Genomic DNA, 207,595 nt, shown 5'->3' with positions numbered 1-207,595 from the left:
GTGTGGGCTGGGCTGGACTATAGAGTAATGTCTTCACTCAAAAATACAAGACAACAAAACAAAGCAAAATGAACCCCGTGGTCTGGGTCATGACTTGGGAAAGGCAGCCCATCTTTAAATACATTGTCAGTTTCTGTACCCCCTCCTTCCCTCCAAGCTCCCCAGTTTCCGAGCCTGCTCTGACTGACACCGCCAGCTGGTCCCGGGTTTCACAACTGGGTCTCTGTCAAAATACGGACTGGATAACGCCTTCCTGAGAGAAGAGGACTGTAGGAGCTAAGAGCTTCCGTGGATGAAGTGGATTGGAAGGTTAGGGCGGGGCTAATGACTTGAGGGCGGGCTCTAAATTCTGAGGGCGGGGCTAACTCTACTAGAGAGTCTGGTCCAAGGTTCCAGTCCTGGGACGTTCAGGGGGTGTGGCTATTTGCGCTAGGGGCGGGATTAGAACTTTTGTTGTTTCTAGATTTAGGGGGTGGAGCTAAGAGCCCCGGGGGCGTGTCTAGCTCTAATAAACAAGGAGCGGGGATCAGGCTAGGATACAGGCGCAGGTTATAGAATAACCTGTCATATTTAAGGTTTCTATGTCAAGTTCTGGTCGTGCGAGGGGACTTATGGGAAATCAGATAAAAGATTTAGAGGAGGCTTTCGGGAATAGGAGTGTCTTCTTTCACCCCATCCTCCTTCCAGAGCTGAGGGGCGACGCTTCAGGATGAAAAGCAGGAAGGACCCTGCCCCTTCAAACCCGTCCGCATCCTTATTGGCGGAGGAGCCTGCGCGACAGACTCTCATTGGTTCCTAACAGGAGAGGAGGGGGTGTAGAGAGAATACACTCAGGTTTGTGGGAGGGACCAGACAGTACCTAGGGGGACCCCGACGCAGCCAATCCTGACCTGAAGACTGTTGCGGGGGTTGGGGGAACGGACAGAGCAGTCTCTCGACACCCTTACAGGGCATCCTAGGGGATGACCCCTGTGCCAGGCTCAGAGCCGGCCGCCTGATGCTGGGTGGGCCGTGCTGGGGATGCTGGAACGAAGGGCGTTGCTATGGCAACGGGAGGCAGGGCCTGGGGGGGGGACCGGGCCCGAGCTGGGGCTGCGGGGGCCGGCGGTGGCTGTGGTGGGGCAATGGCGGAGCGCGGCCCGGCCTTCTGCGGCCTCTACGACACGTCCTCTCTGCTGCAATACTGCAACGGTGAGAGCCCCCTTCCCAGTTCAGACCCTGGCCCCGCCCAGGGTGGACCTGCCCCAACCCTTTTCTTCCAAGTCCTCATCTCCTCCCTTGTGAGAGATTCTTCCTTTCTCCTCATCAACAGGATCCTGACCCCAGAACAAGGTCCTTTATCCCCAAAGTCATGATCCTGCTCCCCCTATCCCAACAAACACCTGCTCCGAAGGTGGCCAGACAGAGGGAAGGGTAAAGATCACAGAGGAGCCGTGAGGGAGAGGGCAGACCTGGGGTTGGGGCAGGGAGTCAGTTCCATGTGGAACTCTTTCTGCCCCCTACCTCCTCAGCCCCTTCCCCAGGACCCTTTGGCAGAGCAAGGGGAAATGCCGAATTGAGGATTAGGCTTGGGACTAGCAAAACAGCAGAAGACTTTCTGTACACTGCGCTGTCTTCAGCCCTGTCTCTGCCCCCTTCCCCCACCCTAGGTAGAATCCTCTTTTCCCCTAGACAAATGTGCATGGCACCAGTAGGGCCATTTTGGTATGAGGGGAGCAGGGCTGGAGGAGTGGGGAGGTAAGAGATGCGGAAAGTGGGCACTGGTCTCTAGGCCAGGAAAACGTCCAGGAGGAAGCCAAGAGCTTGAGTCATGGGGTGGGACCATCAGGCCAAGCAAGGCCTCAGATGAAAGCTGACGACCGTTCAGGGTCAGTGTGCCCCCATGTCAATCAGGGGGCCTTGCCAAAGGATCATCTCAGAGTTTGGAGGTCACTCCCTTGGGCACACAAACACTTTGCTAGGGACCCCTAGAGTTGGCAAAGGAACTAGAATGTTATTTAATCCCCCTCTACCTTCTAAAGGTTAAGGACCACAGGGTGTCTCAGGCTAGGGCAAGTATGGGTTCTGGTCCTGAAAGAAAAGCTGTGTCCTAATCAAGTGACTGGGATCGTCTGGGTGACAGTCCTTGCTGAGGCCTCTACAGCCATCAGAGTAGAGGGTGGGAGTGGGATAGCTACCATATTTATTGGTTCATCTTATTTTGGATTTGCTAAGCTCATATCATGATGTGGGAAACATGTTAAGTGTGGGGCCTAGCTCTTGTATTTCCAACGGTAACATTATTTACGGGAGGTAGAAAAGGGCTCAAAATAAGGTGGGTTGCTGGCTCCCCTCTCCCCTACTGGCTATGTAGTCCTTGGCTTATCTCTAAACTCCCTGACACGGTCTTCTTCACAGGACTCTGGGACTTCCCGATAGGGGTCTCAAGTCTCTGCAATCTTCTCCCTCCGACCTCGAGAGCCCCCCTCCCCCCTCCTTCTGCAGGTCCAGACACCGAACCTGCGGAGCACTGGGTGGGTGGGGGTAGAGGACGGGGTGGCAGGACTAGGCAGGCGATTGGATCACGGAGGGAGAGGGAGGGGTTGGAACAGGAGGCTGCAGTGCGTGAGTCCAGCGGGCAGGCGCGGCTGGCTTAGTGACGGACACAGGACTCGGGATGGCAAGTGAGACCTCCGAGCCTGCTAGCTGTTCCTGCTACCATCTTTACTTGACACGGGCTGGAAGCCAGGGTCTCCTAGATTGTCTCAGCAATGAGTCTGGGTAGGAGTGGTCTGGAAGGGAGGTGGAGGAGGGACACTTAGAATCCCCCACCCCCGTGGGAGGAAGGACGGGAAGGGAAAATGATGAGGGAGTCATTTAAAACTGAATCAATAGACGGAAGAGAAGGAAAAGAGCTAAATCTGAGGTGGGGCTATAGAGACAACATAAAGTGGGACCAGAGGACAGAAACTCCCTGTGGGGAAAAGAGATCGGGTGTCATCTCTGTCCTGTAATCCCCATGTCGGCCGCCAGGGGTCATAGAAGCTCTGTCCTTAGGGCTTCTTGGCGGGGCGAACCGGTTGGAGAGGAGAACGAGGGGAAGGGATGAACAGGACTGGACCTTTTGGGCTTGAAAAGTCTTGGATACAGCGAGAGAATGTTGGTACCCGTGACAGAATATTGTCGTTCATCAGAGGACGTTGGGAGTGCGTTCTAGAACGTTGTCACTGTGAATAGCTTGATGTCATCTTTAAAATGCTGATATGACTTAAAGGATATTTAGCATCTTAGTCACAGAATCTTAAAACCAAAGTGAGGCCTCGGAATTGGTGGAATCTGCATGAAAAAAAGGGACTTCCCCCAAGGTCGCATGGTCAGGACACTGTGGCAGAGAGAGGAGGTGGGGATTTCCTTCCTCTTTGCTGGAACCCTCCTCTTCGGCCCATCTCCGCGCATCCTCATCGGCCCCAGGTTGCAGGAAAAGCAGAGTGGGGCTGGTCCCCGACAGACCCCGAAAAGCCAGAGAGACTCTCCTGGTCTTTGGAGCGCTCCCCCGCCCCCTCCCGTCCCGTCCCGTCCCCTCACCCCCTCCCTCGTGGTCCCCTGCAGCCCACATCTCCTTGGCTTTCTAGATGATAATCTGTCCGGCACCAGTGGCATGGAGGTGGACGACCGCGTGTCGGCGCTGGAGCAGCGGCTGCAGCTGCAAGAAGATGAGCTGGCGGTCCTAAAGGCGGCGCTGGCGGACGCGCTGCGTCGCCTGCGGGCATGCGAAGAGCAAGGCGCGGCGCTGCGCGCGAGAAGCACCCCTAAGGGCCGGGCGCCCCCGCGTCTGGGCACCACCGCCTCGGGTATTTTGGTCGGGGTGGAGGGTGTGAGGACGAGGCACAGAGGCATGACCTCATGTTCATATCTAACCCCATTGCTCCAGTGTGTCAGCTCCTGAAAGGCCTTCCCACCAGGACGCCCCTCAATGGCTCCGGACCCCCGCGACGCGTGGGCGGCTATGCCACTTCCCCATCTTCCCCCAAGAAAGAGGCGAGCTCTGGCCGTAGGTAAGGCAAGAAAAGCGGGACCCCAGGCTCCTTTCGGACCTTGCTGAAGAACACGGCTATACCGTTGCGGTATGCCTTCATCACTCTGGTCTTTCTGCAGCAGCCGTCGCTACTTATCACCTGAGCGCCTGGCCTCTGTGCGTCGCGAGGACCCCCGTAGCCGTACCACATCTTCCAGTAGTAATTGTAGCGCCAAAAAAGAAGGGTAAGTTCGCGGGTGGGGCCCCAACCCTAGACAGGCAAGGGAATGTATGGGGAATTAAAGCCAGACCCCTGGCCACGAGGTTATATCCTAGAGTGACTCTGGTGGAGTCAGAACGCAACAGTCAAGAGTCTCTGTAGGGAATGTAAGAATCAGGGGTAGGGTTGTGGTCAGAATTTGGGGTTGTAACTGGAATTAACTTGGTAGAACCAGAACCTAGGGCGGGGAACCTATTATTTCAGGAACCCTACTTCAAAAGAGGTTGCTTGGTATAGTGGGTGTGGCTTAAGATTGGGCGTGGCTTGGGTGTCAGATCTTACAGGATAGCTTGGAAAACGTTGGGACCCTGTCTGGTGAAATTGGATAGAGTCAGATTGCTTAATACGACCCAAGAAAAGAGGTGGATTGGTTATTAAGAGGGAAGCCAGGAGTGACCATGGCTCAAGCCTGTAACAACGGCGGCTGAGGCAAGAGGATGCCAGGAGTTTGAAGCCAGACTGGGTTACATGATTACACTTTAAGTTTCAGTCCAGCCTTGATTACAGTGAAACCCTGTCTCAGATTTATACATACATACATACATACATACATACATACATACATGCGGTGCATGGGGGTTCACAGCTCTGATCCCTGGACTTGGTAAGTGGAGAGAAGAAGATCAGGGATTCAAGGTTGAAGACAGCCTGGCTACTTGACACTCTGTCTTAAGAGACAGAGACAAACACAGACAAGAAGACAGAGCCAGTCCAGTACTAAGTTAGAAAGAGGGCGTGGGTGTGTGCAGTGGTGGACGTGGTCAAGTATCTAGAGGCAGGGCTCAATGTGTAAGGGTGGAACTATACTGAAGTAGAAGGAGCAAGGACCTAAGAGTAGGCTATGGTAAGTCTAAAGACAAAACCCAAGTCTCCTGAAATAATAACAGTCACGTTCTTAGTCAGATGATTGCCCGCATTAGCAGCTATCAACCTCACAATCATGCTAGGAAGTGTAGCTATTCTATTCAGTTTTTGAAATGAGGAAACCGAGGTAGAAGTTGGGCAACTTGTTCATACTTCTAAAAAGAGGTAGAACTGGGAAGATCTGATCTCAGGCAAGCACACTTCTGAGTCTGTGCTATCAACCGTCATCCACCCCTCACCCTATACAAAGAGTCTTGTGTCTGGATTCCGTGGTCCGGGCAATGGGACTCGGTGACACCTGACGCCTGCAGGGGTCAGCCGCGGGGGGCGGGGCAGGGGCGGTGGCGCGGGCTACTCCCAGGGCCGGAAGCGGCGGAGCCCGTCCGGGCTCCACCCCGGACCCGAAGCTCCGCCAGCAGCCGCCATGAGTAGTTTTGGAACTGGGTGAGACCCTCTTTCAGCACCCCTCCTCCCTCCTCCTGCCCTTCTCGCCTCAGGAAGAGAAGGTGGAGACACGCCCCTTCCTCTGAACTTTTCGTCGTCTTCCTGGCTGCTTGAAGTTTGGGGTGTTGCTGGGTAGGGAGGGAAGGAACGCCGGGGAGCGTTTTGTTGCTGTTGCCTAGGAGGGAGGGTCCCTGGTGACTCCGGTCTTCCAGGATCGCGTGCCTGCCACATCGTGCTGTGTGACCCTTTGGCGATCTCTGCCTCTCTGGGCCTGTGTCTTAGGCTCTTCAAGATCTAACGAGCAAAGCACAGGGCCTGCAGAGAGGTAGCGCTCTGCTCCTTACTCGCCTGATTATTCGTTCCAGACCTGCAGAGCCCCGGGGTTAGGGGGAAGTATTCCTTGTCCTATCTCATATGCTTGCTAAAACACTTATTTTCTTCTTCTCCCCTCCCCCTCTTTCTCTCCCCTGCATCTTTTCCTGACAGGAAAACCAAAGAAGTTATCTTCAGCATGGGTAAGTGTGGAGGATGGGCGTGAGTTCAATGATTGTAGCCTGCTGAAGACTTGGGGTCCTGGCTTCTGGGCTTTTGGTTGTCTGTCTTCAGTTTATGCACCTGTTCAGAAAGGAAGATGGAGGGGAACAGGGAGGAAGAGAAGCAAAGAAGAGAGAAGGAAAGGGGAGGGAAGAAAGGATAGATGGAAGGAGATTTGGTCTAACCTAGTAACCCAGCATTTGGGAGCGTGAGACATTTTGGAAGCTGAAGGAAGGCTAGCCTGGGCTATATAAAGAGATTCTATCTCTATATAATTAGCTGGCTGTGTGGCTCACCCTTGTAATCCCAGCACTTGGGAGTCTGAGGCAGAAGAATCACCTTGAGTTCCATGCCAGCTTGGACTACAGAGTGAATTCCAAGCCGGTCTTAAATTCCAGGCTAGCTGTCTCAAATAATAATAATGACGTTAGTAATAATAATAACGAGAGGAGTGCAAACAAGCCTAGGGGCTGGTGTGGAAACTGACCTCCGAGGGTGTCTTGGCAGAGGAGGGATCCGTAAAGATGTTTCTGCGGGGACGCCCTGTGCCCATGCTGATTCCGGACGAACTGGCGCCCACCTATAGCCTGGACACTCGTTCTGAGCTGCCCTCCAGCCGGCTAAAGCTAGACTGGGTGTATCCTTTGACTAGCTCCCTTTCTGCCCTCTTGGAAGAGAGGGAGGCGCAGGGCGGGGCTACAGCTGGGCTTTCTCAGGCCACAGTGGGGGAAGTGGGGGGTCCGGAGGTGCAGGGAGTCCAGAGGGAAGCAGAGTAGCTGAAATGACTCACCTGCTGTGACTCGTTCTTTGGGGAATGTTTGAAGCAGAATGTTTAACTCAAGGATGATCTTGAGAACTTGGTCTTCCTGCCTGCACCTTCAAGGGCTTGGATTGCGGGGCAGGATTTTGTGCACCACCACATTTGGCTCTCATGGATATCAGTCAGATAGTGTAAGCTCTGTGATCTGTTTATCTCTGGAAGGTCTTCACAGGGCTAAGCTCAGGAGTGAAGAATTGCAGGGTGGGACACATTGGTTAACACACACATACACACATATATACATTCATATACACATACATACATATATATACACTCACATAAATACACACACATACATACATATACACATACATATATATTGGTTTTTCAAGACAGGGTCTCTGTGTAGCCCTGGCTGTCCTGGAACTCTGTAGACCAGGCTGGCCTCAAACTCATAAAGATCCCCCTGCCTCTGCCTCTGCCTCCTGAACACGGGGACTAAAGGCGTGCGCCACCACCACCCAGCTACAATAATAGTTTTATTAATAAGACAGTCTCAGTGGGGGTGTATCACACTGGGGAATGCTAGTGTTTCTCAAAAAGAGGCACTGGGACCAGCAAGCAAGGATTAAAGGAAAACACTCCAGACTAAGAAAGAATGACTGGCCCCGGTGAGTTGGAGCTACTTGGGAAACTGGAAACAGTCATAAGGGGATAAATTGGAGCCTCGAGTTTTAAACCCAGCTCTGCCTCTGGTTGTGGCCAAGGAAAACTCACCGCCCTTCCTCCCTGTGCCTCAGTTGGTTGTTGCCTCTGAAAAATGGATTTCCTGCTGGGTAAAGGTGCTGGGTTCAGGCCCTGGGAGATAGAGCACTGGCTACGCAAGCATGGAGAGTTTCGATCCTCAGCACACACATAAATGCTGGGTGGGCATGGGGCAGCCTGTGATTAGGAGGTGGAGACGGGGTCCCCGGGGCAAGTTGCCTAGCTAAGCTAGCTGGGACTGAGCTCCAGGTTCAGTGAGACAGCCTGCCTGAGTAAGGTGGAGAGTGACTGAGGAAGGAAGACACCCGCAGTTAATTCCAGACGTGATGTTCATACATGTACACACACATTCATGCATGCCAGCATACTTACATGTAAGCATGTACACACACATGCACAGGCCTTGTATGTGCTAGGTAAGTGCTCTACCACTGAGCCATGCCCCCAGCCCCTCACTGGGGGATTCTAGGCAGGGTCTCTACCACTGAGCCACGCCCCCAGCCCCTCACTGGGGGATTCTAGGCAGGGGCTCTACCACTAAGCCACTCCCCCAGCCCCTCACTGGGGGATTCTAGGCAGGGGCTCCACCATTGAGCCACTCCCCCAGCCCCTCACTGGCAATTCTACATGGAGGCTCTACCACTGAGCCACACCTCCTAGTCCCTCACTCTTGGAGTCTAGGTAAGATAGTCTATTTCTAGGTAAGTCTATCTCCTGCTTTGGCCTTCCAAGTGCTGGAATAACAGATGTGCACCCCACAGTCGACTCTTTTGTCTCTCATAAAGATACTTGTCACCAGGTTTAGGGCCTATGCATATCATGTAGGGTGACTTTATCCTGAGATCCTAATTACATTTGTAAAAATCCATAGTCCCTCTAGCAAAGCATGATGACTCTGGCCTGTCATTGCAGCACTAAGGATGTCTAGGCATCAAGAGTACTACCAGTTGAAGGCCAGCCTGGGCTACATTGAAATATAGTGTCTAAAAACAGGGTTGTAGAGAGAGCTCAGTTATCAAAGTGCTTTCTGTGCAAGCATGAAGACCTTACACACACATACACACACACACACACACACACACACACACACACACACACACACACACAGGAGCCAAGCTTCTTGTGGCTGCAGTCCCAGCCCTGGGTGGGGCGGAGAAAGGAAGATTCCCCGAGGCTTGCTAGCCAGCCAGTCTAGCTGAATCTGTGAACTCCAGGTTCAGTGAGAGACATTGTGTCAAAATGTAGGTGGAAAAAAATACGTTGTGGAGCAATGGGGGTACACCCAACATTTACCTCAGGCCTCTGCTCTTGATACATGCATGCACATACACAAACACACAGACACACAAACAAAGTATTTATAGTTTTGGACCGCCTAGGTTCAACACCCCCTGCAAGGCCAGGGACAGAGACAAGAAAACATTCCAGCAGCCTTAGGACTCCCTCCCGTTCAGCCAGGAGAGACTCAACAGGCTCCTTAACCAGCCCTGGGCGTCTCCAGCTATGGCTATCGAGGCCGGGACTGCAGGGCCAACCTTTACCTCCTGCCCACTGGGGAGGTGGTGTACTTTGTGGCCTCTGTGGCCGTACTGTACAGCGTGGAGGAGCAGAGACAACGACACTACCTGGGGCACAACGATGACATCAAATGGTGAGCCTTGGTGGTTTGGGGGATGGGAGAACTCAGGCTTGGGCATTGAGCCAAATTGTGCCTCCTGGGCCTCTTTCCACATGACTGCCACCATGGAGTTTGGGGCTGTTGCCAAACCTCTGCCTCCACCTATGAGACCACCAGATCCCAGGGGGAAACTAGTGGAAAAATGAGATTGTTTATTTGAGCATTGATAAATACATAGTGTATCTTTTTTTCCTTTTATGTGTATTGATGTTTTGCCTGCATGTGTGTCTGAGTTAGGGTGTCTGATCATCTGGAACTGGAATTACAGACAGTTGTGAGCCACCATGTGGGTGCTGGGAATTGAATCCCTATCCTTAACCACTGAGCCCTTTCTCTAGCACCCTAACTTTTGTTTTTCCTATTGTAGCAGGGTCTCTCTACAGTAAACCCAGGCTGCCCTGGACCTTAACTATCCTTGGCCTTGAACTCAGCCCCCGGAGGCAGGGGAGGCAGGGATTATAGACATTCACCACTGTACCTGACAGTTATCAGCCCCCCACCCCCCACTGGGCCCCCAGAGTCCCAGGTATTTCCATATTGGAATTTAATCTGTTTCCATGGCCACTGTTTTTAGAACATCCCTGAGCCAGGTGGGTATTTTGAATTAGAAATCCAGGCTTTCCTCAAATCACCTGTCGTTGCTATCAAAGGACTAAGCACTGTGTGTGGGTTGCCTTGCCTGACATGCACAAAGCTTTGGGTTCGATTCCCAGCAGCCCATAAGCAAGGAATAATGGTGCATGCCTTAATATCAGCACTCAGGAGGTCAGAAGCTCAGTGCCGTTCTCCGCTGCAAAGCCAGCTGGAGACCTGGGCTACATGAGACATTGTTTCAATAAGAAAAGGAAAGAAAAATTTTTGTTATTGTTTTTGGAGACAGAGTTTCTCTGGGTAGCTCTGGCTGTCCTGGAACTCACTCTGTAGACCAGGCTGGCCTGCCTCCCGAGTGCTTGGATTAAAGGTGTGCTACCACACTCGGCTTTTTAAAAGTTCATGTTTATTGAGTGAACAGCTGTGCATTTCGACTCTAACCTGCCAAGGAAGAGTCCCTAGTCCCTGTGAGTTCTTCCTTCCCCACAGCTGAATTCTGTCCCTCTCTCCTCAGTCTGGCTGTCCATCCGGATATGGTCACAATCGCCACAGGACAGGTGGCAGGCACCACAAAGGAAGGCAAGGTATATATGGCCAGTGGGCAGGGCGTAGAGGGACTAACAGAAGCTGGGACCCCTTCTCACTAAAGTAACTGCACCTCTCTTCTCTTCAGCCTCTGCCACCCCATGTGCGTGTGTGGGACTCGGTTTCCCTTTCCACCTTACACGTCCTGGGCCTGGGGGTGTTTGACAGAGCTGTGTGCTGTGTGGCCTTCTCCAAATCCGTAAGTCTTTGTCCCAATGCCTCCAGAAAGCACCTTTCTATGGGGTGGTAGAGCTGTGGTCACTATGATGTCACAAGTCATGCACTTCTTCAATCTCGGGCCTCAGGGCCTCAGGGACCTGTGACCCGGACCTTAGCAAAGGGCACAGAACACATGGAATTGCAGCACACAGATGGAACCACCATACCCTTCTTTCTCTGGTGGGTTATTCTCGCCTGAGCATTCTAGAAGGTTCCTTATCTCTCAAGGCATTTCAACCCTAGCTCGGAGTGCCTCGTGCGTGCCTGCCATCCAATCCCTGATCAAAACAAAAGCTAAAATAATCTTTCTGGAATTTGTGGAGCAATGTAGTTTTGATGCAGACACCCTCCCTTTCCACTCCCATGATGGCTTGTTTTTTTATGATAATTTTATTTGAAAGTGTTGGTCTGCAGTTGATTGGGGGGGGGGGTAAAAAACTCCCCAAAGGTAGTTTAAGAAACAAACTTGTGCCAGGCGGTGGTGGCTCACACCTTTAATCCCAGCACTTGGGAGGCAGAGGCAGGTGGATTTCTGAGTTCAAGGCCAGCCTGGTCTACAAAGTGAGTTCCAGGACCGCCAGGGCTATACAGAGAAACCCTGTCTTGAGAAAAAGAAAAAAGAAAAAGAAACAAACAAACAAACTTGTGGGGGTGGGGGGCACATGCTTGGGTTCCACACAGTAGGGAGACAAGTCAGGAAATTCAGGTGTTTTAGGCCAGCCTTGGCTATGTGAGACCTTGTCTCAAAAGCATTCAGTCTTAGCATTTGCCTTTAATACTGGCAGTGTTTTTTTATTTTTGTTTTGTCTTGTCTTTCAAAGAAGGGTTTCTCTATGTAGCCCTGGCAGTCCTGAAAATCACATACACCAGGCCATCCTTGAGGATCTGCCTGCCTCTGCCTCCCGAAAGCTAGCACTAAAGGCATGCACCACCACTATCTGGCTAGCAGAAGGATCAATCACTGTGTGGTGGGGGCCAACCTGATCTATACATCCAGTTTTAGAATAGCCATGGCTATATAGTGAAACTCTTTCTCAAAATAACAACAAACAACATCAGGCTGACTTTCTTTTCTTTTCTTTTCTTTAAGATTTATTTATTATTACACATAAGTTCACTGTAGCTGTCTTCAGACACACCAGAAGAGGCTATCAGATCTCATTACGGGTGGTTGTGAGCCACCATGTTGTTGCTGGGAATTGAACTCAGGACCTCTGGAAGAGCAGTCGGTGCTCTTAACCTCTGAGCCATCTCTCCATCCCCTTGGTGCTGCTATTGTCATTATCTAGGTCCCTATCCTTTGCTCGTGTTCATCACCAGTGCCCGATGCTGTCCTCTCCCTACGGACTTTATATCATCTTTAAGGATTTATTGATTGTGGGTGTGTTTGCACCTGTATGTACACACAGGGCACCAGCGCTCCTGTGGAGGTCAAGAACAACTGCTTGCTGTGACTTCTCTCCTTCTGCCATGTGGGTGGTCCTAGGATCAGGACTCAGGTCTTCAGGATTGGCAGCAAGCACCATTACCCACTGAACCATCTTGCCAGCCCAAGTCCAATGTTGATAATGGCTGGATTTCATGTACATAAAAAGCCATTCCAGAGATGGAGGCATGGTCCAGTAGTGGAGCGCTTGCCAAGACTGCACACTGCCCTGAATTCCATCTCCAACACTAAATGGGGAGGGGGAAAAATGAAAAAGAAAACACTCACTGAGGAGGCAGAGGCAGGGGGTTCACTGCAGGTTGAGGCTAGCCTGTGTTACATAGCAAATTGGAGTAAGGCAGGAATCAGCACCCCCCCCCCCATTCCATACGATAATACTGCAGAGTAGACGCGAGCAACAAGAACTCTCAACTGTGAGCTAGGCCTGCATGGTGCACGCCTTTAGAGGCCAGCCTGGTCTCTACAGTAAGTTCCAGGACAGCCAGGACTACACAGAGAGATGTTGTCTCAGAAGAATAAAAAGAAAAAAAAAAATTCCTAACTGTGGAGGCTAGAGAGATGGCTCAGCAATTAAGAACACTGTCTGCTCTTTCAGAGGATTCCAGTTTGAATCCCAGCACCCACTGGTGGTTCATGGATGTCCATAACTCCAGTTCCAGGGGACCCAATGCTGTCTTTTAGCTTCCATGGACTCTGCATACATATACTGTACAGACACACTTGCAGGCAAAACAGCCATACACATCAAGTAATAAAATAAAAGTAGGAGAGTTTAAAAAAAAAAAAAGTCCCCAGCTGTGTAGACAGTAATTTTCTTAAGAATTGGGTCATTGTAAAACTCTTTAAGAGGAGGAGCATGGTAGTGTACACCAAATTTCCTGGGTGCTGATGAGGCTGAAGACAAAATAAGTTCAAGGCCAGCCTGGGCAGTTTAACTAAGAAACTTTAACATTTGTTTATTCACTTTGTGTTTGTGCGCGGACATGTGCACCGTATGTGTGATCCGAAGACAAGTCACAGGGGTCAGTTCTCTCTTTCCTCCATAGGAATTCTGGGGACTGAACTCAAATCCTCAGGTTTGGCACCAAACACACTTATTGGGGCCATCTCACCGGCTCATATCCTGGGCAATCAAATTTGGCCCTTTCTCAACCAAAGACAAGCTAGAGATTGGTGGTGTGGCTCTGTGGTGGAGCCTCTGCCTAGCATATGACAGTTTCGATCCCCAATATCACACACACAAAAGGATTTTTTTTTTCCGAGACAGGGTTTCTCTGTGTAGCCCTGGCTGTCCTGGAACTCACTCTGTAGACCAGGCTGGCCTCGAACTCAGAAATCCACCTGCCTCTGCCTCCTAAGTGCTGGGATTAAAGGCGTGCGCTGCCGCCGCCACCACCACCCGGCTAGGATTTCTTACATAGGAGAAAAAATTTTAAACCAATGCTGGCTTTTCTTTTTTTCTTCCCTTCCCTTCCCTTCCCTTCCCTTCCCTTCCCTTCCCTTCCCTTCCCTTCCCTTCCCTTCCCTTCCCTTCCCTTTTCTTTTTTAAAGGAACATTTGTTTATTTTTATGTATGAATACATTGTTGCTGTCTTCAGACACACCAGAAGAGGGCATCAGATCCCATTACAGATAGTTGTGAGCCACCATGTGGTTGCTGGGAATTGAACTCAGGACCTCTGGAAGAGCAGTCAGTGCTCTTATCCACTAACCCATTTCTCCAGCCCCTATTCTTTTCGTTTTTCAAGACAGGGTTTGTTCGTGTAACCCTGGTTGCCCTGGAATTTGCTCTGTAGACCATGCTGGACCCAAACTTACAGAGCTCTGCCTGCCTCTGCTTCCCAAGCGCTGGGATCAAAGGTGTGCACCACCGCCTGACTTACTTTCATCTCATATTTTTATTAAAGATTTATTTATTTATTTATTTATTTATTTATTTATTTATTTATTTATTATACAGTGTTCTGCCTGCATGTATGCTTGCAGGTTAGAAGAGTGCCCCAGACTTCACCGTAGACGGCTATGAGCCACCATGTGGTTGCTGGGAATTGAACTCAGGACCTCTGCAAGAGCATGCAGTGCTCTTAGCCTCTGAGCCATCTCTCCAGCCCCTTTTATTTCTTGATGCTATGATATAATAACCTGAAAAAAGTAACTTAAAAAACAATGGAAAGCCAAGGAGATTGAAGCACCTAGTACATTACTTCCACAGTCAGGAGTGGAGAGCAATGAATTAAAGCATGGGCATATGCTAGCTCTCAGTTAACTTTTCCTATCTTTGCACAGTTCACATTCCCTGCCTAGGGGATGGTGCTGCCCACAGTCCACTGCCTAGGGGATGGTACTGCCCACAGTCCCTCATTGACACCTGCTTGCCTAGGGGATGGTGCTGCCCACAATCCACTGCCTAGAGGATGGTACTGTCCATAGTCCCCTGCTGAAGGGATGGTGCTGCTCACAGTCCCTCATTGACACTTGCTTGCCTAGGGGATGGTGCTGCCCACGGTACCTCGATTCCTAGATGATTCTAGGTTGTGACCAAGCTGGCAATCAGTACTGACCCATCAAATGTGCTTCATATGTCTTGCTTGTGAATAGGCAGGTGTGGTGAATAGGTTAGAGTGGGATGTGGGGAAACATATCCTAACCCACCTCTCTGTGTTCCACAGAATGGGGGCAACCTGCTATGTGCAGTGGACGAATCCAACGATCATGTGCTCTCTGTGTGGGACTGGGCCAAGGAGAGCAAAGTGGTGGATAGCAAGGTAGGTTGGCTTGCTGCCCTACAGGTGTCCTCCCGGGGCATGCTGCACTGTATGGTTAGGAATCTGCAGCCAGACTTGAACTTAAATGCGGGCTTTGGCATTATCTGCTGGATGTCTGGGCAAATGGCTTCCATGCTGTGAGCCTCAATTGCCTCCTGATGGAAATGAGATCAGTAATGGTGTCTTCCTCACGGGAGGTGGAGAGGTTGGGTATAATGTGGGTGGACCAGGCTCAGCACAATTAGGTGTAGTCTTGTCTACATAGTGAGTTCCGGCACAGTCAGGCTGCTTAGTAAGAGTCATCAGGGGTTGGATGGGGAAGGAGGCATGATCGATCCTGAGATAAGTGGTTTGCCCAAGATCACATGCCCAAGCTGAGAGCAAGAAACTTGATTCTAGATCAGGGGCCCCTCTTAAGAAAAGGATAAGAGGACAGGAGCTGTCCTGGAATTAAATGTTTGTGAACTTGATCCTGGACACAGGTGTTAAATAGCTGTGTAGCTTCAGGCAAGTGTTTTCCTTCTCTGAACCTCATCTATGATAGAAAGCACTAATGGACCTTAGTATCTCCCAGTGGGCAATGGGGATTCGATGAGTTTTCTAAAGTGCTCGGCACAGTGAATAACACAGACTAGGAACTCCCAAAGGGGCCCGCCGGTATCCTCCCTGCTCCTGCAAGCAGGCTGTTTGGGGTGGTCTTGTGTGGGGTGGGTTGGCTATGGTAGTCCTGGTGACTTTGAGATCCTCATTCAGTGTCTGTCCTGACTCCCTCAAAGTGCTCTAATGAGGCAGTGCTGGTGGCCACCTTCCACCCCACCGATCCCAGCCTGCTGATAACCTGTGGCAAATCCCACATCTACTTCTGGAGCCTGGAGGGAGGCAGTCTGAGCAAGCGGCAGGGCCTGTTCGAGGTGAGTGCCAGAGATCTGTGGACAGACTGACCTTGAGGGCCAAAGAGGGACACCCGGTGGGGGTGGGCAGTCCAGAGGGCTCCAGGGCTTTGGAGGTATGGGAATACCGAGCTGTTAATGCCGGGCCTGTTTCCTCATCTGTATGAAGGAAGATTCTGCTGAACTCTGACCTGTGAGGATCCAGGGGGTGAGAGAACACGGGAGCTCCAGGCAGATGGGGAATGCTCAGTGACCAGCATTGCCCGAATGATATGGAGATTCACAGAGACAGGCCGCAGGGAGAGGCGGGCCAGGGAGATGGCTCTAAATAAGGAACTTCCCTGCATGCATGAGGACTGGAGTTCCAATCACCAACCAAGGGAGCGTGGTGGGACACTGTAACCCTCTGTAAACTCCAGGTCCAACGAGAGAGCCTGCCTTAGTCAAAATATGTGAAGAACATTCAAGGAAGACATCTGATATCCACTGCACATGTGCATGCATGCACACATATGAACACAGTAGCACACCCCCATGCACATGAACACACATAACACACAACACACTTAGCACGCATACATGCTCACACATGAACACAATAGCACACCCCCATATACAACAAACACACATAGCATATACAACAAACACACAAACACTTTTAGCATACATACATACATGCTTATGAACACAATAACACATAACACACAACAAACACACATAGCATGCATACACACAAACAAACATACTTAGCATGCATACATGCTCACACATGAACACGATAGCACACCCATCCGTACACATGAACACACATAACACACCCACATAAACACACTTAGCATATACACAATAGCACATACATGAACACACAGCACACACACTTACTACAAGCCAGGGAACAGGACATGTGCTTATCATGCCAGCACTGGGGAGATGGAGACAGACAGATCCTTGGCCTGTTGGCCTGCCAACCGAGCCTACTTGGCAGCCCCAAATCCTAGTGAGACCTTGTCTCAAAAGCGAGATGAGGAGAGCCAGAGATGATGAACCCAAGTTCAGTTCCCAACACCCACATCAGGCAGCACCCAGGATCCCAAACCCACTTCTAGCTTCTGCAGGCACCTGTACTCACAGACACACACACACACACAGACACAGACACACACACACACACAGACACACATGCACACAGACACACACACACACACACACATGCACACAGACACACACAGACACAGACACACACACACACAGACACACACACACACACGCACACGGACACACACACACATGCACACAGACACACACACACACATGCACACAGACACACACATGCACACACTTTTTTAAAAATGAAAGTAAAAACAAACAATATTTAGGTAAGCAGAATGGCTCAGCAGTTAAAAGTGCCTGCCACCAAGGCGGAGGACCTGAGTTCAATCCCTGGGACACACACAGGAAGGAGAGAACTGACTCCCACAACTGTCCACACATACACGTATAACACATAAGTGTACAGAATAAATAAGAAGTGTAACAAATTTAAAAAAAACAAAGCAAATCAACATACCAGGCATTGTGATGCACACGTGGCCCACACCCAGCACTTGGGAGGTCAAGGCAGCAAATCTCTGTGACTTCAAGGCCAGCCTGGGATACATAATAAGACTCCTGTGTCAGAGAGAGAGAGAGAGAGAGAGAGAGAGAGAGCCCAAGGTGGATTTCTTCCATGAAATGCCACCATGGTTGTCCTCTGGCCTCCATGTAAGTGCACATGTGTGTGCACCCAGACATGCACATTCACATGGAGCCAGAACAGGAGGTAAAGGACCCAGGAGGGTGGGCACATGCCCACTTTAGGGACGGTTCTCTACTCTTCTCAGCTCAAAGGGCAGCATTGAGGGCTTGAGGCACAGAGGGAGATGTAGCCTAAACTCTGGAAACCATGTGCCTTAGGCAGGGAGAAGCAAAGAGAACTGAAGACAGAACTGGCAGAGAAGTGGGGGCACAAAGAGGAGGGGCAAGAGGTTTGTCCCAGGTGGCCTGAGTCTTTCAGGAGGGGGGTTGGGAGGGGAAAGGCAGATATTCCTTATGGGGTCTCCCCCCCCAAACCACAGGGGTGTCCCTGGACCAAAAGCCCTGGATGCCTATGATTTGCACAAGGCTACCTGCTTCAGTGTCACTCTCTGACACCTTCCTTCCTCTCTCTTTCTGTACTATAGAAACACGAGAAACCAAAGTACGTGCTGTGTGTGACCTTCCTGGAAGGTGGCGACGTGGTCACTGGAGACTCTGGGGGGAACCTCTATGTCTGGGGCAAAGGTTAGTGTCAGTACATTAGTTTGGACTCTGACCTCCATCTTTTCAAACACCTTGGCTGTCCAAGTCTCTTCCTTCCTGTAACCATGCTCAGGTGGAATCCATGTCACTGTAGGACAAATTTCTCCTCTCTTTCGTGTGTGTGTGTGTGTGTGCGCACACTCCTGTCTGTGTGTCTGTGTGAAGGTTGGGAGTGACTGTCAAGTGGCTCACAGTTACTGCTCCACCTTATTCACTGTGGCAGGCCTCTCAATCAAACCCAGAGCTTACCGATATAATTAGCCCACACCAGCCAGCTTACTCTAAGGACCCTGTCTCTGCCCTCCAAGGCTGGGCGTTTACGTATGCTCTGGGGATCCAAATTCTGATGATCATACTTGCTTGTCAAGCACTGTAACCACTGAGCTTCTGGCATCATGGTAGGGTAAATTTTTTTCCTGTTTCTTCCTTTTTTTAACATTTGGAGAGATGGGTAGGTGGCTAAGAGAACATTCTGCTCTTCCAGAGGACGAGAGTTTGCTACCCAGCAACTGTGTCAGATGACTTGCAGCTCCTGCTCCAGGGCATTTAACTCCTCTGGCTTCTGCAGTCACCTGCACTCATGTACACACGCCCAAACATACACATGCACATGTCCACATAGTTTTAAGAAAAGGAAATCTAAAAGTATTTATTTACTTTTATGCGTATGAGTGTTGTGCCTGCATGTATGTGTGTGCACCGTGTGCATGCAGTGCTCACACAGGCCAGAAGAGGGCACCAGATCCAGTGGGACTGGAGAGCTACATGGTTGTGAGCAACCTTGTTAGTGTTAGGGTCTGAACCCAGGTCCTCTGCCAGAGCAACAAGTGCTCTTAACACTGCGCCCTTAAGATAAATTCTTATTCTGCAGTTCCAGCACCTTGAGAAGCCTCAGCTCAGGCATCTCTGACTCTGTAGTCATTCTTGGTTCCCGCAGCCTTTGTCCTCCGTTAGCTTCACACCAGAAACTGAGGCCCCAGTATAAATGTGTGAAATGACTCAACTGTAGCCAGTGTGTTGTGTGAATAACTGGGTAGAAGAATGGGTGGATTTATGTATGAATGGGAGAGTGGGTAAAAGGATGGATAAATAAATGCGTGGATTTGTGAATGGGTGGATGGATAGACGGAGCACTGCATGAATGGATGGGAAATGAGTGAATGTCTGTATGAGTGGATTAGGGGAGAGGGATGGAGGGATGGCTGGAGATGGATAGATGGAACACTGGCAAGATGGATTGCTGGACCAACGGATGAATGGGTGGGTGGGTGAGGTGGTAGGGTAGATTAATTTAAGGATCAATTGGTAGATGAACAGATGAATGAATGGGGAGGTGAAAGGAAGGATTCTTAAATAGATCATTAAATAGAAAAATGTAGATGGATGTATGGGAGGCAGGTGGACAGAAGGAAGTGGGAAAGAACCGACTGATAGACTATTAGATGGCTGAATGAGTCGATGGATGAGAGATGGATACATGGATCGGTAGAAAGATGAGCAGATAAATAAAGAGATGGCAGGAGAACTGACGAGTGGTAAATGGGGAGATGGATGGGTGAGTGGAAGAAGCCATGGAGACGTGCATAAGTGGATTAGTCAAAGGACAAGTGGGTCGGTATGAGTTCAGACGACTCAGTGGAGAGGGGATAAAGGGATGTGGAGAGGGGATGTGTCCATGGATGCTGGGCGATGGATGGGTAGTGTGTTCAAGACCAAGAGAGACATAGAAAGGTGAATGAACAGGTGGATGTGGCTTTAGGTCCTCACAGGGTTCAGTAAAGGGAACAGCCTCCCCACGCCAACTCCCACCCCTGATCTCCTTGCAGGTGGAAACCGCATCACCCAGGAAGTTCAAGGAGCCCATGATGGTGGCGTGTTTGCTCTCTGCGCCCTGCGGGACGGGACGCTGGTGTCTGGAGGGGGCCGCGATCGTAGGGTGGTCCTCTGGGGTTCGGACTACAGCAAGGTGCAGGAGGTGGAGGTGAGGACTGGGAATGTGGGATGGCCCTGTAGAATCCTGACCAAGCTGCTACTCTACAGGGCTCCTAACTCTGGCCTTTCCCCGACCACGCGTCATCCCACCCCCCTCACATGTATCCTACACACACCTCTACCCACTCAGGTCCCAGAGGACTTCGGCCCAGTACGCACCGTGGCAGAGGGCCGGGGAGACACACTGTACGTGGGGACCACCCGTAACTCCATCTTGCTAGGCTCAGTGCACACAGGTTTTTCGCTGCTTGTCCAGGTGAGTACTGCCCCCCCCCGCCCAGTTCTCATTCCACCCCTAAATGTACCGCTTTCTCCTCATCACCACCACCATCACCACTGTCATCCCTGTTACCACGCCTCCATTTCTTTCTCTTCCTGTTTACATCCCTGCCTTTCTTCCTGGCCTGGGAAACCCCACATCCTTCCCGTTATCTGTCTTCACTTCGGACCTCCCAAGTTGCCTGAAACTCCCCGAAAGGGTTACTGCCTACTAAAGTGAGTCCCCAGCACCCCTGCACCCAAATAGACTGCCCCCTGCTGATCTCATTGGGGATAGCATCCTCATATTTTGCTGGTAAGTGTCCTTGCAAATTGTCAGTCTCCCGCAAGTTCTACACCCCAACTCCACGGATCTTAGAAGGCCTTATGGGCTTGGCTGACTTTATTACTTTGCTCCTCTCTTGCCCATCCTTTTCCGAATTTTCGTTTTTCTTTCTTTTTCTTTTTTTACTCTTTGAGATTTGGATCTCATGTAACCCAGGCTGCTCCTGAAACCCACAAGGGAGCCAAGCCTGGCCATGAACTCCTGATCCTCCTGTCTCTACCTCCCAAGCACTTGGATTACAGATGGACACTGCCACACTTGGCTCTGATTTCTCCTTGCAACTAAAATGTCCAGTCCTCCCTCACCAGTGTGCCATATTCAGTTAAAAACCAAGCTAGCTGGGGGCAGTGTAGCATAGTAGTTTGGAACTTGGAGTTTGAGACTTGGCTAGCTTTTTGGAAATCTCAACCCTGTGGCTCCTTAGCTGTGTGATACTGGGCAAGTGAGTTACCTCTCTGTGTCCATGAGACAGGGAGAGTGACTGCGTTAGGTTTTGTGAGGATTTGAGTCATTTCATCATAGCATACCATTGAGACTGGTGTCTGAGGCTGGGGAGTAGCTCCCAGTGTCTTGGTCCTCCCGCTCAATGGTCACCTTTCTTTATCTGATCCTTGCTTTTCTCCCTCTGCAAGTCTAGCTAAAATCTGTGCTGTTGCATTTAGCTGCCACTCTGGCCTTGGTGTCTTTAAGAAGACAGAGGAAAGATGGGGCTGGGGCGGTCACTCAGTCGGTAAAGCATTTGCCTAGCAGACATTTGCCTGAGCTTACAGTGCAGAACCAATGTTGACCGCTGGGTGTGTGATGTGTACCTGTAATCCCAGCATGGAGGAGACAGAGACACAAGAAGCCCTTCTCAAATGAATACCTGAGGGTGACCACACCCCAAAAGATAGAGGAGGGCTGGAGAGATGGCTCAGCGGTTAAGAGCACTGACTGCTCTTCCAGAGGTCCTGAGTTCAAATCCTAGCAACCACATCATGGCTCACAACCGTCTGTAATGGAATCAAATGCCCTCTTCTGGGATGTCTAAAAATAGCTTCAGTGTACTGACATAAATAAAATAAGTAGATAAATCTTTTTTAAAAGTTTAAAAGATAGAGGAAAGCAAGACCAGCAGAATTGATTATTTTTTTTAAAGATTTATTTATTTATTATATGTAAGTACACTGTAACTGTCTTCAGACACTGCAGAAAAGGGCGCCAGATCTCGTTACGGATGGTTGTTAGCCACCATGTGGTTGCTGGGATTTGAACTCTGGACCTTTGGAAGAGCAGTCGGGTGCTCTTACCCACTGAGCCATCTCACCAGCCCAGAATTGATTATTATTATTATTAAATTAATGTGTGGGTGTTTTGCCTGTGAACCACACATGTGCAATGCCTATATTGGCCAGAAGAGGGCGTCAGATCCCTTGGAGCTGGAGCTCCCGGTGATTGTGAGAGCCACCCTACAGGAATACAACCAGGGGCCTTTGAAAGAGTACCCTGTGCTCTTTTGATTCTTGGTTTGTTTGTTTGTTTGGGTTTCCGAGACAAGATTTCTCTGTGTAGCCCAGGTTGTCCTGGAACTCGCTCTGTAGACCAGACTGGCCTGGAACTCAGAGGTCTGCCTGCTTTTGCCTCCTGAGTACTGGGATTAAAGACGTGCGCCACCACCACCAATGCAATCGATGCTCTTACCCACCAAGCCTTCCTGCCAGCCCCAAGCTTTCTCTTCAGTCATTTATTGGTTTTTGTTTGGTTCCTTGAGACGGAGTCTCATGTGTATCTGTGGCTAGGCTAGTACTTGCTGTATAGCAAGCGTAGCTTTGAGCGTGTGGCAGAGTCTCCTGCGGGACTCATAGCTCTGTGGCGCCACATCTGGCTTGGCTAGCAGGACTTGAGAGAACCTTAATAACCTCTATGAATATTTATTTATTTATTTTTGTTGCTTTGAGGCAGGATCTTTCTAGATAGTCCAAGCTGGCTTTCAAATTCACAATCCTGCCCTACTCTTTCCTAGCGCTCAGCCATGAGCCACCATACCTAGCTGTATTATTATACTAGTGATATATGTAGCACACATATAACCGAATATCAATCATAATATAAATTACTGCCTGTAACTGTAGTTATTGATGAACAACACAGTACTATTTTCAGGGCCAATGATTCCTAGTGACTGTCATTCTCTGAGAACCTTCTTTAAGCTGGCCTGTGTTTGCCATTCACTGCTTTCCTTTTTTCTTTTTTTGGCTTTTAAAAACAAGGTTTCTCTATGTAGTCCTGGCAGGCTGGCCTCAAACTCACAGAGATCCTCCTGCCTCTGTGCTGGGATTAAGGGAGGGTGTGCACCACCACTGACCAGTTTGTTCATTCATTGGTTTAATGCTGAGAATTGAGCCACGCCCCCAGGCCCTCACTAGGGGATTCTAGGCAGGGACTCTACCATTGAACCACGCCCCAGCCCCTCACTGGGGGATTCTAGACAGGGCTCTACCACTGAGCCACACCTCCAGCCCCTCACTGGGGGATTCTAGGCAGGGGCTCTACCATTGAGCTATTTTTGCAACCTTTTTAGTCCTTTTTTTTTTTTTTTTTTTTTGGCCTTTGAGACAGGTATTATGTCGCTCAGGCTGGCCCTGAACTAGCTGTCTAAGGATAACTTTGAAATCCTCATCCTCCTGCCTCCACATCCTGAGAGCTGGGTTTGTGCCCCTGTGCCTGCCTTTTTGTTTAGCACTTCCCATTCATGTCTGATGGAGCACCACAATGCTCTGAGGAACATGTGGTATTTGGCCCCATTTTATAAACACAAAACTGAGGCTCCAAGCAGGACATGGTGGTATACCTGTAATCTTAGCAGTCAGGACACTGAAGCAGGAATATTTCTATGAGTTCCAGTCTAACCTTAACAAGGAAGGGAAGCTATATCCCAAAATAATCAAGGCTAGGAACATGGCTCAACAGGTAAAGCTCTTCCTGTAGAAACATAAGGCCCTGGGCTTGATTTCCCAGAACCCATGTGTAAGAGCTGGACATGTGTGGCAGCATCCCTGGAACCCCAAACTGGAGAGGCTGAGACAGGCTTGCAGCCTGCCTGTCTACCCAAGTTGGTGTGTTCTAGGTGTAGGGAGAGACCCTGTCTCATAACAATAATAGAGCAGGGACCAGTGAGATGGCTCGGGGTAAAGGTGCTTGCCACCAAGCCTAATGGCAGGGTTCAACTCCTGGAAACTACACGGTGGAAGGAGAGACCTAACTCTCAAGTTGTCATTTGATGTCCACATTGAAGTCCTTGACAATGCACCCACACAGCCAGACACCCACAGAATAAGTGTAAATAAAAAAGGGAACACGGGCCAGGCAGTGGTGGCGCACGCCTTTAATCCCAGCACTTGGGAGGCAAAGGCAGGTGGATTTCTGAGTTTGAGGCCAGCCTGGTCTACAGAGTGAGTTCCGGGACAGCCAGGGCTACACAGAGAAACCTTGTCTTGAAAAACCAAAAAAAGGGGGGAGGGGGGACAAGGGGGAGAAATAATGAACACTGACCTCTTACTACTGTGCTCAGGTGTGTGTGCAAACACATACACACACACACTCACGCACATACATACACACTCACACATACACACGCACTCAAATACACAACATTCACACACATATATACACATACATGCCCAGGTGCTTGCCTGGGTTGCTACAGAGTGTGTCCTTCCCATCACCTTCCTTCTCTCCTTCCTGCAGGGACATGTGGAAGAGCTGTGGGGCCTGGCCACACATCCTAGCAGGGCGCAGTTTGTGACCTGTGGGCAGGATAAGCTGGTGCATCTGTGGAGTTCGGAGACCCACCAGCCAGTGTGGAGCAGGAGCATCGAGGTATGGGCTGCGATGCAGGTGCAGGCTTCTGAGAAATGGCTGCACTTCACACCTCAGGCCTCAGCACAGCAGGTGGAAGCTGCACGTGCTCTCTTGGGGCTGGGGAGAGCACTGACTGCTCTTCCAGAGGTCCGTAGTTCAATTCCCAGCAGAATAAGATTCTCTTAGGTTAGCATACCCAAGAAATGGGAATGGCTTCTGGTGGTTTCTGTAAGGCATCGGAGAGGACCTCAGGCCATGCTAGGAACTGGTTCTGACCTGGGGAGTACCTAGTTGGACTTGGGACCCCAGCTCTTTTCCTTTCCTTCCCAGGACCCTGCCCGTTCGGCTGGCTTCCACCCGAGTGGCTCCGTCCTAGCGGTGGGCACAGTGACCGGCAGGTACTACTCTCCTAATCTCTCACTGCCCTTTGAGGCCCCAGCATTTCTAAACCTGCTGCTTCAATCCTAAAGGCCACCCCACCCCTTGTATTCAAAGACCTTCCCCCCTACCCCCCCCCCCCCCGTGGGTCTTTGCCAACCTGTTTATTGCCATAGGCTTCTAAGCGGGATGAGGTGAGAGATGAAGCGGGCTGGGAGTGGAGGGTAGGTGGTGTTCATCTCAGCCTGTCACACAGCCTGGCCTCACTCCTTCCTCACTGTGTGGCTCCACCTTGGTAGTCTGGCTCCACCCTCTCAATCCTGCATTTGGAAGGCACTCCTTCAGGCACCGCATCAACAGCAGTTCATCCTTCCCTCCCATTATGCCTTCTCCTTTAAGGTGGCTGCTACTGGACACAGACACCCGTGACCTGGTGGCTATCCACACAGATGGCAATGAGCAGATCTCCGTGGTCAGCTTTTCACCAGGTAGGCCTGGGGTCCTGAGGAGGCAGGGCCTTGGGGACTGAGGTTCAGCAGTACAGGCTGGGGGGTGAGGGGCTACAGGCCCCCCCATGGGGGGGGTCTAGTCATGGAGGGAGGCGGGGACTGTGGGGGAGGGGCGGGGTCTGGGTGCTTCCTCATAGCCCCTCCCCCTCCCCAGACGGGGCGTACCTGGCTGTGGGCTCCCACGACAACTTGGTGTACGTGTACACGGTGGACCAGGGTGGCCGCAAGGTCAGCCGCCTGGGCAAGTGCTCGGTGAGTGGGCAGTGGTCCCCAGCCCGCGCCACCACCCCGCCCAGTGAGGTGCAAAATTAACTTTTTCTACCACAAGGGAGCCAGCCACAGCTTTAGAATGCAGCTGATTTTTTTTTCTTGCCCTGACTATGTCAAGGCGTCTCAGTCGGCCCCCATCCTCATCCCTTACTGTGTTCTAAGCCACCCCTTCGTGTAGCCTCAACCTTCACCTTCCAAGCCCCGTCCCCATTTGTAGCCCCGGCCCTGCATTCTAAACCTAACCCTCCCATCCCAAGAGCACCTCTGTGTAGCCCCGCCCCTCGCATTCAAAACTCGCCCCTTGTGTGGAGTTCTGCCCACTTGTTCTAAATTGCCTTTGTCTTCTAAACTCTTTTGTCGGCCCCGCCCATCACAGTCTGCCACACCCCCACCCGCCCTTGGTAGTCTGGCCCCGCCCCCACCCTCCGAAGGCCTGTGTATCCTTCCCTCTAGTCCAATGTGTTCCCACTCTGTGTATTTTGCCTCCTAATCTTGATTTAATCCATCCCCTTTCCCTGGCTCAGCCTTCTCCTATGCTCTAAGTGACCCTTGCATCCCCTGCAGGGCCATTCCAGTTTTATCACCCACCTGGATTGGGCCCAGGACAGCACCTGCTTTGTCACCAACTCTGGAGACTACGAGATTCTGTACTGTGAGTTCTCTGACACTAGCCAGTTTCCTTTCTTCTGTCGCTTATTTGCATGTGATTTGCATACAGCTCTCTGTTCCTTGAGCTAGTCCAAACTGATCTGATTTGAAACTGCAATCTCTAGCTATGTGATTGCTTTCCTGGCGCACCCTATTAGTTCCCTTTGGCTTTGATGAATGGACAGCAGGGCTTTTATGCAAATATACCCAGCTCAGGTTTTAGCCTGTCAGCACCCAAAATCTAGCCTTCAGCTGGTCCAGGGAGACAGAAATAAGTCAGGGACCTTCAACCCCTCTGTCTTGAATGTCTTGAACCTCAGTGCTGGGAAATAGATTGGCTAGTTAGGTAGTCCCTCAGGCCCTTAACATCTCTCCTGATTGTCTGCCCCAGGGGACCCCGTCACCTGTAAGCAGATCACCAGTGCAGACACCGTGAGAAATGTGGAATGGGCGACCGCTACTTGTGTGTTGGGTTTTGGAGTGTTTGGTAAGTTCTGGGATGGGGAAGGTTCCACTGAGGACCGGAACTCTTGAGAAATAACCTTGACTTGTGATTTCCATAGTCTTATATTGGTGGCTTCCAGGCCGGGAATGCACTCTATAATTGTTTGGATGGTACTAGCAGGAGAGGAAGGACAGAGGGAAATTACCTCTAAAGTCCCTCAGAGCTTAAAATGAAACTAAATTCATGGGAGGCACCTGACTCAGAGAGCTCCACGCAAAGCCCCTCCAAGTTACCTGTTCCCTCAGGTCCCCAAGCCATTGTCACTAGCTGCATGAGCACCATTGGCCTAGGCGGTGCTGGAATATAGTGGTGATCATGATAGTCTCGGGTCTGCTTTTCTGGAGCTCAAATGAGGACAGTAACCTCTCTCCAAACAGTGTGACCCACATAGGGAGTAGCTGACAAAGGTGAAGTAGCCCTAGAGAAGGGGTGTTGGGACAACTCTTTGAAGAAATTAGGGAGGACCTCCTAGAATGAGAGCCATTTAAGCTGGGGTGTGGAGGATCAAGCCACATCCCCAGCCCCTCACTGGGGGATTCTAGGCAGAGGCTCTACCACTGAGCCACGCCCCAGCCCCTCACTGGGGGATTCTAGGCAGGGGCTCTACCACTGAGCCACGCCCCCAGCCTCTCACTGGGGGATTCTAGGCAGGGACTCTACCATTGAGCCACGCCCCCAGCCTCTCACTGGGGGATTCTAGGCAAGGACTCCACCATTGAACTATAACTCCTGCTTTTTCCTTCCTTCCTTCCTTCCTTCCTTCCTTCCTTCCTTCCTTCCTTCCTTCCTTCCTGTCTCTTTCTCTCTTTCTTTCTTTCTTTCTTTCTTTCTTTCTTTCTTTCTTTCTTTCTTTCTTTCTTTCTTTCAACTTTTTGAGACACACCTCCATAAGTTACCCAGGGAGGTCTTCAACTTTTTTCTTTTCCTTCCACTATGCCTGGCTTCCAAGCACATTTTTATCATTTCTCTTGTCATGTATACAGGGATCTGGCCCGAGGGAGCAGATGGCACAGACATCAATGCTGTGGCCCGCTCTCATGATGGGAAGTTGCTGGTTTCTGCTGACGACTTTGGCAAAGTGCACCTGTTCAGCTACCCCTGCTGTCAGCCTAGAGTGAGTCTCTCTGGAGAGCCTAAGGGTGTGGGATTGGAGGCCTATTCACTCCTTTGTGGGGATATATGTTTTATTTTTGGAAGAGGGTCTCAAATAGTGCAGGTTTGCTTCAAAGTCCTGCTATAGCCAAGGATGTTCAATTCCCACCAACCCCCTGCCTCTGCCTCCCCAGAGCTAGGATTATAGATGTGCGCCATCAGCCCACGTTTATGTGTTGCCAGCGATGGAGCCCAGTGCTTTTCTGCCCTCTCAGCTGCCTTCCTAGCCTTTTGCTGTTGTTCATCTTACTTACTCTTCTCAGAACTGTAGTTTCCCCACAGCTATAGGATGTCTTCATGGCACGGGGTCTTTCCCAGGGTTCAGAGATGAAACCCATAGCTCTGGGGTTATTGCATACTCCCCTTTTACAAGCATTAAATGAGCACTTACTGTGTGCTTGGACAAATAAGATCTGAGAGGCCACTGTCCTCACTAAGCTGGGTGTATGACTATAGGGCTCAGGGTTTGCATTCCCAGCACCCAGGATTCCCCTATGGGCCCAGAACAAAGGCCAATTTTTTACAGAGCCAGGTGGCTATTGAGAGGAGTTGCCCCAGGCTGGAAGAGTCTGCTCCTTGCCACACCCAACGTGGCTAGGATTTAATGAAGATTTTATGCATATGAGTACACCATTGCTCTCTTCAGACCCACCAGAAGAGGGCATCAGACCCCTTACAGATGGTTGTGAGCTACCATGTTGTTGCTAGGAATTGAACTCAAGACCTCTGTCAGAGCAGTCGATGTTCTTAACCTGTAACTTAAGCATGAGGGTTAAGGGAGAGGCACTCAAAAGAAAGACTGTAGAGTCTAAGTTTGGCCTTCAAGAAAAAGAAGAGGAAAGTAAGCCATACTGAGTGTGGGCACAGTCTCCCCATGGGAGAATCGCCACAGCCCACTTTTAATTGGTAACCTGTTCAGTGAAGCCAGGTCTTACAAGTTTTATCTGTCCTTTATCTTCAGCGCTGAAGACGGAATAGAGTCTTTGTGCACTAGGCAAAGACTCTATTCCTGAGCCACGCCCCCAGCCCCTCACTGGGGGATTCTGGGCAGGGGCTCTACCCCTGAGCCACGCCCCCAGCCCCTCACTGGGGGATTCTAGGCAGGGGCTCTACCACTGAGCCACGCCCCCAGACCCTCACTGGGGGATCCTAGGCAGGGGCTCTACCACTGAGCCACGCCCCCAGCTCCTCACGGGGGGGGGGGGGGTATTCTAGGCAGGGGCTCTATCCTGAGCCACGCCCCCAGCCCCTCACTGGGGGATTCTAGGCAGGGGCTCTACCACTGAGCCACGCCCCCAGCTCCTCACTGGGGAATTCTAGGCAGGGGCTCTACCACTGAGCCACGCCCCCAGCCCCTCACTCGGGGATTCTAGGCTGGGGCTCTACCACTGAGCCATGCCCCCAACCTCTCACTGGGGGATTCTAGGCAGGGGCTCTACCACTGAGCCATGCCCCCAGTCCCTCACTGGGGGATTCTAGGCAGGGGCTCTATCACTGAGCCATATCTTCAGCAGGTAAATGTGCTCACTGCCAAACCTAACGGCTGAAATTCAATCCTCAAAATCTTCATAGCAGAGGGAGGGAGAGAACCAACCCTTATGCGTTGTCTTCTGACCTCCACATTTGCTCTGTGGTACTTGCGCATCCATGTACACACACGCCTACACAAGAAGGGAGGGGTGTCTGGAGAGATGGCTCAGCAGTTAAGAGAATGCACTGTTCATCTAGAGGACCTGAGTTCAAGTCCCAGCATCCACATCACGGGGCTGACTTATATTCAGCTCCGGGAGATCCAACACCTTCTTCTGGCCTCCATGGGCAACTGTACAAGCCTATACTCTGACACACATATATACATGTAATTAAAAATTAAAATCAAGTCAGATCGTAGTGGCGCATGCCTTCAATCTCAGCACTCAGGAAGCAGAGGCAGGCAGATCTTTGTAAGTTCAAAGCCAGCCTGCTATACAAAGGGAGTTCTAGGATACCCAGCCAATGCTGCATAGGGAGACCCTGTCTCCAAAAACCAAAACCATAAATAAACAAACAAATTAATTAAATCAAAATGAAGCAAGGGCTTCGTGAGCTTTAGGATAACCTGGACTATACAGCGCACACACACATGCACACACGCACAAACACATACACAACATACACTCACACACGCACACACACACGTTTATGTGTGGCACTAAAGAAGAAAACAGCAGTGGTCTCCAGGTAGTATTTTTTTTCTTCTGACCTCTTTTTCCCTCTTCTTCCCTTCTAACAGGCCCTCAGCCACAAATACGGTGGACACAGCAGCCATGTGACTAATGTGGCCTTCTTGTGGGATGACAGCATGGCCCTAACCACTGGGGGCAAAGACACGAGCGTGCTGCAGTGGCGGGTGGCCTGAAGCAGGGGTGTGGGGCCAGGGTAGCGTCCTGTGGCAGGGTTGAGATCTATTTTTGGGAGATGTCTATTGCGGAGTACAGTAATATATACCCAGAGTATGTCTATAGCAGAGGGGGTTATGGGGCGGGCGGGAGCAGACAGAGGTCTCTATTTATTGGGGTGGGACGAATGGGCCACCATGCCTTGTGGGAGCCATTGGTGTTTGGTTTGGGGTATTTTTTTTAAGTTTATTCTTTTATATCATTCAGAAATACAGACTTATGCACTGAGCTGTCCGGAGTCTGGTCTATTTATTTGGGGTGTGTGTGTGTGTGTGTGTGTGTGTGTGTGTGTGTGGTTGTGTGTGTGTTATGGAGGCCAGAGGTCAAAATCAGGTGTCTTCCTCAATTGCTCTCTGCTATATTTTTTAAAAAGAGATTTTAATTTACAGTAACATTTAATTGATTTTATTGTAATTTTAAAAAATACATTATGTAGGAGTGTGTGTGTCTATGACTACACATGTGTTCAGCTGCCCTTGGAAGCCAGAAGAGGGCTCTAGGTCTCTTGGATTTAGAGTTGTAAACAGTTGTGAGCTGCCCAGGGTAAGTGCTGGGAACAGAACTGAGTTCTCTGCTGGAGCAGCAAGTGCTCTGAACCCCAGAGCCAGCCGTCCTTCCAGCCCCATCTACTTTGGTCTTTAAGACAGTCTCTCTTACTTTCTTTTGTTTTGTTGTTTGTTCGGTTTTGGGTTTTGAGACAAGGTCTCCCTGTGTAGCCCTCGCTGTCCTGGAACTCTATGTTCCAGGCTGGCCTCAAATTCCAAGATTCACCTCCCTCTGCCTCCTGAGTGCTGGGATTAAAAGTGTTCACAGCCATGTCTGGCAAGTAAATGTAGTTAAAAAATAAGTTGGAGAGGGTTTGTGAGGCAGCTCGGTAGCTAACGATGCCTTGCAGGGCAAGCTTGTTGGCTTGAGGACCCATGCAAGGGAGGATTGAATAAGTCTACAATGTTCCTCTAGCCTTCTCACACTGCAGAGGCGCTCGTGTGTGCGCGCATGCGTGTGCACACACACACACACACACTAAAGAAAGGAAGCCACCAAACTTCCAACCTACTGGCCTGAAGGCATTGTCCTATCAATGTCTGGCCAGGATACAAATGTTCCTTCCACTACTCAAACAAGTAAACAAATTTGGAAGCAGCATTCCTATGTGGTGTGCATGTGTGTATGTGTGTGTATATGAGTGTTCATGTATGAGTATATATGTGTGTATGTGCATGTGTGCATATTTGTTCATGTGTGTATGCCTGTGTATATGTGTATGCCTGTGTACATGTGTATGTGTGTGTATGCACAAGTGTGTATGTGTGTTTGTATGTGTGCATAGACATGTGTGTGTAAGTGTGTGTGTGAATGTGTGTGCATGGTTTTGGGTACAGTGAAAACCAAGACAACCTCAACACTACCTCATGGAAAGGCAGACCTGCCTCAGAAGATGCTGAGACCAAAGTGGTATCATGGAAGGGGCAACAGAAAGACCTTAACACAGAAGGGTGAAGAAGGAGCCATTCCAGGTGGAAGTTCTGGCCTGTGTCATCGCCTCCCAATAACGTCAAATAAAGCCCCTTGTGGCTCCAGCTATCTCCCGGCCCCTGTCACAGGCCTTGACAACTCTGGGTGTTACCTGTTGGGGACAGATCTGTGTCTCTTTCACTTTCTCTGGACCATGGGTAGGAAGGGCCAGGATTCTTGGTCATTTCCATGCTGTCTCCTAGCCCAGTTCAGTCAGAGGCAGGAACTTGGCCACTGTTTATCGAGTGGCAATTAGAGTGTGTTTGAATAGCTGAGTGTGTCTTATCCAAAGACTACTGAATTCAACTTCCTCAAAGGGCTTGGGCAAAGAGTGCAGTCTGTTAAAGTGCTTGCTGCAGTAGTGACTGTCCTCTGAGACAAGTGGCTGCCATCTTGGGGACTTCACCTGTGTTCCCTTGCAAAAGAAACATCCCATCTGGGCTTTTAAACTTTTAATTTTTTTTTTAATTGGGTATATGAGTACACTGTCACTCTCTTCAGGCACGTTAGAAGAGGGCATTGGATTCCACTCCAGATGGTTGTGAGCCACCATGTGGTTGCTGGGAATTGAACTCAGGACCTCTGGAAGAGCTCTTAACCGCTGAGCCACCTCTTCATCCTGCTGTGCTGGGCTTTAAAACTGTTTACACCCCCTTGGGACACAAGACCCTCCTCTGACCCTCCTCTGAGTATTCAGCCACTCCCTAGCCTCTGTGGTATGCAGTGATGTCCAAGCTGCAAGTGGATGCACAGAGGGGTAGGGTGGGGTGGGGTGGGGTGGGGCTCCATCTATGCATATATGAGCCCCGTCATCATCCCCTCTGGGTAAAGGCCTTTCTGGTGTAGCCTGTTGGGAGGAGCACTCATACCCCCGTCGGGGATCCCTCACCTGTGCTGGCTAGGGAAGACCCCTCAGAGGAAACCCTCATTCCTTCCCCATGTGCACTTGAGTAGCATGTGCCTCGGTTTGTCTTGGGCTCTTGGGAGGAGGGCTAGACTATGCCTAGGTCTCCTCCCAGAAATAAATCGGCAACACCTTACAAGCATGAGGTCCTGAGTTCAGATCCCCTGCACCCATGTAAAGAGCCGGGTACAGTGTGCCAATCCCAGTGTGGCTGGGGGTTGAACCTGAGCCTCCTGCTTCTGCCATCTGAGTTCTGGGATCACAGGTGTGTGCCACCATTCCAAGACATCGCCTAAGTTGTTTGTTGTTGTTTTGTTTTGTTGAGACAAAGTCTCCCTAGGCTTTTAAAGGCCTGTTTTCTGACATTGTTGACTCAAGCCTTCTTTCCTGCTTCCCCCTCCTCCCAGCCCCCCAATGGATTCCAACAATCCAAGTTCTGGGAAGGGGACCCAGACTATAGATAGAGAAACAAATGCTTGTTAGCTCTTAATGTTTTGCCGTCCCCTTGTGGTCATCTTTGGATCTGCATGGAAAATTATCCCTTAAAAGGCCAGTTGAAAAAATTGCTGGTGATTCTCCATCCACCCTGTCCCCTCAGTGTCCCCTGAGCTGGGTCGTGAGAAACTGCCTTGTGCATAGCCTGCACCCAACCAGAGTTCCTTGTCCCCTCCAGTCTGAGAGTAGGGATGAGAAAGAGTTTTTGTTCCTCGGTCTGTGTTTGCACCCTGAAGGCTTGGGTGGCGATGGTCTCATAGCTGTAGGTCCTCTCCAGTGTCTCTCTGTCCTTCTGCAAACCGTCAGCGCCAGCCTTTGTGAATGTTCCCAGTGATCCTCAGAGAGGAGATGTGTTTTTCCTGCCACGACTTGGAATACACTGAGGTAACTTAGGGTTCGCTAGAGGAGAGGGCGATTCCCCCCCACACACACACACACAAACCACTGGGCACTCTGACTTGCTTTTCAGAACCAGGCCATGGTGGCTCACACTTGTAACTCGAACAATCTGGAATGGAGGAGGGAGGATCAGGAGTTCAAGGTCAACCTCAGCTGCCTGTGAAGTTCAAGGCCCTCCTGGGCTGGGTAAAACCATGTCTCATCTCTTGGGATTTACATGTAAGGTTTCCATGACACTTGCCTTGGCTCTGCCCTTTAACTCTCTGATGCTGTGAGTGTCCCTGCTTTGTGGTTAACTAGCTCATTTCCTATGCCTATTAAGTTCCCTGGAAGAAGAGAATTCACTGGTTCAGAGAAGTGAGGTCACCTACCCAAGACCACACAGCAGTGCTACAACAGCTCCCCTTTCATCCTAAATTGTTGGATTGGTGTGAAGCTGTAGACTGGGTGGAAACTAATCTGCGATGTTAAAAGAAAGAACAGCCGTGTGGCGGTGGTGCACGCCTTTAATTCCAGCACTTGGGAGGCAGAGGCAGGCTGATTTCTGAGTTCGAGGCCAGCCTGGTCTACAAACTGAGTTCCAGGACAGCCAGGGCTATACAGAGAAACCCTGTCTCGAAAAACCAAAAAAAAAAAAAAAAAAAAAAAGAAAAAGAAAAAAAAGAAAGAACAGGGTACTGACAACATGGCTGATGACGGCTATCAGTAAAGTGCTTGCCATCCAAGCATGAGGACATGGATGTGGGGCTGGAGAGATGGCTCAGCTGTTAAGAACGCTGACTGCCCTTCCAATGGACCCAGGTTCCGTTCCCAGTACCTACATGGCAGCTCACAAGCATCTGTAGCTCCAGTTCCAGAGGACTCGACTCCCTCTTCTGGCTCCTACAGGTACTGCAGGCACAGAGTGCACAGACATACTTGTGAACAAACATATACAAGACACTCATCCCACATGTGTGCCAAGACACTCATCCCACATGTGTGCCAAGACACTCATCCAGCTCCCCCATGTCCCTACACAGAGTAATGATAAACAAGGATTTAAAAAAAAACTTATTTATTTATTTTATGCATATGAGTACACTATAGCTATCTTCAGACACACCAGAAGAGGCCATCAGATCCCACTACAGATGGTTGTGAGCCACCATGTGGTTGCTGGGAATTGAACTCAGGACTAGTTAGTCAGTGCTCTTAACTGCTGAGTCATCTCTCCAGCCCCCAAACAAGGATTTTAATTAGATGAGTTGGCACACACCTTTAATTCCAGCCCTTGGAAGGCAGAAGCAGACAGATTTCTGAGTTCAAGATCAGCCTGTTCTTAGAGTGAGTTCCAAGACAGCCAGGGCTACATAGAGAAACCCTGTCTTGAAAAGCCAAAACCAAAACTAAACCAAAATCTTAGACAAAAAAATCTAAGAGGAACTACCTAAAAGGGCTTCTATGTGCATATACACACACATACATGCACACACAAATCCTCACAGCCATATGTGTACATGTTCACACAAGGGCATTGATGTTACTATACACAAACAAACAAAGAAAGAGTTGGGTATGGTGAACCAAGCACTAAGGAGACAGAATAAAGTGGATCTCTCTGAATCTCTGATCAGCCAGGGTTACATAATAAAATCTTGTCTGAAACAACAAACACAATACTGAGCGGTATACTCAATAACAGAGCCCTTCCTAGAATCCTCCAATGAGGTGCTGAGGCCATGGCTCAGTGGTAGAGCCCCTGCCTAGAATCCCCCAGTGAGGGGCTGGGGGCGTGGCTCAGTGGTAGAGCCCCTGCCTAAGATCCCCCAGTGAGGGGTTGGGGCGTGGCTCTGTGGTAGAGCCCCTGCCTAGAATCCCCCAGTGAGGGGCTGGGGGCGTGGCTCAGTGGTAGAGCCCCTGCCTAGAATCCCCCAGTGAGGGGCTGGGGGCGTGGCTCAGTGGTAGAGCCCCTGCCTAAGATCCCCCAGTGAGGGGTTGGGGCGTGGCTCAGTGGTAGAGCCCCTGCCTAGAATCCCCCAGTGAGGGGCTGGGGGCGTGGCTCAGTGGTAGAGCCCCTGCCTAAGATCCCCCAGTGAGGGGTTGGGGCGTGGCTCAGTGGTAGAGCCCCTGCCTAGAATCCCCCAGTGAGGGGTTGGGGGCATGGCTCAGTGGTAGAGCCCCTGCCTAGAATCCCCCAGTGAGGGGCTGGGGGCGTGGCTCAGTGGTAGAGCCCCTGCCTAGAATCCCCCAGTGAGGACTGGGGTGGGGCTCTTGCCTAGTGTGTGTAAGATCATAGGTTCTATCTTCTCAGCCAAGATAAAATAACTGTGTAAACTAGAATTGTGAACACCATCACTGCTGTTGTTTTTGGAGGACTGTATTCCTGTTGGATCAGAAGTCCCTGAGTCTATAAATGACCTCTCAGGACTAATTTGTGCAGGAAGTGACCGACCGAGATAAAAAGAGGGCAATGCGGCTCTTTGGAACCTTTGCACACTTCCTGAAAACAATGGGAATTTCACTTCCAGGCAACAGACACACAAGAGTAATCAACCTGAACTTGAGGATGGCCCTCCCGCTAGCAGGGAGGCTGATCATCAGGAAAAGATAGAAACGTACAGTCCTGGCAAAGTGAGGTGTTGAAGCGATCTGTGGGTACATCAGGCTTTTAGAGGGCAGACTAGGGTGTCCTGGACAGCCAAGTCGAAACGTTTTAAAGATAGAACTTCATTAGCCCACTTTGCCCTCAGAACTCTCAGCTACCCTCCTGTCCCAGCCTCTCAAGCGCTGAGAGAGTGCAGGCATGCACAGGTACCCCAGAACGATACTTTATTTTTATTTTTTTTATAGATTTTACATTATGCTCTCTGTAAAGTGGCAAGAGACAGGTTGAGAAAAGGACTGTGTCTTACTACTTTGACTGTGGAAGAAACAGAGGCAAGGCCTAAACTCTGACCCCCAAGGCTCCTTCCACTTGAGGTTCTGATACCTGAGGCAGATACTTAAGAGGCCGCCATTTAACATGGCTACTTTTACATTTATCTATCTGAGGTGTGTGGCACCGGACAATGCGGAGGTCAGAGGACAACTTGCACAATCCCATTCTCTCCTTCCATCGTGTGGGTCCTGGCGATTGAGTTCAGCATCAGTAGCAATCACCTGTCTGCTGAGACAAACCCCTTTGTTCTGGGTCCCTTAGAGGGATAGAGGGATATGGAGAAGGTTATTAACAGTGACCTGCAGGGAAGGGGCTCTTCAAAGAAGGAAGCAACAGGAAGAAAGATCCCAAGCTAAGCGCCCCTTCCCAGAAGAAGGCTTAAATCGGAAGTGTGGAATTGGAGAGAGGGTAAGGAAGGAGTTAATGGATTGTACCCCTGAAGCAGCAGGTGAGATTTCCAGGCTTGAGTTCCTGGGTGTGTGGGGGGGGGGACGCGGTGGGGTGCAGGGGAGCGGCAGAGGAGGGGTTAATGCGGGCGGGCCTGGCTGGGGCGGGGCCTGGGTTCCGACTCCAGCCCCGGGCCAGGGGTTGTCGCTGCTGTCCTGCCCCGCGGGGGCGCCCGCCGGGTCCCTGCGCTGTGCAGAGTCGGGACCAAGTCAGAGACGCCGGTCGCCCAGCCCAGCCGCGGAGCAGGTGGGTGCTATCCCTCCGTTCCCATTCTACCCCTTCTCAGGTCCAAGACTCTGGGTGGCCGCTCCGCTGCCTCAGTCTCCCCGCAGCGTCCCCTCTCCGCCACGCGGCTCTGAGGAACTCATCTTTTCTGCTTCTCCCTCCTGAGACTGGGGTCCCTAAGATCCCCTGCCTCCGGGTCTCTCTCTCTCTCTCTCTCTCTCTCTCTCTCTCTCTCTCTCTCTCTCTCTCTCTCTCTCTGTGTGTGTGTCTGTCTCTCTCTCTCTCTCTCTCTCTCTCTCTGTGTCTGTCTGTCTGTCTGTCTGTCTGTCTGTCTGTCTCTCTCTCTCTCTCTCTCTCTCTCTCTCTCTCTCGCACACACACACACACACACACACACATACACACTCGATCTCACTGCATACCATAAACTATCTTTGAACACACATTGGCCTAACATTCACCGCAATCCTAACTGCCTCAGTTTCCTAGAGTCTACCGGGATTACATGTATATGTCACCACACCCGACTCTCCACCCTCTGGCGTTTTATAGACAGATTCTGTTTGTACAGCCCAGGTTTACCTTAAACTGGCCATCCTCCTGCCTCGGCCCTTAAATGTTGTAGGTGTTCTTCAGCAACAAACCCAATGGGCTCTATTTCTTTATCTTTTGGGGTCCCCTACCTGCTCTTCCCATCTGCCTCTAGATCCCTTCTACCTCATCCTTGGCCTCCATTCCCTTGTTTATGTGAGACCCCCTCCTTTTTTTCTTTGTATGTCACCAACTCGGTATCCATCTCAGTGTGTCTTCCCCCACCCGCTCTTCTCTGGTTCTCTGGCTCTTGGCGCTCAGCCCCCATCACTCTCCCTAGGTCCTGAGACGTCCCGGAACCTTTTCCTCCAGGTTGTGGGGCTGCTTAGGACTGGGGTAGGGGACAGTGGGATTGCAATCCAGAGCAAATGGACTTTGAGTGACACCATGACCCTAGTACCTACTTTGTAGCCACCCATGGCTTCTGAGGTCACACCTACCCCACCCTCCTGTCTCAGGAATTCCTGGCTGGGGGTGGGGGTGGGGGGGAATGGACTTCCTTCCTCCCTTCCAGAATTTTGGCTGGGTCTCTGTTAACTCCTTCCTGCTTTGTCTTACTCCCCTTCCCTGGAACTGAACTCCTGGGCAGCATTTCTCAACCGGGCTAAGACAAGGCTCCAGAATTCCCAAAGCTTTGGTGGCGGCGGCGGTGGTGCTGGTGGTGGTGGTGGTGGGGTGGTGTGTGTGTGTGTGTCCCAAGCTGGATTCGTACTGGGGACACTAGTGTAAATGATGGGAAACACCTTGGCGCTCCTTCTAGACCCTCCGACTAGCTACACCCCCTGAAATCTACCAAAAGGGCTTTCCAGCATGTCTCTAAGGTTGAACTTGATCAATTTGGGGTTTGGGGTTCTCCTAGGAATGGCTACTGAGTCAGATGGGCAAGGGTTCCCAAAGGCAGACCACCTGGGAGCCCTGGAGGCTGGCATGCTGGTACCTGATATCCCAGCACTAGGAAGGTGAAAGGCAGGAGGGTTAGGAGTTGCAGGCCAGCCTGGGCTACATGACACCCTGTCTCAAAAGACGCTTGTAGTGGCTCAGGCCTGTAGCTCAGGCTGAGGCAGGAGAATATTAGTCTGAGGCCAGCCTGGGCCAATGTCTGTCTTTGAATGATAGATAGGACCTGGGATGCTGAGACCCTGTTAGACAAGCACAGGGAACCAAGGCCCCTTTGATGTTCTGACCCTTCAATCTGTGCATATGCGTGCTGATATCTTCAAGGTTTATGCTACCCACAGCTACAAAACACCTGTGGGAACCACACAGGCCACGCCCCTTCCATTTTACACACAGGGAAACTGAGGTCTTAGAGCAGAAGTAAGTTATCGCCAGCCTCAGGGCTTAGGACTCTTGCCCAACTGCAGCCCATATCCGGAGACCTAGGTTCCCTTGACCATGTCTGGAGACCTGAATTCTTGCACTACCACTAAGTCGGATTAATTCGGGCAATGAGGTCCGCTAAGTGAGTAGGGAGCTGTGCCAGACTTGGGTATGAATGGCTGGAGGCCAGAAGGGAGGGTTTGCAGAGCGAAGCAGAAAAGATATTTCTGAGGGCTTGCTGGTGGAGAGAGAAAGGGACCAGAGATGGCCTGGCCTGAGGGGTTAAGGGGGAGGAGTTTCAGACAGACAGACAGACAGACAGAAGCCAAGTGAATTAACTCCACCCCTGTCTCCTGACCCTCCCCTCAAAGCCCACTGCTCCCCCGGGACAGGGCCTATAATTTGGTTTGTGTCTAGACAAATAATAACTCAGCTGGTGTGAACAGGGAGGGACGAGGCCAGACCGCTGAGCAAGGGGTCAGAAGCAGCCTGGGTTTCTAGGGTTCGTCCTTTCTGAGGTGGGGAGAATATAATTTGGGGGGGCCAGGTGATCAGCTATCCTGATCCCCCAACTCTGTGAACCTTCAGCACCTCAGAATATTTTAAGTCAGAGCAGGAATGTGGGGGGAAAGAGGAAGTAGGGTTCACCTATTTACAAAGCGTTCTCATTTCGGCAAAGAGCGAAAAGGGAAACGTGTATTCATTTGCTGGGAAAAGATAAAAATCACCCAGGGTTTAATAATAGATTATGAAAGTCATAGCATGTTTTATTTTATTTTATTTTTTCTTTTTTTTCTGAAATCATAGAGGGTTCTAACAATAGAACTTCAGAATCTTGGGCCGGGAGACGCCTGGAATATTGGAAACTGACAAGGGTGTGCGTGCTGGCAAAGGCGAGGATAATAATAACAGAAAGCAGAGAATCAAGGCTCTAGAGTGTTAGAACATTCGACCACAAACAGGGCTGGCCATAGAATCTCGGGACTTGAGAACTGCCGGATCCTAGAATGTCAGCAGGGTAGCTCTAAGAATTCCACAGTCCTGCTGGGTGGTGTGGGTGTAGAGGCCAGGGGTGGGGGTGGGTGGGGGTGGGTGGGGGACAGAGATGCTCCTTAATAGAAATGGGGAAACTGAGGCCCAGCCAGGTGGCCTGACTGCACCCCCCTCGCCATTTCCGCTTGCTGCCAAGGCACCAGGTGGGCAGCGAGAAACACTGATCACATTTCAGCCCTAATGAGCAGACCGGAGCTGGCTGCTCCCTGAGGCCTCCAGAATGGGGGAGACTGGGAGCCCATGGTGGAGTGAAACAGGGGGAGCTAGCCTGGTGGCTTCGGAAATGAGGGTGGTGAGTGTGCTAAGGGTTGATGAGGACAGGGGGGGCGAGGGGGGCGGCTCCTATCACTGCTTTCTCTTGGCTTTTCAACCTCCATGTCATTGAATTTTGCTGTATTGGGAGCTGGGGGAGGTAGGCTTCTGGGACTAGGCATTTTTCAGGCTTTAGTTGCTGTGGCCAACTGGGGCTTGGGGTACAGGCTATCCTTCCCCATCCCCCCAAAAGTTGTGCCATACTTTAACTTATCTTTTCCTACAGGGGTGTAAAATTTGTGCTTCTATGCACTTCCCAAAAGACTCATGTAGGGTTAAGATAACACTGACCAAGCCATGATGGGTCAGTGTGTGTGTGTGATATGCATGTCAGGCATGTGCTCACCTCTTCCCAGGGTCACTTTTGTGTGCTTCTTTTTTTAAGATTTATTTATATGAGTTCACTGGTAACTGTGTTCAGAAACGCCAGAACAACGCATTGGATGTTTGTGAGCCACCATGTGGTTGCTGGGAATTGAACTTGGGACCTCTGGAAGAGCAGTCATTGCTCTTAACCACTGAGCCACCTCTCTAGCCCTGAATGTATGTCCTTTAAAAATCCCTATTAACTAGGTATGGTGACACACGTCTTTAATCCCGGCACTCAGGAGGCAGAAGCAGGTGGATCACAGAATCCATAGTCAGCCTGATCTACAGGGTGAGTTCCAGGTCAGTCAGGACTACAAAGAAAAACTCTGTCTTGAAAAATACATAAATAACAGTTCCTGATTTTTAGCAGACTCTCAAAGGGGTTTGAAGCCCCTAGAAAGACATTAGGACAGGAATGAAAGGAAAGAAACACCAGGAAAGGAGACACTGTTCATCTCAGATAGTGAATAACAGCCTTTCCTCTCTGGACCTCAGATTCCCTATATGGCCTGGGAAAAATAGCTCCCTGTTCCCACACTATGTAAACCTGTATCATGGAATTCTAAGAATCCGAGGTTCTGTGACGGCTGGGGCTGGGGTGGGGGTTTTGTGGTGGTAGTCAAATGTCAGGTGGGGAAGAAGAAAGGTCAGTTTGATGTCCTGTCTGCCTGTCTGTCATTGCCTCTCTGCCCCACGTCTAGCATCCTCATGACTCAGGTAGGCTGAGGACAGGGTAGATGCCAGACTCTGTTCCCTGAGAGGAAATTGGCAGTGGGAAGTTCATTTCCGTTGGCTGCAGGAATGTCTTTGCTGCCTGTGTACCTGTTCCAGTCTCCGCAGGGACCGGGGGCCACGGAAGGGGGCTCCAGGGGACAGCCAGCTCTCCCTCATAGGTTTATATGTGGGTGCTGAGGATCTGAAGGCAGGTGCTCCCTCACCTTGCACAGCAGTCGCTTACACGCTGAGTCATATCCTCAGCCCATTACACCCTTTCTTTCTTTCTTTCTTTCTTTCTTTCTTTCTTTCTTTCTTTCTTTCTTTCTTTCTTTCTTTCTTCCTTTCTTCCTTTCTTCCTTTCTTCCTTTCTTCCTTTCTTCCTTTCTTCCTTTCTTCCTTTCTTCCTTTCTTCCTTCCTTTCTTCCTTTCTTCCTTCCTTTCTTCCTTCCTTTCTTCCTTCCTTCCTTTCTTTCTTTCTTTCTTTTTTTTTTTTTTTTAAAGATTTATTTATTATATGTAAGTACACTGTAGCTGTCTTCAGACACTCCAGAAGAGGGCGCCAGATCTCGTTACAGATGGTTGTGAGCCACCATGTGGTTGCTGGGATTTGAACTCTGGACCTTCGGAAGAGCAGTCGGGTGCTCTTACCCACTGAGCCATCTCACCAGCCCTCTTTCTTTCTTTCTTTCTTTCTTTCTTTCTTTCTTTCTTTCTTTCTTTCTTTCTTTCTTTCTCTTTACATTTTGAGACAGGGTCTCATTTATCCCAGGCTGACCTGTTGGGATCATAGGCCTGGGCCAATGCGACTGATTTATGAAGTGTTGGGGAACAACCCAGGGCTCCGTGCTTGTTAAGCGAATACTTCATGAACTGAGCTATGTGTCTGGCACTCTATTTAGCCTTCTGTTCCCTTTTTGTGGTAACAGAGATTGAACTCAGGACCTTGTGCCTGCTAGAGAAGCACTCTTCTGCCGAGCCACACCCCAGCAGCCACGGTTAGACTCTAGGTAAGCATTCTATTCCCTGGGCCCCAATACTGAAATGTGACTGAAGATGCTTCATTTTCATGTGTGATGGGATTAGGGTAGAGACAATGCCCTTCTTTTGCAGAAGTTAAGGCTTCTGAAGGAAAGGAGAGGGGAGGAAGAGGGGGCGGGAGACAGAGAGAGAGCAGAGAGCAAGCCAGCAGAGAGGGGGTGGGCAAAGAGGAAACAGACACTGGGGGAAAGACTTGGTCTGGATGGGGGGTTTTGATTGATGGTAGGCTGGGTTGGCTCCCATTGGTCTACCCAGGAACAAGTCCCTCCTATTCCATCTCCAAGGGATCCAGAAGTTTCCAGCTCTGGGGTGGGACCGGTAGGTGTCTAAAGACTCCCCACAGGGTGCTGGCCTTAGGGATCGGGACAGGCCTGACCTTTCCAAGTCAATCAGGAAGCAGATGGGTCCTGCCCTTTAATCTCCTAGCAGCTTGCAGCCTCTTCCCCCAGGCTCCCCAGGGCTTGTTGATGCCTGGGGTAGAGTCTGGGAGGAGGCAAGGGACAGCCAGTGGGAGAAGCACTGGGCGGGGTGTTCTAGTCTCCCAGCCTCTAGGCTTCTGGAATGACTTCTATACCCAGGCACTTGTTAAGTACCTACTGTATGCAAGGACTGTCCCTCACATGAGTAATATGACAGCCCACTTGACACTCAAGGTTCCTGTCCCCGAAGAAGTTCCAGACTGACAGAAGGCAACAGGCTACAAACACAGTGCTGTGAGGAGATGGTTGTAGGAGTGGTGGGTAGGAGTGAGAAAGGACATGGAAGAGGAGCTGAAGACACCATAGGCCAGTCAGGGAGAGAGTGTGGAGGAATGAGTACTGAAAGAAGCTGACTGGATTGGAGATTGCTGAAAGGAGGAGTAGGCAATCAGCACAGGCTAGCTAGGAAGAGGCCTGGGACCTGTCACCAGGCACCAGGAGCTTTCATTTTCTGGCAAGTCTATTCATTTTGTTTTGCAATAATGCAGAAAGAACCTAGGGCCTGCACATAGTAATCAAGGGCTCTACTACCGAGCCACACCCCCAGCCCCTCACTGGGGGATTCTAGGCAAGGCTCTACCACTGAGCCACACACCCAACCCCTCACTGGAGGATTCTAGGCAGGGCCTCTACCACTGAGCCACACCCCCAGCCCCTCACTGGGAGATTCTAGGTAGGGGGACTCTTGGAAGCCTTTGGAAGTTCAAGAAGAAAAGAACAAGAGCAGATTCCCCTAGAAGGTCATCCTGATTGCTCTGTTTGTAGTTAATTGAGGGAGGCAGAATGATAGAACAGATGCTGTCCCAGCCCCTGAGCAGTGATGGTAACATACAGCAAGAGAGGGATTAGTGACACAGGGTCTATCTGAAGATAAAGCAGGAAGGACTTTCCTTGGGAAGAAGAAAGACTTGAGTTTCGTAGGCTTACTGTGTGACTCCAGGTTTATCCCTTCCCCTTTCTGGACTATAATTTCCTCATTTGTCTAGTATGCTTTAACCAGTCTGTCTGTCTCCCTCTCTCGCTTTTCTCTCTCTCTTTTTTTTTCTTTTCTTTTCTTTTTTTTTTTTTTTTGGCTTTTCGAGACAGGGTTTCTCTGTATAGCCCTGGCTGTCCTGGAACTCACTTTGTAGACCAGGCTGGCCTCGAACTCAGAAATCCACCTGCATCTGCCTCCCGAGTGCTGGGATTAAAGGCGTGCGCCACCACGCCCGGCTCTCTCTCTTAAATTACATTTATTTATTTATTTATTTATTTATTTATTTATTTATTGCCATGCATGTGTGTGGAGAACAACTTCTGGGAGTGAGTTTCCTCCTTTTGGCATGTGGTATTGGGAATAAAACCAGGGCGTGATGCTTAGCAGCAAGCAACCTCTTGGGTTTTTAAGTGAGTTCAATTTTAAGAGGTGGCTTCCCAGTTCTCTGTGCTTCCTTGAATGCATGGGACCCAGGATAACAATCGAAGCTCTGTGTAAACTGTGTATGGTGGAGCACTCCTGGGATCCCAATACTCACAAGGCTGAAGCATTGAGGTCATCCTCAATTACATGCCAGGTTCAAAGCCAGCCTGGACTACATGAGAGAGGGAGTGAGATTGGTTTACATCCGAGTAAACTAAATATATACAGACTGAAAACTAACTATATCCATCTATATACAAACTAAATATATACATCCGAGTAAACTAAATATATATAGAATATAAACTAAATAATCATCAGGTGAGGGGTTGGGGCATGATTGTTCTCTACCTTTTTTTAAAGATGTATTTTATGTATATGAGTGTACTGTAGCTGACTTCAGACACATTGGAAGAGGGCATCAGGTCCCATTACAGATGGTTGTGAGCCACCATGTGGTTGCTAGGATTTGAACTCAGGTCCTCTGGAAGAACAGTCAGTGCTCTTAACCGCTGAGCCATCTCTCCAGCCCTCCTCTGTCTTTTCGGGTGTGTTTTTTGCTTTAAACTTGTAGATCTTCCCAGAATAAAGGTTCTGGGTCCTCACTGGACAGTGGGAAAGGAGAGGGAAGCCTGTGAGGGCTTCTCCCACTGCTGGCACCAACCCCAGGCTCCTTGACCATGACCTTTTCAGAGTCTAACAGCTCCTGCTCTGTCCCACTGTCAACCCCGAGGAGGCCCTTTTATGGCGTGGGGCTCTGGGAAATGGGCTGGTTGGGAAAGGGGACTGAGGGCAGAGATTTCCCACCGTGGGCATCAGGACCTTGGACAGATCTGAGTGGTCCACTGCTTCAGTTTGTTAAATCTCTGTATCTGCTGTTTCTGTCTTTCTGTATATGAATGTATGAGTGTGGTGTGTATGTGCACGCGTGCGTACATGTGAGCGCTTCTGCTTGCTATGTTATACATGCAGGAGTTAGGGGACAACCTATAGAATTAGTTCTTTTCTTCCATGGCGTGAACTCCTGGAATCAAACTCAGGTTGTAAAGCTTGGCTGCAAGCTCCTTTCCCCACTGAGCCATCTCCACACCGCTCACCATCCATTGCTTACTTAGAAACAGGTTTTCACAGCTTCCAACCCAAGGTGCACTGGAGGATGATTTTGATTCTCCAGCCTCCACCTTCTGGATTCAAAGACACGTGTCAACCTGTTGGGTTTTTTGTTGTTGTTGTTTTTAAGATTTATTTATTTATTTTATGTATACCAGTACACTATAGCTGTACAGATGGTTGTGAGCCACCATGTGTTTGCTGGGATTTGAACTCAGGACCTTCAGAAGAGCAGTCAGTCAGTGCTCTTAATGGCTGAGCCATTTCTCCAGCCCCCGTTGGGTCTTTAACTTATATTTGGAAAGCCCTTCTATTGCCTGGCACCCTCAACCCCATGCTCTTAGACATCTCTTCCTTGGGGTGATACTCAAGCAGGCTTTGTTGGGGTGTTCCTTCTGTCTTCCACAGTAATAACGGGAAGGTACTGGGGAGGCCAGTATGGACGTCCATGCCAGTTTCTCTAATGTGTTTTCTCCCCTCAGGCCTAGCAATCTCAGCTCTCAATGTAGTCGTGAGTGGAACAACTTCATCTCCACTCCTCAGTCTCCACCAGGATCAACTCCGAGTCTCCTGGAACCCCCTTCGGAGTCCCCCTCGTACCCACAATCCTCCTGTGCTCCACCACTTACTCACCTTCCTGTTTGCTAGCATCCCTTCCCGCAGTCACCAGCCTTTACAAGTCCTTCCTCTTTGTCTATCCCCAGAGGACACCTCATTTTTTTTCCTGCTTTGGTGACTTTACATAGTTCTCTTTCCACTGGTGTCCTAGCAGATGCCAGCACTCTTAAATTGCATCTTGCCAACTCTGTGACTTCTCTCCATGCTCCCATGTCTTCCCTTAGTCTTCTAGAACATTCCACCCCATTGGTACTTCACCATGTCCATTTTGACTTCCTAGGATTTCAATAAGCATGACACCACTGGTGTCTTCATCTCCTCCATAAACACTACCTTGCCCTATTTTTTTCTGGTGCCCCCATCTTTGTGCTCTGGTTGTGTGTACAGATAGCCCATTGACATTAGTTCCACCTCTTATCCTTACCTTCATCATCCCTTGACACTCTTCCTCTCAAGTCCTCCCTTTGCTTAGCCTGCCACAAAGCAAACCCAGACCTCAGTCCTCGTGAACTGTCTCCTGTGATGTTCCCCTGAGCCTCCAAAGAGGGGGCTCAGGGGGCCTGATGGCCTCCCGCCCCCCGTGGCCCTGTAGCCCCAGTGGGCCAGGGGAAGCTCCTGGGAAGCCCTATCGCCCAGGATGGACAACAGCACGGGCACAGGGGAGGGCTGCCATGTGGACTCTCGAGTGGACCACCTCTTCCCACCATCCCTCTACATCTTCGTCATCGGGGTGGGGCTGCCCACCAACTGCCTGGCCCTGTGGGCTGCCTACCGGCAGGTGCGCCAACGCAATGAGCTGGGCGTCTACCTGATGAACTTGAGCATTGCAGACCTGCTGTACATCTGCACTTTGCCACTGTGGGTCGACTACTTCCTCCACCACGACAACTGGATCCACGGCCCTGGCTCCTGCAAGCTCTTTGGCTTTATCTTCTACAGCAACATCTACATCAGCATCGCTTTCCTGTGTTGCATCTCCGTGGACCGCTACCTGGCTGTGGCTCATCCTCTGCGCTTTGCACGCCTGCGCCGGGTCAAGACAGCAGTGGCTGTGAGCTCTGTGGTCTGGGCCACGGAGCTGGGCGCCAATTCTGCACCGCTCTTCCATGATGAGCTCTTTCGTGATCGCTACAACCACACCTTCTGCTTTGAGAAGTTCCCCATGGAGCGTTGGGTGGCCTGGATGAATCTGTACCGCGTCTTTGTGGGCTTCCTCTTCCCCTGGGCACTCATGTTGCTGAGCTACCGTGGCATCCTGAGGGCAGTGCAGAGCAGTGTGTCCACTGAGCGCCAGGAGAAAGTCAAGATCAAACGTCTGGCCCTGAGCCTCATCGCCATTGTGCTGGTGTGCTTTGCACCTTACCATGCTCTCCTGCTGTCTCGCAGCGCCGTCTACCTGGGCCGGCCCTGGGACTGTGGCTTCGAGGAGCGAGTCTTTTCTGCCTACCACAGCTCCCTGGCCTTCACCAGCCTCAATTGCGTGGCTGACCCCATCCTCTACTGCCTGGTCAACGAGGGTGCCCGCAGTGATGTGGCCAAGGCCCTGCACAACCTCCTCCGCTTCCTGGCCAGCAACAAGCCCCAGGAGATGGCCAATGCTTCCCTCACCCTGGAGACACCCTTGACCTCCAAGAGGAGCGCCACCGGCAAGTCGTCCGGGGCTGTCTGGGCAGTGCCTCCGACTGCCCAGGGGGACCAGGTGCCACTGAAGGTGCTGCTGCCCCCGGCACAGTGAGCCCCATGCCCAACTCTCATCCTGCACCCTTCCGGTTGTATGCAAATGTGTGTAAATATGTCCATGTGAATATTCATAAGAATACAAGAAAAAAATGAGGTTTTTGTGTCTCTCTCAGTCATCTTCTTCCACTATGATACCCAATGATTCACTTAATCCCAGCAGGGTCTGAAGGGGAACGACACAGCCAGGAGTTTGTCATCATGGGCTCCCAGATGGGGAGCCAGCCATGGAGAGTTTGGGATGAGGGGATAATTAAGCCAACTGCTTGGTTTCTGGCAGATAAGGACAGATGAGTCTGATCGGATGCTACAAGTGTGTGATTCCAGCTACTTGGGAGGCCGAGGAAAGATTTGGAAGTTCAAGACCACAAAGTGAAGCCCTGTCTCAAAATATTAAATACAACAAAGCCCGGGGATGTAATCTAGCAGTTTTTATCTAAAATTCCCAGTGAGGGGCTGGGGGCATGGCTCAGTGGGAGAGCCCCTGCCTAGAATGCACTCTGGTAATACCTAGCATGCTGGTAATTCCTTCTTGTTTGTATTTTGGAAAGAGTGTAGCTATTTACCGCAGTCTGGCTTTGAGGTAATGGTCTTCCTTCCTCAGCTTCCCAAGTGCTAGGCTTACAGATGTTAACTGCTATGTCAAGCAGAGGTATTCTGAGATTCTACACAAACAGCATTCTCTCAGTCTCAGATGGTGAAGGAGGACAGGGACTGTCAAGAGCAGGTAAGAGTCAATCTGGGCAGCCTGCCTGAAGGAATCGTAAGCAGGGCTGGTTTAGAAAGGACGCCCAGGACAGGAAGAGCATCCATTCATGCACCTGTCCAATCACATCTTGCCTCAGAGATTAGGTTGGTCTGTGAAGACCAGATCCTGCTATCAGGGAAGTAGGACTAACAATAAAAAATAAACATAGCAGGACAACTCCCCTATCCCTTTTTAATTTAGGGTTTTTGTTTTCCTGAGACAGGGTTTTCTGTGTGTATAGACCAGGCTGGTCTCGATGCAGAGATCCATCAGCCTCTGCCTCCCTCCTTGGTGGTGGGATTGAGGGGCACCACACCCAGGGACAACTCCTTTTAAAATTATATTTATTTACTTACTGTGGGGTTGGTGTTCTGCCACATCACTGCTGTGGCGGTCAGAGGACAGCTTAGGGAATCAGTTCTCTCCATCCACCATGAGGGGTCCAGGGAGTCACTCAGGTCTCCAGGCCTGGGGAACTTGACCTGCTCAGCCATCTTACTGGCCCATCCATTGACCCTCATTTGTTTTTGTACTAGAAGCTGATTCTGGGGTCTGCCCACACACCCATTTCCCTCTTAGTCTTGGTTAGTTGCCAAGGCTGGTTCAGAACTCTTTGTAGTTCATACAGGCCTCTAACTTGTCATCTCCCTGCCTCAGTCTCTTGAATACCTGCGATGATGGGCCTATGCCATCAGGACCAGGTTGATTTTTTTGGACAGGTCTCATTGTGTAACCCTGGCTGGCTTAGAACCCAGACACCCCTTTTCTTCTGCCTCTTGAGTACTGGGATTAAAGGCATGCCACCATGCCAGTGGGACCAGTTTGGTTTTTTTTGTTTTTGTTTTGTTTTTCGAGAAGGGACCAGTTTTTAGGACTTATTTTGAAGGAAGACTTAGTAGAAGAAACAGAGAGCCTGAGGGATTGTGTAACTCGAGTCCCTGGTCCATTCTGGGAAAAGGGTGCCCAAGGGGCCTCTGGGAACCAGCCCACGCCCTGGTCCAGGATAGTCACTGAAGAGGCTGCAGGGCAAAGGGTGGAAGGTCTTACAGTGCTGGGGCCTCCCTGTTCCTCCCCTATCTGTGTCTATTCCCACGCCCAGGGTGGCCAGGGCTGCCTGCCTGACGTAGCTAATGATATCCCTTCCTCTTTGTGTCTTAATGAGTGATCCAGATGCTGTAGTGGCTCCTTTCACCAAATAGGAGGGGAGAGGAAGTGCCTAGCTCTGGCTAGCCTGCTCCACCCCTGGAGTCAAGAAATGGCAGATGTCTCTATGGTGTAGAAACAGGCCGCTGAGATGGGAAAATCTCTCTCTCTCTCTCTCACACACACACACACACACACACACACACAGAGTGTCTCTCTGTCATCTGAAAAGTCCCATGGAACCCTTCTCAGAGAACTGAAGAGAAGGCGTGAAGAGGACTGGGGGCTACAAAAGCACTTAGTAAAGAAGCAGGTTTGTGGGTAAGGGAAAGGGGAGTGGAGTGGAGGGGCTTCAGAAAGCACTGACTTGGGAAGGAGAAGGAGATGGAGGCATCTCTGCATGGTGGTGCAGCCCTGTACCCCAGAACCCTCAAGACCAGTGCAAGAGGACCATAAGTTTGAGGCTAAACTGGGTTGTATAACAAGATTCTGTCTTTGCAACAAAGCAAGACAAACAAAACGTATTGAACACCTACTGTGTGCTGGAAGCTGTTCTGAGAACTAAGGACACAATCAGAAAGGAAGACTTACATACCAGTTTAGAGGTTTCTTAAAGCCTTCCCAGGGATCCTAGACTCCCTAGGAGGTCCTTTGGCCACAAGGGTTAGAAGATGACCCTGGACTGCAACTCAAGAAGTGTCATCTCCACCCTGAGTCATGTGGAAGCTTGAGCCTCAGTTGGGATGTCTGTAGCATGGGAAGTGGAGGCTCTGGAGGCATGGCTCCGTGGCTAAGAGATGGACTGCTCTCCCAGAGGGCCTGAGTTCTGATCCCAGCACTATGTCAGGTGGCTCACAAATACCTGTGATTCCAGCTCTAGGGGTTCCAGCGTCCTCTTCTGTCCTCTGTGGGCAGTACTCACGTGCACATACCCCACACACAGGTACACACATATGCACATAACTCAAAATGAAAAGTGAAGGGGAAGGTGCTATCCAAAGAGACCATGGAGCTCACCAGACACACGTCTTCAGAAGGACTCCTGCAAGAGTGGTTCTCAACACTCGGGACATTCGGGGCTGGAGAGATCGCTCAGCCCTTCAGAGCACTAGCTGCTCTTCCAGAGGTCCTGAGTTCAATTCCCAGCAACCATATAGTGGCTCACAACCATCTGTAATGGAATCTATTGATCTCTTCTGGTGTGTCTGAAAACAGCGACAATGTATTCACACATAAAATAAATAAATAAACAAATAAATCTTAAAAAAAAAGATTCTGGACATTCTTCATAATTTAGATGTCAAGGTCACACACGCTCTTCCTGATTTCTTTTTTTTAAAGATTTATTTATTATTACATGTAAGTACACTGTAGCTGTCTTCAGACACACCAGAAGGGGGCATCAGATCTCATTATGGGTGGTTGTGAGCCACCATGTGGTTACTGGGATTTGAACTCAGGACCTTCAGAAGAGCAGTCAGTGCTCTTAACCACTGAGCCATATCTCCAGCCCTCCTGATTTCTTCCCAGTAGTGGACATCGAACCCAGGGTCTTATAAAAGCTAGGCAAGAGCTTTTACCAAACACAGCTACACCTCGCCCCTTTGATGGACATCTTATTTTATTTTTGTACATTTTATTTTGAGTCAGGACTCAAGTTGCCCAGGCTGACCTTGAATTCATTATGTAGACCAGGCTGACCTAGAACATTCCATCCTCCTGCTTCAGCTTCTTGAGTGCTTCCATGACAGCTGTGTGACACCAGGCCCAGCTGCCACCAATATAAATGAAGCACAGGTCCCCTGATGTGAGTTGACCAAAGACACGATGGGAAAGTCCGGGGTCCCCTGGCTATGTGTCACCAGTTTTTCCTCTTGATAGCCATGACCCCTCTGCTCTTTTGCCTTCCTGTCCCTTCCCGTCCCCAACTACCCATCCTCACGCCACCATCCAGGAATTTCTCTCAACTAAGTCTTGACTTTGTTTATATGATTTTGCTCCCTGCTGGGTAAGGGAGGACAGTCTGGGATGTGTCCTTAAAGCTCCTTCCTGAGCCAGCTCCCTGGGGACCCTTACCCTCCAAAGGAGGAAGTGAGGCTGCTTGAGAACCAGTGATATTAGGCAATGTGGTGGCTGAGAAGCTCCGTGTCACCCCGTTCTTATGGGCCCCTCAGTCTTTCACTCAGTGACTTGGGAAAAGGATGGATTAGCTGTAGTGCACATTTGGGCTTCTGCGGGACATGCTCTACATGTAGTTACTTCCTGTGTTTTACATTCAGGATTCACACATAAAGCTGACTAATAGAGCCACTCAGTGAGGGGTTTGGAGCATGGCTCAGCAATAGAGTCACCGCCTAACCGCCCCCCGACCCCGGGAGGAGCTGGAGTCTTGCTCAGTGGTGGAGCCCCCGTCCTAAGATGGGAAATGCCTTGGGGTTCAGAGATACAAGCCTCACAACACAGAAAACACAAGACAGGTACTGTTATGTGTGACATCGATGCTGGGCCGCGTAGCGCAGGACTGTGATCCCAGCACCGCACTGCGGCACAGACACAGGAGGATCAGGAGTTCCAAGGACAGCGTAGGCTACACACTGAGTTCGGAGCCAGGCTGGGTTACACGAGACCGGCTTTTAAAAACAATTAGGGGGAAAAAAAAAAAACCAACAAAAAAAAAAAAAGAACGAACCGACTTCCTGAAGGGTTGAGTCACTCCTCCAACTTCAGAGAGTGAGTAAAGCAGCAGGTCTGTATGACTACGCGCTGACTCGCTCCCCTCCCCGGCGAGGGCGCTAACCGCGGGGAAGGCGGTTAAAATCTTTAGATTTAATTGGGACTCACCAGGCGCCTCCTATGGGCAGGGAAGTCGACTCAGTACGTGACATCACGCAAGACGCGGTGACGTCAGTACGTCGGGACTAGGGCTCCGGCCACGCTCCCACGAGCGGCCGTTTAACGGCACCGCCCTCTGACGCTTCACTTCCGCCGTACATTTGCATACCCAACGTACGGACGTCGAGGCGTCGACGCGGTGACGTCACGAGCGCCCCCCCCAACAGACAAACACCCTCCCCACCACCCCCGCCGCGAGCGTGCAAACGCACGCTCCTACGTAGGCACGTAGGCAAGTCCTTCCTTACGCAAGCACGCACGGCCCACGGGCGGGCGGGGGAGGAACGGCGAGGTCGGCGGCGCCCCGCCCAGTCAGCAAGGTTGCGCGTGCCCCAGGGCGGCCGCCGAGATGGTGGTGGGCGCGTTCCCCATGGCGAAGCTGTTCTACTTGGGCATCCGGCAGGTTAGCAAGCCGCTGGCCAACCGTATCAAGGATGCCGCCCGCCGCAGCGAGTTCTTCAAGACCTACATCTGCCTACCGCCAGCCCAGCGTGAGTCTCACCCCAAGGCCTCTAGCCCTTCCATTCCCGATCTTTCTGGTTCAGGGGAACGGCGTCTGTGCTTGACCAATCCCGGCGCGAACCGGCAAAACGCTATAGCCAATGAGGATGGCTTCTGCTAGAGGGGCGTGTCACTCACCCAATAGGGAAGAAGGGAGAGCAGTCAGGGGCGTCACCGCGCGAGTTTGGAATGCAAGCCAATAGAGAAGAGGGCTTCTGGCGGTTGACGTCTACACCAGCCAATAGGATGAGGTGTGAGAAACACTAGGGTGGAGCTTATTGTCAGAAGTTAGGGGCGGGACCGAGAAGAAGCCCCCTTAGCGTTCCGTTACGGAGGCATCCTTAAGAGAGACACTTGACTACAGAAACCCCAGCTTGTCCTTCAGTTTCCCTCCGGCCCTGTGGGTGATTTGCGTATCACCCTGGGTTTAGAGCACGGAGCTTGTGCGTTAGTTTTACACTGAGTTAGGGTCGTGATGGTGTTGGAATCTTGCGACCTGGCAAAAGGATGAACCCAGAATGGGCGTCCTTCCGTTTATTTATGAGTTTCCTCACACCGATCCTTTTCGTTCATTAGCCGCACCGTGCAGGCTTCTTAGCCCGACACTGGGAGATACGGTCCTAATATGTCCGCGTTACCTCAGAACTGTCAGGAACTGTAGGCAGTCTCGAGTTTAGAGCAGCCGGGTGAGCCAAGGGAGTCTCCTGAGCAGAGACCTCACTTGCTTCGCAAACGCACTAGATGTGTGCTCCTAGAAAAGACTGATCTATCTCTGTAAAGCAGAGACGAGGGGGAAGTCTTTGTAATTTGCCAAGAACTACTGTTCATGTTTATCCAACGCCCCATGTAGCTTATAAATGATATGATGAGTGTTTGTTTTGAGCTGACCCTGCTTATGAAACAACAGGGTCTATGCCAGTACCAGTCTGTCGAACCAAGACTCATACATACAGTGACAATCTAGATGGGATGGTAGAGCCCACTAGGTACCTGACCAGACATGGAGTACAAAGAGCACTTCCCGGTAGAGGGAATATTCCAACTGAGACTGAAGGGTGAGGAGAATCTCACCAGACCACTGAGGGACATTGTTGGCTCCAAGGGTGGAACATGGGCACTAAGGGGACCCTTGACTTTTCTCCTCCACATGTGTGTTTAATAAGATTCTTGGTCATTTTGGGTTTTGGTGGAGCTTCTGCCAGGGCCAAAGGTCTTGCAGGGGAAATTTTTGGATTTTTGAAGCAAGGTGTGATGGTATAGACTCACACCCCAGTGTTTGGGAGGTTGAGACAATAGGAACAGGAGGTCAGATACCTTGAGATACCTGATTGAGTTCAGTCTGGGCTACATGAGACCTTGTCTCAAAACCGAAGATAAATAAGTAAATAACTAAATAACCAAACAGACAAACCAGCCTGGCATGGTGGTGTATGCCTTTAATCCCAGCACTTGGGAAGCAGAGGCAGGTAGATTTCAGATCTCTGAGTTCAAGGCCAGCCTGGTCCACAGAGTGAGTTATAGGACAGCTAGGGCTATTACACAGAGAAACCCTGGCTACAAAACAAAACAAACAAACAAACAAACTGGTCCCATATGTTCGTCAATCTCAGCACTTGGAAGGCAGAGGCAGGAGAGTCAGTGCAAGTTATGAACTAGCTTTACTTATAAAGTGAGTTCCAAGATCTGCAGGACACAAGCCAGGGATGACAACTTAAATTTATAGAAGAAAAAAAGTAAGCCATCGCAGGCAGGAATTTGGTCACTCTCCAAGATCACACTCCATTACAGTCAGTTCATCGTGGTAGAGGCTTGTGCCAGAGCCTAGCCGTGGACTCTGGACCTCCGGGCTTGTTCAGCTTCCTGCTTTTCTTCCAAGTCCTGGGACTAGTTTTAGCTTTGTGGTTTAGGGAACGGCTTTACCCTACCCCTTAAATGATGGCTTTGGGCAGGGGAACATAACCCACCTGAGCCTCTGTTTCCAGTTCTGTACAGAGGCTATTGAAAGACAGGAGCAGTTAGTGCCTGCCTACTGCGGTCCAGGCTGTATTCTCCCAGCCTAGTCCTTAGTGGTTGCAGTAGCCTTGCTCTCCCCCTGTATGGATGTCCTCTGTGCATTTATGCAGCCTGAAATGCTGTCTTACTGTGAGGAATATGAAGATGTAAAGAAATCCAGGCCTCAGGGATTCCTATCATCGAAGATAGGCCACAACCAGAATCAATGCCTAAAATATAAAATAGGAAGTCTAGCCAGGCATGGGGGCACATTCCAGCACTTGGGACACGGAGGCAGGAGGAGTACCTCGAGTTTGAGGCCAGCCTGGGCTGTAACTTAAGCCTCAGTTTCAAAACCAAAAAATAAAAGCCTGTTAGGTAGCAACAACTTCTGTGGAAGAAAAGAAATGAGGTGAAAGGAGCTCTGTAAGCAGGGGTTCTTCAAAGGTCGCCCTGCCTCCGCACATGGAATGGAGGAGACCAAGGCAATGGGGGGAGCGCTCACGTGAGGACAGAGCCTGACCACTGGAAACACCTGGGCTTTTTTCCTGAGGGGGCAGGGCTCATTAGAAGGTTCTGATCCTTAAGGGGTATAGGATCTGATCCTATGCCTGAGTGTGCATGTGCATTTGCATGTGTGTATGGTGAGTGTGTGTTGACAGTGTGTGTGTGTGTGTGTGTGTGTGGCCTTGAAGATGGAACACAGGGTCTTGTGTGCACTGGGTAAGAACTTTACCACTGAATCACAGCTCAGCCTCAAGGCATAATTTACTAACTTTTTGTGACTGGCTCTCATGTAGCCCAGCGGGCCTCACACTTGCCATGTACTAGAGGATGACCTCAGGCTTTTGATCCCCGTCTCTCCCTGCCACATGCAGGTGTACAGGCATGGAAATCTATACATCTTACTGTATGGCTTCAACAATTTCACTGTTTTGTGTTCCCCTGTGAGCCTTATCCTCACAGCTGGGAAGGCCATTGTGGCTGCTACAGCTGAGAGAATACAGGGAAGAAGTCCCCGGCACTGCAGTAGTCATGAAGCAGAAGCCCGCCCTGTAGTTCCTGCCTGTCTCAGGTGATCCACACTCCTGGAAGGCAATCGTCTTGTTTTGTTTTTCTGGCTTTTGAAGAGAAAGTGTTGTACAGTTCTGGGTGCTGGCCTGGAACTTGTGGCCATCCTCTTGCTGCGGAGGTCTTTTGAGTGCTAGGATTTAGACATGTGCTGCAAGTTCAGAGTGCTCTTTTCCCTGGGCCTCCATTACAACGTGTGTCACACGTGCTTCCAAGGAGCTGAGGGGGACTTTGGGCAGGAAGACCCTGGTTCACTTGTGTTTCTTTCTTTCTAGTGTGCTGCTCATTTTCCTAGTTTGCCACATGCAGTAAGCAAGACTGTGGTCCTTCAGAGATGCCCACTTTTGTATTAGTTGTATTTTCATCACTGTAACCAAATACCTGAGGCAGACTAATTGTATAAAGAAAAGAGGTTTATTTAGCTCAGAGCCTGGGTATCATTTGCATAGGCTCAGCTCTTTTCATGGCCTACTTGCTGTTAGAGTTCTGGGACATCACTGTGTTTGTGGCTCGTCTCTGTTTATAATGCCATCAGGAGTCTGGAATTCTGTCCTTGACTTCCATCCTAGTGATCTTAGGGCCTAGAGGCTCCACTTTTGAGTCTTCACCGTCTAAGTCTGTACTCTCTTAACCACTAGCAGAAACTTCTGGGGACTACACTCCTGCTGGAGCTCTAGGGGGAAAAAACACTCGAAGGCTAGGCATGGTGTCTCACACTTGCAACCCACTAACTCCTTTTCCTTCTTTTTTTTTTTATTTGTATTTTTTTATTTTTGTTTTTGTTTTTTGAGACAGGGTTTCTCTGTATAGCCTTCGCTGTCTTGTCCTGGAACTCACTTTGTAGACCAGGCTGGCCTTGAACTCAGAAATCCGCCTGCCTCTGCCTCCTGAGTGCTGGGATTAAAGGCTTGCGCCACCACGCCCGGCCTTTTCTTTCTTGTTTAAATTAAGAAAAAAACAAGGTATATTTTTATTTATGTGTATGGGTGTGTGCCACATGTGTGCAGGTACCCTAGGAGACCAGAAGAGGGAGTCAGATCCCTTGGAGCTGGGGTACAGATGGTTGTGAGTGACAGGGTGCTGGGAGCCCAGCTCAGGTCCTCTGCAAGAGGAGGAAATGCTCTTAACCTCAGAGCCAGCTCCAGCTCTGGAAGGTTCTTTTTTTGGGGGGAGGGGGGTGTTTGAGACAGATTTACACAGTGAGATCAGGCTGGTCTCAATCAAATGCATGTGAATTTCCTGCCTTAGCCTCCACAACAATAAGATTACAGGTATTTACCACCACACCTGACAGCAGTGACCCACCCTTTGTTTCTTTTTCCTTTTTTTTTTTTTTAGATTATTTATGTATTTATTTATTTTATGTATGTAAGTACACTGTTGCTCTCTTCAGACACACCAAAAGAGGGCATCAGATCACATTGTAGATGTCTGTGAGCCACCATATGGTGGCTGGGAATTCAACTCAGGATCTTTGGAAGAGCAGTCAGTGCTCTTAACCACTGAGCCATCTCTCCAGCCTGACGACCCCTTTGTTTCTTTAGTCTGTGGCTGGCTGGGCTCTGTTGGGGTGCAGGAGCTGAGTGACAGGTGGCAGGTGCCACCGTGGAGTAGTACCGCTAGGTCCCATGGCTTCTCCCTGTAGTCCTCTCCACCAGGCTCCCAGCCCACTCATCACAGTCCCGTTCAGCAGGAAGTGAGTGCTGTGGGCCATTAAGGGTAGGGCCTGGATGTGCACAGTGTTATCCCTATGGCTCTGTCAGTCGGAGCAGCCCTGAGTGCCGGCCACAGACAGTGCAGGAAACATAAACTGGCATACTTGACCACAGTGCAGGCACCCTTGGATTTGAATCCTGGTATCACCACTGATTGGCTGTGTGATATTCAGAGCAGGTTGCCCTCTCTGAGCATTTATTCTGTATTTCAAAACCAGGCAAACATCTGGCCTTTGTTGTGCATGTCTGTAATGCCAGCCCTGGGAGTCTGAGGACAGGAGGAAGTATGTTCAAGGTTCATCTTGGTTACTAGCCAGTTTGAGGTCAGCCTGGGCTACATGAGATTCTGTCAAAACAACAAAAGGAGGTAGTCATAAAACTTACCCCCGAGATTCCTGTATGATAGTGGAAGACTCTGACCTAGAGCCTGTGGACTGGTTGTTTTCAGTGGCTGGGAGGGCATGGAGTCTGTTGTCATGTGAGAATAGGGCTTGGCACACTGATAAGGGCTGTCTGCCCTTGTGTCTCTGCTTTGTGATTTCCTCTGGGTGTCCTGGGCACACCACTGCCTTTCTGCAGAGTTGAGTACTTATGACTGATGACCAGTGCCCTCAGCATGCTCTGAGGCCACTGATAGCATAGCATGGCCCACAGCCAGCCTAAGGAACCTGGGCAAGTTAGTTAACCTTCCTGGGCCCTGGTTTTGTACTCTGTTTTTGAGTGTCCTGACACTTTTATAAGTTATTATGACAAAGGAAAAATATTTTTTTCTTTATAAAATTAAGGATTGAACTCAGAGCCTCAAGCATGCTAGGCAGGAGATCTACCACTGAGCCACACCCCTCAGGCCCTCACTGGGGGATTCTAGGCAGGGGCTCTACCACTGAGCCACGCCCCCAGCCCCTCACTGGGGGATTCTAGGCAGGGGCTCTACCACTGAGCCAAGCCCCCAGTCCCTCACTGGGGGATTCTAGGCAGGGGCTCTACCACTGAGCCACACCCCCAGCCCCTCACTGGGGGATTCTAGGCAGAGGCTCTACCACTGAGCCACGCCCCCAGCCCCTCACTGGGGGATTCTAGGCAGGGGCTCTACCACTGAGCCACACCCTAGCCCTGGCCTAATCCCTACGTGCTCTTGTGAATGTTAGTTGAAATATGTTGCCCGCCGCTTTTGTTCCCCCTGGTAAGAACACACTCAGGGCAACCGGAATCTTCTGCGGCACAAGCTTTATTGCTTACCCCATCAGGAGCCAGTGGAGAAGAGAGCCAGAGAGAGAGAGATGGCGGAGCCCCCTCCCTTTTATGGAGGACTGTCCTCCGCCTCGGACGTGTCACTCCCTGATTGGCTGCAGCCCATCAGCCAGAGTTGTCATCACGGGAAAGGCAGAGCACATGGGGTGGGAAACTACCCCAGCGCATGTGCAGATGGTTTGTTTATTACTTAGAACACAGGTGTCAGTGCCATCTTATAATGGCGAATGTGAGGACGGCTCCTTACAGAAATACATAAAAATTTGGTGCCAGCTTTCTTTTTATTGTCACCATCATGATAATATCAGCTCTTGTGCTGTTAGCACCTGTTCTGTCTCACACTTAGGACTTGCAGCTTGCATGGGTTGTGAGCCCTACATTGCAGTTGGCCCTCGTAGGCTTACTACTTACGCAAGTCTGGGCCTCCTCTCTCCAATTCTAGCATGCTGGCAGTGGCTATTTGATCAGAAGCTTCAGTTAGAGCCAAGCTTGGTGCCACACGCCTGTAATCCCAGCAAATGGGAGGCTGATGCATGAGGTACCTGCATCGCACTGGGCTCCAGTGTGAGGTCCTGCCTCAGAAAACCAACAAGAGTGGGCAGGCGGCACACACCTGTAACGTCTGCACTAGGGAGGCAGAGGCAAGAGATCCGGAGTTCATGGGCATTCGTCCTCAGCTCTGGACTGTGATAGGTCAGCCAGCCTAGGACTCATGAGGCCCTTTCTCAAAACAAAGCACTTCAGCAGCAGAGGCACACAACAAGGGGAAATAGAAGCTTATATTGGGAAAATAGCTGTGAATAAAGACAAGTGAGAAAGTCAAACTCACAAGGTGGCTGTGAGGGGCGGGGCCACCTGTGAAAGCACCCAGTGCCCCCAGTTTGCCTGCAAATGCTCCATGCTGAACCACACCTTCTTATAAACTGACGGTTTGAGTTTTCCAGAAAGAGAGGCTAGGTCTCCTACAGCGAGGGAAGGGCTGGGCCCAGGCCACCACATTGTCTGGGACCTTTCCAGCTCCTAATGGCCTGGGGGATGGGAGCCATGCTGCAGGGAAGCTGGGCAGGATGCTGCCTGTCAAGACACCCTGGAAAGACCACAGCCTCGGCTCTCAGTGGAGTTGGCAGGCTCCTTGTTACTGTTGTCTTTAATATTATTTTGTATTGGACAAGGAACCTAAAACCCCATGTATACACCTGCTTCAGCACTGGCTGTCCCCTCAGCCTCTACATGGAGGTGTTGTCCCCTGAGCTTGTGGCCACTGGCTAGTCCTTCTGTGGGTTTACAGCCTAAATTATATTTTGCTAAAAAGGAATGTATCTGCCGTGTTTCTTGGTATGTGGTTTAGAGAAGTTCGAGTGATACTGTGGCACGCATGGGACCACAATAGAAAATGCATTCCCGAGCAGGGCGTGGTGGCACACGCCTTTAATTCCAGCACTTGGGAGGCAGAGGCAGGTGAATTTCTGAGTTCGAGTCCAGCCTGGTCTACAGAGTGAGTTCCAGGACAGCCAGGACTACACAGAGAAACCCTGTCTCAAAAAACCAAAAAAAAAAAAAAAAAGAAAAAAAAAGAAAATGTGTTCCCTATAGACAATGGGAGCACCACACTGAGTTGGAGCCTAAAGAGAGTCTGGCAAGCCGAGACCTGTAAACACTGCAAGTCACAGTATTACCAGACGTGAACTTAAAATAGCCAGGGCTAAAGCTGAGCCTGGGGCTCAGTTGGTAGACTGCTCGCCTCACATGCAGAAGCCCCGGGGTCCAGGCCCAGTGTGCATAAAGGGTGTGGCTACACCACTTTACCCAGCACCCTGCAAGTGAGGCAGGAAGATCAGAAGCTCAGGGGCATCCTTGGCTATCGTTTGAAGTCAGCCTGAGCTACATGAGATTCTTCCTCAAAAAACCAAACCAAACCAAAACAACAACAACAAAAAACAAAAATACCTAAGTGTATATGTTAAAAAGATAAAAAAGGATAATAAACACAAGTAAAACTGAAAATTGCCTGGAAACTGGAAAAATGGAACCATTAGAACATCTAGAAATGACAGCCCCAACCAGTCGCACCTCACTTGGAGAACTAGGCATAGCCAGACATGGTGGCACTTGCCTGTAATCCCAAAGCCTGGGGAGCCAGGCAGGAGATCTCAAGTTCCAGGCAAGCCTGGGCTCTACAGTGAGATCCTATCTCAAAAACCAAAGAAAGAGAGCTGGTGCAGTGGCTCACACCTGTAGCCCCAGCACCTAGGAGGTGGAGGCAGGAGGCTTAGTTGGTTCAGGCCAGCTGGGCTCCTGAAAACCATCTCAACAGACAAATATGAAGGAGAAAGAGAAGAAAGACGAGTGCTGGTGTAGCCCAGTAGTTGTGTGCTTGCTTAGCACGCACAAGGCCCTGGACCCACCCCAGCAACACATACTCGCAAATAGAAAGTACCATGCAGTGCAGTGTGTGCATCTTTTGGTTTTTTAGGTTTTGTTTTTGGTTTTGGTTTTTTGAGACAGGGTTTCTCTGTGTAGCCCTTGCTGTCCTGGAACTCACTTTGTAGACCAGGCTGGCCTTGAACTCAGAAATCTGCCTGCCTCTGCCTTCCACGTGCTGGGATTAAAGGCGTGCACCACCACTGCCTGGCAGTGTGCACATCTTTAATCCGAGCACATAGGCAGAGATAGGTGATCTCTCTCAACTGAAAGCCAGCCTGATTCAGGCTAGACAGAGCTCCATGGTGAGATCCTGTCTCCAGGAAGGAAGTTAGGGAGGGAGGGACAGGCAAATACCGGATTAAGTACAGCTGCATAATGGCTGGCCGAGCAGCAGGTAGATGACCTGTAGGCACAATGTGGCTTTGTGGGTACTTGCCTGAGATGCCCAGGGGTGCCACCTACATGGCATGGCCCAGCTGACCTGGGGAAGCACTGGCATTTTTATTCTTAATGCTCTCCAGAGAAAGTCACTGCCCTGAGGTCTATTTATAGTCTTAAGAGTGTCACATTAGCTCCTGTGTGTGGCAGCCAGGCTGTTGACCTCCAAAACTCAAGATGCTCTCCTGCTAAGGAAACACTTTCCTCTGTGTGTGTGCGTGCGTGCGCGTGTGCGTGCGTGCCCTTCATTATTACCAGTTATGTATCTTGTTAACATGATATATTTAAGTATTTAAAAAACAATTAGAAGGGATGGCATTAATTATTTTTTACTCTTTCTTTCAGTCTTTCTTTCTTCTGTTGTTGTTTTTAGAGGTAGGGTTTCTCTGTGTAGTCCTGGCTGTCTGGAACTCTGTAGACCAGGCTGGCCTCAAACTCACAGAGAAACACTGTCTCTGCCTCCTGAATGCTGAGATTGAAGGCGTGGGCCACTCTGCTTGGTCTTCATTTTAGAATTTTTTATCCATGCCACCCACCCCCCAGTGGTTTTGTGTACACAAAACAATGTCTTCCTTCAGTTGTGGTGTCTCACATCTATAATTCCAATCCTCAGAGGGCTAAGATAGGAGGATTGCTGATAATTCAAGGCCAACATGGCCCAAAGAGTGAAATCCTGCCTCAAAAAAACCATAGCGGTGCTCACTGTGACAAGTGAGCACCACTGTGACAAGGGGTCACAACTCTTGCTGCTTGACTGAGTGCTGTGTTCCTATGCCCCAGCTCCTCAGAGGCTGGTGCTGGACAGTTGTGAGTTTAGGGCCAAGCTTGGCCACTGGGCCTGTCTAAAAAGAAACAGTTTTTAGGGGGCTGGTGAGATGGCTCAGTGGATAAGAGCCATCTTCCGAAGGTCCAGAGTTCAAATCCCAGCAACCACATGGTGGCTCACAACCATCCGTAACGAGATCTGGCGCCCTCTTCTGGTGTGTCTGAAGACAGCTACAGTGTACTTACATATAATAAATAAATAAATCTTTAAAAAAACAAAACAAAACAGTTTTTAATCAACCGGGGCTAAGCTTGGTGGCACACACCTGGCATTTGAGAAGTGGAGGCAGGAGGATCAAGACTTCTAGGTTATCCTCAGCTACTTAACAAGTCTGAGGTGAGCCTGGGCTGTGTGAGATTGTCTCAGAACAACAGAGGGGGCATATAGTTAAGTGCTTAGCCTGCTTCTGTCTCCATAGCTACAAAAACAATCAACCTCTTCAGGTCCTCCCACTGTGTTTGAAGGCTGGTTGATTTATAGTGCTGTATCACAGACTCCTTACTCAGGCTGCCTGCAGTACTCTGGATGGACAGGAGAGGGCGCCTGGGTCAGTTCTTCAGCTCTGTGCCGCACCTGGGCTTGCTCTAGCTGCATGGCAGACACAGAAAGCTGACTGAATAGCTCCCCGACAGTGGGAGTTTCCAAGTCTTTGTACTCCTCTCAAGTTCATTGAAAACCAGCCAGTAAATCTTAACCAAACCTGCAGACAGACCTCCTTCTAGCTAGACAGTACAGCACCTCTCAGTGGTTTGGTGACTCTATCTTCCTCTTGCTGACTTTTTCTTTTTTTAATTCAGCCAGTTCTCATGACCTCCATAAGACTGCTAGAGCTGTGAGCACCAAGCTTCTTATTTCTTTTCTTTAACTGAACACATGCCAAGTGCCTGAGGAGTGGAGAAGCTAGTGTTGGAGCTCCTGGAACTGCAGTTGTAGACATCTATCAGCTGCTATGTGATTGCTGGGAACTGAACTCAGGTCTTTGAGAAGAGTGGTCGGTGCTCTTAGCCACTAACCATCTCAAAGCCTCACACCATGCATTTTACCCTTCAGGAGGCACCTGTGGGTGCAGCTTAGTGATAAAGTGTGCACTGAGGCCCTAGGTTCTATGCTGGGGAGTGAGGGTGAGAGCAGCTGGCCAGGCGTAGAGAAGCAAGCCTGTAAATGCAGCCCTTGAACGGCGGGGGTAGGATTGGGAGCTCAAGGTCATCCTCAGCTACCAGCAGGCTCCAGGGGAGAGAGAGCCGAGACTTGGGAAGGTGGAAAAGGCTCTTTCAAAGCCTATGGTAGACTACCACGTCCTGCTCATGTGCTGCCTGCCCTGCTGTGGGAAATGGAGGCCTGTGTCTTTGTTGACTCAGGGAGTGGCACTATTTGGAGGTGTGGCCTTGTTGGAGTAGGTGTGTCGCTGTGGGTGTGGGCTTTTAGACCCTTGTCCTAGCTTCCTGGAAGTCAGTATTCTGCTAGCAGCCTTCAGATGAAGATGTAGAACCCTCAGCTCCTCCTGCCCCAGGCCTGCCTGGATACTGCCATGCTCCCACCTTGATGACAATGGACTGAACCTCTGAACCTATAAGTCAGCCCCAATTAAATGTTGTCCTTATAAGAGTTGCCTTGGGGGCTGGTGAGATGGCTCAGTGGGTAAGAGCACCCGACTGCTCTTCCGAAGGTCCAGAGTTCAAATCCCAGCAACCACATGGTGGCTCACAACCATCCGTAACGAGATCTGGCGCCCTCTTCTGGTGTGTCTGAAGACAGCTACAGTGTACTTACATATAATAAATAAATAAATCTTTAAAAAAAAAAAAAAAGAGTTGCCTTGGTCATGGTGTCTGTTGACAACAGTAAAACCCTAAGAGAGTCTTAATATGTAGCTCAGGCTAGTCTGAAACAGTCTTAATTCTCAGCCTCCCGAGTGCTGGAATTACAGGCACTTCAGTGAACCTCTACTGTGGCCATTATAAGTCCCACAGATGAAGAAACTGAGGCCTTAGGGCAGGAGGTGGTAAATGGCTTCAAGCCAGACAGCCTGACTCCTTGGTGGCCTTAACCACAGTGCCCTAGGGCTCAACTCCAGCTCCATTCCTCAGGCAGCCCTGCTATCTCCTATCAGATTGCTACAGCCCTTGCTCACTCCTGGGATGATGAGCCGGCAAGCCTTTGAGCCATGCCTGGAGCACCCCACACTTGCACCCCCTCCTCTACCTGCTGCTCTCCACATTTGCAAAATGGGAAGCAGATGCACTGTGCCAGTCACACAGCAACTAAGCAGCAGGTGCAGGACTGGAACCCAGGACCACCCAGCCCTCAGCCGCCAGAGCTCACAGGTGTCCCTCTCCTAAGCCCGGCTGCTCTGTCCAGATCTGGGTGGGGCATAGGCAGAGGTCGTTCTCTGGCGGAGTCATTAGGAGCCTGCTTTAGTCACCACTCCTTGTATTTAGTGTCTGAGGGTGCCAGGAGCTGCTGTAAAGGAAGGACTGTGAGTCAACGGGACAGATGGTGTGTGTGTGTGTGTGTGTGTGTGTGTGTGCTCCTGTGTGCGCGCGCTGTGCATACCTGTGATCCCAGACTTCAGAGGCAGAACCAGGAGGAGTTCATGGGCAGCCTTGGCTACACAGGGTGTCTGTCTATATGTCTGTCTTGTGTGCCTGGTGTCTGTAGAGGCAAGAAGACGACGACTTGGGATCTCCTGGAACTGGACTTACAAACTGTGGGAGCCACCCTGTGGGTATTGGGAATAAAACCCGGCTCGCCTGGAAAAGCAGCCAGCGTTCTTAACTGCTAGGCCATCACTCCATCTCCCTAAATTTTGAATTTTATTTTTATTTTATGTATGTATGTGTGTACCTGCACACATATATATGCACCATGAAGGCCAGAATCAGCTGGATCTACCTGTTGTGGGTCCTCTACAAGAAGAGTTGAACTGTCTCTCCAGGCTGTTCTTTTATTTTCTTGAGGCAAGCTCTCATTACATACTAGCCTCATATTTGTTATCCCCCTGCTTCAGCCTCCTAAGTGTTAGTAGGAAAGGTCTGTGGCACTGTGGTAGGCCTCAGAGTGAGTGTTGAGCTCACTGGGACACAACCAGAGACTGCTCAGAGCCATGTGATAATTTACTTAACAGTAGCAACAGCGGTAATTTAATTATGCTATTTCTTGACAAATGATGCTAGATATCTTATTAGGAGTTTATGATGAGCCTGGCTTTGTGAATGGGGAGTGTTCCATAGAGAATCAAGTCCCTGAGGCAGCACAGGCTGAGAAATAAGTCCTTGTACCCAAACCACTTCACTGGGGTTTCATTAGTAATATTCATTCTTTTATATTTAAATTTGTTTTTATACACTTACTGGCAGGGGAGATACCATGTTCATGAAGGTGGTTTTCCCAGAGCGAGACTTATCCATTGCACTCCAAATGTGCTGAGCCTGCAGTTTCTCCAAATGCAGGAAATTCAGAATAATTTGTGGTAGTGGGGGATTGTGTTTGAGCTCTCCTGTGGAGGGTAGGGGAGAAAAGAAAAGATGTATTTTTATTACTTTATGTGTGTTATGTTTGGCCTGAGTGGATGTCTGTGCACATGCTTGCAATGGATCCTATGAGACTAGAGTTACAGAAGGTTGTGAGCTGTCGTGTGGGGGCTGGGAATCAAACCTGGGTCTTTTGGAAGAGCAGCAAGTGCTCTTAGCCACTGAGCCATCCCTCCAGCTCTTGTATGTAAATTCTGTAAATTTTTTTGTTTGTTTGCTTGCTTGCTTGTTTTGTTTTTGTTTGTTTGTATTTCAAGACAGAGTTTCTCTATGTAATAGCCCTGGCTGTCCTGGAACTTCTCTGTAGACCAGGCTGGCCTTGAACTCACAGAGATCCACCTGCTTCTGCCTCCTTAACGCTGGCATTAAAAGCCACCACGTCTGGATGAAATTATATTCTATGTTTTGTGTGTGTGTGTCCACATGCCACTACTGAGCATATGGAAATCAGAGGACAACTTAGAGGAATTGAGTTGAGGTGTCAGTCACTTTTAGGTACTGTATCATCTTGCCGTTGCCAATTCTGGATGTGTATTCTTATTGAGATACAACATGCATGTAATACTAAGGGCAGGCCTAAAGTGTACAGGAAACTGGTCATAGAGGCACAGTCCTGCAGTAGAAGCTCTTAGGAGGCTTTCTGTCCCAGGTTCAGTCCCAGCAGGATTACACAGTGACACCTTGTCTCAAAAACACAGTAAATAAGTCAAGGAAGGTGGCACGTGCCTGTGGTCTCAGGCAGAGGCAGGAAGGCGCTCATCCTTAGCTGTGTAGCATATTTGAGGCCAGTGCGTGCTACATGAGACCCTGTTACAAAACAAGGAAGCAAGAAAGCAAAGCGCATGATGGTCTACATAGTGAGTTCCAGATCAGCCAAGGCTAGTCAGTGAGACCATGTCTTAAAACAAAACAAAACAAAACCAGTTTAATAAACAATAAAAACAGCCGGGCGGTGGTGGCGCACGCCTTTAATCCCAGCACTCGGGAGGCAGAGGCAGGCGGATTTCTGAGTTCGAGGCCAGCCTGGTCTACAAAGTGAGTGCCAGGACAGCCAGGGCTATACAGAGAAACCCTGTCTCGAAAAACCTAAAAAAAATAAAAAAAAAAAAAAACAAAAAAAAACAAAAAAAAAAAAAAACAAAAAAAAACAATAAAAACTAAAATGAAGGCCGGGTGGTGGTGGCACACGCCTTTAATCCCAGCACTTGGGAGGCAGAGCAGGTGGATTTCTGAGTTCAAGTCCAGCCTGGTCTACAGAGTGAGTTCCAGGACAGCCAGGGCTACACAGAGAAACTCTGTCTCGAAAAAACAAACAAACAAACAAACTAAAATGAAGACAGGAATGGTGGCGCATGCCTGTGATGCTCACAGCTTGAGAGGCTGAGACAAGACTATTCCTACAAACTCAAGGCTTGCCTGGCTGTACATGGTGGATTCCCAGGTCAGCCAGGCATAGTGAGACCATCTCAAAGACTCAGCTGGGCAATGATGGCACACACCTTTAATCCCAGCACTTGGGAGGCAGAGGCAGATGGATCTCTTGAGTTGGAGGCCAGCCTGATCTACAGAGTGAGTTCCAGGACAGCCAGGGCTACACAGAGAAACACCGTCTTTAAAAAGGAAAAAAAGAAAAAGAAAAGAAAAGGCTCTGTTGAAAGTACATTCGGGCGCCTCCTCCATCTCCTCCCACTTAATGGGCACTCATGATGCCAAGCCAGTGAAGTCAGGCAGGGAGGCACCTCTGCTCCCCACTGAGCTTTGTCAGTTTGCACTGAGAACCTAGGATCAGAGCCTCCCTGCTCACAAAAGCTGCAACCCTCCCTCTGCATTCTGGGAAGGAAAAGAAAGGGAGTTGGTCTCTTGCCAGGGAAGTAGGCAACAGTGCCATGGAGGAAGACAGCCGGCCACTCTGTGTGGTGGCCTAAAGGGGCAGTGGGAGCTAAGTGTGCCTGATGGACGTTTACAGCTTGTGTGCTCTTAACAGTCGGGGAGCAGGTGCTTGTGACCTGTTAGGGGCATGGCTTCCCATCTGAGGACCTCTGCTCTCGTCAGGTTTCTGCTCATTGCTGCTCTCTGGAATTTTCTTGTGCTTTGAAGGATGTTTCTGGAGCTAGGCCTGATCCTTATGGTGCAGAACTACCCCAGCTACTTAAGAGGCAGAGGTAGGAGGATCATGAGTTCAAGGCCAGCTTGTGCTACATCTGGAAAAAAGTAAAAAGCAATAGGACGTAATGTTTGTCATCCAAGCACATGGGGAAGTAGAAAAACAGTCTGAGGCTGAAGGTCATCCTTGTCCACATAGGGAGCTGAAGGCCAGTGTGAGCTCCATCCATCCATCCATCCATGTATCTAAAACAAAAGATGGGGTATAGCTTAGTGGTAGCAGGTGTGTCCAGCATGCATGAAGCCCTGGGTACTGACCTTATTACTGAGGGAACAAAGCCCCCAGGTCACCCTGGGAGGAGATTCCATGTTCCCTGGGTGAAGCAAGGGACAGGTGCTTAAGGTGACTGCCCACTCCCACCTTGGTCTCTGACTTCAACTGGAACAAGAAAGTATGGGGGTGGAGCTTCGGAACACACCTGACCTCTTTCTCCCCTGCAGTGTACCACTGGGTGGAGATGCGGACGAAGATGCGCATAATGGGTTTCCGGGGCACTACCATCAAGCCGCTGAATGAGGAGGCAGCAGCAGAGCTGGGTGCTGAGCTGCTGGGTGAGGCCACCATCTTCATTGTGGGTGGAGGCTGCCTGGTCCTGGAGTACTGGCGCCACCAGACTCAGCAGCGCAATAAGGAGGAGGAACAGCGGGCAGCCTGGAACGCTCTGCAGGATGAGGTGGGCCGCCTGGCACTGGCCTTAGAGGCGCTGCAGGCTCAGGCACAAGCGATGCCCTCCTTGAGTGCCCTGGAGGAGCTGCGGGAGGAGCTGCAGGAGGTGCGTGGTCAGGTCTGCAATGCTCACTGTACTTCCAAGTGCCAGGCAGCATCTTCCAAGAAATAGCCAGCTGCCAGGGCCTGGACTTGTTTGTGACCATGTGGCCTCCAATAGGGCCTTCTCCTCACACCTCCTGGCCTAGGATGCTCTGGCCTAGCAGAAACCACGAGGACCTTGATGTAGCTGTGACATGTGGTCACCCCTTACTGACAGGATCTGGGCATTTCCCCAGGGAGCACTCAGCAGAAGCCTTCAGAGCCTATCCAGCCTCTGACTCAGAGCCCTCAGCCCCTCATTGGACTTTCAAGGTCTCAGACACCTGACTCTCCACTGCTCTGGCAAAGGCAAAAGATGGAACCAGGCTCAAGTCTGATCATGACATAGACAAGGTCACCTGGCCATCATTGGAGCGCCTCATTCCTTTGGTGAACCAGGCCACCTTGAGCCTTGCCTCAGGTCAATGTAGCTCCCATGGAGGCAGCAGAGTGCAACTGATGCTCCCGTTCTCTCCTCATTCTCCCTCTGAGGTCCCCAGGGGATCACGCCTGGATAGGTCCCCTTACCCCTCAGCCTGTGGCATTACCCCATTTCCTCCCTAGGCACAGACTGATCCTATCTGGCTCCATTCTGACCTGTCTCAGTCACAGCCCCGCTGCCTTGTCCTGAAATGTCCCTGAACCTTGTTTCGGGTGGCACACATTTCCTCCTGTCCTTCTGTGGTATTTTTCAGTTGGGTGGGTTAGATGTCACACACACACACACACACCTCCGACCCTTCATACCCCTTAGGTCTGGGTCCCTTTACCCTTTCTGTTGCCCCACCTTCCTTGCTCACTCCCCCCAGACATGACATATTGCTGGGAATGTGATGGAGGAAACAGAGTAACCTGTTCTCCCACCGTTCTGGAAGCCAGCAGCAGAGGTCAGGGTGTTTGGGTCCCACTTCCTTCTGGCTTCAGGGGCCCCAGATCTCCTAGACTCTGTGTCCTATCTTCTTGTGGCTTTCTCTTCCCCCACCTGTCTCTTGCAAGGACACCTGCCCTGAATACAAGACCCACCCTAAATCTAGGATGACCACATTGAAAGAGCCTTTATTACGTCTCTAAGACCCTTTTTCTAAATGGAGACACATAGGCCCCAGGATTCGGACATGGGGTTTTCTTTTGAAGGCCCTCTATTCAGCTTGCTGCCTTCTGCCATTCTAAGATGCAAGGCCCCTGCTATGCTGTTTGGCTCTTCCGGCAGCCTACTCATGGCTTCTGGGGTTGGGCTAACCACTATAGCTCCAGAAGGATTGTGGGTGCAGCAGTCACTGTCATGGTTGTCCAGTTCCTGATGGAGCTGCAGAATAAGGAGGCCTCCTAAGGATATATGAGGGGCATAATTAATATGGACCTTCAAACTGGGCCAGTGATCATTAACAATAGAGAAAGCCGGGCTTGGTAGCACATACCTGAAATTCCACCACTCAGAGGCTGAGGCAGGAATGAGCCTGGGTCCCATTGTGAGTTCCTGGACAGCCTGCTGAACCACAGGGAGAGACCCTGTCTTTAAAAAAAAAGAAAAAAAGACAAAAAGTAAAAAAGACAACCGAGCTGGACAGTGGTGGCACACGCCTTTAATCCCAGCACTTGGGAGGCAGAGGCAGGTGGATTTCTGATCGAGGCCAGCCTGGTCTAGAGAGTGAGTTCCAGGATAACCAGGGCTACACAGAGAAACCCTTGTCTCCAAAAACAAAAAAAAAGTAAAAGAAAAAAAGACAACCTTGGAGGAAAGCCAGAGGTTTTGGCTCTGGGGAAAAAGGAGCCGAGACTCATCCTGTGAACCCTTCCCACATTGGGAAACTAAGGCTCGGGAAAAGGGAAGCTAGGTGACTTGGCCAAGACCCCATAGCTCAGGAGGGACTAGCTACTAGGGTGGGGAGGAAGGACCAGAGGACCCAGATGATTCTGGCTGCAGGGCAAGATGAGATAAGGCCCAACCTCTTCCCAGTGGCCAGAGGCACTGGGTTTCTGCCCTCTTATCAGAAAAGCGCCAGGCCACACCCAAGATGTCTGACTCTAGGTAACAGGTTCATTCTCCCTGGCCCTTGTCCCTAGACGTGGCACTTGTAGGGCTCCCCCAAGGGGATGAAAATGACCCATCCCCAGGATTCCCCAGACTGAAACCAATGCTGAAACTGTACCTCAGTTTCTTCTAGAAGAAGCTGAAGTTGCTGTCTTTAAATTGAGGAGCAGCTGAGTTAGGTGAAAGCTGAACTAGGGACAAAGGACACACATGGCTAGGTGATGAGGGGAGGACAGAGTGAGGAGCCAGGAAAGCTGCCTGTTTGCCATGGTTACCCCTGTGGAGTCCAGCCAGGCACTAAGAGCTCCAGGGCCAGCCCTGGCCTCCTTGCCCTGGGTCAGTCTATAGCAGTTATGGCAAAGCCAAGACAGGTGAGGGCGCTGAGCTCCATCAGGTCAGTCCTTATTCCAACAGACCAGCCTCACTGTTGGTGAAGAACCCCATAGGAATATGTTCTCTGCTTGCTTGGGAGGAAACACGCACCGAGATGAAATGTCACCTTTGGGTCATGCAAGCATGAAAGTAGGCCTCGGAGCCCACTCTGACCCAGTGGAGCCTTCACATGGTCCTGGTGTATGTGGACATGGCAGCCTCTCCCATGATGACAGTGGAGGAATCCACCGTGGTGTGGTGTGTGGTTCCAGAAGCCTCTGGGGCAGGAGGCCAGAGCAGCTTTCATGGCTCTGACTCCCTACTCACTGCAATGTTACATATCCCCACAAAGGGAGGAGGAGGAGAATAAATTTATGAATGAAGCTGGTTGTCTTCAATTTTATTTGTGTGTGCTTTTAATTGAAAAAAATCAAAGGGGGATGGAGAGATGGCTCAGAGGTTAAGAGCACTGACTGCTCTTCCAGAGGACCTGAGTTCAATTCCCAGCAACCACATGGTGGCTCACAACCATCTGTAATGGGATCCAATGCCCTCTTCTGGTGTATCTGAAAACAGGGACAGTGTACCCACATATGTGAAATAAATAAATAAATAAATAAATCTTTAACAAGGAAGGAAGGAAGGAAGGAAGGGAATGAAAAATCCTATAGGCTGACAAATGGAAGCACTGGCCACCAAGCCTGATGACTTGAGTTGGATCCCCAGGATTTGATGGTAGAAGGAGAGTGCTGACTCCCTCGGTTGTTAGACCTCCGTATTTACCTTGAAATATGCACACAGCCATAAACACACTAAAAAATAAACAAAATGTGATAAGAACTTTTTTTTTTTAATTCCAGGGATGGCATAGGCCTGTAATCCCAACACTTGGTACTCCTGCTAAACAAGAAAGACTGCTAGGGGGCTGGAGAGATGGCTCAGCAGGTAAGAGCACTGACTGCTCTTCCGAATGTCCTGAGTTCAATTCCCAGCAACCACATGGTGGCTCACAACCATCTGTAATGGGATCTGACATCTCTTCTGGAGTGTCTGAAGACAGCTACAGTGTACTTAGATATAATAATAAATAAATAAAGAAGAAAGAAAAAGACTACAGGTTTGAGGGGCTATATAGCAATACCCTGTCTAAACCAACCCAGAATTGCAGCAGGCACGGTAGCACGTACCTCTGATGAATCTCAGCACTTGGGAAGTCATTATCCTTCTCAAAATGACCTTAAAGTCCATCTTAACCACAAAAGCTGCCCTGTTCTTTGCCATGCTGGGTGCCCACCCCCCATCAGCTGCAGCCCCAGCCTCATGGATTTACAACCCAGTGAGGAACAACTGCACACCCAGCATCACCCAGCATCACCCGGCATCACCCAGCATCACCCGGCATCACCCAGCATCACCCAGCATCACCCAGCATCACCCGGTTATGTGAGTAGATGGGGCTGGACCTAGACTCCTCCCTCTGAGTGATTTGGGGCTTTAGGACATTGCAGACAGAACCTTGTCATACCAGCTCACACAGCCTGAACCAGTGTTGGTGGCTCTGCCTGTCCCATCCCTGGCTGTTGGTCTCATTGGACAAGCCACCATAAGAGAATGAATCTTATACAAGCTCCAGCCGGTTCCCCTGGCCCCAAAGCCATCCCTTGGCTGGCCTGTGTGAGCACTGTGGATAGATAGACTGGCAGGAAAAGCCTGCCTAGTGGCTGGGGTGCTATCACCCACCAACTGGACACATGTGCATGGAGCAGCTACTGTGTCCAGTTTTCTCCCCGTGTCTGGAGAAGCCAGGGACAAGACAAAGCTCAGCAGAGCCACCATGGTGCTGCCGTTCCAGCATACGGGTAAAGAGCTGGCCCTGGGGAAGTGATGCAGTAGACAGGGCTCTTGTCTAGCATGCCTGAAGCTCTGAATCCAGTCCCCGGCACTACATAAACTAAATACCTGACATCCTGCTACTGTGGAGGTGCCTCAAGTTCAAAGTTGAAAACTCCATAGGATGAAGACGCAGGTAAGAACAATCAATCCTAACAATGCAAAGCTTAGCAGTTTAGGCCCCTGAGCTGAATCAGTTAATAAATGTTTATTACAACAGCTGTGCTCACTTACTTTCACATTGTCAATGGCCACTTTAGCAGAATTTGAGACTCTGAGATGCTTGAGAACAGTTACCCATTGGCTCTTTACAGGAGAAATTCACTGACCCCACACAGCAAGGGCAGACAAAGGTCACCCTCTTAGGGAGCCAAGTGTGGTGGCACACACCTTTTTTTGTTGTTGTTGTTTTGGTTTTCGAGACAGGGTTTCTCTGTGTAGCCCTGGCTGTCCTGGAACTCACTTTGTAGACCAGGCTGGCCTCGAACTCAGAAATCCGCCTGCCTCTGCCTCCCGAGTGCTAGGATTAAAGACATGAGCCAACACGCCCGGCTGGCCTCAGCATTGGAGAGGTAGAGGATGTCAGAGCTCTGTTGAGTTCTAGGTTGGCCTGATCTACATAGTTCCAGGACAGCCAGTGGCATGTAGAGTGACCCTGTCTCAAAGATGCAGAGAGGTGGTGGCACATGCCTTTAAACCCAGCAATCAGGAGGCAGAGGCAGGAGGATCTCTTTGAGTTCGAGGCCAGCCAGGCCTACAGAGTGAGTTCCAGTACAGTCAGGGCTACAGAGAAACCCTGTCTTGAAAAACAAACTAAATAAAAATGATAATCAAACTAAACCTCTGGAACAGGAGGTCACTAAGGCCTGGACCCCTGGTGTGTGTCTGTGTTCCTGATTCTCAACCCCCCAGGAGCTGCTACCAGCAGCCTCAAAAGGCCTGAGCTTGCACTGCAGTCCTTGAGAAGGAGGAGCTTATGTAATCCTGCCTGGGCACATCTTAAAGGAATTCTCTTCTCCCTGTATGTGGATAGCAGGGTTGTGTAATTCTGTGCACATCTGTATCTGTAACATGATGTGTGTGATGTTGTCTGTGTTTCTGGAGTGACAGTTTGGCGAAGTCATTACCCAGCAGGACTCGCTACTATGTCTTGTTTTGTGGTAATCTACTTCATAAAGAAGAGCTATAACTGGGCAGAGGTGGCTCAAGCCTTTAATCCCAGCACTTGAGAGGCAGAGGCAGGCCAGTCTCTGAGGTTGAGGTCAGCCTGGTCTACAGAGTGAGTTCTGGGACAGCCAAGGCTACACAGTGAGAGCCTGTCTAAAAAACCTTACTGAGGAACCAAATTGAACTCCCAGCACCCACATAGTGACAGTGGCTCACAACCATTTCTAACTCTAGTTCCAGAGAATTCAGGGCCCTCTTCCACACACGCACTTTGTACACAGACATACATGCTGTCAAAATATTCATACACATAAAATAAATCGATAAGAACTATATAAATGTTTGTATATGTACATGCATGTATGTGTTCTGTGCATTTAAGATATATATTTTTAAACAATATTATCTGAATGTGACAACACATACCTTAATCCCTGTTCTCATAAACTGAGACAGGACAGTGTCACAGATTTGAGGCCATCCTGGACTAAAATAAGACAGTAAATAAATGTAAAGCCAGGAACAGTGGCTCAGGCTTTTAACCCCAACACGTGGGAAGTGGTGGCAAGAGGTTCAGTGAGTGCAAGACCGTCATCAGCTTTGCAGTGAGTGTAAGGCTAGCCTGGGCTACATGAGAACCTGGGCCAAAAAACAAAACAACAGAGAACAGGCTTAGTGTTTGCCCAGCACTAGGGTGGGGGTGGAATTCGGACGATAAGGAAATCAAGGCTAGCCCGGGCTAAGTAGTCACTGAAGTCACTAGTGAGTTCAGTGCTAGCCTGGATTATATGAGACCCTGCTTCAGAATAAAACAAAGCAATATCAACATGACTCTAAACCCTAACAAGCATGGGTGGGGATGCCTTCACACTAGGTTACTCGGATACAGAAAGGAGGCTCACTAGAGCCTGGGAGTCACTCCTAAGCAGTCTGTGGAACAGAGCAAGAGGAACAGGGAACTCTATGTATGTACTGTAGATGCGCTCTGCACTCTGCACTAGTGTGGGCAGCCAGAGCAGAAGAGTGGATTCCTGGTTCATTTTGTGCAAGCTGTATCTTGAGTCTAATTAAAATGAAAAGTCATTATACAGTTACCTTTGCCAGCAGAAGTGCACACTACTTGCTACCTTCAGTGAGAGCCCAGATAGCCAGGTGTAGTGGTGAACTCCATTAATCCCAGAAGATAAACCCAAAATTCAGTAGGGTGTCCAGTTCAAAGCTAGTCAGGGCTACCAGGCTTTTGCCTATCTCAAAAACAAAAACAAAAACAAAACAGAACCCAGCCTTTGGTAGAGGAGGAGCAGGGTGGCCTCAGGCTACAGAATCCAGCTCTCTTTCCCTATTGCACCTGCTCCAGTGCTCCCTGTCACTGATGGCATAGATGGGTTGCTGAGGGTGTTCTCAGCAAACCCAGAGAAACACTTCTGCTTACTGGCTGCTGCTGAAGCCCCTGACTAGGCTGCAGATGAAGTGACGCCTTCATCTTAGAGTTTTATGCTCCTGAGTGTATCTGCTCCGTCTTCCAGAGTTCTCAGGCCAGGTGGCAAAAGCCAGCTGACAGAACCTGTTTCCCTTAGATTCTTCTAGACCTCTGCAGCATCCTTCCTTCCCGGGCAGGGAGCAGGGCCCCTCTGGAGTAGAGTCCTGTGACCTGTTATTGCACAAGGAACATCGTAGAATTTCTTTATGGCCAGCCAGAGGCACTAAGACATTAGAGTTTCAGTGGCCAGCATGGGGAGGTCAGCTAAAATCAGGAACTATGATTAAAAACTATAAGCCGGGCGTGGTGGCGCACGCCTTTAATCCCAGCACTTGGGAGGCAGAGGCAGGCGGATTTCTGAGTTCGAGGCTAGCCTGGTCTACAAAGTGAGTTCCAGGACAGCCAGGGCTATACAGAGAAACCCTGTCTCGAAAAACCAAAAAAAAAAAAAAAAAAAAAAAAAAAAAAAAAACCAAATGAGGGGGAGCCACATAACTGCAAGGGTACAATACCTGTCGCTAAGCCTGCAGACCTGAGTTCAGTCCCTGGATGCAGAGGGTTAAAGGAGAGAACAGACTCCCTGCAAGTTGCCCTCTGACCTCTCTACATGGACACACACACAAAATATCAAAGACAAATATAAGCTTCAGTGAGTGAGGCAGGCTGAACTGATGGCTCAGCAGGTAGAAGAGAGCTAACGCCCAAAAGTTGTCCTCTGACTTCTACATTCTCCAACTGGAACATTGGACACACACATACTAATCATAAATACATTGTAAAGATAAATAAAAGAAGCCTGGCGTTGTGGCGCACGCCTGTAATCCCAGCACTGGGGAAGCAGAGGCAGGCAGATTTCTGAGTTCGAGGCCAGCCTGGTCTACAGCGTGAGTTCCAGCACAGCCAGGGCTACACAGATCCTATCTCAAAACAAAAAATTTAAAATGTTGGGAGGCAGAGGCAGGTGGATTTCTGAGTTCGAGGCCAGCCTGGTCTACAAAGTGAGTTCCAGGACAGCCAGGGCTATACAGAGAAACCCTGTCTCGAAAAAAAAAAAAAAAATTAAAATGAAGTTAAATATAGTGGTGTAAGCCTTTAGACCAGCACTTAGAAGGCAGAGACCAGATCTCTGAGTTCGAGGCCAGCCTGTGAGATTCAGACCAGCCAGGAACACTCTATCTCAAAAAACCAAAGCCTTGACAACCCAAGAAAGGATTCAAAACATTTTACCAAACACCCTTTTTGAGAAAAGTACTTAGGGATATAGTCCAGCAAATCTAGATTCAAACTGCCTGAATATAGAACATGAGGTCAGACATTCCAGGCACCTCAAGCTTATCTCCAGGGATCTCAGAGCAAAAGCCAGGCCTCCAGATGGGTACATACGTCTTCTCATAAAAGTGACATTCCCAGGTCCTTAGGGAGAAACAAATTGAAGATGGAATCCAGCCAGGGGTGGAGAACACCTTTAATCACAGCACTTGGGAGGAAGAGCCAGGAGGATCTGAGTTCCAGGCCAACCTGGTTTATACAGTAAGACCTTAGCTCAAAAGGAAAAATTATAAAGAGTTGAGAAAAGAGGTGAGGTGGTGGGAAGACATCATGGGAACACAGGCCTGAGCCTCCGGGACAGCCAGTGTGTCCATGACCTACTGAGAAACAGCCATTGAGGAAAAACACAAGCTTCCAAGTCAGATGAGGGCCCCAGGGAACAACTGCAGTGGACAGCAAGCTCTTCCGGTATTCACCCAGCCCTGAAAGGGTTTGGCCCTCAGTCCTCCAGCATTTGGCAGGCAGAGACAGTTGGGCGTTTGTTAGTTCCAGGCCAGGGGTGCGCGGTAAGACCTTGTCTCAGCACACACAGCAAAGAACTGAAAATAGGGCTCAAGTGGGTTTGTAAATGACAACAGAGCAGAGTGGTGGTGCAGCTTAGGGAGGCCCACAGCCACTAAGGAGGGAGCACTCTTACGGGACTCTGTTCCTTTTTAGAGCTTCCTTTTATAGGGTTCAAGAGAAATTTAGTTGCTAAGTGGTTGACAGAGAGCAGTTCTCTTTATTTTGATTGATGGGTTACGTATTCATTTTTTCTACGATGCTTGTCCCATCCCATAAGGTATGATTTAATTTTTTGATTTGTGTTTATGCGCATGTGTCTGTGTGTGCCATGTGTGTTCTAGTGTCATGGAGGACAGAGGAGGGCATCAGATCCCATGGAGCTGGACTGCAGGCAGTAGTGGGACATGAGATCTGGGAACTGGACTCAGGTCCCTAGCAAAAGCAGTATGTGCTCTTAACATCTGAGCCATCTCTCCAGCCCCAGTGTCTGGTTTTAACCATGCACACCCAGTTATACACCGATAGACTAAGATAGTAAATAGAGGACTATCTCTAAAATTTACTTGAGGACACAGTTTTGTAACTTTTTTCAAAGATTAATGTATGCCAGGCAGTGTCGGTACAAATTTTTAATCCCAGCACTTGGGGTAGAGGCAGGTGAGTTCAAGTTCTGTGAGTTCAAGGTCTGTCTGGTTTACAGACTGAGTACTAGGTCAGCCAGGGCTACACAGAAAAACCCTATCTCGACACCCCCCTCAAAAGATTTGTTTTTATTTTATGTGCATGAGTGCTTGGGGGTTTTATACTCTGTGGTTACCTTGTGACCCTAACCCTGCCCCACCTTCCAACCAGGGCAGCCTTTTCACACATGCCCACTTTCCAGGATCTTCTGGACACTGGTTTTTGTTTTGTTGTTGTTATTATTATTATTATTATTATTAGTGTGTGTCAGTCAAGCTTGGGGCAAATCTAGAGTGGGCTTCTTCCAGTATTATTATTATTATTATTTTTGTTTGTTTGTTTGTTTTGTTTTTTGAGACAGGGTTTCTCTGTGTAGCCCTGGCTGTCCTGGAACTCACTTTGTAGACCAGGCTGGCCTCGAACTCAATAATTCGCCTGCCTCTGCCTCCTGAGTGCTGGGATTAAAGGCGACGCCCGGCTTCTTCCAGTATTATTATTATTATTAGTGTGTGTCAGTCAAGCTCGGGGCAAATCTAGAGTGGGCTTCTTCCAGTTCTGAGGATGGAACTTCGATAAGCAGGCTTCCATGGCAGATACCCTTACCAACTACCAAACCATTGCTGACTCTGGACATTATTTAATTCGTTTGTTTTATTTTGAGATCAGGGTCCATTACTAGCCTAGGATGACCTTTTGTTTCACTCTCCAGTACTGAAATCATGGCTGCCTCAATCACCATGACCTGCCCACAGGAGGGCTCTCGTGCTGTCCAGGCCAGTCTCCAAAAGACCGCCTGGAACTTGTTCCTGAGTGTCTGCCTCAGATAAGCCTGTACCATGGAACGTGTACCTAGGGGCCTCGCATGCTAGGCCGGCACTCTACCAAGGGAGCCACATCCCAGCCGCAGACCATTTTAAAGCCATGTATTCAGGTTCCGGCAGGCTGGAGAAGTCATTATCTTAAGTTTGCGGACTGGGTGACTGTCCTGTAGCCAGGCAATTATGGCTATGGCTGTGATCCCCAAGACATGGGGGTGAGGATGGGGGGTGGGGTAGGGGAGTGTTTGCAGTGGGGTGAGGAGCGTCCCTGGCCTAAGCAAACTCCGACTCCTCTCTTCTCCCCTGCAGTGTACCACTGGCTAGAGATGCGGACCAAGATGCGCATCATGGGCTTCCATGCTGAGGCCATCAAGCCACTGAATGAGGATGCAGCGGCCGAGCTGGGTGCGAACCTGCTGGGTGAAGCCATCATCTTTGCTGCTGCGGGCAGCTGTCTGCTGCTGGAGTTCTGGCGCCAGAAGTCATCGAAACACCGTAGGGAAGTGGCGCAGGTGGCCACGGTGCTGTCGCTGCGGGAGGATGTGGAATACCTGGAGAACATGCTGGATGAGGTGCAGGTGCAGGTGCAGGCAGCATTGCCCAGGAACGCACTGGATGAGCTGCGGGCGGAGCTGCGGGCAGAGCTGCGGGCGGAGCTGTGGGCAGAGCTTCAAGATGAGCTACAGAAGTTCAGAACCCAGATCTGTAAAGATTGCTATGAGCCGGAGCTTAAGCCTGAACTCGAGTGTCCTGAGACCCCCAAGGAGTAGAGGCCGCAGGACTCTGGCCTTGGACGTGGACTGTTGTCTGGGCTTGTCACATGACTGGCCTCTCTGCATGGGCCCACCCCCAAATGGTGCCAGCTAAGGTGCCCTGGTCTCTGGGGACAGATGGGTCCTAGGCTGAGAGAGGTGTGAGTACCCCTTCCCACGGGGTCTCTTTAACCCACTGGTGGGACGTGACAGGAACCCTTCCAGCTCCCCTAACCAAAACCACCATGCTTGAATGCTGTACTTGGAAAGGAGGGCAGTGTGGTGGAGCCATCTAACAACCTTACTGGCCTATCACACTCCCCGCCTTAGGTTCTGGAGCCCCATCTCCCTCCATCTACCTCACCTTTTAGGGAAAGAGGATGGGGTCTGGCCTGCCCTGCTCAGTCACTCTGCCTCCCCCACTCCACCCCCATAACTGGCCTTTTGTAAAGGACCCACCTGCACCCTTAACACGTGGGCCAGTGCCACCACCCACCAGTTTGTTTCGTGGTAATCTCAGGGATCACCCTCCCTTCCTGCCTTTGATCTTCCAGGTAAAAAGCCATTTAAAATAAGGCAAACAGCAGCCTCACCTTCTGTCCAAATGGAACATTCCAGAAAACCAAATAACTCCCTTCCCCACTCTTTGCTAACCCACTGGGCCACGGAGGAGTGGTTTATGAGTTTTAAATGTTTTATAATTAAAGGAGCCCCAGGTTAAAGAGTGTCTCAAACCATTATTTGCTGAGTGGGCAGGCGTGTCATTCATTTCAGTTAAGAAAGAACTAGGGGGGGGGGCTGGTGAGATGGCTTGGGGCTGGTGAGATGGCTCAGTGGGTAAGAGCACCCGACTGCTCTTCCGAAGGTCAGGAGTTCAAATCCCAGCAACCACATGGTGGCTCACAACCATCCTTAACAAGATCTGACTCCCTCTTCTGGAGTGTCTGAAGACAGCTACAGTGTACTTACATATAATAAATAAATAAATCTTAAAAAAAAAAAAAAGAAAGAACTAGGGGAGGGGACTTCTAATGGGGGGGGGGGGCATTCATCTTCTGAGACCCTTCCCAGGTAAAGAAGTCAACCCAGTGTTAAGCTGTAAGACTTAACCACACAGTCCGCAGACACTGCAGGATGGAGGAAGCAGGCTGGTGAGGACCACAGAGAGAAGGGGCGGGACTGAATGCAGCCCAGAACCAGGAATATATGTAGAACCGGAAGTGAGAAGCAGAATTCTTGCAAGGGTTGCCCACAGCTGTCAGCAATCCCCCTCTCCTGGTAGGATACCTCCCCTCTTATATAGCTGCCTTTGATGGGGCATAGCATTTAAAGTACTCCAGAGACCTTTGCATTTATAAAAACTGCAGATTTATTCAGCGAGGGCCCGTGTCCAAGAAGCTATGGTGTAGAAGTCGGAGGACCTATTTTTCCTCTTCTCCCCCTCACTTCATCTTCCCGGAGGGCAAAAATGGTCTGGACCCTGAAATCCTAACCCAAATAAAAAAAACCACAAAACTGAGGTTCCAAAAAAGTTAAAGAATCTTAATTCCTCATAGAAAAGAGGGAGGAGCCAAGGCAAAAGGGTGTCCCAGGGGTGGGGGAAATACCCCCCACCTGGTGGGATACCTCCCCTCTTATATATAGCTGCCTCCGATGGGGACAAGCCTGGGGTATAGCATTTAAAAACTCCCACACCCCATTTTATCAAAACCAAAGAGAAAAAAAATTTCCCTTTCCCGCCCCCAAACCCAAATATATATATATACTTTTTCTTAAAAAAAAATTCCAAGGCATTAAAGCGTTAAAGTGAATCCAGAACAAGAGAAGGTGAGATCCCCTCCTTCCTTCCCTCACTGTGGGGTTACTCAGTACATCCCCAGCAGAGGAACCAGCCCCAAGGGGATGGTGAAGGGAAAGGACCAAAGGAAACAAAGGGGTGGGACCTCCTTATCCAATCAGCAGCCAGCGTGGGTGTGACCATGGCACCAGGAAGCCACACCCCACGTGGAATCTTCCAAGTGGGAGCTGGCAGGGGAGAACGCAATCTTGTGTAACTCTTGGTCAAGTAGAGGCAGGGAAAGCAGGTGCCAGGCAGGAAGTACAGAAAGAAGAAATGGGTCTTCTGGGTCCCTGTAGTCAAGGAGAACCCCGCTTCCTCAGCTCCTGGACAAAGACTGGAAGGAATGAGAGGCACAAGTCAGGCCAGTCTCCACTGTCTTCCCTTCCAAGGCAGGCGCTTCCCATGAACACAAGGGCCTGCGCTACAACAGAGGTGCCTCACCTTCGATTATTTCCTCTTTCATTTTCTGCAGCTCCTTCCGCACCTCTTCCAGAAGCTCCTGGAAAGAACCAATCAAGAGGGGTCCCGAACTCACAGAAACAATGACCCCCTCTCTTACTCCAACTTAGCTAAGGTTCTTAAACATTAACACTTGCTTGTGTGCTTGTGCAGGTATGTGCATGTGAGCGTAAGGTATGTGCAATCAAGAGTGAGGTATGTACATACACTTGGCGCGGGTGGAGGTCAGAGAACAGCTTGAAAGAATTCACTTCTTCTACCATGTTGTTTTTGTGGATAGAACTCGGGTAAGAGTGGCATAGCCACCTTTACCTGCTTAGCCACCAAACAGTCTACTTTATTTCAGGGACAGGGACGGATCGTAGGGCATCTTAAATGCTACTTAAGCACACTACTGCTGAGCCACGCCCCCAGCTCCTTTCTGGAGGATTCTAGGCTTTACCACTGAGCCATGCCCCCAACCCCTCACTTGGGTGGGGAGGAGGGGAGTTCTTGGCACTCTTTTGATTAGCCAGGTTCTCTTCCCTTTCTTCTTGACTGAAGACAGAGAAAGCTGGCTCAACAACCCTTCCCTCATCCTTTGACACAGCTGCCAAGGTCACAAAATGATGGGAATGTTCTATAGGAGAGTTCTAGATCTTTGGGGCCAGCAGAACAGTATTGGAGAACATCCAGTAGCAAGCTTGCCAAATGTACATAGTCTCCTGCCAACTGTGACTAGAGATGGATAGCTGGAGCCACTGAGGATCCTGGGGACTCAGCAGGAATGAGTGATAGACTGGTACGGTCTGCTATAGCTACTGGAAAAGTGTGGGCGTCTGTCCCACCAACTCCTTCTCTCAGGCTAGAAGAGGTTTCTAAGCCTTTCCTAGAACCATTCTGGAGCCGAGTCTGTCTCTGTCTCTCCTGGCATCTTTCTAGCTATTTCCCCAAGCTACCTGCTTCACCCTCTCCAAGTCGGAGTCATCGCTGGAGCAGGGCGTCGAGGGGTGGGCCTCGGAGGTAGTCACAGAAGAGGATGACTTCATCCTGAAGAGATGGCACAGGGCAGGAGTGAGGGTCCTGTCCCAGGGGTTACATTATGTTCCTCCCCAGTATTTATGGCCTACCTTGGCAACGTTGTGCTGTTCTTCTCCCAGGGTCTTCTCACAGGCTCTGGGTGGGTGCGTGGGTCGGTGGGGCAACAAATAAAGATCAGAGACAAGCATTGCCCCCACAATACCATACCACCACTCAACTCACCAGGGCAAAGAATCTTAGAAAACTACAATCCCCAGTACTGTTTTCACAGTTTCCCCTGTAGTGCTTTCAAAGCAAGAACAATGCATCATGGGATTTATAGTTTCTGTGGATAGACAGGGCTATCTATCACTCACCACTCTGGGCAGGGAGTCGGGCCTCTGGCTCCTCCTGTTGGCAGTAAATACAAGTATCATAAACTACCCTTTCTATGCCAATATTCAGGTCCAAAGCCAGCTCAGCCCTGTAACACCTCCTCCCTGCCCTAGGGTACTAGTGTACACCATAAGGAATATAGGGCAGGAAAAGCCCCCTACTTACACTGGCTGACTCGTCTTTGGGGGGCTTCTCCCCAACCTGTGTGGCTTTTCTTCTGCAGAGGGGCAAGCAAGGACAAGCTACAGTTCACACTCTGCCACTCAACAGGACCCCTTCCCACTGCTACATTCCAGGAGAGGTTGGAAAGTTAAAGAAGGGGCCTGCAAGATAGCTCAGCAGAGCCGGGCGTGGTGGCGCACGCCTTTAGTCCCAGCACTCAGGAGGCAGAGGCAGGCGGATTTCTGAGTTCGAGGCCAGCCTGGTCTACAAAGTGAGTACCAGGATAGCCAGGGCTACACAGAGAAACCCTGTCTCGAAAAAACCAAAAAAAAAAAAAAAAAAGATAGCTCAGCAGAGAGAGGTGCTTGTACCAGCAGAACCGCCCGATTTAACCCCAAAGACCTCTGTGAAGGCTGAAGTAGAGAACTGAGTCCTGCAGATTATCCTCTAACCTCCACATGAACAAACATACACAATGAATAAATAAATGTAACAATACTTTTAAAAAGAGAGGCAGGCAGATCTCTGAGTTCAAAGCCCCCCTAGTCTACACAGCGAGTGACTGTCTCAGAGGAAAAAAAAAAAAAAAAACATGGGACAGAATGCATTACATGGCACAAGGCTGTAATCCCAGTATGTGAGAGGCAGAGGCGGAAGAGTCATCATTTTAAGTTCCAGCCTAGCCAGGGCTGAGAAGAGCAACAGCAACAATCCAGTTCAGGGCTGCTGAGATGGTTCAGTAAGGAAGGGTGCTGGCTGTTAACCCTGACAACTTGACTCCTATTCACAGAACCCACATGGTGGAAGGAGAGAGACCTCTCTTCCGGGGAGTCATGGGCACACTCATATATACGATAAATAAAAAGAAATAGCTTGAAAATTTAAGGAAAAATCCAGTCCAGAGATTGTTCCTCTAGAATCTGGAGGGGTCCCCCATAATTCCCACATCTGGAAATCTTAAGAACTCTAAGGGTGAGGAGCTCTCCTAGGTCAGCAAGCTGGGTGTCTAAGAATCTAAGCTTCCAGAATGTTCAAGTGGAATCTCTCATGGCTCAAGCACTTTCCAGTCTGTGAGACACCTCAGGGGCTGAGTGAGTCTCCAGCATCGTGTCCTGGACATGGCTGTCATCAGGCAGCATGGCCACTCAAAGACACAAAGAAGCTGAGTGCAGGTGTGTCATTCCAGTGCCCAGGAGGCTGAGGCAGGTGCATAGAGTTCAGCCTGGGCTAGACATGAGCGGGAAAGGAAGAGAGAGGACAGGAAGGGGAGGGGCCCAGTCAGCACTACAACAGCCTAACCCTGAAAATGCAGCATACAGCTGAATTCTGGGACTCAGGCTCACCTCCGGGCCAGCATGGCGTTCATCTCTTCCATAAGCCCCCCACCAGTGCTTCGACTGTTCTCAGCTTTGGGGGCCAGGGGCCCCCCAGAGGCCTCCTCCTGCTGAAAGAGTGAAAAAAGGGGAGAAGGCTTCACAGGTAGGTCAGGTGACCTTCCAGCCCTCTTGTGACACCTTTGGGGGACTCTGACCACCTCCCATTGTCCCCTCAGGGCTTCATCCCAGCCACTCCCATGTACTTCCTTACCTTGCTCACTTTCCTGAGTTTGGCTCCAGCAATGGCAGCAGCCAGGCCTGGGGCCCCGGAACCCCCACTATTGGGGCCCTGTGCTGTAGGGAGTGGGGGTGCAGGGGGTGGGGCTGCCCCTGCTCCATGACCTGCCCCAGATACCCCTGAGGAGGGCAGACCTGGGGGTGGGGGGGGACCTGGAGGAGGGGGAGGTCCTGGAGGTGGAGGAGGGCCCCCAGCTGGGGGAGCAGGTGGGCCTCCTGCAATAAACACAGAGAATGGTCCTGCTGAGAGAGAAGCCTGACTTTGTGTCCTCCCTGCCCAACCAGCTCCTCCAGGGAGGTCCCCATGACCTAGTCACAGCCATCACCTGCATTGGAGACCCGGCGTTCCATATGCTCCGGCTGCCTGTACAGGGGAGGGGGCGGAAAGGAGGCTGCTTCAATCCCCAAACCAAGCTAACTGGGGGTGGGGGGTGAGGGACCCAGGACAGAAGCCTCTGGTTCATCTCTCAGGTCACCAAGGAGGCTGGTGCCTGCCCTCCATCCAAGTCTGCCTTCCGAGGGCCCAGGGAAAGAAGGATGAGAACAAGGGGCAGGAGGCATGGATGGAGCCTGGGTGTGTTCTTTACAACTATGCAAACAGATGATTCCAAAATGGCCATAGGCTCAGAGAGGTGGAGTACGGGCACGGGGGTGCCAGCATGGTTCATTCCCTCATCAGATTCTTTTTGGAGGGGAGGGGTTGGATTTTCTCTCTTTTTCTCTATTTAGACAAGGTCTCACTGTGTAGCATAGGTTAGCCTTGAACTTTGTAGACCAGATGGGGTTCTAACTTGCAGATCCACCTGCCTCTGCTTTCTAAATGCTTGGAAAGGTATGCACCACCATGCTGATTTGTGTAACAGCTCCCCCTACTAATTTCTAAGGCCAGCCTGGAATTCACTTACATAGCCCAGGCTGGCCTCAAACTCTTGGCAACCCTCCTGCCTCAGGCTGAGATGACAGGTTGTGTGCCACCACACCCAGTTTTGCAGTTTCTTGTCTCCGAGGGCTTGGCAAACAGTGTCGGAGTGCCATCTCCTTCTAGACTCTTGGCCCTCTGACCTTTCTAGAAAGTGAGAACTGGCAGGTTCTGAACTCTGGGAGCTACGGGATGCCTCAAAGGAGTGAGGGTCCCCACCTTTTCTGTTGTTCCAGCTCCTCTGGGGAGGGACCATTCTGGGCAGACCAGGCAGGGGGTGCTGGGGCTGCGGGAGGCCCACCTCCTGGAAGGTGAAGAGAAAACCACAGTAAGACAGGAGGAGCTCCACTCCTTCGGTCTCCCCTCCCCCCATCCAGATGCCATCCCAGTGAGAAGCAGAGGCCCTGACAGCCCTCACAAGACTCAGCACCCAGAAAAGAGAACAAGGAGCTGCCTCCCTGGGCCCGAGCCCCTGTGAGATGGGGCATCCATGAGACACGGACGTCCCACTCGTCACTAAGCCATACAGGTTAGAAATCTGCGGAAAGAACCACTTCTCCAGGCCTGCACCACCGATGGCATTCTCCACGCACACAGACTGGGTAAGCTCTCCCACTAACACAAGGCCTGGTGAAGTCAACATCTCAGCCACTGGGCTGCTTTCCCCTACAGAAAGCAGAGCAGTCACCTAGGACACAGCGAGGTGGGTGGGGACATGGTTCAGTGGCAGAGCACCTGAGTAGCTTGTCCAAAGCCACCCCCCAGTCAATCACCAGCACCTCTTAAAAAAAAAAAAAAAGACAGGATTTTGGCATCATTAGGGAACTTAAAATAAAAGAAGTCTTGTCCCCTGCACTAGAGTTTCCACTTGACCCAGATCACCACATGGGCTGAATGTTTCCAAAAACAGAAATACCATGTAGCTGGGCATAGGGTGCACGCCTTTAATCCCAGGACTCAGGAGGCAGAGGCAGGCAGATCTCTGAGTTCGAGGCCAGCCTGGTCTACGGTGAGTTTCAGGACAGCCAAGGCTACCCAATGAAACCCTGTCTCCAAATAGCACATAGGGCTGGCGAGATGGCTCAGCGGGTAAGGGCACTGACTGCTCTTCTGAAGGTCCCGAATTCAAATCCCAGCAACCACAGGGTGGCTCGCAACCACCCATAATGAGACCTGACTCCCTCTTCTGGTGTGTCTGAAGTCAGCTACGGTGTACTTATGTATAATAATAAATAAATCTTTGGGCTGGAGCGAGCAGGGACTGGGCAAGCAGGGTTGACCGGAGTGAGCAGAGGTCCTAAAAATCCAATTCCCAACAACCACACAAAGGCTCACAAGCATCTGTACAGCTACAGTGCACTAACATACATAAAATAAATAAATACATCTTTAAAAAGATATAGCACACCTAGAGACTTTACTTTAAACTGAGATGGCACCAGGGTCTGGCACAGGGCAGGCAACCCTGTATCACTGACCTGCTTCCTTAGCCGCCTCTGGACTTTGCTTTACACAAATACAGCTGTGGAACCCAGAATGGCCCAGAACTCTCCATCCTCTTACCTTCTCAAAGGCTCACATTACAAGTAAATGCCACCATGACCAACACAGGGAACTCGGGGGAGGCTGGACAGACAGACGTCTTGGTGCAGCAAGTGGTTGAGGAAACCTTTTAGAGAGGGGCCTTTATACCTCGGCATACACCAGGCATTGACAGTTCCCATCAGTCTACCTCCATAGGTTAGCTGATTTCTAGGTAGGCAGACTCAGGCCCCGAAGGGCAGGACAGCAGCTTCAGGCTGCATAGCACTGCTGAGTGGGTCTTCTGCTCACCCCAAACCCCAGTCTGTTTGGCTGTTTGAGACAAGGTTTCTCTGTGTAGCCCTGGCTGTCTTGGAACTCACTGTATAGACCAGGCTGGCTTTGAACTCAAGAGATCCACCTGCCTCTGCCTCCTGAGTGCTGGGACTAAAGGCATGAACTACCACACTGGCTGTGTTTTTTGTTTTTTTTTTTAATTTTATATGTATGGGTGTTTTGCCTATATATGTATTTCTGTGTACCACATATGTGCCAAGTGCCCACAAAGGCCAGATGTCAGGGCCTTTGGTGGGGATCTCTGAGTCACCCATCCTGTGGGTGCGAGAGTCAAACCCTGGTCCTCTGGAAGAGCAGTGAATGCTCTTAAGCACTGAACCATCTCTCCTGTCCTCCAACACGTGCTTTTGAGATAGAGCTTTATGTAGCTCAGGCTGGACTCAGCACTTCCTGTGTAGCTGAGGATAGCCCTAATCTCATTATCCTCCCTCCTCTACCTGCTGAGCGCTGAGACAACAGGCATGCACCACCAGACCTAATTTATGCAGTGCTGGGGAATGAATGCAGACAGACAGACAGACAGACAGACAGACAGACAGACAGACAGACACACACACACACACACACACACGCTAAGTGAGCTCTCTACATACAGATCTATGTTCCCAGTCCCAATTTTATTTACGTATCTATGACAGAGTCTTGCTACATCATCCAGGCCTGCCTGGGACTTGTTACAATCCCCATGCTTCAGCCTCCCTATCACAGCAAGAGCCCCAACACAATCCCACCGGCCCATCTAACCTTCCAAGGCCTCTAGGGCGTTGGCCATGCCTGTTGCAAACTGTATGGCGTCCTCCTTGCTGCCGAAGTTGAGGCCCCAGACCTGGCGGGCATCTCGCCACTGATGGAAGATGGGAGTGGCCTGATTGTACTTGACACCCCGAATGATGGCACAGTTGATAACCACCTACAAGAGAGAACAGGTTGACGCGGGCACCGTGGTAGGCAGGCAGAGGGACAGAGGGACAGAGGGAGCCTGCACCTGCTGATCCGGCTGCATCTTGCGGCCAACAACTCGGAAGGAGTTAGCAGTGGGGTTGTGGTAGATCTGGACGCGGCTGAAGGCCTGGGGACCAGTGCCAGCCGGGAGCCATCGCTTGTTGCTGTCATCATAAAGCATCACAGTAGCCCGGCTGGAACAGATGACCGTCTCGCTGCCAGGGGAGAAAACAGAGGGGCCAGTCACATCTCCTTAGATCCATATAGTAGATACAGGAACGGACTGCAGCCTGTACATGAATATACAGGGGTGTGGCTGTACATGCATGACTGGGAGTGTTGCTCAGTGGTTAGAGACCCTGACTAGAAACCCCAATGAGGGGCTGGGGGTGTGGCTCAATAGTAGAGTGTTTGCCCAGCTTGCTGGCCTGGGCCCGTGGTTGAATCCACAATACTATAAAAGAAGATAGGCTGATAGATGAGCAGTACCATGTAGTGAACAGATAGGCAGGCCACACACAGGAAGAGGCAGAAAAGAGATAAAGTAGGGTCCATAAGGCTTGAGCTGGCGACTACACAGCTTGCTCGAGGTCCTGGGTTCAGCCTCTACAGCCTTAATCAAAAGTGGATACAGGCCGACTGGAAAGGACAGAGCTGCCAGGACTAGCAGTCGGCCGGGGAGTGAGCCGAGAACAGCCTCTGCCTGGCCTTCATTTCCCCATCTCTACCACCTCTCCACCCCCACCTCTGCTCCCAGCTCAGGTCAGATAAGAAGGGCAGGAGTGTGAGGGCAGATCCCAGGGCCCTGGGGATGTCTCCCCTGAGGCCACATTTATTGGCCACCTGGTCCATCTGGTTCCCCAGGGCCCAAACAGCCATTTGGCACACATTCCTGGCTGCACTGTCACACCCTGTGGCTGGGGATGGAGACACAGCGGTGGCCCAGACAGACTGCCCTGCCACCAGGGAGCAACTGGTCCAGCCAGGGGGTGTGTGTGGGGGGGGAGGTAGGCAGTGCCGAGGAGGCCACTGGCTGAAGCAGGAAAACAACAGCTCAAATATAGAGTCAGACACCACAGACCTTGGTTCAAATTCTCCACCAAACCCTTCTTCCACATGACCTGAGAGCTCCTCATGTCTCTCATCTGTCACTTAGGGAAGACATGATGGTCCCTACTTCCTGAAGGCTGTGATCTGGTTAAAGTACTAGGCACAGTACCTAGTATACACTGGGGTACTGAGGGCTTGGTCACTGTCACCACTGAGGCACCGACCGTGCACTCACCCAGTCAGTACTGAGTGCTCAGTACTATCAGTACTAAGGTTCCCTGAACATCTCCATCACACAAGACCCCCACAAACACACCTGCCCTCCTGGAAGACTCAGTTCTCCTCCAGGGCAGGCAGTAAGGCTTGCAGACAGGAAGTAACTTGGTCAAGGTCACATACAGACAGGGGAAGTGGGGGGGAGCTCAGGCCCCACCCACCCCCACCAGACAGGGGAAGTGGGGGGAGCTCACCCCATCCCCACCAGGCTTTTTCCTGAAAAGAAGAAGTTTGTGGTTTCCAGGGGAGAGAAACTTCACCCCACAATGGCGGGGCTGGGGGCTGAGGTGTGATGCCATGCTGTGAGAGTTCAGCAGGGAAAGCCCCTTGGGGGCTAGACACCCCAACTTTGCATGTATGTTGCTTTATTACCAGCTCTTTAGCTGGGCCCATGCCTCAAGCCCAGCTAGGTCACTCCTCCTGTCCCACTGTGTCCCTTCAGAGTGGATGGCACTCTACCTGGATACAGCGGAGAGGGCCCAGAGAGGTGGAGTGTCCTATCCTCAGTCACACAGGCACAGAGCAGTTGAGAGAGGCTCTGATGTCCAATGAGCTGGCTGCCAGGTCCCACTCTTAACCACAGAAGGAGCTGTGGGTCCTTCCCAAACATCAGGGGCCATGTGAAACAAGCATAGCTTCAAGGGACTGTTTCTGGCCCAGGCACCCTTGGCAGGGCAGGGCTGAAGCCTCACCCACACCTGCCACCCACACCCAGAGCTGACTCTGGCCACATGCCCAGGGTAGACTCGGCATCACTGCCCCACCCAGATGCACTTTGGCCTCTCAGGTGGTCCTGCCCTGACATGGCTCTAGTACTGAGGGAATACTGCTGTCTGCGTAACCCTGGGCTGGGTCCTAACCTCAACTAGACCTTAAAGATGACCTTATAGAAGGACCTTCTTAAGACCCAATCCCATCCGTCCCCATGTCCCTGACCCCTCCCACTCACCCCTTCACCCACTCCCCAACACCCCCAAGTCCTGTCTCCTCCCCATCCAAGGTTTGTGAGGTCCCCTGTGCTCCAGTCTCTCCTTCCCTCTTGCCTTTGCTCAGTCCGTTCCAACATCCCCTTTCCTCTTGCACATACCCCCCCCACCCCACCCCTCACCGCCACCACCGGCTCTGCCTAGATGTCCTCCCTTCCCAGAGTTCCTCCCTGACCACTTCATCTGCACACCCCCTTTCTGCTTGACAGTCTTTTGTTCCGAGACACCCTTGTAACTCAAGCCCAGGATAAAAACAAAAACCAGAACCAGCCTCAGCTGGATGGGGCCTGCGCCCAGTCATCCTAGCACTCAGGAGGCTGACGCAAGAGGATCTCACGTTTGAGGCCAGCAGGCCAGGCAGGCTGCGCAGCACAGTGAGACCCTGTCTCAAGGAAATGAAACACCAAACCAGGACAGGCAAGATGGCTCAGCAGCTGAAGGTGCCTGCCTCAGAGCCTGGGGACCTGAGCTCGAGGCTGGTGCAGGGAGAGAACAGACTCCCAGGAGCTGTCCTCTGACCTCCACACACCCGAAGTCAAAATAAACTTTTTTTTTTCCAAATCCTTAAAAAAGAAAAGGTTAAGAAATAAATGTGCAGCCGGGCGTGGTGGCGCACGCCTTTAATCCCAGCACTCGGGAGGCAGAGGCAGGCGGATTTCTGAGTTCGAGGCCAGCCTGGTCTACAAAATGAGCTCCAGGACAGCCAGAGCTATAAAGAGAAACCCTGTCTCGAAAAACCAAAAAAAAAAAAAAAAAAAAAAAAAAAAAAAAAAAAGAAATAAATGTGAATGTAGGTCAAAAGTGTGAAGCCTTGGAAGTGTGACTTCCCCAGGCCCCTGTCACCTGAGAAGCTGCGCACATCACTTGCCTATGAGTGAGTATATTTAGGCGTCCCACCTTTTTAAAGCAGCACTCCCATGATCTACACTCCTTCCTTCATACCTTGCCCTTTTAAAAATATCAACCAGACTGTTTTCTCATCTTTCAATGAACATGCGTTCAAGAGGGAGCCTCTCCGTTCGTTCGTTCGTTCGCTGTGTGATCTTTGCCCAAGTGTCTTTACCTCTCTGTGCCTGCATTTCATCATCTGTCAAGGGGCTGAGGCTTGAATCTAGCTCATCTGATTGCTGAGTACTGCGTCGGGAAATTGGAGCCCAATGCTTGGAACAGTGTCGTTGACCTTCAAAATGTCAGCAGCTACTGTTGAGTCTGCTGTTTACAACTGCTGAGTGCTGCCTAGTGCTGGGTACCACTCTAGGTTCTTGAGAGCACTGGGGAGCCAAAGGGATCCTTGGGGACCCGATGTTTTGGCAAAGGATAATAAAGGGTAGCAGTTCTGGGCTGGAGAGCCCTGTACTTGGGAGGCAAGGGCAGGACAGCCCTTGTAGGCTTGAGGCCAGCCTGGGTCACATGGTGAGACCCTGTCCCAACAAGGAGCTGGAGTGGAAAATCCCCACCAGAGGTACATACCTGTGACCCCAGCTCTTGGGAGATGGAGGCAGGAGGATCTGGAATCCATGGGAGTAGTGAAGGGCTGGCAAGATGGCTTAGTGGGCAAAGGTGCTTGCTGCTAACCCTGATAACCAGAGTTCGATCCCCAGAAACTTCACAGTGGAAGGTGAGTCTCTTCCCTCCCTGGGCAGCCGGTTCCAGACCTGCCCTCCTTCCATGTAGCTTCATGTCCCATGCCTCAGTTTCCCAGACCCAGAGTTCCCAACACTCTGAGTCCACTAGATAAAAGGGAACAACAGAGACTCAAACCCACAACCCTGCAGCTGACAGACTCCACCTTGGCAGCTGGGAACCCTAAGAGTGAGGGAGCCTCTGAGGACAGAGGTGGCCAAATACTGGTAGTCCCCTCTATTGCTACCCACCCACAACCTTACCCCACCATCTCCTTGCACCCTTAATCCTCTCTCTCTCTCTCTCTCTCTCACACACACACACACACACACACACACACACACACACCCTGAACTCTTAAGTCTCTGATGCAGGCTGGCCTAGAATTTACTCTGAAGCCCAGGCTGGCCTCCAACCTGCTATGTAGCAGAGGATGAACTTATAGGAGGTTAGTGTTAATGGTAAAAGTATGTTATTTGTACAAAAAACCAACCCCATAGATGGTTCTAGTTTTCGTTTTTTGTAATACTACTAGATTTAGACAGTCCTAGGTACAAAGTCAAACTTTTTCCACCTCTAAACTGATTTTCATATATTTTTGAGACTGGGACTCAATAGCCCAAGGGCCTCCAGCTCTTGGTCTTCCTGTAGTCACCTCCTGAGTACTGCCTTAGAGGCATGAGTCACCACATCTTACTCCCAAACCATTAAACTTTAACAGGCCATTTCCTTAACACCACTGCACCTCAGTTTTACTACCTGTAAAATGGGAGTAAGACCAGGAGCACAGGCTTGTACTAGCACTGCACTCAACTGCGGTGGAGATTTAAAACGGAACCAGACCCGTATTACCTCACCTGACAGGAAGAGTGATTGAACCCGCTACATCACTTAAAAAGAAAAGAAAAGAAGAACTGCTGCTCATGTTATTGCAAGAGGAATGGAGTGAGGCACATTCTTTCAGAATTCTGCCCAAGAGCCCTCAGACCTCTGACCCCTTCTCTGCCTTTCCCAGCTCCCGGATGCAGCAGACACTCGGCAAATATTTGTCAAACTGGGAGAAAAAGAACCATATCTTGTAATTTTCCATCTCAACCACCTCCCTTCCCACTCCCCCTAGGGCTGTCCCCAGTCAAACCAGTCCTGCCCCCTTCCCCACCACAGCATAAGACTTCTGAGGGCGCTGGAGCCAAGCTTCAAAGTCTTGGGGGCAGGGCTCAGTTTACCCAGCTGGGAATAAGGAAATAAGGAATGGATCAGGGTCTCTGTCTCTAATCCTAGCTGTCCTTGGAGAAGTGACACAGCCCAGCAAGTGACCAAGGACAAGAGAGACCCTTTCCTAAGAGGGTGGGGGATTCCTTCAACTTGTGCCTACTCTCAGGGGAGGGAGGGAGGTTTGGCACTGGCCACAGCCAGAGGGGGGCGGGCTGCAGGAGGACCAGGGCTGGGGGTGGGAGTGCAGGGGGCCGGCCTAGACGTTGCTCCTGCCCTTTTACGGTCTCAGCGAGTGAGGCGGCACTAACTCGGACATCCGCCATCCGCCTTCCACCGGGCCTGGGACCGGAAACGGGTGGGGGAGGGGCGGGGCTGGGGGCAGCGGGGGAGGGGGGCGCAGTGGAGGAACTGACCCCCTTTAGGGGGACAGAGCTCCCATGGGGGAGGGAAGGCCAGGCAGGAAGTCTCCAGGGTGTCTCGATGTCCCCCTTCTTGCTCCAAATCCCAACACTCCCACAAGCCAAGGGACAGGCATGGGAGGACCGGAGGGAGGGAGGGAGGGGTCCTAGCTCAGGGTCCTAGAGAGGAATGTCACCTAGATGTCAGAGGGCAAGACTGGAGGATGTGCACATGGGAGGTTAAGCCCAAACTGTCCCCATGAGACTCCTCCTCCAGCCAGGGGCTTTGGGGCAGGAAGTCCCAGCCAAAGTGGAGGAAGGGAGACAGTATTGTCAAGATGTGGCCCCAAGGGAGAGATTATGGGGGGGCTGGGGCTGAGAGGAGGGGAGGCCTCTGTCAGGCCTGGCTCCGCCCTCAGGTGAGCCCAGGAGTTCAGGGCAAGTCCCAGGGAAGACATATAAAAAAAAGAAAACAAAACAAAACAAAAAAAACAAAAACCTTGTGTCCCCCTCACCCACAAGATTAAATTCCTGGGAAGAGAGCTGGAAAAAGCTAGTGAGCCTGGGTCCCTGAGGGAGAAGGCTATGACCTTGACGCTTTCCAGCGCCCCCTCCTCCAATCCCACGGCCTGGGGAAGGGGGTGACACGCAGCGACACTGAGCCCAGGGGGAGGGACTGTGGTGTGGGGAAAGCAGCTGGCCACAGTGCTCACTCGGGGGCCCGCCCCCCACACCAGCTGTCTCGACAGGTGAGTCAGGAAGACAAAGGCCCCCCTCCCCCAGCTGCCGCGCCCCCTCCCTCCCCGGCCACTAGGTTGCGGGGGAGGGGGGGGAGACCAGAACTGTCCTCTAGCCCGGGGGTCCAGGAGCCGCCCTGGGCCTGGAGTGTGCTCCAGGGCCCTAGGACCCAACCTGGTTGCCTAAGGGGAGAAGAGTTCCATCCAGACCCTCTAGGCCCCGTGGGCCAGATTCCCAAGAACCCCTCCACAGGAGAACCTCGGTGTCCACCAAATTTAGGAACATCCAGAAGTACCCCTAAAGTTAAGGACCGCGATTCCACTCTGGGACTCTCATCCAGTGCCCCAGACGCAAGGATCCGGAGACCAACCACAACCCGAGACTCAAGAGTTTCTGGGCTCGGGTTCTCTAGCCAGCCTCCCACCTGGTTTTGAGTTTGGGGGCGGTAACTCTGAGCCCGCTTATACTAGATCATCCCTGCGAGGTTCTGACTATCTGCGAACTCAGAGGTGCTCCCCCCAAAAGTCTTCAAATTCTGAGTCCCGAGAGCGCCCCTAAACCTGAAAGCTATCAAGAGAACCTCAGCCGGCACCGCCCCAAGCCTTTAGGGAGTAGTGTGGAGAAACGGGGTGTCGATATTTAGAGATCGCTCCAGAAGGCACCGGCTCAGATCTGGGACGCCCAAAGCGCTGTGTCCCCTAAATCTAGCCCCAAATGCGCTGGAGGGGGGGAGGGGGACAAAGGCGGGGCGCGGAGCCGGCTCCCGGCTGGGACCCGGCTGGAGGGTTCGGGGCTCACCTCATGGCTGCGCGGAGGGCGGGCGGCGCGCCCACGGGGAGTGCTCCCGGGGCGCCCCTGATTGGAAGTGCTGGGGTGCGGGGCTGACTCCAGGTTCTGCTCAGTCTCTCTCGGGGTCCCGCCCCATAGAGTCCAGCTTCCTGGGGAGAACGTGGACCGGGCCGGGGCGGGTCTTTAGGCGCCTCCTCCCTCCGGTGTTCTGATGTGCTGGGATCCCCTGCGATGGAAAGCGGGGTGCAGCGTCCGAACCTCGCCGGCGCACCCCCTCGGCGGGCTGCACCTACGCGGTTACTCTTACTACTGTACTCTCTTTGCTACATTTCGTTCCAAAATTCCACTCCCCATACCCACAATTCCCTGCGCCTTAAAGGGGCCGTGGACGCCTCCAGGCGGGGGATGGAGAGCGTTTAAAAGGCAACGCGGAACCTTGGGCTTCCGCAATTGCACTCCTTTCCCTGTCTTGTGGCGTGGGGGTGCAACCTGGGCCTCACTCCGGAGTTGGAGGGGAAAGCTTGGTGGAAGAGAAGGGGCCTTTCTTTGATCTCTAACTGTCTCCACTATCAAATTCTTTAGTACAGATCTGGGGGTGTAGGTTCTCCACTCCAACTCGCTCCGTGGACTTCTCAGTTTATCTTTTGGGGGGTAGGGAGGTCCCCTTGGTTAAGCAAGGGATCTCATCAATTTCCACCTTTAAGTAACACTTCCGCACTTCTCCTGTTCCCCAGATCTCGCTTCTCCGGCCGAGCCCCACCCCTCGCCGCCCCCCACCCTCCCGGGGAAGGTGTGGAGGAAGTGAGCGAGGGGGCGCGGCGGGCCGCTGACTCACCGCCGCCGGGTCGTGGCTGGGGTGGGGGCGGGGGTAAGGTGAGGAATAGACTAGGAGCGAAGAGATGGTGGTGGGACCCCGATCTGCTCCCCACGCGGGCCCAGCTACAGTTTAATTTTGCCTACGGAGGGTAGTAGAATCGTCCCAACAATCCGGCAGGCTCAGAGGCCCGGAGACCCTCCCCTAGAACCCCTTCCCCGCCAACACGTCCGGGCTGAGTCGAGCCGCCAGCCCCCCCAAGCCTTCCGCAGTGGGACCCATAGGCCCCGCCCAGAGTTACATCATCATGCGGACACGCCCCTCCCGTAGAGCTCTACCTGGCCGGATGAAAGGCGGTAACTCTAAGAAAATGGCAGGTCCTGACTTACAGATCGAGAAACTGAGGCTCAGAGACAGGGAATGGGTTTAGCTTATTTGGGTCCCCCCGCCCCCAAACTCACGAGAATCAATCCACGTGGCCTTTGGCCAATCCATTTCCTGGATGCTATGCTGGCTCCCTGTTGGCCTTCACTTGCAAGAACCTCATCCTTCAGGCCAAACTCTTACAGTAATTCTGCTCTAAAAAATATCTAGTACACCAGTTGTCCTGCTCAAACCAGGAGGCTGAGGCAAGAGGATCACGAGTTTGAGGCCAACCTGGGCTACAGGGTGACTTTAATGTCATCTGAGGTTATATATTTAAGAACAAAAGTGGCCTGTGGAGGTAGGGCAGCAGTTAAAAAGGGGATGGTGGTGGAGAGATGGCTCAGCGGTTAAGAGCACTGACTGCTCTTCCAAAGGTCCTGAGTTTAAATCCCAACAACCTCATGGTGGCTTACAACCATCTATAATGAAATCTGATGTCCTCTTCTTCTTTTTGTTTAAAGATTTATTTATTATTATTATACATAAGAACATTGTAGCTGACTTCAGATGTACCAGTAGAGGGTGTCAGATCTCATTATAGGTAGTTGTGAGCCACCATATGGTTGCTGGGATTTGAACTCAGGACTTTCAGAAGAGCAGTCAATGCTCTTACCCGCTGAGCCATTTCGCCAGCCCTGATGTCCTCTTCTTGTGTGTCTGAAGACAGCTACAGTGTGCTTACATATAATAATAATTTTTTTAAAAAAACTTGCTACTTTTGCAGAGGACCCAAGTTCAATTCCCAACACTCACAGGGCTAATAACTGTAATTATAGGGTTATGTTCATATGTGCATGCCCACCACCTCCATACACATATATAATAAAAAATAATACAAGTAAATCTTAAAATGAAAACCACAAATGGGCTGGGCAGTGGTGGCACATGCCTTTAGTCCCAGCACTTGGGAGGCAGAGGCAGGCAGATTTCTGAGTTCAAGACCAGCCTGGTATACAGAGTGAGTTCCAGGACAGCTAGGGCTATACAGAGAAACCCTGTCTCGAAACAAACAAACAAACAAACAAAAAACCCAAACCACAATGTGGTAGCACAACACCTTTAACCCTAGCACTCAGGAAGCAGGGGTAAAAGTAGGTCTCGGTGAATTAGAGGCCAGCCTTGACTATTTATAATGAGTTCCAGGTCAGCCAGCCTGGTCTACATAGTGAGATCCAAGTCAGCCAGGGCTACAGAGTGGAACCCTGTCTGAAAAATAAAACCCTGGGTAATCTACCCCCACACATACATCCATCTAAGACAGTGATTGTCAACCTTCCTAACGCTGTGACCCTTTGATAAAGTTCGTGTTGTGGTGACCTCCCAACCATAAAACCTTTGCCACTTCATAACTGTAATGTTGCTACTGTTATGAATGATGTAAATATCTGTGGTTTCCTATGGTCTCAAGTGACCCCCACGGAAGGGTCCTCTGATCCCCTGAGAAGTCACCACCCACAGGTTGGTCTAGCCTAGGCTATAATTCTCCGAGCCCCCAAGGCTCTGGGTGTACCACAACAAGCTCAGATTTTTAGCAGCTTCTGTGTTCTCAACAAGGCCAAGCTAGAACAACAGTTACCCAACTGAAGGAGAACCACACTGCATGTGAGCTTCTGTGAAACAGAAAGAGTGTCGCTCCATACTGCCTTCATTAAAGCAAGAGCTAGCAATTTTTATTTTCCCTATAAAAGTCTCATTTAACAGGCCTGGAGACACAGCTTCAGACTGTGATGTGCCTGTTCTGTGATCATTAGGACTGGGTATGGGGTCCCCAGTACCCATATAAAAATACAGCTCTTAACATCACCAGTACTGGAGGCAGCGGGACACGGCAGATTGCAGTGCTTCACTGGCTACTTGCATCCCTGAGCTTCAGGTTTGCTGAGATCCTGTCTCTAAAATAAGGCAAAGAACAGTGAAGGAAAATGTTCCTGAAGCCCACCTCTAACTCCCACCACATACTCATGCACACAGGGGCACATGTGCACACAAACACGTGCACACAAATAGAAAGTCCCTGTGGAGACACTTAAAACATAGAAAGCATAAGCCTGGTCATTTGTGTTTCTCTGTGTGTATGTGTTTGTGTGCACATGTGTGTGCACAGGGTTTGTACACTAGGCAAGACTGTTCCACTCAGCTGCATACTCATCCCGAGGAACCAATTAATCTCCTCTCTGTCTCTGTCTCTCTCTCTGTCTGTCTCTGTCTCTGTCTCTGTCTCTGTCTCTCTCTCTGTCTGTCTCTCTCTCTCTCTCTCTCTCTCTCTGGTTATGTGTAGCTCTGGATGTCCTGGAACTTGCTCTATAGACAAGGCTGGTTTCAAACTCACAGAAGTCCTCCTGCCTCTGCCCCCCCCCCCCAACCCCAAGTGCTGGTATTAAAGGCGCTCGCCACCACTTCCTGCCACATCTTTTTTCTTACAACATTTTTAAAATACAAAAGCAGGACCACAGAGGTGTCTCAGTGGGCAAAGACACTTGCTCCAGAGCCTAAGGATATTAGTCCAATTCCTGGGACCAACATGGTGGAAGGACAGAATCAGCACACGCAAGTTGCCCTCTGACCCTCACCATCTGGGTTACAGGTTATCAGACTCTGTCAGTCTTCAGGGTACCAGCTGAGCATTCTACTCAGCCCAAGATTTTGAAAAATAATAATAATAATAATAATAATGTCAAGTGAACCTATTGCTCATTTTCTTCCCCTTTTCTCCCCTGCATTTTTTCCTATGACATTATTTATTATTTATTGCTCCCCTTGTTTGCTGTCTCCTCAAACACAGTTGTCATCTGCACTGGGCCTCCAGGATCTCACAGCTGGCCCACAGCTATGAAGAGGGCTTGATGACAGGGCAGTGGCTCCCTGCACATTTGCTGACCACGGAATATGCAAATCGCTCTTTTGTTTTGTTTTGTTTTCTCTCTACTTAGGCCTGGCTGTGCTGGAACTTATGTAGACCAGGGTGACCTCAAAATCACAGAGATCTACCTGCCTCTGCATTCTGAGTCTGTTTTCAAAGGCATGGGTCACCATGCCCAGCACAACTAATTTTTTTTTTAAAGATTTATTTATTTATTATATGTAAGTACACTGTAGCTGTCTTCAGACACTCCAGAAGAGGGAGTCAGATCTCGTTACAGATGGTTGTGAGCCACCATGTGGTTGCTGGGATTTGAACTCCGGACCTTCGGGAGAGCAGTCGGGTGCTCTTACCCACTGAGCCATCTCACCAGCCCCACAACTAATTTCTAATTTAACTGATGAATGGAGTGTGTGTACAGGAGTGTATGCTGGTGGGTGCATCAGCACACTTGTGGAGGCCAGGGAGGGTGTCAGATCCCTTGCAGCTGGGATTTCAGGCCTTTGCACGATGTCTGCTTGCATGGATTTGAACTCAGATCCTTATAATTGTGCAGCAAGCACTCTTAACCAGAGAGCCTTTCCAGCCCTGATATTTGTGTGTGTGTGTGTGTGAGACTGTCCAAATCCTGATCATTGATCATCTTTGTCCCAGTCCCAGGTGTGTTGGACTCACAAGCTGGTGCCTGAATATCTGGGGCAACAAACCACTTTTAATAGAAAAATGTACGTATGGGTCCAGATGAAGTGGCACATGCCTGTGATCTCAGCACACGAGCAGTGGAGGCAGGAAGGCTTCCATTTCATTGCCTTCCTGGGCTCTATGAGCAAAACAAGAATTAAAGGGGTGCTGGAGGGAGATGGCTCGGCATTTCAGAGAACTTACTACTCTTGCAGAATTTGGTTTGGTTCCCAGCATCCGGGAAGAAGTTCACGACTCTCTGTAAACCCAGTATGAAGGGATCTGATGCCCTCTTCTGGCCTGTGCAGGCAACAGGCACACATGCAATGCACATGGATAAATTGCAGGCAAAAGATTCATATACATATAAATAAATAAACAAACAAACAAATAGGAAGCACAGAGGGGGGTGGAAAGAAAAGAAGAAAAGAAACTGGCCCAACAATATGGCCCAGCAGGTAATGGAGCTTGTTACCAATCCTGAGAACCCTGCAACAGTCTCCTGAGCACTGCCCTCCAGCTTTCACATGTAAGCCACAGCATACACACTCAAAGTAAATAGTAACAACAACAACAACAACAACGAAGAAACGGAATGCATTTGGAGTTACGTTTATTAAATAAAATTTCATAATCATGTCTATTACCACCTCCTTGTAGCATAGGTTAAAAAAATATATAAAAGCTGTTACTTGCTGATCACTTAAGATCTGTTTGGCTTTAAATATTAAGGGAGAGAAAAAGAAGGGGGTTTAGTTGGGTTTTCTGCTGTTGGGAGATGGCGGAATTCCCCCTCATGAGACTGGTGAGGGAGAAGCAGAAGAGGAAACAAGGAGTTGAAGTTCCTCCTCAGCTGGCTTTCCTTCCCCTGGCTCTCCGGGTAGGGAAGCACAGATTTCCCCTGAGATGTGCATATGGTCCCCGGTCCCCTGAGGATGGCCGCTGTCAGGCTGAGTTCAAGGCCCATGGCTTCCGCCCCATCTCACCACTCCTGAAACACAAAACGTGGGGGAGAGAGAGAGAGAGAGAAAGAGAGAGAGAGAGAGACAGAGAGACAGAGAGACAGAGAGACAGAGAGAGAAGCAACCCACTTCAGCCTTCTGAAGCCTCCCTCCTTCTGTTTTCTCTTTCTTTCTTTCTTTCTTTCTTTCTTTCTTTCTTTCTTTCTTTCTTTCTTTCTTTCTTTCTTTCTTTCTTTCTTTCTCTCTTTCTTTCTTCTTCTTCTTCTTCTTCTTCTTCTTCTTCTTCTTTTTTTTGTTTTTTGTTTTTTGTTTTTTTTTGTTTTTTTGTTTTTCGAGACAGGGTTTCTCTATATAGCCCTGGCTGTCCTGGAACTCACTTTGTAGACCAGGCTGGCCTCGAACTCAGAAATCCGCCTGCCTCTGCCTCCTGAGTGCAGGGATTAAAGACGTGCGCCACCACGCCCGGCTTTCTTTTTGTTTTTATTTTTTATTAAGACTTATTTATGGTATGTACATGCGTGCACTGTTGCTGTCTTCAGGCATGACAGAAGAGAACATAGGCTCCCACTACAGAGGGCAGGCAGTGCTCTTAACCACTGAGCCATTTCTCCTGCCCCCTGGTGTTTCTTTCTTTCTTTTTAAATTTAATTAAAAAATTTAAGTGTATGGGTGTTTTGCTTGCATGTATGTATACGTACACTACACGTGTGCAGAGGCCAGATGAGGGTGGTAGATCCCTTGGGACTAGAGTTGTCAGCCATATGGATTCTGGGAAATAAACATGAGTTCTCTACAAGAGCAACAAATGCTCTTAACTACTGAGCCATCTCTCCCATACCTTCCCCTATTTCTCTCTCTCTCCCTATTTTTTTTCCTTTTTTGTTTTTGTTGTTGTTTTTAAACAGAGTCACATGTAGTCCAGAGTAGCCTTCAACTGCCTTGCCTAAGTTCCTCACTCCGGAGCAGAGCACTGGAATTGCAGGGGTGAGGCGAGTGGGCAAAGGTGTAGGGTTGCCTTACCTCTTGACATTCCCTTGGGGTCTGATGCAGCTTAGAGTAAGCTTCAGCAATGACAGTGGCCCTAGAGAGCAAAGGGAAGCCTTCAGGAAACCTGGTCCTGTCGTCACCCTACCCCATCCTACCTCACCCCTGCTCACTTGCTGTGTAGCCCTCCTCCAGGAGGCAAGCCCGGGATGTCCTCTGAGGCCAGGGTCCTGAAAACCGTGTTTAGGCCTGGAGGTTCCTGAGCAGAGGCATACAGCTCTGAGGAGAAGGAGGAGGAGGTGAGCCAAGAGTCCACACTGGCCAGCCACCCCTCCCAATGGCCATTTGACCTGCTCACCAGCAACTTTGTGGCTCAGGGCTTTGTCTAAAGCCATCTCCTTGCTGATTGCCTCCTCACAAGGCCTGGGGGCTCCAGGGAAGCAGACCACCATGCAGGTCATATTATCCAGACTTCCCTGGATAAAGTGAAGGAAAAAAAAAAAAAAAGACCCCCTGGTGGGCGGGGCAAACGATCGGTCCTAGGATTCCATGCCTTGGATTCCATGCCTTTGAGGGCGTGGCTTGTCAGAAATTCTAGCCAATCCGTCCCTATCTAATCCAAGCTCTCTCCCTTTTGGACTCATCTCTCGGAGGACCATGCCCTTTGCCGTGCCTAACCACCATACTGCATTAACGAAAACAGACACAATCCAGCAAGATGACTCATGGGCAAAGTCTCTTGCCTGACACCAAGCTTGACAACCTGAGTTCCATCCCTGGGACTCATTGATGGAAGGAGAGAATTGGTTATCATAAGATGTTCTCTGAGTTACACATGCATGATGTGGTAAACCACACACACACACACACACACACACACACACACACAACATTAAAATGTAATACAATTTAAATAAAATAGACAGCCAAATCTTTTTAAATTCTTCCTATTTAAGGTCTCTTCCTGTTTCAGACACACTTCAAGACTAGCATGAAGTCCTAGCACAAATCCCATTCCTCGAGGCCATGCTCCTTCTGTTAAATCCCTCCCACTTACCTATCTGCTAGTTCTAGTCTCCATCAGGGTTCAAAGCATCCTTCTTGCTCTGCCCAAGAAGTGCCCAAGTCACTCACACCCTCTAGCTCAGCCCCACCCTTTATCTATGAAACCCCTCCTTCCCAAATGCAGTGGCCCCAGGACCTTGCACAGACATGTGTCCAACAGCTGCGCACAGAGTAGCTCCAGGTCCAGGCCCAGACGCAGGCGCGACGTCACTAGCCCCGCCAGATCAGCACCAGACAGAGCGTCCCACACGCCATCAGAAGCCAGGAGAACGAACTCGTCCTCATCCTGGCGTGCCAGCGCAGCCACCTCGGGCTCAGCGGACACGAGCTGCAGCTCAGGAGGCCTCCCCGGTGCCTGCTTGTAGGCGAAGTCACCTAGGGCTCTCGACACGGCCAGGGAGCCCTCCACGCGCCGGCGACAGACTGTGCCACCGGCGTCGTGGATGCGCTCGCGTTCCCGAGGCCGGTGGGGACGGTGGTCCTCGGTGCAGAAGGCCACAGAGCCCGAGCGACTCAGCAGCGCGCGCGAGTCCCCGCAGTGTGCCAGGTAGAGGAATCGCGGGGACACGAGCAGAGCCACAGCGGTTGAACCACCGGGGTCGCCGCGGGGCCAGAGAACGCTCAGCTGTGCGTCTGCTTGGAGGAAGGCGCTACGAAGAGCCTGGCGCACGCCGTCGGGCTCCTGGGGCGCAGGACCTAGTTCCCCCAGCACGTGACCTGGGAGGTGGCGAGCTCCGAAGCGCGCGGCCCGAGCTCCTCCATGGCCATCCAGGACGGCGAAAAAAGCCCATCCTGATGGCAGCCCGGGCAAAGCCAGCCGAACGCAGTGCGCGTCCTCCATGCGTGCGCGCCAGCCCTGAACGGCGCTCGCCCCGAAGCGCAGGCCGGATGTGGCCGCCTCACCCCCGTGCAGCCTCTGCCAACACCGGGGCGCAGCCAGGAGACTCCCAGACGCGCCAGGCACGCTGCACTCCTCCTCCACCTCTTGCTCCACCACCTGCTGAGCTCGAGCGGCCCATCCGAGTCGCTCCAGCAAGCGGACAAAGGCCGCCATTCTCTGGCCTGGAGATCAGGAAGGTTCCCTCATTGTCCCCACCTTCCCTAATCTCTTTTCTGTGAGACTTAAAACCAAGTAAATCTCTTTCCTATCCCTTGACCTGCCCTGAAGTCGGGTCACTAAGAGGTAGTGACCCGACTTTTTTTTTTTTTTTTTCCTTTCCCTACACTTTCTGGGTCAGGGGCTGGTTGAGCTTGGCGAATAAAAGCAAGTTATTTGCAATCTTTTTTTTACAGGTATAACACATTATTTAAAAGTTTATTACACTCATTTAATGCGTGTGGAGATCGGAGGGCAATTTGTGAGAGTCAGTTTTCCTATTCTACCTGTGTGTTCCGGGGCTCGAACTCAGATCGGGTTTGGTAGCAATTGCCTTTACCCACTGAGCTCTATCTTAGGTCACGCAGACCCTATTTTACATGGATAATAATAGTAATACTGTTGTTGTTGTTGTTGTCGGTTTTTGAGACATTGTCTCACTATGTAGCCTTGGTTGGCTAGGAAATCCCTTTGTAAACCAGGCTCTCAAACTCAGAGATCTGCCTATCCACCCTAACTGGCTTTTTTTCTTATAGGTTATTTTTAGATTTATTTATTTTATGTGTATGGGTGTTCCGCCTTCATGCATATGTACCATATGTGTGCTTGGAGGTCAGAAAACGGTGTCAGATCTCCTGGGACTTGTGTTGTAAAACAGTTGTGAGCTGCTTCGTGGGTGCTGGGAATTGAACCCGGGTTCTCTGTAAAATCAAGTGCTTTTAACCACCAAGCTGACTCTCCACCCCCACCCCCACCCCCACTCCTGGCCTTTATGTGATCAATTTAGAAAAGAAGAAACTGAGTTACAGAAAAAGAAAGCTATGTGGCAGAGACTTCAACTCTAGAACCCATGTCTTGGACTAAAGGATCTCCTCTGACCATAGATTGCCTAAACCAAAGCTCTACCACCTATGTGGGCTGAGCGCCACCCCCCAAGCCCTTTTGTTTGGTTGTGGTTTGTTTGAGACAGATCCTCATGTAGCCCAGGCTGGACACAAACTCTATTGTATCCAAGGCTGGCCTAGAACTCCTTGATCTTCCTGCTTCTGCCTTTTGGGTGTTTTCTAGTCAAAGATGGCCTCCAAGCCAGACATGGTATTACAGGCCTGTAATCTCAGCACTTGGGAGGTGGAAGAAAGAGGATCAGGAGTTCAAAGCCATTTTAGGCTGCATAAAGCCCTGTCTTAAAATACAAAACAAGCCGGGCGTGGTGGCGCACGCCTTTAATCCCAGCACTTAGGAGGCAGAGGCAGGCGGATTTCTGAGTTCGAGGCCAGCCTGGTCTACAGAGTGAGTGCCAGGACAGCCAGGGCTACACGGAGAAACCCTGTCTCGAAAAAACCAAAAAAAAAAAAAAAAAACAAAAAACAAAAAAAACAAAACAAAGCAACAACAACAAAAACCAACTTAACTATAATAACAATGGCTTAAAAATCAAAGCTGTCCTATCTCCTGCTCATGGTCATTTTACCAACCTCACACGCCGCCTTTCACCTCTTCCTGTTCTCTCCAGACCACATCTGTAGCTCAGATCCCATCTATTACATCATTCTATGCTGTTGCCTCAACCCCACCCATGTCTAAGCTCCTCTCTGAGCCTTAAAAGTTTTGAGTGCTTTGGGTTGGGCAAGGAGGCTCAATGGAGTAACAGCCCTTTGCCTGATGACCTGAATTGGATCCCCCAAACCCACATGGTAGAAAGAGGGAATTCTGGGACCTGGTGCTGGCCACAACTGCTCATAAGAGGTGTTGGTGATATGGCAGAGGCAGGATAGAATAGGAGTTTTGTCCTGTCTTACCACACATGCTCTGTAGACGACTATTGAAAGGATGAATGAACGGAAACTTCCCAAGGCTCCTACTCTGAAGAGCAAGCTTCGCGGGTATGAACGTGTGACTGGAGCAGAGTGACCCGCTTACATGCTCCACAGGATACACACACACACACACACACACACACACGCACAAGCACACACACGCGCACGCGTACACGCACACACGCACACAAATAATTGTAAAACTAAATGTTAGGGCTGGAGAGATGGTCCTGAGTTCAATTTCCAGAAATCACATGGTGGCTCACAATCATCTACAATGAGAGGATCTGGCGCCCTCTTCTGGCATGCAGGCATATATACAGGCAGGACACTGTACATAATAAACAAACAAATCTTTAAAGAAAATAAGTTGGGGAGGGGGGTGGATAGACAGCTCAGTGGTTAAGAGCACTGTCTGCTCTTCCAGAGGTCTAGAGTTCAATTCCCAGCAACCACATGGTGGCTCACAACCATCTGTAATGGGATCTGGCGCCCTCTTCTGGTGTGTCTGAAGACAGCTACAGTGTACTCACATACATAAAATAAATAAACAAACCCTTTTTTTAAAAAAGAAAAAAAAGATTTGTTTATTTGTTTGTTTTGAGACAGGGTTTCTGGCTGTCCTGGAACTCGCTCTGTCGACCAGGCTGGTCTTGAACTCACAGAGATCTGTCTGCCTCTGCCTCCCAAGCGCCGGTAAAGGTGTACACCACCATAGCCTGGCAGAAAATAAGTTTTAAGTTTAAGTACTTTTCCCCACCCCCTTTTTCCACGCCATCTCCAAGTCTAGCCTCAGACTCTACTCCAGAATATCATATCCCACCCTCTCTCAGTACCATCTCTAAAACTGCCCCAACACCCTTACATCGGAGTTTGCATATTCTGGGCACTCTCTCCAGCTCTGCACTCCGCTCAAGCCCCGCCCCATCCCTAAAGGCCCCCGCTCTCCGAAACCCAGACCCCTCCCATTAAAACGGAGGTCCCTCCCTCCATGTCCTCAAGCCCCGCCTTCAATTCTAGGCCCCGCCCCGGGCCCCCGCGCTGCAGTGCCTGCTCTTCCGCGGCCCCGCCCTCCCCCGCGGAGTGGAGCAGAGGGCGGCGGCGGCGGCGGCGGCGGTGGCGGCGGCGGCTGCTAGAGCAGCCCGGGAGGATGGCGGCGGCGTCGTGGACGCGGCGGAGATGAGCGCCCGTGGCCCCAGGCCCAGGGCGGCGCGGCCGGAGTGGGCGGGGGTCCCGATGCAGGCCCGAGGGGGGCCATGGGGCAGGTCCTGCCGGTCTTCGCCCACTGCAGTGAGTATGGAGAGGCTCCGGCCTGGTGTGGGGCACAGAAAACCGCGTGGGGTCCTCCTAGGGTCTCCATCTTCCGCGCGCGGACTCGAGGGAGAGCCGGGAAGCCGGGAAGGAGACAAAGGAATCCTTCCCCTCCCCCCGCGCTTTGGAGGCAACTGGGGCATCCTGACCCGGAGGACCCGGTGCAATGGGGTGGAGGTGGGGGGGGGTCATCGAGATCGCGTGTTGGGGGGTGCGCGCTGGGCGCTGGATTGGGTCGCCCCGCCCAGTGTGAGAAGGAGCAAGCTCGTGGGGAGCTGTCCCCGGCCCTGGTGCTGGCCTCAGCTGACGGGTTGAGTCAGGATGGAATAGAAGGATCCGACTCCCCTCAGCACACACACATTTTGCATCTCACCCTCATGATCTGCCCGGAAGGCACTCCCAATATCACCCTGGGTGTCCGACCCCTGTCCTAAGAAAACAGTCCTCCCTGGCTTCGTTCCAAGTCTGAGTCTTTAGCGGGCTTTTCCACTCAGTAGTAGTGTGATATTCTGCAGAATATCACACTCCTCTTCAGGCCTCTGGTTGCCCAGGTGAGGAAATGAGACGGAGGGTGCGGGGTAGGGTTTCCATTTTCGAAGGCTGTCGAGGTTCTCTTGTGTGAAGAGCCCCTAAGCTAGCTCGAGGGCCTGGCTTCCTGGTTCCAAGCCTCTTGTGTTATCCTGCTCCACTCAGACATCGGCTCTGGCAGTCGGTGTTTACCCGTGCGTCCCACACAGGGTTGTTCTGACAGCTGGGGATGCCGACGCTAGCAGATCTAGCCACTTGCACTTCTTGGGTATCCAGATGCCCAAGTTCTGAGAATGTGCCACTTGGACATTTTTAGTTTCATTCCCCTCCTCCCAGCGCCCAAAGATCTCGTCTTCAGCTGAAATCACCAGGGAGAGACCCTGCAGGCCTGTCCCCAGCCAGCCCCACCTCTCTTGTCCTCATCTATAATATGCCCACTTCCTCCATTCACACCTTCACACCCCTCTGTTCTCATCCTAATCACAGTGCCTACCTCAGAAACTTTGTACTGCCCTTCCCCTCTGTCTGGAAGGCAGAACCCGAGGCGTCTGAGGTCTGATGCCATCAGAAAAGCCTTGGGGACTATTCTGTGTCAAGAGGAACTCCATCTCCCTTACCTTGTCTGACTTGATGTTTTATGGACTCTTCACAGAGTATAACTTTATGAAGTCCGGAGTTTTGTCTAATTTGCTCATAATGTAACCTCTGGGACCTAGAACAGTGCCTGCCACATAACCTGTGCTCAGTGAATGAATGAATGAATGAATGAATGGACTGAAACTTCCCAAGGTGCCTACTTGAAAGACCTTGAGATAAAGCTTTCTGTAGTCCAGGTTGGCTGGGATTGGGATTGTGTGTACTGTATATGTAGCAATCTGAAGTTACCTCCGCCGATCTCCCATGTTGGGTCTACAAGCGTGCACCAACACACCCTGTTTATTTCATGCTCGGGGTCAAACCTGCGGCTTTGTGTATTGTGAGAACCACTTCCTTAGTCCTGGTTCAGAACTTCTAAGTCTCCTCTGCTTCTCTATTCCTCCCACTCTCCTCTTCCTCTTCTGTTTCTTTAATTAATTTTATTTATCTTTAAGAGTAATTTATTTTATGTATATAAGAACTCTGCATGTATACCTGCATGACAGAAGTGGGGCACCAGATCTCATTACAGATGGTTGTGAGCCACCGTGTGGGTGCTGGGAATTGAACTCAGGACCTCTGGAAGAGCAACAAGTGGCTCTTAGCTGCTGAGCCATCTCTCCATTTTTATTTTATATGTGTATGATTATGATGTTTTGCCTTCATATATGTCTGTGCCCCACATGCATGCAGTACCCACTGATACCAGAAGAGGGCATCTGATCCCTAACAGTGGTTCCCAACCTTCCTAATGCTGCAATCTTTTTTTTTTTTTTTTTTTTTTTTTTTTTTTTTTGGTTTTTCGAGACAGGGTTTCTCTGTATAGCTCTGGCTGTCCTGGAACTCACTTTGTAGACCAGGCTGGCCTCGAACTCAGAAATCCGCCTGCCTCTGCCTCCCGAGTGCTGGGATTAAATGCGTGCGCCACCACGCCCGGCTGCAATCTTTTAATATAGTTCTTCATGTTGTGGTGACCCGCAACTGTAAATTATCTTCGTTGTAACATTGTAATTGCAACTTTGCAACTGTTATGAATTATAATGTAAATATCTAATATCCAGATAGTCTTGACCACCACCCCTGTGAAAGGGTCGTTAGACCTCCTCCAAAGAGGTCGAAACTCAGAGGTTGAGAACCTGCTACCTTAAAACTAGAGCTACAGGGCTGGTGAGATGGCTCAGTGGGTAAGAGCACCCGACTGCTCTTCTGAAGGTCTAGAGTTCAAATCCCAGTAACCACATGGTGGCTCACAACCATCCGTAACTAGATCTGGCGCCCTCTTCTGGAATGTCTGAAGACAGCTACAGTGTACTTACATGTAATAAATAAATAAATCTTTAAAAAAAAAAAAAAAACTAGAGCTACAGATGTTTGTGAGCCACCCTGTTGGTGCTAGGAATCAAACCTGGGTTCTCAGCAAGAGCAACAGGTGCTTTTAATGAAAACCTTCTCTCCAGCTTCTCTCTTCTTTTCCTTTTTCCCCTCCCCCTCCTTCCCTTTCTCCTCTCAACTGTGTTTGCATGGACTGACTGCCTCCAGAGCTTCCTGCAAGCTTGTTAAGTGTTCCACTCCCAAGCATCTCAGTCCTCTTTTTTTTTTTTTGGTTTTTCGAGACAGGGTTTCTCTGTGTAGCCCTGGCTGTCCTGGCACTCACTTTGTAGACCAGGCTGGCCTCGAACTCAGAAATCCGCCTGCCTCTGCCTCCCGAGTGCTGGGATTAAAGGCATGAGCCACCACGCCCGGCCTCAGTCCTCTTTTTGCTTTTTATTTTGAAATAATCTTGCTATTGCCCAAGCAGGCCTTGAACTTGTGGTCCTCCTATTTCAATCTCCAGTAGTTGGGAATACAGGTCTGTATGATTAGACCTGCAGCTCTGAGCTTCTGGTAACGATGTCCTTACTGTTTTACACTCTATACAGAAAGCAAAATGTCCTACCATTCAAATAGCTTAAGGTTTCTTTTTTTTTTTTTTTTTTTTTGGTTTTTCGAGACAGGGTTTCTCTGTATAGCCCTAGCTGTCCTGGAACTCACTTTGTAGACCAGGCTGGCCTCGAACTCAGAAATCTGCCTGCCTCTGCCTCCCAAGTGCTGGGATCACAGGTGTGCGCCACCACTGCCCAGCAGTTTAAGATTTCTTAAAATTCCAACTATCCAGGCCTCCAGCGATAGTGCATTTCCATCATTAAAAAAATTTTTTTAGGCCGGGCGCTGGTGGTACATGCCTTTAATCCCAGTTTCGAGAGACAGAGGCAGAGGCAGAGGCAGAGGCAGAGGCAGAGGCAGAGGCAGAGGCAGAGGCAGAGGCAGAGGCAGAGGCAGGTGGAGTTCAAGGCCAGCCTGGTCTACAGAGTAAGTTTTAGGATAACCAAGGCTCCTAGACAGAGAAATCCTGTCTTGAATCCCGTCCCCCCAACCACAAAAAGAATTTTTTGTGTGCTTACGTGTGGGTGTCCATCTGTGTGTGAGTGTTTGTGTGTTTGCATGCGTGTGCGTGAGCCTGAGTGCATGCTGCATGGGCCCTGGGCCCTTTATGTCAGAGGTCAACTTTAGAGGGTCAGGTACACAGGATTGTCAGCATGCACGTGTACCTGCTGAGCCTCCAAAGCTCGTGTCTTTGACTTAGATGAATCATCTAAGCCTCTAGGTTATAGAATCCTCATTTCTTTCCCGTTGCAGAAGAAGCTCCATCTACAGCCTCTTCTACCCCCGATTCCACGGAAGGTAAGTGGAATGGTGTGTGTGTGTCAAGGTGTCGTGACTGGATAGTCTGGAGAGTCTGAGAACCCTTCTTCCACTGCAGGAGGGAATGACGACTCAGATTTTCGGGAGCTGCACACAGCCCGGGAATTCTCAGAGGATGAAGAGGAGGAGACCACATCGCAGGACTGGGGCACCCCCAGGGAGCTGACCTTTTCCTACATTGCCTTCGACGGCGTTGTGGGCTCAGGGGGCCGTAGGGACTCAGTTGTTCGTCGTCCCCGGCCCCAGGGACGTTCAGTCTCAGAACCACGGGACCCACCCCAACAGCCCGGCCTGGGTGACAGCTTGGAAAGCATCCCTAGCCTGAGCCAGTCCCCAGAGCCAGGGCGCCGCGGTGACCCTGACCCCGTGCCTCCAGCTGAGCGCCCGCTGGAGGAACTGAGGCTGCGGCTGGACCAGCTTGGCTGGGTTGTCCGGAGTGCGGGATCTGGGGAGGATTCGGCCACCAGCAGCTCCACCCCGCTGGAAAATGAGGAGCCTGATGGATTGGAGGCCAGCGAGGCTGGAGAAGGTGAGATCTCAGAGGTGTGTGGCGGGTGTGTGGCTAACCAGGATACATCCAAGAAGAAAGCAAGCTCATGGCTTTCCCTCTCTATGACACCAGAGACGAATCTGGAACTCCGACTTGCTCAGTCTCTACATTTGCAACTTGAGGTCCTGACTCCTCAACTTAGCCCTAGCTCCGGAACCCCCCAGGCGCATACTCCATCCCCACAAAGATCCCAAGATTCGAACTCCGGTCCTGATGATGAGCCTCTGCTGAATGAGGTAGAAGAGCATTGGCGGCTGCTGGAGCAGGAGCCAATCACGGCCCAGTGCCTCGATAGCACAGACCAATCAGAATTCATGTTGGAGCCGCTCCTTCTAGGTAAGCAGTTTGTGAGCAAAGGACTTGGCTACGGAGGACCATGTACAGCTATGACAGAGGTGAAGAGATTTACACTTAAATGTGACGGGACCAGCTTGGCACAGGACCCAAGAACAGTGGAGAAGGGAGTCCCCCAAAATTACCTTTACCTGGGTGTGTGGTTTGATGGGTCTCTCCAATACACATTCACACTGGTAACCTTCTCTAGGACCTACTGCACTCAAGGCACAAGCTCTACCACTGATACACACACACACACACACACACACACGTATATATATATATATGTGTGTGTGTGTGTGTGTGTGTGTGTGTGTGTGTAATTTCCGATCCCGTTCGGCTTTTATTTTGAAATAAGCCCAGGCTGCCCTTGAACTCCATTCACCTGCCTCAGCTTCCGCTGGAATTATAGACCTGCAGCCCCCAGCCCAGACCCTGCTTCTATTGGCTCTATATAGTTCCCTACCCACCCACAAGATCAAAGCTCCTTGTTGGTACCAGGATTGGGTGCTGTCAAAAAAAAAAAAAATGAACCCTCCCTTTCTCATTTGAAGTGGTCCACCTAGAAGCTGAATATGACCCTGGGACTTACGAAATGTTTTAAATGCTGAGGCCCGGAATGGTGGCATGCACCGTTACTGTCAGTATTTGGGAGGCAGGGGCAGGTGAATATTAGTGAGTGTGAGGTCAAGCTAGTCTACACAGTAAGCTCAACTCTAGCTTAGGGTATATAGTGAGACCCTGGCTCAAAAATTTTTAAATGAATTTATTGTGTGTATGTGTGTGTGTAGGTGTGTGTGTGTGTGTGTGTGTGTGTGTGTGAATACATGCACTTGCAAATCATATCAAGCCCATGGGTTTTAGTCTTTTTAATTAACTTTTAAAATATTTAGATATGTAATATTTATTTTATTTTAGGTATATAAATGTTTTGCCTGCATGTATGTCTGTGCACCATGCACATACTTGGTGCCTGTGGAGGTCTAAGAGGGACTCACATCCCCTGTAACTGCAGCTGGAATGGCTGTGACCTGTGGTGTGGTGCTGGAAACTGAACCCACGTTGCCGTCGTCGTCGTTGTCTTCTTCTTCTTCTTCTTCTTCTTCTTCTTCTTCTTCTTCTTCTTCTTCTTCTTCTTCTTCTTCTTCTTCTTCTTCTTCTTCCTCTTCTTCTTCCTCTTTTTTTCAAAGACAGTTTCTCTGTGTAGCCCTGGCTGTCCTGGAATTCTCTCTGTAGACCAGGCTGGCTTTGAACTCAGAGCTCCACCTGCCTCTGCCTATTGAGTGCTGGGACTAAAGACATGGGCAGGTATCAATACCACCGGGCTTGAACCCAGGTCTGCAAGAGCACTGAGCCATCTCTCTAGCCCTCAAAGGACTTTTGAGAGTCCATCCTCACCTTGTAAAAGTAGAGTCTCTCTTTTGCAAGGGTTGGGGTGGGGTGTGTTGATACAGGGTCTCACTATGTTGCTCTGGCTGTCCTGGAACTCACTCTGTAAACCAGGCTGGTCCCAAACTTCACAAAGACCCACAGGAAAATCTCTCTTCTTTCTGTTGCTACATTGCTTACTCCGGGCCGTTCTCCTTTCTGGTTCAGCCTCTCATCTCTCCGAAGTTGTTGGGATTACAAATTCTGACCACGTGGGCTCTAGGGATTTGCACTGCAAGTATTTTTATGCAGTGACCCCGCCCCCACCCCCAGGGCCTCTACAAAAACTTTACTCTTTGGGCTGAAGAGATGGATTCGCTCTTTAAAGCACTTAATCTTCTCAGAGAAGGCAGGATTGCTGCACCCAACTGCAGCTCTAGGGATCTGACGCCCTCTTCTGGCCACCCTTATCACCTGCACTCATGTGGGCATACTCACAAGGAGCGCTGCCTTTAATCCCAGCACTCTGGAGGCAGAGGCAGGTGGATTTCTGAGTTTGAGGCCAGCCTGGTCTACAGAGTGAGTTCCAGGAGAGCCAGGGCTACACAGAGAAACCCTGTCAAAAAAGAAAATGAGTTTGCCAAGTGTGGTTGGTGCACATCTGTAGTGCCAGCACTTGGGAAGCAGAGAAGGCAGATCAGAATGTCAAGTTCAGACATAGGATTTTAATCCTAACACTTGGGTAGACTGAGATAGGAGGACTGGTAGTTTAAGGCTGGCCTGGGCAACATGAGACACTGTGGGTTTTGTTAGCAGTTAGTTAATTTCATGACAGGGTTTCTTTGTGTAGACCAGGCTGGCTGGCCTCAAACTCCCAGATATCTGCTTGTCTCTGCCTCCCAAGTACTGGAATCAAAGGTATATGCCACCATAGGACAAGCCTGTTTGTGTTTTTAAAAACAAACAAACAAACAAACAACAAACAAACAACAAACAAACACAACCAAAAACATTTACTTGGGCCAGATGTCATTTCTATGAGTTTGAGGCAAGCCTAAGTCTACACAGTGAGTTTCAGGACAGTCAGGACTGTGTAGAGAAACTCTGTCTCAAAACAATCAATCAATCAATAAATAAATACTTTTTGAACCTTTTTAAAATTTTTATTTACTAATTTTTAAAAGATATTATTAATTATTACATCTAAATTCACTGTAGCTATCTTCAGAAACACCAGAAGAGGGTGTCAGATCTCATTATGGATGGTTGTGAGCCACTGTGTGGTTGCTGGGATTTGAACTCAGGACCTTCAGAAGAGCAGTCAGTGCTCTTAACTGCTGAGCCATCTCTCCAGCCCCTACTAATATTTTTTAAATGTAGGAGTGCTCTGTCTATATGTACACCTACGTGCAGATGGTAGTGTGCCAACATATGGTTATTGGGAATTGAACTCAGCACCTCTGGAAGTGCAGCCAATGTTTTTAACCTCTGAGCCATCTCACTAGCCCCACCCCTCTCCTCCCAAACTATTTTTTTTAGATTTTTTTATTGTATATTTTCTTTATTTACATTTCAAATATTATCCCTTTTCCTGGTTCCCCCCACCATCGGAAACTCCCTATTCCATCCTCCCTCCCCCTGCTTCTATGAGGGTGCCCCTCCACCCACCAACCCACACCCACCTCAGTTCCCCTATACTGGGGCATCTATTGAGCCTTCATAGGACCAAGGGCTCTCCTCCCATTTATGCATGACAAGGCCATCCTCTGCAACGTGTGCAGCTGGAGCCATGTGTACTCCTTGGTTGATGGCTTAGTCCCTGAGAGCTCTTGGGGAACTGGTTGGTTGATATTGTTGTTCTTCCTGTGGGGCTGCAAACCCCTTCAGCTCCTTCAGTCCTTTCTCTAACTCCTCTATTGGGGACCCCACGCTCAGTCCAATGGTTGGCTACAAGCATCCACCTCTGTATTTGTCAGGCTCTGGCAGGATCTCTCAGGAGGCAGCTATATCAGGCTCCGTTCAGCATGCAATTCTTGGCATCCACAATTGTGTCTGGAAAAAAAAAAGTTTTTTTTTTTTTAAAGGATAAAAAAGCAATGCAAACAAGCAAACAAAACCTTCACTCCAGCCAGGCATGTTGAAAAAATACACACGGGCTGGTGAGATGGCTCAGTGGGTAAGAGCACCCGACTGCTCTTCCGAAGGTCCAGAGTTCGAATCCCAGCAACCACATGGTGGCTAACAACCATCCGTAACGAGATCTGGCGCCCTCTTCTGGAGTGTCTGAAGACAGCTACAGTGTACTTACATATAATAAATAAATAAATCTAAAAAAAAAAGAAAAAATACACACATTTAATCCCAGTACTCTACAGAGAAGAGACAGGTGCGGTTTGTGTGTTTGTGTGTGTGTGTGCGCCCGCGCGCGCGCGCGAGTTCCAGCTCCTCACAGCAAGACCTTATCTCAAAAACAAAACAAAACAAAACATTCTAGTTTTCCCTAACTGTATCCTTTGGTCATTTGTAAATAGCCTCCGCCTTCGTTTTGAAAGCCTGGGCCTCCAGGAACCGCAAACACTTGGTTAAAGACAGCTCCCCGTCTATTTACTAAGTCCCAAATTGGGAATTGTCCCCACCTCTCTGGCCAGCCATTGGTTGGGTTGCAAAGGGGCCCTTTCCCTCTGCTCTTTCCCTCGGGTCCCTCTCAAGTGGGCAAAATCCCCAGGAGCCGGGCGTCTGCAACCGCTCTCTTGGAGCCAAGATGGGGAGTAAAGGTGGGCTTGTTGGACGGCTTGGAGCTGGGGTCTGGGAAAAGAGCAAAGGGGTTCAGATTAGTTCTTTCCTCCCAGCGATCAGGGGCAGGGTTTCCTCCTGGGTGTTTGGACCTGTCAGAGAGGCCTGTTGGAGCTGGGGCAGTATATCAGGGGGAGTCTCGGGAGGAGGTTGAGGGGACATGCATGGGGGTCCCCTGTACAAGCCAGAACTTTGGGGGCCGGGAGCAGGGAGGCTCCCATCCCCCAGCCTCATGTTCTGGCTACGGAGCTGTCATTCAGGGCTGGATGTGCCAGCACAGCTGCGGGAGGCCCCCTCCCCCTCGCGTGCCTAAACTTAGCCCCGCCTCAGGCGACCCGGCCCCTCCCCCACCCGCTGGTATCTGTCTGGGGAGACAGACTAGGAGGGCCCCCTCATAAGGAAAGGAGGGCTGCTCTTTAGTGTTGTCTGGGAAAATAAGTATAACGAGTACGGAAGCGAGGGGGGCAGCAGAGTGTCTGGCCAGTTGAATGGGTTGTCTTGAGAGCAATAAGGAAGGGAGCTAGAAGGAAGGATACTGAAATCAAAGTTTGGGATGCAAATGGGTGTGGCTTCTTGGGAGGACTGTAGGGTTTAAGATGAACCATTAAGGGCTGGAGGTACCCCACCAGGAGCTCAGGCCCAGCTCAGGAACTGAGCTGGACATATCTGGGAGGGGTCAGTAGTTTGTGTTTACTATTCAGATTAACAGGACTTTAACCACACACCTAGGACTTTAAAAATGCTTTGGTAACTAGGCATGATGGCACGCCCCTGTCATCATCCCAGCACTTGGGAGGCAGAGGCAGGAGGGTGGCTGTAAATTACAGGTCAGCCAAGGCTACCAAGACCCTGACACAGAAAAGGAACAATAGCAACGAACAAAAATTGTTAATTTTCCTTGTGATCGATCTGACAAAATTTACACTGTTAAACAATAGGGAATAGGCTCACCCAAGAGATGATATTCCAACTTGGGAGTGTATTTCAGGGAGTGCAGAAGTGAGATGTTACAGAAGAGGGGTACAAAACAGGAGATGACTCCCTACATTGAGTTCAGAGCTGCATAAAATGAAGAATGTCGCAGCCACAATAGAGTATTATATAGCCCCAGAGCCAGGCATGGTGTCACAGAGCTTTAATTTCAACATTCCAGTGACAAGGGCAAGTGAATCTCTGTGAGTTCAAGGCCAGCCTGTTCTGCATAGGAAGTTCCAGGACAGCCAGGACTACATAGTGAGACCATATCTCCAATAAATAAAACTTGTCAGGCATGTAGCTCATAGTATAATAATAATATATAATATAATATAATAATATATAATAAAAGATTATAGACAGATAGATGGGTGGGTGGGTGGATGGATGGATAGATGGATGGGTGTGTAGATGGACAGACTGACAGACAGACAGATAGATACGACTGGTCAGGGATGTAACTCATGATAGATAGATAGATAGATAGACAGATAGATAGATAGACAGACAGATAGATAGATAGATAGATACATACATACATACACAGTCAGACAGACAAACAGATAAGACTGGTCAGGGATGTAACTCATGATAGATAGATAGATAGATAGATAGATAGATAGATAGATAGATAGATAGATAGACAGACAGATACATACATACATACATACATACATACACACACACACACACACACACACACAGTCAGACAGACAAACAGATAAGACTGGTCAGGGAAGTAGCTCAGTTGGGTTTTACCTAGCATGCATGAAGCCCTAAATTTGATCCTCAGCACTAAAGGGTAGAGGCAGGAGTAGTTGCCTTGAGTTTGAAGCCGGTCAAACTTAACTCAGTCTAAGAAAAAGAAAGGTTGAATTAGAATAATCAGGAGTTCAAGACCAGCCAGGGCTTCCTAGTTTGAAGTGAGCCTTAGCTTCACAGTGAGACCTTATCTCTAAAAAACAAACAGTAAGGGAGTGAGCTTGGTCAGGTCGGGTCCCAACATTGTCTTCTTTTCCACAGTGGCAGACCTGTTGTACTGGAAGGACACCAGGACGTCCGGAGCCGTCTTCACGGGCCTCATGGCCTCTCTCCTCTGCCTCCTGCACTTTAGCATCGTGTCCGTGGCTGCGCACCTGGCCCTGTTGGGTCTCTGCGCCACCATCTCTCTCAGGGTTTACCGCAAAGTGCTGCAGGCCGTGCACCGGGGCGACGGCACCAACCCTTTCCAGTGAGAATGCTTGGCTCTGCCCAGCCCCGCCGACAGACCGTCCATTGTGACCCTTGACCTCACCCTCCGCATTGCCCTCTCTCATCCATTTTCATTCTGACTGTGAACCCTGCTCCCCTGTAAACCCTGACCTCTCCCTTTATCCTTGATAATTCTTGATTCCCTTTCCTAATCTTAAACTTGACCTCAGCCCTCTCTACAAAAATCTTCAGCTCTAACAATGGTCTTCTACCAAATGTCCTGTTCTTAGAAAGCTACTTGCCCAAGTTTGAGCCCCGCCCACACAGAGAACCACACCACACCCCTTTATCCCATCAGGGCCTACCTGGACATGGACCTGACCCTGACTCGGGAGCAGACAGAACGTTTGTCCCAGCAGATCGCCTCCCACGTGGTCTCCACAGCCACACAGCTACGGCATTTCTTCCTAGTAGAAGACCTGGTGGATTCTCTCAAGGTACCTCCAAAACTGCTCCGGGACTCTCAACTCTCTCCTCTGTGCCCGTGGTGGGGGGTGGGGCAACAACCTGTATGTCTTTCTGACATCGAGCCTTACCCCACAGCTGGCTCTTCTCTTCTACATCTTGACCTTTGTGGGAGCCATCTTCAACGGCTTGACTCTTGTCATCTTAGGTGAGCTGGGAAGGCGGAGGCCACGGGAGGGGGGCGGGGTGGAGGGTGAATGGGAGGTTCGGAGGGCTGGGGGGTTGGGGGGTGGAATATGGCTCCACATGGAGGGCAAAGAGAATCTTCTTGTGCACTGTGTGGAAGCATCACCTGTCAATCAAAAGCTGTTGGGCTATTAGCTTAGGGAGGAAATAGGGGGCCGGAGCTCCTGCAGGAAGAGAGGAATAGAATCAGGGTTTGCCCCAGTGCTGATGAGAGGGTCTCATGAAACTGAGAAGAGGTAACCAGCCATGTGGCACTCATAGAAGAGAATAAACGGGTTAAATCAGATAGGGGCTTGTCAGGAAACAAGCCCAAGCTAGCCTAAGCATTTGTTCATGAAATATTGAGTCTCAGAGTCGTTATTTTGGGAATTTGGTCGGGAGTGGAAAAGCCCCCAATGGAGCTGACCCTTTGCCAGGAGAACCTCACACCCCCATCCCCCATCTCTCTCTCTGCATCTGTAGGAGTGGTTGCTTTGTTTACCGTCCCCCTTCTGTACAGACAACATCAGGTGAGTATGGCAAGCTCTCCATTGCCAACATGGAAGCCAAAAATGGGTGGTGTGACTGCCTCCCTTCTATAGCCAAGGTCCCACAGACATCATGTCCCAGGCAGAGTCAGGAGCTCTGTAGACACTCAGCACTCAGAGAGTGGGGCAGGAAGATGGTATGAGTTCCAGACCAGCTGCATAGACTCCACCAGTGAGGGGCTCGCTCATGGCTCAAGGAAGGGAGGTAAACCATTTCTCATGTAAAAGCCTGTGGAAGGCCATGAGTTCAATGTCAGTGCCACCAAAAAAGTAAGGTGGATTAAAGTTCATATTAAACTACTGTTACTACATCACTCCCAACTCAGAGCACGGCCCAAGCTGCCAACCCTCAGTTCTGAGATATGTGGGTGTAGCATCAACAATCTGAGGACCCAGGAGGCTGAGGCAGGAGGATCATTGCATGTTCAAGGCCAGTTAGGGCTATGTCGCAAAGCCCTGTCTGAAAAACTAAAAACCAGGCAGAGATTGTAGCTCAGTTAATAGAGTCCTTACCTAGCATGCATCTTCATGGTTTAATCTCTTAGCAGTGCATAAAACAGGATGTGGTGGTGAACACATGTAATCCCAGCATTTGGGAACTAGAACAGAATGTTCGAACTGCAGCTACATTGCATGTTTGAGGCCACCTCAAGCTACATGAGACTCTGTTTCAAAACAAATAAGGCAGAAAGGCCGGTTATGCCAGGCAGTGGTAGTACACACCTTTAATCCCAGCACTTGGGAGGCAGAGGCAGTGGAATTCTGAGTTTGGGGCCAGCCTGGCCTACAGAGTGAGTTCCAGGACAGCCAGAACTACACAGAGAAACCCTGTCTTGAAAAAGAAAGAAAGAAAGAGAGGGAGGGAGGGAGGGAGGAAGGGAGGGAGGGAGGGAGGGAGAGAGAGAGAGAGAGAGAGAGAGAGAGAGAGAAAGGAAGGAAGGAAGGAAGGAAGGAAGGAAGGAAGGAAGGAAGGAAGGAAGGAAGGAAAGAGTCAGTTATGGTTCTCACAGTTGAAACTGGAGTGCTAGAACCTCTTCCAATGTGGGATGCTGCCTTCAAGCATCCTATATCAATTACCCAGAACCCTCTTTGTCTCTTTGGTCTCCCCAGGCCCAGATTGACCAGTATGTGGGGTTGGTGACAAATCAGTTGAGCCACATCAAAGCTAAGTAAGTACATGAGAAGATGACAGGGAGGAGAGTGGAGCCTGGGATATTTGCTGCTGCTTGTGGGTTTTCTTTTGTCTCCCCCCCACCCGCCCCCAGCTCCCCACTTCCTCTCTCAAAGCAGGTGCTATCTTCTGCACCTCCTCCATCTCAAGTCACACCTCATGGCCCCTAATTTTGCTCCCTCAGGATCCGAGCTAAGATCCCGGGGACCGGAACCCTTGCCCCAACAGCATCAGTCTCCGGATCCAAAGCCAAAGCCGAATGAGAGGGGTGTCTTTGCCCGAGGGACGCCTGTCCACACCCCAGCAGCCCTCTTCCCTTCCATTTCCCGTGCATCCACACCCTCTCCCACTCGGCCGAGCCATTTCCCAGTGGGAAGTGCCTGAGCGACCCGGACTACATTTCCTAAGAGGCTCTGCTCTAAGAGTCCAGGAAAAGGCCGCGGAGCCTGCTGGGACTTGTAGTTGAATAGTCAGGACGCTGCCCTGCACTTCCGTGACCCGCCGCTAGAGGCGCCGTGAGGGGTTGGTGCCTCTGAAGCCACCAACCCCTATGCTGGGGCTTTGCATGGGGCCCAGGCGAGCCTTGAGCTTGGATTCACACTGTAATAAAGACTCCTGTGGAAAATTCACTGCACTCTGTGTTTTAAAGTCCCTCCACTTACACCTTCCTACACTGAAAAGAATGAAAACAAACAAACAAAAACATTAAACAAAAAGAACCTCTAGCGATAATGTTATCCTTAAATCCCAGCATTCAAGAGTCAGAGGCAGGTGAATCTGCACAGTGAGTTTCAGGACAGCCAGGGCTATGTAGAAAGCCCCTGTCTCAAAACAACCACCAAGCCGGGCGTGGTGGCGTACGCCTTTAATCCCTGCACTCTGGAGGCAGAGGCAGGCTGATTTCGGAGTTCGTAGGCCAGCCTGGTCTACAAAGTGAGTTCCAGGACAGCCAGGGCTAAACAGAGAAACCCTTTTTCAGAAAAACAAGAAACAAAACAAAACAAAAAAAAAACAACAAAAAATAAATAAAATAAAATAAATAAATTATTGGGGCTGGTGAAAAGCACCTACCTTCAAGCTGGTCGCCCGCGTTCCATCTCTGGAACCACGTCGCGAGCGATCAGAAACGACTCCTTCAGGCTGTGTTTGCCCAGCCCTATATATGCATTCAAAAATAAATGTTGTTTTTTAAAAGCCTGGCATGACAGAGGGAGGTGGATTTCTGTGAGTTCGAGGCCATCTAAATAATCATACCTGACTCAAAAAAAAGAAAGGAAAATAAAAAATTAAGATCAGTGAGTCTCCCGGATAAAGGCACTTGCTACTGAGACTTGGCGGTATGAGTAGGATTGGGGGAATCGACCAAAAGATAAAGCAATGCAGGGCTGGAGAAGCTGGCTCGGTGGTTAAGAGCACCAGTTGCTCTGCCAGAGAACCAGGGTTCGATTCCCAGCACCCACAGAGTGAGTGGCTCACAGCCACTTCTAACTCCGGTCTCAGGGATGCCCCCTTTTGGTCTCTATAGGCACTGCATGCACTGTGGTATACAAACATACACACAGACAAAACATAAAATAATATTGGCAATAAAGACTGGGAGAGCTCTTTCCAGCCAGCGCCGAGCGATGTGCATCTCTCGGGACAATTGGCACAAGCGCCGCAAGACCGGGGGTAAGCGAAAACCCTACCACAAGAAGCAGAAGTATGAGCTGGGACGGCCCGCTGCCAACACTAAGATTGGCCCTCGCCTCATACACACAGTCCGAGTTCGAGGAGGCAATAAGAAGTATCGTGCCCTGAGATTGGATGTGGGGAACTTTTCCTGGGGCTCTGAGTGTTGTACTCGTAAAACAAGGATCATTGATGTTGTCTACAATGCATCCAACAATGAGCTTGTCCGCAACAAGACTCTGGTGAAGAACTGCATTGTGCTTATTGACAGCACGCTGTACCGACAGTGGTACGAGTCCCACTATGCACTGCCCCTGGGCCGCAAGAAGGGGGCCAAGCTGACTCCTGAGGAGGAAGAGATTTTAAACAAAAACGATCAAAGAAAATTCAAAAGAAATACGACGAAAGGAAAAAGAATGCCAAAATCAGCAGTCTCCTGGAGGAGCAGTTCCAGCAGGGCAAGCTTCTAGCCTGTATTGCCTCACGACCAGGCCAGTGTGGCAGAGCAGACGGCTATGTGCTCGAAGGCAAGGAGCTGGAGTTCTATCTTCAGAAGATCAAAGCCCGGAAAGGCAAATGAGCCTCATGCATAGTGTAATAAAGGTGTCTGCTGCTCTCTAAAAAAAAAAAAAAAAAGACTGGGAGACAGAGCTGTCTCTATGACGTCATCCTCTGACCTCCACATGTGTGCACACATACTCAAGATAACAATAAGAAGGTTTTCCAAGTGTGACCCAGCAGAAATGCTCAATCTGAAAAGCATCTATGGTTTTATTATTGTACTCTGTGATAGTGTTTCCCAGATGTCAGCTATTCCCTGTGAGGTCCATGCTAGGGCTGTAGTTCAGTGGATGGGCACTTGCCTAGTATATACAAGGCTTGGGTTTAATAGCCATCAACGCCTGACACAGAAATGCCTAATGGGCAGCCAGACTTGGTGGCACACATCTGTAATCCAAGCACTGAGCTCCAGGCCTGAGTTCCAGGCCAGCTACATAGTTCAAAGTCAAACTGAGCTCTAGTAAAACCGTCTTAAAAGATCAAAGGCTAGGTATGGAACTGCCTAGAATCTTCCAGAGAGGGATGGAGGTGGGGAGTGTGGCTCAGTGGTAGAACCCTTGCCTAGAATCCCCCAGTGCGGGGCTGGAGTATGGCTCAGTGGTAAACAGATAGCCTAGCTTGCCAAGGGCCCTGGGTTCAATCCTCAGCACTATAAATAAAACAGAGAAAAATAAAACAGAACAAATACCTTTTATATGTGTAAGTACACTGTAGCAGTCTTCAGACATTCCATAAGAGGGAATGGAAGCCACCATGTGATTACTGGGATTTGAACTCAGGACCTTAGGAAGAGCAGTCAGTGCTCTTACCCACTGAGCCATCTCAACAGCCCACCACTTGGCTCTTGATATACATATCATTGTAGGAGACGTTATAGACATTGCTCTACATAGTGGGAAAGTCAGGCATGAAGTGCAGCATCTAACTAATCTAACCGAGAGGGTCTGGGAGACGCCTAAGTCACTTGCAGCCAAGCCTGATGACCTGAGTTCAATCCCTGGTATCCACAAGATGGAAGAAGAGAACTAACTTCCAAAAATTGTCCTCTGCATCCAGGAGGCAGAAGTAGGCAGATCTCAGCAGAGTCACAGGCCAGTCTGGTTGAGGTAGTGAGATCCAGGCCAACCTGGGTTACATTACTTCTTTTTCAAATATTTTAGATATTTTCTTCATTTACATTTCAAATGCTATCCGGAAAGTCCCCTATACCCTCCCCCCGCCCTGCTCCCCTACCCACCCACTCCCACTTCTTGTCCCTGGCGTTCCCCTGTACTGAGCCATATAAAGTTTGCAAGACCAAGGGGCCTCTCTTCTGGGTTATGTTATTAAGTTATTAGACAACCCACCCCAACTTCAGAACTGCAGTATTTGTATCTCCAGCCGAGTTCTACTTTTTTTTTTTTTGAGACAGTGTTTCTCTGTGTAGCCCTGGCTGTCCTGGAACTCACTTTGTAGACCAGGCTGGCCTCGAACTCAGAAATCCGCCTGCCTCTGCCTCCCGAGTGCTGGGACTAAAGGCGTGCGCCACCACGCCCGGCTCCGAGTTCTACTTTTAAACTTTAGTTCACTGTTGCTGCTACTGCCACCCCCACCCCCACCCCCATGAGGCACTGGCTTAGCGAGGAAAAGGGCATAGGTCACAATCACAGAATCTCACACACCTGCACGGAGGATGGCAAGGTGGCCTGGAGGGTAAAGGTGATTCCTCCAGCGGACATGGTAGAAGGACGGAGCCCGCTCTGCAAGTTGTCCTTGCACACGCACCTACATGAAAAAATAGTTGTTGTTGTTTTTAACGTTTTCTAAAGATGCTTTCTAAGACACAGTGTTCACATCAAAGAATCAGGTGAGGGGAGAATTCTGGTGAGTAGTGGGTCCAGGAACACTAAAGCCACTGGTCTATCTCAGCACCCCAACTCAGGGCGCGCGCGCGCACACACACACACACACACACACACACAAACGCAAAGTTTCAGAATTGATGTAGCTGTCATTTAGCTCTAGCGCCTCCCAGAGGCCAGCCCAAAAGTCGACCCAAAGTGTAATTCATTGGTTCCTTGTGATTCCTCTATGCCAGGAATTCTTAACTTGTGGTGGGGACCCCTTTGGGGGTGGAATGACTCTTCCACAGGGTCATCTAAGATCACTGGGAAACACAAATACTTACATTACTATTCATAACAATAGAAAAATTACAGTTATGAAGTATCAATGAAAATAATTTTATGGTGGTGGTGGGGTCACCACAACATGAGGAAATGTATTAAAGGGTCCCAGCACATGAGGAGAACCACAGCTCTAGGGAATTCTGTGTCTCAGATGCATTATGCAGGTGGGGAAACTGAGGCTCAGAGAAAGGTTGTGACGACATCTATTCACCTACACAGTCAGGTAGTAAGTGACAAGCATGTGGTGGTTTGGTTGTCTGTTGCAGGGGAGAAAGTGACCCTTTTCTAATAGTTAAACCGGGGTCAGGTCGGGGAGGTTTTACTAGGTGGTGGTATTTTCGAGCAGGATGAGAGGCTTTGGGCCACATGGACATGGGGAGGGAAGGCAACCAGGCTGAGGAGATTAACCAAGGAGGAGTGTGCCTATGAGAGCCTGCAGCATCCCTCAAAGCAGTTCCAGGAGGGTGGGGTAGGGCTGTTTATGGAGCGAAAGAGGTTAGATTGTAAGGATCTGTGAACTAGGTAAAGGAACTCTGATTTTCTGTCTTCTTATAAGTCATCATAAGATTTAAATTGCTTGTTGTGACTCATGCCTGTAATACCATTGGGAGGCTGAGGCAGGAAGATTGCATAAGAGTGAGACTATATATATATATATATATATATATATATATGCAACTCTTATAAAAGAAAACATGGAATTGGGGCTGAGTTACAGTTTCAGAGGCACAGTTCATTATCATCATCGAAAGAAGCAAAGCATTATGCAGGCAGACATGGTGCTGGAGAAGGAGCTGAGAGTTCTACATCTTGATCCGAAGGCAGCCAGAAGGAGACCGCGTTCTGCAGACAGCCAGGATCCCACTGGCCAGACTTGAGCGTACGTACCTCAAAGCCTCGCCTCCAAGTGACACACTTCCTCTAACAAGGTACACCTCCTCTAATAAGGCCACTCCTGCCAATAGGGTCACTTCCCCTGGGCCAAGCATATTCAAACCACACTAAGTAGGTTTCATTTCCCCTAGGGAGTTGGGCTACAGGAATTCGGCTGTGGTATTGTCCATGCCTGTGCCTTAGTTTCCCTGGGCTAATCACATAGATATAAAAAACGGATGGTTTTTAGCGTCTAAACGCAAGGGGAACGAGTTGGTTGTCAACTCCATCACCTAGGGACTCAGTAGATTCCCTACATACTTGCAGTTCTACAAAGGAACAGCAGGTGTCGCTCTGCGGCCGCGTGCCATCAGACCCTACGAAAGTCTTGCTTCTCGCTTGCAGAAAATCTCGAAATCTGCTACGAGGGGCCGCGTTTTTCCATTGAAAACAAACAAACAAGCAAGCAAACAAACAAACAAAAATAAAACTGACTTTTCACTTTGCAAAATATTCTGCTCTTAGCTAGGGAAACAGGCACTTTAGGCGCTGCTTCCCAGAATGCAAGGCGCTATGCAAATGAAGCTACTTACTTTTGAGTTAGTAGGGTCATTCACGGAACACTTTACTGAGGAAACACATGTTCACAAGAAAAAGTGAAAAAAAAAAGTTCGAAATCATTGAAATTAATTATCTACTGTATACCACAAATAGTGACCATAACTGTAAAAAGTATTATTATCTGGCCTTTATATTACTAACCGAAAATAGTCCATCCCGCCCGGATGATCCTCAGTGGTCTGGGGTGCAGGCTTCAAACCTGTAGCTGTTTAGCGACAGAGTGGTTCAATTCCACCTTTCGGGCGGGAGTATCTATCCCATTTTGCCCCTTGCAACTCACATTTCTTGTACAAAAGCGACGAGGGCGGAGTTAACCTCTCTGAAGATAACCCCTATTCTCATTTATTCTCTCTTCGTTCTTACACTTTTTTTCCTCCCAGGAATTTCCGGCCAAATACATCTCAAAAATGGATTTAAATTAGTCTCTAAAATTCTAGGATGTTGCTGTCTCTCCTTAAACGATTTGCTCATCCAGTCATCTGCTCTTTTATGTATTTAGTCACGCATGCATTATTAGTCATTTTTATTCATTTGTTCACTCCGGCTCAGTCCTGTCTCTGCGTTGGAGCAGTAATGGGGATACAGTTGTGATCACACCTTTAGCCCTGGTCTTTGAGGTAACTGAGCCAGTGGAGAGAGCACGGCGGCACCAGGCAATTGTGTTTTTAATGAACTCGAGCATAGAAGGTCATCTCACAAGGAGTCCTGAGCAGGGTGGCCTTGAGACACACACTTAATGGAAGACAAGCTGACAGAAGAGCGAGAATGAGGGAACCGAGGCTCGAGCAAATGCCTTCTCTTTTCCAAGAACCCCCTAGACCACCCGACTGGTGAGCATCTCCTCCTGCAGCGAGTTATCCTTTCCAGGCTCGCTATTAAAGAAGAGATATGTGTTCTGCCTCCTCCATGCCTCTTGGATCCTTCTTCTCCTCTGCTTTCCATTCTCGATCCTTCTTGAAACCCTCAGCGTCCTCCTCAGCCTGGGATGGGCTAGAAGAGACCACCTAATGCTAACCTTCTCCTCTGCTCAAAACCTGCTGCGGCTCTCTAGTGCTTCCAAAGGAGCGTCTGAACTCTGCATCATTGCCTGTAGAATCTCCCTGAGGCTAACTCTCACTCTCCACCTGCCCTCCACTATGCTCACCACCAACTTCTGGCTCCCCTGGTGTACCAGCCCTCTCCCCATAGCAGATCTTTGCGCTTGGTATCTACCATCCACATGACACCGAACTCCTGATCCCCTTGCCTCCACCTCTCAAATGCTACGATTTACAAGTGTGCCCAGCTTTTACACCTTGCCCTTAGCTGTTGCTGAAGTCATTGCACACCCAAAGGTCCTGAATAAATTATTTTCTGATCATGAAGTCTCCCAGACCCTTCACCAAATTTGTACCTTACACTTTTCTGCCCCTTATTTTTTCAAGTAGGTGGCCCAGCCTGGGAACATGGGAAAACCTAGCAAGTATCCATTTCCTTTTAGTCCCGCTGTAGGTTCTGATTCGTTAGGCGTCCCACTAAGTGCCAGCAAGACCTTCCTAGCAATCCAAAGTCCGTTTTTCTGAAAGGAAGCCATGTAGTAGGTGCCCAGGAAAACAGACACTTTGACCTGAAGGATACAGTTTTTTAAAAGCTTTTTATTGGCGACAGTGCAGAACCAAGGGGGGGGGAGGGGAGCTGCCCAGTGCTAGACTGCCCCAGCACCCCCGGGGTCAGGTGCAAAATACAAAAAAACAAAATGAAAAAAATCACAAATACAGCCTGGGTGAGGGCTATGGAGTCAATGAATTGTGGTCGGCAGTGGCAGGCCCTTCTCCTGATCAGGCATTTCCACCCAGAAATCTCAACGATATAGATTGTAAAAAATCTACCACCCAGTCACACTTACTTACAGAAGTAAAATTGCATGTCCCCGACAAATCCAGAATTAACAGACAGACCAGAGATCAGAGTCATTGAGAGAGGAGACATGTTGGAAGTGGTCTGAGCAAGACAGACTTGAGAAAAGATAAAGGGAGAGGCCGGGACTGTCTCCAACAGCCAGAGGAGCTGAGACAACAACAAAAAATTGACAAAAAGGGACAGCCAGAAAGTCTGACTTAAATCCCCAGAAGCGATTTTGAACTCCACAGCACACTTGAAAACAAGGAAGCTCGCACGCACGCACGCACGCACACGCACACACACTCATATATAATATATTTATTTATACATAATAGATATAAGTGCTTTTTGGGAACCAGGAAAGGGATAAATAGCTGGGGGGTGGGGTTTGGGATTAGGCTTGGAACCTAGGACCCAGGACAGGGTATGGAATGTTCCATGCAGCACGGGGGACGGGCGGTAGGGCCCATCTCCCCAATATTAAAAAATAGAAATCTGACTCGTGGGATTCTCACGAGGTGAAAGCTGGAGGGAAGGGACAGTCTTTGGGACTGGAGGAATTGGATGGAGTGGGATAGTGGGAACTCAGCCCCCTCTTAAGTATGCCAGCCCAAAAATATTTGGGGGTTCAAATATCGAGGATAGGGGAGCCAAAGCCTCAGCCCTGAAAACTTCTCTGGAAATTGCCTCGACCTCTGTGAGAGGATGCGGGGCTCCCAGGGTGGGGAGAAGTTGGCGTCCTAGGCTGGGGAAGGCGGAGGACTTAAAGAGAAAAAGTCTGGGGCCTGAGCAAGAAGGCCACCGGGATGCGTCGTGGTCATCCTTTTGAGTCTAACTCCCTGTCAAGGGGAGGGAGGAAGCAAGTGGAAGTAGGGGAGGCCCAGGGAAAGCTTTGGAGGGCTGGGGGTCAATCCCATCCGGCGCACCCAGCAATCCGACCACTCATTCACAGTATAAAGCGCTCCAGCAAGATGGGCGTCGCAGCGCCCCCTGCTGCCCAAAACCAGTAAGGCCCAACGAGGACGGCCAAGGGCGCCTGGGGTGGGGGTGAGGGTGAGAGGGACATAGCATAATACTGCACAGGGGTGGAAGCGGGCCTGAGTTGGGAGGGGGCTCTGTAGCAGATGAGGAAAAAAATCCAACCTGAGCCAGTTTTCCCAGGAGGGAAAGACTGAACAGTCAGATAGGGGTTCACATTTTGGAATCAGCGGGAAGAGGGGTTAGCAGACTCCCAAAGGGGGCATCGACTTCCCTCAGTCAGGGGCTCAATTCGTCCCGGAGGAGGTTGTAACCTCTTGGAAATGTTAAGTTAATCAGCTAAGGCCCGCGGGAGCAAAACAGAGCTATCTTGGTCACCCTGCACCCTTGAGGGTGGATGGGTGGGTGGGAGAAAAGAAGGACAGGACGGTGCTGTCATTTCCTCGTTGGGTCTCTCTGGGGGTGCATGCCAGCTCGACCTCAACCCACCCTGCACCCCACACCCAGCACCCTTCCCCCTCCAGCCTCACGCAAGACGCCAAAGGTGGGCGTTGCACCCCACCCTACCCACCCAGCCAGCCATCTATCCCCAGAAGTTGGGTTGAAGTAACAGGACAAAGAGATATGCAGGAGGGGTGTCCATCCCCGCCCCACCCCCTGTCCCCAAAGTCACCAGCTCTCCGGTCTCGCCGGGGCACAGAAAACCAGAGACGGAGCACAAAACACAAAGGAGGTCCTTCCGTCATGTCCGATGGCAGAGGCGGCAGGTGGTCAGACAGGAGAGTCAAAGGGTCCACACACACACCCCCGGACTGCTTCCTCCCCTCTCCTCCTCATCTTCCTCCTCCTTGTTCCTTGCGGGTTTGTTTGTTTTGTTTGTCTAAAGAGTTTACAGAGCAAGAAGGGAGGGCGAGTTCAGGGGGTCGGACGGCTGCTCGCTGCCGCTGGTGCGTTGGGCGCCGGCGAACGCGGAGACCTCCGGGCAGGTGAGGACAAACGAGGAAGTGTACGAAGGGCTAACAACGGGGAAGGGGTCGCCGAGGACTTGAACTTCACTGTGTGTAAAGAGAGAAGCCGTCAGGTTGGGGGGTGCGTCTCGGCTGCTCTGGAAGGGCAGGGGCGGTGGTGGAGGGGGCGGCAGCAGCCAGCCGAAGCCGTCTTCCTTAGCGGATGTTGACCCTGGCAAATCTCTCACCTCGGCCAGCGGGCCTGGCCCCGGCCCCTCTTCGTAGGGGATCTTGCAGCCCGGTTTGTGGGCCACCAGGACAAACTCCAGGCGTTCCTTCTCTTTTTGCAGCTCGGCGATCTCCGACTCCAGCTCTGCCTTTTCCTCTTCAAGCTGATCAGTTTCCTAATGGAGCCCAGCAGGGCCAGGTCATAGGAGACAGAGAAAGGAGAATTGCTGGTCAGCGACCACACAGAGTAGCTTCACCCGCCCCAACCCCACACTCATACATTTCTTGCTGCTGATCCAGCGGGCTGGACAGCTCCCTCCCAACTGAGGGGAACGTCCCCTAAAAGGAAATCCTAAAAGGAACGTCCCCTAAAAAGACTATGCTACTAGGTGCCTCGGTTTCCCCACTAGACTAAGAGATGGTTGGGAAGAGGCTAGGCAGGCGTGGACGTCTCTGATAGGCAAGAACTCCAAGCCTGGTGTGATGGTGAACATTTGTAATCTCAACTTTGAGAGGCCGAGGAAAGGGTCCCCCTGTACTAAGGAGTCCTCTGCCTTAAAGGGCAGAAGGGAGCATTGTAGCTCACTGAGTCAAGGAGATTTCCAGCAAGCACCCACAACACGGGAGGAGAGCACAAACTCTGAAAATTTCCCTCTGACCTCATATGTGTGCTGTGGCGCACCAGCACTCACTCAAACATAAGCAAATAATAAATAAACAAACGAAATAATTTTTTAAGAGAGAGGAAAAAAGAAAAACACTACAGTTTGTTGAGTCCGTAGGTAATGCTTATGTGTTGTTTTTAATGAGGTCCTGTTACCCATCTCCTTCAACCTCCCGACGGGAAATCAGAGACACGCCCTGGTTTCAAGGGGCAGGCATGAGGTGTGGGTGGGTGGGTGGGGGGTTTACACTGAGGTAGAAGAGAGAAAGAAGTGGGTTTGGTGGGCGCCACCAGCTCAAGTTCGGCAGAACTGTAGATAGCTGCAGTAGCAGGTAAGGAATTGACTTAGCACAAAATAGTTTCCAGCCAGAGCCAGCCGGGATGATGGCATCTCAGCCAAGGGCTGAAACTTGAGGCTACCAAGTTGGGGGAGGAGGGCTGAACTACACAGGTAGATCCCTGGCTCAGGAAAAATAAAATGGAGGCAGGGAGGCAAAATGGATTATTATTTAGGGAAGGAAAAAAGGCGAGAGAATTGCCTCCTCCAGCTTGTCTCCTTAGGCTGAGAGAAAGCCAGGAGGGTGACATGTGGGGACATATTCAGGGAAAGTGGGGAACAGTCGAAAGTAAGTGGGCATGGGTCTGAGTATGCGTATGGAGCCACTCCATCAGCCTACACTGACCCCTGTTCCCTAAGAGGGGGTTTCCTCGTTTAGGACACAGGCACAGTGAGAAACGGGGGAAGAACAAGGCAGAGTGCTCCCAGCACAGCCTCAAGACACCCCCAGACTCCTCCTTACCGCCTGAAGTCGGTCTGTCAGCTCCCTCCGACGGTTCCTGCACTTAGCTGCAGCCAGCTTGTTCCGCTCTCTGCGAACCCTTCGCTTTTCTTCTTCTTCTGGGGTAAGCTGAGTCAGAGATAAGGACCATGAGATCTGGGGGTACCTCTATCAGCTCTAAGAAAACTCCTTCCTCCTGAACTCCAAATAACAACCCCTACTCCTCACTGGCTGGAATGGTAAAGTTCCTTCATGCTTGAGGCCTCAGAGGAACCTTCAACTATTAAGTGACAAAATTACTGTCACCTCTCTTACTTCCCTCACCACCCCCCCTCCCAGGCCAACTTTTGAAAATAATGATCTCTTGCAGTCCAGGCTGGACTCAATAAGTAGCACAGGCTGGCCTCGAACTCCTGTTCCTCCTGCCTCCACCTCCTGAGAGCTGGGGTTACAGGTCTGCATAACCACCCCTGGCTTATGCTGTGCAAGGGATCTACTTCATGCATGCCAGCAAGCACTGTACAAACTGAGCCCACATCCCTAGCTAGGCTCCTCCACCCCAACTCCCGGGGCCTCATACTTACTGTCTCTTCTCGGGGTCTTCTAGGCCTGGCTCTGGCTGGGCGGGCAGACACAGGTCCACTGGTGGTTGTGCTGGTTGAAGGCCCACCACTTCCGCTTGCCCCGCCAGTGCTGTAGGCACTCAGGCCTGGGGTTGAGTAGCTGGTTCCTGGCATGTCATAAGGGTCAACAGCTGGAGGCTGGGAGGCCAGTGGCTGCCCCTGGGACTGGGCCATGGAAGAGATGAGGGTGGGTTGCACGAGCCACTGAAGGTCCTGGCTGGTTGTGATTGCGGTGACCGTTGGCACGAAGGAGCCGGGCATTTCCCCGAGACCGGCGCACTCCTACGGGGTGAGACATACACACACAGGCGTAGACACACAAACAAAGCCACCGACACACACACGCCCAACACACATAACACACACCGACCCCTGTGAGTGAGCACAGGGTGAGCGGGTGTGGATGTGTGTGTCACAGGCAAAAAGCCACAACACCCACCCTTCCACTACACCGTGACGCAGTGGTTAATGAGAGATTCTGTTCAACTGCCTTCTACCTCCTCCTTCTTCCTCGGGGAAAGGTTGCACGGTTCCAGCGGGTGGTGAATCACACCCCGGGTTGGTGACTCTTAGGTGTGGGGGGGTGGGTGGGAGAGGAGGCTGGACAGAACCTGGTGACAAACCTCCCGGGATGTAGCCACAGACATTCACACACACATACAGCCAAAACACCCCACCCCCACCACAGAGGGAGGGAGAGGGAGAGGCCTTAGCCCAAGCCTTCCTCTCCTCCACTCACACACAAACACACCCCCCACTGCATGAGGGCTCCCGCAGGGGCGGAGATCCCAGTTCCAACGGTGTTGGGGGACCGGCCTAAGAGTTGCGAGCATCCCTTCCGAGTGTCTATCTCTTCTCCAGTGAGACTGACAGGTTTCAGTGAACTAATAGGCAGAGAAAAGTGACAGCGAGAATCTCTCAGACTGTCTTGCAGGGAATGGGGTGACATAGGATCTGCGTCCCCGAACCCAAGAAGCGTCCATCACGCCCCCCCCCCCTCCCGCAAGTGGAATCCTAGAGGCTTAACTACTCTAGGGGGCGTGGCGAGGGAAGGGCTGAATCCCTGGCCAATCAGAGCCCTGGGAACTAAGGGAAGGCGGACCTTTTAGAGACCACCTGGCTGCCTCTCCGTAAGCTAGCTCATCTAGTGTTTGAACACCTCGGAAGGACTGAGTGTCTAGAGCTCAGGGAGCACGTATATGTGTGCCTGGAGAAGGGATGAGGCCTTCAGTTCCCTCTTAGGGGCGCTAACACTCAGCCAAAAGCCTCTAGCTTATGACAACAGGACCAGGTCCACACAAGGTCCTCGCAGACCCATGGGGTGACAACGAGTCCCCCGATCGCGACAAGAATTCCCTAGCTCTCCCTCTTGGAGACCCCCAGCACGGGACGAACCACAAAAAGCAAGGAAGGGAGCTACGCTCTACAAATAGGAAGGGAACGCTGATTGGCTAAAGCTCGTGCCGCGACAGCCAATCACAAAGCCACGCTGCCCCCTCCCTTAGCAACGTGGCCTCGCCGTTCCAAAATAGAACGTGCCCGGGACGTCAGGGGCGGGGCGGGCGGAGGGGGCGCTGCGCGCTGTGCGTGCCCCGCGTCAGACGGAGGATTCCAGCGCGTCAGCCTTTACGCACGGGTCCCCCGTTACGTCTCCGCGCAGGAGGCGGAGGCAGCGTGACCGGGGTTCGAGGCCCTAACTCTTGCTGGGTGGAGGGTGACTGCGGACCTGCAGTCCGCGTTTTGAAGGAGGAGGGAAGAGGAGGAGGCTACTGGAAGCTTCTCTGGGATTTTTTGTTTTCTTTTTCTTCCCCTACTTGCCTAGCTTCGGCTTAGGGAGCCGGCTTTCGGCTAAAAGTTCTCAGCTTCTGCTAACCACCGGGTATATACTTTGCACCGGGCATCGCCAACGTTTGCCCAGCTGCATTCCTTTCCCGCGCTCCGCTCAAATAACCTTTTGCAAACATCACTCCATTCTTTGCAGTTTGCAAACAACAAAAAAACCAAAGTGCAAACCGAGCTATTGCAATCCCAGATCCCGGGTTTTGGCGCGTCTCTATTTGAGAGGATACTCAATCTACATTTTAGCCTGAAAGAACCCCCCCCCCACACACACACACACAACCACTAAAGTATCATCTTTACGATCTAGAACTTACCTGGGAGGCGGCGGCGGTGGGTGGACTGCCGAAGGAGTCCACCGAAGACAGGTACTGAGACTCGGCGGAGGGTGATGAGCTACACCGGGAGCCGGAGTCGTAGTCTCCGGGGAAAGCTTGAAACATTTCCCTGGGCACAGGGGGGCCCCTGTGACCACGCTGAGGTCGCCGGGAAGCCAAGGCTATGGCCGAGTGGAATGAGATGCGAGTCCGGAGTAGACCGGACACGGCTCCAAAGTGCGCTGCTCGGGGAAGCTTAGTCTCCGGTTCGGAGAACTGCCCAAGTTTCGATGCAAGTTCCCTCTGCAAGATCCCAGATCCCCTTCAGACCGCCGCTGTACCTCCTGAAAGTCCAGGCTCTGTCGGTTTCACTGGGGGCGACGCGGGGATCGCTCCCCGCCCAGAAACCCGCCGGGCAGTGCCGCGGTGCAGCGTGCGCTTCAGATGCAGTTCCAATCCTGTCCAAGAGTCCCAAGAAATGAGGGAGAGCAGAGGGGCGCGATCCAGAAGCCCACAGAAAGAAAGTCTAACCTCCGGACGAATCGGAAGAACGATCTAGAAAGAGTCTTGCAAAAAGGAAACCCACAAAACTTTCTCTCCAGTTTAAAAAAACATATAAATATATATATATATTTTTTTCACGGCCTCCAAGAAGAAAAAGAAAGAGTCACCAGTAGTCAAGTCCAGCAAGCCCCGGCTCCGCGTGTCCCCGGCGTAGCCGCTCCAGTCTTATGAATGAAACCCTGAGCTGCCGGGCTGAATTTATGCATCCGGGACCCGCCCCCCCGCTTGCGTCACCCGCAACTCCATGCACAAACCTCCCAAACTCTCCCTTCCCGCCGGCTGAGCTCCTTGTGGCGCCCCCCAGGGCCTCGTGCACCTGCCACCTGCCCATAGTGTGACCCTGGGGGTCTCGGGGGTCCCCAAGGCTGCGTTCTGAGGGGCTTCGCGGGAGGGGATCCCGCCCCGCCCTCCCCGGAGTTCCTGTGACGCAATTAGCCATATAAGGAGTTCGGCCAGCGCGGCCCAGTGTTTGTTTGGTATCCTAGCAATTACGTCAGAGGGAATCCCTCGCTCCCGCGCGCGCCCGCTGTTGCGCTGTGCGGAACCCGCCCGCGCCTGCGCAGTTCCACGCTGTCCCGGAGACTGAGATTGACAGGCGCCTGAACTCCCTCGGAAGGCCCCTGCTGACCCTGTTTGGAGAAGGTGCAACCCCAGATCCCAGGTCTGCTTATACCCCTGGGACCCCACCCTCCCCAAACCAGTGCAGCGCCCCCGCTGGTGAAAAAGAGCAAGGTCCCCAGTGCAGATTCTGGCGAGAGGGGTGTAATCAGTCTAGGTGGGGAAACTGAGGCTCAGGGGGAATTGGAGGGTCTGTGATATCCCCAGGTGTAGGGATGGGTAAGGATGCAGTCCCCTCCCCACTAGCTTTGTCACGGATTCTGTGTGACTCGGTGAGCTTGGAAAATATGCTCCCTCCCTGATCTAAAACTTCAGTACTCATAGCTAAGCAAAGCAAAGAATAGATGGCTTTTCCGGGTCCCTGAATCTGGGGGACCTGCAGAATTGGAGCAGGTAGGAACCCACAGGCTTGACGGTGTTGGAAGCCTTAGCTCAGGAGACAGAAAAGAAAGTGTGTGTACAATAATAATTGAACAATAATTGGTGGTGTCTGGTGGTGGTGGCAGCTGCGGCAGCAGCACACATCTTTAATCCCAGCAGAAGCAGGGGGATCTCTGTGAGTTCGAAGCCAGCTTGTTCTACAGAGTGAGTTCCAGTACAGCCAGGGCTACACAGAGAAACCCTTTCTAGAAAAATAAATAAATAAAATACTAGTGCATTAATATAATCGGTGGCATGTGTTTAGCAATCAGCAGGTACCAGCCCCAGCAAGATGGTTCACAGGTAAAGGAGCTTGCTACACATGCCTGACAACCTGAGTCCCATCCCTGGGACTCACGGTGGAAGAAGAGAAATGACTCCTAAAAATTGTTCTCTGATCTCCACATGCATGTAGAGGCAGAAAACAACCAGTACTCATATGTAATAATAATAATGATAATAATATCAATAGTAATGATTTAAATAAAAGGGGATGTGAGGGCTGGATTGTAGCTTAAAGTGGAATGAATGTCTAGCATGTGTGAAGTCCTGGGTTCTATCCACATCCAGAAGGAAAGAATATATATACACGTATTGTGAACATCCCCTCCTCCTATTGTGAACATCCTCTCCCCCTATTGTGAATGTTCCCTCCTCTTCCTCCCCCTTGCCCTCCTCCTTTCTCTGTCTGTTTTTGAGATGGGGTCTCATTATGTACCACCTTTGGCCTGGAACTCATTCTGTAGGCCAGGATGCCCTCTACCTCTTGAGTGTTGGAGTTAAAGGCACCATCCACCATGCCAGGCATATCTGATCTTATGTCCTGTTTGTTTGTTTGTTTGTTTGTTTTTAAAACAAAGACTAGAATTTACTATGTACCCAAGGATGACAATGAACATCTTGCTCTCACCTCTATATTGTCGCCAGGCCTGGTTTATTACTGGGGATGTAATCCAGGGGCCTCCTGCATGCTAGGGGAGCCCTCTGCCAACTCCGCTGCATCGCTGGCCAGGGTCCTGATTCTTAAGTACCCACTAAGAAGGATGCCACCAGCAACTGCAAAAAGCCTGGGAGACCCCAGACCAAGCCTAGGGAAAGAAAACTTTTCCAGGGGAGATGCCACACACACATGTCCATTCACCCTAGATAGGGAGCCAGCTTGGAAGAGACCAAAGTCCAATTTGCTGAACCGATGAATTTTCTATTAGGGTTACTTCAGGAGTGTGCATGGGTGAGGGGTGACTTACAGGAGGAGAAGTCACTCAAAGACAGCTGCATCACCCAAGCCCACCCCAGCATGAGTGACAGCTTACAAAGCTGGGAGCCTGGAGCACCCTGCACAGCCTGAAGACTGCTCCACAGATTGGAGGGTGCTGTCTCCAGTCTTAGTTGGTCTAAACCTCTTGCAGGCAGCTTGGCTAGGTTCTGAGTCTTCCAAGTAGCTGGTCTGTTGTCAGGGTCTCCTTTGCAGCTTGGCATCTTTCCATCTTAGGAGTGGGGAGACTCTTAGCCATAATTTATTGCTTACTTTGGCAGGGAGGGGCTTAGTAAATGTGGTCAGTTTCAGGGACTTCCTATTGTGGGTCTTTTACCTTCCTGTTTAAAGCACTTCTCTGCCAGATGCAATGTTTTAGTCTTGGAGGAAACTGTTCCATAACTCCTGGTCCAGCCCAAAATCTAAAGAAGAAAGCAAAGAGGCACTTTAGTTGTTTTTTTATTTTGTTTTGTTTTGCTTTGTTTTTAGTATTACTTATTTTATATTATCTGTATGAGGGGTTTTGTTTCGTTAGGTTTTTGTATGAGTGTGTGTGTGCACCCTGTGTGTGCCTGATGCCCACAGAGGTTTTTTTTTTAAAAAGCCATTGGATTTCCTGTAACTGAAGTTAGAGTTGGTTGTGAACCACTCTGTGGATACTGGGAACCCAATCCAGGTTCCCTGTAAGAGCAGCCAGTGCTCTTAACCACTGAACAATTTCTTTACCCCAAGAAGCACTTTAAAAATGTTAAATCTCGCCAGAAGTGATTGGTCTATGCCTTTAATCCCAGCAACTGGGAGGCAGGGCAGGCAGATCTTTTAATTCTAGGCCAGCCTGGTTTACATAGTGAGTTCCAGGACAGCCAGGGCTATATGCAGAGAGACCCTGTTTAATAACAACAACAACAACAACACCAATAACAACAATGCTCAAAGCCAGCACCATAACACCACAGACAAAGGTGTGATTTCTAACACCATAAAGAAAAGGCTTGATTCTCTACACCAATAATGGGGAAGATGGTGGGGAGCCACATAGGGATAAAGAGACTGGTGGGGGTGCTAACAGGTGATGCCAGAGATTGCCAGACAAAGGCCTGACCTCAAACCACCTCTCACCTGGTTCCCCACGCCCCCTCTGTCTGCTCCTGTCAGGAGGGAGGGACAGGTACTCAGAGATGACAAAGCAGCCACTGGCAGGCCATGACTCTGCTCAGGCATCCGACAGGGAGTGACCCCTTAGTGTTCTGCCCACCTCAGCTTCTCCTCCCCTTTCCTGTGGGTTAAAGGAGACACAAAGTCACCCACTCTGCCTGCCCCAAAGCCCTCAGACCCTGACACAGTAGCTCAGACACCCAAAATGCCACCACAGGGACACTCAGACATCTGTCCACAAGTAGCAGTCCACAGCCTTACATGACAAGTGTCTATATACACAGGGGGAGAAAGAGGCTCCCTGTGAGACAGGAACGCAAAGCACACAAAACCATGTCCTCTGAGTGTGCATGGGTGAGGGGTGACTTACAGGAGCAGAAGCCACTCAAAGCGGCACCACCCAAGCCCACCCAGTACTGTTAGTTCATTTTGAGTCAGGGAATTATTATGTAGCCCAGGCTGGCCTAGAATTCACTGGATTGCTGGCATGGGTTAGTCTTTCTGAGATAGGGCCTCACGCTGTAGCCCAGGCTAGCTCTGAACAATCGATCTATTACCCACCCACCTCCACCCCGCGCTTCCACTTTCCAACTACCTACCATGCCCGATTCTGTGCTTTTCTTTCCTGAAATGTCATCACCCTGGCCTTCATGCATACAGAGTCCTCTGGTCTTCCCTTGGCCAAACTTTTGCCACTACATTCCTCAGTTCCCACAAGTCCTCAGGCCACATCCCAGGCCTACCCCTGCAGACCCCTGTGAGCCGGGATGTCTGTGGGTATTCCCATGGTTTGACAAGAGGGCCAGCCCCATGGCAATACATGAGTGTCCTTGTCCTGTCTCCTCGCTCTGATAGACCCCCTGCTTCCACCCCCTAGGCCAGGGTTGAATTGGCTGACTCAGTTAACCTTTGCTTGCAGTCCTGGAGTCCTCCCAGAGGTGGTGCCCATGGAGATTCAGAGGGACAAGATGGTATGATGTATGGTTCCTGTCAGTGATCCTTGTCCCAGCCTCCCATCTCCCTGCTGTGCCTCAGTTCCCGAGGTTTCTGTATGCCCTTCCTACTGTCTGAAGCACACTGATTCTGGTCTACTTGGCTCCCAAAGTTGCTTTGGTCTCAGATGAGCCAGTGCCCTGCAACATGCATGTCGTCTCTCAGGTGTTCCCATCAGGGTTGGTGTGAAGCTGCCCTGTATCCCAGCACAGGACAGGCAATCTGTAGGTGCTGTCGTCATGAATTTACTATATTTTTACTTAATTATTTGTGAGGCAGAGTCTCAGAGAGCTCACACTAGCAACCAGTGTGAGGTAGCTCAGACTATGTTTTTTTTTTAGCCAAGGATGAGCCACCTAGAACTTCTCCCATCGTCTTGGCTCCAGCCCCCAGTGCTGGAATTACAGGTTCGTATCACCACACCTGGTCTGTATAATGGTGGGGTCAAATCCAGGACTACGTATATCCAAGGCAGGCATTACTGCAGAGCCACATCGCAGACCGACCATGTTTTCAAGTTTCTTTGTTCTTTTAAATTAAAAAGTATTTTTACTTCTTTGATTTTGTTTTTTGGGTTTTTTTTTTGGTTTTTCGAGACAGGGTTTCTCTGTGTAGCCCTGGCTGTCCTGGAACTCACTTTGTAGACCAGGCTGGCCTCGAACTCAGAAATCCGCCTGCCTCTGCCTCCCGAGTGCTGGGATTAAAGGCGTGCGCCACCACGCCCGGCTTTTTTACTTCTTTGAGTGTGTGTGTATGTGTGTGTGTGTGTGTGTGTGTGTGACCTTGAAGGAGTTTCTTCTTTTCTTCCATCATGCAGACGTCAGGAATTGAACTCAGTTCCTTAGACTTGCAGGCAAGCGCCTCTACCCACTGAGCAAGCAATCTTTTCAGTTCTCATTTCTCTTGTTTGAAGCAGTCTTACTCTATAGCATAGGCTGGCCTCCAGCTAACTCCCTGCAATCCTCCTGCCTCCTGAGTGCCTCCTGAGTGCTGGAATTACAGACATCAGCCTCCGTTCAGGTCTTCATTCATAAGGTCTGACAGGGCAGCACAGTTATCTGGATCTCTCTGTTCCTTCGAATGTAGCTGCTGGATCAACTGGTGGCAGGGACATTGTGTCTGAGTGTCAGACCTGACTCCAGGCATTTGGAACAACCCGCTCTACCCATGCTGCCTGCGGATGGATGGGCTTGTGTCTCAGGGTCTTCTGACTTGAAGGGGGTAGTGTATCTCACTGTATAGGCCAGACAGGCCTGGAACTCAATCTGTAGACTAGGCCGGTCTCGAACTCACAGAGATCCACCTGTGTCTGCCTCTCGAGTGCTGGGATTAAAGGTGTGCATCACCATGCCTGGCTAGCTGTGTGTATTTTTAAGGAGGGAGAATAGAATACAGAATCCAAAGAAACGTATGTATGAATGAAAAGAAAAGGAAATTAAGAAAGAAAAAGGAAGGGAACATGACTGTTCCTAGGTATGCAGAGGAGAGTTTATTATAGATATGTGGGAGAGCATAGCTGGAGGCAGGAACCTCTAGGATAGTCCAGAGTCGACTTAACCCTGAGCCGTGTGGGGAGAGAGGGAGGGGAGCCATGGGAGCCAGGGGCAGCCTTAAGGTACAAAGAGAGGGGAGAGCTAAAATAGTTAGATTACATAGGGAGGAACAGCCCAGCTCCTGGGCTGGAGAAGTTGAGCATAGCGGGTGGGGTATGCCAGCCAGGAGGGAATATAGGAGCTGAGTTATTGCAGGGAGAAATTGGGGGCCAGGTCCTCTTGATATGTTAAATAGGCACCTCAGCCATTTGTTTGAAACCTAACAATGTATAGACATATACAACTGGACAGATGTCTGCCCCAAGGTACACATACACGCTCTGACAGATACTTAGCTGTGTCTAGCTAGTCATGCCTACAATCCCTGCAGAAGGATCAGTGAGTTCAAGGCTGGGTAATAGAGTGAGCTCAAGGGTCTCTGGACATTACAGTGAGACCTTGTCTCAGAATTACATCTAAAACAGGGGTCTGGGGACAAACCATGGGCACGTGGGTCTGGGAGCAAGCTCAGTGGCAGGATGCTTGCCCAGAATGCAAGAAGCCCTGGGTTCAATCCCTAGCACAGCTAAATAGTCTACAACAGTCCCTGGCAAGAGGTACGCACTGCAAATGTGTAAGTTATTCATATCAAATGAGATCATTAAAATACCGAGAGTTGCAATCTTCACAATGAGAATTACAGATGTCACTTAATAGGGTAAAGGAAGCAAGTCTTGTGGGGACAGACTTGTGTGTGTGTGGCGAGCTGTAGCTCTGGGGTGGCTGGAGGCTAGGGCTCCCACGCTGGCTTTTGTGCGCCTGTGCCTGCGTGTGCAAGTGTAAGAGCCCATTGTCTGCTGACTCCATTGTCCTCTGAGCCTCGCTTGCAACTTCGCCATTCTGTGCGCAAACACTAAGACCCCATTCCACATCCCAGCCACAGGTCACCAGGCTACTGGCCGCAAGCCACAGCTTCCCCTTTCTCCCACAGGCACTTCCCTCTCCCTGACTGGGGCCTACCCTCTGCCTTTTCTCTCTCAACTTTCTCTTCCTGTCCTGCAGATGCTGTGGTCGGTGGTCTCTGGCAGTGGCCACCCTGTCCCTGACTCAGGCTGGCGAGCCTTTACTGACCTTGATGTGGTTTGCATGCCCACACAGCCAGACAGCCACTCGGGGGTGTCTCAGGGGGTCACTAGCGGCCACGTGCCCATGCCCAAGGTGACTGATTTCAGTCCATGATTCAGTCTCCTTGTCTCGGCCACCAGGGTTGCCCTGGTTGTGTGATGTCAGAAGTCAGGTATGTGGCTAGGGTTTCTCTAAGGTGACTCAGATGCCCGAGATACCCTATTCTTCCTTCCTCCAGACACTCTGGGCCAGAATCCAAGGCAAGCAGCCACTGAGCCTGACACTCCCTTCCCGGCCCCCTCCACACCCTTCATGGCCCAGAGCTGGGGATACAAAGGAAAGAAAGGGTTCCCAGAAGCAGGTCTTGAGCCAGCCTGTGTTAGCCACCAAGCCTTCCCCACCATCCCAAAGATCAGGGGCTGTGGATCGTACATGTCCATCTGTCTATATGTCCATCTGCCCAGTCATTCAATCAGCCATTCAGATATTTTGTTGTTTTTTGAGCCAAGGTTTCTCTGTGTAGCTCTGACTGTCCTGGAACTCACTCTGTTAACCAGGTTGGCCTCCAACTCACAAAGATCTGTGTGTCTCTGCCTCCTGAAGGCTGGGATTAAAGCCCTGGCTCACCCACTCTGCTAGCAATTCAGATATTTAATTGGCAGCCATCCCTATTCACTGAAGGCCTGGGGCACAGAAAGAAACAAGACAGGCAAAAGCATCCAGCTGGTGACATAGACCTATAATAGTTGGGAGGTTGAGGCAGGAGGATTACAAGTTCAAGACCAGCCTGTATATTGTGCCCTACATTGTGGCCATTACTTTCTAATCTCACCAACCTGCAGACTGGCTTTTGTCATTCCCCCGAGAGTTTTTCCCACAATTCCAGTTTCTCAGAGTCCTCCACCCTCAACAATCATTTGGAGCAAGTCCTTTCAGGAGTCTGCCCTTAGGCTGGCCTGCTTTAGCAGGCTCTCTTTTCTTTCTTTTCTACATCTCGGTCCCATGGAGGGACTCTAGTCTCTACTCTTAACCCCTAAACTCTACCATCCAGATGCCTTTCCCAAAATGTGAACTTCCAGAGGTTTTTGAGGTGTGTGTGTGTGTGTGTGTGTTGTTTTTGAGATAAGGTCTCAATATGTAGGCCTGACTGGAACTGTCCCTAATCTTCCTGGCTCTTCTCTTCAAGTATGAGAATCCAGGTGTGCGCCACCACCCCTGGATGTGCCAAGCACTTTGTAAACATTTTCCATACAAACTTGTTTATGGCCAACAGTCTTGTGAGTGGGTGCAATTATACACTCCCCTTCTCTAGGGGAAAGCCTGAGACAGGGTCTCATTCTAGCCTTTGCTAGCTTGGTGTTTGATATGTTTTGTGTCAGCCCTCCTTTCTCTGTATTACCTACCCCATTTGAGAAACAGCAGATACAGGGCACTGAGACCCTCCCGTTAGAGCAGAGGGAGTCACACCATTCAAGTCCATGGGTACTGGCACCATGGTGGGTGTGTCAGTCAGTGTCTTCCAGCCTGGCAAAGCAATGGGGACAGAACTCCCAGCAAACAGGTCCTCAGATGTGTTATCACAAGCAGACCCTCAGAGCCTGTCCCTCACAAGGCATAGTACACTGCAAAGGACAGGCAACTCTGGAAATTGTAGGCGCTATCATGGCCATGGCATAAGCCTATCATCCCAGCACTTGGGAGGCTGAGGCAGGAGGATGGGGAGTACAAAGCCAGCCTGGGCTATAAGAAGACCCAGTTTTTTTTTTTTTTTTTTTTTTTTTTTTTTTTTTTTTTTTTTTTTAAGGACAAGAAAAGGAACTAGACTTGTAGCTCCATGGTACAGGGCTTCTCCAGGAGGTGTGAGGCCGTGGGTTCCATCACTGATACTGTCTAAACTGGGCATGAGGGTACATGCCTGTAATCCTAGCACTCAGAAGGTGGAGGCGGAAGAATTGCCATCGATCTTCCTCCGCTATAAAGTTTGAAGCAATCCGCACAGTGTTAGACTCCGTCAAAAAAGAAACAAAAAACAAACGAGGAAGTCGAGTTCAGTGGGCAGAGAGAGTTCTGGGGTTTTTGCACCCACGGCCTTGTGCACACTAAGTAAGCTGCTCTATCAGCTGCGGCCCCAGAGCATCTTTGAGTGGATTGTCTGAGCACACATAGTTAATATACAGGAGGCAGAATGCCTCTGCCAGAGGTGAAGCCACCCACAGGCACTTTCACATTCACAAGCTTCCCAGATCACCTGGGAGGCCCTCACACAACGCTCTCTCTCTCTCTCTCTCTCTCTCTCTCTCTCTCTCTCTCTCTCTCTCTCTCTCACACACACACACACACACACACACACACACTCACTCACAAACACAAACCAAACACAACAACACACACACTCACATTCACACAACACATGCACTGCTGTCTATCGCACAACTGGGCACTGTCCCCAGAACTCACTCCACTCATGCGGTCACACCATGCTCAGAGATTCGGCCCAGCCCTGGTCACATGAAGCAGCAGCATGGGAGGCCTTGGGAGGAGGGGTGCTGGGGCCAGTGGGTAGACCCTCCCAGTTCGCGGACTGTTTCACAGACAGAGCCCGGATGCTTCAGACTGCCAGGAGTGAGACAGGTAGGCAAACCTACGGGGGATGGAGGGAACGGAGAGCAGACAAGGGCTGTGGCTCTAGGTCTGTGCGTGTGCACAGGTCATACACTGCTCAACCATCTCCAATGGTGGTGGGAATCCCCCTGACCCAGCACTACACCCAGAAACCTAAGATCTGAGGTCACAGTGACAGGCTTGAGAAGGGCCACCTCTCCTCTTTTTGTGCTCCTGTTTTTGTGTGCTATGGTTTGAGGGGAAGGAGACAGTCAGCGAGCGGGAGGCTCCGGACAGACAGGCACTCCGGGGAGGAGGGGGCGCAAACAGAAAGCAGACGGTGGTAATTTGGGGATACGGGTGTCCCCTCGCTGCCATCTCCCGGTCGAGCCGTCTGTCTGCCCTGGCCGGTCCTGGCTGCTGTGCGCGGTCGCGCCGCTTGGCCAGGGACAAACAACCTTCCCGTCGCTAGGTAACGGCGTGCCACAGGCTGCCGCGTCACTGCGTCAGCACGGGCGGCCGGGGGGAGGGCGCACGGAGTCGCTCCGGCGCTGTGGTTTGTTGACGTTGCTAGGCAACCGCCGCGGCGCTGCCCAGGCAACGCGAATCGACTGTTCTCGGTCTTAAAGTAGCAGGAGCCCTCTCTGGTTCCCGGGAGGAGACCCGGGAACTGTAGGAAGAAAACAACAACAACAACAACAACAAAAACCAGTTCCTTTCTGACTACCGGGATTCTGACTCAGTGGATTTGGAGGCTGGGTTAAGCTTACCCCCGTTCTCGAAGCGGAGACAGAATACCAGGTTGCAGCTGGCATCTGTAGATATCTTTATTTCTTTTTTCCTTCTTTTCCTTTTTTATTTTTCCCCTCGGTGTCAAAACAGGTCTCTGTGGCTCTGGTTGTCTGGAATTCACTCTATAGACCAGGCTGGCTTCGAACTCACAAGAGATCCACCTGCCTCTGCCTCTCAAGTGCTGGGATTAAAGGCGTGCACCATCATCGCCTGGTTTAGATATTTCAACTCAAGTACTTGAAATGTTGGTGTTTGTTGATTGTACTTTTGGTCAGGTTTGCTTGCAGCAGGTGCGTCGGGTATGTGCGTGGTGGTGAGAAAAAAACTGGATTCTGGTAGTTGCTCTGTGACTTTAACCTGTGAGCCCTTTCTTTACGGAGGTGGCATCGTCACATTGCTCACCGTGAGAAGTGTGAAATCGCTAAATTCTGTAAAGCGGGTAGTGGGCAGAAGCGCTTGCCACCAAGCCTGAGAAAATGACCTGAGTCCCTGGGACCCACATGATAGAAGAGCTTTCCTCTGACTTCTACATTCGCATGCTGGCACCTGTCCTCCTACCCTACACAATAAGTAAATAAATGACAATAAGAAACCGTCCTGGTTCTGTACTTCACTGATTTTAAGATAAACGAGCAAGGGAGATGATGGTTCAGTGGGCAGAGGCGCTTGGTGTTAACCTGAGTTCGATCCCTGGGACTTAAATACAGGTGAAAAGAGAGAATTGACTTGTGTAGGTTGTTTTCTGACCTCTACACACAGGACATAGCACACAATTCACCCCACACAGAACAGGTTAATAAAAATGTAAAATAAGTGGCAAGCAGGAATGAACTGTATTTAATGCACTGTGGCATACTGAATAGGCAGCTCTGTTGTATACTAGTGATTTTTTTAAATACATTTTTTATTTATTTATGTACATGAACGTGCACCACCTGAGTGTCTGGGGGTTGCAAATGTGGGTGTTGGGTGGGAATCGAACCCAGGACCTCTGCAAGAGCCACTGTTCATAACCACTGAGCCATCTCTCCAGCTACTATTAGTGATGTTTTTATTATGTTCCACCAACTGGCAGGTGGTGCTGCAACCCTGCCATTTAAATCCTGACTGTGTGACCCTAAGTCAGTGACTTGTCCTCTCTGACCCCACTTTCTCCTTTGTGAAACCCATGATCTCTGTGTCACAGAGTCATTTCCGGGTAACGGTCCTGGGTGGGGGTTTCCCTCATGGGGCTTGTCAGGTCGCTGACCTGTGTCTGTGTAGTGACTCACCATGCAATGTTATGTAAAGCTCTTAGGTTCTGCATGGAGGGCAGGTTATGTAAACGATGTCTTTGGTACATCCTACATAGGAGACCTGGAAAGGAGAACCTGGTCCCCTGAGATTGTCAGCCCATGGCAATGGCTTTGACTAGCAAGCATGGCCCGTGTGTATATACACTGTTGAAAGAACATGCACCCCTCCTGGGGTCCCCACCCCAGGGGGTCCTTCTGTCTGCCTAATTATCATTCTGCCTTCCAGTCATGGGTTTACTTGAGAACTTTATGTTTATTAGTTTATTATTTCTGTGTGAGTCTGTGTGTTTTGCCTATAAAAGCCAAGTCCTGATGGATAGGTTCTGCAAAGACACAGTGTGTGTGGGGGGGGGGGAGGCACAAACAAGAGTTCCTTCAACTGCAGCAATGTAAAGAGGTGCAAGTATGTATCCCAGCCACTCAAGAGGCTGGGGGAGGGGAAATACAGCCAGTCCAACCTCGGTAACTAGACAACACATGTGTTTCAAAATAAAAGGAGATGGGAATGTAGCTCAGTGGTAGAGCCCCAGCCTGGAATCCTCCAGTGAGGGGCTGAGGACATGGCTTATGCTTTGAGTGCTTTTCTAGCCCACAGAAAGCTCTGGATTCCATCTCTAGTGCAGACAGACAGAAGTGACAGGTAGAAAGCGTTTGTTTTCATACCATTAGAAAACACATCTCCAAGAGCCCAGGGCCACATCTCAGTAGACAGGTGTGACTAACTTACACAGGTTGTTGCAGGAAGTGTGGGGTGTGCCTGTGATTGATCGTGGAAGGCTGTGGGTCCTCCCCTTGGCATGTACCAGCCTGTCTGTAAGCTAGTGACCCAAGTCGGCACAGGGGATGTGGCCTGACAAGCCTCGCACCTGTCAAGCAACATTTTCCCCTTTGGGTCCGGACAACACCCTGCTGGATGTGGTTACCTGAGAACCTTGCCACAGAGCTGCGGGACAAGCCCACATGGAGGGGTGCAGCAAAGGCTGTAGCTCTGGAAGCTGACGATGTTTGTTATATCTTGGTGCCTGAGTCTAGGGGGTTCTGTCTTCAGAGACAGTGAATCGTACATCTGAGATGAATGACATTTTGGGGCCTTAGTTTCTGCATATAACATTTCTTATTAAAGATTTATGTTTTTAATTGTTCATGTGTATGGACAATATTCACACATGTTTTACCTGTGTGAATGCCTTTGCTCCACATACATGCCAGGTGCTTGGTGCCTTCTGAGGCCAGAATTGGCATAGGAGCCCCTGGCACTGGAGTTGCAGATGGTTGTGAGCCACCATGTGGGTACTGGGGATCAAACCCAGGTCCTCTGCAGGAACAACCACGGCTCTTACTGGCCCCTCTTTCCAAGCCCTAAGATTTATTTTTATTTCTACACGAGGTGTGTGTGTGTGTGTGTGTGTGTGTGTGTGTGTGTACACTCATGCATGTAGATGCAGATACCCAAGAAGTCAGATATCCTGAAACTGATGGTTATGAGCTGCCACAGTGTGTGCTGTGAGCGCTGAACTCAGGTCTTCTGCAAAGAGCAGCCAGTGTTGTTAGTCACAGAGCCATCTCTCCCGACCCTCTCTCTTTTATTTATTACTGCTACTGCTGCTGCTGCTGCTACTACTACTACTACTACTACTTTGGTTTCTCTGTGTAACCCTGGCTGTCCTGAAACTTACTCTGTAGACCAGGCTGATTTTCAGCTCACAGAGATCCACCTGCCTCTGCCTCCATGGTCCTAGAAGGCTTGAACCACCACCACTGGTATCCTCCTCCTTTTAAAAATGTGTTTTTAATGTATTATTAATGGGAGTGCCTTTGTGTGTGTGTGTGTGTGTGTGTGCATGTGATATGTATGTACATGTGGTAACATATGTGCATGTGCTGTGTGTATACATGTGGTGTGATCTGTGTGTGCATGTGATGTGTGTGTACATGTGGTGTGATATATGTCTGTGCATACGATGTGTGTAGATATGTGGTGTGATATATTTGTGTGCATGCGATGTGTGTGCATGTGTTGTGTGTACCTGTGTGACATGTATGTGTGTGCATGTGGTGTGAGTGGGCATGTGGTGTGTGCACATGTGTATGAAGTGTGTTTGGGGACTCTCATGCCACAGTGAATGTGTGGAGATCATACGATAGATTGTGAAATCTCCTTTCTCCCCTCACCATTATGTGGGTCCCAGAACTGACCTCAGCTTGCCAGGCTTGCCCAGTGTGTGCCTTTACCCACTAACATCTCATTGGCACTAATAATGAAGTCCACAGGGACCAGAGGGACACCATCTGACATCATGGTGGCTGCTGCTCTCTGCTAAAGACTTGTCCGGAGTGTGACCATCAACAAATTCAGCAGCTCAGCGTCCATCCGCCTTCGGGTTCTGTCTTTTCTTTCTTTTTCTCTTGTCAGTGTTTGGCAGGGTCTTTGCCATGTAGCCCTGCACGGTCTTGGGATGAACACCTCCTACCTACCCCACCCTCACCGCAGCCCTGGAATCACAGATGGTTGCCACTGTGCCTGCCAACATGGGGTTGCTGATCCGTGCTGCCTTCCAGCCCAAGTTACTATCACTGCTGTCTCCTCCCAACTGGTCCCTTTGCCTCCATCCTGCGGTCTGCTGGGCCCCTCCAAATCAAAACCAAGAGTGTTCTTCCTTTGCCTGAGACAGGGTCAGTCACACTTAGCCCTGGGTGGCCTTGAACTCTTTATGTAGCAGAGGATGACTTTGACCTCTTGATCCTCTGTCTCCACTTTCCAAGGGCTGGGAGTTTAGGTGTGTGCCACCAATTCTGGTCACATGTAGCACTTAAGTCAAAGGCTTCACTGTGACCCGCACAAAACAGGCCTGTCCTGTCTGTCACTCCCTCCTCTAGTTCCCTCTGCTACACTGACCTTGTCCTATTCTTGCAAGCTCTCTGCACTTGCTAAACTCCTGGGGTCTGTTTTAGAGCTTTCCAAATGCTACAGAAGCCACTCTTCACTGGGGGATTCTAGGCAGGGGCTCTACCACTGAGCCACGCCCCCAGCCCCTCACTGGGGGATTCTAGGCAGGGCTCTACCACTGAGCCACGCCCCCAGCCCCTCACTGGGGGATTCTAGGCAGGGGCTCTACCACTGAGCCACGCCCCCAGCCCTCACTGGGGGATTCTAGGCAGGGGCTCTACCACTGAGCCACGCCCCCAGCCCCTCACTGGGGGATTCTAGGCAGGGCTCTACCACTGAGCCACGCCCCCAGCCCCTCACTGGGGGATTCTAGGCAGGGGCTCTACCACTGAGCCACGCCCCCAGCCCTCACTGGGGGATTCTAGGCAGGGGCTCTACCACTGAGCCACGCCCCCAGCCCCTCACTGGGGGATTCTAGGCAGGGGCTCTCCCACTGAGCCACGCCCCCAGCCCTCACTGGGGGATTCTAGGCAGGGGCTCTACCACTGAGCCACGCCCCCAGCCCCTCACTGGGGGATTCTAGGCAGGGGCTCCACCACTGAGCCACACCCCAGCCCCTCACTGGGGAATTACCCCATGTTTCTAGTTTCCTCTGATTTGGGAGCGCTCAGTTCAGATGTTTCCAGGCTCCCCTCATGACTAGTTACTGAAGCATTGCCTTCTTTTTTAGGTTTTCCTTTTAAAAAATACTTTTGATTTTAAAAAATATATATTTTACCTGTGTGTGTGTGTGTGTGTGTGCATGTGCGTGTGTGTGTGTGCGCGCGTGCAGCACATGGGTCTGTGCCACTGCTCCAGTGTGAAGATCAGTGGATAACTTGCAGGAGTCAGTTCTCTCTTTTCACCTTGTTGATCGTGGGGATGGACCTCAGATCATCAGGCTTGGCAGCAGGAAGTTGTTCCTTTCCCTGCCCTTCTTCAACTCACTGACAGTTACAACCCCCAGTCTTCCCATTACCCTCTAATCTTTCGAAGAATTTAATTTGTCAAGACATGGTTGCTCTGTATACTTGTGGTATCAAGGAACTTGCTCTGTAGACCAGGCTGGCCTAGAACTCAGAGATCTGCCTGCTTCTCCCTCTGGAGTGTAGGGATTAGAGGCGTGTGCCATCACCACCACCTGGCTTTGTCTGTGTTTATCACCTATGAATTCCTTGCCTGGCTCCTTACCTACTCACAAGCGCCCACAGTACCGTCATCTTTGTCACACTCACAGCTAGGGCACGGGCTGGCCTGTAGTAGACGTTCAACAGACGCTGAATGACTCCGTTAGGAGTTCTGTGCAGGGTGATCAGTGCTTCAGTCTCTAGGTCTTCAGAATCCCTTCATCGTCACCACAGCGACATTGCCCTAAGGCCTGCGTATGAAGGTCCCCACGTTTACAGATGTGAAACCGAGATGAGGTGAGGGGGAAGTCCCAGAAACAGGGCTTGAAGTCCCTAGTGAAGGGGAAAAAAGATTATCCTGATATCAGGGGCGTCCCTGCGTGTTTAATAGCACTATCTTGGTGTCTATTCCTGGGGTTGGTTCTTGCTCTTCTAGTGGAGAGGCCTCTGTCTTATCTCTTCATCCCTGATAGTTCCTGGGGGCTGAAGACTCCAATCCCTTAAGGTTTTTATTTATTCATTTTATTTATTTACTTTTTGTTTTTGTTTTTTGTTTTGTTTTGTGTGGCTCCAGGGTCCCGAGGTATGTTTAGCCCTGTTGTGTCCCAGTGTCTGAGTCTGTGTGTACGCCAGGACTCGGGGGTGAGAGTGGGGACACTGGGGGGGGGTGGCGGTGACCCCTGTTCCTTGCGTCCTGGGCTCAGGTCCCAGTCCAGCCTGTTTGCAAGCGCCCTCCCCTGGCCCTGGCTGCGGGGTTCCCACAGGACCCGCCCCAGGGCGGGGCTTGTTGCCTTAGAGACCAATGTTTTGCAGCTGCAAATTAGGTCTCTGGGCCACCAACAGGAGCTCGGCCCTGGGAATCCCGGCTCCGCGTGGGAGCGCGTCGGGAGGGGTGCAGGGTCACCTAGTGCCGGGCTGGTACCCGGAGAGTCGTTTGACTTGGGAAAGCAGAAATAGGAGAATATATAAGGGGACTACGACAAGATAGGGCCATTGGGATTGTTTCAAGGAGACAGGAGGAACCTGGGAATAGGAGGCTAGGAGTATTTCTAAGGGTCAGTTGGAGGGAAGAGAAAGGAGTTTGGGAAAGATTCAGAAATGTTGGAGGACATTAGGAAAGGTCAAGTGGGAGGTCTGCGCAATTTGGGAGTGCTGAAAGACGGGCTAAGGATGACTGGACCAAAAAGGAATGTGGGAACTAGAAATTTAGGGGGTTCTGGAACTGCAAGAGATGTTGTAAAGGTAGGACCTGGGGGGCTTAGTAGAGGATATATATTTACAGGGTGTGTGAGGAGCTGAATTGTAGGGTATAGGATCGTAAGTGGAACTTAGGGACACCAATATCCTTTCCTGGGAAGGTTGCAAAGAGCCGGAAACGCGGGTGAATCAGAAAGGGGAGACTGGTTACTTTCAGGCGCCAGGAGGGACAGCCCCTCCCTGTCCATTGTCCCCAACCGGGCCAGGACGTCCGGCGACGTCCCGAGGGACAGGAGTACTGCTTATGTAACCCTGCCGGGCCACCGATCCCGGGTTAGTCTCCTCCTTCATCTCCAAGGAGGGGCCTAAGTCGGGATCCCCGCTGATGACTCATTACGTCACCGTGGGCGGGTCACAGCCAGGCGGGAAGGGCTTTTTCTTGCTCAAGCACCTCCCAATGGAGAATCCAGGCCCTTATCTGAGGCCCAAGTGGACCCGAGGCTTAGCGATGTCCCTCTGGGAGGTACTCATTCTCATGGCAGTGGCTATCAGTCAGGTGGGTAAACTGAGTCCCAGATCGTGAACTAATTCCCACAGAGTGCTGGGTTTTTTTTTGTTTGTTTTTTTGTTTTTGTTTTTGTTTTTTGGCCACACATTTATTTATTGTGGATTGAAGCCAGATATGGTGGTCCATGGCTTGTAACTCCAGCTCTCTGGAGGCTGAAGCAGGGAGATTGTCTCAAGTTCAAGGCCAGCCTGGAACTTCTGGAAATAATAACAAATACATTGAGTACCTAGTCTGTCCCAGTTACTGCCTACCGTGGAAGCTATCCAGCAGTTACCAAAACCCTGGCCCAGGAATCCAGAATTCCTTTGGCTAACTCTATCCTATTGTCGATGACTCCAGGTAAACCTTCTTCTCCAGACCCAGCCTCCAGCGGTAGACCTTCCCATCAGCTCTCTGAGAGACCCTTCCTTGGGGCTGGGAACAAACTACTCATCTGCCAGCCAATGTGTTCCTGGACTTCCTTCTGTCCTCCTGTGTACCCCAGGGTGTGACTATCGATGCCTGCAGGTGGCGAATCACTCTGATCTCATACAGCTGGCCTGCTGGCACCTCAGTGTGTCCCTCAGATGTCATTTAGTAACTTCATTCTCCTGCTTTAAGCATTTCTGAGTGCTCACCACAGTAGGTAAACAAAGGTTAGATAAACAAATGAGGCTGACCCACTCCCAGCTCCAGGGTTCCACCTGCTCCTACCTCCACAGTGATGGAATTTGAAGCTGGCATCAATTAATTAAGTAAGTAAGTTTTTTTGTTTGTTTGTTTTAGCCCTGGCTGTCCTGGAACTCATTCTGTAGACCAGGCTGGCCTCGAACTCAGAAATCTGCCCGCCTCTGCCTCCCGAGTGCTGGGATTAAAGGCGTGTGCCACCACGCCCAGCAAGTAAGTAAGTAAGTGTTGTTATGCATATGATTGCTTTGACTGAATATATGTATACCACATGTGTGTAGTACCGAAAGAGGCCAGAAGAGGGCATCAGATTCTCAGCCTGGAATAACAGTTCTGAGCAGTCATTTGGGGATTGTAACACAACCCTGGTCCTCTGTAAGAGTGAGAATTTTCTATCTCTGCAGCCCCCTTGCCTGGGCTGTCTTTTCGTTTGTTTGTTTGTTTCGAGACAGGGTTTCTCTGTATAGCCCTGACTGTCCTGGTCCTTTGTAGACCAGGCTGGCCTCGAACTCAGAAATCCACCTGCCTCTGCCTCCCAAGTGCTGGGATTAAAGGCGTGCGCCACCACGCCCGGCTCTGGGCTGTCTTTTATATTTAATCTTATTTTTAAAAGATTCACTCGTTTCATTTTAAGTGTGAGCTTTTTGCCTACATGTATGTATACACACGTGTGTGGTCAGTACCAGAAGAGGTTAGATGAGGCCATCAGACCTGCTAGAGCTGGAGTTACGACGGGTAGTTGGGAACTACCATGTGGGTGCTGGGAATCGAACCTGTGTTCTCTACAAGGGTGGTCAATAACCACTGAGCAGTCTCTCCAGTACGTGTCTGGCGTTTTAAAGTGTGATCTGGGGGTTGAATTCAAGGCTTCCTGCTTGTATAAAAGGCACTGTAATGACTGGGTTATTTCCACAGATTTCCCTCCCTCCCCCTTCTCCCCACTTCTGAGTCTGTGTTTGTGTGTGTATCTGTGTCTCTCTGTGTGACTGTCTGTCTGTCTGTCCATCCCTGTCTCTCTGTGTGTGTCTCTCTCTTTTGTCTCCCTGTGTCTCTGTCTGTCCATCTCTGATTCTGTCTTTCTGTCTGTCCATCTCTGTCTCTCTCTCCCTCTTCCTCCCTTTGTCGCCCTTTGTCTCTCTCTGCATGTCTCTGTCTGTCTGTCTCTGTGTTCCTTTCCCTGTATGTCTGTCTCTCTGTGTTTCTGTTTCTCTGTGTTTCTGTCTCTGTGTTTTTCTGCCTCTCTGTGTCTTTCTGTGTCTGTCTGTCTGTCTGTCTGTCTGTCTGTCTGTCTGTCTCCCCCAGCCTGCTGGTCTTTGTTGCCTCTGAGTCCTCCTGTCTCTGAGGTGACAGGTGCACGCTATTACCCCTCACTTCCACCTGAAGTTTTGGAAAACTTTCATCCCCTTAAAAGGAGGCATCCCTGTGCCTCTTCAAGCCTGAAGGTCCACACCCCCTTTTTCTTTGAGATAAGCTCTCATAGGAATGTATCCCTCAGGCTGGTCTGGAATTCCTGCATCTGATTCCTTAGGACTGAGATTACTGGCATGCTTCTATCCCTCTGTGAAGGTTCTCCCTTCATAGCAGGGCTTAGCAGTGTCACCGAGGCCACTGGCATAGGGGTCCAGCGGGTCACTGCAGTGATACTAATGGTGCAGACACTGAAGGCTGCATGGCTGCTTAGATCCTATTGACTAAGACCCACAAAGATTAGCACTGAGCAGTGACACACATGGTGTGGGGGTGCGAACCTGCCCTCCCTGCTCCCAGGAGGTGGGGCGGGAGGAAAGTTCAAGGTCATCCTAGGCTACAAAATCTGTTTAAAGCCTATGCCAGATCCTGTCATAGTAAGAAAAAGTTAAAAGTTAAAAGTGGTAGGTATGCTAATTAGCCTATGCCGGTCATTTTCCAATACAAGTGAAATTAATGAAAAGATATAGTGCCTCATGAATGTGTATAATTATGATGTCAGTCAAAAATAGTAAATAAGGACCTGCGAGGTAGTTGAGTTGGTAAAGTGCTTGACTTGCACAAGGCGGGACCTGAGTTAACCCACTTTAAAAACAAACAGAAAACGCTGGGCTTGGCCCCGGGTGCTTATAAGCACAGCTCTGAGGAGCCAGAGACAGGCAGATCCCTAGGGCTCCTTGGCTAGTTTACTGAGCAGGTTTCAGGCTAGTGGGAGACCCTGTCTCAAAAGAAAAGGCCCAGTACAGAGGGCAAAGAGCACCGGCTGCTCTTCCAGAGGACCCAGTGTCCACATGGCAGCTCACAACCAGCTTCCTCTGATCTCCAAGGGCACCGTACACACTGGTGCCACCATACAGGCAGGGCAAACACTCATCCAGAAAACATAAACATATATAAAATCTCAATAAAATACATGGGCAGGATCTGAGGAATGACACTGGAGGTTAACCTCTGGCCTGTACATATGTGTTCAGCTGTGCATGTGCACACACACACACACACACACACACACACACACACACAGAAGTTAATAAAATAAAGAAATAAGGCCTGGTGTGAGGGCACACACTTGTAATAATACAGAGAAGACTGAGGCTGAGGCAGGGGGATTGAGAGTTTAAGGCTAGCCTTGGGCTGCACAGTGAAAGCCTCGCCCACCCAAGAAAAAGGAAATGATAAAAATGTAGGGCTGGAGAGACTGCTCTGCTGCAGTCAGCCTGCTCTTTATTCTTTATTATTATTATTATATTTTCTTTATTTACATTTCAAATGTTATCCCCTTTCCTGGTTTCCCCTCCAAAAATCCCCTATCCCTTCCTCCCCTTCCCCTGGTCCCCAACCCACCCACTCCTGCTTCCTAGCCCTGGCATTCCCCTATCCTGGGACATAGAACATTCACAGGACCAAGGGCCTCTCCTCCCATTGATGACCAACAAGGCCATCCTCTGCTACATATGCATCTGAAGCCACAAGTTCCACCATGTGTTTTCTTTGATTGGTAGTTTAGTCCCTGGGAGCTCTGGGGTTACTGGTTAGTTCATATTGTTGTTCCTCCTATGGGGCTGCAGACCCCGTCAGCTCCTTGGGTTCTTTCTCTAGCTCCTCCATTGGGGACCCTGATGCTCACTGCTCTTGTAGAGGTTACTATGTTTGGTTCCTAATTCTCTGGGTGGCTCACAACCCCTTGTAACTCCAATTCTAGGGGATATGACACCATTTTCAGGTCTCCAGAGGATCCTACAAGCATGCAATGCACACAAGCTCATTCAGGCATGCACACTTCTATAAAAATAACTGCTCATGCCTTTAATCCCAGCACTCAGGAGGCAGAGGCAAGCAGATCTCTGTGAGTTCAAGGTCAGCCTGGGCTACAAAGAGAAACTCTGTCTCTAAAAACAAAGTAACAACATCAATAATAAACTCATCATTTAAAAAATAGAAATTAAAGTTGGGGGTGGTGGTGCACGTCTTTTAATTCCAGCACTCTGGAGGCAGAGGCAGGTGAATTTCTGAGTTCGAGGCCAGCCTGGTCTACAGAGTGAGTTCCCGGACAGCCTAGGCTATACAGAGAAACCCTGTCTCAAAAAGACAAACAAACAAAAAACCAAAAAACCAGAAATTAAGCTGGCAAATATCAAGCCAGTCAGGACTACATAGCAAGACGCCCCCCAAAATGCGTGGAGTAGGAGACCAGGAGATGACTCTACAGTTAACCACAACAATCCCAAGCGTCCAGGTACAAAGCTGGGTGTGGTTGCACACGGTGTTAGCTGCAAAGGCAGAGACCAGAGGATTCCTTGGGCTCTGTGGTCAGCCAGTGTGGCCAGTGAGTGAGCTAGCCCCAGGCTTACTGAGATCCCTTGACTCAGAGTATGGAAAGCAACTGAAGACAGTACCTTCACCTCTCGCCTCCACAGACATACATAGTAAATAAATAAATACATAAATAATAAACAAAGCATATATTTAAGATATTTTAAAGCAATAAATGAATAGCCATGCATGCTACACTTTTAATCCCAGCACTCAGGAAGCAGAGTCAGATATCTCTGAGTTGAATCATAGCCTGGTCTACATAGTGAATTCCAGGCCAGCCAGAGCTACATATTGAGACTCTATCTAAAAATAAATGAACAATATATATATTTTTAAAAATAACACAAAAGGACCAGATGTGGTCCCTGCCTTCAATCTCAGCACTCAGTAGGTGGCAACAAGCATATATGTCTGTGAGTTTGAAGCCAGCCTGGTCTACAGAGCAAGTTCCAGAACTGCCAGGCTACATTGCAAGACCCTGCCTCAAAAACAAACAAATAAACAAAACCAAGTAAGGGACCAGAGGTCAGACGCCAGGTCCCAATTCCAGCCACCTCTGGGGACTCACACCAACACCCAGCCCAGCTGCCTCCCGGGACCCCGTGGTCCCCACAGGGGTGAGATGGACAGACAGATACAGAGGTCGGATGGACAGACCGATGCAGGACCTGACGGGGCCAGGCGGGATGGGGGTGCAGATCCGGGCAGGGCTGGCCGCGGTGACCGCGGGGCCGCCTCCCGGGTGCCTTCCGCTCCCCGGAAGCGCTGAGTCGTCGCTGCCTTATCTGGCGGCCGCTATTTCGGGCTTCGCTTCGCAGCAGCGCGGTGACTATTTTTAGCGGCGTTCGGGTAAAAATGGACCCAGCGCGCGCGCGGGTGGCCGAGGCCGTGCGCGCCTGGGGAGCCGGGGACGCGCCTGAGTCACCGCCGCACAGAACCTTCCAGGAGCCCCAGGCGCAGTTAGGAGGGGGGGGCATCGCGGAATAAGGAAACCGAGGCACGCAGACACCCCCGCCCCCGGGGGGAGATTGCAACAAGGGCTCTTGAGCTGACTGCAAGGTAGCATGCCGCAACTTCAGCTTGGATCTCTCCCCTCCCCCAACTCCTCCTGTCTCTTTCTGCCTCTCTATATGTAGATAACCTCTCTCTCTCTCTCTCTCTCTCTCTCTCTCTCTCTCTCTTTTTCTCTCTCTCTCTCTTCCCTCTTTGAATCTCCCTCTCTCTTCTCTCTTCTCTTTGAGACAGGGTCTCACTGAGATCTGCTTGTCTGAGCCCTTCCCCCCCCCCCCACCTATGTCTGTCTGCCTCTGTCCTCTGTCTCTCTTAGTCTTCCTCTGTCTGTCCTGTCTCTCTCTGTCTTTCTGTCTCTCTTTCTCTATCTATCTATCTATCTATCTATCTATCTATCTATAACATAGATAGATCTATCTATCTATCTATGTTATATTTTCCTCTGTCTTGAGACAGGGCCTCACTATCAAAGAACCTCTTGCCTCTGATTTCTAAATGCTGGGATGGCTTACACCATCCAAAAGTGGCTTTTACATTTTTTAAAAATCAGTGTGTGTGTGTGTGTGTGTGTGTATACACTAATGTACACGTCTTTATACGGGTTCCTCCAGGCCTTTGTGATGAGCATTTTTACCCACTGAGCCATCTCTATGGTCCCATTATACACTTGGAAAGTTTAACTGCCAAGCAGTGTGGTATATGTACTCCTTTAGTTCCAGCATTCAGGAGGAGAAGCAGGCAAGATGTCTGTCTCTAAGAAAGGCCAGCCTGGTTTACATACCCAGGGCCAGACTAGCCACAGCTAAGGCTGTGTAATGGGGCCCCCTTTTAACACACACACACACCACAGAGAGAGAGAGAGAGAGAGAAAGAGAGAGAGAGAACACCAAAGACCTACCAACCATGCCTGTGGGCTTTGGAGGTCATGTGGAGGTCATAAGACAACTTTGTGGCCTGGGTCCCCATAACTAAATTCTGTGGTCAGACTTGGTAACAAGTGCTTTTACCTGATGGACCCAACATACATTTTTTACATTTTTATGGCTCTTCTTTGTGCTAGACGTGGTGCTTGACCATGGATGCAGCTTAACCCTCATCAGTATCTCATCCACGGGGCACTGTAAGATGCTCACATCAGCCAGCGAGGACCACAGAGACTCTCAGGGCCAGGCTCTAGCTCAGTCTATGTCTGTGGACAGGGAGGTGACTGCCTGCCTTGTGAGGGGCTCTGACGAGCAGCCATTGGAGATGTGGGGCTATAATGCAAGGTGTATCATAATGCTGCCCCCAGGACTCAAAACAATGGAGGTCAGGGCTAGTTCTGGCAAGCCTTGGAGTGACACGGGGGATTAATTAATCATGAATTTTGCTGCCTTAGCTGAAAACTGGTTTACAAAAATGTATTGGCTTACCAAATAAGTAGAAACAGAGACAGTGGAAGTCGGGGGGAAAAAGAGAAAAAAATAACTATCACAGCTTCATGCACAGCTTTAATACCAGGACTGTGGTTACTGCATGCAGGTGCACAGCTGTCTGTGATTCCTTCAAGGCAGGCTCTCCACATCACTAATTAACTAATTAGCATTTGCCTGTGTGTGCCCCTCCCTTTCCCTCTCTCTCTCTCTCTCTCTTTCTTTCTCTGTGTAGCCCTGACTGTCCTAGAACTCGCTCAGTAGACCAGGCTAGCCTTGAACTCAGAAATCTGCCTGCCTCTGCCTCCCAAGTGCTGGGATTAAAAGGCGTGCACCACCACTGCCAGGTACAACCAGTGTTCTTAACCATGATCTTGAACTTCTGATCCTCTTACTTCCATCTGCCAAGTGAAGAGATGTAGTTGTTACCGTCTGTATGTAGTTGTTACTGTTTGTATGTAGTTGTTACCGTCTGTCTGTAGTTGTTACCGTCTGTATGTAGTTGTTACCGTCTGTATGTAGTTACTGTCTGTCTGTAGTTGTTACTGTCTGTCTGTAGTTGTTACCGTCTGTCTGTAGTTGTTACCGTCTGTCTGTAGTTGTTACTGTCTGTATGTAGTTGTTACCGTCTGTATGTAGTTGTTACTGTCTGTATGTAGTTGTTACCGTCTGTATGTAGTTGTTACCGTCTGTATGTAGTTACTGTCTGTCTGTAGTTGTTACTGTCTGTCTGTAGTTGTTACCGTCTGTCTGTAGTTGTTACCGTCTGTATGTAGTTGTTACCGTCTGTATGTAGTTGTTACCGTCTGTATGTAGTTGTTACCGTCTGTATGTAGTTGTTACTGTCTGTATGTAGTTGTTACCGTCTGTATGTAGTTGTTACCGTCTGTATGTAGTTGTTACCATCTGTATGTAGTTGTTACCGTCTGTATGTAGTTACTGTCTGTCTGTAGTTGTTACTGTCTGTTTGTAGTTGGTACCGTCTGTATGTAGTTGGTACCGTCTGTATGTAGTTGTTACTGTCTGTATGTAGTTGTTACCGTCTGTATGTAGTTGTTACTGTTTGAAACCTGGTGTTTTTTCACCTGGCCAATTTGTTCCCAGAAATAATGACTCTGAGACTTATATGGATTAATGCCTAGCCCAATAGTTTGGGCCTGTTCCCCAACTAGCTCATAACTTAATACCCTGTATATTCTATCCTATGAATGCCTCGTGGCTGGTTACCTGGTCCTCAGTTTGCAACTGTCTTCCTCTGTCTCTGAGGCAAAATCTCCCACCCCTGACAGTTTCCCAGAATCCTCTTTCTCTCCGTTGGATATCCCACCTTCTGAAAACTCCTGCTTCAGCTCATTGGCCACAGGCCTTTATTTTTACTTTTTTATTTTTTAGATTTTTTTTTTAAAGATTTATTTATTGATTATATGTAAGTACACTGTAGCTGTCTTCAGATACTCCAGAAGAGGGAGTCAGATCTCGTTACGGATGGTTGTGAGCCACCATGTGGTTGCTGGGATTTGAACTCCGGACCTTCGGAAGAGCAGTCGGGTGCTCTTACCCACTGAGCCATCTCACCAGCCCCTACTTTTTTATTTTTTATTGACAGGTGAAGCGTCCATACATTGCACAAAAGATTCCCTCTTCAGTGAGAGAACAAGGTTGTGTCACCAAACCCAGAGCTTCATGGTTCCTAGGCGAGGACTCACCCAATAAGCCGTTATTTCATCTAATGTTAGCACTATTTTAGGAAAGAGCTCACTGTGCCCTCCAAGCTAGCACGTAGCTGTCCAATTCTCCTGCCTCAGCCATCATTCATTGACCCCCAACAGGGTCACATGCTTGCTCCTGAATCAATCCCGGTCACTTGTGGGCAGAGGATTGGGCTGGGCCGGTCATGTGAGGTGAATTTGCCTACAAAGGTAGGATAGATGGAACTCAAGGTAACCCTGTGAGCTGAGGGTTGGGATGCGAGCCTCCCGAGCAAGGTGCACTGGCACAGATAGAACTGCAGCCTGAGCATTCTGGCCCCTGTGGCTGGGAGGAGGGGAAGGCAGGACAGGTTTCCTTCCGTGTTAAACATAAGAGAACAAACAGTACCTTCCCTTCCAGGGTGAGGGCGAGCATTTGTGGCGGAGGCATTCAGCCCACAGTTTGGCAGGGAGCGGCTGCTGGGTGACAGGCGGTTGCTACTTTAAAACAGTCACCATTATTACCACCGCTGCTGCAGAGAGGTGTCTAGGAGCTGGGATGTTGTGATCTCCCCGGCTCCGGAGGGAACCAAGCCGAGGCTGAGCAAATCTGAGATGGAAACTCATGCTCTCCACTTTCTGAAAGCAGTCTGCCCCTGAGCCCCCTCGGAGTCTACCCCGGATGGATGGGATGAAGGAAGCCAGAGGTATCAGCCTGTCACTGTTCTTTGTCACAGATCTCAAGGTCTACTCTCACCAACGCTTTCTATAATCGCCACCCTCCCCCAAAACCCAAACAACCCGGGGTTTCTCTGTGTAGCTCTGGCTATCTTGAAACCCACCCTGTAGCCCAGGCTGGCCTCAAACTCAGAGATCCACCTGCCTCTGCCTCCTGAGTGCTGGGACTAAGGGCGTGCACTGCACCCAGCCTATTTTCTTTTTGTTATGGTGCTTGGGGCAGAACTCAGAGCTTCTAAAGAGATGGGTGAGCACTGCATGGTTGACCCAACCTCCAAGGCCCTCTCTAGTGATTTGATTTGTTTGCTAGCCTGTTTCTTAAACTGCAGCATAGACTCAGCCTGCCCAAGCGCCCCCCATTGAAGCGAGACTCCTCCTTTGAGTTTTCTTTGGCCACAGAGAGCATCTGCGCCTCCTCCACTGTTGCACCCCTAAAGGGTACCACAGCTCAGCAAAGCTCCTAAAGTTCATTCATTCATTCATTCATTCATTCGGGACAGGGTCTCTTGTAGGCCAGACTGGCCTTGACTCTTGGTCCTCCTACCTCACAGCCTCAAGTGCTGGGATGGCTGGTGTAGATGACATCAAGTCTGGCTGTGTTCTGTTTGGTTTTGCAACAGGAGTTTTTTTTTGGAGGAACCAACAGGGGAGGGGAGGGGAGGGGTAGGGGAGGGGACTCTAAGCAGAGGCCTTCCCACTGAGCCACACCTCCCAGGCTCTCCGCTTTGCTGGTTTCTGTAACATTCTCAACAGAGTTACATTTGTCTACAGTTTATGAAGAGAACTCTCTACCTAGTTCTCCAGAGCTTGAGAGATGACTGTTAGCTGTTCCTGCCCAACCTGGGCTACAGGGCAAGAAGACCCTGTTTTGGGGGTGGGGAGGGGAGAAAGCAAAGCAATTTAAAACCTCAGATTCTGGCTGGGAGATAACTCAGCAGGGAAAAGGGTAAAGGTGCGAGCCGGGAAAGCCTGAAAACCTGAGACAGATCCTGGAACCCATGTAAATATGGGCGAGAGCTGCCTCTCTCCACGGTGTGCCAAGGCATGCCCATGCCCCACTCTCTCTAACACAGTAAAATTGTCAAGGAAACCCAACACTTTAGCCAAGGATGGTGGCTCCCACTATGACCTCACCACTTGGGAAGCTGATGAAGGAGTTTTGCTGGTATTTGGGGAGGGTTTGGTTTCTTCCTGGGCCAGCCGCCGGGCCTCTATGGCAAAGTCCTGTTGCAAAATGAAACAGAACACAGCCAGACTTGATGTCATCTACACCAGTCATCCCAGCACTTGAGGCTGTGAGGTAGGAGGACCAAGAGTCAAGGCCAGCCTGGCCTACAAGAGACCCTGTCCCGAATGAATGAATGAATGAATGAATGAATTAAATACAAAGAAGTCACCAGGTGCCAGGCAGTGGTATCATTCACTTTTAATCCCAGCACTTGGGAGGCAGAGGCAAGCAGATTTCTGTGAGTTTGAGGCAAGCCTGGTCTACAGAGTGAGTTCCAGGACAGCCAGGGCTACACAGAGAAACCCTGTCTCAAAAAACAAAACATAACAAAATGAAATGAAATAAAAGTCACCAGGCCAGCAGGATGGCTCAGTGGATAAAGACACTTGATACCAAGCATGGTGCTTAGTCTGGGTTCAACCTCCAGGTCCTGTGTCGTGGAAGGAAGGAGGGAGAAAAACACTCGTAAGAGCATTGTTCTTGGGGCTGGTGAGATGGCTCAGTGGGTAAGAGCACCCGACTGCTCTTCCGAAGGTCCAGAGTTCTAATCCCAGCAACCACATGGTGGCTCACAACCATCCGTAACGAGATCTGGCGCCCTCTTCTGGAGTGTCTGAAGACAGCTACAGTGTACTTACATATAATAAATAAATCTTAAAAAAAAAAACATTGTTCTTTGTACTGCATGTGAGTGCTGTGCACATGTCCCCTCACAAATAAACGTAAAAAATAACAGCTAGTATTATAAAACAATAAAACAGCCACATCTGTAGAATGTCCTCCATCTGAGACAGGACATCAGAGACAGTGGCCTGACGTTCTGAGTGACAGGAGGCCACAGTCTGGAAGATTGCTCTGGTTCTGATGCTAGCCCTGGAGCTGCCCCCTTCCTCCCGAGTCCCAGTTTATTTATTTACAGAATCAGAAGCCCCAGGCTGGGCATGAGGCTCAGTGGACGCAGTGCTCACCTAGCCTGGGTGAAACTTCCTGCCTCCTGCGTGGCATAACCAATGTGGTTGAACTTGTCATCCCAGTACTGGAGAGGAGAGGCAGCAGATTGGGAATTGAAAGTTGTCTCTAGCTACGTAGCTACAGAGAGTTTGAGGTTAGTCTGGTGTGTGTTAGACACGGGGCGGGGGTGGGGGGGAGAGGAGAGGAGAGAGAAACAGAGGAAGAAAAGAGAGAGACGGGGGGGGGGTGGTGGAGAAGGATAGAGACAAAGAGACAGAGACAGAGAGGCAGAGAGGGTGACATGGTGGGGAGAAGAGTTGGGCTGGAAAAATGGTTCGCTGGCAGATGTTTGCCATCCAAACCAGGCAACTCATGTAAAGATGAAAGAGGGGAGCTGATTCCATAAACTTGATCTCTGACCTCCATCCTTTGTTATTTGCATTCACATACACACACACACACACACACACACACACACACACACACATACAAACTTACAATAAAGAAAAAGAGTAGTAGTAGTAATAATAATAATAATAAATAATAAAAAGTCTGGGCAGTTATGGTGGTGCTCATTTTTAATCCTAGCACTTGGGAAGCAGAGGCAGGCGGATCTCTGTAAGCTCAAGGCTAACCTGAGTTACATAAGGAGTTCCAGCTAGCTTGGACTACATAGAGAGACTCTGTCTCAAATACATACATATGTATACATACATACATACATATGAAAGAAAAAGGATAAATCCAAGAGACATGCAACAATTCATTAAAGTAATAAATTTCACGTTACCCGACATTGTACAGTTTACTAAAAGGCCACATGCCTCAGAACTCAGTCAGAAGTGTCACTGTTTTTGCTGTTTTTAGCATGCTGTAGATCTAACCAAGAGTGCAGTACTATTTACCTGTTTGGTTCCATACTTAACTTTTTTTTTTTTTTTTTTTTTTTTTGAGGCAGACTGTTTTATGCAGCCTTTTCTGAATGGCCAGTTTATGCAGTGATGGAGATTGAACCCATGACGTTGTCGACGTGAGGCAAATGCTCTGCCAACAGAGCTATTCTAAGGCCATTATTTGACTTTATGAAGACAGGGTCTTGTTGAGTAGCCCAAGTTGGTCTGTACCCTTTCGTCCTCTGGCCTCAGCCCCTGGGGAGGGCTCGCATCTGAGTCCCTGCCTCCACATCCAGTTTAGACTTGTTAAGTCTTTGCAAGACACTATCCTTGGGCTTCAATGAGCCATCACCCTTCTCTCTCCCGTTTATGTCTGTGTCTGGTCTGCTGTGATTCCCTGCAGGCTCCATAAACTCAGCAAAGAAGCACAATAAAGTCTGCTTTGTGTCTACACGTGATTGTGTCCTTAAGGGGGGCGGGGCTGAGGGCGCCTTGGGTTGTACTTTGGTAATCACACCTCTCCCGGACTCCCTAAGGCCCCAATGCTAGGACCCCCATGACCTGAGGACCAGGTGGCCCAGGTGTAGGCGACAGTCAGCACTAACCATGGTTTGCAGTGCGCCCCTCCTGGGGTTAAAACGAGGCTCCCGGGCCACACCTGCCTGTGGCACCTGCTGCCGGGACAGAAAGCAAGCTGCTGTTGGATCCATTTTTCCTTCTTGCCATCACTTTTCAATCCATGCTAATCGACTAGATTAAATTTATCTTTAGCTCTGTCTCGTGTTGCCCTGGGCACCGCTCATTTATCCCAGGCCACTAGGTCAGAGGGACAGTGCTCTAAAGTAAGCGTATGAGTTCTCAAGTCTGGAGGCAGGGATAAGCACTCCAGGCAGGAGGAACATTCCAGGGGGTGGGGGTGGGGCAGTACAGAAGACACGTTATGGAACTTTGGCTGTCTGTGGTCAATGTGTCTGTGCCGCCATGTCTAAAACATTTCAGTACTCCTCCTAGTGAGAAGCACGTGTGCCTACCTGGTCCAATTTCTTTGGTGGAAGTTCTTCCCCTAATCCAACCGCAGTGCCTCATGCTACAAACATCTTTTGCTGTGTATCTATTCATCCACGGACATATTGTCCCAGTGGACACATTGAGGTGCACTAGTAGAAGAGGTGTCCGTGAAAGGCGCGGGGGTCGGGTCCGGTGCGCTCCACTGTCCCCCCATCCGGGGGCCTCCACTCCGGGCCGGGTGAGTCAGCCCCGGGCGGCTCCCGCGTCATCCAGGCCGCTCTGCTCCACGCTATTTCGGGCTCCGGGCACTATAAATAGAAGCTCTCACAGCCGAGGCGAGCCAGCCCCCCTCTCTGCTCGGGCCCCCTGTGTCCCCGGCCCGCCGCGATCGCCGTCACCGCGGCTAAGTTTAGAGGCGGGTGGGGACGCCGGCCTGGTCATTGCGGTCCCCCACCCTCGCCGCCTCAGGCGGAACCTTTGAGGGTCTCCAGCTGTCCAGCTCCTTTTTAGTCCAAGCCCCCAGTTCTCCATCCCTTCTGGAGTGCAGAGGGGAACGGAACCCTAGTTGATACAGGAGGAAGAAACGCAGGAGGAAAGCTTGACCGGGATGCTAAGAGAGATCATTTGAACTCAAAGTGGGATCATTTGAACTCAAAACCCCAACGAGTGTGAGGACCTCGATCTGGATATGCAAGGCTCCGTGCAGAAATTGAACACAGAAAGCAAACTTAGGGATGCTGAAGAACTAGGAGGAACTTTTCCCGCCCTTGACTAATGCAAACGACTCAAAGTCACAGCCGTGGGCGGTCGGGACGCAGGTTGGCTGCGGTAGGGATGCTCGCCGCCTTCCCGCTGGGTCCTGAGCATCCCGCGTGGTCCTTCCCAACCCATCCGAGAATCCTATAATAGCGGGGCGCAGGCGACCCCTGGCGGTAGAGACGAGAGTTGCAGGTTCAAGACTTGGGATACCTTTGCCCTGTGGGAGAAACTGAGTTAGGATTCTACTTAGCTTGATATCTCACACACGCTCGCTCTCTGACATTTCAGAGATTCAGAGACACGCGTCCTTGTATTTTACTTTTTAAATGGCATGTAATTCTATTTTGTTTTATGTGTATGAGTGTTCTGTGTACTTGGTACTTTAGGAGGTCTGAAAAGGGCGTCAGATCCCCTGGAACTGGAGTCACAGATGGTTGTGAATGCTGTGAATCCAGTCCTCAGCAAGAGTAGTCAGTATTCTTAACTTCTGAGCCATTTCTCCAGTCTTTTTTCATGGGGAGGGGGTAGTGGGAGAATCTTCCTATGTATCCCTGGCTGATATGGAAGTCACTGTATAGACCAGGCTGCCCTTGAACTCACATAGATCGCCAGCTTCTGCTTCTCCAGTGTTGGGGTTGACACCAATACATCCAGAGGTTTTGGTTTTTTGTTTATTTTGTTCAGGGTCTTGCTTTGTGGCACAGGCTGGGCTGGAAGTCACTAAGTAGGACACAAGCTAGTTTGGAACTTGCCCCAGTCCTCCTGCCTCAGCGTTCTCGGTGCTGGGTTTACATGTGTGCTGGTGGTTGCCACCACTCACTGCTGTCTTACTGCACCCTTTTAACCTCAGCAAATGATTCCAGGTAGAGAAACTAAGGCATTCAGTGGGTACTTGCCTCTGTCAGCGCCTCCTTCACAGAACACACGGTTCAGGCGCGCCCTCTGGTGGCTAGGCTTATGCACGGCACTCTGATTCCTTGGCTCCTTTCCTTCCTAGGATCAAGGGTTACTTACTATTAAATTTAATAAATTAACTAGTTTTGAGTCAGGGTCTTATTTTGTAGCTCTGACTGACCTGGAAATCACTCTGTAGGTCAGGCTGGCCTCGAACTCACCGAGATCCGCTTGTCTCTGCCTCCCGAGTTGTTGGGATTAAATGTGTGAGCCATCTCGCCTGGCTACTATTAATAGTTCTGTTTTGTATCATACTTCCAAAGGCCTGGGTCCATGGCTCAATAGTAGTGTCTCTGCCTAGAATTCACAGCGTAGGCATGTGCCTGTACACACACACACACACACACACACACACACACACCTCACAACTAGGAACACATTAAAAAAGATATAGAGGGATTACATATGATGACCTTAGGGCGTGCCCTCTCTCAATACACGAAGACCAAAAAGAAAATGGAGAACACGTTGGTAAATGCATGCAAAATTTTAAATGGAGAATTTTAAAAATATGAACTCGAAGGAAAGATTTGCAGCCTATTGAAGTGACTAACAGCATCAGCCCTTAAGCATCACTCCAACAAATGGGCAGTAATCAAAAGATGCTCATCTCCTTTTCCTCCCCCTTTTTAATTTTAAAAACCGTTGAATTGCTCATTTCGAAAAAATGGGCAAAGGATATGAGCCAATCTTTGTTAAAAGGAATAGGCAAAGGAAATGAGCAAGAACACAAAATATATAAAACCATTAAACTATTTCCTTAGCAATCACAGAACTACAAGTTGGAACGGGGTGAAACTGTCCTTCCAGGAAATGAGTAATACTAAGTCATCCATGGGGCCCAGGTCTCGGAGCACAGGTGTCCCTTCCTTCAGGAAGCCCGTCCTGACACCCCAGCTGGGTCAGGTGCTCCCCCTAACACGGGCTCAATGACCTCCCTCTGGGCTCTCCCTTCCCCACCCTGCCCCGCTCTGGGTTGTCCCTGTCTGACTGTCCCACTGGACTTTAAGCCACAGCTGTCGGTATCAGTCCTTGGGATGCAAATGGGGAATGGCTTAGAATGAGTGAGTCAATGTCTGTGGGCTGAGTCCACCCACGCTTACAGGGAGGGCGTCCTCTGAAATCTCGCCTCCCTCCTCCCTCTGTCTCTGTCTCTCTCTGTCTCTCTCTCTGTTTCTCTCTCTCCTTTCCCTCCCCCACCTCCTTTGATCATCACTGAGCGGGATCTGGAGTCTGGGAAGCGCTCAAGAGAGCCTTGGAACACAACTACTTGAAGTCAAAGTCTCCCAGGTACCGAGAGGCACAAGCTTCCATCCGCCCCAAACCACAGCGGTCCTCCAGGACCATAGAGAGCAGCGCGAATAGAGCTACCCGCTCTAACTCCTCCGAGGAGCAGCGAGACGAGCGAAGGGTCAGAGCGGCCGGAAGTGAGTCTAGCAGGGGTTGTGCTGGCCGTGCTGGCATTGTGTTTCCCCCCGTGGTATTTCCTTCTAGGCATCGGGAAAGACCAGGTGAGTTTTGGCGGTGCTTAGACGCAGAGCTAAGACCGAGAGGGACAGGGTGGAGGTGGATGGAGGCCGGGGACTGATGATTGGCAGCGGAAGAAGCCAATCAATGCGGAGGCTGAGACTAGGCCGGGACTGGGCGGGGCGAACGCATCAGGCGTGCCTCTAGGGGCGGGGCCAATTGCCTCTGAGCGAGTGTCGTGCGGGAGTAATAGCGTGTAGGCGGGTCTATAAGGCCCGTAGACCAATCCGGAGTGAGCAGGAGGAAAGGGGCGGTCTTCTGGAACCTAACGCTAGCGAACCGTGCAACCTTTTGTGGGGTGGGGTGGGGTGGGGTGGGGATACCACTGTGAGCCAGAGTTTCCCTCTGGAATATGGAAATGCCTACGACGATGTCGCTACGCCTTTCAGGCCCCAGATGGACCCTGGGAAGGACGAGGAAATTCGGCCACAGCCCTCAGGACCACCCACCAGGAGGAAGTTTGTTATCCCACTGGAGGAAGACGAGGTGCCTTCTGCAGGGGTAAGAGCGAAGACTTGGGAGCTCTTGGAAGTGAAAAGGATCCCTGGGACTACGGTGTGAGTTTAGGCTTGGGTTGCTTTGGAAAAATAACCTGCCATGCTCTGCAATCCTCGGTTTGCCCGTTGGTAAAATGGCATGACAGGGTGGTTAAGGGAGAGGCTGGTAGCTAGGCAATGGCCAGTGTTGGCTTTTGTTTGTTTAGTTGATGTGTAGCTAGGGTTGGCCTTGAATCCAGTTCCTCCCATCTCCACTTCCCAAGTGCTGGGGTTATAGCAATGGAACATCCTTTTGGGTTTTGTGTGGATGTTTTGCATGCTTGTATGTCTGTGCACTACATGCATGTAGGCCTGCAGAGGCCAGAAGAAGTCATTGGCTTCCGTAGACCTGGCATTGAATCCAGATCCTCTTGAAGAGCAGCCAGTGCTCTTAACTGCGAAGGCATCTCTCTGGCCTCTAAAACATGTCTTTATGCTGTGTGTACACACATGGATGAGTGCTGTGAAGCTCCTGTGAAGGGCAAAAGATAACCCATGGGACTTTGTTCGTGGGACTTGGTTTTATCCTTGTACTGTGTAGATCCTCAGGACTGAACTGAGGTCATGAAGCTGGGAAGTACCTTTACCCACTGAGCCATCTTGCCTGCCCCCCCCCCCACTTCCTTCTTTGTTTTCTTTCTTTTTTCTTTCTTGAGCCTTGCTATGACCTAAAACTTGCAGCAATCCTCCTGTCTCCATCTCTCAAGTGATAGGAACTTCCAGGTGCGTTTCACAACACTAAACTCAGCTATGGGTTTTGTATAACCAGTATTCTGGATTTTCAAGATATGGATTTGGATCTGACACCTTTTTCTGTTATTATTTTGCTTTGCTTTTACATTTCTTTATGTAGTGTGGGTTGGGGGTGTACTTGCGGAGGTCAATTCTCTGCCTCCACCTGGTACCTCTCAGGCTTCAAGCCTAGGTGCCAGGCAGCACTGTCCACTGAGCCGTCTCCCTGGCTCTGGCTCTGACATTTAAGAGTTGGAAACTGGCTGTTTGTCTGTCTATCTATCCATCTATCTAGGTTCTTTGATTTCTCTGTGTAGCCCTGGCTGTTCTGGATCTCACAGAGATCTGCCTCTCTCTGCTTCCCAAGTGCTAGGATCAAAGGTGTGCGGCCACCACCAAAGGCTAGAAATGGAAGTTTTTATCCTCTAAGAAAGAGAAATCGGTGTCCTAGAGAGACGGCTCAGCAGTGAAATGCATTTAGTTGCTCTTGCAGAGGACCCAGGTTCAGCAACCCACATGGTGACTCACAACCGGCTGTAATCCAGTTCCAGGGGATCCAGTGCCCTCTTGACCACTGAGGGCAACCAAGAGTGTACATGGTGCATGTCTATACACGCAGGCAAAACACTCAATGCTAAGAACATAAGGATCTGAAGGCTTTAAAAGGAAACATGGAAGCTGCTTAGATGAGGCATTCTCTAAGGTTGCTTGGGCTCTTTTTGTTTGGTTTTGGTTTTGAGGTAGGCATTAAATATATGAGCCGGGGCTGGAGAGATGGCTCAATGGTTAAGAGCACTGACTGCTCTTCCAGAGGTCATGAGTTCAAATCCCAGCAACCACATGGTGGCTCACAACCATCTATAATGGGTGGGATCTGATGCCCTCTTCTGGTGTGTCTGAAGAGAGCTACAGTGTACTTATAGATAATAAATAAATAAATCTTTAAAAAAAAATGTATGAGACATCAATGCCCATCGCTAAAGTCTTTAAAAAAAAAAAAGAAAAAGGATTTTCTGTTTTTCTAGGGAATCTAGATTTGGTTCATGCTCCCATGTCAGACAATCAATTACCTGTAAGTCCACTGCAGGGACCCAACACCTTCTCCTGGCTTCTATAGGCACACCACACATGGGCACACACACATGGCATACACACACACACACTTATACATGAATAAAAATAAGTAGATCTTAAGAAACAAGAAAGACATCTGAGTCAGGCATGTTGGCAAACACTTCAAATCCCAGCATTGGAGATGTTGAGGTAGGAGGACTATCACAAGTTCCAGGCTAGCCTGAGCTACATAGTGAGAGTCTGATTCAAAAACAAAGCACAACAGGCCATGTGTGGTGGCGCACGCCTTTAATCCCAGCACTCGGGAGGCAGAGGCAGGTGGATTTCTGAGTTCGAGGCCAGCCTGGTCTACAAAGTGAGTTCCAGGACAGCCAGGGCTACACAGAGAAACCCTGTCTCAAAAAACTAACCACCAACAAAAAAGACCCTGTACTTGTGACGTCTTCTGAAGGATTTGGCCAGGAAGAGTAATAAGGGAATGGGCCGTGGGACAACTGACTGGAGGGGAAGCCAGTCCAGAGGCTCTGAGGTGAGCAAGCCGAGGAGCCCAAGCAGATGGGTGCTGCATCCACAGGAGGGTGGGCCCAGAGGCAGAGCTATAGGGACAGCCTAGAGCATCTCGGCCTCTGCCTCCCGAGTGCTCGGATGACAGGTGTGCACCACTGTGCCTGGCTCACTGAGACACACAACCGAGCCATAGCCCCAGCCTTTGCTTATTCTTAGCCCCGGGAAGCATCTGGGAGGAGGGGGAGGACTCCAGTGTTTCTTCCTCATCCCCAGTCCTCCCTTCTCTCCACAGGTCAAGCCCTTATTCAGATCGTCACGGAATCCCACCGCCCCAGCAACCGCAGCCCACGTGGCCCCTCAGACGTATGCTGAGTACGCCATCACCCAGCCTCCAGGAGGGGCTGGGGCCACAGTGCCCACAGGCTCTGAACCTGCGACAGGAGAGAACCCCAGCCAGACCCTGAAAACAGGAGCAAAGTCTAATAGCATCATCGTGAGCCCGAGGCAGGTGAGAGTGGGGGATGGATGGGGGTTCTGATGGGAAAGTCTGTTCCAGGGATCACTGTTGGGAGTGGTGGAAGGAGAGCTGATGTTCAAACGCTCTGTTTACTCATGCCTTCCTCATGCATTTGTCACTTCATTAATTTCTGCATTCATTCATTCATATAGACACCCCTTCATTCATTCATTTATTCCTTCCTATAGATACCCTACCATTCATGCATTGGCCTATGAGCTCATGGGTTCAGGGTGCCCCAACCCTCCCTGCTAGGGCTATCACTCTGTTTAGGCAGCTTGGCTCCTGTCCCCAGGTCTGATCATTTCCTCGGAACCTATAGGGAGAACCTCTGAAGTTACTGAAATACTGTCCAAGTTGATGTCGCATGGCTGGCCTCAAACTTAGAGACCTTACCTGTGTCTGCCTCCGACTAAGGGCGTGTACCACCCCACCCAGCCTCCTACCCCGCTTTAGGACGGAGGTTTTTGATGTCTGTGGCAGCTTGAGGGAATGACTTGGTGCATCCATTCACTCCTTTATGCATTAACTCTTCCGTTCACTTCACGCCTAGGGTGTTATGGCCTGGGAAGGGGCATAGCCCGGAGCTGCCACACTCCAGCCCTCTGGGAATGCCCATGCTACAGGGAAGCTTTTGGGTTACAGTAGAATTATGACACAGGCTTGGATAGATGCCATCCCTAGCTATTGGTGAACCTTGAGCCCTTCCTCTGTGGAGGTGGGCTTGGGGCAGACAATTCCCAACCCTGAATTCTGAGCATGGGTCCTCTAGGTCTGTTCTGGGCCAAATAGGAGCACTATGAGTCACCCAGGAGAACACAAGGTGTCCCGTTCCCTCAGGAGTCCCTCGGGCCTTAGGAAGTCCATGCTAGATGCTATCTGTGAGTCAGGAAATTCCAGAAGTCTCAAGAATCCGGGTGAGGGTGCATGGAGCAGATGGTCCAGGGGTTCAGGAGAGACACATCTGGAACTGGGGGCAGAGTCCATGAGAACTGAGCCTGGCCTGGTCACTGCTGTGTCCCAGCATAGGGGACAGTGTGTGTTCTCTATGCTTCCTGGATGGATTGGAGCCTGGGCTGCCCGAGCGCTTTGGCCTTGGGCTGGGGAGGGGAACTGGAGGGCCCTCTACCTCCCGGGAACTCAGCCATGGCAGAGCCTAGATGATACCGCCCATCACTATTTACAAGGTGACCTCAGGGAGTGTGATGGTGGCCTCGGCCAGGGAGGTGCTGTGGAGAAGGTGGAGGAGGGCTGTGGACAAGGTCCAGATTCCACCAGAGAAGTAGGACTGGCCTGGGGCACTGATGTCGGACTCTCCCTGGGAGGGGCAGGTGTGATGTTGCTAAGGTTGCAGTGAGGGCTGGTGACCAGCAGACAGCAGCATGGATTGATACTAGGACAGAGGGTAAAGGGGAGTGTGGGGGGGCTGTGGTAAAGGCCTGGGGGCAGGGTGGGGGGCTAACATCCAGATTCCAGGCTGAGGAGTGTGGGAATTGAACCTGTAAAAGACCCCAGAAGATGGTGGGGTTTAGGACGGGAAGAGGTGGGGGAGGGTCCAGCCTTCACTTTAGGCCAAGGGTCACCCCGATAAGTGGCTTCTGCCTTTCTCCCTTGGACAGAGGGGCAACCCCGTGTTGAAGTTTGTGCGAAATGTGCCCTGGGAATTTGGTGAGGTGATTCCCGATTATGTGCTGGGCCAGAGCACCTGCGCCCTTTTCCTCAGGTGAGCTCCAGGGGCTCTGAAGGGGGAGGGTCCTGCCTCACTATTTTGGCATTTTGAGCATTGAGTGGAAGAAGTGGGGTTCAGTGTTGTGGGCTCTGGGCCTGTGCATGGCTTTGTGGCCTACAGTTATCCAGGACAAGAGTAGGTGGGGCTGGACCCTGGGTCTGAGGACTGGAAGATGGGGTATGGGGAGGGAGGAGCCTGGGTCTGTATTTCTGGGTCTGAGGGAGAAGAGCTGGACCATGATTTGAGGGAAGAAGCCAAGTGTCCAGTGTCCCCGAATACTCCAGCTGGCTGCCTTCCCTAGAAGTCCATCCGGGTCAGTTGACTTCCCTGGGCCTCCGGCAAGGTTGTCCCCTTTGCTGTGCTAATAAGTACCAACCTCTGGATGCCAGTAAGGTACATAAGGATGTGTGGAGCCTCGGAAACATTGGGACACTCAGCTTGTCCCCTTCCTGCCTCCACCAGCCTCCGCTACCATAACCTCCATCCAGACTACATCCATGAGCGGCTGCAGAGCCTGGGGAAGAACTTCGCCCTGCGTGTGCTGCTGGTCCAAGTGGATGTGGTAAGCAGGGCTGCCTCGTTCCTTTCATGCATGAGTCGAGTTGTGCATGGGCTGACGAATCCCTTATAAGACAAAGTGGCTCAGGACCTCAGTGCGGAATGGGTTTCACTGACACTAAAATTGCCCCAGGTCTCTCGGAAAGCTTACGTGGGCTGGGAAGTGGGAAGGAAAAGTTGTCTAGAGCCAGATAGGGTGGTGTGTTCCTGCCAGCTGATGCCAGCACTCTGGAGGCTCAGGCAAGAGTCACCAGTTCCTCAGACAGCCTGGGCTACACAGTGAGACTCTGACTCAAAAGAAATAGGAGTCCTGGGCTGGTGAGATGGCTCAGTGGGTAAGAGCACCCGACTGCTCTTCCGAAGGTCCAGAGTTCAAATCCCAGCAACCACATGGTGGCTCACAACCATCCGCAACGAGATCTGGCGCCCTCTTCTGGAGTGTCTGAAGACAGCTACAGTGTACTTACATATAATAAATAAATCTTTAAAAAAAGAAAAAAGAAAAAAAAAAGAAATAGGAGTCCTAGCTCAGCAGGAGAGCCCTGCCTAGGATCCCCCAGTGAGGGGCTGGGGGTGTGGCTCAGTGGGAGAGCCCCTGCCTAGGATCCCCCAGGGAGGGGCTGGGGGCGTGGCTCAGTGGGAGAGCCCCTGCCTAGAATCCCCCAGGGAGGGGCTGGGGGCGTGGCTCAGTGGGAGAGCCCCTGCCTAGGATTCCCCCAGTGAGGGGCTGGGGTGTGGCTCAGCAGGAGAGCCCCTGCCTAGAATCCCCCAGTGAGGGGCTGGGGCGAGGCTCAGCAGGAGAGCCCCTGCCTAGAGTCCCCCAGTGAGGGGCTGGGGGCGTGGCTCAGCAGGAGAGCCCCTGCCTAGAGTCCCCCAGTGAGGGGCTGGGGCGTGGCTCAGCAGGAGAGCCCCTGCCTAGAATCCCCCAGTGAGGGGCTGGGGGCGTGGCTCAGCAGGAGAGCCCCTGCCTAGAGTCCCCCAGTGAGGGGCTGGGGGCGTGGCTCAGTGGTAGAGCCCCTGCCTAGGATCCCCCAGTGAGGGGCTGGGGTGTGGCTCAGCAGGAGAGCCCCTGCCTAGGATCCCCCAGTGAGGGGCTGGGGGCGTGGCTCAGCAGGAGAGCCCCTGCATAGAATCCCCCAGGGAGGGGCTGGGGGCGTGGCTCAGTGGTAGAGCCCCTGCCTAGGATCCCCCAGTGAGGGGCTGGGGTGTGGCTCAGTGATAGAGCCCCTTGCCTAGGATCCCCCAGTGAGGGGCTGGGGTGTGGCTCAGTGGGAGAGCCCCTGCCTAGATGCACTCGGTTTAGTTCACAGTATTGTAAAAGTAAAAGCTTGCCTCATGACCCTTATAACAGATACCTAAATATCTGTTAGACTTTGTTCTTCATTTTTCACCACAGCCTGACATGTCAGATCTACAGTTTCTCCCTGCTTGCTGCCTTGGCTACCATACTTTGTTTATTTATGTATTTACGACAAAGTCTCACAACACAGCCCAGGGAGGCCTAGAACTTAGTGTGTAGCCCAGGCTGGCCTTGACCTCATGGCAACCTCCTGCCCTAGGCTCTTGAGTGTTAGCATTAAAGCTTGAGCCAGGGGTTGGAGAGATGGTTAAGAGCACTGAATGCACTTCCAGAGGTCCTGAGTTCAGTTCCCAGCAGCCACGTGGTGGCTCACAATCCTCTGCAATGGTTGTGACGCCCTCTTCTGGTGTAGGTGGCAGCTTTCCTCTTGCTCAAAACTCTTCCTAGCTCCCTCTGCTCCAGCAGGGAACTGTCCTCCCTTCTGTGCTGAGTGAGGACCTGCCTTCCATAGATGGCCTCCACCCTGCTGCTAGGCTATGTCTAGGCTTCTCTGTTTGGTGCTGTTTTAAAGGACTTAAGAAATACTTTACGCGGGGCTGGTGAGATGGCTCAGTGGGTAAGAGCACCCGACTGCTCTTCCGAAGGTCCAGAGTTCAAATCCCAGCAACCACATGGTGGCTCACAACCATCCATAACGAGATCTGGTGCCCTCTTCTGGAGTGTCTGAGGACAGCGTACTTACATATAATAAATAAATAAATCTTAAAAAAAAAAAAAAAAAAAAAAGAAATACTTTACGCACTCGTGTGTGTGTGTGTGTGTGTGTGTGTGTGCGTGTCTGTGTCTCTCTGTTTGTCTGTGTGTCTGTGTGTGTGCATACGAATGAGCACATACACTCAGAAGTCAGAGGGAAACTCTTGGGGGTTAGTTCTCCTCTTATGTGGATCATGAGGGTCGGATCAAGTGCTCAGGATTGCAGCCAGGCGCCTTTACCCACTGAGAGGAGAGATGCCCATGAGGCCCTGCACATCCACTCTGATTTGGGGGTGGGGGGCAGGGTTTCTCACCAGGGCCTGGGCACCACAGCCAGCTTTTTATCCATGCTGGGGACTGAACTCATATCCTTGTGGCTCTACTGACAGTGCTGTCTCTCTCCCCAGCTCAGCTGTTGGGTTTCCACACTGTAAATCCCTGTTCTTGCCCAGGTCTCTACTTCTGACTTTCTTCTCTTCCAGAAAGATCCCCAGCAGGCTCTCAAGGAGCTGGCTAAGATGTGCATCTTGGCTGACTGCACCCTGATCCTGGCCTGGAGGTGAGGACCAGCCCTCCACCCTCACCCCCATGCCCTGTACCAGCCAAGGCAGCCTGTGTAGTGGTAGTGGTTCCTAAGCCAGGCATGGTGACACAAGCCTATAATCACAACCCTGGGAAGTCCAAGGCCAGGACAGGTCAAGAGTTCAAGGCCAGCCTGGGTTAATGAGACCAGAGGCCAGATATATCCAGATTAGATTCAACATCTGAAAGAATTCTGTATCTAGTGTTCCTGGTTTGTTCTGTTCCCCCCGAGAGTCTCCATAGCAAAGGCCTGCCTCAGCCTCCCGAGTGCCAGGATTGAGTGTACCACCACATCTGTGTCCATATCTCCATCTCTAGAGGTGATTTAACTGGCTCACCAACCAAACCACAAATAGTCAATTTAGGAAAGGAAAAAAACCACATCTCTTCTTCCTCACACCATAAGTAAATTTAAATCCTGTTAAATGAATACCTTTCATCTTAGAAAGACTGCAGTAAGAGTGTTTGCAAGCACTAGGACTGGCCCCATGACAGCGCTTCCTGACACTGGAACCCTGCATTAGGCACTGCTGAAACCTGGCTTCCGTGGCTCACACCTGTAATCCCAGCACTTGGGAAATGGAGACAGGAGGATCAGAGGCCTGTGAAATCTTTAGTGCTTGTTTGTTTTGAGACATGGTTTTTCCGTGTTGCCCTGAATATCTTGGAACTCTCTCTGTAGATCAGGCTGGTCCTGGAAATCTCTCTGTAGACCAGGCTAGCTTTGAACTGCCTCTGCCTCCCAAGTGCTGGGATTAAAGGCGTGCGCCACCACTGCCAGGCTAAATAAGCAGTTTAAAGCTAGGTTGGGATTTGTGAAACCCTGTCTCAGAAAGAGAGAAATAAATCTAATTCTGTGTGTGACAGTACATCTGTAATACTAGCACTCGTAGCCGGGTGTGGTGGCACACGCCTTTAATCCCAGCACTCGGGAGGCAGAGGCAGGCGGATTTCTGAGTTCGAGGCCAGCCTGGTCTACAGAGTGAGTTCCAGGACAGCCAGGGCTACACAGAGAAACCCTGTCTCAAAAAACAAAACAAACAAACAAACAAAATCCTAGCACTTGTTAGGCTGAGGCAGGAGGATCATTACTTCAAAGCCAGGCAAGGATACAATAGAGAGACTTTGTGGTGGTAGAAGGAACTCAAGAAGAGAGACAGGGGCGTGGCTCAGTGGTAGAGCCCCTGCCTAGAATCCCCCAGTGAAGGGCTGGGGTGTGGCTCAGTGGTAGAGCCCCTGCCTAGAATCCCCCAGTGAGGGGCTGGGGTGTGGCTCAGTGGTAGAATGTCTGTCATGTACAATATCCTTGATTCCATCCCCAGCATGACCAAAACAATAAATGCATGAGAAGCCACCCCACAGGGCTCTCTGAGGAGGACAGGAGTTGGGACTGGGCTTGGCCTAGCTTTTGTTTGAAGAAGAATCTCAAATGATAGCCCTCTCACTCCAGTGTCCTGTTACCTAGTGCAGAGGAAGCAGGGCGGTACCTGGAGACCTACAAGGCGTATGAGCAGAAACCAGCCGACCTCCTTATGGAAAAGCTGGAGCAGAACTTCCTATCACGGGTGAGACTGCGCCTCTTGTCCTCCTGTACCTCCTGATCCTGCAATGGCTTCTGGGTTGAGCTTGGGCTTTTCACAGCAAGTCCATCCACAGTGAGGCATTTCTTCCCTGTCCTGTCCTCCCTCATCCCCTCCCAACAGCATTAAGGGTCTTTTAAGTACAAACCAGACCCTGCCTCCCTTAGCTCTGACCCCCTAGTCTGCCCTCAGCATCTATGATCCTGTTATCTCTGTTGGAATCTTATGTTTCCCATGCCAGCTCTGAGGCCTCTCCCTCCAGGAAGCCCTCCGTCATCCCCTTAGCTAAGTAGCCCAGAGTGCCATCCTGATCTTGCTGCCACAGTACCCAGCACCACTCAGTGGCCACTTTTGGATGTTATGATATTATTTTGTAAATGAACGGATGCTTTTCAGCAGTAAAGAGGGACTCTACATTTCTATCTTTCTGGGTGTTCTGGGCACTGGGAAGTGGACTTGGGTCCTCTGGAAGGGCTGGGTGTATTTGCAGTCGCTGAGCCATCTCTTGGGCTCCTTTGTTTCTGACCCTGAGCCTGGCTGCAGACCAGGCTGGCTTCAAACTTGTGAGGCCCCTGCTTTCTAAGTACTAGACGCACAGGCTGCACCGATGCCCAGCTCCCAAGAAAACATCCTTCCCCTTCCAGGCCACTGAGTGTCTGACCACCGTGAAATCTGTGAACAAGACCGACAGCCAGACCCTCCTGGCTACATTTGGAGTAAGAGGTCCCCTGGGCATCCCCTCCTGACCTCCCCATGGCCCACACCCTGGGGTCCCCTGCAGTTGGGACAGGTAAGGGTTTAGGGCACACTGCCCTGACCTTGAGTCTACCTCTCAGTCCCTGGAACAGCTCTTCACCGCATCAAGGGAGGATCTAGCTTTATGCCCAGGCCTGGGCCCACAGAAGGTAAGAATTTTAGGGGGATGCTACAGGGGTTGAAGTATAGGAATGAGCCCCAAATCAATGGACCTTAGACTTTGAAGTTCTATTAAGTGGCTATTGATTTTACACAGGTCTTAATATATATAGCTCTAGCTGGCCTGGATCTCACTATAGACCAGGCTGGGCCTGAACTCACCTTTGCCGCTGGCTTCTGCTAAGATTACAGGCATAAGCTACCATGCTTGTTTTAAAAGGCTCCATAATTGTTTCCCGTCTGGCCGGGAACGTAGCCGAGTTGGTAAAGTGCTTACTTAGCAAAGCCATGGCTCTGATCCCAGCACTGGCTAAACTAAGTGTGGCGAGCATGCTTACAGCAGCCATATAAGGCAGGAGGATCAAAGGTTGAGTTCAAAGCCATACTTGGCTAAACAGCTAGCCAGCCCAGCTCAGGATACTTGACCCCATGTATCAAAAGTAAGACATTTTGTTGGTTTGTTTTATTTACTTAATGTAGCTGAGGCTGGCCTTTCACTTCTGATCCTCATGCCTCAGGTTGCCAAGTGCTGGGATTAAAGGTGTGCACCACCACCCCCAGCCGATGTACTAGTTTTTGTTTTTGGTTTTTTTTTTTTGAGACAGGGTTTCTGTGTAGTCCTGGCTGTCCTGAAACTCACTTTGCAGACCAGGCTGGCCTTGAACTCAGAAATCCGCCTGCCTTTGCCTCCCAAGTGCTGGGATTAAAGGAGTGTGCCACCACGCCCGGCAGCGTACTAGTTTTTAGGTCCATTTACATCCACCTCCCAGCCAGCCTCAGGTAGAACCCAGACACCCAAAGCTCCTCAGCCAGGAGAATAAGAGGCAAAACCCCATTCCAAACAGGTAGGCAAGTGACAGCTTTAATGACAGGTTCTCTTCTCCCCTTGCCCTCAGGCCCGCAGGCTTTTTGAAGTACTACATGAACCCTTCCTCAAAGTGCCTCGATGACCTGCTGCCACCGAGGCCCAGTGTCACAATAAAGCATTTTTCATGCCCAGGCTCCTGTGGCTCTGCGTGTTTGCTTGGGGGAGGGGCAGGGAGTGTCTATACAGCTGGTTTCTGACCTCAGCCCTGCGGGTCCCTCCCTCTCCCATTCCCCAGGGTGTTGTTATGGCTCCAGTGCAAGTCTCTGCTGCTTCTCCTGTCCGTGGAAGACATGTCTCATTGGGGAATGGCGTCTTGCACCTCAGTTTCCCAATCCTTCTTTTTTTTCTTCTTGGGGGATCTTTGACTGGCCTTGGGCTCTGGTGCCTCCGATTGTCTTGGGTCAATCACCTTAGACCCGGGCTCCATTGCTTTCTGTCCTCTCTTTCTTTCTTTTTTTTTTTTTTGGTTTTTCGAGACAGGGTTTCTTTGTGTAGCCCTGGCTGTCCTCAAACTCAGAAATCTGCCTGCCTCTGCCAGCCCAGTGTTGAGATCAAAGGCGTGCGCCTCTCTCTTTTTTCTTGCTGGGTGCTAGAGCCCCCTGGGGCTCAAAGTCATCTAGAAGTGCAGCCTCTGTCTCGCCCAGCCACTTTCCCTTTTTCTTCTTTGTCTTCTTGGGGGACACAAGAGCTACTTCAGCCTGAAGATCAAGTTCTGAATGTTCGGTCACCATGAGTACTCCAGGGGGCCCCATCTCTGCCTCCATCCCCAAATTTTGTCTCTTTTCCTTTTTCCTCTTCTTTGTGGGGGACAGTAGGATGATTTCCTCCTGGGCTTCCACAATGACCTGTGGCTGAGAGTCAGCCACGGTACCGTCCACTTCCTCTGTCCCTTCAGCTTCCTTCTGCCTCTTTCTCTTTTTGGTGAGGGACAGGAAGGTCCCCTCAGGAGGCTCTGTTTGAGCCACAGGTTCTGTATGCTCCATCTGGGATGTCTCTGTCCCCTTGGACTTCTTCCTCTTCTTGCTGCTGGTGGCAGATGGGACTGGCAACTCTGCCAGCTCTGCCACGGGCTCCATTGTCTTGGCCTCCATCTCCTGCATGTAATACCTCTTTCTCTTCTTCACACCCACTCCTAGGTTACCCAAGGCTGTTTTCACTTCCATGGCCCCGTGCCTGTTCACAGCCTCCTGAGTGTCTGAGGCCTCTGCACCCTTTCTCGTACTTTTCCTCTTAGCCGAGGCTGAACCTGGCCCCGTGACTGGAGGGCTGCCTCCGAAGGCGGAGAAGCGAGGCCGCAGGCCCGTAGGGATCTGAGGTGGCAGACTTGCAGGGATCAGCTGCAGGGGGACCCGAGAGATAAGATATTCTTGAGGACCCTCCATGATCCTTAAGCTCCCACTGGGGGCCGGGGCGCAGGTGAGTCTGCCACTTGCCTCCGATGAAGACGCGAGCAAGGTGGCTTCTCCGGCCTGGGGACTGCTGGTAAATACCCGGTATCGGTGCTTCTTGCCATCCAGTTTGCCCTTAACAGTCTTGGAACCAGAAAGAGGTACACGCCGCCCATTGAGACTGAGGAGGGAAAGGGAGAATTAGTGGCTGACCTTTTCCCACCTAGGGTGCAGCTCAGAGGTAGAACCCAGGTGCAAGACCCTGAGTTCTGTTTCCTGTTTTCAACCAACCAACCAACCACCTTCTGGGGGTTTGCGGGCTGCCTAGAGCGCCTGACCAGCCCAGGGCCACCTTCCAGGTACTGGGATACACACTCTCTGTGTGTGTAAGTGAGGCTAGCTTAGTACTCCCTAGCTCATGCTGGCCTTGAAGTCTATTGTTTTCCTGCCTCAGCCTCCCAAGTGCTGACATTATATCCACCCCCCACCATTACTGGTTAAGTGATGTTTAAGGCGGGCAGGGGATAAGTCTCGGGCGGGCATGGAGTGTGTTGTCTAGCATGAACAGCCTCAGGATTTGCTCATCAGCACTGCATAAAACTGGGCATAGTGGCTGTATTTGGGGGGTAGAGGCAGGAGGATCAGAGGTTTAAATACTACATGGGATATAATGTTCTCCAAAACGGATGGAGAGTCGGCTCAGTGGTTGGGTGCACTGGCTGCTCATCCCGAGGTCCTGAGTTCCCAGCAACCAGAGTGGCTCACAACCATCTACAGTGGGATCTGACACCATCTTCTGTCTGATGCACTCTTCAATTACGAAAGCATAGAAGCACATAGACTGCTTATATACATAAATGAATAAAGACTCTCTGAAACAAATCAGAACCTGTACACCCACTTTTAATCCCAGCACTCAGGATACGGGCTGGGGAAGGCTATTCAGACGGTTTCAAAACAACCCAAAGCAGCATTTCCGGGTTGCTCAGAAATGCCATCTAGCCCAGGGGTGGCAACTCGCCTTTTCAACCCCAGCATTCCTGAGGCAGAAATCTCTCTGAGTTCGAGGTCAGCTTGCTCTACAGAACGGGCTCTAGGACAGCCAGAGCTACACAGAGAAACCCTGTCTCGAATTTTCAAAAAAGCCGTCTAACGTTCTGGTTCACGTTCTACGGTGAGTGAGTTCAGCTCCTGGAAGGTTCAGTCTCTAGGAGGCGGGGGGATATTCCCCGTAGGTGGCCTGGAAGCGACACTCACCATTGTGGGGCGAAGTCTGCAGGGGCTCGGATAAGCCACAGTTCTGTATCTGGACCTGTAAGCGCCTCCAAGGAGAAACGGGCGGGATCCGAGTCTGGAGACATCTCCGTGAAGTGGGGAGGGCAGGAGAACCGAGTGGCACCTGAGAGGAGACAGTCGGGGGGGTCCTTTTGACATGGCCAGCCTCTCAAAGTACCCGTAGGGTCCCTCACCCGCCCGGCAGCCCTCCCCAACCCCTTCTGCACCCAGACCCTCCCGGATGCCCTTCGTCTCCACCAGTTCAAGCTCCACTCACCGCAGGTCCCGGTACCCGCCATTCCAACTCTGGAAGTGCCCACGCAGGACCTGCGCGGAACGCTGCCCACCACGTGGATCCAAGGGGTGGAGCCGCACCCGGAAGCATCCAAGTCCTGTAGAAGAGCCGGGCCATGGCTCAGCGCTGTCACTATTTGCAGAACCCGGATAACCTCCACTCTTAAATTTCACACAGCATAGGAATGAATAATTTCTCAACGATGCCCTGCAGGGGGAAATCAGTTCCCTGTTCGTCAGAAACGCAAGCTAGCTCGGATCCCGGGTGTCTGTTCCCCCGACAGCTTTGCTCACGTGGTTTCTTCCAACCCGGTCTTAAAGGGGCAGTGACCCACCTAGGCCATGGCTTTTAAAGAGACAGAAGATCGCTTTGCAGCATTCTTGCAAAAGCTAGGTAAGAATTCTGGTTGTCACGATTGTACTTTTAAAGCTAGAGTGTACCTTCGGAAGTCCCTGGTGCAGCGGAAGTGGAAGATTTAACTGAACCAGGTCGGAAAATAGAGAAAAGTGGACGAACGGAGCCTTTTAATAGCAATCAGAGGCGGAGCTTCTGAAGTCTAGGGGAAGCGGGAAACCGAAGGGGAGGAGTCTGCAGAGTCATGGGAGGAGCCTCGGACCCCAGAGCCCCAGAGCCTGGCTTGAATCGGGGTGAGGGTTAGTGTCAGGGAAGACTTGTAGATGTCCTCGTGGACTTAGTGTCCCGAATGGGAAGTATTCCTCACGGTTCCGAGGCAGGTAGAGGTGCAGCTGGTCGGTCCCTGTCTGCTCCGCGGCCCAAGTAAACAGCGGCGTGTGCACGTGGGATTTGGGGGACGTGCCCACGCCCCCTCCCAGCAGGACTGCAGCGCGTGGGGTGGCGGGTGGAGCCGCGGGACGGTGGCGAGACAGGGAGACTCGACTGCATTCCTGGCCGGTGTGTCAGCGTCGCTGCCCGCCCCTTCTGCGGAGATTTTGGAGACTCCTCCAGCATTGGGATGCTCCCCCCTTCTTCTGAGGCTTTTGAGACCAGAGGTCACCAAGGCTACGAAGGAGTGTCCCCTCCGCCAAGAATCTCCAGACTATGTGTCCACCCTCGCGCGTGGGCGACAAACTCTGGGGCTCGCCCTTTGTGGGCTTCAAGACTCCAATTCCCAGATGACTGGAAGGTGGCTGGCGATGGACGTCGGTCAGGAGTCTGCTGGGGATTGTAGTTCAGCTTGTTGCTAGGCACGCCAGTAAATCGCCAATTCTGTGATGTTTTGTTTTGCTTTGCTTTGTTTTTTGAGACAGGGTCTCTTTATGTAGTCCAGGCTGGCTCGGAATTCGCTGTGTAGATTAGGATGGCCTTGAACTTTCAGAGGTGCGCCTGTCTCTGCTTCTTAAGTACTAAGATTAGAGGCCCCTTATTTTTATTTTTTTGTTTTATTTAGACAGATAACCCGGGGCTTGGAGTCCTGATTAATGTGGGTCCTTTTCTCGCCATAGTATTGGTCGTGTGAATTTCTCCATGCCTCCCAGCTCCTCCTTAAGTGTCCAAATCTTCACTCAGGCAAGGGGAAACAGCCTGGAGGAGTGGGAAAGGGCTCAGGGGTTCTTCCCTTGTACCCATAGTGAGGTGAGGATCTAAATTCTTGTGCATTTCGCCGTCCAGGACGTCCACGATCTTCTGGACCTAGCTCTGGCTGACTGTCAAATGGATCGCGTCTGACTCCAAATGGAAGTGTCCCTAGCGGCGCCTCGCCCATTCGGGACTACAAATCCCAAGGTGCTCCAGGCAACCGCAGCTCCCCCTCCTCCGAGGGACACGCCTCCCTCCAGTCAGAGTCACGTCGTCTAACCTGTTCCCAGGCGACTGCCCCGCCCCGTCCTCCGCTCCCCGCCGCTGGAGCCGGAGCCGGAGCCCGAGGAAAAGCCCCCCGGTGCCAGGATCTGCCCCGACGCGTGAGTTCCACCCCCACCCAGGGTCCAGCCACCCCAGAACCCGACACCGCGTCCCTGGGAAGACTTACTGGAAACTCAGACCTTAAGTCCAGGGGAATAGTGTGGGGAGCTCACGCCTGGATCCCTGGAAAGAAGGAACTGGGGTGCCGACTTTACTGGGCAGATGGATGGGGGCTTGGACACCTGCGATCTTAGTGGTGCTCAGAGCCCTTGGTCCTGGGGAGTTATTGGAGCTGGAATTTTTTGAATACTTTAATTGGGGACACTTGGAAGTGTCTTAGGGTGCTGTTGGGGTTTCGGGTCTCTGCATTTTGGGCAGATGTGGGAGATCAGGACGTTCTAGAATGGTCGGGCGCCCGGTCACCCTCCAGCTGCCTTCAGCATCGAACCACTAGGTCCTTGAGTAAAATTAGTGGCACTGGACTAGTGGATCCTGGTCTTCGAAAAGAGTGGGACAAGCACGAGGGGCGTGGGTTTCTCAGGAGGCTGTGTGCGCTACACCCCACCTTCTGGTTTGGGGATGGGGGCAGGGAGTGAGAAACCGGGGCAGCTCTCCAACCTCTTCTGTGCCGCCGAGCGAACCCCAACATGTCATTAGCTGGGGCGTCAGACCTGCCTAACCAGAGGAGTCACATTCGCCCAGGAGCGCCCCCTAGCGGAAGCGGGAGTCAGACCTCTTATTGCCCCCACAGGATGGGAAATAGGTGGTGTTTGGTGAAGTCATTCTAGAGCCCAGGGCAGAATAACAGGACTGCAGGGCTGGATCTGGAAGGCTTCTGTGGCCGTGTACTGCTGCGCTATGCGTTACAGGGAATGGAAGTGGTAAACAGGCTGGCGGGCCATCCAGGCAGTTGAATTGGACATCTCCTTCACTCTTGTGACAGCTGTCTGTGTGTGGAAGGAATTCCTTCCTTCACTGCCACCAGATTTTCTAATTTACCTTCTTCCTCCCGGGGTGGGGTTCCTTGTGACCCAGAGGTGAGCCATGTTGCCTCCACTTCCATCTGTCTGACCTGAGGCATTATGGGAGATAAGGGAGGGAGGGAGGCTAATTCTGGAGGTGTCTGTCTGTCCTTGAGCCAGGGAGAGGGCAGGGGCAGGCACGCACCTCCCACTGTCTCTCCACCTCTGAGCCCTTATGTAGGGGGATTACGAAGCTGGTGGGGGGGGGAAGGATCTGAAGAGGGAGGGTGTTTGCGAATGCCTGGCCTGGAGTGACAGCCTGAAATGAAGCTAAGGAATAATAGCCACAGCTGCCAGCACAGGCTGTGTGTGTCCTGCCAGGCTCAGGTCAGGATGGGTCTCTCTGTCCACACAGGCATTTGGCAATCACCCAAAGGTAGAAACAGCGAGTTCCACCTTCAGCGGAGTTCGTTGACCCCGAGAGGATGCCTCCCTAGCAACGGGGAAACTGAGGCTGGTCCTGGGAACTTTCCAGTTTCTGTCTGGAACCTTCCAGGGCCTCTCATACTGCCGTAGCCCTACATTCCTGGGGATAGTCACTGTTGCTCTCTGGTGGGAGAATTAGGGTCCTGTGGTCTAGAGGCTCAGGCGGTTGAGACCACTGGCAACAGAACCCACAGCTCTTAGAACCGCAGAAGAAAGGAGTTGATGTGTGGCTCAGCCAGTAGAGTGCTCACGTAGCATGCAGGAAGCCCAGGTTCAATCCCCAACACTGCATAAAAAAGACTGTTAGGGTACATGTCAATATTTCTAGCACTGGGATGGTGGAGGCAGGTGGAATGAGAGTTTAAGTATAGCAGAGAGAGAGAGAGAGAGAGAGCAAACAAGATAAGCTCAGTGGTGACAGTAGTCCATGCCTTTAATCCCAGCACTCAGGAGGGAGTTCCAGACAAGCCAGGGAGATATAAACCAACGACCAAGAACCCTCACAAAAAATTATACACTGGGTTTTCATCCCTCCCTCTGAACCTGCCCGCATGCGATGGATCGTTCAATACCCCAGGCCTCAGGGACTGAACTCAGGCCTTTTGCTAGCTACACAAGCACTGTACTGCTGGGAGCTAAAATTCAGCTCTTGTTCTTCTGAGGCAGTGTCACTTATGTAGCCCAGGGTGGCTTCGAACTAGAGACCCTACTGCCTCAGTGTCCCATGTGCTGGGATTGCAGACACTCATGTGTGTCGCCCTGAAGAACCTTGGAGGAGGGTTGGTAGAGTTAACAGTCCAGGATGGTTGACATTCGGGCCTTAAATTGCACTGTTGTAAGTACTGCATATTTTAGGTCCTCCAATGCCCACACCTCATCTAGGTGAAGGCATTAATCCCCCCGACGGCACACGGAAGGAACCAGGGACTGAGAAGCTACCCCAGGAGCAGGCTCAAAGCTTAGCTAGGAGAAGTCCCATGTGCATGCATTCCAGAGACTTAAAAATCAAGTCTGACCCGGCTGGAGCAAAGGATTGCATTCTGGGTGTTCCCAGTCCATCTCAACACCCTGACCTGGATCCCACTGACTCCTCCAGGAAGCCCAAACAGGATCCTTCACCTCTGGGAACCGGGCTGGAGGGCAGAGGAGGCCGGATGAGGAGACCTAAGGGTGGAGCACAGATGGCAGCCAGATGAAGGGAGAGCTAGAGTTGGAGGAGGCCCAAGGAAGAAGACCTGAGGGTGGAGGGCAGGGACAGAAAGAAGCCTGGGAACAGAGACTCTGCCACGCCCTCGCGGCCCGCTGCGCTCCCCTGCTCTGGGAGCTGTACACCTGCCCGGGCCCGCCTAGCATTCCCAGGCCCTGAGCTCAGCCGTCCAGCCCGCGGGGAGCGCGCGTCCCCTGGCGGTCAAGGCGTTTCTAACACCCACACTAGCCTCGGGAACAGCAAGGCTCTCTGAAACTAAAGAAGAGGCTTACCCATTTGATAATGGCACAGTCGCCAAAAGATCCGCTTCCCGTCATATGCTGGGAAGAACAACAAGGGCTTTTAGCTGCTGAGCCGTTTCTTAGCTCTTGTCTGTGCGCACGTGGGTGCCGGTGTCTACAGAGGCTTCAGCTGGAGCTGGTCAGTGAGCCAGCCACTCGATATGGATGCTGGGAGCCAAACTCTGGTTCTCCACACTCTAAACAGCAGAGACATCGCTTCCAGAGAGGGATCAGGTCTTTCTGTGTAGGTCTGGCTGGCCCCGAGCATATGATGTAATCAACCCTGGGGCTGTCTTCAGACATCTGCCTTTGAAAACTGGGATTACGGGCATGTGCCACCATGCCCAGGCCTTTTAAAAGCACTTGCATTTTGAGATAGGGTTGCCTAAGCTGGCCCCTTCAATGTACGCTGCTGCACCGACAGACCTGGAACTCACCCTTACTTTGTGTCAGTCTCTCACATAAGTGGGCTATAATGGATGCTCTATTTGTGAAGCTTGGATTCTCACAGCCCCGGAATCCTCTTGTACCATCTTTGCACTGTCCAGTGAGGTAACCTATTTCTATCCATTTTACAAGTTAGGCAACTGAGATACTCTTGTTAAGGGGCGTCCAGAATTTGACTCTCCACCTCGGATTGCCGGCTTGTGGTAGACTCCAGTAACATGCGATTCCGAGATAGAAAGGAAAACTAGAAATTATGGGCAAAACAAATGAAAGAGATTTAGAGTGTCAAAGAGATGAGATCTGGAACTTGGATCCTATATTTCTACTAGAGATTGAACCTAGGGACTGACTAATGATAGGCAGAGGCTCTCCCACTGAGCCACGCCCCCAGCCCCTCACTGAGGGATTCTAGGCAGGGGCTCTCCCACTGAGCCACGCCCCCAGCCCCTCACTGGGGGATTCTAGGTAGGGGCTCTATCATCTGAGCCACGCCCCCAGCCCCTCACTGGGGGATTCTAGGCAGGGGCTCTCCCACTGAGCCACGCCCCCAGCCCCTCACTGGGGGATTCTAGGCAGGGGCTCTCCCACTGAGCCACGCCCCCAGCCCCTCACTGGGGGATTCTAGGCAGGGCTCTACCACTGAGCCACGCCCCCAGCCCCTCACTGGGGGATTCTAGGTAGGGGCTGTACCACTGAGCCACGCCCCCAGCCCCTCACTGGGGGATTCTAGGCAGGGGCGCCATCACTGAGCTAGATCTCCATTTCCAGTTAAGAAGTTTCTCTCAGTAGACACTTATGCTTTTGGGTTTATTGTTTTAGAATTTTACCATCTCAGATATCCTAGCAGGTGAAGCGATGCATGTCTGTAGCCTCAGCCACAGAGGGGCAGGAGAAGCCATTAGTAAAGTTCCTGGATGGATTGGGCTGTACAGTAAGACCAAATACAACATCAGATTTCAGAATGGAGTTCTCTTTGAGATCAGAAGGGACTTTCAGAATACCTAGTTTATGTCTTCCTGCCTTGTGAGAATTGAAGGAGGAGTCAGGGAGTCTCAGGCCCTAAGGGTGGAGAGGACTCAAGGTGACACATGCTCAAATGAGCCACCAGCCCCAACAGGTTCTGTTCCTCGTGGCTTTCCAGACAGAGACTGGTGTCAACATGTCCCAACTGGCCCCACTGCCTACACCTTTAACGCCCAAAGCTAAAAGGTGACAGGGCTGGTGGGCGTGGCGGCTGCCAAGGGGATAGAGATAGCTCGTGTGACCGGTTCCCCTTTGTCCTACTGGCTGGTGACCACAGCTGCCTCCCTGGCCCTGGGCCTGGCCACCTCCCTGTTCTTCCTCTTAACAATGGGTCAGTGTGAACAGGGCTTCTTGTAGACAGTGACTTGGAGAGAAACCCTCCAAGTTTAAATGAAACATTGCAGAATGACAGCTTAGATCCTGGTGTGAAATCTAGTCTGAAGGACTTCTTGTACGTTGAATTTGAATACAGGTTTCTTGTTTTTTAATTGTATTTTGAGACAGGGTCTTACTATGTAGACCATGATAGCCTAGAACTCATAGATATCCTATTGTTGAGAGTAAAGGCATATACTATCATGCTCAGCTCTTCTTTATTTTTATTTTTTTAAAGTTTTGTTTTGAGACAGGGTCTCTGTAGCCCTGGCTGTCCTGGAACTCACTCTATAGACCAGATGTGCTCAGATAAATAAAGTAAATAACTCTTTTTTTAAAAAAAGATTTATTTATGTATTTATTTATTTAATGTATATGAGTATACTGGAGCTGTCTTCAGACACACCAGAAGAGGGCATCGGGTTCCATTACAGAGGGTTGTGAGCCACCTTGTGGTTGCTGGGAATTGAACTCAGGACCTCTGGAAGAGCAGTCAGTGCTCTTAACCATTGAGCCATCTCCCCAGCCCCACAGATGAGTCTTAACTCAAGATTCCATATTTCCCAAGTGCTGGGATTGGAGAGAGGCATCTGGCTTCAAGCGCTCTGGAATGTATTTTCTTGCTTACTGGTTTTGTGTGTGTGTGTGTGTGTGCACCTGTGTGTGGAACATGTGTGTGCCTCTGTGTGTGTTGTGTATGTTCTGTGTATTGTGTATGTTGATGTGTGTTGTATGTCAGTGTGTCCTTGCACGTGGAGGTCAGAGGTCAATGTCACATATCCCCACCACTATCTGCCTTGTGTGTGGTTGTGTTTTAAGTTTTATTTCTTTTGTAATATGTATATGTGTGTTTTACCTGCATGTATGTCTATGCACCATGTGTGTGCCTGGTGTCTGTGGAAGCCAGAAGAAGGTGTTGCACACTCTGGAACAAGAGTTACAGATGGCCGTGCGCTCCCATGTGGGTGCTGAGAAATGGATTTCTTGACCTCTGAGCCATCTCCCCAGACACCTTCATCTAGAGACAGAAAATATCTCTCTCTCTCTCTCTCTCTCTCTCTCTCTCTGTGTGTGTGTGTGTGTGTGTGTGTGTGTGTGTGTGTGTGTGTGTGTGAAGAGTTTTGGCCTGTGTAGCTGAGCAGTCATGGCCTGTGACCTGTCGCTACCTCCCCAGAGCTGGCATTCCCAGCCTGCACCTGCACTCCCAGAGTTTCAGTGGGGTGTTAAGAGCTGAGCTCAGTGCCTCACTCTTGCTCATAAAACCCGGCTGAGCCGGCTCTTCTAAAGCCTTTAACCCAGGTTAGCTTCTCAGTTGTTGATCCTCCTCCCTCCATAGCTTCACCATATCCTACTGGCATGTGACACCACAACTGGTTAGGGGGTTTTTGTTGTTGGCAGGGCTCAGGCTGGAGAGATGGCTCCGTGGTTAAGAGCCATCTACTTTTCTAGAGGATCTGAGTTCGATTCCCAGCACCCACATGGCAGCTTCTGAATCCTTCATGCAGACTTATATGCAGGCAGAACATTAATGAACAACAACAACAACAGAAAATGACAAGGCTCATTCTGTAGTCCAGGCTAGACTGAATACATCCTAGTCCAGTAGTACAGACTGGTCTGAGACTAGAAATTCTTCCACAACTGCTTCTCACGAAAGTTCTAAGTGAGTTCTAAGATGATATATAGGTGAGCCACACTTGCCTAGCTCGTAACTTGATGTCTAGAAGTGGAGGAGGAGCTGGGGGTGTGGCATGCATGTGAGCATGCATCATGCACATGCATACAGCACAGGCACCACTGTCTCCTCTCTCAGCACCATGTGGACCACGTGGTGCTCCAAGCCTATGATCTCGGAACTCAGGAGGTATGAGCAGGACGATCAGAAGTTCGGGGTCATCCTAAACGACACAAAAGCTTTAAACCATTCTCTGCTACATGAGACCCTGTCCCAAACAACAATATGGTGGAGGAAAGGGCGAGAGGTTAAGAGCACTTGCTCTTGAAGAGGACCCCGGTTCAGCTCCCAGCACTCACATGGTTGCTCACAACTGTTTCTAACTTGAGCTCTAGGGGATCCGATGCCCTGTTCTGACCATGATGGGGACCAAGCACACAGACAGGCAGATGCTTATACATATAAAGTAAGTTAAATAAATGTAAAAGTAAACAGATCAAAAACCAACAACAGTCTTAAAATGCTGACACAGGCCTGTAATCCAAGAGTCCTGGAGGCCAAGGCAGGCCAAGGATTGTGAGTTTGAGGCCTAAATAGTTTTAGGCTACATAAAGTTTTCCAGTCTATACTGGAATACATAAAAAGACCCTTTCTTAGTATGGATAGTAAAAAGAGGGCTGTAGGCATAGCTCAGGGCTAGAGCCCCTGCCTAAAATCCCCCAGTGAGGAGCTGGGGGCGTGGCTCAGTGGGAGAGCCCCTGCTTAGAATCCCCCAGTGAGGGGCTGGGGGCGTGGCTCAGTGGTAGAGCCCCTGCCTAGAATCCCCCAGTGAGGGGCTGGGGGCGTGGCTCAGTGGTAGAGCCCCTGCCTAGAATCCCCCAGTGAGGGGCTGGGGGCGTGGCTCAGTGGTAGAGCCCCTGCCTAGAATCCCCCAGTGAGGGGCCGGGGGCATGGCTCAGTGGTAGAGCCCCTGCCTAGAATCCCCCAGTGAGGAGCTGGGGGCGTGGCTCAGTGGGAGAGCCCCTGCTTAGAATCCCCCAGTGAGGGGCCGGGGGCGTGGCTCAGTGGGAGAGCCCCTGCTTAGAATCCCCCAGTGAGGGGCCGGGGGCGTGGCTCAGTGGGAGAGCCCCTGCCTAGAATCCACCAGTAAGGGGCTGGGGGCGTGGCTCAGTGGGAGAGCCCCTGCCTAGAATCCCCCAGTGAGGGGCCGGGGGCATGGCTCAGTGGTAGAGCCCCTGCCTAGAATCCCCCAGTGAGGAGCTGGGGGCGTGGCTCAGTGGGAGAGCCCCTGCTTAGAATCCCCCAGTGAGGGGCCGGGGGCGTGGCTCAGTGGGAGAGCCCCTGCTTAGAATCCCCCAGTGAGGGGCCGGGGGCGTGGCTCAGTGGGAGAGCCCCTGCCTAGAATCCACCAGTGAGGGGCTGGGGGCGTGGCTCAGTGGGAGAGCCCCTGCCTAGAATCCCCCAGTGAGGGGCTGGGGGCGTGGCTCAGTGGGAGAGCCCCTGCCTAGAATCCCCCAGTGAGGGGCTGGGGGCGTGGCTCAGTGGGAGAGCCCCTGCCTAGAATCTCTCAATGAGGGGCTGGGGGCGTGGCTCAGTGGTAGAGCCCCTGCCTAGAATCCCCCAGTGAGGGGCTGGGGGCGTGGCTCAGTGGTAGAGCCCCTGCCTAGAATCCCCCAGTGAGGGGCTGGGGGCGTGGCTCAGTGGTAGAGCCCTTGCCTAGAATCCCCCAGTGAGGGGCTGGGGGCGTGGCTCAGTGGTAGAGGCCCTGCCTAGAATCCCCCAATGAGGGGCTGGGGGCGTGGCTCAGTGGTAGAGCCCCTGCCTAGAATCCCCCAGTGAGGGGCTGGGGGCGTGGCTCAGTGGGAGAGCCCCTGCCTAGAATCCACCAGTGAGGGGCTGGGGGCGTGGCTCAGTGGGAGAGCCCCTGCCTAAACATGTATATGGCACAGTATTTAGTCCTTATTACAGCAATAAATAAAACAACAACAAAAATCAACAACAAACATCTGGTGCTGTTCCTTGGTCCCTACTAGACATTCATTAAAGTAAGTTAGCAGCCGGGCGTGGTGGCACACGCCTTTAATCCCAGCACTCGGGAGGCAGAGGCAGGCGGATTTCTGAGTTCGAGGCCAGCCTGGTCTACAAAGTGAGCTCCAGGACAGCCAGGGCTATACAGAGAAACCCTGTCTCGTAAAAGCAAAAAAACAAAAAAAAATTAAAAAAAAAAAAAAAAAGTAAGTTAGCTATTTTAGCCTCAGTTCAATAGCATATAAGTGATGGATGAGTTCTTTGTCCCGAACTTTTCTCGGACGGGTTCAGAATTCTAGGCAAGCTTCTGGACAGCCGTTCTGAAGGAACTGACATTTCCGAATGACTGTTGAGGTCCCCGCCTTCCCTGGGGAGGGGCCTGGAGGGGCGTGGCCTGAAGGGTCTAAGCCAGTTCTCACTCCAGACAGGCACCCTGCTCCGGCCGGCACCATGGACAGCGAAGCATTCCAGCATGCGAGGGACCTTCTGGACCTGAACTTCCAGTGTGAGCTGGCAGCAGGGTGGATGGGCAGGACCTGGTAAAGGGGAGCGGGTGGAGGGGGCAAGGTCTTGACCTTCTCTCCCATCTACCCACCCAGCACTGGCCATGAAGCACATGGATCTGAAGCAGATGGAACTGGACACCGCTGCCGCCAAAGTGGACGAATTAACCAAGCAGTTAGAGTCATTGTGGTCAGACTCACCAGCTCCTCCTGGAACACAGGCTGGAGTCCCCTCTAGGGTAAGCCTGGTGTTCCCACTGACCCCAAAACCAGCTTCTCTCTATGCCAGGGGAGGCCTGAATTTCTAAGGTGGTGCAGGGTGAGGGGTATGCAAAGCCATCTAGAACAAAGAGATAGTGAGGTATGGAGATCGGGCTGGTAATCCCTGCCCTAGGGAAACTGAGGCAGGAGGATGTATTTAGTGCCAACTTCTCTACTTCATAGTGAGTTCAAGGCTAGGCAGGCTACAGGAGAGACTGGTTAAGTTGGTGGAATGTTTGCCTGGCATGGATGTAGGTCTATGTTCTATCCCCTGTACCATATAAGCACAGGGCTTGTGGTGTACACGTTATACTGGAGCCATAGAAGCAGGAGGATAAGGAATTCATGGCCACATTCACTTCATGGAGACCTTCAGGCTAGCCTGCGCTTTGTGAGACTCGATCTCAAAAGTTAGTTATTGGTTTGTTTGTTTGTTTGTTTAAACCTGGTCTTAGTTTATAGCCCAGGCTGTCCTAGAACTCATGCTGTAGACCAGGCTGGCCCCAAATTCAGAGCTATACCTGCCTCTGCCACCCCCATGCCAAACTAAAATTAAATGTAAAAAAGTGAAAGCTCATATGAGAGCCTTTTTAAAAGGTTTATTTTATATGAGCACTCGCTCTATCTGCATCATGCCAGAAGAGAACATAGGATCCCATTCTAGATTATGTGAGCCACCATGTGGGAACTGGGAATTGAACTCAGGACCTCTGGAAGAACAAGCAGCCAGTGCTCTTAACTGCTGAGCCATCTCTCCAGTCCCACAAAGCTGTTTCTTATGTCATATAAAAGAATCAGTAACAAGTAGCGAGCATCACGCCCAGGCTCCGCACCTGCAAGTCATCAGGGTAATCCGATGTCTCTGACCTCCACTGACCCCACGATTGTCTCATCTGACTCTTGCCGGCTTCCCACAGATGGCCCGGTACAGCACCAGCCCGGTCCCCGAGCATTTTGGCAACAGAGGGTCACCTCAGAAGATAGCCACCGATGGCATAGAGGCCCGTTTTGGACGCTCGGAGAGTGCCCCGTCCCTGCACCCTTACAGCCCTCTGTCTCCCAAGGGCCGTCCATCTTCGCCGCGCACCCCTATCTACCTGCAGCCTGACACCTACAGCAGCCTAGATCGGGCGCCATCGCCCAGACCCCGCGCCTTCGACGGAGCGGGCAGCCCCCATGGTCGGGCACCGTCCCCGCGGCCGGGGATTGGCCCGGTGCGGCAGCCGGGTCCCTCGACCCCCTTTGACTATCTGGGCCGCGCAGGTTCCCCCCGGGGCAGCCCTCTAGCTGAGGGTCCCCAGGCCTTCTTCCCGGAGCGAGGACCTTCCCCACGTCCGCCTGCTGCAGCCTACGACACAGCGGGCACGTTCGGGAGCCCTCTGCTGGGCGCGGGTGGCAGTGCCTTCGCCCCGCCGCTTCGTGCACAAGGTGCCTGGGGACCCTCTCTTTGGGAGGCTGGTTCAGTCGGGTCTAGTCTATTCTTACACCCTCATTCATGGACCCCTTTCACCAGATGACTCGACGCTGCGCCGGAGGCCCCCGAAGGCCTGGAACGAGTCTGACTTGGATGTAGCCTACGAGAAAAAGTCTTCACAGACAGCAAGCTACGAACGTAAGTGACAGAAGGTGAGGGGACCTGGAGGACAGGAGTCTGGAGTCCATCTGAACGATCCATGGCCGTGTTTTGCAGGGCTGGACGTCTTCACACGGCCTGCCTCGCCGGGCCTGCAGCTCTTACCCTGGAGAGAGAGCAGCCTGGATGGGCTGGGGGCCAGTGGCAAGGTGAGGGGCGGGTGGGCAGCACCAGGGGTAAGGTGGAGGGTCTGCACACACTGTGTGTGCGTGTGTTTACCTTTTTCCACACTCTTCTTTGTGGCAGGAGGCTGAGGATTGAATCTAGGGCAAGGCTCACTATAGCTGAGTGGAAAGTCCTAAGTTGGGGGGTGCTAGGCAGGGGCTCTACCACTGAGCCACGCCCCCAGCCCCTCACTGGGGGATTCTAGGCAGGGGCTCTACCACTGAGCCACGCCCCTAACCCCTCACTGGGGGATTCTAGGCAGGGGCTCCACCACTGAGCCACGCCCCCAGCCCCTCACTGGGGGATTCTAGGAAGGGGCTCTACCACTGAGCCACGCCCCTAGCCCCTCACTGGGGGATTCTAGGCAGGGGCTCCACCACTGAGCCACGCCCCCAGCCCCTCACTGGGGGATTCTAGGCAGGGGCTCTACTATTAAGCTATCTCAGCAAACTTCTGCTTAAGTTTCTTAAACTGATTTGAATCCTACCTCAGCCTTCTGAGTGGAGCCTCAAGGTGTGGATTCTCTTCCTTTGTGTGTGTGTGGGTTTGTGTTTTGTTTTGTTTTCCTGTAGTGCGAAATGGCCTACAGTCAAGTCAATCCTCCTGCCTCAGCCTCTCCTGCCAGGATTACTGGCATGGGCCACCACACACACATCCTTTCTTTCCCCCTCACTCTCTTGTCCTTACCTGTCTTTATCTGCTTCTCTCACCTTCTTTCCCCTTCCCATTCTCCCTCCCATCCAGGACCACCTCACCAGCGCCACACTGCCACGCAATTACAAGGTGTCCCCTCTGGCCAGTGACAGGCGTTCTGACGTTGGCAGCTACCGCCGCTCTTTGGGCTCTGCAGGGCCCTCAGGCACTTTGCCCCGCAGCTGGCAGCCCGTCAGCCGCATCCCCATGCCCCCCTCTAGCCCACAGCCCCGCAGCACCCCACGCCAGCGCCCCATCCCCCTCAGTATGATCTTTAAACTCCAGAATGCTTTCTGGGAACATGGAGCCGGCAGGGCTGTGCTCCCGGGATCCCCCATCTTCTCCCGAGCACCCCCACCTAAGCTGCCTCCCCAGCCACCCCCTCAGCCACAGATGCAACCCCAACCCCAGCCCCAGCCCCAACCCCAACCTCAGATGCACCCCCAGTCCCAGGCCCAGCCTCAGACTCCAGCACCTCAACAGACTTGGTCTCCCATGAATGAAGGTGAGTCAGCTGAGGGGCGCCCCGGAAGCTTGGGTAAAGGGTGGCCAAATAACAGGGACCATTGTAGCTAGGGAGCCATGACAGCCAAGCCTGACTCCACAAATCATCCCTGCAGAGGGCTGGGCCAGATAAACATGGGAATGGATGTACACAGGAACCAGGGTTATAGAGTTATGTGCTGTGTGGCCTTAGGCAGGTGCTTTAACCTCTCTGGGCCTAGCTTTCCCTGAGTGTAAAAGCTGAATCGTGATAAAAATCCTATCTATTGGGACATAGTACTAAAGCCATATCAAGTCTTGAAAAATTAGGCCCTAATGCCCAGTAAGCGTGGCTTGGCCATTATGTCCCAGCTGACAGGGTCTTTAGTGCCGAATTGGAGAAGTGAAGCAGGGAGCTTCAGCTGCTCCAGACTCCTGGCCTGTGATATTAGTCAGGGCAGATCCTGTTGGTGGTGGCGCACGCCTTTAGTCCCAGTGTTGGGAGGCAGAGGCAGGCGGATTTCTGAGTTCAGGCCAGCCTGGTCTACAGAGTGAGTTCCAGGACAGCCAGGGCTACACAGAGAAACCATGTCTTGAAAAACAAACAAACAGCAAATCGGGGTAAATTCCCCAACCTCTCTCAACCCTTTTTCCTACCCATGAAAAGAAGGGAATAATGTCTACCTGTAGGCTTGTGCCAGAGGTGGGCATAAATACCAGTTAATATTTACCTGCTTCTGAGGCTCTGCAGTGGAGGGAGGGCATGTAACAGACGGATAGATCTCTGAACACCAGGCGTCTACTCGGGCGTTTTCTGCGTGTGATGTTAGAGGTAAAGTTCTTCAGATCCTAGAAAACCAAGTTTATTGTTGGTAGGAGTGCAGATTCCAGAGTCAAGCAGCTGTGTGACTTTGGGCAAATGACTTTCCCTCTCTGGTCCTCAGATTCCTGCCAGTAATATAGAGCTAGTCACCTGTTTCTACACAATATAGAAGGGTAATGGACAAGCATGTAGGGCTGGGGATGTAGTCAGTAGGTGGAATGTCTAGCGCGTGCCCTGGGTTCAATGCCGAGTACTGTAAACAAATAAACATTTAATATATTATGCTATATAAATACATCTGCTAAGATCAAGACATTATGCACATCCCAGCGTAGTCCAGTAGCCACTCTGAGGTCACAGAGCCCAGACGCTGGTTGCACTCCAGAAGCTGTGGATTTTTGGAAGCTCCTGGCTACCCTCCCTCTAATGGGGTTCTCGCTCCTACCAGGCCTCCTCAAATCCCCTGCCGAGCTGGAGCCCGAGCCTGAGCTGGAGGTGCTATTGGCTCCCGTGCTGGAGGCCGGGGATGCAGATGAAGGCACGGTCACTCGGCCCCTCAGCCCTACCAGGCTGCAGCCAGCGCTGCCACCGGAAGCACAGACTGTACCCGAGCTGGAGGAGGTGGCCCGAGTGCTGGCAGAGATTCCTCGACCCCTCAAACGCAGAGGCTCCATGGAGCAGAGCCCTGCAGTGGCCCTGCCTCCCACTCACAAGAAACAATACCAACAGATCATCAATAGACTCTTCCATCGGCACGGCGGCCCAGGGCCTGGAGGGCCTGAGCCGGAGCTGTCCACAATTACAGAGGGATCTGAAGCCAGGGCAGGGCCCCCTGCTCCCGCCCCACCAGCTCCTGTCCCACCCCCAGCCCCACCCCAGAGCAGCCCTCCGGAGCAGCCTCAGAGCATGGTAAGTCATAGGAGGAGCCTGGAGTGTATGCTCTTCTCTGATACAGTTGCTGTAACAAAAAAAAGCCTCTGCCAGATAGTGATTTAAATGAGATCTACTGTTGCAATAGACCCTGACCCCAGGCTAACCAATATTGAGATCTGCCGGGCCTCAATACCAAGATGGCACCAGCTATGCTACAAAGGAGCCTGGGAAATGTAGTCTTTTGTGTAGATAGGGCTGGGCTCAGGGAAATAGAGGCGGACCAGAGGGACCGGGCACCTTGGTTTCCTCTGCCTGTGCCTTACCCAGCATTCCTTCATGAATCTCAATTTTACACTGCAATTAGTCTGGGATTTTGGTATGACACTGGATTTACCTAGAGACCAGACAGTCTCTTTTGCTGGGCACCTACTCTGTCTTCTTGTGAAGAGAGAATCTCGGTTCCCAAAACTTTGATCATGTACACAAACAGAGTTTTTACCCTGGCCCCATGCCACTTTTTCAGCTGCGCATCCTAGGGCCCGGCATTTAGCTACTCTGTTTTCAGCCTCAGTTTTCTTGTCTGTAAAGTGGACATAAGAATACCAGTAGCTGCCTGTTTATTGTTGTTTTATTTGTTCCATCTTTTATGGATTCGATAGTATCAACTCAGGGAAAGGCATTTTTGGGCTCAGACGGAGGGTACACGCCATCACGGCAGGAACAGGAGGCAGCTTCTTACCCTGGATCCACAGTCAAGAAGCAGACAGAGCTAACTGCTGATGCCTGCCTTCGTTCTTCTTTGTATTCAATCTAAGACCCTGGCCCATGGCGTCACTCCCTCACTCCCTTGCACTTCTGGGTGGCCAGGGGTTTCTTTACAAGATTATTCTACATTTTTTTGTTGGTTTGGTTTGGTTTTTCTCTGTGTAGCCCTGGCTGTCCTGGATCTCACTCTGTAGACCAGGCTGGCCTCGAACTCACAGAGATCTATCTCTGCCTACTGAGTGCTGGGATTAAAGGCGTGCATCATCACCACCTGGCTGTTTCGTTTTATTTTTTAAATTTATTCATTTTTATGTGTGTGGATGTTTTGTTTGTATGTATGTCTGTGCACAACATGTGTGCAGTGCCCTCCGAGGCCAGAAGGGGACTCCAGATTCCATTAAACTGGAGTTACAGATGGTTGTGAGCTACCATGAGAGTGCCGGGACTTGAACTTGGGTCCTTGGCAAGAGCAGCCAGTGATCTAAACCTCAGGTGGATTCTGAATTCCGTTAAGCTGTCCGTCAAAATTAACCACCACAGTGGCTTTGTGGATTCTTGCTTGTCTCTTTAGTTGTTTTGTTTAGCTCAGCGGTTCTCACCCTTCCTAACGCTTCAACCCTTTACACAGTTCTTTGTGTTGTGGTGAACCCCCAACCATAAAATTATTTTTGTTGCAACTTCATAACTGTAATTTTGCTACGGTTATGAATCGTAATGTAAATATCTGTGTTTTCCGATGGTCTTAGGAGAACGCTGTAAAAGGGTCATTTGACCCCCACAGGTTGAGAACCACTGCTGTAGCCCAAGCTGTCCTTGAACACAGTGCAACCCTCCTGCTTCAACTACCCAAGTGCTGAGATTGTGGACAGAAATAATTGCTGTAAAGAGCACCCGGTCCATGGCTTCCTAGCTTCCTCTAAGATCTCAGGGCTCAAGATTCCAAAGCCACAGGATTCCCTGATAGTTGTAAAGGACCAATAATTCACAAGGACCAAGACAGCACTCCCCGGCTTGCATGGGTCTATTTTCTCCTCTGAGCTGGCTGGTGTCACTGAAGCCCCTCCCTGTCGTCCCCCCCTCCCCAGGAGATGCGCTCAGTACTGCGCAAAGTGGGGTCCCCGCGCAAGGCCCGGCGTGCTCGCCTCAATCCACTGGTGCTGCTGTTGGATGCAGCGCTGACTGGAGAGCTGGAAGTGGTACAGCAGGCGGTGAAGGAGGTGAGGTGTCCCTTCCACCATTCCCTCAGGTTAGGAGAGCACTTGGGGAGGGGCGGGGGAGGAACAGGCGGGGCTGAATCCTCCTCCCCCTGGTGTTCCCAGATGAACGACCCAAGCCAGCCCAACGAGGAGGGCATCACCGCCCTGCACAATGCCATCTGCGGTGCCAACTACCCCATCGTGGACTTCCTCATCGCCGCGGGCGCCAACGTCAACTCCCCTGACAGCCACGGCTGGTGAGCCCCCACCGTGCACCTGTGGGGAGGCGCGTGGGACCTTGGCTCAGGGGTAGGATGGTGCTGCTGGCTGGGACCTCCCTCTCACTTATCCTCTTGCCACCAGGACGCCACTGCATTGTGCCGCTTCCTGCAATGACACTGCCATCTGCACAGCATTGGTGCAACATGGTGCGGCCATTTTCGCCACCACTCTCAGTGACGGCGCCACCGCCATCGAAAAGTGCGACCCTTACCGCGAGGGCTATGCAGACTGCGCCACCTACCTGGCAGGTGCGAGGCTGAAGTGGGGGTGAGGGGTAGGGGCTGGCAGATGCACGCAGGTGGGTGGGGACAGGGAGCCCAGTCATTGAGAGTGTACAACTCACCTGCATTCTGCCTGAGGGACAGGTGGTAGGGATATACCAAATAAACTGTCCAGCTATAACCCCTGCACACTTGTAATCCTAGAGAGACCCCGTCTCAAGAACAAAAGCAAACAAAAGGAAGGGTAGTATGGCACACGACCAGTCTGCAGGGAAGCTACTTAGAGGCTGGAACATTTGAGGCTGTGCCTGAGTTCTTGTCAGGTCTCTCCAGGCCACAGACTAAACTGCCTCAATGGGACAGCCAAGATGCGTTGCATCAGAGGCTTGCCCATAGTCTCTGCTGAACTTACAGAGAGGCAGATTGCATTGCATCATACGTTGACATTAGGGGTCATGGAGCAGGATTTAACACTGTATAGGTGGGGATGGGGCCTGAGGAGCAGGCCCATTCTTGAGGTTGGATCATGAGTCAGAGACCAGCGGGAGTGATGTATAAAGAACCTGTCTTCAAAAAAGGCCGTGGGGTAGATAGAGCTCAGCAGTAGAGTGCTTGCTTAGCATGACTTAGGCCCCGAGTTCTATCCCCAGCTCTGCAGAAATAGGGTGTGGTGGCACACCCCTGTAATACCACAGCCTGAGAGATGGAGCCAGAAAGACCAGAAGTTCAGGGCTATCCTTGACTATGTACCTATTTTGAGGCCAGCCTGATATACATTAGGCCCTACCTATCTTTACAAATATGTGTGTGTGTGTGTGTGTATTTCAAAGAGAGAGATGGGGGCCAAACGAGATCATTCAGCAGTGAAAAGCCCTGGCTGCTCTTCTAGAGGCCCTGAGTTCATTTCTCAGCACGGACATGGTGGCTCACAGCTATTTATAACTGGTTCCATGGGATCCAGTGCCCTCTTCTGGTGTGCAGATAAAAATTCATGCAAATAAAACACTTATCTACATAAAATACATAAATAAGCAAACCATTTTGTTTGTTTGTTTGTTTTTGTTTTCCAAAACAGGGTTTTTCTGTGTAGCCTTGGCTGTCCTGAAACTCACTTTGTAGACCAGGCTGGCCTTGAACTCAGAGATCCTCCTGTCTCAGCCTCTGAGGTCTGGGGTTAAAGTTGTGCACCACCACACCTGGCTAATAAGCAAATCATTAAAAAAACCAAAAAACAAACAAACAAAAAAACAAAACAAAAACAAAACAAGAGGGGCTGGGTAGTAGTGGTGGACAGCTTTTGATGCCAGCACTTGGGAGGCAAAGGCAGGTGGGTCTCTGAGTTCCAGGCCAGAGCTAGTTCCAGAATAGCCAGGGCTACATGGAGAAACCCTATCTTGAAAAACCAACCTCCAGCCCCCAAACAGGGAGATGATAGCCAGCCATTGAGTGAAGGTAGGTTGCCCATTTTGACACACCAACAGTCCTCAAATGTTAGAGAGAGCCGGTATCAACATCTCACTGCTATCCACTGGCAGAGGCAAAGACGGCTTTCCCGGTGTCTCATTTCTGTGCTGGAGCAGGGGCCGCACCTGACCCCATCCTTCCTGTGGCTGCGTTCCTGGGCCCGGTCCTGACTACCATATTTTTTTTTTTTCTGTGTTTTCAGACGTGGAACAAAGCATGGGACTGATGCACAATGGCGTTGTGTATGCACTCTGGGACTACAGCGCAGAGTTTGGCGATGAGCTGTCTTTCCGGGAGGGCGACTCAGTCACTGTGCTGCGGAGAGACGGGCCAGAGGAGACTGATTGGTGGTGGGCCTCGCTGCACGGCCAGGAAGGCTATGTGCCGCGCAACTACTTCGGGGTGAGCCCAGAGGCTACCTGGCGGGAGTCCCCTATTAATGGGTTGGGCCAGGCTGATCTGTTATCCTAGCACTTTGGAGGCTGAGGCAGGGGAGTTGCCGAGAGTTCAAGGCATGACCGCCACCTACAGGTTCCCCCACATCTTTGTGCTCCTTGCCTGGCTGGTGCTTGTTCAGATGTTTTGATTGGTTCTAGGTGGGGCTGGTGGTTAGATGGTAGCCCCCCTCTTAGGGGTGGGATAGGCGCTGCTGGGCTCCTGGTGTCTGATAGTCCTCTTTCCTTAGCTCTTCCCTAGAGTGAAGTCTCAGCGGAGCAAAATCTAGTAGGCATGAAGGATGATTGCAAAGGAGAAAAGTACAAGCCAGCCTGCCTTCCACCCGGACCTGCCCGATCCAGCTAGCTAATCTGCGCCGCTGTTCTCCAGAGGGCTTCTGCCTACACCGGAAATTCTCTGCTCCCTGAGAGGCTCGAGGGAGGGCAGCCCCAGACTGAAGATTATGAAGCTGCCTTAAGCATTGGGGTGAGGTGGGGCTGGGGACCCTTGCGGGCAAGATCTCCCACCCTGCCCCCAACATACACACATGCCCAGTCAGATCTGGTTTTAAGTGCCTCCTACTGGCAGCAAGCCACTGCACTATCCCAGCTGAGCCTGGGAGGCTACCCACTCCTTCATTTCTCTCTGAGTCCTTTCCTCCTCTCTCCCAGAAGTGCCCATTCTGCTCAGCAGCCCCCATTCTTCCCAGAAGCTTAGGACCTGTGTGAGGACCCCATGTCCCCAACCAAGTGCCTTCACACCATGTGGCTTAATGTTTATAATGACAGGAAGCATTTCCTTTATAAATAAAGGTTGTTTACCCAGAAATGAACATCATTTTGATTCTGTTCAGACAACATGACTGCTGTTCGTGTTAGTTTTCGTCAACTTGACACAAACCTAGACAGAAACCTAGACAGAATAGTTCTCACAGATTTGTCTCACACATGAGTCCAATACTTTAATTTTCTTGTTAATTTTTTGAGTCAGCGTCTTGTTATGTAGATCGTGACCTGGAACCTGCTTTTTCCTCTCAAGTGCTGGCACTGAAGATGAATACCACCATGTCCAATCTTTTTGATTTAGAAACAGGATATTATGTTTGGTTTAGGTGAGCTTTTATTTTTAAAAAGATTTATTTATTTATTTATTTAATGTATATGAGTACACTAGGGCATTGGATTCCATTACAGATGGCTGTGAGCCACCATGTGGTTGCTGGGAATTGAACTTAGGACCTCTGGAAGAGCAGCCAGTTCTCTTAACATCTGAGCCATCTCTCCAGCCCATTAGGCAAGCTTTAAACCTGTAATCCTGTGTCTCTGACCCTGTAGGAGCTTGAAGTGACGAATAGGTGCTACCATGATCAGCTACTATTAATTATTAATTAATTTAGCAAAAACCAAAGAAAGCCATCT

General features: G+C 50.8%; 10 protein-coding genes, 2 long non-coding RNA genes, 2 other non-coding genes and 2 pseudogenes across 29 annotated transcripts; 11 read left to right on the top strand and 5 right to left on the bottom strand.

The window, feature by feature from the left end:
• The first annotated feature begins 1,028 nt into the window (after positions 1-1,028).
• Positions 1,029-30,717, top strand: Eml2 (EMAP like 2). 7 transcript variants are annotated; one of them, XM_029479884.2, is made up of 22 exons: positions 1,029-1,191; positions 3,612-3,830; positions 3,911-4,034; positions 4,138-4,239; positions 6,069-6,097; positions 6,624-6,753; positions 9,143-9,292; positions 10,425-10,494; positions 10,584-10,694; positions 14,831-14,926; positions 15,703-15,837; positions 18,036-18,135; positions 19,980-20,134; positions 20,276-20,401; positions 24,476-24,607; positions 24,920-24,987; positions 25,367-25,455; positions 25,631-25,728; positions 26,311-26,398; positions 26,786-26,881; positions 27,883-28,013; positions 30,324-30,717. In XM_029479884.2, exons 1-22 carry the CDS (start codon positions 1,044-1,046, stop codon positions 30,447-30,449), a joined length of 2,523 nt encoding a protein of 840 aa, XP_029335744.2. In that variant the 5' UTR covers positions 1,029-1,043; the 3' UTR covers positions 30,450-30,717. The 7 variants fall into 7 exon arrangements, with proteins under 7 accessions (XP_029335744.2, XP_021022022.2, XP_029335745.1 ...); XM_021166363.2 differs by having other exon boundaries at positions 1,067-1,191; positions 4,135-4,239; XM_029479885.2 differs by lacking the exon at positions 1,029-1,191 and adding an exon at positions 2,654-2,760 and having other exon boundaries at positions 4,135-4,239.
• Positions 30,718-37,328: 6,611 nt separating this feature from the next.
• On the top strand, positions 37,329-48,408 carry Gpr4 (G protein-coupled receptor 4). 2 transcript variants are annotated; one of them, XM_021167955.2, is made up of 3 exons: positions 37,329-37,415; positions 42,683-42,763; positions 46,265-48,408. In XM_021167955.2, the coding sequence occupies exon 3, from the start codon at positions 47,038-47,040 to the stop codon at positions 48,133-48,135; it is 1,098 nt and encodes a 365-aa protein (XP_021023614.1). In that variant the 5' UTR covers positions 37,329-37,415; positions 42,683-42,763; positions 46,265-47,037; the 3' UTR covers positions 48,136-48,408. The 2 variants fall into 2 exon arrangements, with proteins under 2 accessions (XP_021023614.1, XP_021023615.1); XM_021167956.2 differs by lacking the exon at positions 37,329-37,415 and adding an exon at positions 40,444-40,501.
• Positions 48,409-53,175: 4,767 nt separating this feature from the next.
• LOC110298879 (outer mitochondrial membrane lipid metabolism regulator OPA3) lies at positions 53,176-72,426 on the top strand. Its single transcript, XM_021168404.3, has 2 exons — positions 53,176-53,411; positions 69,273-72,426. Exons 1-2 carry the CDS (start codon positions 53,270-53,272, stop codon positions 69,668-69,670), a joined length of 540 nt encoding a protein of 179 aa, XP_021024063.1. The 5' UTR covers positions 53,176-53,269; the 3' UTR covers positions 69,671-72,426.
• LOC115031597 (U1 spliceosomal RNA) lies at positions 66,481-66,639 on the top strand. The gene has a single exon (XR_003837272.1). It is a non-coding gene; the product is annotated as a U1 spliceosomal RNA (small nuclear RNA).
• Positions 72,427-80,189: 7,763 nt separating the features above from the next.
• LOC115029057 (optic atrophy 3 protein homolog pseudogene) lies at positions 80,190-81,427 on the top strand (annotated as a pseudogene).
• Positions 81,428-82,009: 582 nt separating this feature from the next.
• Vasp (vasodilator stimulated phosphoprotein) lies at positions 82,010-97,315 on the bottom strand. 3 transcript variants are annotated; one of them, XR_015048010.1, is made up of 14 exons: positions 96,957-97,314; positions 89,916-90,087; positions 89,675-89,840; positions 87,272-87,356; positions 86,460-86,497; positions 86,108-86,349; positions 85,864-85,964; positions 84,524-84,575; positions 84,340-84,373; positions 84,073-84,118; positions 83,902-83,992; positions 82,946-83,003; positions 82,608-82,838; positions 82,010-82,152 (listed from the first exon to the last, which is right to left on the bottom strand). XR_015048010.1 is itself a non-coding variant. In XM_029480096.2 (13 exons), the coding sequence occupies exons 1-13, from the start codon at positions 96,959-96,961 to the stop codon at positions 82,801-82,803; spliced, it is 1,125 nt and encodes a 374-aa protein (XP_029335956.1). In that variant the 5' UTR covers positions 96,962-97,315; the 3' UTR covers positions 82,010-82,800. The 3 variants fall into 3 exon arrangements, 2 of the variants coding, with proteins under 2 accessions (XP_029335956.1, XP_021022608.1); XM_029480096.2 differs by having other exon boundaries at positions 82,010-82,838; positions 85,864-85,961; positions 96,957-97,315; XM_021166949.2 differs by having other exon boundaries at positions 82,010-82,838.
• Positions 97,316-102,388: 5,073 nt separating this feature from the next.
• On the bottom strand, positions 102,389-105,793 carry Ppm1n (protein phosphatase, Mg2+/Mn2+ dependent 1N (putative)). The gene is made up of 5 exons (XM_021166144.2): positions 104,876-105,793; positions 104,033-104,150; positions 103,848-103,953; positions 103,711-103,771; positions 102,389-102,719 (listed from the first exon to the last, which is right to left on the bottom strand). Exons 1-5 carry the CDS (start codon positions 105,791-105,793, stop codon positions 102,711-102,713), a joined length of 1,212 nt encoding a protein of 403 aa, XP_021021803.2. The 3' UTR covers positions 102,389-102,710.
• Positions 105,794-108,721: 2,928 nt separating this feature from the next.
• Positions 108,722-123,226, top strand: Rtn2 (reticulon 2). 4 transcript variants are annotated; one of them, XM_021168507.3, is made up of 13 exons: positions 108,722-108,942; positions 112,804-112,848; positions 112,928-113,398; positions 113,492-113,766; positions 114,176-114,212; positions 117,504-117,509; positions 117,736-117,897; positions 119,915-120,122; positions 120,441-120,579; positions 120,686-120,755; positions 121,256-121,302; positions 122,431-122,489; positions 122,676-123,226. In XM_021168507.3, the coding sequence occupies exons 1-13, from the start codon at positions 108,909-108,911 to the stop codon at positions 122,752-122,754; spliced, it is 1,632 nt and encodes a 543-aa protein (XP_021024166.1). In that variant the 5' UTR covers positions 108,722-108,908; the 3' UTR covers positions 122,755-123,226. The 4 variants fall into 4 exon arrangements, with proteins under 4 accessions (XP_021024166.1, XP_021024167.1, XP_085698215.1 ...); XM_021168508.2 differs by lacking the exons at positions 114,176-114,212; positions 117,504-117,509; positions 117,736-117,897 and having other exon boundaries at positions 113,492-113,755; positions 122,676-123,222; XM_085842089.1 differs by lacking the exons at positions 112,804-112,848; positions 112,928-113,398; positions 113,492-113,766; ... (1 more) ...; positions 117,504-117,509; positions 117,736-117,897 and having other exon boundaries at positions 108,739-108,942.
• Positions 117,062-117,840, bottom strand: LOC147003461 (uncharacterized). Its single transcript, XR_015048009.1, has 3 exons — positions 117,760-117,840; positions 117,277-117,450; positions 117,062-117,175 (listed from the first exon to the last, which is right to left on the bottom strand). It is a non-coding gene; the product is annotated as an uncharacterized LOC147003461 (long non-coding RNA).
• An 890-nt stretch (positions 123,227-124,116) lies between the features above and the next one.
• On the top strand, positions 124,117-124,767 carry LOC110298957 (small ribosomal subunit protein eS8 pseudogene; annotated as a pseudogene).
• Positions 124,768-128,543: 3,776 nt separating this feature from the next.
• Trnastop-uca (transfer RNA opal suppressor (anticodon UCA)) lies at positions 128,544-128,630 on the top strand. Its single transcript has one exon. It is a non-coding gene; the product is annotated as a tRNA-Sec (tRNA).
• A 3,477-nt stretch (positions 128,631-132,107) lies between these two features.
• Fosb (FosB proto-oncogene, AP-1 transcription factor subunit) lies at positions 132,108-137,255 on the bottom strand. Of its 2 annotated transcripts, XM_021168563.3 has the most exons (4): positions 136,642-137,255; positions 134,447-134,767; positions 133,884-133,991; positions 132,108-132,595 (listed from the first exon to the last, which is right to left on the bottom strand). In XM_021168563.3, the coding sequence occupies exons 1-4, from the start codon at positions 136,765-136,767 to the stop codon at positions 132,134-132,136; spliced, it is 1,017 nt and encodes a 338-aa protein (XP_021024222.1). In that variant the 5' UTR covers positions 136,768-137,255; the 3' UTR covers positions 132,108-132,133. The 2 variants fall into 2 exon arrangements, with proteins under 2 accessions (XP_021024222.1, XP_021024223.1); XM_021168564.3 differs by lacking the exon at positions 133,884-133,991.
• A 22,875-nt stretch (positions 137,256-160,130) lies between these two features.
• Positions 160,131-167,603, top strand: LOC115031547 (uncharacterized). The gene is made up of 3 exons (XR_003837211.2): positions 160,131-160,317; positions 163,791-164,076; positions 167,245-167,603. It is a non-coding gene; the product is annotated as an uncharacterized LOC115031547 (long non-coding RNA).
• Positions 167,604-170,941: 3,338 nt separating this feature from the next.
• Positions 170,942-183,212, top strand: Ercc1 (ERCC excision repair 1, endonuclease non-catalytic subunit). Of its 2 annotated transcripts, XM_021166818.3 has the most exons (10): positions 170,942-171,411; positions 171,817-171,928; positions 174,569-174,784; positions 176,413-176,516; positions 176,985-177,084; positions 179,616-179,692; positions 181,181-181,280; positions 181,940-182,011; positions 182,132-182,200; positions 183,107-183,212. In XM_021166818.3, exons 2-10 carry the CDS (start codon positions 171,824-171,826, stop codon positions 183,158-183,160), a joined length of 897 nt encoding a protein of 298 aa, XP_021022477.1. In that variant the 5' UTR covers positions 170,942-171,411; positions 171,817-171,823; the 3' UTR covers positions 183,161-183,212. The 2 variants fall into 2 exon arrangements, with proteins under 2 accessions (XP_021022477.1, XP_029335697.1); XM_029479837.2 differs by lacking the exon at positions 170,942-171,411 and having other exon boundaries at positions 171,749-171,928.
• Positions 183,213-183,521: 309 nt separating this feature from the next.
• Positions 183,522-187,274, bottom strand: Polr1g (RNA polymerase I subunit G). The gene is made up of 3 exons (XM_021166815.3): positions 186,019-187,274; positions 185,724-185,865; positions 183,522-184,647 (listed from the first exon to the last, which is right to left on the bottom strand). The coding sequence occupies exons 1-3, from the start codon at positions 186,038-186,040 to the stop codon at positions 183,630-183,632; spliced, it is 1,182 nt and encodes a 393-aa protein (XP_021022474.1). The 5' UTR covers positions 186,041-187,274; the 3' UTR covers positions 183,522-183,629.
• Positions 187,275-187,853: 579 nt separating this feature from the next.
• On the top strand, positions 187,854-207,014 carry Ppp1r13l (protein phosphatase 1 regulatory subunit 13 like). Of its 2 annotated transcripts, none has more exons than XM_029479836.2 (13): positions 187,854-187,955; positions 196,809-196,885; positions 196,980-197,122; positions 198,062-198,572; positions 198,658-198,756; positions 198,835-198,926; positions 199,687-200,140; positions 201,390-201,850; positions 203,665-203,796; positions 203,899-204,032; positions 204,139-204,305; positions 205,945-206,144; positions 206,428-207,014. In XM_029479836.2, the coding sequence occupies exons 2-13, from the start codon at positions 196,831-196,833 to the stop codon at positions 206,464-206,466; spliced, it is 2,487 nt and encodes an 828-aa protein (XP_029335696.1). In that variant the 5' UTR covers positions 187,854-187,955; positions 196,809-196,830; the 3' UTR covers positions 206,467-207,014. The 2 variants fall into 2 exon arrangements, with proteins under 2 accessions (XP_029335696.1, XP_021023451.1); XM_021167792.3 differs by having other exon boundaries at positions 187,881-187,955; positions 196,805-196,885.
• The last annotated feature ends 581 nt before the right edge of the window (positions 207,015-207,595 follow it).

This window comes from Mus caroli, unplaced genomic scaffold (assembly GCF_978045245.1).
Source record: "Mus caroli unplaced genomic scaffold, Mus_caroli_1 scaffold_8, whole genome shotgun sequence".
Classification (NCBI taxonomy): Eukaryota; Metazoa; Chordata; class Mammalia; order Rodentia; family Muridae; genus Mus; species Mus caroli.
Note: the sequence above shows the minus strand (reverse complement) of the source record. Positions and strands in the feature narration are given on the sequence as shown.

What these genes read in the sequence shown, in the direction of transcription:
- Eml2 (XM_029479884.2), top strand. Translation starts at nt 1,044, where the DNA reads ATGGCAACGGGAGGCAGGGCCTGGGGGGGGGACCGGGCCCGAGCTGGG. An exon ending in GTGTGGCCTTCTCCAAATCC is followed by an intron (nt 10,695 to 14,830) that starts GTAAGTCTTTGT and finishes TGTGTTCCACAG; the next exon opens with AATGGGGGCAACCTGCTATG. An exon ending in ACCCCTGCTGTCAGCCTAGA is followed by an intron (nt 28,014 to 30,323) that starts GTGAGTCTCTCT and finishes CCCTTCTAACAG; the next exon opens with GCCCTCAGCCACAAATACGG.
- Gpr4 (XM_021167955.2), top strand. Translation starts at nt 47,038, where the DNA reads ATGGACAACAGCACGGGCACAGGGGAGGGCTGCCATGTGGACTCTCGA.
- LOC110298879 (XM_021168404.3), top strand. Translation starts at nt 53,270, where the DNA reads ATGGTGGTGGGCGCGTTCCCCATGGCGAAGCTGTTCTACTTGGGCATC. An exon ending in CTGCCTACCGCCAGCCCAGC is followed by an intron (nt 53,412 to 69,272) that starts GTGAGTCTCACC and finishes TCTCCCCTGCAG; the next exon opens with TGTACCACTGGGTGGAGATG.
- Vasp (XM_021166949.2), bottom strand. An exon ending in AGATGCAGCCGGATCAGCAG is followed by an intron (nt 89,841 to 89,915) that starts GTGCAGGCTCCC and finishes TCTCTCTTGTAG; the next exon opens with GTGGTTATCAACTGTGCCAT. An exon ending in AACTCAGGAAAGTGAGCAAG is followed by an intron (nt 85,965 to 86,107) that starts GTAAGGAAGTAC and finishes TCACTCTTTCAG; the next exon opens with CAGGAGGAGGCCTCTGGGGG.
- Ppm1n (XM_021166144.2), bottom strand. Translation starts at nt 105,793, where the DNA reads ATGGCGGCCTTTGTCCGCTTGCTGGAGCGACTCGGATGGGCCGCTCGA. An exon ending in CCTGAGCCACAAAGTTGCTG is followed by an intron (nt 103,954 to 104,032) that starts GTGAGCAGGTCA and finishes CCTTCTCCTCAG; the next exon opens with AGCTGTATGCCTCTGCTCAG. An exon ending in GGAGGAGGGCTACACAGCAA is followed by an intron (nt 103,772 to 103,847) that starts GTGAGCAGGGGT and finishes TTTGCTCTCTAG; the next exon opens with GGCCACTGTCATTGCTGAAG.
- Rtn2 (XM_021168507.3), top strand. Translation starts at nt 108,909, where the DNA reads ATGGGGCAGGTCCTGCCGGTCTTCGCCCACTGCA. An exon ending in AGCCAAGATGGGGAGTAAAG is followed by an intron (nt 117,898 to 119,914) that starts GTGGGCTTGTTG and finishes TCTTTTCCACAG; the next exon opens with TGGCAGACCTGTTGTACTGG. An exon ending in ACCTGGTGGATTCTCTCAAG is followed by an intron (nt 120,580 to 120,685) that starts GTACCTCCAAAA and finishes CTTACCCCACAG; the next exon opens with CTGGCTCTTCTCTTCTACAT.
- Fosb (XM_021168563.3), bottom strand. Translation starts at nt 136,767, where the DNA reads ATGTTTCAAGCTTTCCCCGGAGACTACGACTCCGGCTCCCGGTGTAGC. An exon ending in GAAGACCCCGAGAAGAGACA is followed by an intron (nt 133,992 to 134,446) that starts GTAAGTATGAGG and finishes TCTCTGACTCAG; the next exon opens with CTTACCCCAGAAGAAGAAGA. An exon ending in TGACAGACCGACTTCAGGCG is followed by an intron (nt 132,596 to 133,883) that starts GTAAGGAGGAGT and finishes GGGCTCCATTAG; the next exon opens with GAAACTGATCAGCTTGAAGA.
- Ercc1 (XM_021166818.3), top strand. Translation starts at nt 171,824, where the DNA reads ATGGACCCTGGGAAGGACGAGGAAATTCGGCCACAGCCCTCAGGACCA. An exon ending in ACGAGGTGCCTTCTGCAGGG is followed by an intron (nt 171,929 to 174,568) that starts GTAAGAGCGAAG and finishes TTCTCTCCACAG; the next exon opens with GTCAAGCCCTTATTCAGATC. An exon ending in TGCTGGTCCAAGTGGATGTG is followed by an intron (nt 177,085 to 179,615) that starts GTAAGCAGGGCT and finishes CTTCTCTTCCAG; the next exon opens with AAAGATCCCCAGCAGGCTCT.
- Polr1g (XM_021166815.3), bottom strand. Translation starts at nt 186,040, where the DNA reads ATGGCGGGTACCGGGACCTGCG. An exon ending in GGCGGGTACCGGGACCTGCG is followed by an intron (nt 185,866 to 186,018) that starts GTGAGTGGAGCT and finishes GTCTCCTCTCAG; the next exon opens with GTGCCACTCGGTTCTCCTGC. An exon ending in GCAGACTTCGCCCCACAATG is followed by an intron (nt 184,648 to 185,723) that starts GTGAGTGTCGCT and finishes TTCCCTCCTCAG; the next exon opens with TCTCAATGGGCGGCGTGTAC.
- Ppp1r13l (XM_029479836.2), top strand. Translation starts at nt 196,831, where the DNA reads ATGGACAGCGAAGCATTCCAGCATGCGAGGGACCTTCTGGACCTGAAC. An exon ending in AGGCTGGAGTCCCCTCTAGG is followed by an intron (nt 197,123 to 198,061) that starts GTAAGCCTGGTG and finishes GGCTTCCCACAG; the next exon opens with ATGGCCCGGTACAGCACCAG. An exon ending in TACAGCAGGCGGTGAAGGAG is followed by an intron (nt 203,797 to 203,898) that starts GTGAGGTGTCCC and finishes TGGTGTTCCCAG; the next exon opens with ATGAACGACCCAAGCCAGCC.